General features: G+C 44.2%; 2 protein-coding genes and 1 long non-coding RNA gene across 10 annotated transcripts; 1 reads left to right on the top strand and 2 right to left on the bottom strand.

Moving 5' to 3' along the window:
* Window positions 1-2,420: 2,420 nt before the first annotated feature.
* On the top strand, window positions 2,421-45,879 carry CAPN13 (calpain 13). Its single transcript, XM_055726129.1, has 20 exons — window positions 2,421-2,657; window positions 12,792-12,861; window positions 13,680-13,798; window positions 17,558-17,691; window positions 19,481-19,655; window positions 20,534-20,605; window positions 22,353-22,438; window positions 23,859-23,933; window positions 25,505-25,671; window positions 27,058-27,206; window positions 30,260-30,420; window positions 31,881-31,917; window positions 33,555-33,617; window positions 34,621-34,678; window positions 35,748-35,815; window positions 37,467-37,535; window positions 38,618-38,696; window positions 41,589-41,744; window positions 45,024-45,079; window positions 45,853-45,879. The coding sequence occupies exons 1-20, from the start codon at window positions 2,421-2,423 to the stop codon at window positions 45,877-45,879; spliced, it is 2,058 nt and encodes a 685-aa protein (XP_055582104.1).
* Window positions 45,880-87,073: 41,194 nt separating this feature from the next.
* LCLAT1 (lysocardiolipin acyltransferase 1) lies at window positions 87,074-204,112 on the bottom strand. 5 transcript variants are annotated; one of them, XM_055725572.1, is made up of 8 exons: window positions 203,954-204,112; window positions 203,649-203,759; window positions 181,588-181,706; window positions 163,506-163,674; window positions 159,897-160,095; window positions 149,066-149,212; window positions 140,236-140,352; window positions 87,074-91,257 (listed from the first exon to the last, which is right to left on the bottom strand). In XM_055725572.1, the coding sequence occupies exons 4-8, from the start codon at window positions 163,668-163,670 to the stop codon at window positions 90,749-90,751; spliced, it is 1,137 nt and encodes a 378-aa protein (XP_055581547.1). In that variant the 5' UTR covers window positions 163,671-163,674; window positions 181,588-181,706; window positions 203,649-203,759; window positions 203,954-204,112; the 3' UTR covers window positions 87,074-90,748. The 5 variants fall into 5 exon arrangements, with proteins under 5 accessions (XP_055581547.1, XP_055581546.1, XP_055581550.1 ...); XM_055725571.1 differs by lacking the exon at window positions 181,588-181,706; XM_055725575.1 differs by lacking the exons at window positions 163,506-163,674; window positions 181,588-181,706.
* A 6,327-nt stretch (window positions 204,113-210,439) lies between these two features.
* On the bottom strand, window positions 210,440-235,814 carry LOC129737309 (uncharacterized). 4 transcript variants are annotated; one of them, XR_008735027.1, is made up of 8 exons: window positions 235,363-235,814; window positions 223,510-223,657; window positions 218,924-219,218; window positions 217,750-217,949; window positions 217,464-217,648; window positions 216,902-216,948; window positions 211,498-214,160; window positions 210,440-210,678 (listed from the first exon to the last, which is right to left on the bottom strand). It is a non-coding gene; the product is annotated as an uncharacterized LOC129737309 (long non-coding RNA). The 4 variants fall into 4 exon arrangements; XR_008735026.1 differs by adding an exon at window positions 220,631-220,691 and having other exon boundaries at window positions 217,464-217,949; XR_008735025.1 differs by having other exon boundaries at window positions 217,464-217,949.
* Between the last annotated feature and the right edge of the window lie 11,230 nt (window positions 235,815-247,044).

A 247,044-nucleotide genomic window follows, 5' to 3' on the forward strand; every position in this document is an offset into this window, starting at 1 on the left:
CCTGCAAAGGAAAAATAGTTAGCTGTATTATTTTCTTCAGTCTGCCTGCTAATTTATTCTGGGTATGTTAAACAACGTAATTAAACACACACACACACATGCTAAAAACTCTTGTTCTCTGTCAGAAGAGAGGGAACGCGTGTCAGACCCAGCCTTCAAGCTCTGTTAATTTTAATTTGAGTTTTGGAATTAGTAATCAGTTTTGCTGGAACACTGTTGCAAGAAATAGATCTTAGCATGCATGGGGTCTGGGCACAGTTTCAAATGAGTATTTGTTAAGAAGAAGCCATTCCCTTGTCGTGTTATGGTACATTACATGAGATTTATTTCCATTGTATTAAAAAATGAAAGCCCGAGGGAAATGTTCTCTCTTCTTGTTGGCCGAGGGTGGTTTCTGAATTCCATCTGATTTTTTTGTGGGGCTTTTAATTAAAACAATGAGATGCAAAACTCCTTGTTTTTCTAGACCATTGTTACAATGCCAGGAGGCCAAGTGACTTGAAGCCCTGAGAAAGGTGATGACACTAAGTAAAAAGTGTGTGTGTATGTGTGTGAGGCTGTATCACATGCTCAGTGTAGCTGATCTGTGTTTTTCACATATGTGAACAATTCACAATACAAAACTGAGGCTTTGCTCTTACTGGAGCCATCTGCTCAATTTGGGCTGCACCAGGAGCATACCAGACCTACAGGTATGTTTGTTTGGTAGGAAAGAGCCCTTTCATCTACTAAAAAGTTAAAAAAAATAAATAAATAGAGAATGCACATTTTAAGTGGAAGCCAGGAGTTAGGGACAGAAATCACTGGATCAAGTACAGTGGCATCTGTCATGCAAGATGCCAGAGGATGTGTGTGCTAACACTGGGCTTCACCAGGAGCATCTTTTTTTCATAAGGAAAGGGACAAAAGGGAAATTATAGCTTGGGACAGTTAAAATTTTGGTTTTGTGAGGGCAAGTGTGAATGAAAGGTGAAAACTGGTGTGAACCCTGAGTTGCATTTAGATCCAGCAATGTGGAATTTTGTGTGATAAAAGGTGCTGCAGCAGGGACCAGGAGGCAAGGCAGGCTGCACAATCTTCCTGCTACTTCTCTGAACTCTGAAATCCACAACAGATCTGTTTAGCTGAAGAAAGATTCCTAGGAGGTGGCGCACACATGGTACATCTCTCTCTACATCCATGTGGCTCTGGGGAGTGCATCCAAAAGCCTCTACTCTGGTTAGACAAAACAAACTGCTCTTTTTAAGCTCCGAGGCCACTGCCCCTCCAAATGTGCAAGTTTTCCACCTTCCTGTGCCCTTATCCCATGCTGGCACTGGTCTCTATGTCCACCATCTCCATGGAAGATGCACTACCTCCTTTTGGAACAAAAGTAGATCTTTGATGGCAAGAGTCCTGCTGTGCTTTTTGATGACTATAAAGGCGATAGAGTCCACGGCAGGAGATTTTAGCTCCCACGTGCTTCCTTAGCTGTGCCAGCAGATATATTAGCAGATCTGTCCAGTCTAGGGTTTTGTTGCATGTGTGAAATGTTCGCTTTTCCTAAGTGAATTGCTCCTCTAGATATATTAACAAAGAGGGGTTCGAACATGCTCCAGACTGGAATACCTGTGGATATGCAGTGCAATGAGTGCCCAGCTTAAATACGCATTTGCAATTCAGATCTGTTTAAACACTGGCCTCCAAATGAACTACTAAGTCCAAAAGCCCAGACCTTGGTGCACACTCATGTGAACAAGTAGTGCAGGTGGGATCCAGGTCTGGATGTTTCAGCTTGGATCCATCTCCGCACTGTAGCTGTAGGGAGTCTGGTGGAGTGTTGGTGTAAGCTGGTAGGAAGCCACCCCCTAATCTGCCTGGGGTCTTTGGAGCAGATCCCGAGGAAAGGCATATCTCTGCCTCCTTTACATCTCACAGAAAGTGATCATTAAGTGCTTGCTTGTGGAAATGAAACAGAGTAAATAACTGAGCACAGGTGTGATGCATGGCCAGAAGAGTCCTGGGTACCTCTGAGCAGCCTCCCTGCTCACACCACCTCCCTTCTCCCCTGTGCCTGCAGCTCCTGCTCCATCCCCTATGCTCGCTTATGTTTGCAGATGTACCTCAGTACTAACAGAGCGGCTCGCTAACAGCTTTGCTCTCTGTCCTCAGGGAAGACTCAAAATTGAATTTGTAGCAGTGACAGCACTGGTTTAAGATAAACCAGTTGGGATTTGACGACTACTTTTTCCCCACACATTTCCAGCTAATAAGGATTTTGTCACTGTGACTGCCCTCAGCTTTGCAAGCTGCTGCTCTGCAATCCTCGTGGGGTGGGGGGGAAGGGGGGAAGGTGTTTGCTTTCCCACACTCTTAAGACACCATTTTTGATTGGGAAACTAATGGCAATCCATGTCTCTCCTTCACAGGGAAGGGGCACAATGCTCGCCCCCGGCTCTGCTGTGACGTTAGAACAGGGCTGGCAAACAACAAGGGCAATGGGAAGCCACCAGAATGTGAAGAAATTTAATAATCAGGACTTCAACCGCCTGCAAGCCTTCTGCCTGAGCCAAGGACTGCTTTTTGAGGATACCACCTTCCCTGCTCACGTCAGCTCCATTGGTCCCGACCTGCTCCCACAGGATACGCTGTATCAAATACAATGGAAGAGGCCAACTGTGAGTTACGCCAGCTGTGGTGTTTTGTAGCCACGCTGCTGAATGGGAGCACTGATGGCCAGAGGCTAAAGGCCTTCAACTTGGGGAAGGAGATCTGTGCTGAGCAGGGAAGTAGACCCTAAGGGGAACACTGCAAGGAGGGATCCTGGCTGTAGGATGTGTAAGGGAAGATAACCTCTGTAACATGAATGGTTTCATAGGGTATGTTTTTGTAGGAAGTTCCACCTATGAACCTAACTAGAACTAGTGTTTCCACTTTGACGTGCTTCTAGAGGGCTTTGTGCAAACCCAAGAAGCTGTCAAATTCTTTTAAAGATCTCTGATTTCTGTAATCCAAGCCCCTGACTCGGCAATACTGATTTTAAAATAATTGGGTAAGGTGTGAGATGAAGTACATTTGCCTGCTGATTCCCACTTGCAGTTTAATAGGCAGTTGTCATTATCTGGCATATGGCTGTTTAAATTGGGAAGTGGAATCACATACTCAGCTTGTTTATCCTAGGACCTAATGTAGGGAATCTTTCCATGGTCAGGCTGCATTGTATAGCACTGCTGTGTGCCATTTGCCGCTGGTGCAGCTACTGGATTAGCCACACACTGGCCTTCTGCTGGGTTTTGCTGAGTGCACACTGCTAGTGCCTGGGGCCTTTGGCTTCCTTGGCCTGGAGCAAATCAGTTCATCTCACTGAAGACAGCCCCTCAGGGTGTAGAGACAGCAACTGTGAGGCTGAAGATGCAGGGCAAGACAACTAAAAAAGAATGGTTTGGACAGAAGATGCAAGTAGGGCAATGAGGGTACGCTGGAGCTTGGCAATGCAGTGGCCTTGGCATAGCAGCAGCAGAGGCTGCTGCTAGCATGGACGTTGAGAGCCATGGTTCACAGAGGGGGAAGCCCAGGGAGCCTGCATAGCTGCTGAATGTGGATGCCCGAATCGAGAGGCGGGAAGTCCCAGCCCTGGTGTAAAAGGAATATGAGGTGGTGAAGTATCAGATGGAGCAGCAGCTGCAGTCTGGATGCTAGCAGGGCTGTAGCTGCAGTGTTGTGGCGATAGGGATGGGGCCTGAGGCTTAAACTTCTCACTACCCACTGCTGCAGCAGGGCCTGAAAGCGTCAGGCAAATTGTGGGTGCAGAGGTACAGGTATTTCCCATCTGGGTTGACGCTTTATCACATGGCTTGGTAGGTGTGGAGGTACTGGGTGCAGATGTTTGGGTGTCCTGTCCTCTGTGAAGCTGCTATGAAGGGATTGTGCTCCCCTGCAGAAGCAGCTCCTACTGCTGGCTGAACATACAGGCTTCTCCTCAGGCAGCCTTTCCTCAAAACTGGGTCCAGTGAGAATGCAGCTGGTGCTGTGTTTTTTACACCAGTGTCTGCTTCCAGGTTTATAGCAGGTGGGGATAATCCCTTTTGAAATAGGGGTTAAAGTAGAAGAATAACTGAAAAATGCAAAGGGAAGAAGTTAGTTGCCACCACTTCCAGACTGAGAAAGACAAAGATACAATAACTGAGCACCGAACTCACAAAAGACAAATATGGGTATTAGAAAGGACTCTCAGGGGCATTTTAAAGATGAATAAACTGGAATAAAATGTTATGATACAGTTCTGTTAAGTACTAACCACCCTGGTGTTTTCACCATTTGGGAGCAGCAGAGAAATGTAGGATTTCAAAAGCACACAAACTGACTTAGAAACCCAAATACCACTAATTTTGAAGCACCACAGTATGGGATGAATATCTATCCTGCTTGAATATAAATATAAAGGAACAGACACACCTTGCCAAAAGCAGAACCTGCTGCTGCTAGTGCTTGTCAGATGAGGCAGGTGTTAGAAAATCTCCTTCCTTTTTGCTGAATCCATGAAGATTAAGTTGATGAATGAAAGTTTTTGTGGAATCAGTTTCAGAAATTTGCAGAGGTCCTCTCCTTCCCAGCACTTCCCTTCTGAAGATTTTCTTCAGCAATCACTACACAGTTTCCAGCAACACCCTGCCGAATTGACTGGAACCAATCGCTTCCAATAATTTTTCAGATTTTTTTCAGGAAGGGGCAGGATGAAAAGTCATTTTCTTTGCCAGACCTCTCCTCTAAAAAATTAATCCATATGTTCATGGCCCAGGGTTTATGATGTGAACACTGAAAAGCCTTTTCTTCTATTATAAAGGTTAAGGCAGCATCACCAGTTGCTCTTCTACAACATACTCAAGGGACAGAAGTTGAGACTGCTGACTCAACTGACTCATCTTCAACAGAAACCCAAGATGTCAGTGCTGAAGAAGGCTCCATTTAATTTTTTTTTTCTTAGTTTGACTGAATTTTCCACCTGTAGCCATGTCCTGACCAGCCAGGCTTTGTCTTGCTAGACAAGATGCAAGACAAAGGGCAATGGCATCAACTGCCTGAAGAGCCCAATCAGAAGTTCTCAAATATCACAATATCTAGGCTGTCACAGTGATGTCAGACCTTGGCCTCTCTCCTGGTGGAATGAAGCAGGGGCAGAATAGCCAATTTAATCTATGTCTATATTTTTCTTAGCCTCCATTAGCTCCCTCTGACTTTAAAAAAATTTGGCTGGAAATATACTTGTAACAAAAGCGGCATCTTGGTCCTGATAGTCTCTTAGCCTTCATTTTCTGAGTCATATAGTATCTGGTTATTTAAGCGGTAGACAGCAATTATAACTGCAGTCATTGTTCCAGATCCAATTGAGCAGCTGAGCAACATGCTGCTTCTATTTTACCTTGTACATTGTCAAGAGAATTGCCAGATAACATTCAGAGTTTGGAGTCCTCATATCTGGGGGTGATGTATAAAGTAGAGAGAAAACAGCTTGATTTTTTTCAGGCAGAAATAGTAGTGATGACAGTCAGAAACGACTTATTTTGATTTGTAAAGTGAGCTGATTTAACATGGGAGTCCCTAAAGGTGGAGGTGGATCAGCAGCACCAAGACAACATTCAAAATGTCACATTTTGTAGCTGTAGTGGTTGCTGTTTCAAGGAGCTGGGACTGCTCCAGGCTGTGTTTTCATCCCCAGGCCCTTGGTCTACATCCATTGAAACATGCACAGTTTGTAACAGAGGTTTTGCATGTGGTATTTCAAGCATTATTAGAAGTAGGGCTGGAGGTACCAGATACAGCAGGAGCTCTGCAATTAACTTGTCAGTTCACCCACCGTTTTGAGAAATGGAAGAGAAGTTGTACTTTAGACCCAACAAAGGAATTTTTATAGCTGGGCTTTTCTAAAGATCAGTCAAAGGGAAATTCTCCTTGAAGAGTTCTGAACATTTAAAAATGTGAGATACCCCTTTAAAAATGTTCAGAACTATTTTTTTCATTGTTTAGTGCTTTTCATTCAAGAAAGCAATTAAGTGGAATAGAGGAAGTCATTAAATGATTTGCTGTTGCTGAATACGCATTTTTAATCAATTAATGTTTAGACTAAAGATTTCACTCTGTTCTGATCATGATGCATAGTGCTATACAGATGCAAAAAGAAACCCAATTAGGATGATCCAGATGATGTGAGTTGCGGTAGTGCTGAATGCAGAATGCTTTATTTTTGTTAACATTTGGTTGTTTTCAAACATGGTATGTATGAGAGGAGAGAGATTACCACGTACGCAGCAGTGCCTCAGCTGTGCACCAGGGGTAGCCCACCATTGTGCACAGTGTGGTGCCCATTACACATGTTAAGGACAGTCTCTGATCTTCAGCGCTTGTGCTTTAAAAAAAGGCTAAAATGGGCAGAGGGTGATGTCACTGAAGATTTTTCTGAAGGGTCTTCAAGGTCACAGACGACTGCTCTTGCACTGCTCACCTTTTGTCTCTTGGGGACCCTGTAGCTCCCTTATAGAGTGAGGGGTTGCTGAGCGAGAGTTTAACGTAGACTGACATCTGCATGGGAAAACCAGAAGACAGGGAAAAGCTGCAAAGTGGCTAGCAGAGGTTTGAGGATCAGCATGAGAGAAATCCCTGAGTGCCTCTGACGTGACTTGTAGGAGGGTGTGTGGCGAAAGGACTGTCTGAAATAATAGCCATCATGGGTTTCCTCTGCATCATCACAGTCTGTTTGGAGCATCAGGGCATGGACTGCTTGGGTATTTGTCTCACGTGTCAGGGGAAGGGAAGAGTAGAGTCTAAAAGAACTCCTTGGATAGAAGCCACCAAAAGAGGCTGCTTTAGTGTGAACTTGAGCAAGGGATATACCGGTTTCCCTTAGCAGACTCAGAACCATGCTACTGCACTTACCTAAAAAGCATTGGGGAAAATGATACGCTTTGAGCCAATGCTTGTTTGCTGTGAATAGTGATTTTTCATTTGATTCAGTAACTTTGCAAAAAGGCTTGCTCACATTTTTTCATCCCTTCCAAAAGCAAATTTAACTATCTTTCAGGAGCAGAGTACCTATCATGATTCTGCACTGCTGTTTGGATACTGTTTTTTTATTTGGATTATATTTAATTCCCAGAAATTTCCAGGAATGAACATCAACATTAAGGGGGTTTGAACCTAGGAACTGACTAAATCAAAATGGACCCTTTAAAAAAATAGTTTTGAAGTTAAAATCTTTCCAAACAGATAAGCTGAGCTGGAGTTCCTATTGCATCAGCCTTGGCCTGTCTGTAGCCGGAGGGGAGAAAAAGACAGATTTTGTTCAGGCAAGAAATCAGACAACAGTTTGAAGTTAACCTAAAATCTTAGCTCTGCTACCACAGAGGCAAATGAAGAAAAACCTACACCCCCCACCCCCCACCCCCGAAAAAAAAAAAGAAAAAGAGGAAAAATAAATGTGGCTTGTCTCATGAGCTGCTTTAATAAAGCAAGTGTGTGGTGATGAGGGATAGTGCTGTTCTGCACTACCTGCAGGTCTGTCACCTTAGGGCCATTTTCTGGCATGACCCAACACTGCTTGCCAGCTGTTCATGATGGAGTTCACAACTTCAGCATTTCCCAGGGGCCACAAGGCCCTTGGATCATGTTCAGTATTTCTCCCTAATGAAAATCAAAATCAATTCACTTATTTTTGAGTGTGCGCGTGCAATCAGTGTAATTGAACAGGAACAGCATTTCCAGGCTGCCAATGTCTCAGCTCTTGCCTACTCAGCTGATTGCATCTGACCTTGACTTCGGAGTTCGTATCTTTGGGCTAAGGAAGCTGTAGTGTGTCACCATTTATTACGTCTGTCTTTCTGCACCGGCTTTAGATGAGGAGGGTTTATTTGCATAGTATCTGCCAGCTCTGTTGATTTTTGGGAAGGGCTGGTTGGGGGAGGGGGGATGCATGCATCCCGGGTTGAGGGGAAGGCAGTGTTCCTATGGTGGTCCACTTACTCACCAGCTTCCCTGTTTCTCAGGTTGGGGAGTTAGCTAGCAAGATTATATGGCTGTGGTGGACACAGGGGAATACCTGGTGACACCCTGCCACTTGGAAAACATCAACTTGTGCTGTATGGTCCAAGCAGGAGGTTTCAAGACCTGTAAGGAAACGTCTGTCAAAGGCTTGGGGTAGACAGGGCTACCTCCCTTCTTTACCTCCTTTGTATTTACCTCCTCTGTTTACAATTACACTGAGCCACACAAACGGGTTGCAGGTAAAATCTGAGCTGGTTTCTGTTTCTGCTGGTTGTAGGACACCAGTCTGTCTTCCAACAGGACTTTGCTCTCACGTTTGTGGGCTTCCTGCTTGTGTGGAGTCTGTGGAACTCATTCCTCCATTGTGAGAGAGAGCTGAAGCAGAGCAGGTTTTTTTTTTAAGCAACTGAGGTGTTTGTATTGAAAACAGGCAATTAGGAATTGAGTTATTCTGCTGTAAAGCAGGGAATTGAGTTCTGGTGGTACAAGCAAACCCCTTGAGATTAGCCTGTTTTTTTCCCATCTAAGAGAATGTCAAAGAAAAACAGAATATGAGTTTTAAAAAAAAATATTAGGCAGATTCAAGAAAACAGATTCCTGATTCCCTTGAGGTTTAATAAATACAAAACTGTGGATAGGGACTCCAGCCTGGGAAGACTTTTAGTCCCCAAGTGATGGAGAGTGGGAGGAGGTGTGCAGGAGGAGCATTAATTTCAGGTTGCTTGGTTATCCTCTCCCTCTCCAAGCTGTCGAAGACAAGTCATTGCAAAAGGCAGACCTGCGGTGTGACCAAGCACAGTTTACCCTTTGTTCTGCCCTCCCTTCTTACTTCAACTGGTTTATTTCTGTGTTAGTTCTTCGGTGGAGGTTTCCTGGGTTATGGGATGTATGACAGTGGTGTGCCTGATCCCTCCTCAGTGCACAGCTGGGCAGTGCCCTCAGCCCAGGGAACTGCAATACAGTGTTTGCAAGTTCCTAATTCAGAGCAACACTATGAGCACAGCAGTGATGCTGAATTAAGATTTGTCCAGCTGAGAACAGAGTTTGGCTTTCAATCAATAGCAGCCTTTTTATTTTTCTTAATTGGTGTGTGTTGAACAGGGAACACCATGACTCATGGTGGCAGGACATGTCAAGGTGTAGCTGGAACAGGGGGAGCAACACAAGTGCAACCAAAGGGAAAGATGTCATGCTGTGGCAGGAACAGAAGTGGAGCTGGGATTTACTGTGGGGTTAAGGTGAACTCATCAGGAGGTGGCTCTGCAAAGAGTCATCTTCTGCCTCTTAACCCTCTGTGGCTTTACGCCTGCACTCATGATGATGCTGGGCTGGTGGGAAGTTTGTGGGAAAGTGGCCACAGGCAGACCCACCATACTGAGCAGCAGCCTGCAGTCAGACTGGCTTATGCTGCCTATGAAATCCCACCTCAGGCTTCCAATTTTCCACAGAAATGTCTGATTGTGTCTTTTGCATGTCTGCATGTGGTCTACGTCTAGACTACTTACCTCCAGCTTACTCTGGGAACTTGTTTTTCCTTTAAAATTCCAAGCAAATATAAAAAGGAATTTAGAGACAAATGCATGTACAGGGCACCGTCCTTCCACCTCTCAAATTAATTCTCCATCTTGCCCTTTGGATAGACACGTCTTCTGTGGTAAGACCATCCTCTATAGGATGAACTGGTTTGAACTTGAACTTCCCTTTTATTTTGAATACATAATGAATCTTCAGCAGGCCAGGGAAAGCGAGTGATGATAGCTTTGTCCTGAGGGGGATGAGTTCAGGCAGAGCGCTTGACTTGCAGCCCATATGGTTGCCTTCACTGCTGAACTCATAGATACTCTGAGAAGAGACCACGTGCCTTGTTGAGCTCAGTCTTCTTTCCCCCTCCAGCTAAACCTGAAAAGTCTTGGGGGAAATGCCACAAAGCCTGATCATGATTTCTCAGTGAAACAGGGCACTGCTGCTGGACAGACTTAAAGTTAAATCTGTGGTTTCTCTGTTTGCCATGCAATTTGAGCACTAGCGAATAGTGAGGCTTGCACGTTTTGTGTAGCAGTAACTATGTGCTTAGCTGTATTTTGCAATAATAGATGATAGTTTCTGGTGGTTTATGACTGCTGTATTCTTGCCTCTGAAGGAAGAGGAGCTAGTTGGAGAATTGCTTTCCTTCTGGTTGAGAAGGCCCGTATTTCCAAAGCACTGCAGCCATCACAATTATGCCCTCTAAGCTCTTTCAGAAACCCTCTGCACTTAGTTCAGGCTCCCCACTGCATCATTCAAGGGAACAGCCATTCCACTACTGACTTCAGGGGCTGTGGTCTTCCAGAGTTCTTCTAAGTATCTGATCTTGCAGTTCCCCACTTCTGCTGCCTCTTGCCTTTGCTCCAGCTTCTGCTTGTCCCCTGCCCTTCCTTGGCTCACACCCAAACGCTCCACAAAGAGCCTGTGCTCTGTGCAGTGCATCCTTTTGAAGTGTGCCCATGCTGCCTGGTTTTCTCAAGCCTGCAAAGAGGTGGCTACACTCAGAAGCACAAACCTCTCATTAAAACCAGCCCCTCCATTTCTGACAGCAGTGCGTGCAGCAGGGGGGACTGCTGCCTTTTCAGCCAGTGGCACTGGTGTCAGCTCAGTGGGAATTCACCTTGCATTCGCCACTGCATTCAGTTTCTGCAGAGGGACAGCTGCTGGGTGGCCCCTTTTCCATGGCTAGTCACACACTCTGTTGCTTTCCAGTTATTGCCCCCTAAATCTGTGGGGAGTACACCCCCCCGGAAGCAGAGTTTAATGTGTTGTGGGTGGGGATTACAGGGAGAGATTTGACTTCAGCTTTTGTTCTCTCTGACAGCCACAAAATGGTCTGTATCCGCAGTCAACACATGTTGGTTGAGGCTGACTTCAGATCATGTCTCTTCTGGTTTTAGACAAAATTACTGGTTCCCCTCAGCAAGGAACCTGTTTAACGACTCGGGTCATCCCTGTTTGCTTACTGAGGAGTCAAACATCTTGGTGGGCAATAGGGTATCTGCTGCAGCATCTAATGGGCTGACTTTTCAGCCAGTCTCTGTAACAGGCTAGCAGGATCCACAGTGCACTTAAGAGCTTTATTGTCCCAGCACAGAGCAGAGCATCAGCCTTTTCCTTGGGAACCTCATAAGAGACACAACTGCATTCCCATTAGTTTCAGGCTTTTGTTTCTATACGGCGGTTACCCCCATGGCAGCTATGCACTATAGCACACTCATCAGAGCCCAGTCACCCTGCCTGGGGCAGCTAACACTTCAACAGCCTCAGAAATGTTGGGGGAACAAAAGTAGCCATTCCTTTATGCTGTTGGTTTTTTTTGATGACTACTGGCAAGTCAGACACACAAAGGAAAAGGCCAAGTTCAGACCCTTGTCATGCAAGTTACTGTTTAATGTTTTGAATTCAGGGAAATAGAGGCAGGGAGAAGATAGGCAGATGTAGAGGGAAAGGGAGAAGGGCTGAACACTGCCACTTCCCTGTATGATGACCAACTGCTGCTGCTGGTGACCACGACTTCTTAAGCCTGCTCCCATGCTATGGGTAAATCCTTACGGCAAACCCCTGAAGTCCTGGCATAGGTGTAGACGGCTGCATGAAAGCATCTGTCAAGGAAGATGCGTACCCAGGCTGCTTTCCCCTGTGTCGGTGGTGCTGTGGGAGCATGATCTGTCCGCCAGCCTGGAGCAGCAACGTTGCATTGCATCTTCTCTTGACAGGGAAACTTCTTAGAGGGATTTGATCATTGTGAAGCCACTCCAGAAAACTGACAGCATTTGCTAATGCTTAGCTCATGCAACTGTGTGAGTCATGAGTCACTTTGTGTGCTGGTCTCATTTTTGCGCAGCATGTCAAATCAATTGGGGAGAAAAAATGCCAGGGCCTGCTTAAGGAAGAGCTGCTGTATTGTTTTGCTTACTCAAATGTTTTTTTCGCTTTCATCTCTTCATTTTCTTAGGTGTGCAGTGACTCTCCTATTTAAGGCTGATTGCTCTTTCAAAACAGAGCCTTACCCAGTTGGTGTGTGCCAAGGGTTACTCACAGGGGATGCTCAGGCCATTCCTACCTTAGCGCTCAGATATCCCAAACCAATAGCAGAAACAGGTGGGAGAATGATTCACGTTTCTGTGTGCAAAGCCGAGCTCTGAAGTGTTTCCCCCTTCACTGCCCAAGCAAGACATTCCGGGAATGCCAGGAAAATTCTCCCTGAATTAAAAAAAGTCAGCCAGACCTACGGGGTTTTGCAGCCAGAGACTAAGCTCTCTTTCTACAGCTTCCTCACTGGAGTGATGAAAAGCAGCCCAGGCTGATCTGCATTAGTCCTGCATGGAAACAGAAAAGGCTCAGAGTAAAACATTCCTAGACCCAGTGCTGAGCTGAAATACAGACCCTGCTCCACTTTGCTTGGAAACCTCTGTGTCTCTGTCCTGCTGTCCCCCAGGTGCCTGCATGATTTTGCAGCCAGGCTTAAAGCCCTCTCTGAAAGGTGTTGGTAGCATTAGAGGAAGCCAAATGAAAACTCAGTAAGCACCCAGCCAGAAGTTTCCATCCCTAGGAATAGCTCAGTACAGTGAAGAAGAGATACCCAAGTATCTCCTCTGTTATTTTGGCATCAGGCAACAAAACTTCAGGGCTCAAAAGAAATAGTTTTAAGCTCTGGAAAAGGTAGGCAAGCAAGGGTCTTCAAGGAGCAGGAACACACTGCTGGCAAAGGCTGGGTACTCACACTGCTCTTTGCGATTTCTTCCCTCCAGGAACTTCTGAGAAATCCTTGTTTGATCATGGATGGAGTTAGCAGATTTGATATCATGCAAGGAGAAATAGGTAAGGTCACGTTCCTGTTTTGGAAAAGATTGGCACAAAGCAATAACCTGTGATTGCTTTGCTGTGTTCTTGGAGGAAGATGTGGACTGTGGTAGCTGCAGTAAACAATTAGTGCAGATCAATCCAGACTCATACAAGTCACAGAATGGTCAGGGTTGGAAAAGACCTCTGGAGACCATCTAGTACGACCCCCTGCTAAAGCAGGTTCCTCTAGAGCAGGTTGCACAGAATCATGTCCAGGCAAGTCTTAAATGTCTCCAGAAAAGGAAAGTCCACAGCCTCTCCAGGCAGCCTGTCCCAGTGCTCTTTCTGTCATCCTCACAGTAAAGAAGTTCTTCCTTGTACTCAGATGGAAATTCCTGTGTTGCGGTTTGTGCCCATTGCTCCTTGTCCTGTTGCTGGGCATCACTGAAAAGAGCCTGGCCCCATCCTCCTGACACTCACCTTTAAAATATTTGTATGCATTACTAAGATTCCCTCTCAGTCTTCTCCAGGCCATAGGTCTTCCCATTTCTCACCCCACTGAGAGGTTTGAAGATTTCCTAAACCATGTTCTAGACTGCAAGTCTCTCCATAACCACAAATGATAGGAGCATGAAAGTAGAAAAGGATGGCTGGGTGGCATCAGGGTTGACAAAGGACATTGCTGGTGAATACTGGGTAGTGGTTCAGTGTATCGGGGGAGGAAAGGGAGAGAGAAGAATATTTGTTTCTTTAAACAAGCTGGTTCTTAGATGTGGAAGTCCACTCTTCTAAAGAGTTAGTTATGATCCACAACAGTGAGTGACTGAATACATTGGATTCTCCCTTCCTTCAAGGTGACTGCTGGATGCTGGCTGCCCTGGGCTCCCTGACACTGCGGAAGCAATTTGTGGAAAATGTTTTACCAAGGGACCAAGGATTCCAGGAAGATTATGCTGGGATTTTTCACTTCCGGGTATGTATTCCCTGATGTCTTGGTACTGCTTGGGCTTGGCTGGGTTACACAGCGGTTCAAACTGCAGTCCCAGATCTCGACATTCTGGAGTGCTTTGGCTCTTCAGTGTTGACTCTCAGTTTGGAATTTTGCAGAAAATCCCAAATTTTCAAGTGATTCCTTATGCTCCAGTTGGTGCAATCACACTCCAGGGAATATGAAGCCCTTTTCTGAAAGTTTCTGAAAGTTCTGAGACTCCAGAGGTACACATATACCAGCTGTTAGACCGATTTGTGTACATGTGTGTTTTAGATGGCATTCTGGTGTCTGCTTTGATTTGGACAGTTTGTTATGGCTGTCAGCACACTTGTGTTCTTTATATATTTGGATTAATTTTCTGTTTCCCGATATACTTCACCTTGCCCTTTTAGCTCATGGAAATGGCTTGAAATTACATATCCTTGAGGCAGATCAGAGGAACAGGCTTTTGATATTTTGAAAAGAGATTTGTTTTGGGAAGAGGAGCAAGTGTTTTTAGTAAATCTCACTTTCTACCAACTCTTGAAATTCTCTGAATCTCACAAGAAGGTGACTGGGATAGTGACTGGCATGCCCTGCTTCCTTGTGTCTGAGTCGACCACATATCTTGTGGGATTAGAAGCACTTGCAGTACCATTAAGCTCCAGAAGCTAAATTGGATATAGAGGGAATCAGTATATACTCGGCCATTCATCAACTCTTTTTTTTTTTCACATATCTGTTTTGTTATATGTGGTTCAATATCAAGCAAAGAGCTCTGGCAATGAGACTTCTTTGACCTCCTGGAGCTCTCGTGGAGCAGCACCAGGAGGATTATCTTGCAGGCAGTCTAAATTTTGCTCTGTTCCTTTGCTCTTTGGAATACCAGATGTTTCTGTCTTGGCCCATTTCCAGCATGCAGAGGTGCACTGTATGAGATAAATCAGCTGAAAGGACACCAGTCTGCTTAAAACACTTTGAAAGGATGCAAGCTAGATTGTCTTTCATGAGAGCTTTGAAAAGATTAGTTAGGAGCAATCCTTAAATCTTAAGCAGTATAAATACCTTACAGTATTTGAAAATGTTTTCCCTGTCATCTCATCTGCAAATCAGTGCAACTGTTTCTGGCTTTCCTTGAGCAGTAAACCCCTGAGAAAGCTTCTCTGAATGGAAATGCTTCTTGGCAGTGCCTTTCAATTATTCCATCAAAAATATTTTACTGCCATCCACAGGCTAAGTCACCAGTCCTCAGTTCAGTGAAGAATCACAAACAAGGCATATCACATACTAATATAAAAATTTTAGTTTATAACTTTTTTTCACCTTTTTGGATCTGGAGCATATTACCTCTCAGGAATACAAAGGGCTGCTCCAGCCTTCCTACACAACACTGGCTGTTCAGCTGCAAGAGTTAAGGGTGTTATGCACTTCATCAGCTGTAGTTGAGATGGGTGACATTTTTATCTAGGGAATAATTACAATGATGTTATTCCACTAGGCATTAAGTTAGTCCTGTGTTTGTACAGGAATCACTTTCTCTGCCACAGAAACTGATGCCTGTGAGGCAGGGTGTGCCATGCGTTGTCATAATGAACAGCAGCAGCTCAGCTGGGAAACAAACAGAAATATGCCGCAGGGAATATAGGGGGGTTTGGCACAGTGCATCAGCTCAAAGCAGGATGGATCTGCCCTGAGTGTTAAAGTCCCTCTCTCAGGAAGAAACTGTTTAAATCTTTAAAGGCCAGCTGAAATCAAGGCCTCCATTTCAGGACACATCCAAAAGGTGCCTTCTAACACCATGCAGAAAAGAGTGGTTGAAAGGCATGGGATTTTTACCTTGCTTAGTTCCAGAACTGGATTTCACGAAGATCCCTGTCAAGACGGGGGGAAGAAGGCAAAATAACCAGGCAGTATTCCTCCTCTGACCAGCAGCACTCTAGGCATGTTGTTGTCGTCTTGCAGCTGCCCATTTCTTTTTCCTCCTCTTATAAGCCCAGGAAATTGAAGTCTTGATTTAAAAGGCTCACCACAAACGTGGGAGCAAAGAACTTCCCTCTTTGCAGCCTGCCTAAATAGGGATATTTTCTTTCATTTACTGTCATGTTCCCAGCTGCAGTACTTTAAATCCTGGGGGTATAAAGAAATTTCACGAAGCCAGATTCTCAAACCAAAAAGCAAAGGAATTGGCCCTCTCTGAAGGCATATGGGAGACAGTGGTTTCTCCTTTACCACTTGTGCTTCCAGAGCATTCTAGGGCTTTCATGAAGTTTCTTATTCCCATTGTGACTTTTCCTCTCTTTGTGGAGCTCAGATGAGACCACGACCTGGGAGCCTGAGGCAGTCAGGACAAAGCAGTTCTCTTTAACCAGCTGAAGAAAAAAACAATGCTGCATTCAGAAGATCTCTAAGCTTGAGCTCCCTACCAAAGATGGCCAAGGAACTTGGCTTTTGGAAAAATGTCACTCAGTGGGTTTGGATTGCATTAATCTCCTTGTTTACCTGTTGTGTTTGCACATGAAGCACTGTGGGGAAGTGTGTTGGATGTCACACCTTTTCTCTATGGAATTCTGCTGCCAGATGTTGACGGGTGACAGGAGGGCACATTAGGTGACCAAAAAGACAGTTCCTTTTGGACTGTCTTCTTGCCTGTCTCCCTTTCAGGCAGAGACAGCCAGTGGCAGGCTTTTCCTCAAACTCCTTCCTGCCAAAATCAAGCAGGAAGACTCAAACCACTCCTGCACCTTAAGTTTGGAAAGTCCAACCCTGCCACCTCCTGCTGCCACTAATGTAGGAAGTGAGAGGCTGGGGTGAGGCAGAAAGTAAGTAGGATCAAACCTGCTTTCAGCTTAGCAGACCGTAAGCTGCTTTGCTGCTGGGCAGATCTGGTCTTCTGCTTTTCTAACAGAACAGCTCATTTGGTTTGTTGTTTTTGTTTTTTTTTTCATTGACCAAAGCTGTTGAAATAAAATCATGCTAGACTAAATCTATTGCTGGCATACTTCCACTGGAGTCCTTAGCATTACTGCAAATAAGAGCTTGGCCTCTTATGATTGCGAATCATGCTAAGCTACATTAATCTGCTAATGACTCTGGAAATGGCTCCTTTAGTTCATCCCCACAGTTCTCTTCCCCTATCTTCTCCCTTGAAAGGTTTCATCAGCTGGAGAAACACCTGCTCTGTCCACACGCTGGAGAGACTGCCTGTGTCCTCCTCATCTATCAGGGAGATAGATAACACCTCAAAACAGTCTTTAGTCACTACACTGTTCCTGTCCATGACAGCACATCAGACTCTTAATTGAAACAAAGAGGAAAGAAAATCTAGAGACTGGATCTTGACAGAGGCTCTCTGGCCAAGAGCTGTGCTGCAGGGGAAAATCCAAGTGCAGCTGAGGAGTGAGGCTTACTGAACCATCTGCGTGATTGTTCTTTATCATCTTGAATGCTTGCTATTGCCTAAGAATATTAGCATATTTCTCATGTTGAGTCTCTCCTCCCACTGATAGCAGGACTATTTATATTCCCAGATGACTCCCCCTGACACCGGGAAATCCAGCCACTTGGTAGTTTTTTTAACAATGTGGATGGACCATTAGCCTGGAGCAGTTCAGAGGAGAACTTGCACGTATCCACGTATTTAGACTAATTCCTGCGCTATTTCAGGAAGCTGTTGCTTGGCATGAATATTAGCTCTTAAAAGAAGTTCATTCTTTTCTCTTCCTTTTTTTTAATTTTTTTTTTTTTTTAATTTTTTATTTCCAGTTCTGGCAATATGGAGACTGGGTGGATGTAGTGATAGATGACCGGTTGCCATTCCTAAACGGAAGATACCTGTCTGTACACCCTCGAACATCAAATGAATTCTGGCCGTCCTTGCTGGAAAAAGCATATGCCAAGTAAATACACCTGGTCTATTCTTCTACCCAGCGTTGATTGCTTTCTACGAGTGGTTTCACCCTCAGCCCAAAGCATACCAGGAGGAGTTCAGGCTAACAGCTATATATGTTGTACTGTGCTTATGCAAGGAACTGTGTGGCCACAGGGCCAGCAAAACCTGGAGATGTTGGTCTCAGGCTGAAGACCTAAATGTACCCAGTCCTACTCTGGAATGTGATGCCCGAGAAGTAAAATGAACAGGGCAATGGCTGGTGACACGAAAGGAGATGGGCATCTCCTTGCTTTAAGCAAACTTCCTTGTTTTCTTTTCTGTATTTGCCTCTGTTTAAAACTGCAGACTCTAAGCAGGGGTTACCTCTGTTTACAGTTACCGATGAGAGATCGTGCAGATATTTGGAGAGGGCAATGAAAGGAAGCGTAACTGAAGAGCATGCCCAGCAAGCACAACACATGCGCTCTGTGAGTTGCTGGTCAGCTCCTCTCAATTCACACAGAGAGCTCTGCCACTTGGCTGAGTTCCCCAGTGCACCGCAGGGTTAATAACATTTAATAAAGAGATAATAATTTTAAAAAGATACTCTGAGGAGCAAAGGGATCAGAGTGTGGTCCTCTAGCATCTGTAACATAGCCCATTATTAAATACACTGAAGAGAAATTCCTGTGCTAGGGGTAATACAAAGGGCTGGAAATTGGTACACATACCCTACATCAAGCTGGATAACATTTGCAATGCAGTAGAGAGAGAGGAACCGAAGAAGAGAGCTCATTATTTTGGCACATTTGGTCAGGAATAAGCAAATGTTAAAGCAGCATCTGAGTGACTCAGGAATAAGATGCATTTTGCCCTGAGTTATCTCAGAAAAGTTGACTCAGGATTCAGTATCAATTTGCTGCATAAGATTTTAATTACAAAGCAAACCAAACCTCTATTAAATTAAAGTTGCAAGCGATGCTGTTTATGAGATTCCAATTTGAGAAGTTTTTCCCCAGTGCCCATGACAAATTCTTTTCATCAGTGTAGGACAAGGACAACCCTTCAAAATATAATTAGCTGCAGACTTCATTTGATTACATTCATTAAATACAGTGTGTATGGTGGGGTTTAACAGCATGCTCTACCTGTTGTAAGTACGCCATGTTCCAGCTTATTTGCTGTCCCAATAAAAAGCACATGATAAAAACAACAAGGACTGTGTTGGCAATATTATATTATTAACCTATTATTGCAGTCTAGCAGAGTGAACTGGGAACGGTGCTGTCTTGCCTTGGGAGCATGGGCAGATACTGTCACCTCTCTTTTCTTCCTATTTCTCATCTACAAAAGGGATACCGAATATTTTTGTGAAGTCGTGACAAAATATGATGGAGAGAATAATAGTTCAGCTCCATTTGATCTGAAATATCCATTTGAACTAGGCACCCTTGGCTCCCTTCCTGTTCAGAAGAAGGAAACTGGATACTTCAAGATGAGATGCAGCTCAGCTCCCTAAAATGTCTGCGTTGGCCTGAGATACACCTTATTATTTTCCATTGTCTGTAAATGACTCTAGACAGCTGCCTCTGATGTGGGTGGATATGTAGGAAAAGTAACTCTTTGCCTCATCATTCCGCAGGGCATGTGTTGTATCTGGCCATGTGTTTCAATCATGTTTCCTTTCATTGCCTCTCCCCAGTGTCTGCACACCCCAGGGTCCCCCCATGTCCATTTTGGAAGCCATCATTGTACGTTCTTTATTAAAACATAGTGCAAGGAATAATTAACTTTTTTTTTTTTTTCCCCCCCCCCAGATTGCAGGGCTCCTACCAGAACTTGCATGGAGGCTACATTTCTGATGCTTTAGTAGACCTCACAGGTGGAGTCCAAATGCAGTTTTCATTGAAGGATCCCCCTCCTGATCTGGAGGAGATACTGGAAGCAGCTGACAAATCTCAGTGCCTGATGGGGTGTAGCACCTCAGGCCAGGTGAGTCATAGGGCCAGTAGCCTGCCTTTCTTGGCTTACTGTGTTTGCAATAAGGTTGTTCTGAGTGAAAAAGGAAGTCCGTAATCTCTCTGTGCAATAGTTATAGTTTATGGATGCCTGAAGAGATTTGGCAGCAGAAAGTAGTTAAGGTTATGCAGTCGGGAATGTAAAAGGCTTTCAGGTAGATGGATTGGTCTGTCAGAGACGGGTCTGTGGCTTCTCTCCTGGATGATTCCACAGCTATAGAGTGGTATCCTCTCGCAGCAGGGCTGATTTTGGCCTTACAGCTTTCTGATTGACTCTAGCAAGACCAAAAGGCACCTCTCTTCTGTGAGAGGATGCTATTATTGCATTGTGATTCGCAGGCTACTGGTGTTAATGCTGGGAACTTGCAAAAGGCTTTGTGATGTCAGAAAGTATCTTGCTAAAAGTTTGCTAAAGCTTCCCTTACAGCATGTCAGGGGAGACTGCAAAGTGTGTGACATAGCTGCTGTAGTGCCTGGTTTGTTGGGACACGAAGCTCAGCTGTTGCAAACAAGCCAAGGACTAGCCCCTCAGCTCAGATGGCTGGCACTGAGCTGTGGGTGGCAGGGAAGTTCTGACAGTGATCCAGTCTAGGTCGTTCTGCAGTTGCAGCAGCCCTGGGACATTGAAGACCTTGGAAATATGTGAAGATCTTTAGTTTTGTTAAATGTACTGGCCTGCTTATGGCTGCAGTGGGAACAGTCACAGTCCTCTGGAGCCAGTGTATCTGAGGTACTGCTGTAGTCAAAACCAAACTTTTTTTCTGCCATGCGAAATGACAGTTCTGGGAGCTGATGGCCATGCCTTTGCCAGTGTGGCAGAGAGCTAAAAGCTGTGCTTTCTCCCTTCTGCAGCTGAGAAGGAACATAGAGCTGAAGAATGGGATTGTACAGGGTCATGCTTACACTGTCACAGGAGCTGCAAAGGTAAGATCGAGGACTCGTTCCTGCCTGGTGGTCTTGTACTGGTGATCTACTACAGTGCAGTCACACTGCTGTTCCATTCAGAGTAACTTTAATTAGCTTCACAATTAAGAGGGATTGTTGAAAGCTCATAGTGCAAATTCCAGGAGATGGAAGGGTTCTGGCTCAATGGGAAGACAGAGGATATCTGAATCCTATATTTTTTTCTAATGGAAAAATGCAACTTAAATGCATTTTTGGTTTGTGACACTTTAAAGCAAATATAGAATTTCTGGGGATTTTCATTCCGTGCTGACTCTTAAAAAATTCATTTTTCTATTTCAAATGGGAATAGAAGCACTGGCTGAAATTGTGGGATTTGTCATGTGATACAAATCTACATTTGTTCAGCTCAACCACAAGCTGCCAAAATTCAGGGTGTGATAAATAAATAACTTGCTGGTTCAAGAACAGCATTTCTTCATCTTTTAAAGCTGTTCTATTCATGCAGAACTTTTCCTGGCAAGATATTAATATAGCTGATCTGAAAACAGGACCAATTTATCATACAAATCCAAAGAAATGACGGATTTTTTACAACCAGAAGTCAGAACATGCCTTACTCCAGTAAGCTGCAGTGCACACAGGGAGAGTTAATAGTGAGCAAGGCCAAGATGGAAACCAAACAATGGCTATGCTAGTAAGCAAAATCGCTACAACACATTTTAAATCTCAGAACCTACAGTACTTTGGAAAGGGGACGTTGTTTTCTGTAAGCAATTTTCTCCCTTGTCCCCCTCTCTTTAATGGTTTCCTGTCTGACCTTGGCTTTGGTTCATAGCCCCTCATGCCGTGGCATGCTTGGTGCCATCATTATTGTCAGCGTGCTTCCTCTTGGAGGACACTTGCTCATAGCCAAGAGGCTCCAAAATGGAAGGATGGGGTTTGACAGGCTCCAGAGGAGTCTCCAGCTGGCTCTCCTCAAGACAGGGGTGGAAGGATCCCAAATCCTGTTGGAGAGGAAGCAGGCTGTTTGAGCTTCCTGCTGCTCATGATGTCTGCAGAGAGGAGAAACAGTCTTGCCTCGCCTTACAGGAGCGCCAAGGCATCCAGGGGGGTGTCCGATGGGGAAATTATTTGAGGATGGCCAGGGATTGGGCCTTTGTATGGGAAGAAGCTGCCATGGCATTTGTTTCCAATACTGCCTGTGAGTGTAAGCAAAGCCAGAAACAACAGGTTTGCTTCTCCTTTCCACTTACACCATTTTGGATTCACTGGCACAAGTGGGCTGCTTCTCGCTTAAACCAGGGACAGCAAGAGGAGAAAAGCACAGAAACTCCAGCTATTGGAAACCACAGTACTGTAGATAGCTACAGATTCTGTTTATCATCATCTCTCCGTGCTGTTGATACTCACTCCAGGCAGTCTGGTGACCTCGTTCCTCAAAGTCTCTGCCTTTGCTGACTCACAGCATCAGATGTGCAGAGTTAGGCACTAGAATTTCCCAAGGCTGTTGAAGTCATTCTGTGTAGCAGGAACGCTGCGTCTTCCCTCTGTGTCAGCTATTCACTGTCTCAGGAAAGCAAAATGGACTAGTTTTCTCCCACTCGCCTTTACAATGTAGGAAAAAGCACTGATTTTTAGCTGCACTCAAGTGAGATCAGAAGTTAAACCAGGTCTCCAGTGTATAGAAGAAGATCCATCATCTCTTCACTGAATGTCACAATTGTGAAAAGCTGTGACGAAGTATGTTTTGCTTTCCTCTTTACAGATACGCTACAAGAATGGCTGGAAACATATCATCAGAATCTGGAATCCATGGGGCCATGGGGAGTGGAAGGGGCCCTGGAGTGATGGGTATGGTCTTAAAGCTTTAATCTTATAAGGAGAATCCCCCTTTTATAGGCTTATTGTAAAGGACCTCTGCCTTGCACCCCTTATAATGAAGCAGACATTTCTAAATCAATTCATTATAAGTGTTACTTCCATCTGCAAAGCAACTGCCCACAGAAATCCAGCCCAGGGAAAACTAATGCAGCATTGGTTTTATATGTGTTCCTCATTAGCTCTAGCTCAGCTATCCCTTTTTGTCTATGTGTACATTTTTCCCAGTGGGTAATTCCAGATAAATAAAGATGAAAGGGTTTTTATTACCTGCAGTAAGCTCTGGCCGTTCCCCTAGATGCTGGCTGACTTCTTCTACTGAATTGTCCTGCAGTGGTCATGCATCCACCTTCCTGCTCCTTCTTCCCCTCCCATAAGGGGGGGATCTAGGAAGAGGATGGTTAGCAGCGTCTGTGAGAGTAGGGCAGTATTTTTATGCAGTATCGAACACAGAGAGACAAAAAGGGTCCTTGGTTATAGCAAAAGCAAAGTGCTGCTGGATGGCTTGAACTGACCTTTTGGATCCTACATGCAGCTTTGGAGATGCAAGGACGACTTTGCTTCTGTGCGTATAAGCTAACTTCACTTTCCTGAGGAAAAGAATGGTACAGAGGAAGAGTGCAATAGTGTTTTGTAAATAAATAGATGTTAGTTTTCCTGATGGAATTGCATCAGTGTTTTCCTGACTAGAGAGATGTACACGTATCACTCTTCGGTGATTTAATAGCATCCCACCTGTGCCTGTTGCTGGGATCACTCATAACCTCTCCGCTGAGAAAAGTCAGGCATGTTGCATCTCAATGGGTTGGCGGGTGGTGGAGACATGTTCAAGGCTGGGATAACAGCTATCTGCTCAGGCAGCATCCTCCCATTTTTTGGAAGGGTGAAGTATAATCCTAACTGTAATTGAAATGTCAGTAGAGTGCGTTCACAGGTAAGCTGCATAAATCAATAAATTATTGATTCATGCTCTGTTTATTTATCTTAAACTCTGCAGAAAGTACAATTATCACTTAATTATAAACATGCTGCTTGGAAACAACACATTTGACTGGCTAATGTGCCCTCTACATGCCAATGTAATATCAGCACTTCAGAGTGCTATGCCTTGGTACCTCACTAACCTCTGCAGCAGGGGGACAGGTGACCAGGGCTTGGAGGTCAGAGGCAGGATTCCCCATCCCAGGGTGGGCAACTCAGGCACAGCAAAGGTGCAGAGCTCTGTTTTCTGGTCTTGGCTTTGAAGGTATTGAGCACAGTTCTGTTCCAAACCTGCAGTTTGCTCACTTGTCCTGATCCCTCATGACTTGACAGGCTGCTTAGAGGAATGGGCTGGCCAAAGATATGGAAAATTATGCCTCACATCTGCTTGTTGATTTGTTCCTGTTTGCAGCTCTCCTCAGTGGGACCATGTTGAGCCTCAATGCAGAGAAGCTCTCCTCAGAAATAAGGACGATGGAGAATTCTGGTATTTCCCTATCAATCTTTCTGTTTATCAGGATTTTTTTGTTTGTGTTGATTATGAAAAGAGACATTTAGGCAGTTCTCTGCTCTTAGTGATGGCTCAAGGTACCCTGTGTTAGCTGTGTGCAAACAGCAAAGTGGAGGTTGTCCTGACCCCATGGTTTCAGAGGAAACAAGGCCTGGAGAAATGGAGTTGGCCAAGGTTAAGTGACACACTGCTGAAAAAAATAAACAGTGAGAGAACTAAAAATCCAGCTCCCTGAGACCTAGTCATTTTGCCACACTGCCCTTCCCCATAAAATGCCTAGCTTGAATCTTGGATTGGCTGGTGCTTGGAAGGGACAGGTGGCTGAGCAGGTCATACAACCTGTGCACTTGACTGCTTTGGAGGTTCTTGTGGTTCTTCCCTGCCTCTGATTACTCTCAGATCCAGTTTAGCCATGTGTGAGGCATCATAGAATGGTTTGGGATGGAAGCAACCTTAAAGATCATCTAGTTCCAACCCCCCTGACATGGGCAGGGACACCTCCCACTAGACCGGGTTGCCCAAAGCCCTGTCCAGCCTGGCCTTGAGCACTGCCAGGGATGGGACATCCACAGCTTCTCTGGGCAACCTGTTCCAGTGCCTTACCGCTCATAATGAAGAATTTCTTCCTTATATCTAATCTCAAGTCTACCCTCTTTCAGTTTAAAACCATTCCCCCTTGTCCTATTGCCACATGCCCCTGTAAAAAGTCCCTCTCCAGCTTTCCTGTAGGGCTCCTTTAGGTACTGAAAGGCCACTATAAGGTCTCCCTGGAGCCTTCTCTTCTCCAGGCTGAACAACCCCAATTATTTCAGCCTGTCTCCATAGGAGAAGAGCTCCAGCCCTCTCATCATCTTCATGGACCTCCTCTGGACTTTCTCCAACAGGTCCAAGTCCTTCTTATGTTGGAGGACCCAAAGATGAATGCAGCACTGCAGATGGGGTCTTGGGAGAGCGAAGTAGAGGGGGAGAATCACCTCCCTCACCCTGCTGGCATGCTTCTTTCGATGCAGCCCAGGATATGGTTGTCTTTCTGGGCTGCAAGAGCACATTGTCGGGTCATGTTGAGCTTCTTGTCAACCAACACTCCCAAGTCTTTCTCCTCAGGGCTGCTCTCAGTCCATTCTCTACCAGCCATCCTTTAGAAAAGCTATTCTTATTCAGAAAGTGCATACTTGCCCCATGAAGCTCTGAGAGCAGGGGAACAGCAGGCTGGTCTGAGATAGATGCTACAGACTTGAGCAACACATGAATGTGGTCAGGATGCTGCACAGGGACAAAGCAAGATGCAGTGTCAGAGATGTATTGGAGATAGCAGGGCTCCACTTAGGTACTACTGCACATGCCCTGTAACTTCACAGGGGCTTTAGGTGCGGTTAGGGCAGCCCAAATGCACTGAGAGCTGACCTCTTCTGCAAGGTACCAGCCAGCTCGGCTACAGCCTGCAAGTGCTCTCCATAATCCCCTTTTAAAGATATGGGGGGTGAACCTGAGTACCTGAGTCTCAAACATGGCTTTCAAACGGAAAAGTGAGATTTTTGCCTCTGCAGGATGTCCTGTGAAAACTTCCAGGAGCAGTTTTCCTGGCTGTATATATGTAACAGCACCCCAACGTTTTTGGACTTTGGAGATCAGCACTGCACAACATGGTCTGTAGAGAGGCACATCAGCCTGTGGAGCCCGGTCCTTGTCACCGGCAGGAACAACTATTCCCCAGGTAATGAACTCTCACTGCAATCACCCGGCCCTCTCTTCCTCTCCACTGGTGCTTACAGTGAAACAATCACTCTGAGCATCGAATGGCAGAAATATTGATTGCCAGTTGTTAATGCCCTTTCCCGTTACATGACCTATCAGCTAAAGAGGCAGAAACAAAGCAGCAGCACTGGCTGCTGAGTTAAAACAAGAGGCTTGTGATTTAGAAACCCTGAACTCTTTCAAAGAAAATGTGCTTGTCTACCTTCTTTCAGCCAGTTGCAGTAGGTGTTACTGGGGACCTCATCAGAGGTCTGGCAAATATGTAGCTGATTTTACGGAGCGAGAAATACTCTGAAATTAAATGGTTATGAAATTAAATAATTGTGCTACAAAGCTATTTTCAAAGATAGAAAGGCCTTAGAGCAGATAAAGATCATTGGTTTTACTGCCTGTGCAAGGCCTCTTCTGGCATTGCAAACTGATTATTAGTAGTTTGATTTTTTTATTTTTATATTATATTGTCTTATCCTACTTATTTTACAGTTGCATCACTATTTGAGCTCTGTTTTTAATCTAAGATGGTAGCATGTGGTTAGTGAAGGAGCTTCTTTTTTTCTGCAACGCTGATCCCTGACTTAGCAGATTTCAGCTTACGGGTTTCAGCCCCCTCCTCATAACTTGGTCACCATGTCTTGAGGGGTGACAACAAAGCAATGACTGTGCTGCTGCACACCATGGGCACTGGGGCTAAGCAAAGAGGTGCAGGGGCTGAACTGAGGCTAAATTGCCGCTTTGAAGGCCACCCAACACACCTGCATGGCTTAATGTCTAGACTAGTTTAAGCAGTTGCTGCCATCTCAGTCCTTTTTCCCCAGTTTCGGCATTTTGCTGCTTTCTTATTGGGGATGCTTCCTGTTAACCAAAACTTTGGCCAAGAAGCCTTTTCCCTCTGGTGCCCAACACCCTGTCTTGCCCATCACAAACACTAACAGGAAGGAAGGAGAGGATATCTTTGGACCATTTTGTCTTTTTCTTTTATGTGTTTATGACCTCCAAGCCACGGTCTTTTTCAGCTCAGCCACTGGGTCAGGTGGCTAAGAATCGCTGCTTTTCTACCTCAGGGGAAGTGTGCCGTGTAGGTGAAGCAGACGTAAGGGGGGTTGAGAAATTTACACGACTTTTATGACTTTTCCAGAGATTTCTAGAATGATTCATGTGCAATTAGTTTAACTCCAGATGCCTCAACTCCAGCTGGTAATGTAGAGACTATAGTCCTCTGTTGTATTGAAAGGATCTTGGACCAGTAACTACCTATTGCTCTGGGTCCATATAAGAAAGATCTTACACAATAGACTACTACTGGGAAATCTATGTGGCTGCTATTAATCTATTAACACTTTCTCAGCAGGTGCAGTTTCAACAAACCCTCAGTATTTTTTCAAAGTACCAGATTATGACCCAAAATCCTATAATGTAGTCATTTCGCTTATGCAAAAACATGCCAAGGATATGAAGGGTGCAAAAATCCTGAAGATTGGCTTTTTTATCACCACGGTAAGCACAATCAGGTATCATGTAGGCACTGTTGTTTTTCTGTGTGGTGTATTGTTCCTGTACATGGAAGTGAAAGACTCAGTTGCCTTTTGGGCTGTGAAAAGAGAGCAGTCAGTATTTCGAGTGAATTTCTGGATGCCTTCTATCATAGAACATTGCAGGGAAAGTAGAGTTAACCAGGCTTAGTTCCCCTTATTCACGTCTGAAGAGAGGAAAGGTTGAACTTTTAGTTCTGTAGCAATTCAGGGAGTCCCTGTGTTACAAGATGTGCCAGGGCAATATCCTCTGTGCCCAGCGGTACTGGTGCTGTGCCTTGCTGGCCTGGCAGAGGCATGACAGCCAGCACTAACCATGGTACTTGAGCTGTACTCCAGGTCTAGTGGGGAAGCAAATGGCCCCTTTTTCCACAAAATGGGCCTGTCTTACTCATCCCCTCTTTTCTAACACAGATATGCCATGCAAAACCCATTTACCAAATACATGGAAGGCTTTGCTCAAGACCAGCGCGGAGGTAATCCATCCCAGATACCTGGGACCTGCAATACTATTTTCCTGGGATTTTTTCTTGGTGACTGTCCAGGGAGATGCCATTTCAAGGGCAGTTGTTGTCAGAGCATTACCAAGCTTACCGAAGGCACAATTGCTAGTGCAAATGGATGCTGGCCTTTTCCAAAGTGTTTTTGTTGTTGGCTGAGGAGGGTGGGAGAGGATTGTTCTTAACCTGAAGAGTAAAAGGAAGCAGAGGTTGCTATGATCCTAACTTCACATTCTCCTGATCACTGGAGAGGTTTGCCCTAGTCCCAGACTTTGAGTAATTGACGCCGTAAGTATAACAGCTCCTTGTAAAGGAAGAGCATGGCTTTGTAGCTCATAAAAAACAGTGTCTGAGAAACAAAAGATGTCATAAAAAGAGCATCCACACAGCAAGTGGAATTCACTATGCCTATGCAAGGAGATCCCCTGCCAGGCACAGGTATATAAGAGCTGTAGGACTCTGTGGGGCCAATTGTGCCACTCGGAAAGAGCTGCTGCTCCTGGTAGATGGGGAACTTGCTCCTTCCAGTATCCTCATCAGCTATCCCTCAACAGTCACAAGACATGGTGGTCCCTGCATGCTCTTACATGATGCATGTCCACCTTGATTTGTTGCCTGTTATAACAGAAGTGACCCTCACTGGGAGGTGATGACATAGGTCTTGGGTCCCTTGAAAAGAGGTTGTTTAATCAAGTAGTAGACTAGGGGGCAGATTTTCTCTATTCTTGCTTTATATTTGAAATTTCTTTCTTCCCTTCCAGTTGATGCTTAGGTGTGTTCATTTAGTTTTTCTCTTTCTTGCTATGTTCCCAAGGATTTGAGGAGTATGTCAAATCTGGATGACATGGGTTCTGTGGGCTGTCAGCCCATAGCTCACCTCCAAACCCAGTCTGGGCTTCTGATCTTAGGTGATTTCCCACACGGAGCTGAAAAGCAAGCCCAGGACAGACCACTACTAGAGGCGAGAGGACTACTTTGGAGCACCTGGTCAATGAGCAAAAAGGGGACAGTTATGCTGCTCCGTCACGCCATAGCTTTTAGTAACGTAATGAGACTGGTACAGATCCATACAGCATATTATACAGAAAATATTCCCCCATGGACACAGCCTAAGTATTTCAACATGAGAGCTGGTCTACCAGCTCCTTACAGCCAGCCCAGCGTCCTGCCCTGGTAGCAGCAAAAGCCAAGTCCAGGAGCTAAAACCAGGGTAGGTGTGCAGTGCTATTCCCTCAGTTTATTTCCCAGTGTCTAGTCTCAGTGCCTGAGGGTGGTCAGAAGTGGCATCTTTATGTGAAAGTTTACAAGGTGTTTTCTTTGTGCAAAAAGAGTGCAATTGCTACAATTCATGTGGCTTCACTCTTCCTGAACTGCTTTCACTGCCATTATTCATTAGCAGCATTATTCAGTACCTTTTGAGCTACATCAAATTGTTGCTGCGTAAAAGAGTGTATTCCTTGGCAGGATGAGAGGGGGATGCAGCACAGGTAGGGATGCAAACCAGAATGGCCATACCTGATAGCTCTAGGAAGCCTTTGATTAAATACAGACAAGGAACACTAATACATGGCTGTGAGGGAAGCTTAATGTTGTGTGGTACTGCTGAGCAACCTATAGAGGCTGATTCTTACCTCACACCGGGTTTGACTCTGTTGAGAAATTAATCTGCTTCTGCTTTTTACCAGAAGGAATGTGGAATGAGACCCAAAAAGTCAAAAAAGGATTACACCACTTATTTCTTTGCAACACTGCCCGTTTCTATCTGCTTAAGATATGACCCATAATACTTCGCAGTCTACATACCTCCCAGCCGTCTGTAACAGTAGTCATCTTTTTTTTCCTCCCAAAATAGCAGTTTTATGTTATTGTCTCCCAAAGGCATGGCTCATAAATAACTCTGCCACGCCATATAACCATTCTAAATGGAATTTATACATGCTGACGTATTTTGGGGGAATATATTTAAGAAGGGTTTTTTATTATGCTATCTTTACATGTCATCATAGTAATAGCTGTTGCATTACATTTGTTTCGTCTCAGCAAAAATACTAGGATAACAGGAGAAAGATCCAAATATTCTATTTTCTTGTGACACATGCTGGAAAGTTTGGGTTGTGATTCTTGAAGCAGTCATCTGGGTGAGATGCTCAGTGAGCTCTCTGACCACTCTGAGTCACACTAGGGACATCTCAGGGAGGTTTTAGTACAAACATTCATCCTTGATTCCTTCATGAACTCCAGACTCTGTAATGTTAATTGAAGTTCTCTTCAAATCCACTTACATTCATTTTGCCTTCTGTTTCTTTAAGTTCTTCCACCCTTGTGCATTTTTGATGTGTCCTTGAACAAAGTCTGTCACCTGGATGGGCTTTTCATGCCACTGGGGATGGTCAAGGGGTGTTAGATGCAGTGTGTATTGAGAGAGCTGTGGGAATGTAAGGCTGCTGTTGGGTGCATCTGCTGATTTACTTTGGTTCCTGACATGGAGGGGAGATAGTCAACTGTATTTTTCTTTCAGGAGAACTCCAGAGTCCTGAAACAGAATTTTTCCCTGATTCGAGATGTGACCAGCTGCTTTATCTTGAGCCCAGGAACCTATGCTGTTGCTCCTTCTACAACAGAGGACCAAGAATTTGAATTTCTCTTACGAATTTTCATGAAGAACCAAGGCGACAATGAGTAAGATGATAAGTACTCCTTAAAGGCCCCAGACTTACAGTGTGCCAGAATTTAACAATTTAATGTCAAGATAACTAATGTGGCAATTTGCTTTTAATGTACTCTAGAAGCGTGTTGGCGAGACACAGCCGAGTGTTAAGCACCATGTTGGGGGGGATCAGATGTATAGTCAGATGCACAGGGGTGGCCGCTGCAGAACAGGGCAGTAGCTCACCTGCAGCTACCAAGGGTCTCAGCCGAGGAACAAAGTGCCACACAGGTGAGCAATAATTGAGAGAGGTGCCCTGCCCCCAGCTGTGGGGAAGTCTCTCTTCCCAGAAAGGAGAGCCAAGAGCTTGTTTGGCTTAATAGCTGCTATGTAGTTTCTTGTGTTATGCCAGCTGGACAGCAGATGGATCAGGTCCCATTCTGCTCAGAGCTGGACCTAGAGAAGCAAAGGACAGCGAAGGATCTTGATCCTTTCACCCAGCCAGCTCATAGACAGGCTGCTAGGGCTCCGAGTGGGTATGAGAGGGGCCTTGAAGCTGCAAAGGCAGCTATTACCACATTTTCACATAACTATCTGGGTGTACTTTATGTAAAGAGCAAGCCCCAGCATTCAGCACATGTCGTGGTTTTCCTTCAGCTAGCTTTATAGTGTAGGTGACTGCAGCTCTTACTTCATAGGCCCCTATCTCAACAACGAGATTACTTTCTAGGCTTTGGCCCCTGCCAAAAACAGCCCAGAATCAACTGAGGCAACTCCCTAGTTATGGAAAACAAACATGAGAGGTCTGTACTCTGGGCTGGACTGCCTTCAGCATGATGAGTCAGGCACAAGATGGCTCAGCCTTTGGAGGCAACATTTTCCAGAAGAGCCTCTGACCCTCACAGAGCTTCCTAAGCTAGGCCAACCTTGGGGGTCCCCTTCCTGTGGGTCTCTGCAGCACTCGCCTATATAATAGTGTAGACGCTATAAAAATAGCATCTGGCTTGCCTAATTTATCTACCAAAAGCAAAAATCGAGCATTGAATGTTGCTACTAAATGAGTCTTAGAAGGAATGGTGACCTCAGCTCAATTTCAGGCAGTCTGCAGACATTTTAATAGCCCAGATGCTATTTTTATTCCTGACTATTAAACTAGGCAAAGAGAAAGCAGGTGAAAATTTTGTGTGGCTCAGGGCAGGGCAGTCCTGTCTTCTGTGTGGTGAGGTTAGTCCTGGCATGCTCAGAGTGAGACAAGTTACCCTTTCTCTGCTGCTGGTGCCAGCAGGGCTGGCTTGGGGAGGGCAGTAGACCCTGAGTAGCCAGAGACTCAGGCATGCTCATGTCTGCTTGTGCAGAGAGACCCAGGACTGGTGCAACAGTCTTGAATGAACTGGAACAGGCTGGGTGATGCCTGCTTTCTGCCACATCTGCAGATCAATGCTCTGAAAATGCCCATTCTCTTCCAGTTTGACTCTTGTAACTTTTTTTCTAGGATCACAAACTCCCTGCCCAGCCCAGCGTTGCCTATGGTAAGAGTCTGTGAAAACTGATGTAGATACTGGTGGTGGTGGTGAATGGTTTGCAGAGAGCTGACCCCTTCCTTCCCTACATACCTGACACCACTCTGCTCTTCTCCTTTCACCACCCAGTACCTTGCCCAGATTTGAATCTGGCACTCTGGGACCTTGCTGGGAGAGCAGGTGACCAGCCTGGGTTCCCTTCTAGAGACAGGAGTGACATTGAAGCTATTCCTCTTCACACGTGTGTCTTTCAGAGCCTGATTTTTGAAGGAAACAGATCTTACACAGTCCCTCTGTCGGCCTGTCTGTCTGCCACCTTTAACACTGAGCAACCAGATATAGCGGGGGAGGGGAGCATTTAAAAGACACTAAATTCTTGCAATGCCTGTAAAATGGGTATGTATCTAAGGAGGAGAGTGGGGGGAAACTGATGAAGAAGTCACAGCTTGAGTCTGACCCCTTTTAAAAAGACCTCACACCTAAAAGCAGGTTTCGTTTAAGTGCTTGCACCCTCTAAAGCACAGGAGTCCATAGATGTGAGGCCCAAAGCAGGTTACTTCTCATTTTTATCAGGATATCTTCACAGATGTAAGGGAAATTACACTTCAGAACTGGTTGTGCGTCTAGTTCAACCCCCATTTCAGCCTCTCTAGCCCAGCTACTACCTGCTGCTGGACTTCCTTGCTGTAAACAGTGCAAATTGTTCTTGCCAGAGCTGCTCCAGTCCATGCTGCTGTCTCACTGGTTGCTTGCAAAACCCTGCTGCTGCGAGGCTGTTATTTATAGCAGTGCAAACTCAGTGCAGGTCTCTGAAGCCAAAGGTGTAAAGCTGCTTCAGGAGAACAGAAAACAGAGCCCTTTCCTTGTGATTCATTTTACAGCCCGCAATTAAGCCCCATTAGAGGGGTAGTGTAAATGGTGGTTTATTATCTCTTTCCACTGACAAGCTGTCAGTTTACTCAGCTGTTGTCATTAGCCAATGTTTTGACTTTGATGAATTATGGTACCCACACTTTTTGCTCTTGTTCAGGTATTTGGGCTTCAGTGGTGTGAATTATCTCGCACTGAGCTGAAGACATTGGGGCTTAGGCTTAGTTATTTTGGGAAACTTCATAATGTTAAGGATAGTTCCTCTTAGTGCCTGGTGGATGTCCTCACCGGAGGGTTGAAAAAAATGACTTAACCATTGAATTGCAACTGCCCAGGTACAGTCAAGCCTGCTTTGGCGTTGAGAAGGTGCAAGAGAAAATAAAAGTAAGCTGCTGGTCTCTTTGCTTGGTTTGCATGAATCTTCACATGCCCTAAACCAGTGGTTTCAGCTGAGGGCCATCAGTAAGGATCAAGCTTTGTATCCCTATACTATGTACTGACTCACTGAACTCCACCCTGGATGTGCTCTGCTGTCTTCCTCAGGCCCTGAGCTGCTCCTTCCTGCTTGTACTGAGTGATAACATCCAGGTGATGCTTCTTCCTTCATTGCAGTAGCTGTTCCTGACTCCTAAACCACTTCACTTCTGGGGTGTTAAAATTCCAACCTGTACTGTACGTTGCCTGTCCTCTCTAAAGTGCTGTTTGGATCTGCAGACTTTTGCCTCCCGTTGGTTTACAACAGAATTATTTATGTCCATACTTTGTCTTTGATCCAGGATGTACCAAGACAGAACCAGGATAGTTCCTACAAGGCTGTCTTCCTAAGATACGCGAAGCAGGTATCCTATCTAAAACATCTTGCAAAAAGGAAAACTGATCTATGATGTTGAAACAAATCCATTTAGAAAAATGTTTTCTGGAAATGTAGCTCCATCCTCAAGTGGATACTCTGAAAACAGTGTTAACTGACCTACCAAAACCCCTAGAAAAATGGGACATTCCACTGGGATAGCCTGGCTAGCCCCATATATCAACAGAGGATAGGAGATTAGTGGTTATACTGGTGATGGGCTTGCATGTATACTTTTTTTTTTTTTTTTTGCTTTGGTTTGTTTACTGAAAGCAATTAGAAAGCCTTGAGTATTCCCCTCTCTCATCAGCATCGTTTTCCATTTGCCTTTGTGGAATTTGGAAGCCAGACATCAGTCAGCATTTCAGTAATTGATTCCTGCTCTTTCAGAGCCAAAGTCTGCATGTTCACAGGAGATGCTTTTAATGGTTTAATAAACTGTTATAAAGAACTCCTCGACTTAGTCAAGAGGGGAAAAAAATCACTGCCAAAAGCCTTTGCACAGCGGGCTTCTTGCAGTTAATAGTTTTATCAATGCATGAAGGTGAAAATGAACAGGGGCTGCCATGCTGAACGCCCTGGGGGTGTCTCAGGAGGGAGGCAGGCAGGGTCACCCATGGGTAGCCCAGAGGGAAGCAGGCAGCAGCACCCATGCTCCCAGTCCACTCACCCAGCTGCCTGCTGTGCCGGCCCATTGGCAGCTCCCCAGCTAGGGCTTGGTGAGGTCAGCAAGTGTTCCTGTCACTGCTGAAAATACCTCTTGGTGATGGGAGTGCCTGTAGCTCCCCTGTGAACTCCTGTAGGGAAGGGCAAAGAGTGGCCCAGCAGCACAGAGGGCTTTCTTGTGATCTGGAGAGGGTGCTGCTGCTCCGCTGATATAAGCAGAGGTCCTTCTTGGTTATCACAGTGCATGAGGAAAGACGTTTTAGGCAAAAGTGACACAAGAGAAAACTTTATGCTCACATATCTACTTGCATTTTATTCTGCATTAGGGCTCAACTATTGATGCCTTGCAGCTGCAACAACTCCTTAATGAAGTGATCCTGCAAGGTAAAGCTTTTACAACACAGCTAAAGTCTTTGGTGCTTCCCTACCCTTAGTGTAGTGTAAATTAGACAGAGGATTTAGGGGTGTCCTGATGGTCCTCAAAAAATACTTAGCATGGTTTACTGCACTGTTGGATCTTGACGAATGAGAATTGCCTCCACCAGGGTTCCTTTATATGCACAACAGTTTGGCTTTATATTTTAAAGAAAATAAAAATAATAATCACAAGGAGAAGGCAATGCTACCCAGACCAGCTGCTAACAGACTTTAATGCATGGCCCTCAGCAAAGCTGTGCATCTGCTTGACAGCCAGATTTCACCCTCCCCTCCCCCTCCCAGTTCTGCCTAGGGATATAGCCTCTGCTTCACAGACCTAACCTACCCCACGCTGTCCTTCTCCTGGATGTGCCTGTAGCCCCCATGAGCACCCCTTTTGCCCTGTGCCCCACCAATTGCAGCAGGAGCTCAGTCCCTGCTGGGCTGCAGCAGTGAGCGCCCCAGGGAACTGTGCCTCCTGCTCTCCTCATTGTCACCCCCATTTCTCCCAGTTCAGCCCTGGCCTGCATTGCTCCTCTGTAGATGCCTCAAGCTGGTTTTTAGTATTTCCCAGCCTTAACCTGCTCACCTCAAAAGTAGCATGAGACAGGGACAGCGGGAAGCCTCGAACCAACTCCACCATGCACAAAGCTCAGAGTGCTTTTAGGACTCACTAATGTGGCATAAACAGCCTTTCCTGTCACTGTCATTTCCCTTATCCTTATATCAAGAGGGAAGAGTTTCCATCAGAGCAGGTAGATGGGCAGAGATTGTGCTGAGTAGTTACCTGTGAGCCCAAACAGGGCACCTGTCCTTGGGGAAGGGAGCAGTAGAGATGTCTGAGGCATGTCAGAGTCCCTCAGTGACAGCCTGGCAGGTAGCTCATGCTGTTTGAGAACTGGAGCTAGATCCTTGGCTTTTTCACTATGTGAACGTTCAGACTGGTGTCCTCATTCCCTCTGAATGGTGACCTGATGCCTCTGTTACCCACTCCCCTTGCTGTCACTAATTCTTTCTATTTTGCCATTCCTTGCAGATGAAACAACCAGCCTGGGAGGAGGGTTCAGCTTCGATTCATGCAGAGGCATTTTAGCTCTGATGGATGTATCCTTTCAGCAGAAGCACTAAACTTCCCTGGTGCTTCCCATCCTTGCCTTGAGTTATGGCTTTGCTGAGCATCCCAGTGTGAGAATCTGCAAGTAAATATCAGCCACAGTCCTCAATAAATAACTGTCCCAGAGTCTATGCAGGACTTTGCTATGCATTCCCTGGCTTTAATGTGAAGGCTGAGGGTCAGCCTTCTGCTACCAGCTAACTCTTTGCTCTCATTTTCCCCTCTGCAGGGCCCAGGGCTTGGCTAAGCTTCACCCTTGGGTGCAGGTCCCAGGCAGAGCCTGAGGCGAGGACACAGCACAGAGCTCAGGCACAGCTCAGCTCTGCTACTGTGGCTGCAGCCACGCTGGCCTGGGATGGCAGCTAGAGGCCAGCCAGGCTGGTGTGAAGGGGAGAAGAATTGTCACTGCTGAATCATAGACACTTGCCTGGCAGGCCATTCATCCTTGCCAGTGTACCTTCCCTATTTAGATGGATCATGCAGTTTTTCTACTGTTAACAAGACAACACTGGAAATACATTGCTGGCTGCTGTAGAACAAGAGGGCTCCTTGATGAAAACACAAATTCTCCCTGTGCTTGCTCACTGTCTGTGTTCTTCTATGCCTTGAAATAACTTTGAGACATTTTCAGACCTTTACAAACTGCCAGGGAATGCACAAAAAATGGTCAGAAGTCCCTCTTTCTTTCCAGTTTTCTTTGTCTAGCTGGTGAAAGAGACTTCTCCGCCTTCCCAAAGCTCCTCTTGGGCTAAGTGGACGTTGTGAATGAATGACACATACAAAGAAGCAACAAAGCCACCACTCTGCTTTAATTCAGAATGGGTTTTTCATGCTCTGAGCTTCATACAACCCATGTACATTGTGACCTTTCCTGGTCTGCAAAGACAGGATTAGCTCTTTTCACTTGGGTTTCACGGCAGTGGCACTTGTCTGCTTGTGTTTCACTGGCGATGAATTTTGCTTTCAGGGAGCTTTCACCATGCTAGCTGCATTAGGTGAGTTGTTGCGTGTCTGCCCAGGACTCCTAGATGATGTATGAAGGGGAGCAGGTCTGCTGACTTAGTTCTTCAAGCACCTCTGAGGGATGTCTGCTGACACCCCGGGCTCCTGCAGCTCATGGTGGGGGAGTGTTTTCTTGCATGTGGCATATGCATAGCTCAAAGGCTGCTGCTCCCTTCTGACAGCAGGCATCAGGACTGGCTCCTCAGGCTCTTGGCTCCTCCAGTGCCTGTTCTCCAGGAGGATCCAGCCAGAGCTAATACTGTGCTGCCTCAGGCACAGAGGCAAGGCGACATGCATGCGTGGCCTAAAGCCATGGGGTCATGTTCATCCACAGAGGCCTCCCTGATCAGTGGCTAAATGTCAACTGAAGCCATCACGGCAGGTTCCCTTGTGGTTAAAGGGACCATAAAAATAGAAACCTTTTGTTGTTTGTGAGCACAGGTATGGGCAGCTGGACCGTGTGCCAAAGAAGGTGAATTTAAACATAGTTGAGAGCAGAAAAGCTTTTGGCTTTCTCAACACAAAGTAACAGACAGAAGAGACTGCATCTCATGTCTTTATGTGAAGGCAGCGTTCTCAGGAATGAAGACAGCCATGTTTAGTTCTCATTAACTGTTCAGTTCTTAACTAAATGTGCAGTTCAGCTCAAATGGACAACTCACACTGCAGGAGTTCAGGAGCCTCTGGCGAAGTCTCACTAAGTACATGGTACACAGGGGATGCTCTCTCTTCTCTGCTGATACTGTACTCTAGGGCTTTTCATCAGCAGGGCGCAGATGCTCTGTGATAGCAAAGCACTGGGGGGGAAAACGTTGCAAAGGTTGCTTGCTTAGTTGGTCAGATTCCCATCCTCTCATGCAAAGGTTGAGAGCTCAGGGAAGCAGTGGTGTGTATAAAATGCTCCAAATGAGCAACCGAGGCTTTTCTAATGCAGAGAATATTGAGGAAAAAGTGGGGAAAGCTAGGAAGGCCAATTAGGCTCAGAATTTGATGGAAATGTCTGTTTGTGGGCCACCACTGGCATTTTTTTAAAAAGCTTTCTAAGCCGAAATGAGTTCTTGAACAGAGAAATTTCATTTGCACATTGCTGCAGTTTGTAGTGGAAATGTGTAGGTTCCAATGAAAGTTTATCTGGGAGAAATGTCTCTGCTCCAGGATTAGCATTAGGTTTGGAAGCAGTGAGGACAGTAGCTTGGTATTTAGGGTCCCAGCTAAATTCAGAATCAGGGCATGCATGGCAGCTTGTGTTGGGTCCTTCTCCCTCAGACTTGGTGCAGGGTGGGAAAGTTTTCTGAAGCCTCGGGGTTGTGTGGGCTCTACTTTGTTTCATCCCTCTAGAAGTAGTCTGAGGTTACCCAGGACATGGGGTGCCAGCTCCCCGTGTAGCAGTGGTGTGCTTCCCACTGATGGCACCTCAAGTGTGGCTTGTGGGGTTTCAGTGGCGTGGTGGGAAAGACCATTCTGGGAACTCGGGGACTCCTGGCTTATTTCACCTGTTATAAACAATGTCTTTTTTCAGTGGGGGTGTAAGTATTCATATTGCTGCCTGCATGCATAAAACAGGGAGAATGAACAAAAAGGCTTCCACTGACCCCAAAATGTGGGACTTCTTACATGGTAGCATACTGTCTGAGCCTTCTGGAAATGGGTCTCCCTTGTCATGGTCACCTAATCTCTTTCTTATTTATTTTTTTTATTAAGGAGGGAAAGCATGCTGCATAATTGGATGTAGTAGTAAATTTGAGGAATGCTGATACAGGTTCGAAATCTGTCTTTACACTGTTTTTTAGGATATCTTCAGCAGAGCAGACAGAAATCATTCTGGATTTCTTGATGTGTATGAACTGAAAAGTGCGATACAGGCAGCAGGTACGTCCACAGGTGCCGAGTACTTCCTTGTCCCTGCAGCAGTGAAGGAAAGGATAAAAAAGAAAGAGGAAAGGGAAAAAAAAGCTTCAGGGAGAAAGTGGTTTGGATTGCACAGAGGTGCCAATTAGATCGCAGCTCTGCTCAGAGGTCTGCATTGGTTTAGGGCATTGAGACAGAGCTCATTTCAGGGAGAAACCTTTTGCACTGTGGCTGGGGAGCCGGCAGAGATGCAGAGAAGCCCAGTACTGGCCAGAGCCTGCAGCTTAGCTTATCCGTGGTCACTCTAGGTCATGGGTGAAACACCCAGCAGAAGAAAGGAGCAAGGAACAGTCGATGCTTTGCACTTACCCCCAGTTCTTGCAGTTTCTCTCCAGGGCAGTAATTAAGTCTATAAAGGAAAGCCACAGTGACAGACATTTATTTAGTTTGCACTGACCTCTGTTGGCTACGCGGATGCTGAAACTTGCCGTGAGTGCATGGCACGCCTTCATGCGAGTGAAGTATTTTAGCTGGGTCATCTGTCCAGAGACTTTGTGCATGAAATACAGCTCTGAGACAGCAATCCTCTTACAACTGTAAGGTACAGAAGCTCCCATTTGGCTACCTGGTGCTTGGAGGGGTGTTGTTCCCAGGAGGAATCTGGTGCAGAATTGCTATCCATGGAAGCCATCAGCTTAGGGAATGTAGGTGTAATTTTTTTTATTGCTGAGAGGTGGGCAAAGCCTTAGCATCTGCCTGAGGAGCACAGCACTAATGTGATAAATGTCAAAGGAGAAGCTGCCAGGTCCATTCTGTAAGAAAGGTGCTAAAGTGTAAAACTGGAAGGAAAACTGTTCATTGAGAAGTCCTGGCAACAGAAACAGTGCAGTTATTTGGAAAGATAGAAAGGCACTGCGAAATGGCCAATTCAATACATGTTAGGCTATAAGCAGTTCTGTGTAGAGGGAAAAAAGAAAATTATAAGCTCGTTCTTGCCACCTTCTGAGCCAGAAATCTGCATTTGAATTTGGCTTTGCATTAGGATGATGCCTGGCTTTTTAAGCAGGAAGGAGTGGACAGCCCCAGAAAGTGTTTGGGAGGTGGGTGCTACCACAGGGAATGGCACTAAAGTATCTAAATACAGCTCCTAGCCAGCAGTTCCCTGAAGTGTTCAGTGCTCTCCCCAGCAAAACACTTAAGTGTGTGCTTAATTTTCACTGTTGTCCTAATGCTTCAAAGCATAATGATGGGTCAAATTTTCTGCCAGAGTAAAGCAGGCTAGCTGCGTTAACAGCAGTACTGCCCTGAAATGCAGGAGCATTGGCCTGGTGTATTTACAAACTCCTCATTGGCAACATTAAATGCATCAAAATAATTAAAAAAAAACAACAGGGAAACATGAAGTCTGTATTTTAAAGCTTGACTAAAACCAGAGTGAGGGATCCAGCATACAAAAGGTGTGGGGAGTAACCTTGTGAGTAAGCAACAACACATAACTGAAACATCTTGGGAACAGAGAGGACTGACACTTCAGTCTTGTTGATGAGGTTAACTGGGAAGCATTGCCAGGTGAACAGATTTCAGAGCAAGTATGTCCCAGAATGACCATGCCAAATTGTCAGGGTTTTATTGGTGTAAGACATGATTATAGTATCTCATAAGCAGCACTGCAGTGGTCGCTGGAATCTGCTCTCCAGATAGAGCTTGATTGCATTCCCACTGCCTTCAAAAGGTTAAAAATGAGAGAGAATTCATTGCTCACTACTACAGTGGTTCTTGACAGTGGTTTAAAACCAGAATCAAAGAAGAAATTTAATTAATTAGATTTTTTTTTAATTGCTAACATTTCCTCCTAGGAAAAAAAAATTAAATCAGGCTTATCTTAATTTGAAATGTATCTGAAGCCTGACTATATTTCCATTATTTAAATATTCAGCATTGCATGTCTGCTTCCTGCTGGAGACCTTTTCCACTAGGCTCATGCAACCGAAGTTTGTCGATGTACTAATGCATCTCCATCAGCAGGGTCTCCCCCTACACAGGTGTAGAGAAACCATTTCTTTCTTTTCTGCCTGTTCAACTAATTCAGCTCCATGATGAGTTCATTTAAAACTGAAAAGTTTAGAGCTGGTTGAAAAAGCAGGAAAGTTACTTTTCTTCCAGCTGAGCCACTAAAAACTAGGGGAGAGAAAATGAGACTTTTCTGAAGACTCAGAGAATGCATTAAACTGAAGCTATCAGTCCAACTCTCTGCATAAAATTTCCCTTTTGTTTAGCAAATCAGCTTTTAGTGCAAAACATATTTTAATCATTCCTCTTAAATAGCGAGCGCATTTAGGGTAGTTTTATTTAACTAATAAAAGATTCATTCTAAAAGGCAATTTTTGTTCATTCAATTGAATACCAATTTCCATCCAAACAGACTGTGACACAATACTGAATAATCACCTAATAAAAAAAGAAACGTACCCTTCACCATCTTCTAATAGAAAAGAAATTGTAAAAATTAAGAATCTTAGGCATGTTATACTGCATAATAGCATGAGCATGTGGCATCACCCTGTTCAGCAGAAAGCGCCGGTGATATTGTGAATGCTACACTCAGACTTTAACAGTTATGAGCCAAGGAAAATCACCCTTTCTTATAGAAAACAAAAGATAAAATGCAAAGCAAGATAACACTCGATTAGTTCGCTCATTTTGTGCTGCTGGCTGACCTAAGTCACAGTTTGAGTAAGTGACTAGAAGGACATTGATTTTCCATCACTCTATCCTGACTCTTATGCACAAACCGGTGGAACAGCAAGCTGCCGTCCAGGGATGCAGAGACCTGGCATGACAAGGTGAGGGGCTAAGGAAGGGCCCCAGGTTCTCTGCAGGGTGCAGAAGGCCATCAGAGCCATCATTCTGCAGTGTGTCCCCACAGTGCTACTGTTCCTCTTCCCTCCGCAGGTCTGGTCACTGACGAGCAGCTCCTGCGCCTGTTGGCCTTACGGTATGGTGATGCTGCCAGGAGAATTGGCTTTTCTGACTTCGTGTGCTGCATGCTGCGCCTTGAAACCATGACCCGTGAGTGCCAGCACCCAGGGCTGGGGTAGGGCAGGGAACGTGGCAGTGGGGGAGCTTGCAAAGCCAGGCTGAGGACAGTGGCAGAAGGCAAGGGACATGATGCTAGGCATGATAATACGTGTCTAACAGTGTAGCTTGGAAATAAGAAAGCTGCCCAATGTCCAGACATGGTCCAAGCATCCCTTGTGGCAGCCTGTTTGCCAGAAGCCAGTTTTGTCTCCTGCCCACAAAAGCAACTGGCTGCTAGAGAACATTTCAGTGCTGAGAGAAAGCAGCAGCTGGGAATACAGTGATGCCCTTGCTGAAAGGGGCCAGAAGGAAGGTCGGCCCCAGTTTCCCGTCAGAGCTCATCAGAGTGCCTGTGGGCTGCAGTGGCACCACGCTGCCCTCTGTTTGTACCTGCTGAGGCGCGATAGTGATGTATATCCAGAGCTTCAGCTGCCGATCCTTTCTTGCTGCACGAATTTAGCCTGGCCTCTGCAGGCTTGTCCTTAGAGCCCCTATGCACTAAGACTCATTTTCTGAAAACAAGCTGTATGCTTGTGCTGGTGCCCTTCCACTCAACTTTGAGCATCCTGGTCCGCAGCAGAGCTTCCTCCAGGGTGGTGTGGAACATGGCCAGTAGCACTGAGGGGAGACTGCAGACTACATGCATTCATGCCCAGCAAAGAGGAATGAGGCAACACGTGTCATGTGGAAGGCTTTCTCTTCGGGTTAAAAATCAGAGAGATCTGTACCACAGCAAGCGAGGTGCTCCCTTCCCTTTCCGCCTCCCTTCCCTTTCCGCCCCCCTTCCCTTTCCGCCCCCCTTCCCTTTCCGCCCCCCTTCCCTTTCCGCCTCCCTTCCCTTTCCGCCTCCCTTCCCTTTCCGCCCCCCTTCCCTTTCCGCCCCCCTTCCCTTTCCGCCTCCCTTCCCTTTCCGCCCCCCTTCCCTTTCCGCCCCCCTTCCCTTTCCGCCCCCCTTCCCTTTCCGCCCCCCTTCCCTTTCCGCCCCCCTTCCCTTTCCGCCCCCCTTCCCTTTCCGCCCCCCTTCCCTTTCCGCCCCCCTTCCCTTTCCGCCCCCCTTCCCTTTCCGCCCCCCTTCCCTTTCCGCCCCCCTTCCCTTTCCGCCCCCCTTCCCTTTCCGCCCCCCTTCCCTTTCTGCCCCCCTTCCCTTTCCGCCCCCCTTCCCTTTCCCCACCAGCTTCAGTAAAGTTCTCTCAGTTTTTCTGGTAAGGAGAAGGTCTGAGATCTCCCCCAGTGGATCAACAAACCCCGCCCTGTGTTGCATCCAAGCCTTTGCCTGAAAGTAAATGGAATTCTGTTTTACAAAAGCATAATCTTTGCTACTCTAATAATAAGCATTTTGACTGGAAATACTGGTAGTTAAACAAACCCAGCAATTGCAACCCACGTGCTAAAACCTTGCTACAGCAATTTAGTTCATCATTGGAATGAGCTGGGTTTCAAGAGCGCATTGAAATGAGTGTTCATTTTTTCCCCATGTGTTTTTACCACTGATGTTTTATGGGCAAATAATGGTCAGCGGATCCACCTGGCTGACACTGCCTAAAATCCTATTTCAAGGAGTACAGCAGAAGCAGCTCAGAAAATCAGTGTGTCCTGATTTTAATGCTTTTATTAAAAAACAGACAACTTGTAAATGCCCATTTTCTGTGATTATACATGTTACTTGCTGTAGATGAAAACTCTTATGCCGAAATTAGTACCATAGCATTTTTTTTTCCATCCTAAAAAAGATCTTCGTTTTTAAGTGCCAGCATAAAGGTAACTCCTTTACATACATGTGGAAAGGAATCTCTAAAAGTTTCATTGCTGTCTGTAATGAGTGTCTTAAAACGCTCTCAAGTCTTTCAGTTATCACTTTACAGAGCTTTTCATGTGGAAGGCATTTCTCAAATTTTTCAAATCATTGTGAATAAGATTGTTACAGGATAGGATAAGGGTGCCAAGTGGGAATAAAAGGCAGTTCACCTTTATGGTGATGTGAATACAACTGGGAAGATCAAATCTGTACCATTAAATCATTACTCATCCTTTCAAGATAGCCAGAGATGAGACTCAAACCAAAAGCAGCAGCTTCTTTGCAAACTGTATTTAACTGCAGTTAACACAGCAGTGAAGGGGCGCTTACCCCTGCCCAGAGGAGGAGATTTGCACAATGTCATTTGTTCCCAAAAAGGCTGCTGGGCGCAGGCCCAGCTCTGCAAATGCAACCTTGGCAAGGGGCTGGGCACAGCACAAGGTTTTCCTTGTTCCATGCCTTTCTCCAGAGCAGTATAGGCTGGATGTGCTTCACGGCGTTTTCCTCTGCTTTCCCTCTGCTCTGGATCATACAGGTGGCTCTGGCTGCCGATGAGCAATGCGCCTTTGTGCCCTGTTCCTACATGCCCAGCAGCCTTGAACTTCTGGCTAAAGCTGGGCTGGTTTCGAAACATTCATGATCTTACAATGTCTATTCCATTTGGGGGGGAAACAGGCTCTCAAAGCAATATGCCATTCAAGGATAGATAGACTTAAATTTGTTTCAACTTTTTATTACTGTTTATAACAGCCCATTTCTAGAGAAAAGAATTTCAAGATAAATAAAAATAACTCAAAATACTGTGTTTTGACTCTATCCAAACACTTGGGTTTGAACATCTCTCCTAGACAAACTGCAATAGAAATGTTCACATAGAATATAAATATTTGAATGGTTTTAAATTTTCTGATGGCAAAGTGTTCTGTCAGAAAACTTTCAGCAATGTTAATTTCAAACTCTAGCTGAATAACAGCAGCATCTGCATTTATATTCCCTGGAGAAAGCTTGCAAGGCATACTAATGCCTTGAAGAGAATCGCTTTCTTTACAGCCTGCTGTGATCACTCACTGCCAGGGAGGATGGAAAAGGAGACCAACAGCATGTTGTCCTGGTGCAAGATGTCCTGCAGTAGTTCACCATTCTCCTGTCTAGCTTCAGGCAGGAGGTACAACTGAAACAAACTATGAGAGGCGATGAAAGCAGTCACCTTGAGCGTTCCCTATCCCTACACTTCTACCAGATTCTGGCCCTGCAATTGGGATGCCTTCCCAGGCTGTGATCCGAGGGCCAAGGCAGAGGGGTACCCAGCACAGAAATGAGCTGTGTCTGGGCAGGATGGTGCAGGTGGACACCTGAGCCAGCAGAGCATCCCGGCGCAGGGATTGCAGCTCTGCTCCTCAGCTGCCACACCGTATGGCTGTGTTGCATTCTTGCTTCTCCCTCATGAAATAAGGTGTTCTTTGTTCTATCCCTAGATGCATTTCAAAACTTAGCGGAGGGCAGATCACAAATTTTGGTGACAGCAATGGAGGTAAGAACGCTCCTTCCTTCTCTCCAGGCCCAAGGTGGGACCCCACTGAGTATGTTACAAGGAGGGTGAAGTTAAAGATGATGTGTGATGTATGTTCTTAGGGGTTTTGCCTGTGACGCCAGCAGTGGTGAGGATTTTGCCTGGCTGCTCTTTGTCCTAAAAGCACAGCCTGAAGGTTAGCTAGCTGGATGGGGACACATCAAGCTTTTTATCAGTTAGTCTGAAATGAAAATCTTGCTGTGCTCCAGAATGATATGCCCGAGTGCTGCGTTTTATCAGACTGGGTACTGTTATTTGACAACACAGTGTTTAAAAATATTTTTTAAAAAAAACCTTTTACATCTTGCTGCCTCCTGTTTACACTCTGTGGTTAGTTCAGTGGCTCATAGTTCATTAAATCTATTTTGCACCAAGAGCTGAGCAGAGCTTCCAAGCAAAGGCCCTGAATCTGTTTTACAGGGTAGTCTGTAGGATAATCACATTCCCAGAGCCTGCCAGCCCTTCCACTTGCAATCACGCAGGTGCTATCCCTTCCTAACAGTTGCTTCTGCTGCAGCTGCTGCAATAATTTATCATGGAAAGCAACATATGGAAAGTATTTCTGGGTCTGAATTGTAATAAGGCGAAAAGGCAATTCCAAACCCCCTTTACTGTCCTGTTCAGGACAAAAGGACCATAGTCATTAGGTCACAGCTTGAAGGTGCTGAGACACATGTCTGAAGACTTAGTGCAACATCACTGTCTAAAAACATCTTTTCTTCTCCTTTTTCCAGTGGCTGACTCTTGTCATGTACACTTAAAGAGATGTCAGAGCTCTGTGTGGCTGGTAAGAAATCTCCTTAGTACTATACATACTGCGAAGAAGCAGGTGGATGCCCTTGGAGTGGCCACAGTAAATATGAGTGGGGGCCTTACAGAAAGATCACTCTGGGGTTAGGGTGGGTTTTGAGAGAAGGAGAAAGGTGAGAGCTGCAGCATGAGTGGGCTGGAGCAGGGCTGCAAAGGGAATTGGATTTTGGGATGTTTTTTCTGGAGAATTGCTGATGGCCTTATCAGTTGCTCAGATGACCAACAGTTCAGTTACTACTTGCTCTCTGTTCCCACCTGAGATAATACATTTTCAATAGATCACCTAGCAGAACTTGTCTTTTTTTTCTTCTTCTGATGGACACAATTACTCCTGCATGTCTTACATAGCTGCAGCAAATGTAAAGTCAAGTAGAAGGTGGGGATGTGAGGTCACTTAGATTTCTTTGTCAGTCCAACTTCACATTTTTAACTGAATTATGTGATTTAGCTTACCTTCAAACAACAGTCCCTCCCTTGTGCTTCTTTTGATGCTTGCTCCCTCCACTTCAGGCCTGGGGTGTGTGTGTGTGTCCTAAATTTTACCTGGACTTTCTGATTTTGCTACTTGGTTCTCTTGAAGGACTCTGCCTTTTCCTACAAAACTTGTCCTGGTTGTACATCCATAAACCATCTTGGCCGTCATGCTTCTACTGAACCACTGGGAGGCAGTCGTTCCCAGTTGCAATGGTAAAATTTTAGTGCTGGTCCCAGTCACTTGGCACTGATGAGAAAACAGGGAGGAAAACCCATTCTTAGAGAAAATGTGCAGTGGAGAGCCAGCAGCGTCCTGCCATTGTGCTGCAGTTGACCCCAGGAACTCACGGAGCACCCCTGGACAAAATCACATGCTTCCCTTATCGACCCAGTTCAAAAATGGAGTGAAAAAAAAAACTAAAAACCCAGAACCTTCACTGAAATCCAGGGACTGCATCCAGATGAGCCTTCCTATAGACAGGAATCACAATAATAAATAATACATGAACACCATCTCTGGTATCTCACATCCTGTTTCTGGAGGCAGTTGGCATTGGATGCCAGCTTTGGTGAGAAGTTGAAAGGGGAAATGTATAATCAAAGTGTAGATTCCGGTCCCCCAGGGAAAAAGTGTGATAGATTCAGGCTCAAGGCAGGGACCGCTCTGTCTTTCACCCTTGGCTTCAGGACGGCACACAAGCCCAGCTGCTCTTCTATCTTGGCTCCTAATTGCATCCAGTGTGTCCATCTGCAGCAGGAGCTGGGCTTCACCACTCGGCACTGTGATACCTTCACCCCTCCAAGTTCTGTTTACACACAGTTAATTTGTTTGAAAGTCTGTCCTTTGCATTCGGAGAGCTTTGGACAATGCCTCTTCCCCTTGTCACAGCAAAACTGTATTTTGAAGTGTTGATGTGTAGGAACAGATTATTCACAGCACAGCACCCACTGCTTGCACTGCAGACTATCATTAGGTAAATATGAGACTAGAAGGACTTCACTTTTGGGGATGAAGTTGCCTAAATTATTGCTTGCAAATGATATTCATAGTCTATTTAGTCTTCTTTTTATTTCCTTTCATGAATCATTCATAAACTGATCATAACTTCTGAGAATATATAATTAATCATAATTTTCACTTACCTGTTTTGAATGAAATTCTGCCTGTAAGCTGTTCATAAGCAGTTCACTTGAGCAATTTGGCAGCCGCTTGCAGCCAAGCCTGGGAGATCATAGCATGGGCCCCTCAGAGGGCTGAAACTCTTTAAACTAGAGCCTAACTATGAGCGATGTGGGAAAACACACTTGGCGTTTGTTGAAAAAATTCTGTTGGAAAAAATATTCTCTTTAGTGATTGCTAAAGAGTGACCTCTGGCTGTCTGTGTTTTGAGTGAGTCTCTCTACCTCTGTTTTAGGTGGCTTTTCTGCTTCTCAGCAAGGCACAGCCCAAGGCCATCCCACATGAGAGCCGCCATCCGTGGGGTTCTTGAAAAACTTGAAAAACCGTGGAGGAGTGAAGCCAGGTTTCCTGTGGACATCTGCTTACGCTTGATGGTACTCAGATGTCGGGGTGCAGAATCCTTTTCAGGCAAACTGGAGTTGCTTTGGAGACAGAAGAGGAGATAATGAGAGAGATCCGTGGGCAAGCTGGTAGCACTTCATAGTCTCTGCAAGCTGGAAATGCTGACCATAATCTTCTGTCGTCTTCCTGTAAATAGTATGGGTGGTTCTCCTGGTTAATGCACAGAAGTCAGGAACAGCTCCATTAACTCCATTGCAAATAAGAATAGAATTAGGGCTGTTGTGTGGAAGGAGTGTCTACAAAAACAATTAAGACAGTTTTATTTGAATTTTTTCTTGATTTGTTTGTGTGGCATTTCTAAATGCCAGAAAAAGAAATTAGTCATAATTCATAAATAACACCAGAAGCTTTATTTTTTCTTCTTTTTATTAATAAATAAAAATCTTGTGCATATTTGTGCTTGTCAACTGTAGGGATCCCATTTTACATGCTATAGCAACAAAGAGACATATTAGAGATGTAGAACAAACTGATGAGTGGGTTTTTTCTGCTTTCCAACATCTATATCAGGTTTCCTGAAACAGAAATGTCTGGTTTTGCTGGTCTTCAGTCTTCTTATGTTTTAGTTCTGTGGTTCAGAAAAGGTGTGTGTGCTCACTGTGCCTGCCGCGAGCCCCAGGAGCTGTGCTGCGTGGTGTGTGCTTCTGGTGGGAGGTGTCCCTGCCCATGGCAGGGGGGTTGGAACTAGGTATCTTCGAGGTCCCTTCCAACCCAAACCACTCTATGGTCCTATGATTCTGTCACTGGGAAGTGACAAATTTATCTGAACTCATTCACTTTCTCTGCCCTGATGTCTTTAAAAATACAGGGCTTCTTCAGATATAATTCCCACTCAAAAGTTTAACTTAAATCTGTGAAATAACTGTAACCTTTCTGTAGCCCACACACAGATTCCACTTTCATACTTTTTTATCAGTGATAACAGCAAATCTAGTGATCTATTCTACTCAGCTATTGAAAATAAATAATCTCTGAAGGCTCTATCTGTGAAAATGCCAAAAAAGAAGGATGTAAATGTCAATGGCTGAAAGAAATTCAGGGTTGCCATGGCAATATAAATCACACCGTGCCTCACCCAGACCTTCCACACAAGTTTTCATTGAGGAGTCCACACGGTAGCAACAGATTTACTCATTTGGTAGTGAGATGTTACCCGCTGGAGCAACAACTATGTCACAAGGTTAAGGAGGGACCCATGTTTTTGTTATCATGAGGTTGGTCTGCATCTCATTCCGCAGCTTGGAGAGCATTACTCGTGTAGGTATGCCTTATGCGAGTGGGGGCACTGAACCTGCCCTTTCCCTGATAATGAGGGGAAAGGGAATCTGTAAAATTAAACTATTCTAATATTTTTCAGTCATTTTAAACTAACCGATTCCTTCTCCAAAGTGTGACTTACACATCCCATCTGAAATCATTAATCATTAATTAAGCTCTCTGAAAATGTTGGCAAAGAGAGAAGATAAATCAAAAAGATGGCCATAGAAAAATAAATAGGCTTTGCTAAAAAGGCGCATTGGTAGATCTGTTTCGGAGAAGTATGCTTGTTTAATTTAGCCTGGGAATTCACAAAGGGTAAGTAGAAATCTGGCAGTACTTCTGTATGATGTCCATCACAGTTCAGGGATGCTGAAGGTGGCTCGGACCTGCTGGGAACAAGCTCTTTGTAGTGACACAGAGGTCACCAGTGGTAAAATTGTGAAACCCAGTTCAAGTCAATGGGTTTAAATACGTTCTTGTTGTGTGGAATTCCCATCTATAAAAATAGCAGGCTGTTAAGATCAGCACATTCAGATCAGTCTCAAAAACCTTAATTTGCAGACACTGTATTCCTTTTCCTTCTGTTACAATGCATAATTGCCTTTCTGTGGAAGGCAGCTCTGCTTGTTGTGAGGTAAAGATCCTTGTCTCTCATAACTGAGTCTGACCCACAGACTAAAATGTTTCTTCATTAAAAAGCTAGCGGCAGGTGCTAGACATCTCAGGTGAGAAACGTCACTGATGGATGTTATCCTCGTGCTGACAGGTTGCTGGGGATGCCGGCCCTTTGCACCCAAAAGGTGCACCTACACCCATGGTCAGAGTCCTTTGCAGCCGGTCACGCTGCAGACGCTGCTGGCTGGAGCCCACCTCCAGCCCATCATGCCAACCCTTCTCTCTGGCGGTGTGGGTGGTCTGTGCATGCCAGCAGTCTTGGGGATGAACCTACAGCCCCTTCAGGTTCCTGGGCTGGTGCCTGCATGCTGATCCTGCACTGGGGCAGAAAGTAATAACTCACCGCTGTCAAGCTGAGCGTGGCTGCCTGTCTGTAGTGTTGGAAGAATTGGTATTCCACTTGATTTATACTTCCAACCAAGCTAATTAAGCAACAATTCAGGAGGAATCCATCATTGTGACAGACTTGTTGATTAACCATCCCACAAGCAAAGTCAAGGGTGTTTGATAGCCTGAAAAAAAATAATCAGGTCAATAGGGAGAAATACAATGATTTGGCCATAATACAGCAGTGACTATTATTTCCAAAAGCAACAAGGAGCTTAATATATTTCACAGACACAGGGGCCAACAGTAATAACAAAGGCAGCTCAGATCAGTGGGGTGTTAGATAAAGAAGGAAAACTTTTGCATCTTCTCATTGTGTGGTTACGCTGTGAAGGCCACCTATAAGGAGATGTTACCCCCATTAATATCTTCTGTGCACCTTCATCTGTGTTTGGCAGCTCTGAAACATTAGTGCAATTCCCATGAGGTTTCTGGCATTTGTGAAAGCTCTGAGGTTCATGCAATTATGATAATATCATCTCTAATTTTTTTGATGGAAATAGGTTTCTAGTCTTCAGGGACACAAGTCTGAAAAGCCCTAAGAGGATCTGCTATTAGAAATTGAAAAGAAGGACCTCAAACAAATGCTTTATCTTTAAATCTTCATGATGCTAAAACCCTCAAGAGGTAAAAAACAGGCAATGTGAAGGAGCAGAAGTTGAAGCAGATGAGATTAGTGATGCTGAACTCCCTAGCATTGAAGACGGGGTAAAGATCTGATGAAATGAGGCAGAATCCCATACAACTATTAGCATTAGAAGGACTTTGGAGCAGCAGGTGACCCTGCAATCATCATCCCTGGATGGAGATCTTGAAGCCCTGCTGTTAACTGACCTTCTGAGACCCAGAGACCCCACACCTGGCACCTGCCTAGCGAAGGATGTGCCCAAGTCATCTCAGGGTGGAGGAGGAAGGTCTCACACATCTTGCCTACAGGGCCTGGTCCCGCAGACGTTCCCAGAGCATGCAGCCTGGATTAAGGCTTTCCTAGAAGCCTAGAGGCTGTGGTTTTGGTGCCCTTGCCTCAATGAACCCATCCTGCCGCTGTGATATGGGAGACTGGGGGTGTTGCGGCCAGTTTTTGAAGTAACTGAACCTCCCTCTCTGCCTTTGGCTATGCCTCAGGTCTCTCACAGAGAAACTGCTGCAATTTATACAGAATGATTAAAAGCCTTTTCAAGGAGGTGGGGGGTGGTGGTGGGTGGCGGGGAGGGAAACCACATTATTCCATAACCTTGTGCATGGCTGAAGGGGGAAGGCTGGGTTTGGCCCTGACTGTGAGCAGCCCACAGGCCCATGCACTTTATGGTGTGCAGTAATGATTCTTTTCTTTTTTTTTTTTTTTTTTTTCTTAATGCAATACAGTTCTTGAAGCAGGGACCAACCAACCAACCATGCCACAGCAAATGCTCTGCCCGTAGGCTGCAGAGCCACAGGCGTCTCTTAACCAAGGGTGCAACAGTAAGGGACTGGGATTGTGGTGTGCAGCCTGGAGGGATGCCTGCAAGCCTGGGAGCACTCCACTCCTGCTGCTGCCTTCAGTGAGATGGTGACCCTTTCTCAAAAGAGGTACCTGTCCTTCTCCCAGTACCCCAGATTCAGGGAGGCAGATGGAAAGCTGTCAAGAGTGGCCTGATGTCCCTCCCTCCCACCCTGTGTTTCGGTAGCTCAGCAGGAGCACAGGCAAATGCTGGGACCTTTTATTGGGGGGTGGGTGGGTGTGTGTGGGGGGTGTGGGGGGGGGTACAGGTGTGTGTGTACCAGCTGTATTTGGCATTATCATGCTTAGCCTTAGCACTTGCCTTTAGGATCTCTCTGCTGCAGGGCTGAAGCTGAAACATTTTACTATTACCTGGCAATTCCTTACCTGAAATACCTTATCCTGCAATTCCAGGCTACGCTCCTTGCACCCGGTCCCACCCTGAGATAGCTGCACCTTTTCAGCCCTGGGAAGTGGGATGCCCAGGCAGACTGAGAGCACACCAGCCTTTTCAGAGCAGGTTTCTCAATACCAGCCATTGCTGCCCTGGGTCCCTGCTGCCAGCTGTGCTGCCAGCTGTGCCACCAGTTACGCCTGAGCCAGGTGTTCCCAGCCTGCTGTGGCACTGGGGTCCATTTCTGCTGCATGGCAGTGACATCTAGAGGCTCCCTGGCCTGAGCTCCTGCCTGAGCTCCTGCCTCACACAGCTCTTATGCTGCTGGCAGCACTCGACAGGCAGAAACCTGCTCCTAAGGGTGAAGTACTGCAAGACTTAAATCCAAGTCCTTCTCTCACCCTCCTTCTCCAAACCACCACAGGAAAGATCTTTGTTGTAGCACCTCAAGGGAATTTAATATTGCTCCTGGGATCACAAAGGTTTGGGGGAGCCAACCCATATTCCTTCTCTAAGAAATAAACCGGTCCACATGAGGCTGGTGATGTTTAATACATACATCTTCCCACTCCAGGAAATATTATTTCTTTGCTTTACATGCCATCCAGCGTCAAATGCAAAGCAGCCACAGAAACACAGCTGTATCGAGGCTGGCTGTGCAAGATGAAAGATTATTGTGCAAACAGTATTATGTATTTAAAAGCAATTCATTCAAGAGAGGTGGGGTAAATATATCATCTCCATAGGCTGAATTATTCAACTAGTTGATGAATGCATCTCCTGAAGCATTCCCCAAGTCTCAGCTGAAATGCCTACCGTGGAGAGAGAGGGACTATTATTGCCCATGTGAAAGGTACTTCGTATTCAATAGAATATGTATTCACTAGGGTGATATTGCATAGACATTGCGAGTCAGCAGAGCAGACTGCAAATGATCTCGTAGCCTGAAATCAGGAACGAGCAGCCTACTGGAGTAGAGCTCTCCCACAACACAAAATCTATGGGAAGATTGTGCTGAAAAGTGTGAGGAATGGCCCTTGCCCAGTCCATGGGCCATGTCATACTTTGAAACATTCAAGAGAAGGGTGAGGTCAGGCTGTTCCTGAGGTCAAAAGTCTCTAGATGAAAAAATGGAAAGTCTTAAGAGGATGAGAGTAGACAGACAGACAGACAGGTGAGGCAGGAACAGCGTCAAGGGACTGTGATGCAAACTCCTGCCACCTCCATCCTCCTGCCATGCGTGATCCCTCATGGTGCCTGGGAGAGGCTGAGCATATCCAAGTGGATATTAAGATTGAGATTAGCGGCTCTCAAGCCAAGCCCACCTAACGAACGTACAGCGAAGTGTACGCACACAGCCTCCAAAAGTATTAACGTTCCCAAATAGCTTCCCTTATTTAGCAGCACTCTCATGGGGTGAGGAGGAGGACAAGCCCCTGTGAAATTGGCTTTGGAGGGATTAAGAGCAGGGGGCACAGAAATCTTGCTCCTGTACCACACCACCACCTCCTCCCTCGGTGCACTCTGTGCTTTCTATAGGCCTGGAGGTGTAAGTATTTGTTACCGTCTCCAGGGCTGTGCAGTGGTTCCTCTCATGGATCCTAAATCCATATCTGGATTGAAGCAGATGCAGCAGGTGTAGCAAGAAGAGCCACAGCCTTTGTGGGATGGCAGGCATCTGCCTGCTGCCTTATGACCGTGCCAGAGGCATTGGCAGGCTGCCCTTGGGCGCGGGGTGGTGGATGGCAGCTTCTCCAGGCACTGAAGTCCAAGCAGAGCCAAGGGACTCCAGGGCAAAGGCAGGAGGAGGAGAGCCATCCCTGTCAGCAAGCCCTGGGTAGTGGGGCTGGCACAGCCTCCTCCCTGCTGCTGCTGTGTCTTCTATCCATCCCCCTCACCTCTGCTCACTTGTTTTGTCTGCCTGACGCAGAGGAGTTGGGCTGCAATGATAGCTCAGGGAGAAACGCTGAGACAAGGTGGGAGGCACAACCGAAGGGAGAAATGCTGAGACAAGGTGGGAGGCACAGCCGTGGGGTGAGCGTCATCCATCACCCTCGGATTTCATGGCCTAAACCCCCTTCTCTTTGTCTCTGAGGGACAGGAGTTACACCTCTGTCCATGGAGCCGGAAGGTGCTTTGTTTACTTGTGGTGTGTATGACCTGCAAGATCTAAACATAGTCATTAAGCTATAGAACGGCTAACATGTCTTGTGGCGGTTCTTTTTCCCCCCAGACTAGCATCCTGCATCCTCTAGAGCTCAGAGGTGACAGGAGATGAAGAATGAAATTGAGGTTGTCAGGTTGTCTCAATTTTACTGGATGGCAAGGAGAATGATTAAAAGAAAATAGCAGCTGTGAGTGCTAGATTTTTCTTTTTCAGACACTTTGTTTTTCTCATAGGCACTGGCATAAAAGCTTCCCTTTTCGTTATTACATCAGATGAAACCAAGGGATTTTATTCCCCGTGTTGGAAAAAATAAACAATTTCAAGCTTCTAGGGCAAAAAGTAATCAGTAATGGCCAGCACAATGTTGCACTGCTGTGCCCTCAGAAATCAAATCTAAAAGGCGAATTGGACACGTGACCCAAAGGCCACAGATGTCACTGGTTTCCGCTGAGGTCCTTTGGCCAAAGCCTGCCACGTCAGGCTGAAAATGTTAGGAAGCCAGAGGGAGAGCAATGAGCCGTGATGGACTTGGACGTCCTCTTCTGGGCTCTGCCTGCTACACACAGGGTACGTGACCTGAGGAAAACCATGCTGAGACCCAGGTTTGTCAGAAACACCAAGCCTTAGTGATACCAGCTTAAGCCAACAGCAGTGGTCGAGTTTTGCATCAGACCTTTCATTGCAGCTTCTTCTCTGCAACAGGTACAGTATGAATACTTTGGTGTTTGCAAGTAGCAAAGGAAGGGGCTTGAAAATTAAATTAGGACTGCTCGCACAACACTGTGAGCCCCAGGGAAAGGCCAGCCACAATTTCATGCTAAGCATTGTAGCTTCTGTATCATCTACTATTTGATTTCTCATTAAAGCTGGCACAGGGACGTTTTGGACTTTTAAATGGTCTTTGTAACACTAAGCATTTCAAAGTGCTCATTCGGGTGTTGGCTCCGGCCTGGGGAGGGGTTGACATCATTTCTCCTTCCCAAAAGGATGCATCAGAAACTCTCCCTGAACTTTGATGGGACGGGAGGGCACCCCATGGCAATGGCTGGAATAAAGAAAGGGGACCCAAGGAGTATGAAACTGCGGGCTAGGCCTGGGGCTGTGTGTGGAGGCGAGGGCAGTACTTTCTGTGCCGCGGCGGGAGGCTGCCCGCTGCAAGCAGCCGGTTCTCCAGCAAGCGCCAGCACCAAGGGTGGCCGCAGGGATGCTCTGGGGATGTTTCTGTCTCTTGCTGCCCTGAACCAAAATCGTGGGGACTTGGGAAGGTCTGTGTTGCACTCCACACCAGACAAGCAGGAGGGAGCTAAGAGATGTCGGCGTACTCCCACATGCCAACCTGGGTCACCTTATCCATGGGAAAATGTTTCCTGCAGGCTCTCACTCTGCTCCCGGTGCTGGCAGGGCTAACCTTATGGTGGGCTCACAAACTCTGTCTCCCTCCAGGCATTAACAGACAACACACCCATCAGTTTTATGCTAACAAACGCTGGAAAACAGCATTTTTGCCTCAGTTCTTTAAGCAGGCAAGAGATCCAGCCCTCCTATTTAATGTTCATTTAACGGGAACAAGTCCTAGAAAAAAGCAGACATCTGTAATCACTCATCTCTGCTGCTGAGACGTGAAGGTATGACATTGCAGGCACTTCTTCATAAACAGCAGGCTGTTTGTAAAGCCAAATTCAGAACATGGAACACAGGAATTCTGTTTCCATTAAACCTCATTTGTAAAAATATTTTCTGGGATTTTACCATTTACTGCAATTTTGCATTGAGGTCTTATTCCTCACCTCCTCCCCGAGGCTGGGAGAACATCATGATGTTGGGACACAGTCACATCCAAGAGGCAACAGGCTGAGCAAACAGAGCTTTGCTTTGCCGTTCTCTAAGTGCCAAATTGAGGAAGGCAATGGCCAGAAGCTGCTTGCAAAGCTGCCAAAAGGTTCAGGAAATTATGTGGTATCCCCACCAAGCCATCGCAGCCATACCCCCGGGATGTGCCCTCCGTGCTGCCGGGCTGGTGATGGATTGGCACACATTCCCACTGACCTACATTAGAGGGATTCATGAGTCACACATTTAAAAAAAAAAAAAAATCATTTCTCTAATGAACAGACTGCTGTTACTGAGATGGTGATTTTGTGTGAGATGCTAAGCAAGAGTCTTTGGGCATTTCAACATAATAATGTACTTCCAACATATCATTATCAAAAAATAACTGGCATTGGGCTTCTATACAGATATTCATGGATTTCAAGGCACTTTATGGATGAATTGGTGCCGTTGTGCAGGTGGGAAAACTGAGGCATAGAAGAATTATTTCCTTCTCTAGTCCCACAGTAAGACAATAGCAGAGAAAGCAAGACAAAAAAAGGGAACAGGATTTCCAAAACTCCTTTTTACTTTTTTCTGAACAATGGGAGAGCCTTTAGAAAGGCCTGAGGCTCAAGTGTACCCAGTGGTAGAAAGCCAGCGGTAGAAATTTTTAGGTCGGGAACAGATTGTTTCTCGGTTTTTGACAGGATAGGCAGTGATTAGATGAAAACTTCATTAATCCAGGGATGTGCCGTGTCATGTATAATACAGGAGTTCAGATGGATGGAGCACAATGTTCTCCTCCGGCGTGCGGAGCTGAAGCAGTGAGGTGTGGGTGGGGATGGTGATAGCTTCTGGGGTTGCAGTGGATCCACCCTGGGGTGGTTCAGAGGGACACACCAGCAGAAGGATGGGTTTGGTGGCATACAGGGTCCGAGACATGACATCCTCTTACCAAGCTGTTTAAGGCCTGCTTGATTGCTGGGGTTTATGAATCCAAACAAATGTTTGCCAGCTACTTTTGGTGATCCACCTGCACCCACTCTTTGGAGAAATAAACCAGCTCCAAACTGTCTTCTTGCAAAAAGAAATGAAGGCATGCGAAGCTTTGGCAAGTTGGAGTTTCCTGGGGGAAAGTATTTGAACAAACTTTTGTTTCCCCTGTAAAATGGACAGATTGGATGAGAACTTCTGAGGAAGAGCACGGCTATAAGCCCCCTGTACTGCTGATGTGGAGACACTCCCCCGAGGCTAATCTCATCCTAATTTTTTTTAAGGTGTGTGTTTTACCGACTTAATCATTAGGGAAAAGACTTTATTTTATTTACAGTATATTCATTCCTTTTCAAGCCCTGTTTTTCCTGTTCTCCCTTGGGGAAATTCTAACCGCAGCAACTTCAAGCTGAAAAGATGATTTCATTAAGAGTTGGTTCGCCCACCTCCGGACCTGCGGGTGGGGCAGCCGAGCATCCCGCAGTGCCAGCCGCCAGCTGCAGATGGCAGGGCTGAACTGCGGACCCGCAGATAGCAGGGTTGAACTGCGGACCCGCAGATGGCAGGGCTGAACTGCGGACTGTCCGCAGCCCGGCGCTCCTTGCTCTCCCAACCAGCCGAGCGCCTCCAGCCCGGACACCGAGGGGCGAGCAGCATCTCCCGGCTGAGGCTGGGATGCGCCGCTTCGGGAATGGTACACTCCTCTGGCAAAAGAGATTCTTTCCCTTCACAAACACCCGCGGCTGCTGTTTTTAGGGCTGGGGTTGCTCTGAGAGTGCTGCATCCACTTTCTTCCACCCACAGAAGAGAAAAATGTACAGAGAAAAGCATCGAAGATAAAGTTTTGGGGGGCAGCTTCTGCTTGAGGAATCATTAAGTACTTGAGGATATCTTAGTCTGGAAAAGAGACACCTACATCGGTGGTGGAGGGCAGGTGCTTAAGAACGAGCGCTTATTGTCTCTGTAATACAAGAACCAGGAGCATCAAATAAGTCATTCGCTGCTGTGTTCAAGCAGGCAGAAGGAGGTAGTGCTCTGCATGGCCTGGAAATGGTAGGCTCATCTCCGCGGGACACTGGGGCTGCCAAACCCTTGTGGTGCTTTGAAAAGCAATCAGACAACTTCATAGGAAAGGAATCAATCAAGGGGAACTCTCCAGTTCATGAGGAATCCAGTCCCTGCCATTTTACCCTTCCCAAAGTGGCTGCTGTTGGAGTCAGCTGGCTGTGCAGATGGCCCCTTCAGCTGGCCTGGCCCAATGCTTTCTGTGGCCTTGGCCTGGGGACCAAGGTCAGGGGATGCTGTGAGATGCTCAGCTTTCAATTCCAAAAGAACTTTCCCAGGAGAAAACTTGAGCCTGTGACCCCAGCTACATTGCACAAGAGCTGAGGCTAGAAGATCCAAAAACATATTAAAAATAATAATAACCTCTTGACCTCTAAGTGGGATTTGAAGGAGAGAAGGTGGGACTGATTCCTGGGTCCCGGTTTCCAAAGGCATGGGATGGCAGCATTGCACTGTCCCCTTAAGCCTCTCTGCACTCAACTGGAGCCCGTGGGAAAAGGCAAGGTGAGCTCCTGGTGTCAGGACTGCTGTGGTTTAAAGCGTCACCATGATTTAGAGCATCACCGTTCGGTAGGCAGAGTTTGAGCCTGTTTCTCACATGCATCTCATGCACAGGCCAGGCCCTTGCTGGCTTGGGTGCTACCTTTCTTCTACAGCCTGTGGAAGAGCAGGCTGCTCTGCTCTCTGCTGCAAGCAATGCTTTCGCTGGGAGGATGCTGTGTGCGCCCGTGTCCTGCAGCACAGCCCCAGCAGCCGGGGAGCCCGGGCTGCCCTGGGCCCTCTAAGTGCAGAGCAAGGCTGGAGCAAGCAAACCCTGGCTTCAGTGTGGCTTTCCTACCAAGAGGTTTGAGTTTGTGGATCTGGATTTAGGTGATGGTGAGAGGGAGCAGGAGGAAAAGAGGAATCAGACCAGCCTGGTGATGTGCACCACCACACAGGTGCCTCTGGAGTTACAACATCTAAGTTGGCACCTTTCTTAAAACCTGTTTTCCCCTTTAAGGAAAAACAACTCTTCTCCCATCTTAATTAGGCTTAATTAGTAATATGGGAACAGCTCTAATTTGTAGCCATTTCCTGGCAGCTGCTTAAATAGTCAGTTCTGCTGCCCTCATTGTGGTGGGGTTGATGGCAGTAGTGGTTGTTAAAGCTGATGGAGGAGGACTAGGAGGTGTTGTGCTCTGGCTGGGGATGCTGATGGCCTGCTGTTAACAACTGGATAATATGAAATGCTGATCAACAATTGCTCAGGTATGTTGGCTTCTTGGCATCAGCCAAACCACCTTTTATACTGTTTTTGTGGACTTGATATTCAGGCTTTTTAGCTTGATGGCTGATCTGGTTTGACAAGGGGGCTTGTGTTCCTGCCTGCAGACAAATTCCCATGGCTATAAGGTTGCCAGGGCTGATATTGCTTAATACTGGCCAGGTGTAAACAGGAGTAAAGAATTGTCTAAAGTTTCAACTAAAACACGTGCAGAGATGACATCTGATCATCATGTGTCTACACAACCCCTCTGCTAGCAGCAGGGCATGGCTCATCACCTGCAACACCTGGAGGGGGTACTTGTTATTTGTGAGGACATTTGGTGATGGGGACCTCTCTGGCTAGAGGCAAGGTGGGTGTCCATTCACTGGAAACTAAATGTGTCAGCTTTGAGCTAAGGATGAGTCTGAAGATCTTGAGAAATGGGAAGGTGGGCCCAGTCTCTGCATCCTTTATCAGTGTATCCACACCACCTGGGGGGGTGATGGAGATGCAGCAAGGATGCTGTGTTGTCTAGTGGCAAGGGAAGCTGAGCATGTGCTAACGTGAGATCATTTGTAAGATTGCTTGGAGCCTGCCTTCTTGGGGTTTTTTTTTTGGTTTTTTTGACTGGCCAAAGAAAGGGACTATTAAGGTGGAAACAACTACCATTTGCTAGTTAATAAATATGGGGGAAAAGAATAGCCATATGTGTTTCTGATCACTTGTGCTTGGTGAAGTCGTGCTGGCAGAATAAGCTGTTCCTTACATTTTGTAGCTAAATGAAAAGTCACCCAGTTACTGACCAGCCAGAAAGCAGAGCAAGTCTGATCTTTGTTTATGCTGTGCCCTGGCTCACTGCTGTGGCAATGACAGAGGAAAGGGGACCCACCTGAATGCTGGCCTTGGCTTTCCATGCTGGAAAAGGGTCAGCCCGACCCAGTACAGCATCCATGCGAACACTGATCAGTGCAGGCAGGGATGCTGGGTTTTTCCTTCAGCAGCACGCACTGGCCTGTCTCCAGATCCTTGGTAATCTCCATGTCCAGTGTCTGATTTCCGCTTATCCTAAATTTGCTCAGTTCCTGGGTGTAATCCTTTGCTGGGGTGGGGGAGTGTAATTCTATTTATTGAACTACTTTTCCATAATTGCATTTGCCTGCGGTTGGCTCTCTAATCTGCCTTTCCCCAAATCTCGCACGGTCATGCTGGAATCCATTTAGGGCTCCATGTGCAGCAGGGAGGGGGCCCGAGGAGGCAGCCGGGCACACGTGCGTGCGTGTCTGCGTGCCCGCATGCCTGTGGGCGCAAGCAGAGCGGTCAGCATGGCCAGTCCTGGGCACCAGCTGCCTCCGGCACTTGACAGGCTAAGCCGTGCCTCCGCCTGCCAGCGGCTCCGGTCCCAAGCAATTACGTGGAGCTGCGGCATGCCAGAGTTGTCTGTTCTGCTTCACAAGAAGCTGAGCAAACAGCTTTCTCCTCTGTTTGTTCGTATCTAGCTCCCAGGGTGAGGGTAACCGACAGGGTAAGAGGTAAAGCAAGGCCAGGTGATGGTTGTGACCTGGGCTGTCCTGTCCTGCTCTGTCACAGCGAAGCAACAACTGGGCTGGCAGGACCCACCCGCAGGAGCTTGCGGCACCTCCAGGCAAGGCTACAGCCATTTTGCTTCAGCACTTGCAACACAGAGGTCTTGTAGCCATGAGGCCCAGCTATGGCTGGGGGATCTCTGTCCCTTGCCCTGCCCATGTGTCCGACAGCCTTCTGCCTCTGCCCTGCCTGCGGGGCCCAGGGATGCTCTGCTGCAGGAGCTGGGTGGGCACTCCAGGCTGGTGAGCATCCTGCTCCCAGTTTAGCAGCGCTGCAGGCAGGGAAGCCAGCCCAGGAAAGCTCCCCAGGGTTTCTTTTTCCTGGGAGGTCTCTCATCTATTCCTGGAGCAACCCCAAAGATATTTTGCACAAGAGCCCATGGCCCTTGACCAGGCAGTTTCCCTTGGACTATGATGATGTTGAGCAAAGATCACTGCCGAGCTCTGCTGGTTCCCCACCCTGTGCCTCCCACAGTGACTGTTTCTTCCACCCCGAAGAGACCTGCCCCTACTCTTCCTCTCTATCTGCAGCCCCATCAGTCCAAGAGCAAACACACCAGAAAGCTTGATACGAGCTTGCTTGCAAGAACAATATCCTGCAGGGATGGGGCCTTGGCTAGGTGCTAGTATATAATTTTTGGCTTACAGTTATTTTTTGCTTTTAAAGAATACCAGAGGGGCTAGATGACAGGGGAGGAAGGGATCTCGGCAGAAATTTTGATAGAGGTATTACAATAAACAACCTGCCAACACCAAGGAATTTGATCAAAAAATTTTGTTTAGGGGGGAAAAAAATAACAAACACAGGAAAAAAAATCCAACATTTTCAGAAATAGATGTTTCCTTTAGTGAAGTCGGAGTGCTTTCTTAAATTCTATTTTTAACTGCGGTAGAAAAACAAAGTCTGAATCCAGGCAAAATAAATTGGATGATGCTGTAAAGTTTTCAGAGTTTCTCTAGATGGGGAATTTGGACACTTTCATATGCTAATTGAGGAACAGACAAATTTTGGATGCCTGCAGTTCTCTGGGGGCTCATCTTCCTGTACTTTGCTCAACTCTTTTTGAAGGAAGAGAGACATGGAGTGCAGAGTGGTTGCTGTAAGGAACTGGTGGTGAAGTGCCCCCTTTTAAAGGGGTTTGGGCATGTCCTGAGATTTTTCTAGCTCACAGGCATCCAAAATATGAAATTATCATCCTAATAGAGCAAAGCATGGTTGTGAGAGGCTGCAGGCTCTGAGGGCCAGATGGGTGCTGAGGAAATCTCATAGTCCTGCTTTGTGGGGATGCTCTTTCTGGCTGTCAGAGGGGAGCAGCTCACCCACACAGTTGGCTTTCCTGCGTCACCTGAGCCCTTTTGGCTTCAGCTCCCTCCTGGCCTGCAATATGGAGGCAGAAAGGATGGATATGGCTCTTCGTAGCCGTGCTCTCAACCCCACTTGGCTGCCACGAGATGTGTTGCAACACACTGCAGCAACGAGTTACCCCTTTGCTAGCAAAGGGAGCGGAATTATGCACCCATCCATTGCAAAAACGTCTCCTTCCCCTCTCATGATTTGGTTGCTAATGCAATCTAAATAGTAGAGGGTATTTTAAGCAGCTGCCACTAGATGAAGAGGGTCTAACAACCTTTGCCCTGAAACATTCTGGAGTGTTTTTTGATCAGCATAACAAACTCTCTGAGCGTGGCAGTAGAAGATCAGGTATTACAAATGCCTGGACAGTCTGACAGCTTAATTTCTTTATTTATCTTCCCTGAAAACAAAGTACTATAGCAGAGAGGTTAAGCAAAGTATCTAATAAACATGAGACACTTTTAACATGCAAAACCTGAGGTTACAGTTTTAGGGAAGGTATCTCAACAGAAGCGCAGTGCCAAACTCCCCAGGGGTTCCAGCGGGTTAACTGACAGGCACCAGTTACCACGCACTAAACCCACGCTTTTGGGCATCAAATCGGGGTGAGGTCAAAGTCCAGCTCCAGCTTGTCCCTGCAGGAAGGGGCACACCAGGCAGCGATTAAAGCTGGGCTGGGGATGTGTGTGGGGAGGTGCCAGACATAGCATCAGGGCTGGACTTCAGCTCTTGGGAGTTTGGGCCCCTTGGCAAGGCAGACCAGTTAGCATTACACCTTCATGTTAACGTTGGTGTGTGCTGGACTGGGACTAGATTCCTATTTGGCACCTGTTTCCAAATCAAAACATTAACATTCTGAAGAAAATTGCCAGTCGTGCTCTGCCAAGACACCAAACCGTGCCGGTCCTGGGTCAGAGATGTGTGCCGCTGCCCAGGAGAAGCAGGCGAGGACAGAGCCCAGCCTGCATGCTTTCCTGCTGCTGCTCATCCTCTGCTTCTGCATCCCCAAGGCTTTGCCAAGGGAAGCAGTGGCATCTTTTTGCTCCAGAGAAGCTAGAAGGAGTGATGGAAAACTCTTGGTTTGAATCAAACCTGTACCGACTCAGACCTGCCCCTATCATCAAGCCGAGCCTTTCGTTATGCATATTGTGCTCTTCTGGCCTCCAGCCAGGGCTGGAACAGCATTTCTGAAACACCGTGAACACCTGCGATGAGTTTCCTAATACAGGGCTGCACGAAGCTGTGTGGAAGGTTTGGATAAGGATGCAGGATTTCGGCTGCGTGTTTGACTCCACTCGGCAAACGTGGGAAAACTGGCTGATGGGTCATCTCTGCACACAAGCTGACCTCTCCAGCACAGAAGATCACAGGGAGCCTGTTCTCCCACCTCCTTTGTGCGGCTCCTTTCGAAACGCAGGAAGCAAACAGCAGGATTTGCAGGCTGTTGGTGCTACTTGCTTGGTTTCAAGTGCAGCTTAAAGGCTTTTCTTTCTCATGGAGTTCTTACCTTTTCTCCTATGCTGATCTTCATTCCCAACAGCCAGGACCTGAGCTAACGGTGGCAGGGAAAGATACTGCATCTCTTTTTGAATTGCACAGCTGTGGCTTTGCATTTTTGAAGGTTTAGTACCTAGGGAATGAGAAATGTCAATATTACCATACAGTTTTCCTTGGGTAATATCAAAATCCTCCTGCTGTCAGGTTAATTTAAAGCCAAAAAAGGAATCGAGTTTAATCACAATTTTGTGATCTTTTTCACCTCTCACAGGAAAAGATCCTCTGGCTACACTAGAAGGATGATAGATGTTTTGAGTACATTGATTTGTTAAAGAAAAACTTGCATTCTTTGATCTGAACATCTCCCTGAGCCAGGGAGGAGGGAGTGTCCCAGGCTCAGGAGCCAGGATCTGTTTGAAACACATCCGTTTTAAGTTTGTACTTTATACCGGTTTCTGTTTCAGTGCCATCCTGTTAGTCTGGTGTGAGACAAACAAAAAAAACCTGCTCTGGCTTTCTGGTGGCCCTCAGACAAGCTAATGAGCACCCTTGGGAAATGCACCTTCTGAAATCATCCCAAGTCCTACAGACGGTGGCCCAGCATAGAGCAGCACCTGCCTTGGGGTGCTGGACCCCCTCCAGAGGCACCATTGCCCATCATTCCCACCACGGCTCCTCCTTTGCCACTGGTCTGGAGTCCTTGGGAACCAGCCCCAGGAAAGGGCTTTCTATTCCCCATTCCCATTTCAAGGGGAGGGAGGGTAGAGGAACAAGGGGGTTTGAAACTGGGAAGGGGAAGATGATGCTTGCTGGGGGAAGAGACAGAAGAAGTTGCAAGGACGTGTGAGATTTAGAGGTCCAAAGACCCTGACCATCATTAGCGAGAGGCATCCAGCACGTCACTGCTTGGCAGGGGTAGGGCTAGGAGTCTGCAGCGTGGAGGGTGAGGGAACAGAAAGGACTGGAGAGGTCATTGATTTTCTTAGAGGAAAAAGTGAGCAAGAATGACCTCAATGGAAAAATATTTTCTCTCTCTTTCTGTCTCATGGACAAATATAGCCCTACACATTATGCAAAGGCAGTGTTCAAGCATGCTTGGAATGAGCAACTTGGGAGGCAAATTGCTGCCACTTGTCCTTACCCTTGTTTTTTGACTTTTATTTCCTCTTTTCCCTTTGTCTTGTCCGCAACAGCTGCCACAAAGCCACCTCGGAGGGAGCCCCTGCCTGGCGAGGAGAGTGGGCTGCCCGGGGGGGGCAGCTGCCAGCAACCACGGTAACAACCACTGGTCCTCACAAAAGGACCCGAGAGGAAAGATGGATTGAACCAGGATTATGCAGGTTAAAGAAGACATTTGGGTTGACTATTAGAAAGGTATTTCCAGCAGCAAGAAAATGCTGGACTAGGTTCCCTGGAGATCTTGCTGCTACCTGTCCCAGGGTATCTTTAGCAATGTGTTCAGCAATATCTGTCCAGAAAGGCACAGGCACTCACTCCCTGGACAGGCTTACTGCTCAGCACCAGACTAGATGATTTTCTTGCTGCCCTATTCCTGTGATATTTCTCTCTCTTTCGCTATGAATGTTACAGAACATTTTTCCTTGGAGTCAAAAGGCTGCCAAGTGCCTTCAGCTGTTTCTATTGCCTCCTGTTCCCCCAGCCCCAGCTGTGTTTTCCTGCAGGCTGCAGCTCCCATGGACCTGCTTTGCTTCAGTGGCTTCACGGCTGCTTGTCCTCTGTTGGCTCCTCCGCAGGAGCCAGCTCGGAGGGGATGGAGGGGTCCTGTGCCTCATGCTGCCCCCCAGCCGGTGCCGACCGCAGCTCACGCCAGTGCACCGTGGGCAGAGCAGCAGAGCAAACGCCCGGGAGCTGTTTCTGAGCAAGGCTCCCATCCTGTGGTCACCCCTGCTTGTGTTTCGCTTGCAGCGTTGAAAATGTCAGCCTCCTAGTGGAACATGGAATTGCTCAGAAAAAACCCAAATGCAGAGGTGAGCGACTGGACATGGTGGTTTTTGGGGAAGGAGAAGGAAGACCCAGGCTTGGGTGCAAAGAGGAAATCCTGCCTTGTATTGCCAGCAGTAACCAAAACCTGCCCTGTTCTCCTCTAGGACCGATAGAAACAGCTCCCAAGCCTTGGAGCCAGCTCTTCAACCAGACCTGGGACTGAGCAAAACAGGGCAGCACTCCGGCTCGCTCCCCCACGCGGGCCCAGGGCAGAGGTGAGTCTCCCAGGGCAGGGTGGCATGGCTGGGAAGATGCAGAAATAAGTTACCTGCAGAAGAAACCGCTGGGCTAGTCTTTTCCGCTCAAGGTGGGTGCATCCATGTCTTAGATTTCTGTATCACTTGCTCTGGCCAGGAGGCTGCAGCTCCTGCCCTGGCTCATTTCTGGCAGCTCCCCTCTGGCCCTGGCTGCATCTCCCAGGGCATCATCCCAGGCTCTGCCCTCACCCTCCTGCAGGCTGCAAGCAGCGGGGCAGGGCCCATCCTCTTACTCACCAAGTAATAAGTAATAGTAGCAATAGCAATGCTGCCCTTCCAAATGCCAGAAAAATCCCCAGGTTGTATTTATGAGGAAAAAAATAAAATTAAAGATGAAGTAGTCGGATGGCTTCCTTAAACCCAAACCATGAGACAGCTGGAAATGGGCACAGATATCCTCACTGCTACCCCTCAGCTCAGCCACTCCACAAAGGGGTCAGGCAACATCTGCATTGCTGTCTCTAGGATGTGTTGCCCCCTGGCCAGGAGGAAAGAGGGAAGAAGAAGAGCTGAAGGAGCTGTAGTTGCTCCTGTGGGTGATGCCATGCCCACTGCAGACAGTGAAGACTAATGGTCTGGGCAGTCCAGAGGTAAGAACAACCTATGGTCGAAGTTGCTGCCTGTTGTTACCCCAGGGTTGTGTTTCCCTCTTTTCTTGGATTAGTGTGATGCTGAGAGCATGGAAGGGGTCTCCTCCACAAAGCTAGTTGTGTCTTATTGCCAGGAAATCAATCAAAAGGGACAAAACTAAAGCAAACAGATCGATCTGTAAACAGAGAGATTTTCCTCAGTCTTTCATAAGCAAAAAAAAATAAAAATAAAAGCAACAATTACCTTCCCCAAAAAATAGCAGCAAATGTCATCTGCCAGCACTGTTATTTCCACTCCCGGTGGGGAAGCAGGCTGGTGCTGCTCTCAGATTTTCTGTGAATGAGCTGGGAAGCAAAGCAATTGGGCAGAAAAGAATAAACCATTCATCCAAACACAACAGCCAGCAGAAGAACGGTTGTAAACAAGTCAAGTTTTCTTACCTCTTTGCCATTCCGAATACTCAGCTGTTTTGTGCGAGGTGGCAAAGCTGTGAGTGGTGGGATGTGGGGCACGCATCCTGCTCGCCAGGGCAGAACCCCTGGGGCAGGCTTTGTGCCCGTTCAGAAGCGTGAGAATGAGGTGGCATTTGCCCACCTAACAAGTCATGGGGGCTTGCAAAATATTAAAAATTAAACTAATGAAATTCCCCAAGCTTCATACAGAATTTTTGTGCTTGTAGTTAGCAAGATGGTCAGATGCTGGTGGCTGGGGTCAAGCCAGTTTGTAAACGGCCTTAGGTTTCCAGTCCTTGCTGGTGCAATGCCTGGGCTACCTCGACACTGCTAAGACAGAGGCTGAACTCTTCCTCACGTTGCCTCTGAAACGTAAAATCCACCTTCGCCCCATCTCAGGAGAACCCCAGGAGCAAACCCTGGTCCCTTGTGTCAGGGACCTGCTCAAGCACTGGTGGCCAGGGCTGCGCCCGCCCTTGGTCCCGCTGCCCTGCAGGAGGAGGGGGGACCTGCTGCTCCTGCTGTGTGCGGGTTTGGGCCGGAGCAGTGAGGTTCAGGCACCACGGCTGCTCCTCCAAAGGGTTCATACCCATCAGCACAACTTCCTTTGGGAATGCCAACATTAGTTTTTTCCAGTCATTTGAGGTTTTTGATGGAGAAGGTGCCTTTTCCACAGAAATGCCACTTTGGCAAAAAATCGTGTTTGTTGAGAAGTCAGTTTTCAGCCAAAAATAGTGTGTCAGGGAACAGTCAAGCTACCCCTGCTTGAGCCGTACAGCCTTGTGTCTGGGGGAGGTGTGTGATGGAGCAGAGGTGCCGCTGCAGATATGTTCCTTCAAAGAAATTATTTCACCAAACAGGGCAGGACAGGATGGAAAGGAAATAATAAATGCAATTTGTTAATATGCAAAAGGATACAGAACAGATCTAAAGCAAAAACAGAGAAAGGGAGAGGCTCTCCATCATGAGGTGATGGACATTGGACAAGAGGAAGACTAGCTGTGCTGTCCAGGTGGTCACCGTATGACAGTGAAGAGCCTGCCACAGCCTCTCCTAGGCACATGTCTTAGGAGACAACAATAATTTTATTTAGTTTGGCCCATTCACAGCACCTGACAAGTGGGCATCTAGAAGGGCTCTTCTGATTTTTGCTCTGTAAACCATGAACGCAGACTTCACAGGAGGAAATTTCTCTGTGATGATAATCCCTGAAAAATAGGGAAACAGGGAATGCCAGAAGGTTCTGCTTCAGGGCAAGCGTCAACTGGCCCTGGGGGCTGACTGCCCCTCTGGCAGCGGGTCTCGGGAGTTGCATGCGACTGGCTTGGGGAAAAGCACCACCACTTTGGTGTGCTTGTTTTCCAGGTTCTGTACAATTTATTGCCAAATAAGTAAACACTTTGTTGAAGTAATTTTTTTTTCTTCGAGCAAACACAGTATAAAACATGGTTTTCTGTGAAAAGCCTGAAGCCGAACAGTGACAGATACCTTTTTTGCTACCATCAATCATGTGGAAGAGCTGTTTGGAGACTGCTGTCTCTAAATAACACCCGGCTTTGAGAAGTGATGTATGTGGCCATTCAGTCTGTCTTTGGGATGATAAAAGCCTTCAGATCAATCTCCTCACAGATTTCTTCATCTGCATCTCCTGGACCTGATGACGGTAAACCTGGGATACAAATCTCTTCTGGCTCTTTTCAAACATTTTGTTGCGGAGTTAGCGATGCCATATTGATGAAACCCGACAGCAATATTTTTTATTTATTATTTTATTTATTTATTTATTTATTATGATCAGTAAGGCTCGGATTTTGGAGTTACTGGGACATGCGTGGATTTCTTGACAGAGCCAGGAGACTTCCCCCCACACACACACATTATACTGCCAGGATGTATAGTCCCTCCACCTCTCCCAGACCACTTAAGGCAATGTCTATTCATGAGCGATGCCATGGATAGATGCATAATTGGCCAAGTGCCCAGTCTTCCCATCCCATACAGCAGGGCAAGCCTATATGTAGGAAGCCCTTACCTCCAGCTCCATCCTCTTCTGAGCAAGGACAACTGACTGAGGTGGTCCTGCCCCCCACCCCCCCAAGGGATGCCCTATCGCTCTGTGCTACCCCTGGTAATGCAGATTCTGGTCCATTAAGGGCTGTCTGTCCCTCCCCTCTTCCAGGCTTCTTGTAAACTGTTGTTTTGCTCCTCAGGCCATACATCATATGTCACCAGAAGTGTTTCACCATCTTCCATTGGGCTACATGAGAGAAGAAAGGGCCAAATGGGGGAAAGGGATAGTCCAGGAGATTTGGGAGGACTTGCTGAATGATTTTAATTCCCCAGCTCTAATGCAGCATCCTCTGCTCTGAATTGTTGTTCTTTATTCCCAATGATATTCCAGCTGAGGTACACCACAGGGCTCTAGATGACTGAAGACCCATCATGACCTTAGAAGAGGGGCCAGAGGCAAAGCTCTCCATGTCTGTCTGGGATTGCCTTCCTCACCTTTACTGGAACGAGCCCATGAAGGACCCTGATGAGCTTTGCTTTTTCTACATGAGACCTGTTCTGCCTAATCTGCACGTGTGCTGGCCAAAGCAGGGCCCCAGGCCACCCTCCTCCAAGCTCATGTGCTGCCATGGCTGCTTCACACTCCCGTGGCTTACAGGAGCTGTCTCAGTGCATCCTGCACCAGGGCGGGCTGGACAGGGATGTCTGAAAAGCAAATGTTCATGCTAATTGGATTAACGTCTTCCATTAAGGTCACTAGCTATTAAAGTGCTAATTTTCTTCCTGAGCCCGAGGGCCAGAGTTTCCAAAGCAAGATACCAAGGAGAAGATTGATGCAAGGTGAGCTTCTTCTGGGCTACCTCAGGCATCCCACCTGGGTCTTTGCTGCCAGGAGCTGAGATGCCTTTTACAGACATGTGCTCTGAGATTGGTAGATCCTGAGCATCTGGCCATCAGCAAAGACTGAAGCTACACCCATTGCTGTAAAGACCTCCTTTGGCTTCAGTACAAAGAAACACACCCTTGAGCAAGAGACGCTGCAGACTTTTACCATTTTGTGTTGTGTGCAGAGATTTGGTGTGATGGTGAACCAGGATTTAGTCTTGCCATGCTGCAGCTGGCCTGTGAAACAGCTGACGGGCCAGCCAGCTCTGCAGGTACCTGGGCTGCCCCACACTCAGGCCCGCAGCTGTCCCTGTAGCGCTGAGCTGTGATGCTGTGAAAAAAGTCAGACCTGTCTACAGCTGCCCCACGCACAAAAATGTGGTACCTTCGAGAAGACTAATGAAAAAATCAAGAGGGATAGCTTGAGACAAAATCACTTAAAGGTATCTTCTTGAGTTTATATTACACAGTGCAGTTACAATAAACACAGGATCAAGTACCGTCAAGCTTCTAAAAACAAGCTATGCATATTAGTGCCCCTAAGCAATACAGCAGCTAGGATGAGGGCTCTCGGAGGAGATAACCTCTGTCTCTTCCCCTCAGTGCACACACAAAACAACATTCTCATCATTCTGATGTCATGGCACGTCCAACACATGAAAAAAACCCCCGACTAAACCAACTCCAAATCTCACAGACACATCGAAGGAGCGCAGCCAGCAGAGGAAACAAGCACGCATTTTACATCAGCCTGCATCGCGTTGCTATGCAACCAGGAAATCCACACGTGTTGCCATGACGATGTCACTTCATCATCATTCAGTGCACAGCTCAAACGAGTGCAGCAAGTGGTTTGTGCGCACATGCCAGGACAGAAAAATGTGGGCTCGAGTGAGAGCATTACCGTGCCGCGGGCAGGGGCTGCTGCTGCCGCAGCTCCCACCAGCTCAGGCAAAGCACCCAGGGCCGCCGGGAGGCTTTTCACCTTTTCCTCTTAATGCTTTTTGTGGTTCAGCATTGCTCCCCTGGTGTTTCTCCAATGAGCCCACGTCTGCTAGCAATGACCACAGCCACGGGCAGCATACAGATGGGCAACCCATTCTGCGTAAGGTGGCAGCATCCTCCTTCCCTCGCCGCTCCCAGGGAATGGCAGCAGCCAGGGGAAGTTTGCAAGGGAGAGTAAATACTCCGGCTGAGAAGAGCGGCAGCTGCTTGTGTGTCTGCTGGCGACGCACACTGCTTCACAGGCACTTACAGCGGTAGTATGACTACTATGTGTGATGCTCATGATGAGTAGCACCAGAAAAACCAAGGTGACTATATTAAAGAGCAATAACTGAGCCAACTGGAATGTCACATAATGCCATGGTAGCCCAGGACGGGTGAGCAAGCTGGAGCTTGTGTAGGTAACCTTAGCTTGGCATCACTGCCTGGATCCTGCAGTGCCGAGCAACTCAGGGATGGGAAGGGAAGAAAAGGCTCGTACTGGAAAGGGGGCATGTTGTTAACCAGGCCTCACTATCGAGCCCAGTGGTCAGCAAACCCCCAGACCCACAACCATATTGCAGGACTCGGGCAGGGATGCTAGTGAGCACAATCTCTGCCTCCCTACAGAAAATAACCACTGCGGCCAACACCCACCCTTACTACCCTCCTCCACACTCACCTTTTGCCACATGAACTACTGCAAAAAAATAGCATCAGCTTCCAATGCCTCAAGCACTGCAAATTATGGCAAGTTTTTAGCAAAGAAAATCTTGCCAGGCAGGTGTGACAGCTAGTTCTGGCCCTAAACACACTGGAGGGATCACAACTGGTCTGTGACCACGATGCAAATGAAATGGCAGGTCATCCCAAGTCATCAGCTGGGTTATTCACAGCTGACATTGGACTGGCCATGCCAAATAAAAAAAAAATAAATGGGGGAGAGGGAGAAGTCCTAGATGAAGAAACAGCTGGAGAGAAGGATCTAGAACCAGTCACTCTGAGGAGCTGATCAAAACTAAGGTTGCAGCCCGACGTGACAGGGGAAGGGGTGGCTGGTGTTGAATGCGATGAAGAATACGTGCGAGCGAGGAGCTCAGCCCTGCAGCTGCGGTGGTTGGGCTGGGACAGTCCGGTGGTTCCTCTCTGCAGTGCCCATCACCCCGCCGAGGGTGGTGGGTGGATCTCCATTGATCTCCATTGATCTGACTTACCTGGTGGTAGCAGCAGCAAGCCCTTTCCTTCCCTCTTCTCAGATGAAACCCACAGCTCCTCAGCGAGACAGGACAAGGTCTGGGCACTGCTGAATCCCACCTAAACTCTGCAAGACCAATAACCAGAAAAGCACATGCACGGGAGCTTCCCATGGCCTCCAGTGTGAAGCCTGCCTCAGTTTCTCCAGAAACCCAGCCAGCCTCCCCCCTGCCCCCCAGCCCACTGCCTGTGCCTGGGACCAACTGGGCAAATTCAGCAGGAACCATTACAGAGGCTCTTGGGCCAGGTTTGGACACCACCAGGCACATTTCCTTCTCTGGATGCTTAGTACCTGCTCCAGGGTTGTACTCAGGGTTGAGGAGCTGAACCAGTGCACGTGACACTCCGAATCCTGGTCCTGCTCAGCGCTGCTCTTACCCTGGAGAGCAAGGTGTACCAGCAATGAAATATCAATTCCAGCTGTTGCTCTGTTGGTATGTATTTTGCCTGCGTACCCAGCAAAATGCTTTTTCTTCTTTTGCCTTTCCTTTTTCTTTCTTTTTTTTTTTTTTTTTAAATTTAAAATTGCAGAGCCTGCCTATGTGGTAAACACATGCATATGAACAATATTTAGAAAATGAAAAAAAATTCAGATCATTTGCCAGTCTGTTCATGCTTGTAGCAGCACTCAGGGTTTGGGTTTAAAAATAACCTTTATATTTCATTTAATAACCGCTATCAAAATCCTATCTCAATCCTAATGCAGGGGTGGTTTTTTTTTCCTCCTTCCCGCTTTCCACATCCATCTAGTCTGAGGGAGGAATGACAAAATATTGTCATTACGTGTCCTTCATGTCTCCGTACGGCTCTTTGTAATTTAGCTGGTATTTGACTCAGACATTTGAAAGAGCAAATCATAACACTGCACATTCATGCAGCTCCTTTCCCAGCGAAGGAAAGAAAAAAATTGCTGGCACCACACAAAAGCTTCTGTATTTTGCTTTCCATGTGTATTTTCCCCTTTGTGCTCTGCGGCTTTTCAAAACTACCAGACTCGCCCAACCAACACAAATCTCTTTTCTTTTCATTTTCTTCTTCCTTTCTTTCTGGAGGGAGGTTGTGTTTGTGTTTCCATCAGACACCCCCAGGAGAGACTGCGAGGGGCGGCAGGTGTTTGTGCCTCGTCCGTGCCCCAACTGTCAAGCCCTGTGTGGGATCCAGGGGCACTTACTCCGTGGAGCCACGGTTGTGGTACCCCTGCCCTTTTCCATAAGGAAAGGCAACGCTGCTCCTGCAAGGAAAGATGCAGGGAAAAGCCCCTCTTGCTTCGAGCCCAGCACTTGGACATGGTTACATGAGGGCAATGAGGGCTTTACCCAGCCTGCAGGACCATCTTTACAGAGATTTTCTCTTTCCTTGTTTCACGGTTGCAACAGAGGCGGAAAAATGGTCAGTGGAGCTAAGGAAGGAGCGTGAGGTCTCCACATCTGGCCAGGTGGAAGCTGGTCGGAGCACAGGTCTGTGCAGCCCTTCGCCTGGAAGCAGGCTGTGAGGAGGAGAACATAACGAGGGCAATAACACCCGGGCTCTTGCTCACAAACCCTCCACATCTCCTGTTGCTGGGGAGCTCAGCGCTCCTCCAAACAGCTGTCTTCTGCCAACGTGCCCGCTCTTCCCTTGGACCCATATGAGGCTTTTGGTGTCCTCAGCACCCTGGAACAAGTCACGCCCCTCCCCTTGTGCTCACCATGCAAAAAACCAGCTCTTCCTTGCTGTGGCCCCACCACGGCCAAGCAATGCCGGGAGCAGACCTCACGCCGGGGGGACATGGGGTGACCCTTGCCACACACAGCTGCCCCCGCTGCTCCCCCTCCCCGTCTCCCAGCCAGCCCCCAGCCCTACGGGACTCCCGCCCAGCCCCAAGGCAAGGCCAGCGCAGCGTGGGAGCGTTCTGTTTCTTCGCTATTCAGCTCCCAAGTGCTCGAGCGGGCAATGAAATGGTAGCTGCAGGATAGCGGGCGAAGGCTTGGGGAGGGAGCCACAGAAATGGCTTTCAACAGCTGGCGGGGAGAAAAAATAGCTCTGCTGGTGCATGGCTATAAAAAGGTTTGTATGCTGCACTTTGAAGGAGAAAATTGACTCCATTACAGTCAAGTGGCTCGGTGCCTTCAGCTGTGTCTGGACACTTCTGATTTGCAAGGAAATTGTTTTGATGCCTTTTGTTGTGCTCCTTCAGCAGAGCTATGCAACTGATGTGCTCAGCCACCTGCTCTCCGCACCGCTGCCTTCCCCGCGCCTGCTGCACCCGGGGGACCAGGAATAACTGCCTTGAAACTCTCGATTTTCCCTGGGTCCTGCCAATGTTTTCCCAGCTACTTTTGAGCCCATGGTCTCTCCTGTCTGGTGGCACCCCTTGTTTCCATCGCTGCCCGCAGGCTGCTGCTCTCATCCCAGGGCTTGGTGGGGGAGAGCGCAGGGCTGGATATCTGCTACAGGAGCACAGTAGGTGCCTCAGGCTCAGATGAACACAGGCAAGGATTTGGTCCAAAGTTTTACCTGTCTCAGAGGATGACAGTGCCTCTTTTATTTGCTGTGCTGGATTTCTGCCTGCACACCTCACCAGCAGGCAGCAGAATGCCTGTACCGCGTATTGCTGGGGTCTGGGTTTGTGTCTCCCACGGAGATCCTCCTCCTCTTCTCCTTCCCGGGAGATGCTATCCCCAACGCCTCTGAGGTCTGGGGAACACAAAGTTCATGCCTCTTTGGGACCATGCCCATGCTCCCCGTTGGGACCCGTGGTGTCACGTACCGTTTTGCTGTGGGAACACCCAGCCAGGCGAGGACCCTCGCATCGACGGTGCTGTAAGGTTGTGAGTTCAGTGGTGCTTTTCCCCAGTTTTGAAGCATCCGTTGCGTTGAGGCATGGGCGGGCATCACCAAGTGCCACCTCCTTCCAGCCAACCGACACATGCCCGTGGCAGCCCTGTGCAGGCATCGCTGTCACTGGGTCTGGACACCTGGGACCCAGAAAAAAGAAATATCCTTTAGAAGAAATTGTCAGATTGGACTTGGGATAGGGGCTGCAACTTCCAAGGACGTTGAACCGAAGCCAGCAGAGCTCCACGCGTTAATAGCAGCAGAGAATTTGGCCCGCCGTCCAAGTTTCACATGAAAGCCCAGACTTTAAAGTGATTTCTGGCTTTGAAATACCCCGTGTGCTGGCTGCTTCTGTCTTTGTAAATTACTTGTTTTGTTACCGTCACATACGTTTTATATACATGGGCTTTTCTGGCATACGCTTATTCCCTATAGGAAACACATATGCTAATTTTTCCCTGTACAGGCACAGCCTATCAAGCTGCTAATGGAGTACAATGGGCGATGGAGAATGAGGTTTTCATTTTCATTTCAGAGCAGCAACCCCAGCAAGCAGATGTAGCCAAGTGAGGCTGACATTTAAAGCAACTACTGAGATTACATTACTGAGATTATATTTAATATGGATGGCCAAATCTTTCAAACAAAATCAATGTTCTTTTACTTAATAATACCCTTGCCACATCTTAATGAAGGCTCCTCCAGCTCAAGGCCCTACTTCTCTGCAGTCATTTTGTTGCATGACATCTCTGACTGCATCAGATGGTACATAATGCTATTTTCATCTGTTTCTATTGGATTTTATGTGTTCCCATCCTTGATTTGTCGATTGCCGGATCAATTAATCAAGGGACTCTTAGGGGAGAAACATTTTCATTACTGAGGAGGAAGGGGAAATCATTTAAATTCTGCATCTTCCTGCAACATCCAACATCTATTATTAACTCTTCCCACCAGGCACGGACAGGAGAATGACGAGGGACCTAGATACTGGTCTTTGGCCACCTGAGTTATTTGCAGAAATAAAAACCAGGCTGGACTGATCCCTGGTCTGCCGCTTGGTTCTCGCACCAGGAGAGGCACCCAGACAGCATCCCGAGTCGCAGCAGCCCTGGGGGAGCCCGGGGGTCCAGCAGCAGGTCCCTGCACAAGGTTGAGCCTGTCACAGCCAGAGCCCGAGGACCGAGCAGGCAGCGCTGGAGCCCAAGCAGCACTTGCAACAGCTGTGGGCAAGACAAGAAAGACACTTGTCATCCCAGTAAATTCAATTTAATTCGTGATGCTTGAAGAAATTTAGCAGAGACAGAAGCTGTACTAAAACTTTGTGCAATTACAGAGCCTGGCATAAGACTCTTCTGAAAGCTGGGGGGGCGGGGGAAAGTTAATTTATGTATCAGCTGGTGCCTGTCTCAGGGTGAAGTGTGCCTCAGCAGGGACTCCTGAGCATCCTTGTCAAGCTGTAATTCTGCTGCAGGTCCAGCTCTAGTATATTCCAGAAAGTAGGGTCCTGGCCCCAAAACAACCACCAGTGACTGCGTTTTCTGCCGTCACCCCAGCACAGGCATGATTCTTACCTGCAAGCACGCTTCTATCACTGGGACCACCGTAATATTTCCCATCTTGATTCTCTCTTTGCATGTTCTGGGCTGCATTGCATTCTCTCTTCCAAGATGCAGTGCTGCCTTTCCATTGGGAGACTCTGTAGCAAGGCTGGTGCTGGAGAAACCAGTTGGGAGCTGGTCCTGCCCAAAACACAAGCTCAACACATCAAGTCCAAACACTTCTGAATGCCCAGGCATTAAAAGCGAATTTGGAGCGGTTTTTGCTCTGGACAGGGAGCTGAGTCAATACCTCTGCATGATCCATCCTTCTCCCCAGATATTTTTAGAAGCATCCCTGGTCTGTGGGGCAGGTTTTCACCCAAATTGATTGCCCATGGATGTCTCCTCACACTCAGCTGACCAAAGGCTGGTGGTTCTTGTGCTCTGAAGACACCCTCCCTCAGGCCGTGGGCTACAGAGATAAAAAATAATAAAAAAAGGGCTTACTTTAGTAGTGTCACTAAAGAGGAAAATAAAATTGCATGGCTCATAATCCAGTTTGCCATTTTTCTACCCATTAACCCCCTTTAAAGAATTATTATTGTTGTTAGTAGAAAACGTGGCAGGGCTGGAGTAAACTCAGTCTTTGCAGCCCCAGCACCACTTTGCAGTGGGAAGGCACAAGCCCACCATGCCTCTGGGCTCCCGACAGCCCTTCTCCCACCCCGCAGGGAGAAGCCCCCCCCATGTTTTGCAGCTGCAGGGAGCTGGGACCAGCTGCAGGCACACCGGGCTGCTGCATCCCCCCCTGCCTTTTGTGCCTGTCAGGTTCATTTGATGATCAGTGGTTGCTTAATGAGGATACATGGAGCTGCTGGGACTGCAGGCGCGTGATAAAGGTAGGGCTTTTGTTTCCCAGGGTTTAAAAATAAAAAGCAATTTTGGCAGCTGTTGCAGGGGAGGGATGTGCTTCGTGAGCCCGTGCAGGGGACGTGGGGTCAGGGAAGGAGGAGCTGCGGTGGCAGCTGAGTTATCTGCCGGGAGGACTCAGGGGAGCAGAAAAATGTGCAGTGAAGGTCTCTGCCAGCTCCAGCTCTTCCAAATAAATTACCTTGCTCAGGAAATACGCAGCGGGCAGACCAGCCCCGCAGCTATACTTGAATCTGTCCTTTTCCCCCAGTCGCTGTGGGACAGAACCTCATCCTAGAGAGGCCGGGGCTGACCCGTGCATCCATGTGCTGGTGCTGGGTCGGGGTCTCTGAGCTTCAGCTGGTGACATCACTGGGAGTAGGGGGGAGCTGGCACCCAGGTGCTTGGCCAGTGAGAGCCCAGAAGGACTGATCCAGTGTGACCAGTGGCGTGGGTGGACTTTTCGGTGACCACAGAGACCCCACAGACAAGCAGGAATAAAAGCGTGATAGGAGGAACATCCTCCCATAGCTCGTGTTAAAACCTCCAAGGTTTACGCTGAAGGTGGGACTGAGACTACACACGAGTGCAACACAGACAAATGGCTTACCCAGTGCCCCGGGCCCACAGCACGGACGTGACCACTGGTGTTGACCTCCCGGTCCTTCTCCAGGGGTCTGTCCTCCCCATCAAGGCTGACAGCATCTCCAAGCTGGCACCAGAGGTGGTTCAGGTGGGGAGCAGCATCCCAGCTTGTGCCCAACACCTGCAGAGCTCCACGTGGAGCACTGACACGGTGCCTGCGTTCCTCTGTCCTGGGGCAGCCCCTGAACTGCCGGACCCCCTCTTCTCTCTACCCGCTGCCTGTACCCCCCCAAAACACTGCGGGTCCTCAGCCCAGTGGGATCCTCCTTTCAAGGCTTAATTAATACTCGCTGTAGCAGTCAGGAGGCTCTACTGCTCCTGTAGGTAACCTCCACATGGGAGAGAGCTGTTCTTCAGAAGCACACAAAAATAACGAGAAAGCACGGTCTGACCAAGCTTTTCCAACCACAACAAAGTGTGGGTGCTCCGAGGGGGTCAGGGGGAGCCCCAGAGATGCTGTTACGTGAGCTGGCACCAGCGCTCTGCAAACCGAGAGGGACCTTTTACCTTGGCTCTGCTGGGGCACTAACTCAATGCCTCTGTGCGATTTACCCCTCTGGAGTTCTGCTGTATTTCAAGTGGAGGGCAGGTCTTAGAGCTGCACGTGCCCATCTGGGCCACCTTCAGCATGGTGGCCTGGCCCTTGCGTGGGGGAGGCTGATGAATCGCATGAAGCCAAGGACCAGTGACATTACTGGGGATGTGACAGGGATGCACAGCCATCGAGGTGGTCGCCAGCCTTGTGGGACAGGCTCTGCTCTCTGCCTCTGGTGGGCAGGTCCTCCATCAGGTCTACTGGGAGGCAGAATTTGGTCCAGGGCACAGTATTTAAGATGTTGAAAAGGTAAATGGTGTGTATGGACACGGGGCAAGCACAGCATAGGGCCTATGGGGTAAGGACCACCGTCTGCCTATACTGCTCTGGGTAAACCAGGGTACTGTGCTGTGCCCTTGGGCACTGCGGGCAAACAAATTCATTTATAGTAGTAGAAACCAAGAAAACGGAGCTTATCTGTTATGTCTTTCCATCTGTTCCAGTTTCCTAAAAAAAGCTCTCATTAACCAGCTTCAGTCATGCAAAACAGCAGAACCACCCCAGCAGCTGGCTGCTCACCTCCATGTCTCCAGCCTGACGCGGGGTGATGGTGGGCCACCGCTCCATCCCAGAGCTTCCCCAGCAGCCAGCGGGGTGTGGGACGGCTCTGTTGCTCCTGCAGACTGGTCACCAAGCGTGACAGACACAAACCTTCCCCCAGTTTTGGAAGCGGCTTCTCTCATCTGCAAGCGGGCAATGCCTCCAGGAGCCCTCCTCAGATCTCACAGTTTGAAGGGGAGTGACAAAGCCTCCTCCTGTTCCCTTGGCAGGAGGATGGAGCGGGATGTCTGAGCAAAAGGGAGGACAGGTGTTGGCTTTCAGCTCCAAGGTGAACCCGCCGTAGTCACCCTCATAACAGCCTCAGCAACATCCCCATAACGAACCTGTCCTCAGGAGGCTTCTGCAAGGTGTCTTCTGCCTGGTGTGAGCAAGCCCCAGCTGGCTGTGGACATCTGGGCAGCTGAGCATGCCGACAGGCAGACATCCACAAAGCATCAAGGCAAGCCAGGCCACAGAGGAGGCATGAAGCATGTGTTCCACCAGCACCCACGGCAGAGCTCAGCGCCGGTGGTGCAGACCGGCCTCCACGCTTGGTACCAGCCAAGGGCTGCCCTGATCCCGCATGGAATCAACCATTTTTAGTGGGACTACACCCTGTAAAGGAGGATACATCCCACTTGTGCACAGGTTTCTCCCAGTGAGGACCAGCACAACACTGGGATGCAGCGGGGACAGCTAGGCTGGAAGAGGACACGGGCTTGGAAGACCTGCTGCCTGCAGAGCCACTGGCTGCTGAGATGGCTTCTCCTGGGTGCCAGCCCACACAGCGGCAGTGGATTCCCCCACCCTGTCTGGAGCAATGGTGTGGTTCTCTCCAGCCCTAGCCACCCAGAAAGGAGGATGGAACATGCCTCCTGCGCTGGTAGGACCTACACAGGCTTAGATGGTCATAGCTTGCCTTCCATATGGCTGATGCCCTCGCATGGGAAGCAAGAAGCCTGCAGCCAAGGTCATCTCCAGCCTTCAAGCTCCTTCCACGTAGGATGCCCTGTCATAAAGCCGAAACCCAGAGCAGGCAGGCGAGCCCAGCACCCTGCCCACAGAATCCGGGTCAGCATGAGTCCAGAGGGAGAGTGGCCAAAAAGGAGGTTGGCTTTACCACATGGTGGCTGTGGCATGGATCCGGGGGGGTCTTTCTCCTCCTTTAGGCACTGGCTCAACATCCAACACCTCAACAGAAGTTTGGAAGGAGCTTTAGCGCCCTGTGGATCCTGCCTTTTTGGAGGCAACGAGCACCTGAGCACAGCACCACAACCCAGGCAGGGCTGGAAAGGCACCTCGGGGCCTCCTGACCTTGACTCCCTCAGCAGCTCCGCGATGCCCTTCTGCAGCAGAGTTGTATTTTTAGGTCCTCCTCCCTGCTGATTCATTAGGGGAGCTAATGTTCTCCAAACCACCGGGCATCTGACCCTCGAGGTGTGTACGCCATGCACTCCTGATAAATATAGACCACTCCACTTGCGTAACCTGCCTAACAAGCAGCGGCTGTTCTCCTGGCGGGCACGGGGCACCGGCAACCAAAACGCCTCTCTGCCAAGGGTGTGAATGGATGCTTCGCTACTTATTTTATTTCCACTGTCTTCTATTTTCGATGTCTTCCTGCTGTATCGACCTAACGAATGACTCATTGAGGTTCAGTGGCCCTGAAAGTACTCCAGGATCAGCGTGACCTCGCCGCTCTGCCCACCGCTGCCGGGGTGTGGGGTAAGGTCCTCCTGCCTAATCCTCCCCTTTGTGGGGGAGACACGGCAGAGCAGGATGGGATAGGAGGATTAGGATTCGGAGAGACCTAGATAAGAGCTGGGTTCATTTCCTAACTGGATGTGTCAGAGCATTTGGCAGACTCGGGGTAACCGAAGGACTTTACACCTGGGGATGCAATGGTCTGTCACTGGAAAAGCCACCTGGTTGGGTTAACAGAGCAACAGCAGCATCCTACTGCCCGCTGTGGCGGTACGGGAGGCCTGAGAAGTCCACGTGCTGGGTAATAAAGACACCTTGGTATCAAACAGCAACACATCACTGGAGTGGGGCGATGATCTTACAAACTGAACGCCTGATAACTTCAGGGCCTAGATGTGACTGCAATGGCTGAGTGGCAAAACTGTTATCATTAAAGAGAGCATTCAAAGTACAGTATGAAGCACGATATTAATAAACGTGACAAATACAAGCCTAAGCGGGGCTTTTGCGTGGTCATTTTGAACCCCTGGTCTCTGGTTCCTTGTGGCACTTGCAGTAAGAGCCCCATGGAGACGACCCAGAGAAACAAAGTCTGCCCCACATCAGAAGGTTCCTCTCCTTAAGAAATGTTCAGGCGTCTGCTAAATCATAAACCACAGCCAGCCTCGTGCTACTTAGAGAGAGAAGTAGCCATCTCCATCACACGCGCCCAGCGCTCGCCATCGCTTTGGCACTGCCCAGCCAGGCTGGCTGCGAGCAGCACCGTGACGGCAGAGGGCTGTCGAGAAGGCTGGGGTGATATTTATGACAAGGACTGTTCTACCTATATTTGTTGTTCCCGCTGTTCGTGCAGCCAGCGTGTCCTGTAATAACTTCAATAGCTTTTATGCAACGGCTAGGAGTGATGAAGCTAATTCAAGATTAGGTATTTAACCTCCCCGGTTTTATTCCAGGTCATTAGCTAAAAGTCAACAACCTGACCCCTTCCAGTGCCCCTTGCTATCAGATTCAGGCTGAAGCAGGGCAGAGTGCTGGTCCCACAGTGGAGGTCTCTGCTCTGGCCTTCACAGAAGCAAATAGCTCTGGGGTTTGCTTCTGGACCTCCCCTCTCCTGACGTGCCTGCCAGCCGGCTGAAGGAAAAGGGACAACTGTGACCAAACAGATTCTCACGGGGCTGGAGCCCCTTCTCACCTGCAGGAAGGGTCTGTGTCCCCCGCAGCAGCGCATCCCCAGGAGATGTCCCCAGCCCTGCTGAACCAGCCGGGAGGCAGGAGGTGCGTGACGTGCCGCTGGTCAGTGGCAGAGCCAACACTAGAGCCCAAGGTCTTTGCCCCAAGGTCTGCAGTCCAGCTGTGGGGCCACAGGTCTGGGGTCAGTCCCAGCCTGCAGCAGAGGACACCAAGCCCCACCGCCCCTTGTCCGCAGCACCGTTCTCTACCTCCTGGCCTTAAATGATGCAGAAAGTCTGCTAAGGACCTTCCTGCTGGTAGGACTCAGCAGGAAGCAGCTAATGCAACCTCTCTTGCTCATCCATGGCACTCATGTCCAATGGGTAATAAAACCACAGGCTCCTTTCTCATTAATGCCTAATTAGGCGCTCTCTCGCTTACATAGCACTTTCTGTCATTAGCCTGGAAAGCTGAGAGCCTGCCTTTAACCTTCACATGTTGTGAGGAGGCAGACCCGAACACCTTGCTGTAATCTCGCACAAAACATCTCCTTGCCTTTGCTCTCAGGTGCTCCTGGAAAAGAGGCGCACACACACACACATACACCCCCTTCCCCCAGCAAGAGTAGAAAAGCAAAACATCTGGAGCAGCACAGCATCTGCAGCGAGGAGGCTGGAGGTGCCCATGGGGGGTGTGACACCTGACCACTGAGCGACCACAAGGTCAGGTTTGCCCTTGCACAGCTGCAAGAGCTCAAGCGATGGACCACAGGGGCCTGGGCTGGCTACCCTGCTCCTGGCAGCTCGTCCTGGTGTGGGAATGGAGAAGGCAGCAGAGGTCACGCGCTTCCAGCTGGACTCCAGCTTCCATCACTGCTCTTTACCAGTGGCTGGGAAGGGAAGGGGAGCTCTGTCAGCCCTCCTGCTGCAGAACAGGCTTGCCAAGATCCCCCCGTGTGCTTTTAAGTTGTTGCTGTGTGGGAGAGCAGCCTGGCTGTGGCAGCGGGGGATGCAGAACAAGCTCATCTACCTCTTGAGAGTGGGGCAGCGTGGTCCACACGAGCTCTGTGCAGCCAGGCTACCCTAGAGCTTCAGCATCTCCATGTAAAGCCTGGCTGGGCATGTGGCGTGTAGGTCCCGCGCTCTGGGACCACACAGGTGTCCCGGCCCTTGGTGCAGGAGCAGAAACAGAGAGAGAAGAGCAAAGATCACAGCTGAACATCAGCCCCGCTCCCACCGGCATCAGACAAAACCTCACCAAATTATTAGGTTGAACGGGGGGTGTGTGCGTGTGCGTGCGTGTTTACGTGTGCGTGTGTGTGCGCGTGCGTGTGCATTGGCTACGTTCCAGGGAGGGGAACAGGCAGGCAGCTGAGTTACGGTACCTGGAATAAAGCACCTAGCCCTTGCTGCTGCTGGCAATGTGACATTTGCTGCCCATTATCCCGGCAGCTGTGGGTCATCTGCACTGTCCTGCCTGCAGTGGTGGGACTCGCTCCACTTGGGGACCAAGAATAACAGCTGTCCCAGACAGATGCGCAGCCTCAAGCCTGTGAGTGTTAGTGCCCAGTGCTGGACACATCCCTGGCTTGCAGTAAGTGGTGTCAGTGCAATGTCCCCCCCGCCCCCACATTACCTACAGCATGTTTGAGATGGCCGAGGACCCCTGAGGGCTGTCTGTCAGCAGGTCTGCCCACAGCCGCACCATTCCCAAGCGCTCCTCTCCGGTTTCCCAGCTGACGCCTGAAGCATTGGGGTCCTGCAGAAGGATGCTCCGTGTCCCGTTGTCCCTCTGTTGGCCACAAGGATCTCTCAGCGCTCACGCAGCATCCCAGGAAGATGCCAGCACCAGCTGGCACGTGCCCACTCAGGAGACCGGCAGTGGGGGAGGAACTGGGTCCAGCCCCTCTCCCTGTGCATGTCTCCAGGGCAGGCACCTGTGGTGTCAAGCCATCCTCACCTCCTGCCTTGTGAGCCTGGCCAGCAACACTTGATCCACGTAGGACAGTGGCTCCAGGAACATGTTCTGTTTTAAGCAACTGAGGAGGGTGTCCCAAAACCTTCTCCTCTCTTGCTACTGGGAGAGGGAGAGGAGAAGGCAGGCCTAGAGCAAGAAAGGAATCGGGAAAGTGTAATTTGCTGCCAAAAGAGGTTGGTTTAGCATTTCCTTTAAATGGCTGGTTCTGCTCCAGGGATGGGTGTCAAGGCCTGCCAGAAGCAGCATGAGGTCAGCTCCTGATCCCTCCCCAGCCAGGACTGTGCATGGAGCCTGACCCAACCGGACCCTGCGCGCCGGGAGTGGACCCCCTCCTGCCCCTGTGGCCAAGGACCCTGACCTGCTGGCTCTGATGTTCTGTGCCCACCCCAAAGTGCTGCAGAACGCCTCTGGGAAGCGGGGACCTGCGCTTGCGTAGCTATAGAAAGGGCAACGAACAGCCCCGGGCAGGGAGTGCAGAGCTGTAGGGAGCAAACCTGTGGAGCTACCAGTGTGAGCAACATCTCCCCTAAATCGTTTCGGTGGATCATCTGGAAGGAATTCCAACTGCGGCGGGGGCAAGGGGGACGAGGCAGCTCCTTGCCAGGGAGGTGAGGGAGCAGCCCGCTGCCAGGCGGTGCACGGATTGCGCCAGGCAGTGTGTGTTACAGGCGGTTTTGCAAGCTGCCCTGGAAAGCCGGGCAGCTTCCCAGCCTGCCGGTGGGAATCTCACTGACAGCAAGGCATTACTCTACCCCTAAAGCACTGGGGGCCTTGCACAGCTGCCAGGACAACAAACTGGAGGAGCTGTTTCCATGTCTTGAAACACAGGACATCAAGTGAGAAACTTGAGTATGGAAAGAGAGATGGAAAGAGGCCAGCATTGGTGGGCACCAGCAGGGTAAGAACGTACAGAGGCTCCTCCCATGGGTCCTGCTGCCAACCACCCCATGGAGGATGTTTCTTTCAAGATGTCCAAGTAAACAAGTCTCTCAATGCAGACCTTTTCCTTCAGCCTCTGAAGCCAAATGACACGCTCCAGAGAGCAGCTGCACCCAGCGCCAGCAGGAGCCAACCCCTTCCCCAGCCCCTCTATCCCATTACCCCTAACATTTCCCCTCCCTTCAGGTTCAGCGTTAATCAACACCCGTTCCTCTCGCTCCCCAGACGCCCAGCAGCTCCAGCAGCGAGGGCAAGCCTCAAAGGTGGGCAAAGAAACAGCGCAGAGGGCCATCAGGCGGGGATGTTAGTGCCAGCTTACGGCTCTGCAGAAAGCCGTGCCCTGCGCTGCCTCCCACTCCTCCTGCAGCATCTCCTCATGCTCTCGCACCCTGTAGCAGCTCATCTTCCTCTGCCAGGGGCTGTCCCGTGGACACAGAAGCAAGGCTAACGCCTGAGCCCATTTACTCGTCCCTTCGGCAAGGCTGAAGGTGCTTCTCCGCTCCCTGCAGACGAGGGTGAAGGGGCTCTCGTCTCCTCCCTCTGACAGGCAAGATGGGAAGAGAAATTTAGGGAAGAGTGTGCTGGCCGCTAAAACCATTACACCCACAGCAGCCCATGTGCCCACCCCCCTCATGCAGCCCAGCACGAAGTATCTCAGGCGGAGCAAACACGCTTCCCCTTCCCCTGAGAGCAGCAAAACACAGAGCTTTGCTCAAACTCCTCCTGCCAGTCTCCTGCATGTCCCACCACCAGGGAGAAAGTGTCACCCCACAGGAAGAAGCCCAGAAAAAGGGATGACAAACCATACGGAGGCCAGACTAGAATAAAACAAAAACATCTGCTTAAAAATTCAGGGCCCAGCTCCTGCTAAAGATGCCGGGACTTTTGAGATGCCCAGCAAGGACAGAGGTGAGCTCGCTCTGCCTCTCGTCTCTCAGCACAAACCTTCTCTACGATGAGAGGCGCTCAAGCATGTTACGAGCACAGACCGTGCTCCCCGCTCCCGGGAATCATTTCTGGTTGAGATAACTTGTGGTCTGATTGACAGTCCTCAGGAAACAAGACAACCCTCCACCCGCTGTATTGAACTGCAAAGGAGGCGCCTGGGGCAGCTGGAGGGTGAAAGCTTTGACCTCCACGACTATTATTTTCGGTAATGGCAGGTAAGATAGAGAAATCAATTTTTTCATGGCATATCTGAGCTTGGAGGAAAGAAAGAGGAAGCGACAACCATCTTTTCAGAGAGACAAGTCGCTCAATACGGAGCATGGCTCATTTTGACTTCTGGGCACTGATTTGAAAGCCTGCGTAGACATGGCAAACAGCATCTGCGGCTGCAGAAACTGCTGCCAGCGTCTCCATTTCTTGTGGTCTTCCCAACACGTGCTACCTGCTGGAAACGCGGGGGTTTCGCTAGGGCTGCTGCAGTCACTGCAAGGCTATTCCCCATCAGGTAACTAGGAGCACAGTGGCAAAAATAATTACATGGGTGGTAACAGGACACAGCTGAAGAGGAGAGGAGGACTTACCTAGGCAGCACTGCCTCACTGTCAAGCCACAGCTGGTTCTTAAGCAATACAGGTTAAGCAGCAAAGCAAGGCCAAGGTTCAGCTGCACCTCTTGCATGTTCAAAAGGTTTCCACATCCCTCTACATGAAGAGGCTAGACGCGAGGGTACGACCAGCCACCCCCCTCCAGCCTCCCACGGCAAGAAGGGAGCTGCATCACCCCAACAGCCCGGAACCACGGGTCCGGCACCTGAGCGGGCACCAGGCTGCCCCAAGCAGGCAGCAGGGCACCGAAGACAAGGTTTGCTCCTTAGGGCAGCACACAGAATGCATGCCCAGGAGAAAAAAAATAAAAAAAATAATTAAAAAAAAAAAGGCAAAATGGAACACATGCAATGCTTCAGGTCTTTATTGTTGCTGTAAAGTCACTGGTAAATGGTTAAAACGTTCTAAGATAATAGTGAACTCTGAAAACTAAGGCTTTCTGTAGGTTTGTAGTATCCTGGTGTTTCACACAGTGTACATATAAAACCAAGTTATAAAAACACAGATCTTTTTTTTTAAACAACAGACCGATGCAATGCGCAAAACTAGGAACTACATTTCATATGATTAAGACAACACCTTACAGACCAGCTTCAGGCCTTGCAGCTTTGAAGCCAAGAGAGATATGTCTTGGGCTGACACCCTGCTACCCAGCTGACCTTGATGACAAACACAGATGGCAGGATTTCAGCCTTCTGTTCCGAGCAGAGAGAATGAAAACCCTGACGCTGATGAGGAAACATTTCACTGAGCAAACGAGAGGAGGATCCTTAAAGCACGTCACGGATCTCAAATAACTTTACGCCAGACCTAGGAAGACCTGCAGGTCCCGCAGACGGAGCAGTCGCTGCCGAGCAGTGCGGCTGCTGGGACCGCGAGGGAAGGGGAGCCATGGCAAACGTGCTAACGAATGAGCTGAGTCTCGTGCCAATATGCATCCCATGAGACAGGGGTACGTGATTCCTGGAGTACTAGCACCTTTAACCTAACAGCACTGAAAACCCTTCCAAGTGATTTACCCAGCACAAAATCATAGAATCATTTAGGGTGGAAAAGACCTTTAAGATCACAGAGTCCAACTGTAAACCTACCACTGCCAAGTCCACCACCGACCCATGTTCCTACATGCCATCTTGGTGTGTACTTTGAATAGGGAAACAGGGTGAGGACAAAACAGTCACCAAAAAAATCTGTGTATTAGTACCTTCTGAGTAAAAGGCTACAATTTGACCAAAGAGAGAAAAAAAACCATTCACAAAAAGATCTTCCTACAGTTCCTTAGCCACTTTTTAAACAGAAGCTTCTACATCCACAAAGCTTTTCCTTGTTATTCAAAGTTTACACACCACACACACACACACACACCCCGCCTTGCATTTCTAATTGAGCTGGAAAATGTTGCACATAATCTGAAAATTTGCGTCAGTCAGAAAGCCGAGACCCTTCCCGGTGAGAGGAGGATTCTTCACTTCCCACGTGCTGCCCCACGCCACGGAGCCAGGCACTGCAAATGCGACATGAGCAGCTGACAAGATTATTCTTTCTCTTTGATCCAAATACATGAGAGAGGAGGCTGAATTACAGACTTGCAGGATGTTTACCACATTACAGTAGGTTACGTGTTTGACTCCAGCTGGGAGAAAACCCCTCGTAAGGGTCAGCGATGGATTGCATACGATTTTCAGAGCCCAACTCTGATCACACAGAAGTTAAATCTCTCACCGCTCCATGACCAAGACTCACACTGACGCTTCTGATACATCTGAGGGCACCACAAAGTTCTCTGAGCGACTGAGAAAAGCGAAGCTGGTACTTATGTCACCAACATCGATAACCTGTCCTCCAAAGCGATTCCTGAACACTCTATATTAAGGCGATTGGAGTGGGCTGGCCATGGCTACTCCTGGTGTGAAAGCACAGCCACGGCTCAGGACAGACTAGAAACTGCCTTTTAGCTCTCCTCTGCATTAACCATAAAGGAGGTTTTTTGGTTTTCCCTTGCGGTGAGCTACCTGGGATGTGCAGGGAATCGCACCAAAGGAATATCAGGCAAAGAAAAACCAGGCGATGTCGAGTTAAGGTGCAGCCATGCCTTTGGTATCACAGAATCACGTTTTAAAAAGTCCTCATAGGGCAGAAAGGATCCTTCCACTCGTGACAATGAAACACCAGCTGTCAGACATCAGGTACTCAAATATAAATACGAAAAAATCATTAAGAAACATAACCCTAAATATAAACCTAGTTTTATTCGGTTTTAAGAAAAAAGGGGTTTAAAAAATTAGAGTAAAACAGATGGCTTCAAGTACTTTCCACGTAATAAACAACTAGTTATAAGCACAGATTAAAAAATACTTGTCACCTTGCAAGGTTGACTAGAAGCTGGTGATTCATTCAAAAAATGGCCTTTGATACAACATGTTTACTACTGTAATTTAGAAGAAAACAGATGTGTCTACCATGCTGACCCAACGCTTGAGATACTCAACACAGTACAAGATAAATTTTGCATTCTATACTTTCCCATTTCATGGCAATGCCACTCAACGTATGGCGTCAGGCCACCTCTGTTCCGCTCAGACACGCCTTCGTGCAATAAACAAATACTCAGTAAGTCATGAAAGGTCTGCAGCAGTACAGTTCATCAAGCGACCTAACGTTTTTTTGAGGTTGAAAACCAAACCCAGCCTGGTGTCTCGGAAGTGTTGATCCAGTGTTTATGTCTTTAACCATGTGAGCGTGAACATGACTTTTGTTATATATGACAAGGAATGCACTTGCAAGTGCCTTGTCTGAGTTTAAACCTTCAGATTTTCTGAATGTCATGAAAATAAGGGGAAGTATTATAATGGGACCCCAAAGAACCCCCAAAAGTTGGAAAAGTAATGATGCCAGCAGGCAATCAAAGACAATATTGCAAAGGGAAGATGTAGCTCGGTTTCCCTGTGCTGTGAGAAGTCTGAAACCCATCTCTTGCACCTATAAGGAGACAACCACTGCATCAGGGGCATTTCAGCGGGTCTGGCTGACACGTGCAGAACAAGCAGTCTACGGACACTTTAAATGACTTAGGAAGCAAAGTGAAAACCAAAATACATGCTTAAAAAAAGATATTTCGCCTACTCTGAAAATTAAATGTTTTCAAGCAAATAATGTCTACAAGGAAAACGTTTTGAAAAACATTTGCCAGCTACTCAAGGGACAGACACTTGGTTTTGCCTCTAGGAGAAAAAATACCAATAAACCAACAAAAAATTAGCTCCCCTATCCTGCAGCTCTGTATACTACAGGAGGAACAAGTCTCCCACAGCTAAGAGGGACAGCAAAACAGTATGGAAACAGTGAAAAATCCAAACTTAGCTGCACAGGTCTATTGAATAATCAGTTCAGATTATTTGGAGGCAGAGCCAGCACTGTTTTCTGTACTAAAACACAAGACTGCAAGGTTTAAAATCCTTCTGAGTGACCAAGTCAGAACAATTGAATAGTGGTAGGTTCAGTAGTGTTTGGAAAAGATTATGCAAAAATATAAGTTTGAATATTTGAAATAGAAAAAAAACAACGGAACAACTTCTCCTCCAACTTCCACCTACCATCAAAACATCGTTAAACTTACCAGCTGTCCAAATCCGGTGCTTCCCTTATGACAATGCGATTGTACAGAAATCATACCTCTGTCTCCTTTAGCTGGACAGTTTGGGTTTCTGCATGAAAGTTCAGTGCATGTCACAATTATTATCATCCTTACGATTGTTCAGTAATCCAGCAATTTGTTTCTTAATTACAGCAGAATGCAGTTGCTAGCTGCTTGCAGAGGCAATGTTGAAATTACATTCAGAGATAAAAACTACCACTTTCACGTGTAGCAATAACTAACATTTTTCTTTCTCTTCACAGAATCGAGTGCAAATGTCTAACAATGGCAATAATAAAAGACAATTCTCATGCAAAAATTCTTCCCTGTGCATAAAATTTGCAGGACATCTCAAAATCACCCATTTTTACATCTTTCTTTACCCCAGAACTAATTGTTTTTTATTTTCGTGTTATGGAATTTCTGTTGCTTTTTAAAATATCGATGACAAGCGAGTTCAATTAGTTCCAGCCCACCAAATATCTTTTGCTGCACGACAAAAAAGATGATCATGGCTGCAAAATACCACTGCACAAAGCTGTACAGGTACAGCAGCACCAGCATACCCAGTGGGAACACTGTCCAATACAGGAGCGAGATGCACTTAACCGTGAGGACCCTGAGCTCGGATTTACACGGAGGAATAATGCTTTGCCCTGTTGCACTGAAGCATTTTCCACCTTCGTAGAAGTGTCGGAGTCTCTCCTCTTTCTCTTCCCAACGCTTCCGGCACCAAAGCTGCAGCTCCTCCTTGGAAGTGGGCACTGTCTCTATGGGATATCTCTGGACGTGGAAGTGAATCTCCTTAGGGAAGTTGCCATTCAGAAGGTGCTTCTCTGTCTGAGGAATGTTTTGGGGGTATGCCACAGTTATGTCATGGATAGCATCAAGATTGTCACCTAGAACAAATAGTTTGGGGAAAAAAGATCAATACAGATCATGCAATCATCAGAATGCTAATTTGCTCCAAGCTGTGATTAAAAACCGTCCAACCTGTGGCAGAGATCCCAAAGACATGTTAGCTATGCAGCAAATGGTTTATCTCCTAGAATCTCTAAAGGCTGTGAAAGGTCAAACTTTTCCCAATTATTATCTGTTCTGAATCTGAGCAAAAAAACTTTGGGAACAGAATTATACACAGTTCAAACTAACCTAGAATCACAACAGGGAGCAAAAGGATAAAGTAAAATTTAAAGGAGAGAAGATGCACATCTTGTCTTGGATAAAGAACACAGTACCTGAGACTAATCTTCAGTTATTCATACCTGTGCTGCAAGCTGAATGCTTTTAACTAATGAAATCACACACAATCCTAACCCACTGAAGATTGAGAAAACATATGTGAAACATATAGCAGCTAAATATCAGAGGCTCATTAAATCTAGGGTATCTCACAAAGGGTGAGGAGCACCTCTGTAGCTCAGCCAGCTTTGCAGAGCACTCCAGTCAGCACAATTCCCCCAAACCTGACCAGCCGGGCCTGCCAGGAGGCGAAGCTGCTCCCTACCGCGCTCCACATCTGGTGAAGACAAAGTACAACACAAATGGTGGAGAAGGCCAGCTTTAAGTAAACCACACGTTAGCTAGCCATTTGGGTAAAGCGAGTATAGTTAACCATTTAAAAAGCAACCACAGATCAGAAATTCAAGGGAATACTGAAACCCCCTCTACTCTTCATTCCCATGCCTGGTTGATCCAACACTCTCGAAAGGATTTCAATACTGCCAAAGTGGGGTTTGCTAACACATCTTTGTACTAAGCGTTTTTTATATTTTGCACTTCCCAAATACCCTCTTTATCCCCCGGCCTCTGACCAGACATTCTTTTTCGATTTCATAAAGTAAATTCTGCTAGTGTAAAACCGATCTAAAAATAGGCACACGGTGCACTGGATGTTGCATAACTGTTAAGTTCTGCCAGCAGTGATTTATCCCGCTGTTTTTATTTGGCTGGCTGGCTCAGGGCAAAATAGAATCAGAGACTAAAAGCTGTCTCCAGTCGCAGCGACTGAAGCCCTTCGTTCTCACAGCTGACGTCACTTCTTGCAAAGATGATCAAAACCTAGTCTTTAGCCCTGCTCCCCCTTTTCATTTGCTTCCCTTCCCTGGCATTTTGGCTTTCCTTTACAGCTCTAAAAATGACAAGGACAGAATAGAAAGCTACTTTAAAAGGCCACGTTCAAAATGATGCATCTAAAGTTCAACTCCAAATACCGTAAGAGGGGGGAAAACCGTATTCAGCTTTTCAGAGTCTTTTATAACTGTGCTGTCTTACAACGCTCTTTCTCGGACAGTTTCGTGGTAGGTTACTTGGGTTTTTAAAGAGCTATATATGGCTCCTCAGAGGCGATCAGAGCAAAACTCAGTACTCCAGCTTTTGTCTAGCTATGGGATCACATCCCATCTAAGCAGAGCATCACTCTCTTCTGCACAGGTAAAACCTTTCAGATCTCCTTCCAAGGGATGCTAAAATTGGACGTGTCCTAGAAACCCAGCCCCTGCAAAGGGAAAGGCTGGCCAGCCCGCTGCACCTTAGCACAAAGCATTCTTATTTTGAGAACAGCTCGCATTTTTCCACCCCCTACTCCAAATACTTCTGCCATCAAAGGAACTACAGTCCTCCTACAGACCAGACATCCCCTAGTTCCTGGCCCAGCCAGGGGAAGGGCTGCTACACGCCTCTAAGAGATACCCAGCTCTTACAGCCTGTCTTCCTCCTGATCCTCCATAGCTCCCCAGGTCCTAGCAGCACATAAAACCTACACACTTCACCTCAAGAAGGAGGCCAGAAAAGTTCAGTCCCCTGAGATCCTTGTATGAAAAAAGCCTTCTATGAAAACTGGTTTGGGCTACATGAGTTTCTCACCCATCCTACAGTCATTTGTGTCTTTGCAGCTAAACAGTCAGTCTGCCATTATATGCAAATATTCTTGAAAAAGCAAGGCTTTACACATAAGGACCACTGGCATACAGATGACAGACAATAAATCATCAGATTTGCCTAAGACACAGGTTTTCTGACTGTGCAAGTGGGACTGGCAGGACTGGGCAGGACTCCCTGCACCCACACAGCTGGTCTGATCTCAACACGCAGATATATTTCTACCTGTGAATTCCTGACCAGGAACAGGGTAGCCTCTACTCCCATCCATATGGATTTGCAGCACCCCCAGGCAGATACCTACCAGCAGGGCTTCATGCCAGACTGTAGAAAGTCTACGCTGCATTGTGGCTTCTAAATTCGTTACCCAGAACAAATCTCAAAGAGCTGCATACAGGAGGTGGACATCATTCTTTCTGCATTACACATGGGGAAACTGAGGCAAAGGACGATTACTTGACCCGCTCAGCGTGTCCAACTTGAACCAGTATCTATCTCCTAATTCCCAGCTGCAAGGTTCATCTATTAAAGCGTATTTTACACAAGAAGAAATGAAACTTCAAAGGTAGATTTAGCATATCTGAAAGCACAGAAACATCAGAAAGAGAGAAGACCAGAACACCAGGTTTCATGTGCAAAAAGATTAGAGCCCTTCTCAACAGGCCCCTTGTTTGGGTCATACATATTCAAAACCTTCCCTCAAACGGCTGCCTGAAGCTTTAATTCCCCAGCAAGGCAAGCCTGTGGAAAGGACCAGCTTCAGTTTTCTACAGCTGCTGAAAGAAGCACGCCCTGCTAGCGTTACATGCAGTAAAGCTGCGGGATCCACCCTGCACACTTGAACAAAAAGGTTCTGTGTATTCTCCGCTGATTTATCAACGGCATCTTTTAATATGGACAGGGTCGATGCATCACTGCCAAACATGCTACAAGCTAATCTGCTGAAAAGAAGTTACCGCAGCAGATGAAGGTAGAACTTTCATGAGCAGGGACAAAACTCACTTAGCCTAGGTTTAACCAGGCAGTTTTGAACCTGCGTTCTTGACTCCAGCATCTTTACTGTCTGTTTCCCTCTGAAGTTCAGCGCGCTGTCTGCCGTCTAGAGATCAACATCTAACAGCACGTGTTTCAGAGCAATAGCAAGGTGCCAGTCAACCAGCAAAGAAAGCGATCCTAAGTGAAGACACAGGGCAGTCACTGATTTTAGAGAGGTTTTTTTTCCACCTGAATTTAAAGATCTGCTTAAAAAAACTGCTTTGCACGTTTTAAGAAGAAATTGCCCTAAGGGAAGCTGCATCGTTCTACTTCTCCAGTGGGTCAAAAAATGAAGCAAGCAAGCGTATTTGTTCACAGTTCAGAGAAGCTGATGGTGGACAAACCACATCTGAGGGATCTTTATCCTGCACGTATCCACATCATACTAGGGAAAGAATGAAGGACAGAGGCAATCAAATAATGTTCATAGCTATGCATCTGAGATCTAATTAACTTAAGAAACTGTCCTTAAGCCTACAATGTCAGGCAGGTAGCCCAGCTCTTCAGGACGAAGCAACACGGGTTTCAGTAGCTTTACAGCCCCATGACCTTCCTCCCGCAGCAGTAGAACTACGTATCCTTTATACCCACGAACAATACCCTGTCTTTACAAAAGCACCTCAGAAAAGGAAAGCTTACTACAGCGCTCAGGAGTGAACATAAAGTTTATTTGTAATTATTGCTAAGCTGCTATAAACTGCATAACATGCAGATGATTAATCCACGTGGCAGCCTCCGTTTTGGGATGACAAAATGCCTCAAAAGCACTGTTGTTCTTCTTTTTAACCTTTCTGTGCTCCAATCAAAGTTATTTATCTTTCAGGCTCTGTTGACACATGACATTACTTCAAGCCATTACAATGCACAGCTGGTTGCTTTGGGCACTGCGCTCAAGAGCTGTCCGAGGAAGAACTTACCAGGCTCAGGACCGAGACAACAGCATCAGAGAGATACCTTCTTAAAAAAAACCAAACAAACATTTCCAAGGAAAAAGGAAGACGTCTTCCTTCACTGCACCAGCTGTTCCATCACAATTTTTATTCTACGTTAGAAGTTGCAGCATCTGGTAGCCCAGCAGAGGAGGGCTTGCTGCAGCAGCCCGCCCCAGCTAGGGGTGAGCCTGAGCACACAGCTCCAACACACACGTGTGATACAGATGGGCAGCCATGGGCCAACGTGCACAAACCCCACGGCACTCGAGCCACCAGAACGGCCTCATCATGTCCCACTCGCTGGTTGATTAGGATGTCAGTGGGAATTATATCGATATATATTACATACAGGCTACGGATCCCTCCAGCAACTGGCGCAGACAGCCTATGCTGCAGCTGGTCCTGGGTTCTTGGTCCTTCCAGGTGCTGGCACCTGGACACGTGAGTCCCTGGGGCCACAGCCCCTCTGCTGCGGCTGGTACGCACCTCTTGCACACACTGGCAGTCCCTCTAGCAACTGGCCTTAGACACTCCGGGCCACCCAGCAGCTGCCCTTCGGATCCCCTCTTCTCCAGCTGCCTCGTGCAGAGACAGACAAACATACAAACTGGTCCCAGCTGACCCCAGACCTCACAGGCTTCTCAGCCACCAGCTTGGACCTTGCAGTCCCTCCAGCAGCCGAATTGTGACCATCTGACCAAGACTTATGGCCACTTTGGCACCCAGCTCCCAAGCCTTTTACCCTACTTGCCCACTAGTCCTGCTTGATAGTCGCTAGTGACTGCACACTGACATATGCACCCACACAACGGACACGGACCCTCCCGTCTCCAGTTTCTGGCACCTGGACCTCTATATGCACACCCACAGGGTCCTCTCACCCAGGAAAACAATTAGAAATGGGGATTAATGAGAAGATGGGGCAGACGGAGCCAGGTAAGAGCACTGACCAGCCCCATTACATGGGACCAGCCCTTTTTACTCCTTATTCCTCTACTTCCCCAAACTTGTTCTTCCCAAACCACCCTGAACCATCCCTTTCCCCACTTTTGGTTCCTCCTCTAAATATCCCATCATAAATTTTGCACAATCCTCAAACGTTCCTCTTGGGCACCTGGTATCGAGTCCCAGAGGCCTGCAAGCAGCAACGCTCCTCAGCCAGTGAGGGGATGGACGGCAGCCTCTCCCCCTGACTTGCTGATGGGTGTCACCCCTGGCCCACAGGCCGATGGCTTCCCTGTGACACCCTCGGAGCAGCTGGGGCAGGGGCTCTGCTTCTCCATCTGGGTTTTCCCTGCCTGTCCTTCGCATGCGCGCAGACTTACCTTTCATCTCACCACCTATTACAAAACCTCACAGCCAAGGGCCTCTTACTAGGTACAAAATAATGAAGTCACAGGTAAACTGAAAACTACTTTCAATTGTGTGTGTGTTCCACGATACCGTGTCAGCACGGTATTTTAATTCCACGCGGAAAAACCTCAACCTGAATGTAAAAGGCAGGATTAAACTACTTGCAACTTCTTTCAAACACGTTTGCAAAGAGAACAGTTGCAATTGGTGAAAACTGCCAGAAGTGATGCTCAGCCCCACAGCACAGCCCCAAATAAGTGGGCTAGCTGGAAGGATGCATCCCCTCTGCTACAAGCATCACTCGGGAGCTCAAGCACTGCTTGTTCCTCAGTTATGATTCACGTCAATGACAAGGACACTTGCTCACAGCCGGGAGACTGAGCAATGCTGAGCAAGCTCACTGCAAGACAAAAGGATCTATATAAGCAGCGCCTTGAGGGCCAAAATGATGATTCAGAACAGAAGCTCTTCAAGCCAAAATGACCATCAGTGAGCCAAAAATTGGATGGTCCCCAGGTAAATTCATGTAATGAACTGCTCCGACTCTCAGCAGCCTGGAATGGGACAGGCAGCCGAGTCTCCTTGGCATTAACAGTGGTGGCTACTACCCATTTCCATACCTAGCAAGGATCTCAGCAGCTGTAATTTGTCCTACTTTAGTTATCATTGACGCTACTTTAAATCTTACAAGGAGATTATACAGTCTCTTCCCCTGCATTGATCCAGCAGAGAAGATGCTATTCTTAACCACAGTACATCACAGAACCACGTGCCAATGAGTTATTGAGCCAGAATGGCGAGAGGTATATTGAGATGCTCTCGTAACAAAATATTTGTGATCACCTTAAAATAAGCTGTTCTGTGAAAAGTGGGACCAATATGTGAGGCCCTTGTCCATTCCACCTCCCACCACAATACAGCTATAACTGCTTTCTCCTGCAAAGCAGCAGACCTGTCCCTTCATCACACAGCTCCAGATGCTACCACAGTTTTCAGGCTTCCATAAAACGCTGGCTGTAGCTCCGCCCAACCCCCACCCCTTAGTATCCTCAACCTTGCAAGCATTCCCTTAGGAAACTCAACAGAAGGATGCTTCACATTTCCATAAACTAATCAGCAACATAACTGAAGCAGAGATGGAAACCACTAGGACAAAACTAGTGATGCTTCACAGTATCTGAGTATTGTACGTTAGTTTTGAAACAAAGACACGGTTTTGGACATTAAAATAAAAGCCACCTAAAACTGCTCACTGGGAAATATTACTGTCTTGGCTCCTGAGATTTGAGTAGTTTTTCTTTGAGAACACAGTATCAAGAGGGAGTAGCTTCAAGGATTTAAAGCCCCTCCTGGGAAGTATCATCCTTGTGAAGATTTAGAACTTCAGGCAGCCCTCTTTAAAGCAGCGGTGTCAGCCAGGGTTAATCTAAATCACTTTCAACTCAGTAGTTATTGGAAATCTTTTTTGGGTAAGTGTAGCAATCAAATAAGCAAACAAAAAAAGACAGAATGATAATGCTGGCCTTGATTAACAGAGAAGAGCAATCCTGCATACCAATTCTTCCTCTAGCTATACTGATTTTCCACAGGCATTGTGACACAAGGAGAGAGGAAGACCTTCCACCTGTCCACACCAAGGTGTTAGAGAAACTACACCTCTTGTCCTTGAGGGCTGGAGCCTGGGGAAGGGGCAGCCCTGGCTGCTTTCTGCTCCCCAGCAGGAAGGAAATGTGCTCTGGGTGCTGCACACAGGAGCAGAGGGATACTGGGATCCCCCGCCAGGTACCTCCATCCCGGTTGGTAGTAAGATCAAGGACATCCTGGTAGCTATCAGCAATCATTACATGTACTTAATTCTTTTTTAAAACACGTTAAAATCACACAGTTTTGCAGCCTGATGACACATCTCATTAATGTGTAAAACTAACTGAAGTTGTTGTGGGGGCAGGATTTGCTTTGAAATCTCTGCAAATACCTCGTTTAATTATTTTAAGACCAGACAGGAATGTTATCATCATCTAATCTGATCTTCTGAATAACACAGGCCACAGGAGCTTATGCAGAATGCTTTCAGTTTTGCCATGGGATGTTTTAAGACAGATATCCTGCATTGCCTTAAAGCTTTTAATGTGAGATAGGCAATTCCTCTAATTAATCAGGGGTGTGTGTGTGTACACATTACTTTTATACTTTTACTTCCTGACCACATAACTCAGATAAATTAAAGAGCTGTCTGTGGTTATGCAGGTAAGTGTCGGTCTGATCCTATGTTGCTCCTGAACGAGCAAAACCTATCAAGCTTCTGAAATCTCAATACGAAGTGTGTTTTTAAAAGCTCAAATCCCTCTTGTAGCTCTGAGTCTCTTCTAATATTTTTAGAAATATTTTACACAGTGTGGGTGCTGGAGCCAGGTAGAACTTTCCAAAACAGCCTCATCAAGTTAATACATAGACATTTAGTACTAACATCCCCACTTGTTTTTTGGTTTTATGCCTCCAAAGACTATGTCCTTTCTTGTAGCTACAGCACCGCTGTCAGAGCTGGTATTTAGCCCTGTTTATTAATCATTATAAAGCCCTTTGCCATATCCTGGAAGGCAACGGAGCCCACAAGGCACGGCGAGCATGCCAGGAGGACACTTGGGTAGGATCTGAAGCGACACGTAGCAGGGCTGAGATGCAAACCCCACCGTTCCCCAACACCAAGCCCACGGAGCCTCCGCTACCGAGGTGGGCAGCCATCTCCACGGGGATCAGGCACTGCTGAAAGGGGACGGGGTGGCCGGCAGGTCCCGCTCCTCAGCTTCTGGGACGTTTCTTCCAGGCGAGGGGAACAGAGCCTGGCACCACATCCACGAAAGGCTGTTGATCCCCAGTTGAGTCAGGGCACACAAACAAGCTGTGGGAGAGTTTTCCACTTTCACCTGTGACAGAGCCTGCGATTCTCCCACCCCAGGCTGCTGTCTGCTAACTGGCTTCACATTTGTTACTTTAACGTATCTCTGCCCTCACCCTCTCCATAAGCCAATAAATGAGGACTGCAGTTAAGCAAACAATAATTTATCCCCTGCAATTTTTGGGTTTTTTTTGCAAATCAGCATCACTACACTGACCTTTTAATGCCAATAAAATCTAGTCGACTTAAACGCCTCTTACAGATCGAATGATTCTTTGCAGGACTATAAACCAATGTTTATATTGGTTTATATATCCAACTGGGGCAGCAGAGACAGATCTCCCCTCTTTTTTATCGGCATGCAAGGGATGCTCTTTTCTTCAGCAGAAACACCTGCCAGCTCCCTTCCTCCTCTCCGAACCAAAGCAGAGCTAAGACAAGAAGGAAGACATGGCGTAGTTCAGTTATGGTATGAGAATGTGGGAAAGCCGGGAAAGCTAAGAGCAGATCAAGAAATATATTACCCTGGTCTGCAAGTTAAGATACACCGAGTGCTAAACTGTGCAAAAAATCTTATTTTTTGGATTAAACTGTACAAAAATACTTAGGCACGTGTCGAACCAAAGTGAAGTGCAGAAGATTTAGCTCATAATTACTGCAGGCACTGTTCGTACAGCTATGCTTTACGGGATAAACACAAGTATGGGTTGTGGTGCTGGATTTCATGCGTTTCAGAACAGCTTACAACCTCCACGAAGGTTTTACAGACACAGCTCTACCTTGCCACCTCCCAGGACACGGCTGCTCCGACCCAGCTGCAGGCAAAGCCACAGCCAGCTCGGCTGAACCACCGCACCGGGCTCCCGGGTACTGCTGTCAGCACAACCTGACCAACGCCTTCAGCAGCCCAGTCTGCTCGTCTAAAAGAGGAATCTCCGAGTAGGCAAGGGAGGGGGGTGCAGGGGAGAGGGGGTCCCATCCCCTCCCGACGGGGAACACGTCAACCCAGTGGCTCCATCGACAAGCCCGCCCAGAGGCTGCTGCCCTTCGGCCTTCCCTCCCTGGCTCCGAAGGGTTATTTTACAAATTGCAAAGCAAAAGCTGGTCAGAGCTATAAATAAAACACAAAAATATGTGGAGAGGAGGGAGCGAAGGGATAAAAGGGTTGGAATAACAAGTTATTTTCAGTTGCTAGGGATGACCAGGCATAACTGACTCACCACTTTATCATTCCCAAACTATATTTATCAAATCCAGATAACAAAAATGCCATGTTTATTCCCCCCCGCCCCCCAGCATATCTGCTCTCTCCTGGCCTCCCATACTTCAAGTCTGCTCTACACACACATATAGGATTTGGTTTTCATAGCTATATTACATGTTAGGAAGGAGAAAACAGGTTTTTTCTAGGCTTATAGTACATCGCTACTTTTTTCTTACAGAAAAATCCTATTTCATGTAACAGAGATGCACTAGTATGCAACTCTCCAACTCCACTAAGCCCCAACAAGAATTTCCTGGCAAACAGTCAACAAACTCAGACAAGAATCACAATTATGCTTGAAATGAAGATAATTTACTATACTGGAGTGAAATAATTTTAAAAAGCATCACATAGTCTACCTTGTCATGATAAGATGTCTTGCTAGACAGGCACATGTACGTAGTTTAGGAAATGGCTGATTTATTATGATTTTTAAAAAGAAAGCTAAACTAGTCATCCAAGCATTGCTAGAAGGCTAAGTATCATGACAATTAAGCAAAAATAAGACATCAAATACCCTTAAACTAAATCATACACATGCAGACACACAGAGATTGTGATATTAAAGATAAGAGTAGAGTATCCACCTAGTTCCTGTGTTACTTGTTGGGCATTTAAAATCACTGGGAATTTGAAAGAGAAGTAATTCACCCCTGTACATTTCTTTGCCCTCTGCCTGGATGAACAATCTCTCTCCAATGCAGATGGAATTAAGCGTCAATCTCTACAGCAGCAAACCCCGCACTGCTCGAGGTAAGCCAGTCCTGCTGTTCCATCTGCAATTTCCACTGTCATTTCTGACTGGTCCTACTGAGTTAACAGTAAAGCAAACCACCTTGCAACAGTTTACACACACAACTGTCACAGCAATGATGCACAACATTGCAGGATGTTCCTGCTAGGTAAACAACATAGGTGGCTTAAACCCTAGGATTTTTGGAAAAGTGCTACATTTTTAAAGATGTAAGGAGTAAGCACTTTGCATGAACTGCCATGCTATAGCACAAAAGCATGTGCCAGCTTTCAGGATCCCAATTAAAATACAAGCATTAAATGGATTACCCTTCCTAATCTCCCTGTTCATTCTATTAATGTTACCCATTTTCCCCAGTTCTTCCACAACCATTGCTTATACTCTTTCCAAATAAATCTCTTTTTTTTTTTCAATAGTTCTAGGATTTGCCAGTATGTAGGGTAGGAAATCTTCTCATAATTTTCTCATAGTTTTTAATCATTTTCACATTGTCTTAGGCAAACATTAGACCCTAGCCAACCTGCAGACTGATCACGCAACTTGCTTTCTCTTCGTCTTTTGTGAAGTCACTACAAAACCAGTGGGAGGCACTGTGAAGAGCAGAAAAAAATAATTCACCACAGATATTCAAAAGGAAGCAGTTGTGGCAGTTCTCGCTCGGTAATCGGGAGATCAAGGTGCACCATCTCAGAAACACTGTGGACTTCTCACTTTCTGCCAGCCCTTATTTCATGCCCATGGAAGGATGGTGCTATGAATAGTATAACAGCATCCAGTACTGTATTGCAACGGTAGCAATAAGTAAATAAGTTATTATTATTAAAGAAAAGAGATTTTATCCTTGGCTTCTAGTGCATTACATCTATTGCTTTCTAGAATTCAGGTGTAAAGTTCAGCTTCCTTTCTTCACCTTACTCTCCTTTCCTTCTTTTTTGTTAATGGCTACAGACGAGTAAACCTTACGTTAATTTTGTGCACTTTGCTATCTGTCCTTATCACTACCCAAAGTCAACCGCTAGAGAGTACTCTTCACCTGCTTAGTGACCTGACACTGTTTACAGCCCTGCCCTCTTCCAACTGTCCCAGGCATCACTCCTGGTTAACGCAGCCTTCAGCAGCTCCAGGAAGAGCAATCTGGAATTCGGACTCCTCACAGGACAAAAAGATGGGCTAGATGACGCACCCAGTACCATCGTATGGGGATGCGTGAGAAGAAACTGCAAACACAGTCAAACTTTTGAGAGATTCAGTATTCCAAATAGGGCCCAAACCAAAACACCAGATGAAAATGTACGCTGCACCAAAAATAGAGCATGAACTAGATGTTGATAAAACACCTGCTAGCAACCACCTCAAATATTTGGATGGAGTGCTTCCGCAGCCACCCTGAGCCAATCTCTCGCGTTTCATGCCTCGCTGATTTGTGCTATTGCCATTCTTGGTCACAGCGGTTTGTTTTCATTCTGTGTACAAAGCAAGAGGAATGCAGAACCACACCAGCAGCCTGACAAGGAGGCATGATTTCAGCATACAGAAAATTGTGAGGCTTATAGCTTCCCTCTGATAAATATATTACTAAAAAAGCCACATCATACTTTTGCTCCACCTTGTTTTAAACCCAGGGCAAGGATTTTGCTCTGAAAATATTTCATACTTTGCCATTAGAGGTTCTGTCAGGAACATCTGTTTTATTATCTGAATTCGCAGCTCAGTCATATTTACATCTACAGTCTGAAATCAGAAAAGCACTCGGGTTTCAATTAAAGAGCAAAGCCCTAGTCATGAAATAGTCAACAAAACAGAGCTTCTAACATACTTTAATCTTCTGGTTTTTACTGTAACCCTCTAGATGTAACTCAGCCCTTTGATATTCAACTCTAACACTACTAATTCAATTTCCATGGTTTGGGGTTTTTCCTCTATGCAAACCATAGAGCCCCTTGACACAAGAGCATACAGGGCTGTGCATAACGGGCATTGAGACCCGTGACTGCCTGCACCAAGATACAAACTTATTGTTCCTAATCCCCTTGGTGCTAAAACAGTTTCCACCAGACCATGATACACACAAGTGGACAAATCTTATTAAACTTAATCAGCCCAGTACTTGGGGAAACCATCTTAATCAGAAAGGGATTTAATGAAAAGCTGCAACTCCAGTGAATACTCTTTAATTACAACTGACTAATATTTATCCACAAAGAGGAATTTGTTTCAGGATTAGTCTGAGACCTGGAAGAAGCCAAAGACATCAATTTAATAATGCAATGCCTAATTAAAGTATAATGGAAACATAATTGTGATATACTGCTTTGTAGCGCACATGATTTATTTAGAACAATTGCTTTTCACTGGGCTCATTAGGGAAAGTTAAACAAAACACAATAGTAAAAAAGAAGAGGGAAAAACAGACACACTGGAACTTCCAAGATGATTATAATCAGTTGATGAAAGACAGTGACATATTTGTCAGATAAAGCACTGCCATCCCTCCACAGGCTGTGGTTAAAATATCTAAAAAGGATAATGATGATATAGTTCCTTTCCTCCCTAACAACATGGGATCAGACCCAAACCCTACTGCAGCTACTTGGTGGAGCTCCTCCGGGGGAAAGGAGCCATAAAGCTGAAGGGCCTGATGGTGTGTGGATCCTCCTCATGCAGAGAAACCTCATGTAGCACATGCACCCTCGCAGCTGCTATGGAAGGAGGGCCGGCATGGAGAGCAACCAGCACAACCCCCCAGCCCTTCCCACTGTGGGTATGACTGCCCACTCTTGGTGAGGATGCACTTCTTTAAGAAGGTATGGCCCATGGCACATAACTGAGAGTCTCCTCATTTTTTCCTAAATAAAACCCAAAAAGCTGCTCAAGCTGTTCTTACCATAAACCCAAACATCCTCCTGACTGCATCCTGACGGCACCTAGCAAAGCGGGCTGGCCGCTCCCCCCTCATTCGCTCCAGCCAAGGTGAAGGACATGCACTGTTTTTCCTGCACCACACTTCTGCAGCGTCAATGCAATCAGCATTTCTTCCCTTCACTGGGAAAGCGCTAGGAAAAGTGAACCATGGAAAGGGGCTGCCTCTCTACCCTGCAGTGTCCTGCAGAAAACAGACACAAGGAGGTTTAGGAGCAGATGAATTTCCTCCGACGATGGCTGCTGGAAGCGCCCATCAATGCCCTTAGCTCCAGCTCAGTTATGTTTAATTGGTGATGTGAGAGTGACCGTACCAACAGAAGCTGTCAGGACAGTGCCACGGAAAAGAGAAAGGGATGCTACATACCATAGGATCTGTGAAAACACAGCATCATGGCCCTGCAGATGAATGAGGGATTGCAGGAATTTTACATGCGCAGCAGCAAAAAGATCTGTCTCTGGAAATAAACTGATTTGCTAATGGTTTTGTTCCAACTACCGCTGTTCATAGGGATGCTTAGAAAAATGATAGTAAAGTCAATCCTTTGAATGAAAATGAGCAAAGGCTGCTGAGAGTGCCTGAACTGTCATTCCTGTGCCCAGATGGAAGCTGAATTCCAGGCATCCATCTTGTACTTCCACGTGTACGATGCTGTTGTTCTGCCAGCCTGAGAGATAAAAACCGAATTCCTACCTCAAGAACAGCAAGAGAGTCAGCTGCAGGCCAGTGGTTCATCTGCAGATCTGGTCTCAGTATTGCAAGAACAAGGCTGAGAGAGACCACTTATCCCAGCACACGCTGGTCCGACACCGAGCTGAACGGGTCGCTCTGCTCAAGGTGAGTAAGACCAGGACAAGGCTCACAATCCATGCGCTGTGCCCTCACGTTAAAGCTGGGGGCTGCTGTGGACTTTAAACAGTTCAGAAGGCAATCCCATGCTGGCAGCTAAAGTCACAGATGAGAAAAATGTAAATCCTTGCTGTACAGGCCTCTGAACAGAAGTCTAAAATTGGTTTCCTGAAAATATTGGCTATAAACTTCTATCTCTGAACTCCGGCGGAATATTTAACTCTGTTGGCACTGTGTGCTAGACAGCTCTGAGAGCAGTCATTCCTAATGTTTTTAACATTGCTTTTTGACACCAATATGAATATGTACATAACTAAACCACAACGAATAAAATCAGCTTAGGCAGCTCAATTTATTTCATGGGAATTATAGAAAGAAATGGCCTGCAAGTTAAAAAGCCTATTGTTGTCAGCACACAATTGTTTTCCTTAAGTATTTTAACTTGGGAAAAATGAAATCCCCTAAATTTCACACAGTGCGTTGAGAGGACAATGCTTAATTAAGGGGAGAAGCTCTTTGTCACAGCAGAAAATCCTTTTGAGCTATGTTTTCCATACACGCACGTTGCTATATCTAACACACGTGAGGTCAGAAGCGCTCTCCCTCCAGAGCACCTGACCGATGTCTCTGCGCATTGCTCCCCACGCCTATGCTCGGAGCACAAAAGGCACCGCGTAGTTCTCGCTCCACAGCTTCCTCCACTGGGAGATCCCAAGGTGGACAGGAACAGCAAACAGAGACTGGAAACACACACATCAGTACCACACCCCAGAAAGCTCGGTAGCACCTTGATATATTCCTTTAAGTGCTTGCATACATAACATGGCTCGTCACGGTCAACATCCAGCCTGGCTAGTCCCAACATTTTGCCTCCGTGGCTATGAACAAGCTAGGCACCATCTGCACAGGCTTCAGGTGAAGACTGATATTCTCACACATATCTGGTCTACGGACACAAACAACCGTGGAGAGGTTTCACCCAGGAGGGAAAGGGCTTTCCTAAACCACCAGTAAATGCACCAACACCTCTGCTCTGGAGGAATGAGTCAGGAAAGAGACTTGGCCCAGGGCTGGTGGAAAAATGTGAACTGCCCACAGGAAGGCTTTGCCATGGTACAGTACATTGTCTTCATCAGCTAGGAGCAATTGGATGTCTCCCATTTTCCATCCCAGCAGGAAGGAAAAAGGCTGTCCTTACACATGGCAACAAAGAAGTTGCCACCGGTTCACACGGCAGGTCAACAAAGGTGGTGAGAGAGTTCCAGCTTATCTGCAGAGCATGACCACCCATCTGAGGAACAGCTACAGTTAGACTTTGCAAGAGCTGCAGGATGATGGAGACCAACGCCAGCTGGCCTTTCACAAATAAATGATGGGGTGAAGAAAGATGCAGTGTAGCCTGGCAGAGTTCAAGGACTGTTTAGCTCTAAGAGATAGTTCTGGTAAAAACCTTTCTCTCTGTGGGCAAACGCAAGCAAAGGAGACGTTCAGCAGCTTTGCCGTACTTTTTGACACATTGAAAGCATGATGAATGCTGAAACCCAAAGTCCACCACTCATCTCTCTATATTTTCTCCCTAAGCAACGGTGGCACAAACTAACTCCCACCAACTCTTCCATCTGCCCCGCTTCTGAGAGCATTAAAAACAAGTAAATAAGCCAAACAATAAGCAATCATAGCACAAATATCGCTGGAACTACCTGAGGCAAAAGAAATGCGAAACAAAAAAGTAAGATCTCTTTATTTTTATTCTCCCAAACCGTGTCAACCTACAGCCACCAGTTTATTAACTGACAACAGCAAGTTGAACTGTGTTGCTCTCTCACAGAAACGCCCTTTCAAATGTCAAGGCTGAACACAAAACACATTCAGCAAACCGACAACTTCTGTTCAAACACCTGTAGTGACTCATGTTTAAGTGGACTGCACACCAAAGTGACAAATTCTTTGATTAGTTTGTAAGAAATACTGGATGTCAAACCAAAGCACAGAAGAGTGAATATGCTGCTGCAACAACAGCTAATGTCTCAGGTTACAGAATGGAATATTTTTCTAGATCAGTCTGTGATCTGGGAAGTCGTCATAGTATCACTCCCCTCTCACCAACTGCAGGCATGGATGAATAATTCTATCCATAGAGTAAAACCCTGGCACACTTTGGCATTTTAAATTGACTAGTACACTGAGTTATGGCACTGCCTGTGATGAAGTAACATTGCATAAAGAGCCCCAAGATGGAAATTAATTGGCTACTGTCCATCTGTCTTCACTGACTTTCCAAAAACTTCTCCTTCGACACTAAGAGTGACAAAATAGGTACCAGCGTTTTTAGACTCATTGGAAAATTATCTTCCCTAATCCGAAACAGGGCAGTGACAGAGGGCTGGAAGGCTGGCTAGCTTTAGCGTATTCACATCTTTAAAGCTATTTTGGCTGCTTCTCAGTGACAATTACAGGGCACATTTCTATTTCACTCTGTGAGCTATGCACCTCCACGAGGACTAGCAGATACATACACAGCTGTAGACTGATCCAGCGGCATCTGCTCTGCGGGCAGCCCCAGGGCAGGCGTGAGGCCAAATTAACTACCTGTTCCTAGTTAGTTACTTACCAGCAGCAATCGCCAGGGGCTAGCTGCAGGAAATTCCTGCTGGGATCCCCAGAGGGAAATCTTCAGATGTGTCCAGGGCTTAGGAGAAAAAACCGCCTTTATTTGCTGGGTTGGGCCATTGTGGTCTTTGTCACCTCCAAGCAGGTTACCATCAGGCTGGGCATGTGCATTATCCAAGGTCCTTCACAGAATGGCCTCGGTACCACCTGCCAGGGGGGGCTCGGGTGGGATTTGCACAGAGCCTGAAGTGGCAGCCTCTGCCCGGGTAGGGCAGGAGGGCCTGTTGCTGAGCCTTGTCACTGGCCCAGACCCGGCCGTCAGAGCCACCCGGCCACGCACAGCACTCCTGAGCCAGGCGGCTCCATCAGCAACGGCTCCTGAGGAGTCCAGACCCCACGCTTTGGTTTGACCCTTCCCAACAGAAGTACGTGTTCCATCTATCTATAGATTGCACAGGCATAATAAAACAGAGTTAGAGTCTATATAGCACTTTGAAAAACATACAAAAGCACTCAAGACTCTTAAAAAAGAATCGTATGCAGTAAAAGGGGAAGAGACGAGATGAACAATTATGTTGTCTTGTTTTCCTGTACTGAAGACAAACTTCTGCTACCGATGGGTGAACTCAGTCTATTACATACAATTTTGAAGTATGCTGTAAAACCAGAAATGTACCCCCTAAAGCAAAATGAAGATGACTAAACGCTGAGGAAGTATGTATTATCAAGGAAGGATTCTAAAATTAATGACAGCTCCATCACTTTGGTCCATGAACAGGACCTCAAGTAAAAATGTTGATGCTATACCTGATCTATATAGCTGCCTCTGATTTACTCCACGATGATTTCCCTTCATGATCTACTGTCTGAAAATATCAGCCAGCAACAATACCTGTCTCATTTTTGAATACTGAGAAAGGGAACAGCAGAGCAAAATACCACTAAATGCATGATGCCCTGAATTCCTGATTCTTAAGTATATACATTCTCAAAGGGCTGTTTTAAGAAAATATTTACTTTTTGGTTGCCGTGGTGATCATCTTTTCACAGCAGTTTATAAAAATAGGAATTGCTAAAAATAAAAATCCAAAGGAACCTAAGGCACTAAAAAAGGAATATGTCATGCAGATTTGTCAGCTTCAGAACAAATCTGCATATAGTGTCCTGCAGCAGCACGTTTTACAAAGGGAATTAAAGCCATGAAATTAACATTTTAATGAAGTAGAGAGACCATTGACGTCAAGACTACTCACTGATTGTTGCTTCCAGGTGGCCTAATGAGATGAAAATGAAGTTTATATCTTCAGCTTGTCTAAGCCAGGCTTGTTTTGTGACTGTGATTGAATTTAAATGAGAAGATACTGCTGTGTGCAAACATGTCTAGGCTGGTAAGTAGCTTTATCAAATCTAGGAATAATAAATGCTTGATTTTAGATATTTTATATTAAAAAAAAAGGATTTCAGTCTTTCTTTCACAATGCAACATAAATGCAAAGCCAAAGCCTTATCATTAATTACATAGCACGCCCCAGCTTTTGTACCGGTTGCTCCAGGAATTCCCATATAAAATTTTTACTGCAAGATGTGCTCGTTTGTCTACCAAGACAGAGAAAACATTCTGGATTACAAAGGTGAAGTAGGAAATCATAAACCCAATGTAGCCTGTGGACAACCCACAGAGTGATGTTTTGGCACGTCAGACATGAAGGTACAGTGATGGAAATCCGAGACCACCATGTATTGTGAAACACAATACACAATAAACAAAGAACTGCAGCACATCATAAATTCCATGTTCCTAAATGCCACCGAGCGCTGCATTTCATTTTCTGTCCTCACTAAACCTAGTGAATAGACACATATAAATATTCTTCATTACTTCTTATTAGAGGAATGAATCAATATTGGTTTTGCTTTAAATAACCACATTCCTACCTAGAGAACAAGACAACCATCGTGCTGGGGACATACCCTCAGAATTCCTGTGAGTAAGTTCAGTACTGTTTCACTTTCTACCCCTTGTTACAATAACAAAAAATAAAATAAAATAAAAACAGACCCAAAGCCAGGCTCAGTTCAAAACACTATACATATTATTTAAGTCTAATTCTCACTTCATTCCAGGGTTCACACATCTGTGAATTAGTCTTCAACGGCCCCGATTTCTCACTTCGTAAGATGCCCTGACATGCAGTCTGCTGCTGCTGTCATAATTGATCAGCACTAGAGATGGGAGCAGGGCTGGAGAAATACAGAAAATACACAACTGACCCTCCGGCGCAGCTTTCTCCCCGTATATATATTCTGTATATACATTTCCGTAATCTAGAGCTAAAGAGCAGCAATGAGGGGATTTGTTTCAGATAGTCTCTGTTTTGCCCATTATAACATATGTAGTTTTAGGTTCATAACAAGAAAAAAGGTAGCCCATCAACAGCTCTCTGCTGTTTTAAAAATCTGAAAACTTTACAGGACACCACTGCTACGGAAACCCCCTTGTTTCTCTGCAAGATGCGGCTCCTAATGTTTACTACTTTTAGCAGACTACTTGTAAGCCTTTTATAGACATCAGCTTTCCAGGCAAGATGCATCTCTGGATACAATATCTGGATTTGCATTCCTTCTTTTTTTCTCTGCTCCCCTTGGAACAAGGGCTGTTGCAGATGGATTACATCTGAGGATTCAGTAACTGGGTTTAAAGGATGTCCCCACTGGTAACTGAACAGTCATACCGCGCTTGAAGCTACCCCTGGCCCCTCCACAGCACGGTCAAGCAACCTTCCTGGCTGTCAGGGTGGAGATTTCTAGAAATCTCTTCCTGTTTGAGATCTTACTAGGTATGAGGCACAGAGAGATTGCTTGGAAGGACTTAATGATACGTGCGCCATGCGCTGCCATGGGAATTCAGAGATGAGCAAAGTGACTGCCCGGAGGAGGAGGAACGGCTGGCAGACACCTATTAGAGATACTCTCGCATCATCAGCGGAACCACCCATGCTCTCATGGGCAAATAAACACATCGGAGCTCAAGACTGCTCTCTGGCCCCTGGCACTACCTAGAATCAGATCCAGTGCTTGCACTGCTGTCACTGTTGTGACGACTGTCCTGGACAGAGGGCTAGATCTGAACGTGGCTGCTCAGCATGCTACCAGCACAGAAATGCAGCCTCTTCAGTGGGACAGCAACCCCCCCTCTCTCCAAAAGAAGGTTTGAAGCCACTTTATTCTTCGGATGCAGGTGATATCACTGGCTTGGTTGAGTTGTAACCCACCTGTGAAAGCAGCGGCGTTGCTCTCCCCCTGCCCCACACTGGGCACCCCCTTTGGGTCCCCCAGCCCCGAGCCCTGTCAGCACACGGAGCCAGCAGCACACGCTGCCAAAGGGCCGTGCGGGTACTGGGGCTGCTGGTGGAGCTGAGGCCTGACTACTGATGGAAGCGGGACACAGGTATTCCCGCTGCTAGCTGGCGCAGTCAGGAGAGCTCGTCAGGCTGGACTGGATGCTGTAGGCAGGGTAGGCTTTCTCACCAGAAACCTCCTCCTTCATCCACCAAAGAGGATGAGCGCTCCGTTTCCCCCACCCATCCGAGATGTGGGTGCAGGCTTGTCTTCTCATGGCAGAAGAGCCATCCTGCAGCTCACATCTGTTGTGTTGGTAAGATGCAAAAACAAGATTACACAGAACACAGCGTCCTCCTGTAATTCATATGAATCCTGGGCCAAGGGTTGGAACATTTTTTCTTCATTATTCTACCGTTGCCTGGAGTAGCGTTTTCCTTTATTAGTTGCTATTGCCTAGAACAGCATCTGGAACAAGTTAGGTAGCCAGAGGAGAGTAACAGACATGAGCTCAGTGTGTTCCCAAGACCTGATTTGCAGAGATACAACACACCTGCAGCTTTCAGCAAATCCATTACAGAGTTAAAGGGCTCGAAGCTATCTGACAAAATCAAGCCCATGCTGATTAAACCCACTCAGGAAGTATGCCACTGCTTTCTACACACCAGCTAAATGCTCTGGAGGCTTATGAACATTTGCTCCAAGCATGGATTGCAGTATTTCAGCCTGGGAGGTGACAGAGACATGAATAACCTCAGCAAGATCCACATCCGAGAAGGATGTTCACAAATTCCTGGCTAGCAACAGATGGAAAAAACAAAGGCATGGAACCACAGCTGTTCCTCTTCTGAAATGGTGAAGGACCCAAGAGGACCTCCAAGCTACAAACTCCAACAGAAGTGAGCGGCACACCCTCCCGCCTCCCTCCAGAGGTGTAGGCACTTACTCCACTCCTGCAGACAAAAGCCCATCAGCTAGAGATGTCACTGCCATTCAGACCCGCATTTCTTTACCACTGACAAAACACAAGTGTTTTGATTACAGAATAGGTGCGCACCTCACATGCCTTACCACAAACATCTCCAAGCTAGGTTAGAAGAAAATAGCAATGTCACAACCAAGATGTGACAAAACTGTTGGTTCTAGCACCTCTTCATCCCTCCCCCAGCATCCTTATGCATTCGTTTATCTAGAGCAGCAACAGCTTCAGCAGATTTCTGAAATTCAAAACTTCCAGGGAAGAAGAACACCATACCAACTGTCACCCTATGTCACCAGTCTGCACTCAGCTCTGACACCCTCAGAGACACATCTCCTGTTGGCAACAGGAGATACTCAAGAAAGGGAGCAGTGCTTCCAGGGAAGAACAGAAGGGAGGCTGGGCTACGCTGCTGCCTCCACATGTCTGCAGCTCCTGGATATTCCAATCTTACAAAGCCCATCTTTAAAAACAAACAAACAAAAAATAAAACCAAACCCAAACCTCCAAATGGAATAGTTCCTTAGGTTTTTCATTTCTCTCAATAGAAAAAAGCCAATACTGACTCCAATTTACAATTTTGAGTTTGAGGGGGTTCTTTGTTTCTTTTTTTCCCCAAACTGTGTTCCAGTACAGCAATTTCTACAAGGTGTTCCCTGATCTTAACTGATGGGGAATTGGAAAAACATGTATCTTCCTTATTACAGTGTAAGATGCTTCAAGCTACCTCTATGAGATTATTAAGCTGACGCTGTCTTTACCAAACACCACATTTCAGGCTTTCAGTGCTTTTCAGTTTCAAAATAAGAATTTCTACTGAATGCTTAATACATGCATTTGTAAACTGACAGATCAAATAGTGCTAATGCTTGATGCAACATAATTACTTCTGTTACAGAAAACACTGCTGAAAACCAGTAAACGCATCTTTGAAAAAAAATAGAAATAACCCACAGTACATCAAATATTGCACCTAAGACCACCCCCCCTTTGCCTAGTCCTTTACTCTTGCTGCCCTGACTTTATTCTGCTTTACAAATGGCAAAGTGCTTGACCAAAGAATTAACTGCAGAGACAGAAGTAGTAACTCTTGAATTCCACCTAGGGTTGTTCATAAAACACCATGTGAGGCATGTACCTGTTCAGTAATAACTCTGAGTAAATGTCCCTGCAAAGAACCTGGTGCAGTCAAAGAATAAAAAGAGAGATTCACAATCCAAGGTGCATGAACTAGACACAGGCATTCTCTTCTGTGACTTTCGTTACAGCTATGCAAAGGTATTTCTAAATTACGGTTAATGCATTTTCTCAAAACAAAACTGTATTTTGTGCGCTTAATAGCTGGAATTTACATTTGTTGAGGAGACAGGAGGACTATTTTTTCTGTACACAACGTGCACAAAAAAACTGTGCATGCTTAAGCCTGTCTAATTATCTTTACTCCCTTTATGAAACCCATGTAGAATTTCCAACCTAAATTACACATAGGATTCTTTATTATAAATGATGTGACTCACCCATGTAAAAGTGATCTGCCAAGAACTGCTTACTGTAGTCGACTGCATGGCAGGCACATTACTGGCAACATCGCACATGAATTACCTCAATCCCTCCTCTCCCACCCACCACCCTAATCTCCACAGTGTTAAAGCTCAAAGATGTTTCACGCTACATATTTGGGAATACTCCCACCACGTGCAAAATGAGCAAAATTCTGTATTAAAACAATTTTCTTTTAGGAAGGATGTGTATCCTTTTGCACGTTTATCACGTATTCGTTATGTTTGGCAGATACGAATCAAGCGTTTCGGCCCTGGCTGGGACCTGCTGAGGGCTATTACAATGCAATTCGTTACAGCAACTTTCAGTTTTATAGATGAATCTCAAAACAATGCAGCAGATTCCAGGGAGGCTCTTACTAGGACAAAGGACATGATTTATCTTTAAAAATACCCAGGCTGGTTACTGAAAAGCTTGGTTCAGATTTGTAAATAGTTTCTGTGGTGTTTTACTGCCTGCTTCTGAAAATTAGCTTCTCAATGTAGCAGATCCCCTTTTTTTCTGTTGCTTAACTAATCAACAGTTTAAGGATGCCTTATTCAAATGGAACTAGAGTTTGTACTTTAACATTTCTTAAGTGGAAACACGATCACACAACTAAATGATATGTTCACTTCTTGTTTCATGCACAGAATTACAATTAGATGTTAACCTCATACGTTTAGAGAGGAAATCAACCAAGGTTTCACAAAAGTTATTTTTATATTCCACTCCAAAACAGAAAAGAAAGGGGCTATCTGGGAAAAAAAAAATGCAGCCAATTCTGACATGAAGATGACCGAGTTGTATTTGGTTAGGTCAGAGTCAGCGTTCCTTAACCACATCACAGCACTGAATGTCCTGTGTGTGGAAAAAGATCCCAAACCAGCTACTACAGCAAAAGATGGCTGATGTTGGTTTAGAGAGAAAAGCAATGACAAATATAACCTACTCCGGCATTCTGGAAATATTTTTTCCATATATCTAAATCTACTAAATGAGCCTAAAATAGAACACAACTTAAGTTTTTAAAATTTGCTATCAAAAATAGCAACTCCTGATCTGGAAAACTACAAATATATATGTAACTATATCTGTTTATCTACATGTCTTAAAAAAGCAAGCTGAAGCTTTCTATTCCTGTAGTTGTAGAGTAAAAAAAATATTCAAATTGGACACAAAGTGACTACTGACAGCATTCTATTAAATGTGCAAATTACGTTTGGAGGAAAAAATACAATAAACCAAAAATCAAGCACGCTGTCTTAGTTGACAGGGTAAGTAATAAAAGTATATAGTGTTTCAACATGCTTGAAAAAAAGAAGATGCTTGCAGAAGAAATATTACATAAAGAATGCGGTTTGGGTTTCATATAAATTGCTTTATTTTTATTTCCAGAAACCTAATGTACTAACAGTCCTGAAATCAGGTGTGTATCGCTTGCCCTGTGCAGCCCCTTAACCACAAATGAAATTGCTAGATTAGCATCTAAATTTTAAAGAACCTCCTTTAACCTCTTGTACCTATTTATTCATATGCACAGCCACCAGTGCCTCAAACAGTTTACAACCCTTCTGTGTATGCTTATTAATTTCCCCTGTGCCAGCTATATCTTTCATTTCTCCTTATTTCCTGCAATCCACAAACCATATTCTGCACAAGCAGAGGAAGCCATGAAGGGGCCAAACGTGATTGCTGAGGCAGTAAGTGAGTAAGAAAAGCAGAGCGTTATAGAACATGTCCCACTCTCCTCATACATATTATTTGATTTTCTTGGACACACGATTATTGAATGAGGAATACAGATCTGATGTTTGCACACGCGGTCGCTGAAACAGGACACAGGTCAGGTGGGCACATACACATAAAGCCATGTTGGAAACTACATCTGCGTACACAGACCTACCGAGTTTGCGGCAACCCCACCTATCTTTACTGCTAGAATTTTTAAAACCAGCACAAAAGGTTATTTTGATAGATTTGGCTTAGTTCATGATTAAAAGTATTATTTCTAACATTTACTAAAAAAAGACTCCTAAAGCTTTGGTTTTAAAAATCCGCCAGCGATGCTAGGAAAACCTTAGCTTTTTTACAGTTCTGAAACAAGAAGATTTAAACAAACAAACCAAAAAATTTAAGATGCATCTCACAGACCCTTAGTCCTCACTAGAAAATGTTTATATAACATTTCCAAGCTATTCTATGTTGATATACAGACCCTACATTTTATTAACAGAATTTAGCGTGATCAAAATCCCAGTAGGGTATGCTGACATTGCTCTCCCTCCAGCTGGTCTTCTCCATCTGCAATGTTCTCCAGTCCATAAACAGGAAAAACTACTAAAAAAGCCGACAGCATCATATGCTGCAGACACATGCAGCCCTGCAAACGTGCAGTTTACCATACCAACAGCTGTATGGAAAAAAAAAACCCCAAAACAAACCACAGAGCAAAATGGGACATTTCATAACAAGATTTCAAAAAAACCCTTAACAATTAAACAGTTTTTCCTCGAGGAGCTGAAGCTTGTCACAAATATCCATATCTAAAAGTATCAGACTGCCCAGATGCAGAAACAAATACAGAAAGACAGATGTCACTCTGAAGATGGTGCTGCACACAAAAAGGACCATTTTTCCATCTACTAAAACACAATAGAGGGTGTGCAGGAGGTGGAATCCTTTTGCCAAATGGACAGAGGAGAAAAAAAATTTCAATATGGGATGTGTCCAGAGATAGAGGTCAGAGAGAAGAGAAAGGAGAAAAGGTCACATTCAAGCTTTTAATAGGCAATAACATTTTCTGAAGGATACAGTTCCAAAACTATTTGGCAAAACTTCAGGACATCCATCAGCACAAGCAGAATGAGGGTCAGTTGGCTATTCTGTGAAATATTGAGCATTTTATGAGTCATAAATTTAATAAAATGTGGATGTGCTAAATTTACTCCACTCCCAAGTCACACCCTTTTTTGGTAACCTCTGTCCATGATACTCTTCAATGCATCAATAATGGGAACCCTCCAAAAAACTAAACTCAAAGGAATTAAGACTGAATAAAAACAGACAATACATGAATACTGAAGTCCCATTTAAGGTAACAAAAGAATAGGGTAAAAACTCCAGACACACAAAAAAGCAGATATGTTCGTTTGCTACATGTTTATAATTAGTGATGGGAGAACCAACATTTCACAAGGCTCCAACAGCTAAAGGATCAAGACCTCCTGAACAGTTTTTTTAGCCTCTGATAAATGTTTTGCAGCTAGTCTACTGAGAATCTCAATTGTTAAGCTGAGCCATTGCCCCACATGCTCGGTACCTGGCGCCACAGGGCTGCAGAATGTGGCCCTCCGGTCTGTCTGCCCATGTTCTCACTGCCACAGCTCACCAAAGCCAATTTTGCTAGGCACACAGTTCTAATATGTAGAAATCTACGTCCCTCGCTGTAGCAAACCAGTAATGATCTAGGCAGCAGGCACGGACCATTTGCTTCTTTAGGTGATTCCTAGTTGGGCTGATTATTCCACAATTTATTTGTTTCATGCATCTCTCCCTGGAGGAGCGGCTGAGGGAGTTTGGATACTAGTTATTTTCTTTTAAAAGACCCTCACGCTACTGTGCCAGGGTTTCTCAAATCCCGTCCTTTGCTTGGATTTCAGTATGAACTCTAAACTGCAATTTCAGTGGACGGTGCCCTGTTTCCTGAAGTCTTCAAAGGGAGCAGGGGAGACTTGCTGCTAATCCCTTCGTGCTATTCTGCTTCGTGCCCCTCGCCTTTTTGAGTGTAAGCTCTTTGGTTCAGCGTTTAAAAAACTACAGCGAAATGGAGGAAGAACTACTTCTTCCATATAAAAAACCTATATAAAACTTTACATGGGTTACTAAGAGGTAGAGACGCAGCCACAATTTGCAGATGGCCTCACAGATACGCTCCATTATGGTTTTAAATCGCTCCTGGAAGAGTCAGCAGTGGCAAAGGAAGAATCTGTAGATCCCAATACTTTTACTACCTACAAATTAGCGTGAGTCATGAAGAAAAAGCTGGGTGGAGTGGGAGAGCGGGGCAAGCGAGCCCTAATTCAAGAAACCACCAAATAGAAGCTTTTAACTCAACCAAACAGTTGTATGTTCCCTTTTCAGCAAAACAAGAGAGAGAAAAAGAGGATGGGAGGCTAAAAAGAACTAAAACTGGCAGAAAGTCAGGTTCCCAAACAAATCTGCAAGTAAGAAACTGCATCAAAACCTCTGATGGATTAACAGACCTTTAAAGACATTGTTTTAAGGGAACCCTTCCCTGGCTGAGGATTTGAATTTCAAGCTGAAGCCAAGAAAGGAAAAAAAAAAAGTGGCTTTTTTTTTTTTTTGGAAATTCAGAGGAGAAGAAAGTTTATCACTGTTTTACAAGGATGAGTTAGTCTGTCTCTTGTTGTCTTTTAAAAAACATATTTGTTTTTATATGCGTTTATTACAACTGCCTGCATATTTCCTCAGGAGTTTCAATTCATCAGCTGTTCTCAGAGAAGTGATAGCAGTCAGCACGAAATGAACCCATTTCTTCAATTTCCACACCAACAGTCCCCCACAGGTGAAAGCTTTTGTACTAGAGATACCAATAATGACTCTTCAAATCTTAAAAAAATCCAATTTTCCAAAAATACTTCTGCTTAGTTAAACTCTTGGGACGCTGGAGAAGAAAGGTGCTTGCTCCTGGGGCACACCTGCGGGCAGGTGGGCTTCCCTTGCTCCTCTGAACTTGGCTGCACACGGAGGCTCAGCTTGCAGAGCTCCTTTTGAAGTGCCCACCTGTTAAACTGCAATCTGTTGTATAAACATCACTAAAGTTGCAACTGCTGGTAAGGCTACCAAACAAGGTCATTAAAGTATAAAAAGTTATTTTCTTTCCAAGGGTTTTTGTTTGTTTGTCTGGGGTGAGGAGGGTATTTGACCATTTTAGAATGATTCTGTCTAGCAAGAAGCATAGCCGGCCATAAACCAGGTCATGATTTTATCAAAACTGTTTTTTCATTATTTTTACAGCACACAAGCTATTGGTGGCTTATTAATTTCTAGTTAAGCAGTTTTAAATACAGGGTAACAGCCACAGTGAGTGGAACATCCAGCTTATTTTGTTCTGACTCCTGTTGTTTAAACAGCAAAACAGGGATTAAATCATACAATATCTGTAATATTTGTATATGAAAGAGCATACACAAAACAAAAACAAGTGATGAAGCTCTGTAAATGCTGGTAAGTATCTTTTCTGTTTTAGTATTACTAACACATTCATTTTCAAAGAGAGACTAATCTGGAAATGGAGACTACCAATATTTTACTGAATTTATTTTATACCAAGCGTACTGCTTTTTTTAAGCTTTAAAAAACATCCTTCCCCCCAAAAAACCCCAACCAACCAAACCCTAAAAGATATTTCACAAATGAAAACTGTTTAACTGTTTCTTGTTAAATATTTATAATGAATTCTATCAACAAGGCACAAGCAATTTAAAAATAGCAATATCTAACACCTAATATTCAAGCTGACCTCTAATGAATTCATGGTTTTTTTTCTTGATCAATACAATTAAACCATTAAATTCTCAGCAACCTCTGCCCACATACAAAAGGAGACAGCAAATACCAAATTTCAGGAGATGTCGGTCAACTGGAGAAAGAACATTATCCCAGAAAATGGTCAATGTGCCAGTTTTACCTATTTATTCTGTAGCCCAATGAATGAGGAGTGCAAGGAGGTGGTTCTGCAGGGACCCTGTACTCATCAGGTGCCCAGCCTCCCACAGAAGTCAGAAAGTTCAATACCCTGTAGTCTTTTCAGATGTATTAGACTGAGTCAGGTGCCTATTTATATCTGTAACAATCAATTATTTTCTTTTACCAACCGGTCCATTGCCCTGCTGCTTTAGGCTAAGCTGCAGCACTTGAGCTGGCACTGTCCATTGCCATCAAAATAAAACAGCTTCATCCACCCACCTCACGCTCTGGCTCTGGCATCGCAGCCGTGCTCCTTCCCTGCTACAACCACTGCTATGACACAAGGATTTGCAGGCCAGATAGTGAATCATGTAAGAAAAATTCTCCCATTGAAAAACAATCCTTTTCCTGTATCTTTCCCTGGTGGCAGTTGCTGGTTTACATACACAGAAAAACCACACGGTTGGTTACAAAGCTTTTGGGTGGACTAATAATCCCCCCATCCCCTCCACCCCAGTTGTGCAACTTGTTGAGAAGCTAAGCGACTTCAGAACTGCTTCCTGGTTTATTTTTTTTACTAAAGTTCAGCTGGGAAATAAAAACCTGAACTTCCAAGTGCAAACACAAACATTCTAGTTAAAAGAAGTGCAAATACTCAACTGGATGCACAGCAGCAAAGCTGTACATATTTCAACAAAGCTAAATTAATTTACCCCAGCGAAGGATCCAGCCTGGCAAGACAGGCAGGCAGAAGAGCAGCAGATCCTCACTGAAGTCGGTATGAGAGCCACATTCATCTTGGAAGGGAGCAAAATAACTTTACCCATAAAGGGTAAGACGTTATTAGTAACAAAATTCTTAGCATTCTTTTCATGAAAAGTTGTTTCATATTGCAAGACCATATCCTAACAAACTAGCCTTAGATGGTTGGATTGAGTCTGCACGGTGCAATGCCAACATAGCACATGTTCTCCTGATCAAGCAAAAATCAAAGTAGGACAAGTTGTCCAATCCAGATTGGGTTATTTGGGCTAAAAATAAAGTTCCTGAACACCAATTTTATGCTCGTATGAAACAACTCACATGACAACAGTCAATTTCTTTTACTATAAAGCAGGCTTAGTACCTCCACATTGCAATTTCCCAGCTCTTTCATTACAAGACCTACTGTAATTGCTATGTACACCGTCAAGTTTAAACCACTTGGACTGAAGTGGTTTAAATTTCCAGACTCTAGCAGCTTCAGATTCATTTTTTTGAAGGGAAGAAGGGACACCACAATCTCAGCTAAAGCAATTCAGCTATATCAAAGCCTGAAGCATCGGAAAAAATGTTTTTGTTACTTAAAAAGTCACACACAAAATTTCAGATCGTTTTGTCTTTGGAAAGGACTAACATCCCCAAGCCTTGGAGCTGGGACTTTCAGTTTGGCAGGAGATGGTATTTGTGTCAGTAATAACCCTTTTGCCAACTTCCAAGAAAACATCCCAAATTTGGCCAACAACGACGAGTCTTTGAAGAATCTTAATTTTGCACACGCTCAGCAAACATTTTATAGAGTTTACTGCCGAAATTTAAGAAGAATCTGTCCTTTTTGAGTATTCCTGACTTCTAGCCTTCAGTTCATGCACGGTTCCCTGGGAGTAAAAGATGACGCTATGCCCCTCACCACTCCTGTGTGTGTCCCCCCCCTCCTGCCTGCGACCACCCATGCAGCACGGGGAAGGAAACTGTCTGATTCAAATGCAAAGGATACAACTATTTAACAGCTCTGGAAGGGAATTTGGCAACCAAAGCAGAAACCCAGCCTGAGGAGGGATGGCAGCAGTATCTGTTGCATGATCGGCTGTTGATTTAGTGTTTAAAAACATTCAGAATAACATAAAACACATCAGTAGTAAAGAACATTCGGTTGTAAAGTTCAGTACTCAGATGTAGGAAAATGCCAGATCTAAGGTTGCCTCTGCCTATATAATGGATATTATCTTTAGTTTTGTGATGATATACTGCTTTGCCCCGGGACCTGAACTTGCTGTGAATCAGGGTTGTGTAACAGGGTGCAGGAGCTTTGCTTCACTGGCTGCAGGACCAGAAAGGTCTGCAACAAACAAAACAGAGTCAGGGGGAGGAAACAGGACAAGTTCAAGTTTAGGCAGTTGAGTCCCAAACCAATCTTCATGCTAAATAAAACCCAAGAGAACTGCATGCTATTTCTGCTTATTTCATAAACAGGTCTTAATTTCTCATCTTCTGGTTTGGCTGATTTGAAGTTTCTAGGGTCAGTTTTATGGTGCTGCTGAGAATCCCCAGCTGCAAGCTGCACGGAAAGCGCTCTCACTGAAAAATAAGCCCATAGGTGTCCAAAATCAGGCAGTAGACCTGACCTTAGTCTTGCTGCACTTCCCGATCCCACATGCACGAGATAAATACAGACATAGTGAAAATAAAATCTTTCACAATCAGGAAGCACTCCAGTACCAGAGCAGCAAGCAGCAGAGATGCTTATATGGAAATTCTGTTTTCAGAGAAGAGCTTGAATAGTGCAGCATGTAAGCCCTGGGGCCACACACCGAAGATGAGGAGAAAACAAAAATATTTAAAAATTGCTCCTTCAGAGAGTGCTCAATGAGGCAGAGGACAAGTGTATGGGGAGAATGGCATGCAATCATTTAGCTAAAGACCAAATCATCTCATACATACATGTAAGAAAGCCAAATTAAGATTCCACAAACGGCTTTGTGATGTTCACCGACTTTTGAGTGTCAAATTTTCCAAGCATTACGTTTTTTCCTCTCTCTCTTTAATTTTGCTTTTGGTTTTGGTTTCATCCAAATAAAATTTCCAGTCCGCCAACAAATAGAATAAAACAGTCCTTTAAGATTCAATGATGTTGGATGCTGAAAGGTGAGATAAAGAAATCTGGTCTCACCCTTAAAGAACACATTAGGCCTTCAAATACTCAGTTTTGCATCTGCTTTTAAATTCAAAGCCCAGACGCGGCCTGTGATGGAAGACTCAGATTCTGTAACGTCAACAACCAACTCCTAGAGGTTTCCATTTATAGAAGCATGTTGCTCATTAGCAACTGTAAAGCTAACTCACTATGATTTTTCTGATTCTGTTTCTCAGACTTTTATAAAACAAAATTATTCCTTGATTTTAGACTTGAACTCCATGCGAAAGTTGTAGATTTGGAAAAGAGGTAAGGAAAAAGATTGGGGTTTTATCATTTTGACTTGCAGCTGAAGTGTTAAAGCCCCATCTACAAACTTTGCAGATGTAAACTGTTTGCAATAAGAGTATATTCTTATTTTGGGCATTATAATATGAACTCAGCTGATGCTTCTAATTTGTTTACATTATCCCTAACAAACACTTGTTCTCAGCCATTCCAAAGATATTCAAACCTCTGTAATACACAGCACTGTATAACATAGAGGTAAAGGACTGTGCCGCCCTGCATGCCTCTGGCAGGAATTTACCGAAGATTAAGGACTCCTGTCTCACCGCAAGCTGAGTGGTGGCTCAACTAATCAAATTCAATAGTAGATTAGAAAGGAGGAATAGGACTGAATTTGTAGCTCCAAGCTGAACCCTCTGTCATGACAAACTATTTGACCGGCACTGATCTAAATGCTTTGGGATTTGTATTTCAGAATTGAATAGCCATATGCTTACCATTGAAACGTGCCAAAGGCATCTGTTCTTCAACAGCTTTTGAAGTTTGTTTACCAGTGTGTCTTAATATACATCTAATAATTGTTTTAATGCCCTCCCCTCCCTCGCCCTCAAAGACTAAGAGCTCCAAGAGAGTTTTAAAAGCTGTATATATAATATACATCTGACCTTTTTATATATTCACAGACAATTCTGAAATGAAGTAACACGAGCAGCATAAATAAACCATGCATGAAGAGTCAGGACAGGCATTGCCCTCCGTCAAGCAATCTGCAGCAGAAGGGGCTAAAGAACAATGCATCTTCTTTTTAAACTTTATCCTTCTCCTCAGTCCTCCCCAGTTTCTTTTCTACACTCAGTAACCACAAGTGAGCTTCCCATCTTTCAGATAACAGACTACCTCCTGGCTGAATTCATGCTGCAGCTGTTCTCCTGAGGAAGCAGCGTGGTGCTGATAAGCCTGCACTTAGAGCATCCCCACCTCTGCCAGGCAAGTCTACACCCAATGCGCTTACCATCCATCCGGGTAGGGAGCACCCCTTTCCGTTACTTCCACCAAGCTGTGGAAGTAAGCTAGTTCTTACACAATCCCGGCATTAACTATGCCTGCTTATCACACCGATTCAACACTAGTCCCTTTAATCATTAAAAGTGATAACATAGACTTGACACCCACCAAAGAATTAAATTCGCTTTTAAAAGGCTAACTTGTCTGATTGTTTCTGGACAAGATGGTACCTATAAGGACCATGTTTTTACTGTGAATAAAGCATACATTAAAATATCTACCCAAGAAAAGACAATTTAAGAAGAAAGGCTCTATTTCAAGTGTGAATTTTCTGCTTTGTTTGATTCAAATGCAAAACAGTGTTGTTGCTTATTATATTGCCGCTTTTAATGTTGCTTCATTTACATAAAAATTAACTAGACTCTTCTTTTGCATGCATCAAGTATTCATGGTTAGCTCTCTATGTATATTTAATATATTTCCATGTCATCATCTATTGCTAGATAATTAGTTCCTGGAACTCTTACTGTGTTTCAAACGGTGAAACATAAGAAGATCTTATTTAACATCAAGTTTCCATTCAACAGATGAGTAGCAATTTCCCACTCATCTTCACCTCTTCTGTGTTTTCATACTTTTTTTCTGATGTTTTACACTTAAAGGGGATGCACATTTCAGTTACTGAAGAGACACCTCATAGGCATCCAGTCTAAGTTCAATGAGCATCCAAACACAGACAGCTAAATGCTGACTTTCTCTCGCCCCCTTTATATTGCTTTTTCCCAAAGTTATACTACCTATCCCGACATACTGATACACGAGACAGTTGCTCAGAGGAAGCCTCACTGAGATTTAGAATAAACAGATCAATATCTATTTGAAACACCGGGATTTAAAACATTCTTGTATATAAAAATTATACAATTTTTTTTTATTTTGTGCAACACCACATCCAACCACCTTTCCAGCATGGTTAGTATGAAGTTTTCTACCAACTTCAACAAGGGAGGGATTCTGCCAGAGATCTGAAGGCTAAAATGAACACAGTTATCCTAACCTAACCTTGCGCTAAAGGCCACTGAAATTCCTGCAAAGGAACTTCTACATGGTGATAAAACAGAACCTTGAAAACAAAAGAAACCCGTAAGATGTTTCTATTCTCACACTACACCAAGACTGAGCAACACCAGGTATTGCAATAGCTGGGGCACAGATTTGATAAAAACATCTTCCCCATTTCCCTCCCTGTTAAGGGACTTAAAGCAGTTTGCAGTTCTGGGATTAAGTTTCGCTTACATCGGCTACTCTTGGGCTAGACACTTTGGACCAAGTTTAATCTCTGGTTAACAAGATGTTACCTGCTGTTTGTTGGCTAGTGGAGGCTTAATCCTTCTTCCTTTCCAGACTCGGTGTTACAGTCATTTATTTCAAGGCCAGATAAAAATTCACAGAAAAGCCACAGCTGGACACCTTACGCCAGGTCCCTGCACTCTGCTCAGCACGCTATTCCAGGTCCTGGCACAGACCTTCTGCCCCTCACTGAGTTGTACTCACACATCCTCTGGGAGCTTTACTCGCCATGGATCTGCCTTCAAATCTGATAGAGCTGACCATTCGAGCACATAACCCACTCGAAGCAAATTCCTTTGAGAGCGACCAGCTGGCCAGCTGTCATCCAGAACGCAAGTTTGGAAGGGGGACGTTATTACTCACGACTATAAAATGAAGAGCAGCAACCCAAAGTTGCCTCTACCGTGTAACCTCCACCAGCCTCTGCTGGAAAACAAAGGGAACTCAACCAGCCTTGCTTGGATTCCTGCTAATTGAACTTCAGTCAAAATGTCATATATGGAGTACATTATTTATACTGTACAAAAAAAAAAAAAAAAAAAAAGAACCAAGTACATCTCAGTAACACAGAGTTGCAAAAATGCAAAAAAAAAAATAAAAATGTTACTATCACAAGTGTCTGCTGTGTGGTAAGAAATCCGACCCATCGTACACTAGATTTACACATTATTGTACTGGGCAACTGGAGGCAGACAGAGCAGAAGTCCTACCAAGGCCACAGAAGGGTCCTTCTGGTAAGTACCTGATTTTGTTGAGGGAAGTTAGCAAAGCATCATGTTTTTCATCCTTGAGGGAGGGACTTAATCAAATCATCACTTCCTTCAAAAGGAGTACAAGCTGAGTATAAGACACAGAAATGATTAGTAATTAATTGCACCGTAGTCAGCACCAGCGCAAGAATGTGGTGGCAAGTGCACAGAGAGTAGAAAGAAAAAACGTCCAAAAGCAAAATCAGGAAGGCTAGAATTTTCTTATTTCTCTTGAATTAGGTACTTAACTCTGATAGAGTTGACTTTTTCCTCCCTCTGCTCTCAGATAAAGACGGAAGCGAGGACGCAGTGACGTAAGGCAAAAGGAACACTAAAGAATTAACTTCTGCAGAACTGGTGAGGCCACTTGATACTCTTTCAGGCTTACCTAAAGCATGGGCATCAGGACACGCAGAGGACAGAACGACAATAATCTAGCGAAAAAGGATTACATGAAAGTAGATTTGGAGTGTTTACTGCAGGGAGGTGTAGGAAGAGATCCTTCAAAAAAGTCCTGGTAGTGCTCTAACCAAGTATGTGGAACAGACGAAAAATTTGGATGAGCCTGAGCTATGTGTAATAGTATGCGCAGCAATTCACCTAGAAGATACTACTGGCTAATAAAGATGTAGCTGGGCGTCAGGCTAAAATCTAAGCACATAATTCAGGATGGTGTACACTGGCAAAGGCAGCAAATGCCAAAGTTGCTGTAGGCTGCCAGATGGTCATCTACATTTTAGCAGAACTGCACACTCTGTTTTGAAGGCTGGACTAATGTGGCCGTTCTGACAAATACAAGTGCCCTGTGTCTGCGGTGACAACGAATATCAAAAGGCATACTGCTTCCATTCCTTGTTATCAGCTTCCATCCAATGGCTTCCAACTAGTCTCTCTCAGCTCCAAGGTTCTACTGATAAGCATCAGCTCCTCTGGTCTGGATTGCTTCAATCTCATTTTACCTCGGTTGATAAATCTGAACGTTCGTGATCTTCATCTAAATTTGCCCATGGATATGCAAATGTATTACTGCTCTTTGGTTTTGACCAAAGTAAACTATTATGGAAAAACAACAGGAAGAATAATTTCTCTCATCTATGTCAGCATTTTGTTTCTCTTGTAACTTTAAGTAACTCCTTTGGTTTATTCCTATTTAACCAGGCTCCCTAGTGTATTTATCTGGTTCTGAACATTCTTTTGTGTAATAAACTGTGCTGAAAATAACATCTTATGAATTACAATAACAGCTTGAGAAAGATACTTTATCCCTGCACTATACTAAAAAGTTTTTGATAATAGTCACATTTAGATACTCTCCAAAATTTACCAATCATTTTCAAACATGAAATTTGCTTCCCCAAACGTTTTTTCCAATGAGTAAGAATACTTAGTTCTCAGAGTTCATTGTAATGCTAATGAAAACCTTTTTTCATACCGACTTAGTTGAAGGATATCCTGTCCTTCTGCTGCATTATTAATACCGCCAAACCACTGGAAAACTAATTGCAAATGCCAATTCACTTAGTGCTATCATTCAACTCTACAGAATTTTCCATTTTAGCTACAGCGTGTGCTAAGTAGCAGACAAAATATGTTTTACATGCAGTTCTCAATAGTCTTTGTTTATTTTGTGACAAAAGCCTGACCAGCATATTGCTTATGTTCCTATTTGTTTATAATTGGTTTCTTAGCATGGGGTTTTGGTTTTCTTCCAGGGAAAGATTTTTGTGAAGTGTCATACTTCCGGGGGGAAAACCATGCTGGCGCTCCTTTTCAAGATAATTTGTGATTTTTGTCCACACCAGATACACACAATGAATTCCAGGGAAGAAAAGCAACATTACATTTCTGCTCCATAAAGCAGAAGTACAATTTAGTAACGCAGGTCAGCAAAGAAACATATCACTTGAAAATTATAAAAACTTTTGCGGGTTTTTTTTAGTTTTGTCTTTTTTTTAAAAAAAAAAAAACAAACCATCAGAGAGCTAGAAGATGCTTATTATGTAACATGTTCAAATAAACCATTTTATATGCCACCATTTCCTAAAGTGTACCCTGGATTACTCATAACAAACCCCATTACTGTATTGGTAAGATTTGGACTTGAGAACCTGCTGTCAGAGCATACATCTTCCAGCCTCTCATTTCTTTCAGCCACCTCCACTACTTCCATCCTTTCGTACGCGCCACAACTCTTCAACTAAAATAATGAAAATATTTTAGGAATGAGTTTCTGGATAGCAAAATATTTTGAGAAAACAATGCTGAGATAACAACTGTAGAAGAGCTACTATACAATTTTTGAAAAGGAAGGCAACTCTTCTGAAATTATAACCAGATACCCCCAAATTCCACCTTTTTCCTAGGAAGAAACTCAGTTCATTGCCTCCGGTTTACCCCTCTCAGTCTCTCCCAGAGAACAATGCATATTATAGAACTTGCTTTATTCCTTCATAGCTTCTTGCATAGCAGATCAACCTCAAAGACCCACCAGTGAAAGCTCTCCATTCTGATTTTTTTTTCTCCTTTTGTTTGAGAAGTAAAAGCATTAAATACATTGTTAGAAGTTTGTCGTTCTATACCAGACTGGCAATGGCAAAACACACTTGTTCCCTTGCTCAGAAGCATACACCACAAGAGGGCTGCATGCAATCTCACGCTTTGAAATTCTTATTTCGCAGCATTTAGGTATGTGATTCGAACGTCCAACACTTGCCCCCTGGTTTACTTTGAAAAGATGCAGTACCTTGTGAGGCCATTTGACTTACAGGTCAAGACAGAGCATATTAATAGTGGATCCTGTAAAGTTTTCAAAGTGAGAGGTACCTACTCAGTAACTGAGTTCCTCCTCTTGACCAGCTAACATGCAGCAATGGACATCGAGCAAGAAGCCAGTAAAACTCACTCTGAACACCGCTGCTACACTGGTTTGGGGATGCCCCAGAATGTCTTGCAGACTGAGTGAGCTCACTGCTTATAGTCTTGACTAGTTGAAACCCATGTTGTCTCTGTTACAACAATCTCTTCAGTTTGGGTGTAAATCAGCCCTTGTCTGGCCATGGTGCTTTCAGCTCAGAGGCAGTGGCAGAGCAAAATCATTTTGCTTCTAAAAAAATCACAGGGGATATATCCTTACTGCATAAATGCACAAAGGCTCATTATATCCTGTTGGCATTTGGCTGTTCGGTTTTAACGAATTCTGTGCTGTCCACTCCTATCCAAACAAGAAGACATGAAAAAGAATATGCTGCTGGTTGATTACAACATGTGCCAGAATGCAGAAAGGCACAAGACAAAGCCAAGAGAATTTATCCCTTCAAGGAGGAGAATGATCCTTTGAAAACGTTCTCTCCTAATACGACACTGCTATTATAAATCAGAAATTACGTATATATTTTAGCATTGAGTGCATGCTTACGTGTGTGTCTGTGTGTAATGTCAACTGAATTTGTTAGCACCACAGGTGGCATAAATCCTGATGAATCTCCACAGTCTCTCAGTATGGTTTGGAATGTATTATTCACACATTTATTAAATATTTGCAAAGCTGTGGACATGCAGGGTACACTATTTGAGACAGCTGCAGCTGAACTGCTACCTGCTTCAACAATGCGAATATACCAGTGAGATGGTTGTTTCAGCATACAACCCCAAAATACCCGCCTCAAAAAGACACAGTCCTAGCAGGTAGTATGTAAAGAATGGGAAGGAAGAAGCCACAAAGCTGCTGAGCATGTATTTCATTTACTTCTCTGATCCATACTACAAAAGCAGCAAAGCAAAGGGCTGATAAAGCCCGAGAGCTTTTAGGTCTTTTGGAAGGAATGCTTTTTTGGAGAAGTGAAGGCAGAAGCAGGACTGGTTAAATGACAGTGGTGCTGCTGACAGGATGAACCTGGAGAGCACTTAGGCAAAGAATCCTTTTGAGAGATGATTTTTCAGAAGCATCCAAGCAGATTTAAGAAACACTAATTCTTACAGGATTTTAAATGGGACTTATGTCCCCAAGGTCTGCCCTCCGTGTGTTTGGCTTTTCAACATCAGTACCCATAGCAACTTCCAGGCAACACAAACGTGCCACTGCTCACAAATTCCAAAGTCTCTGAACCGTTTTTGAAAATGTCTCTCTTTTTTATTTATTGTGAATGTTACGCTTTTCTCCTAATAGATGTCCTTACTGTCTGTGCGGTGCCAGAAACCATCAGGACGGGCTGGCTCCTTCCAGAGCAGCACAGCGAAGGACCAGCAGTTGGGACAAGACAGTCCGAAGGTTGCTCAGGTCCCTGCTTCTGGAACTGTTTTATAACCACCAAGAACACTTGCTTTTATTGTTACACTGCAAGGCCAACTATGACTACCAACACAGACAAAAATCACATTTTGCATATGTCTAAATATAAATGACATGCATTTCAGAGACGGTTATTTAAGATATTAGCTTTTCACTGTACGAAAACAGGACTGGGGAGAGACTCTACCATATTGAACGTTTATAAAAAACAGTTCTCCAGTTCTTAACTGGTAGCCATTCCACAGAAAGACAAATTTATGGGAAAACATATTGAAATCTTCTATCTGTAATATATTTCATTGTAACAGTTAATTCACAGCGTACAGCACTTCCAGTAACTGGCGTGGTGCACAGTCAGTACAGGGAAACCCTTCCTACATCTACCCATATGTTTAGTGAGAACACTGAGGGCCAAGACGTTCAGAATCCAGCAGTTCAGGAAAAGGTTGACAAAATAAGTCCCAAAGACAGCAATATTTCAGATTACATAGAACGTGATGAATGAGGTGAAGAGTTGAATTTATGCTGAAATTTATGTTTTGATAAAAATCTATTTTAAAATGCATTTATATTCTACTACAATTTTTCCCAAGCTCCTCTGCCCTCTTATGTTTTTCGTTTTTCAGTATCAGTCCCATAGCAACATCCTGGCCTCATGAATGTGGCACTGCTCTAAACATCTCTGGAGCAGAGCCTTGCAAATGACTGCCAAACTCTGGGATCTGAGTCAGCTCGGAAAAGTATGATGCTGGGCTAATTTTTGCATACCCTGAAAATAACGGCAGGGGACTGGGAGGAGGGCAAAGGGAAGAACAGGTTAAGCTGCAACAGCAGAAAGGAATGAAAGAAACACACCACTTAAGGCTTAATGATATATAAGCAGCAAATTTTGCAAGTAGAGGAGATTGACAGTTTTATTACTGTCTTACAGATTTGGGGGCCATATCTGAACAGCTTGAGGATTCCAACATTTCCAGTAACTGAAATGATACTCCATGGACCTTCTCCCCTGCCAGCAATTACTCATATAGAAAAGTGGTATCAGGAATACACAAAATACATTTGCAGCAACTTTAATGCAGCTGGAAATGAAAACAGCTAGCATCTGCAAAAAGTGGAAGAGTGGGGAATCCATCAAATACAAATGAGAATCTCCTCTACAATAGGATTGTGATTTGGGATTAGTCTGCTCAGGCTGTAGATGCTGCTATTTTTCTAATAAAACACATCAGGAAACATCATCTCCTAACTGAAACTAAAGTAAGTACTTTGTCCTGGAAAAAGTATGTTTAGGCTCCTCTCTACTCAAGACTGCTTGAAGCAATTACCTGCCTTACTAATAAACAGAGCTGAGAAATGGGTATACTGCATAGAACATCTGGTAATGCCATGTGATATAAAAAAAATTATCAATATTATGCCTCTGTTTACAGGAATTAATTTAAATATGCTACCAATCCAACCAACATCACCTATAAAATCATGGCTGACAAGAATGAGAGGTAATTAATAAACTTGAACTTTACCTGAGGCTCACCTATTGTCTGTCCTGCAGCCATAAGCCTTCAAAAACAACTACAAAGCTCAGTACTCTGACACAAAAAAACAATCCCCTTGACAACTCTTACAGTATTCAGTACACTTTATTAGTATCAAGCCCATCACAAGGATGTAGGGAACAAGCCCATGAAGTGAAATGTTTGGTGTTTCACACAGATTCAGGGGAGCACCAAGGTCCTGCACTGCTGTGAGTGACGCTACAGGAAAGAACAAACCAAATCGCTATTCCATTCAGATGGATGACCTCCCAAAACGCACAACCAGAGAGATGCTGACCAAGTCTAGACCAGCAGATACACCTCGTTACACACACTCTCGGTCCACTGCCCAGCCAAAGTGCATAAACAACCAGAAAAACCTTTTAAAAAAACACCTTGAGGAGAGATAAACATTAGATTAAAAAATAAAAAAGGCATTAACATCTCCTCAGTTCTGAAGAAAATAATTTTAGTTTATAGTGACCAACCATTTCTCCTGAACTCATCTGTGGCCAAGCTTCATTTCTACGTATGTGATCTGATGAGCTAACATCATTCCAGACCTCCAGTTGAAGCAATTAAAAAAGTCCGCATTCGCCAAACATTACCATATCATTACCACAGATACTGTGTATTCCAAGTCAAGGGAAAACAGTGAAACCTCTAATACCACTGTGGGGCAACTGCTGGCAAATAATAACTTTTTAATATGGTTACCACAGTGACTATTAATAACCTGCAAGGAGGTAAATGGAAAATGATCCACCACGTGGTGTATCTGCATGTCACAAGCCGTAACTCACACATAAGAGAGTGTAAGGAGATTATTTCGGTAGATGGATCTTAATAAGCTCAAGAACATAAAACCTGAAATATTTCCAATGCGTACTATAGACGTGTGGGTGACACAAACATGTCAAGCTTCCAACACTCCAGGTGTAGCAATTCTTACACGGGTCCACCACAAACCCTCCAGTGAAGGGCTCTGCTCCCTTCTCAAAAGCAGTGGAGGATGGAAAGAGGCAACAATGGGGGCTGAGAGAAACAAGTGGTTTGGTAAAACGAAATTCTTCCCAGGAGGACTGAAATGATGGACTGTTTGCCACAGCAATGGGGCAAGCAGTGCAGAATACTGCTCCCATAAGACATGAAAGAAGAAGTAGTAACAGAAACTTCAACATGTACCAAAGGCCAGAAAATATCTAACAGAAAGCTGGTGCTCATTCTGAGAAATACGTCAAAGCCAACACATACAGATGTTTGTAAGATATGGTAATCATCAACGGTTAACATGATTCTGGAAAAAGTCAAGCTGCCCTTTCCCATGTGCCAGATTACAAAGACAACTGTCAGCGTTCGCAATAAAGCACAACAGCCTGCACCCGATTTTCTGCATTGTTGAATTTCACAGACATGCCTAGTGATAGAAGTGTGGTTTTGAACAAGATCTTTGTTGGTTTTGTTAATTAACTAATTTGTTATGAATTTTCTGCCAACACAGAAAAGGCATAAAAGGCATGCAAGCTTCAATCTACATACCAATATTTCTACACCAAAGGCTATGCTATTTAATGCATAGGATCTAATTCTCATAAAAGCCCAAGTTCAATTATAACAGCAACCAGTGAAGCTCTAATACTGCATTTGCAGCTGAAAAACCGCTCAAAGCTCTTTCACAATAGCTCTGTAATTTCTGAGTATCAGTCTACTTAGTAACATGACCCTGGAAGGCACACATGCACGGGGGGCGGAGGACGGAAATCGGGAAGAAAGAATTTCCTTGCATTGAGGAATGATGGTTTAGAGTTGCTGCTTAATCTCTGCAAATCTGACGGACATACGGGTGAAATTAGTTGATTGAGGACCTACAGTTAATGCTCATGTGGCCACTTAGATTTTCCTATTTCCAAAACAGACTGGTTTGGGTTTACACATGCACCGAGCAACCAGCACAAACAGGCGAGAGCCGCTCTGAGAGATGGCAGTACTGGTCAGTGTGCGAGCTCTGGTCTCGCCAAAACCCACAGAAATGTTGGCAGTGGCCCAGCGAATCATTCTGGGAGTCAGAAGTCTGTTCAGTCACAAAGAGGGAGGCGAGCTTTCATTACAACAGCAGATCTAACCCTGACTGTCGTTTGATGTGGGGCCTTTCTACACCCTGTACCTGTTACAGAGAAGACAAATCCTGCACAAAGCTGGAAGCTGCTGAAGTCCTGCTTACACCGTTCAGTTTGAGCACATCAAAACTCTGAAAATAATTCAGCAGACACTTCTGCGATCAAGACCTGCATGCCTCACCCATTCCTCTTCTTTATGTGAACAGGAATGTGTTTGTGTATCAAATTAGAAAGCAGTATGTTAAATACAAATATCCATTCATTCACGCACCCCACCCACCATAGCCTGAGCATCTCAGTCAATGAACAGCTATTACAGACCTGAATATTGCAGCTGCATCAATTTTCCCTTTAAAAACCCCACATATAACACACTCAGAAATTGGTATTACTTCGAATGACATTTGAAAGAATGAATGGCATCCGTCTTGTAAACTGTAGGTGCTTCAGACATAACTGTGCAGAGAGCAGAAGTGTCATCTACACCCAGAGCTAAGCCTCCGGCAGTATGATGGTAGCATTCCTCACTGACACTTCAGCCACTCATAAATGCAGCCTCCGGCACCTCTCTCTTTCAAAGTGTGAGTCGGAAAAAAATATGCTGGCTACTTCAAGTTGGAGGGTGTTGTTAATGAATTACTAACTTGAGAGTCTCAACTTTAAACACTGTTTACCCAAGTCAGATTTGAGCACCTTGACAATTGCAGGGCTCAAGACAGAAAAACCTCCTGTTAGACAGTCCTCCGTAAGCTATTTAGGGCTTTATACGGGAGCTTACGATACTCTCCGTGCATGGCAAGAACATCCAGATGCTGCTTACAAGGACCCGCTGTGTAACTCTTTGGCTGCTTCACACTCCAGCAAAGGTGAACCAAACTGTACTTATCAGCTTTGGAGAACTGCTGATCATCATCTCCTGCCTATTAACTGTCTCAGATATCTATCAAATCTGCAAATCAAAAACTGTCTCCCTAGATTATTAGTTCAAAAAGTGCCACATAAGCCCATTGTACCATAACCCAAATAAATGGCATTAAAAGCTAAGTACATAAATATGCATACACGGATACTATAGCTCCCAGAAAAGCACACAAAATCGACATAATAGTCACCAAGTATCACAGGATTAAAGTATTTACATATATATAGAGATATCTTGGATTGAACATCTAAATACAATTTTCCTGCTCTAGCAGTGTAACAGATTGGGATGCTTGCATGCAATTCCTAAAATGCTGTACAACTGTAAAACTCAGGTATAAACATAGAAGATACAGACTGGTTTCTGATTGTGCGTATGCAAACATTTCTTCTGGGGCAAAACTATCAATTTTGAACCAATCATAGAAACAGGATGAGAATCACAGTTTCTTCCCTTCGATAAGGATCTGCAATGAAGGCAAGCATGTTAAATTTATATCCTCCTTTATTTTAGGATGCTGCAGTTGGCAGCTGTTATCTGCAATATTTTTTCACTTGGCTAGCTATGAACCAGAAATAAATTTGAAGCTGAAATACTACAACAAGATAATAATTCTGACTCTCCATCATACTGTAAAACCAGTAAAATATAAGCCCCATAATAGGAACATCCAGTTCAAAGTACCCAGATATTAAAGACTGTTGATGGATACAGAGGAAGTGTCAAAAAGAGGTCAGTTAAATTTTAATGTTGGCAGAAATTATTGTCTTCAAACGTACGAATAATTTTCTAATGATGCTTTAAAACCTTAGCTCTGTCTTAACACTTACTGTTTATTTAGTCCTGAGAAAATACTTAAAAGCCACGAAGCAATTTTAAGAAAACATTTGTAAACAACTATTTTCTCTTGACAGACCATTTGGCTACAATTACAGATATTATGCCAAGATAATATATGTAATTCAATGAATCCAGACAATATTGAACTAGTATTATTTTCCATCTCTTTGAAACTGAACATTCAAGCCATCTGAACTTTCAATGTCATTTGGGGCTTCAGAAAAAACTTTATAATATAACTAGGCCTGAAAACCTGTATTTAATTTCTGAGTGACCTCCTGACCTTTTGTAAAAGGATCTCACAAACTAGATCTTCAAGAACATTATATAAACCATAAATGCTTTTAATTAACATTATTAAAGGCATGCTTATGTAAATGTCCTATTTAAATTCCTGCACATTTCTGTTATTTTTGCAGTCCCGCGTTTTGTAAAAGGAGACTATCTGCCTTCACCCAAGTTCTGCCAAAAATTACTCCATACATATAACACCTATTCAAAGTCTGAGGCTTTAAAAAAGGATTACACATTATTTTAGGAGATAGTAAAAGACAGGTAGGTGATGATGAGTTAAAAAAAGTAATGACCAATCTTCATTTTGATGTCTAGAGCTCATTTTCTGTTGCTCATTCATAAGTTCTGAGTCTGTCCTTCAAAAAATGCTCACCTTTGTTCCCCAAAGAAATACAGCATAAAACTCTAGTACCAGGTGCTGATTGAAACCAAGATTCATAACAGCTGAGGCAAGACAAACCATATACTTGATTCAACGAACAGAATTAGAAAGAAGCAAATCAACTACTTTATTTCTCTTTGCTTTCCATCGACAGCCAACTAACCAGATGCAATAGTACTTGGGATTGCAGTGGTCACTCTGGTCAACAAAGGTTTGGTCTTCCACAGGGTAATTCCCCTGGCTGCCACGATAAGTGATCAAAGTGATCAAACATGCTTCAGCACTGAGAAAACGTGGAATTAATTGAGCTCATACACTTTAAGTATTTTGACAGACTGAGGCCAAAGTGTTTGCAGAAGCAAACTTTAAAGCATGCTAGGAAAAAAGGCTAGTGCTATTTTGAGTAACATGCATCAGTAAGATTAATGAAGATTCTCACAAACCTGCTTTATCTGTTGCACAGGCTATCACAATTGACTAGAAGTCCAATAATTGTTCCCAAGAAGGATGATCTACTTGCAGGGGTGAAAAATGCATATTTATATTTTTTAATCTACATTTAGCCTAAGTATTTAATATTTTTCCATCTTCATTACTCCTTACTGAAATTTTTGTTCCTCTCTTACTCATTCCACGTCTTCAGGCAATACTTTACAGTGCCCATCAGGTAGCAAGCTGACCTTATCCAGCTACCACGTAGTCCTTCCCTCTTTGTGTTCTCACGTCTATACTGTATTTTCCCTTACCATGCACAAACAACGACATTATATTAAACCATCCTACTTTAAATTATATTGAGCCAAAGGAACATAACTCCCCCAAAATCAATGCTGAATCAAATTTATGTCTCTCTTGCTTGAGAAACAGCAAGAACTGCAGTCCTTATCCTCCTGAACACCTAAAGCGTGTTCATAGCGTGTGTTCACTCTCGGGTGACTGACTCTAAGGTTTGTATGAATGAGGAAAGAGTAATGTGATCATTTACAAGTCAAATAATATTTTCACTGTCTTGGCACCTGAGCATAATGAAAAGAAAAACTTGTCAGCTTTTACTTGGGTTTCATCAGCTCAGGGGCTAAGTGCTCATGAAGAGCTAGAACATGAAAAAAAAGGTGAGACTCGCAAGCCACAGATATGTATGGCTAAACAATTTTTATTGCTTTTTTGGTGGAGGTTATATAGATCCTTTTGGGTTTTTTTCTTAAATCCCATAACCTCAGGAATGACTTAGAAACCATCACAGCAGCATCTATGGGCAAAGAGATCCAACAGTTGAAGTAATGACCATATAAGAGCGAGAAGGCGGCCAGAGGAATTGGAGCGTTGGTCATCACCGGCAACAATCCATTCAGATGGGTCAGAAATTGTTGCCACTATGGAAAGCAAAGGACTGATAACTGCTCAGATTATGGTATCAGGGTGCAGACAGTGCTTCCTCTAGGAAGAAACTCTCCTGCAGAGATACAAGCAACATTTTACTGCAGGCTATTTTTTCCTGATTCTTCATTTCCTGTTCAGAAGGGTCACTAATAGTTATTTTTATGTAATAACAGGTAATTCTTTCAAGCTACAGCTTGTAATGCGTACTAACCAGGGTTCTTGCCAAATTAAATTCATTTTTTCAACATCTGAAAGGCAGTTAAACTTCTAATGACATTTTCCCCTTCTCTTCATCAACCTATTTTTGGAGCAAAATAACGTACTTGGGCCTGAAGTAAAGACACTTGAGCCTCAGGAAGTGAAAACAGCCACAAGCCAAAATGCATTCACAGGAGAGCTATGGGGCAATAAGGTTGTCATCTAGGCACAAAAATACTTTCAAAGACATAAACATGATCTTAAAATCTCTACCACTCCCTCCTGCATGTTAAAGTCACACACACGGCTTTGTGCTTGCAGTTGTGGGCAAGAAAAAACGGAAACAAGTTTATTTTTATGATTACTACTACTATTGTAGCATTAGGACAGTCCAGAAACAGGGACTCATGTTAACATCATATCCTTAACAACCCTGGTCTCCTTTATTACTGCTCGTATAAGAAATCAGAATTGTAAAAAAAGGGCATTTAATAGTATAAATAATAAGTCAAACCGGAGCTGCACAATAACGTTAGGTACCATCTGTACCAACTGCATCTGAAAAACTACCTGGACATCGACATTGTACAGATGAAAAAAATAAAAAAAAAATATATATGCAGGTATATAATATACTGAAATGTTTTACTGTCAAGCAACTACAGTTAAGTTGTCCAAAAAAATAAAACATTTCAACATAAATGGTCCATATTTGGTACACTTGCATACAATTGAAAACCGATTCTTAAAATTAGTAAGTAAAAACTAAGCATTTTAAAATGCTAGTTGAACTACCTTCTCACACATAATTTACTACATAATAGCATACAGTCATAATATATGTAGCTTATAATGCCTAGCAAAGTACCCAGTACCTAGTAAATTCAGTGCTAAAGGGGCATTAATATTTCACACAATATTTGCCTGCCTTAAATAAAAGTAGGACTTAAAAGCATTTGAAAGACTGGTGGAAAAAAAATCATCTAGGAATGTTTTTGGTTTTTCTCCAGCTTTGTGCTGCAAAAAACCAGTTAATCAGCCTCAAATATTTTCCTTTTTATAACCCAATAGCCTAATTTGCATAGATCTCATACAGCAATAGAAAAGCATTTTTATAAAATTAGAAAATGACTGTATAACCACAAAGCTTATTTCTGCAGCCAATACAGAATCTTTTTTTATTTATTTTTAAGTTGATAATATTTCAAGTGGAAAATATTCCTTTAACTGAAAATTTATTCCAGGCTAGAAATATTATTATGCACTAGGTTAACCTAGTGCTGAAAAGTTTTAAGTAAAATGAGCTTTTGAAATTGCATATGTGGCAATTTTTTTTTTACTACAGCAAATTGAGTAATAATTCAAGATAGATGAAAATCTAAGACATTCACCACTGAATGTCCAATAAAAATAGGGCCAAATAGATATATTGTCCAGCTAGGACTGTCCAGCTGGACGAAATATCCAAGTGTTTACAGTGGTTGTAGGATATCTGTTTAATAGGAATCAGGCAAAATGCAAGCTAGTTCTGCTCCTAAAATGTGAGTATTCCAACAAGGAAAAAACCTACCAGCAGACCTTTATTCTTTTTATAATCTCAAACTCCTTCCTTTGGCAGTCAGAATAACCAGCATGTGTTAAAGAACTAGAATCACTTTTCCCTGAAGAACTTATAAGTCACTTCATATCTACTGTACATGTTTATTTTCTTCAACCATACATTCATATATGCTGCGAACATCCACTCATCTGTATTTGAACCACCACCACGTCAGCGCCTTTTAATGGTTGCACCAGTACAGCCTCAGATCTCACTGAAATGCCCGTTCCCAAAACAACCTTCAGATGTCTTGGCCTGACAAGGAAACACATCACTATATTCTGTTCCCCTTATAATAAATAGCGACTTGATCTCTACCCCCAGATTAATACAGAGGTGGAAAACCATTCCTAGGTAAAAATAAAGCATCATGTGTTCTCTTACCCACCACTCTGCCAAGCAGCACAACTCCTATTTTACGCAGCTTTTCCAAGTCACCATGAAACGCTGCCAGCACTGGGCAGCTGGACTTGCTGCATCTACCTGGTGCTGTGCAATCCCCTTACCCATTTAACACAGGAACTCGTTATCTCAGCTTTTGGACTTCAAAACAGAAGCTCTTCAGAGGGTGATTTTATATACATGTCTGTGTGTTCAGTGTCAGCCACCCAGTTCAGGTTAAGGACTGGTACAGACAGAAAGGCTGAACTTCCTTGGGGTATTTCCCACTGTTTTTCTGAGGCAGACTACTAAACAATCTACAATATGCAAAAAAAAAAAAGGCGCGAAAATGTTGTTCTCATCTACTGCATATCTCTTGATGATACTATTATCTGGTATCAACTCTTTTGAATCTCTCCATGTTACAATCATTTTAAGTAGGGTTGCAAACAAGGGCTTTTTTGTGAGCAGGATACCTTAAGTTTTTCTGAAATTACTGCAAACAGTTTTGTGAACATCAGCTTCTATAGCTTGGGTGAGCTTCGTTAACTTAAAGGAAAAAAGAACTTATAAATACAGAGCAGGATTACCTTCCCTTAAACGCTCAATCACAAAAGTGAATCCAGTCGTTCGCGGATGTAAGACGTACTCGTATTTTCGAAGTCCGTTCTTTTCAGCAAATTCATTACTGCGGGCTTTGGTATTGGCTGAAGGAGAGAATAAAAAGCACCATTTTCTATTAGTGTGCAAGTAGACCAAGAATTAAATATAATCATTATACATAATGAACAGTACAGCAGCGGTTCACACAGTACAAATGTGCAACAGCTTTTCAGGTGGAGGCAGACTGCAAGTGTGCTTTCAGTTGCCTGCAGTATGGCACCAGGAAGAGCAACGTGGATTGCAAGAAAAGCCTTTTTACCCTCTCATCTCCTTTTAGAAAATAATCAGCGAATCCTTCACATTTATCAAATGCAATCTAAAATCTATAAATTGTGTTCATAGTTCTCTGTATGCTTCAATACCCATTTCACAGTAAAATGTGTTGATTGGTTTAATTTTATTTTTTTTTAAACTCAAATGGCACAATGTGTAGTAATGCATGTTTGATATTAGGTATAGAAATACCTTGAGGTCTGTGTTTAACCGCATTAAACTTATTTCAGAAAGAAAACATTAAATGGAGTAAAACAGTTACTCTAACATGTTAAAAGGGTATTTTACATCTTCATTCTGAGCGTGACATGTTTTATTCTTCCACCTGCGCTGCACATACATACCTGTTGTAATTTTTGGACCAACTGCCTCAGTGTTACAACACCTGCTTGCTACTATACAGAGTACGTACAAGGCATCTGGAAAGCAGCACGGCTAAACCCTGTGACAAATATGTTTTGAACCTCTGGCAAAAGAAATCTCTCACGAGAAAACTGAACAAAGGCTTTGCAGACCCAGTTGCTAATAGAGACCACTAAGCAAGGCCGACACAGATACTAAAGCAAAAACTGCAGACAGGTGGAGAGGAAGCAATCTGTTCTCCAGTGATGTGCCGGAGGCTCTTCCAAGCAGCCCCAGTTAGCAGCCAAATGGACTTTGCTGGCTACACATGCTCTCTCACTGGGGGCATTGCTGTGCCTCCCCCAGGGCCAAAAGGCAATGGACACATGCAATGTTCCCTTGGCAACATGAGGGGAAAAAAATATCAATTTTAATGACTGTTTTGTTAAATAACTCCTATTTATATTGTTTTACAAGTGTTTTAAAAAAGAAAAAATCCCAGCAGCAGATCTATGGAACAAGATCATTGCCTAAGTGAAATACATCTTTTTCAAGCAGAAACAGCTCTTTTTTTAAGCATCCACAGTTAACCTTAACAGAGATGGGCAATAAAGTAATGACAAACATATCGCTTCTTAATAATTAAACCGGATTTATTCTGATAAATAAGTCCTTTCCCTTACAATCATCGTAATCTTCCTTGTAAAGGAAGAATAGCACAAGACAAATCAACAGTAGTGTGAGATGTCCTTTTTGCAGTAATGCATCTTCCTGCATCTTTCTTTTTTTCCCAAATTACATGAGCTTTTTGTTTATCAAAAAAATGTGGACGTCCTTCCTAAAGAACTGTCTACCTGTTAATAAATGCTACTGAGCATTTTTTCCCTGTGGCTCTCTGTCCCCATGTGTAAAAGCACTACTATTCATACATGCAACCCTTGAGATTCTGTGCACAGACTTTGTGCCCGTGGGATCTGGAGGAAAGGAAAGTTGTTGCATGGTAGCCAAGCAAGTGATTCAGCAAAGAGAATCCAAAGATTTAATTCTTGCCAAATTGCCAAAACGTACAAATACTTAAAAATATTACACCTTCAAAAAGCATTGCTGAAATTACAGAATGTGTGAAATACTGAAATTACCCTTGGCTATGTATCTTAAATTTATCTTTCCTTGGACATATGTATTGTGTCTTTAACCACATGATCAGAGAATCTATCTTTGTCTGCTCAAGTACTACTCCATTCAATGTTGAAAATGGACTATTCTGAATCAGCAAAGGGAACTTGCATTTAGGACTCCTACCTCTGCGACAGTAAAACCTGCAAAGCGAGTCGTGAGCAAGACTTGGAATGACAGAAAAGGCAAGAGTAATGTGGAAATTATTAAATGTTCCTCTGAAAAGCCAGATTCTACCTCTTAGACATAATTGTATTGTACTATTAGCTCAACAACTTAAACTATTTATTTCCTAAGAAATGACATTGATTACCAAGACTGTTCCTATAAGAAGTATACAAGTCAAGAGTTCTTTTCCAGATTCTGTGGTGATTCAAGTAAATGTTTTAAATCGATTTATCATGAAGTTTTTAAGCTAATGTATTGTTTATTCCAAAGGACAGAAGAAGTATCTTCTTTATTTTCTGCATGTCCAAGTTTGGGTTTCACTTTGGAACATTTGCAATCTGCACATCAAGTCAATCAAAGCTTTGAGACACAAGTGCCATGTAAGTCTACACAAGTTAAGCAGTCCAAAAAAAAGAAAAAAAAGAAAGAAATAATTAAATCTAAGTCTTAAGCGTCTCAAACTGCATACAGTTAATGAGCACTCAGAAAAACCTCTCCATATGTCTGCTCACTAGCACTTTGTTTCAGAGGGAGCACGAAAACAAATTCCTTGGTGTCTGCAAAACACTCCTACTTGCACCACAGGAAAACCAAAGAGTTAAATGGGCAGTTTCATTTTCTGAGCAAGACCTAACTGATGCTGCAAAAAAAGGGTTTGGGACCTCCACTGCCCTTTGCCTTGAAGTAATAATTTTCAAACCTCCTCTTAGTGCACCTCCCCACACTTGGAAGCAACTCACTGTAAACATCTGCAAAACATCCTCCAAATTTCCCTTTACTACACTGCCTTTCTAAAAGACGTGTGAACAGCTGGACACTGGCACACCAGCCAACACTGTTCAGCTATTTCCTGATGTTTGTATCCCTGTCTTGCCTCTGGACTGTAAGTTTTATATAACAGAGATTGCTCCCTTCCCCTTTTGCATGACCCTAGCGTAATGGGATTTTAGAACTAGAATAATGCTCCCAGCTAATACAATGATCATTGTCATCTGGAAAAATCATCTCCCTCTTCCCTTCCTAACAACTATCAAGCCACGGGTTTTTGTGCATTAAACTATTACAGCAAGTCAGGATGGTCAAAGGATTTTGAAGCTATCCTGAAAGCAAGGGTAGGATCTATCTTCATTCTACCAAAAATAAGAATAATGCCCTTTCTCCCCCTCCTACTACTCTCAGCATTTGAAGAAAACAGTTCCTTACTCTGCTATCACTCGTGAACAAATGCACCGGCTGCCATTTTATCAGATGTAAGCGCCTTGGTGCCCACTGCTGTTTGGGATCTGTGTGAGACACCTGTGCCTAAACCTTCTGAGGGAAGTTTCAGAGTCTCTTGCTCTGAACTGGAATCAACAAAAGGCAGAAAATAGGTTGTTCCCCATTACATGAAACCTAGAGGTCAGAAAACGGATCCAGGAAATTAGAAACCTATTTTTACATCCTCTCCAACCTACGGGAATTCACACACCAAACCCCTCTTTAAAGACCCTTAAAAAATAAACCAGGGGACGCTGTCAGCGCTGCAAAACTTACACAGATGCCTCATTCTGCAATCCAGACTATAACATTCTTAGGTGAAAGAATTAAAAAAAGTGAAAGATGCCTTTGTAAGCCTTACAGTGAAAACACTTCCTTAAGAAGAGGAAACATATGTTCTCTTCTTTGCTTCTACCCAACTAACACAAATTGCATAAAGCAGCTCTTGAAACAGGGACTGGAAATAAACTCAGTGTGGGTGTCCTCAGCCTCAAAAGGCTGCTCACATCAGCTGGCTAAGGGCAATGCCTGCTCTCGCTCACCCGCTCTGAAAAATACAAGCAAGCATTGCTTCCTAGAAACAAGTCTTTTCTTTCTTACGCTGTATTTAAGCCAAGCTAAATCTACCCCCCGAGTTTTTGGTCAGTATTCCTGTCAGGTGTATTTTGCATTTTAATTCTTTGGTCCTATTTGCTCCTATGATTAAAAAAAAAAACAACTATCTCTTTTTATGTAAAGCAGTGAGTTTATTAAGAGGGAGATGTGGAACCTTTCTTGATCCAGAACTGCTTCATGCTCTGTCTCCTCTGGTCTCGCACTGACTTGCCTCTCCTCCCATCTCCTCCAGCTAATACACGCTGCCTCTCAGAGGGTATGTTCTCTAGGGTGGCAACAAGTATGAGAAATCCAATTTATTTGAGTCTTTAGACTCTACTGCAGAGCAATTGTCAAACTACACAAAAGAAAAGAATTTAAGGGTTCTGGCCATAACATCTTACATTATTTTTTTTTGGTTTTGTGCTGCCTTTGGTACATCATTTGATTACATTTTTTACCATTTATCTCAAAATGATGTGGGCAAATCCCGTTTATCACATTTTTACGTTGCTGGAAAGGCTCAGAAAGTCGGCACTTTCTAGAAGCACCACACTTCAGAATTCCATTTAAAGTAACTGGAGGAAGAGATTACACTAACACATTTTCTTGACTTTTGCGTTACAGATTTTTAAGAAATTGCTGTTGCTTAGAGGATAAAGTAAACAAATTCAATTTTTCTTAAAGCAAAATTATATCTTTAATTTGTGAGCTAGTTTTGAATTAAACCAAAAATCTCTAGAATTTCATGAAAGCCATAATGCAGTAACAAGCTGCATTCATGTGAGTCTGAATAATATTTGGAACTGAGGCTCCAAGATCCGCACCCAACAAAACCCTGAGTCTGTGCTCCCCATGAAACACGTACGCAGTATGGGCTCCTCTCAAACAAGCTCACAACCTCACATGCCTGGACCAGCCTTGTCCATGCTGATGTGTTCCGCTGGATGAAGAATTGTAAACTTCCTTTATCATCCTACTGAAAAGCTGATTCCGACAACTTTAATACAACTATTTCCGATCAACTCTCAATGGGTGTTTTTTTTTTTTTCTAGTACTAGTGCACTGAAATTTAAGTATTAAGTACTACCTTTTCCTTTAATGTGACTTGTAATAAAAGCATGCATGTAATTCTCTATGACTTCAAGTACTCTCAAATGATATTGTGCCAGATAGTGAAAGAAGAAATGAATACTCTAAAAATACCTCTAAAAAAAAAAAATGTATTAGAGGTTTGCATAGAAACCATAAAAGCTATATTGGCTCACAGTTAATATTTTAAGACAAATTAAGCAATTTTTCTTTGTGCTACTTTCAAACTATTGCATGTTAAATCAACCTCTACCAGTGCTTTTGAACAATATTTTTTTGCATTACCAAAGTACATCATATTTACTAGAACAGAGAATATTCCAACTGCAGTTCATTGTTACCCTCTAGACGGACTACTGTATGTGGTCCACATCACAACACTCCTGCCAAAATCTCTAGCAAGCTTTCCTATTGTTTTTTTAGCTGTTCCTCAAGGAAAAAAGGTCTGTGCAATCCCACTCTGTCCACCTGTTCCCCTTACCTTTTGAAGCTATTGCCACCTGGCAAACAAAGTTTGACAGAGACAAGAGATTCAAAGAACATGAAGACCTACAGCAGTTTTAGAAAAACCAATGGCTGTGTAAAAGGGGGTCTCCAAGAGCAGAGACCTCAGTAACAGGAAAAGCCAGGGCAGGCTCCACAGGTGTTCAGTGGGCTGGGGCTTGCAGCACAGCATGCAGCAGTCCATCGGTTAACCCAGGTATTGGTGAGGACAAGCCAAAGCACACGATGCCTCTTGCTGAGACGGCAGCAAGAGATTTGTGGAGAAAATGTCACACGGAAGGAAACACAAGGAAAAAGAAGTTGGAGTGAAGAGACCACGTACAGGGATGCAGACACAAATCCATAGGAAATGAGACTTTAACAGGCGCAGAGCAATACAGATTTTTTTTTTTTTGTTATTGCTTTCTGAAGAATTACTATAAAGACTCTTGTAAAGAACACCAAGAACAAGCAAAATGGTGGGTTGTGTTCCAGCTTTCCAGAAGCTTATGGTTGCTTTTTCTTCAGGGCTTCAGAAAGTCTGGCTATATGTTTATCTGCTTAGGGCTTCCTTTGAAGCAATTACAATAAAATACCTTCGATGCACTTAGCTTTAACCTTGAAGTACTCCAGAGTGAAAAGATGACCAACCTATCAGAAATAAGTATATAATTATTACCTCAGACCCTATACATCCAGTCTGCATATACATTGTTCAGGGTTTATGACATTACGATTTCTAAAATTTATTTACGTAGCATCATCCACTGCAAAGTACTTCACCAACTTTAAGTCAGGCAGTGGCCCATGTACAAATACAGTCATAATTTAAATTTCTTTGAAATCTTTCCTTCTTGAATACGTGAAAACATTATACAGTTTCTTATAAAGAAGAGTAAATCTATCATTGTCATGTGACCACTAAGAGAAAAAAAATGATAGGAGCACAGAGCCACACAGCAATTCTGCTCTTCAGTGAAGTACATGTGAAACGTTATTTTCCGTTTTAAGTACCAGAATCATTTTTTTTTCAGAAGTAATTAGCAGGTTTGGAATTTGGTCAGAAAAGAAGAGCCATTTCCTCTATTTTTACAAAATGTTCCCAAGGATATCAAGTGACCATTCAGAACAAAACTGCAGTTTGTTTCTTATTCTAAAAGATCGAACACAAGGTTGCAATAGGTCTTAATATGTCAGTTTTCCAAACATATTTTTTTCAAATTCTTACACAAAATACATTATTATGTTCTATCATTCTCACATGGCATAACTTATTGCTTGGTCGGGATTAGCTCATCAAAGGATTTTGCCCTGTCTCCCATAATATTTTAAAATACACGAGCTAATGTTTCCTGTGAAAACAATTAAAGCAAGCGAGCTATTTACTTTCAAAGAAAAAGCCCTAGGGTTTTCTCTATACATGTGATCATGCACAAATATAGTATCAAGGCAGCATTCATTACGGATGGCAAGTTAGAGTGCTAAACAGCAGGCAATTTAACAGGTCAGGAGCCAGCACGGCTGCCCAGGGAAGGAGTGCCCTGTGGTGTCCTCTGCCCATCGCTCCATCCCTCCCACCACGCTGCTTCCTCCCGGGGCTGCCCAGCAAACGGGGGAAACGATCACCAGCATCTGCAGCGCCTTCGGAGGAAGAGTGCACTTAGTGCTGTTCGGACACTGCGAAGTCGAAAGAGTATGTGTTACACACGCATAAGGAAGGACAACCAGAACAGAAATACCTTTAAAAAAAAAAAAGCCAAAACCTGTGTTCAGAATATTCAGTTAGAGAATTTTTTTAATATTCAGTGAAGAATCTTGGCTGCATGAATTTCTCAGTGGATGGTATCAACAGCATATACTTAAATTTAGTTAAAATCATTTATATCTGTTTACAACAGCAGCGAGAAACCCCTGTGTTCCCTTAAGCAACTCCCCATTCAGGTGGGAGCATCCCCACCTGTGGGACTCTGCAGCACAAGTGTTAACACACTGCAGCTGTCTCAGTCCTTAGCTAACTCCTCTTTGTTAAAGGTGCAGTACAAAACTTGCTCAGTTCTTTAAAATCTTTTGTCTCTGAGGAATACTGGGAGGGATTAGAAGGAACACATAACTTATAGTATAAATGGCAAACAATCCAATTGTTTCAGTCATCTTGAGATGGAAACACCTGTTCAGAAAGAGAGTATGTGCAACCCAAGGAGGAGCCTCCTGGCTCCATAAATAATACAAAGATTTAATCTCATAATTCAGACCTAGGAGGGGACAGTTGTTCATGAATTCAAGGAAAGAAAAAAAAAAATTAAAATTTCCATCTTTTTTTCCTATTTTTAGATACAAATAACTAATTCAACAAGAGATATCATGTGAAGAAGTCCAAGAATATACAATGCATTTATCCTCTTTTAGGAAGGCTGCTCAAGTGATGACAATTCCCTACAGTGTGATAGCATCTGAACACTACACATATCCACTTTTAAGGATATCAGGAACACAGAAGAACAAATAGCAGTATATGCTAGTTATTTGTATACTGTGTCTAGTACTTACTGATCTGACATTGCAATAAAATAGGATTTGAGAGTATCTGCAATGGGAAGTATAGTAAAAATCTTTTAAATAAGCTAAAACATATAAGTTTAATTGCAATTGATTTTCTTTTTAAAGATGATTCTTACCAAATCATGCTGCAGGCATGAGCCACCACAGAATAGTCACACAATGTCGTATTTTATTGGCAATTGAGTCTTCAACACTGGTTAGCAGCTTGCTACTAATGCCATAAGATATTTTGGTAGATATTATATTAAGAATTAATACTGCAGAATCAAACTCATTAGATTTACTCTTATGGTAATGCCAACATTTGTTTTAGGGAGATAATTTTCTTAGAGGCAGATACTGACTGCTTACATGGCCTAAGAACAAGTATCTCCATCTTCTCTTAAAACATTAGGCAAGAAATCTAATAGAATCAGTAGTTCTCCTCTTCAATCACTCTTCCGTAGGTCTGAAATGATTCTGCACTCTTTGCCACAGTAATACAGGAAATGGGAACACTCAAGTGATTTATTCCAGGTCTTGAAACCTACTTTTGCTAATGCAACGTACATACAGTACTGACCAATATAAAGCCATCTCAATCATCAGATGCTTTGAAACCTAAGTTATTTCAGGAAGACTGGCAAAGCCTCTCAGTGGAACTACACTCGTGCCCCTCAAATGAAATCAGCACCTATGATCATTTACTACAGTTTCCACAGTCCATGAGAACTCAAGTCTTGCTCCAGCCTTGGACTTTTTAAAACTATTCCCATAAACAACAGAGAATTTCCATGTTGAACATTCCACGAGAAGATGACAAATGCAGCCTACCTGTGAGATCAGTTCCTTCCGGAAAGATGAGGAGCTGTAGCGGTTCACGAATGTCACAGAAATAATCCAGCATTTTTTCAAAGTGACTCTTGTCATCTTCCCACTTTCTCTGAATGAAAACAAAGGCAGCAACCTGCATTGCCCAACCTAAAGTTTAAAAAAATACACCTTTATTAACATTTTACTCTGATACTTCCACAGTGTCTGTTACTCCAGAATAATTTATAAACTGTTAGATGTATTTTATTTGCTGCCTGCCTGTCCTCACCTCTGAGTAAGAGCACTGTTACCTTGTAAAATGAGTTTTTGATATGAGGCAAAAGAATGCATAATTTAAACAAATCTAAACAAATTTGGAATGGCTACGGGTTTGCACAACTGAAGTTACCAGAGTTAGAAAAGCTTTCCAGAGAGCAAGAACAGGGTCAATGCTGTCATGAAAGGAGGTGTAGCGAGGTAGGTGATGGTCTCTTCTCTCAAGTAAAAAGCCATAGGATAAGTGGGAGTGGCCTCAAGTTGCACCAGAGGAGGTTTAGATTGACTGTTAGGAAAAACTTCTCCACCAAAAGGATTATCAAGCATTGGATCGGGCTGCCCAGGGAAGCGGTGGAGTCACCATCCCTGGAGGTATTTAAAAGGCATATTGATGTGGTGCTTAGGGACATGGTTCAGTGGTGGGTTTGGCAGTGCTAGGGTAACAGTTGGACTCGATCTTAAAAGGTCTCTTCCAACCTAAATGATTCTATTAGGTGAAGTATTTAAAACCATGGACCTCACTATAACACCCTTAATCACTGCAACATTGATTTACTTAAGGGAAGGCTAGTTCCTACAGACAAACATCTCAGCAATAATATAATTTTCATTACTAATATAAGAAAAAACAAAGTTGTTCTTTACACTTGATTATAGAAAAATTTGATGTATATCCATTTGTATTAACCCACAAGACAACTGTGAAGATTTCCAGCCTGACATCAAACTGACACACATAATGCAGTTAAAACCAATGGAAGTGCTGCTAAGCCTGCAGCTCAGGGGTCATATGCTATTATCTTCAATAAAAGTTCTTGGCTTTTTTACACAAGATACTAGAAATTTGCACATAATATTATAAGTTTTGTCCACTACTTCAGACAGCAGGACAAAAAAAAAAAAATCAGGGCTCCAGTTCTACCACATGCCCATGATGCTCCCTTCTTAAACAGGGCTCAGGGAAGCATGATGTTGCCTTACAACTGTACTTGACTAGCTTGTATCTCATTGGAAAAGCTGCCCATAGATATTCCACATCAAAGAGAAAACATCCCAAGTTCCTATTCACCTTTTTGCTTCAGTTCTCAAAGTCTACTTTTCCTTTGCTGGTGACTTACAGCATGTTATTCTCGCACTTTATTTCAGCTCCTCTTCCCAGGGATCCCTTTCTATTCTGTTCATGGCAGTATCTTACAAGCAGCGTATGCTAGAAAATCACTCATTAAAGTCACCAATTTTTACATCATCTTTGTAAGTCAGCCTGGATAATGCATTACCCAAGCTGCATAATCTGTTCTGCATTGGTTAGGAATATTAATTGTATTGTTAAAGATTTGTAACCTGTATCATGGGGGAGATACTTTTTATTTTTAAATCAGTTAAACAGATGGAGCATGCATAACTAACATGCCTTCTGCAATCTGGACCTAATGAGTCTCAGATATTCAGATAATGAATGATATCCAGATAACCAAATACTGAAAGTGGTTATATGTATTCAGAAAATAAATGCCCAGAATGCAGTCTCAGCAAATCATTTCAAATTTACACGCTGTACTTGTTAAAAACCCTCTGCAAACAAAACTAAAAACTTTGACCGCAACATTTTATGTGCATCTATGCACATATCACATTGCCACATCTGCAATGTCAAAAAGTATCAGTACAGCTTTATTAAGAGAAGCTACCACGTTTAAACAAGTAATTTGCAGAAAAAATAAAGCTAAACTTTAAAGTCACTGAAAAATAACTTGGTAATTTAACTATGCTTTCTACTGGCATTTCATCATCTCCTATCGCTACAAGACATTTCACTACAATGGTGCAAAACCAATATTTTAAATTGAACTAATCAGGGCTTCATTTTCATACTTGTCATCGTGTTATATAAAGAGGGCATCTTTTCATACCAAAAGTTGCCAGATACCAAATGGTGCCAAAGCATTCCATTCCTCTAGAAGATACATGGAAATGGAATGAAGCTGTCAGGGGAAGTTCAGGTTGGACATTAGGAAAAGGTTTTTCACTGAGGGGGTGGTCAGTCACTGCAACAGGGTCTCCAGGGAAGTAGTCACGGCACCCAGCCTGTCGGAGTTCAAGAAGCATCTAGACGATGCTCTTAGTCATATGGTTTAGTTTTATGTAGTCCTGAGAGGAGCAGGGAGTTGGGCTTGATGAACCTTATGGGTTCCTTCCAACTTGAGATATTCTATCATACCTCATCCGAAGTCAAATTAATAAAAAAAGGACACAGCAAAGGAAAAAAGCCTTCTAAGCAGAAACAGAGATGCCTTTTACAATGTAGATGCTCCATGTGACAGAGTGGAAAACCACATAAAGATTAGGAAAGTTGTGCTGTGGTTTTGGATTTTTCCAGTTGTTCTTACCACTCAGCCCAGACATTTTCTATGTGTTATGTACTCTAGACTATGCCTAAACTAGTTTATGCAAAACCTGTACTGTGCTAAACCATTTCATGGTGTGGTATCACACAACAGGCCTAAATTATTCAGTTCTTGTGTTCTCATTGCAGCAGAGTCTGTAGGTGGAAAGAAGGGAAACGAGAAGCAAAATAAATGCTCACTTGGGAAGCCTGCCGATACTTTCCCAGGTCAGCAGCTCCTTAGGAAGAGTGGGTTTGGTCCATAATGGAGAAAGCATGGAAAAAACCTCACTGCCAGAACCCACCCTCTCCCCTGCCTTTCTTCATGCAGCACAAGGCTTTAAATTATATGGAAACTTGCACGTAAACTCTTTTTAGCAACCATTCTTTAACAGCACTGTGAACATCAAATTGCAAACACCTTTAGTTACTAAGATAGCTAGCTGCTGCTTGGGTAGCTTGTATTTTACCTGACTGAACTGCCTTAAAGCACAGGATAAGTGCAGTAGTTTCCCATTCCTGTCCTAAGTGCTGGTGTTATATACAGGCTATGAAAAATTAAACAGAGGCAGTAATGTAATGACAGCAGGGTGTCAGGTAGGAGGAAGAAAGAGAGAGAGAGGGAAGCTCGGAGGCATCTAGGTTTTAAAATAAACAACAGGTTTGATTTTCTAACCTTTCCAATAGATAATATCCAGTTTCCTGGAATAATTTTTCTATCTTTAAGTGTATATCTAATTAGATAAAAGTCCTGACTGCTCAAATAAGAACAGATTATTTAACAGTCAGATGACTAATAGTAAAGGACACAGATTCTCCTCCCCACTTACGCCAGCACAGCACACTGCACCTAACTATTTTACCATTTATGAAAGTGGAAGAATCTTCCACATTTACTGGATACCTTAAAGCTTGAGCAGAAGGCAACAAAAATATGAATTACCACCTTCAACCAAACCCCTGGTCTGTGCATTGATGGGGGAGAATGCTGCTGTTTACACGTCTCACCACCCCACCAAATTCAAGCAGGAGAGGAAACCCAGCACAGGCTTGTAGACGCATGTCTTTGAACAAAGCAAAAGCAGCTCTCACTTTGATTTCCATTCCACAGTGTGTCTGCATTGTGCTGCTGGAAAAACATCATGTAAGAAAGCCAAGGCATGAGAAACGGCAGGAATTCAGTAGAGTAATGGGCAAAATGAAAGGTTTTGGTAATCAGCAAGATTTATGAATATGCAGCAGAAGGAAGTACCTTCTCATGTGCAGCCTGCAGTGAGACATGCTGTTCAGTTAATTAGCGGTAAGCCTAGGTCAACACATTGCTCAACACAAGTAATTACATTTTGCTCTTTTTGCACAGCATTTTTGGTTGTCTAAAAGCTCTCGGGCAACAGGAAATTTCCTAGCAAAGGCAGCATTTACTTGATTGGGGAAAAATGGTTGCCTTTTCATTTGCAGATACTTGAGAAATCATTGCTTACAAAAACATGGCAGAGAAACAGTGAAACTGAAGACATCACAGCAATGTAATTCCATTTCTTTGCTAAAATAGTTTTCTTGTAAGAGTTGACACTTTGGATAACTAACATTGCTTGGAAAAAGTATACAAAAAGCATCACACTGCACAGCTCTTGCTCCAAATTGCAAAACAGCAGTGCAAAAACCTACCAGGTAGAGCAGCTAGCCACACTGACCTTTAAATCAACTATTCAGAGCTGAAAAAGTCAAAAAAGGCAGGTCCAAATCTCAGGTACACATACACGCTAATATGTCCTTCTATCAGGATATAGCATTATACAGAAAAAAATATTACACAAAAAGGAAAGCCTGCTACTGAACTACAGAAATGTGCTGTACATAAAAATTTCCTTGCTGCCTTGGGGATAAAGCAAATTACAGCTTATGCAGGTTGAGAATTTGCAACATTGTATTAAACATGCTAGCTGCAAGTATAAAGCTTTTTAAATTCTAAGACCCTGCACTTCTATTTTCCCCACCTCAAAATCCTTTAAAAGAAAATAACACTTGAAGCTGAAATTTCTTAAGTGTGTTTCCATTGCAAAGATAATTTGGGAGTAAGTAGATACTAGGGATGGAGGTGGCAATGAACAAAAGAGAGAAAGAGGCGGGTTGTGCAAAAAAAAAAAAAAAAAAAAGTATTTGGTTTTGTCTCACAATGTTATGCATATTTCCATAAGTACCTCAGAAATTAAATATCCCCAAAAATGTCATATCTCTGTAAGAGGAATATTATGGCTGATATTGAAAGCAAGCATATACACATAAAGAAAATGGTATCTATTTCCTATAGCAATGTAACAGAACAACTAATAATATTATACCACCCCCAACAAAAAAAAATAAATAATCAATAAATGATTCAACAGGGGTCTGGTCCTGATCAGGGCTTTTGAGGCAACAGGGAACCAGACGGTTAGGCTTAATAAGGGAAATCACTCGGAAGCGCATGATCCCACTGCATACAAATAATTGGGTCCATTAACAGTTTGTTATTCCAAGTGTTTTGCTGCACATAATACCCACAAGGCAACAACCACACAATTCCAAATGTTCCTTATTTCAAAGACCTGTAGGTATTGAAAAGATGTTAACACAGAAAATCACACAGGAAGCCAGGGCTTAAGGCTACTACGTATATACACTATTAAGTTTTCATCAAGATAGACTGCTAAACAGGTTTCTGAAAATTCAATTAGAATCAGCCATTTTGGGGGGGGGTGGGGGGGGTGGGTGTCCTAGATAGTTTTATGTCTAATAACCCAAAGAAAATTAAAAGATTTTCTTACATTTAATGTAATCTGTAGAGATGGCGCATAACCACTGATAACAGCAAAGAAATGTAAACTGGGAAAACATGCCATCCTAATTCTGCTGTTACGTGTTCTGTGAGATTGGACAAAACCACCGCTCTCTTCACCACTTGTTTATTAAATGGGGAGAATGAGAAAGGTTAGCATCTGATCTCACTCTTGTGATGTGTGTTTTGGAGAGGCAAAGGGGGTAGAAAGAAAGTGGAGTCATTATTATATAGAAAGTATAAGGATGGTCTTAATGCAAGACAGGCTTAGTATTATTCCTGCCCCCCAACAGAGCTGGGAGAATTTCTGTGGTATACTTCTGAAAATATTCCTATTATGCCCCTCCTGGAAGGGCCAAGCTGGGAAACAGGCACCTAAGTCTTGTCTTCCCCACAAAAAAATGCATGTAGAGTCACAGTCAAATTAAGATGCATTTTTGCTTCAAAGTAATAATCCTCTCCTCACACTTACAACTTCTTCAAGAGAGTCTTCATCATGAACAACTGGTGGAATAACAATTGTGCTTTCCATTAGAGAGCATACTTTTCAACTTCTACTTTAAAAATCACGTAGGATAACAACTCCAAGGTAATTAAGTCTGGCAGCTCATAATTGAATTGCTAGAAGACAAAATGTCACAGCTCCTCAAAACTCTCATTTCAGCTTGTTTTAACATAACAAAGATACTTGAGACATAAGCTATACTAGAAAGTTCAGCAGGTTACACTTAATTTTTTAAACCAATATGCTCTACCGATAAGAATTTGAATGCAAATCCAGCTATAACCTGAACCGAGACGCTTCTGGTGATGCATTTATATCCCTCCCTACAGAAGTAGCTGTGGCAGCACAAACACTCCACGCCAGTTGTAAATGCGTACAGACTCCCCGTAGTGGGCTGCTTTAACCATACTCCAATTGAGTTAAGTGCTAAAATTTTCTAGGCTTAGCGACACCAATATCTTACTTCATGGTAGCTGATCCATCATAGCTGTCGGTGTGCATGCTCTTAGCCCGTGGCAAAGGCAGGATAATTTGAGTTGTTTGCCCTGCCTCATTGAAAACTAAGATGACTCAAATTACTTTGAGCTTGCTTCAGGCAAAGCTCGCACACATGGACAGCTATAATGGATCAACTGACATGCAGTAAAAGATTGGTGGGGCTATGCCCAGCGCTGAAATAGAGCACAAGTCTTGATTATTTTTTTTCCCCAGCACTTAAAAGAACAAGGGCCAAACCTAACTTGAGCCTTTGAAAGCTATGACACAAGTGATCAGACGAGTGACAACTAAAAAGCTCCTACATCCTGCAGTCTCTTTCAAGAGCAACACTAACCACACAATAACTTGAATACAGAGCTTAAGATCTGGACAGAGTTACTCAGTTATCTCTGCTCCTACGTGCTGCAGGTTTGCCAGCTTTGCTTATTCTCCTCTTTTTCCTTCATCACCTTATCCTTGCCATACGTGTTCTTGCCCCAGTCTGCACCAGTTACAATTCTTTGCTTTCACAGTCTCAGTGAGCCTTTTCAAAAATGTACATCTTCAAGATACATCCATCAATGGTGCCTGCAACACTTGCATACATTGAATTATGGTGTTATTTATCTCTTCCATCTGCATTAAGCAAAATCAGGATTAATATCATCTCACATATAGCAGCCATACACTGACACTAATCCCTTTGGTTACCCTCCCATTTTTCCATCAATTTATCTGAGAGTGCTCAAGTTAAACCCAAATTTTAATTTATTTTTCATGTAGATGTCGAGGCACTTTTAACCACTAAAACCCAAATATTACTGCAAGCCCATCACACATACGCAAACTGTCCATAATTAAAACACAAACTAATTTCCAGTGAAGTCTTACTGGTTCATGTCACAACAAAACTTTTATAAATGCAACTATTAAGAAACAAATTCAAACCATGCAACTATCTTCTAGTCATTATGTGGTCACCTGACACTACTGTGTCTATGTTCCTTTGTACCTACTCAAACAGCATGTACTCCATAGCATGTGCTGAACACAAGCACACCATAAGGTGTATTGCTTCCAATGCTATTCCTTATTAACTGAGAGTAGGCAAGAATATAAATTGTATATATCTATTACAAGTACTATAGAGAAGTCCTATCTTGTCCAAGTACGCAGGAAACTGTCAATGCCATTAGAAATTCTCCTTGAAAACTGACACTGCAGAATGTGTCAGTAGTTTCTGATGATGTCAGATGAGAAACTGCAGCAACAGCTAAGAGCAGAGAAGTGCTCCCTCGAGACGCCAACTTTGGCAAGCTGTACTGAAACGTTGGAAGAATGTTTCTGAAATTGAGATTACTGAAATGTAATACCTCTTTTTGAAAACTTTACTGCACACAATTTATCAAGCCAAAGCTACAGTTCCAGGAAGAAAAGACCATCTGTTTTTCTATGGGCTTCTTTTTTCAAGGCTCACCTTTAATCAATTTGAAGGTTTTTTTCATACACTGGAATGCAAAGAATTAATAACTTAAGAACCAGATAAATGACTCAGTGCATCTCCTTGAAACACTGACTCCTCTGATTTTAGTTGTAATTAAGTAGAAAATAACTGCCTACTTGGAATACTGACTCATTAAATCTGATATCTCTACACTTCTAACCTACAAAGGGGGCAACAAGGACTCTGGATCTATTTCCATTCCAAGCTTTGCCCTTCACCTACCATATTATCACTTGGATTAGTATAATCTCTCATAGACTTATTTTTACACCCCAAATGAGAAAGTACTTATGACAACAAAGGTGCTATGCATAATACTTGTAAGGTTTTCAGAAACATGGAAATGAAAGGGTTGCATTATAAACCTTATCTTACACAATTTTAAATTAAATGCTTGTTAAAAAAAAGACCTTGAAAGATCAGAAAAAAATTTACACAGAAAGCAACATAGTATATTCATTCAAGTATTTCTCAAACTCAAAGCGGATTACCATTAGGTAAAGATTTCTTAGAAGTTACATTTAGCCAATATATCAATACTTCTATAATCCTACACTTTTGATATATACAACTAATTCATATAAATATATGAAAAGATAAAAATGAAAGGCATGGTGAAAGTAGCTGGTTTAATTTCCACAAGTATTATACCTTAAATTATCAACATCTGAAGTATCAATTCTATATATGCAGTGCACTGAAACTGTCCAGTTGTCTTCCAAGATATCTTCTCACTTTTACAAGCTCATAAAATAAACAATTTTTTTATGTAAAAAACACAGGACAATTCAAAAAACAAAACCAAAATCTGACAAACGCCGTTTAAAGGTCTATCACATAACAGAGCAGGGCCATTAGAGGGAAGCAGGAGAAATTCTGCTCTTTACTGATGAGATTCAGGGTTGTCCTCTTTAGACACCATTCTCTACTCCATCACTGCCCCACCAAATTTCATACAGATTAATCTTCTTCCATCAATCTTCATTCAATCCAATAGTCTCACTTTCCCACTGTCCCCTAATTATGTGGCTATAGAGAATATATTTGCAAGAATCTGCCACCCAAAACACAGCCTGACTGAACAAGGAGGCCAAGTATTTCTAAGACCTCTTTTTAGATACACTATGGTAGAACAGAAGCGGATCATTCATGACCTTAGGCCATCAAATTATGGCTTGAGTGAAGTATGTAGTTTAGCTGAATCCCTCTCCTGCAATTAATAACACAACAGTAATGGTTTACTAAAAAACAAGCTGTAATTCACAACACTGCAAGCAGTGCACTCAAAGCCCATATATTGTGGAGGGTACATATGGATCTGGCACAGTAATAATGGTTTATAACACTACAGATCCAGGCACCGACTCTACTGCCAGAAATTGTCACCCTGTAACACTAACAACCGAGGTGAATGTCTGCCTGTGCCACCTCTACCATCACACCCCATTACTCTATCAGCCTATGAACAATGATGGCATCGTGGTCTGCTAATACTGACCTGCCACAGCTCCAGCTTCCTCAGCCTATTCATCAAATCTATTAGACATGCTCAGTTTATGCACAGAACTGAGAACTGAAGCAAGCAAATAAATAAACAAAACTTCTAAAAAACTCCTAACACCTTTTCAGGAACTGAATTTGGTGAAGCATAATATAGCATCCATCCACGACCTTCCAATTTTATAAAAGGCGTTTACAAGCACATGTACAAATGTTTTGTTACAAACAAAATACATGCCACTTTTGAAGACATAAGCCTACGAATCTTACCAGACTATAATTCCTGATTCTATCTTCCATCTCAGCTTTAAAAAGTCGCATACACAGCTGATGCCAAGATTTCAAAACATCTCTGCTGTATTATGAAGATAAAACATTTATCTAAATATATTTTCTCATTTCCTGTACCGTTAAAAGAGATGTCTTTTGTCAAGTAAAATTGACCTTAATGTTTGACTGTTAGGGGAAAAAACCCCTGTGTTACCTAGTTGCAGCTCTCACTTAAGAAGACTAAAGGCCCAGCAAGTGAATGCAATAACAGCACCAACAGTACGAGAGTTCCTCAGTATGGAATCCTGCCAAAATTATCCGTTCAGATAAATGGCCTGACAAAAGGGAACCATAAATAAGGTTACTCTTTTGACATCATAAAGTTGATGCATATCCTGCCCAAGCTAGTTTTCTATAAAACAGCAAATAAATCTAAGAGATAAATAAAATGCAGAGAGATGTTTTTTATCTCAGATAAGTCTGTCTATTTATTCAGAAACCATTTGTGCGGCAATTTTTGGCCGATCTGAAATTATTTCTCCAAGTATGTGCAACTCAGATCCATTTCCAGCCTACATCACTATAAATACTGATTATTCCAAATCCTGTACAACATATTTTGTGTAACCAAGTTCAGTTTAAAACTACAGTTAATAAAACTAACCATGAACTTTGCAATTGCCTATAGGGTTGTTTTTTCAGGGTTTTTTTAATCTTCTCAATAGTATAAGTTGGATAATGAAGAAAGAAGCTTGATGAGAACATTTGCAACATGGAGTGAAATAGCACCAAAAACAAAGTGTTGAAAGAGACTTCGAAAAGAGTCAAAAACTTTTTTTTCATAATTTTGAAAAATGCTTTCAGTACATAAAGCAGAGACATTTTCACCTAGAAGCATAAAGAAAATGTAGTATCTTTAAAAAGAAATGCTTAAGCATGTAATCCAGGCATCCTCCGGGAGATTTATGGTTTAATCACTCAATATGCCATATATTTTACACAAGCTTTTTTAAAACTACTGAAACAGAATTTAAACTTAGGTCGTTTAACAGGGTATGAACAGTGCTGGAGAAAATTTAAACACATTTTCCTTTTAAATTAAAGGGTTTAGTGACCTACCAAATCCCGGAATGCTTTTGAGACTGGATTTGAGACAGATTTTCTCAAGTCTGAGGTAGCTGTATCGCAGCAGGCAGTTCCACAGGAACATCCAGTCCATTCGCGTGCGATGGTTCATGATAATGACACTCCTTTCTCCAGGAACAAATCCGTCACCAGTGACAACCACCTTGGCACCAAACACCATTTCCAGCAAGGCCTAGAAATAATATCTCAATATTATGGCTTTACTCCCAGAGGAAAAGCATCAGTCCATTAGCAATAAAAATTAATTTTAATTCTGTCATTTCACTTATTCACTCACGTTATCACTGGTAAGCAAACTTGAGACTGTTTTCTAACAAACAATTCAGCTTTTCTACAGCAACAGTCAGCTGTTTAATGGACAACAATTAAACAGCACTTCTTAAAATGCACTCTTTACAGTCAAAGTCCAACGTTAACCTTACCTTTCCCCAGTTTTCCCAGAATACTATCATGTAGGAATAAAAGGGAATCAGTATAGATAATAACCTGGTAGGTAATCTAAGGAGCAACTGGCTGCAGAAACAATCTGTTGCTCACTATTGCCATGGCCAGGAAGACATCAGAAGCTGTCTTGCTTTCTGCTTGAGTCCAAACGGTCAACACATTTGTGCTTGACTTCTACCTGCAAAAACGGCCAGAAACTAATGGCAGAAAGAGCAGCCGAGAGAGAAATCCCAAAGAAGCTTGAACACAGGACAGGGATGCAGACCTAGGTCTGTACAGCTCTGCAGCACCACCGTGAAGCCTGGGTCTCCACCCCACAATTAGCAAAAAAGCATCAACCACCAAGTGGTGGCACACAGTCACCTATGAAGTGCCATCCCAAGGGATGGAATAAGCCTCACGCTTGGAAGGACACAAGCAAGAGGCTGGGCGAACAGCTTTCTCCATTTTGCCTAAACAGCCAGTGATGCTCTAAGTTGACCTATGCAGTATGTTTCTTGCTTTACCCGCTGCTGTATGTGGCTCTGAAGGGTCAAGTTATAAATCACAGGTCAGTGGTTTATCAGAAGAAAAAAGCAGTCAAGAACTACACAGGACATTTAAGAGCCTGGTGTCATAACCTGGGCAGCTGGACCATAAACATACAGCTCGGATAGATGTATATCAGAGCCCACGAGCATACTCTGGCCGTGTTCACACCACATCCATATCGCCTATTAAAAACGGTTTCTGGCCCGTGACATTACCAAATCACGCAGGGAAGCAGCATATGGAGGAGTGCTGGTTAGTTACAGCAGCAGACCAGGACCAGGCAAATAATTCAAAAATCTGGATAACCGAATGCTAGCACCTTATAACCCTTTAATGCCTAGTGGAAACACAGCGGAAAGGTACAAATTCCCACAGAAGAGGCAGACAGCAGATATCACCTAGAGGTATGACTTGAGGCCCTAAGGTCAGGGCCACTGGCAGGACACTTTCCAACCCAGCACAGAAAAAGAAACTACCAAATCACGATTGGACATTGGAGAGGAATAAACTTAACATTTGGCCTTAACATTAAAAAAATCTGAAGCACTTCAAATTACCCCCTTACCTCCTCTTCCCCATTCCTCTCTTAGAAAAATGCAGAAAAAGGGCAAAGTCTGGGGATTTAAACAGAGCTCTAGGAAGTAAAACAACTTTCTGTTCTGTTCACCTTTCTGCCACCGCTGTGCCACAGAACCTCAAAGAACATAAATTTCTCAGCTTAAGTCACCTGTAAAACTGGAAATACATTCTCAGTCACAAATGACTTGAGATCTCAGGATGAAAAGAATTATACATGCCAAATATTAATACTATTATTAACTCAGCTTACTATAGTTCTGGCAAAAGGTGTTGTTATCAAGAATAACTATGGACCACTGCAAAAGCAGAACAGGTCACATAGCTCCAAATGGTAAACAGTGACCTTCTTTTCAGAAAAGAGAGAAGCAGCCTTTTTTGATAGTTTAGTAAGAACTGTATTACATATTTAATATCCAGTTAAGCATAATAATAAACATGTGTCCCGTTCATACATACATACAAACCCTAATGCTAGCATAAGCCAAACTAAACTGAAAGAGTTAAGACCCACCTCCACTATCCCATCCTGCTGACTCTGCTAGAAAGGAAATTTCGAGTACGTGGAGAGGAGTGAGGAAGGTGGAAGTTTCTTACATGACAGAGGTCAGGTTGAGAGATTCCCTGTTGGGAGTCCACCTGGTCCAAAGTTAGTTTATTATTTGGAGACTCAAACCCAGGTACTTGCTTGTCCTAATTAAGAATATAGGAAGTGTAAGGACAGAAAACTAACGCAGGTGATGTCTGAGCCTCAAAAAAGGTGGATTCAAAATTTTGGAGATCCCTTTCCTGAATCTAAACCCCCAAGGTCCTTACAAGACAGAATCCTTTCCACAAAAATATTCAAATTATTCTGGTTTAGGTCCAGTGTGGGCTGAAATCAAACTTCTAGACTGCAAAGGTTATCACAAACTAGTTGTAATAACTCAGAATTATAAAGCCTAGGCAGCTAATCAAATAAAAGACTAGTTTTTCATGTTGGGGACTTTGCAATTTTAGAAAAATTGGAAGACAAACAGAGAAAGGGTCAACTTTGTGAACCTGTCAGTACTTAGGTAAATTTTACCACGACAAAAAATAACAATCCCTCTATTCCCTTTGCTGGTAATTATTTTGTCTCTCCTAATTTTATTGCATTTAGTAATGACGAAAAGGACAAAATTTTTAGAACATGAAACAGCTGGCACCCCTTTAAAACACACAAGACAGAAACAGAGAAAGCAGAAACTATTCAATATGTAATAAAGATAAATCTTTGTTTATGCCACAAGATATGTATTTCTGCACAGCAATACAGCATCAGAAAAAGTTAAACAAACCTTTAAAGGCCTAGAGGGACAAGGTCCCTTGATTTTTAGAGAATAGATGAAGACACGGGTCCCATTCATACCACCTTTCCTCAGGAACAATTCAAGGAAGAGCTTTGTTATTGATTTCCAGACTCATATAGCTATAAATTTGATGCATTATAAGTGAAGAAGACTTAATTTCAAGGGACAGTTCTTGTTTTTCACCTGAAATCATTTATCTCTAATTCAGCTACAAGGACTAAATTCTAAGAGGATTAAGAGAACAGTGAAGGTCAGCAACAATGTATCAGACAGTGAATAATTTTCCTAATTAGATAGTTGGAGCACAATCGAAAGGAAGAGTTTAAGATGACTCATTTAGGAAGTTTCTAATGTAAAAAAATCCTCCTGCTTACTAGTGCTTCATCGACTCTTCTCTGATTGGCATCTAACTGACACTGGATGGAGATGTCATGAAAAGGCCTTTTCAAGAGTACAATTAAGACACAGTTTAGATTACATATAAATTAAACTGGAAGAAGAGGGGGACTGTAGAGAGGCACCATATAATATGCAACACCAAGCTAAAACCAAAGTCTCTACAGATAGTAAATGTATTAAGGTCTGTTTTGAGAAAAGCATTTAAAACTTCAACAAAAAAGTAAATCAAAAGCGTCAGAGAACAAACTAAATCGTGGGATTACAAACAGTTACACAAAACTTGGCTCAGACTGCAACTTACCACTGGCAGCGTGAGCCAAGTGGCCACAACACAATCGGTGATCCAGCGATACCAGGCCGGTGAGATAAACATCAAAGGTAGAAAAGGACCGAGCATGAATATACTTCCAAAAAAACTTCCCGAGAATAGTGCAAGTACAAAGTATATTCCTTTCCATGACACCATGGCTCTGAAAAAGAAAGTTGGTGTTATGTTAGAGAGATAAACTGAGAGCAGCTACATAATTCTTCAAGTCCACAAGTCCAGTTTGAGTTAGTAATATTCCTTCTTTTTCTGCCATAGCTAATATCACAATGACAGTAAACACAACCAAAATGTCCTATCCCACAAGCAGCTCTAAGCAAGTGACTTTATAAACACAGTGATTTTTAAGGAGCATTGGGATACTAAACGGGTCAAAAGCATCAGCTACATCATAATTTTTCCCACTTAATACAGTACGTATTTCCATTCCAAAATCTAAAACAGCAAGCTGTTTTTATTATCCGAAGGTACAAAAGAGCTGTGTAAGAGAACTACTGTTACATTAAACTTTTCAGCCGTTATCTTTCTCATTGGCAAAGTACTAATGTTAGCATTTTCTGAAGACGGCGAACCTTCCGTTTCTGTTTCTTCTTGCTAAACACAGTGTTGCAGAAACTCATCTTCTCCAGCTAACAAGGGTCTACGTGCAACCTCCTTCAGAAACCACGCAAGCCTGATCAGCCATTTCAAACAGCAGTTCCCTTTTCATCACAGCAGGGCTGGGAAGCAGCAGCTGAAACATCCCGACTCACCCTGGCTTAGAGATTTTGTGACTTTTTGAAGTCTGCTGTACTTCAACTGTCCTTATCAGTTATTTTCCAACCTACTCCACCAAAAAGCAACAGCCTTTGGTTTTTAAGACATAGTCTAGACTTGAAATATCTCAACGTCTGTGCTATCAGGTTGAGTTCCTTATTATAAATTGAAATGTACAGTACACAAACCTTCTTAATGCATTACAGCAGAACACTCAGCAGTCCTCCAAAGCATTTGTAATAGCTACAAGCTTTCACAATTTAGCAACTACTACCAGCTATGACAAAGCAAATGTGGAAATATCAATTCTCTAAATTAGGGCCTAAAAATAGGCTGTTTTCATCTATTTAGGACTCAACCAATTGTTTATAAAATCAAAGGTTAAGTAGAAGTCACTTTTCAGTCACTTTACTGAATTCCTTTTTTTGACAGGCTATTTTAGAAATTGTAAGAGCTCAGATAGACAGAACTTCAGGACAAGAAAAACAGGAAGCTGGTGTTTTTAATTTTAAAATGAGCAATGGAAAAGTAATCCATTAGGCCTTGTGTACTGTAACATACACGATTTATCTCAGGCATGTTTTGTGCAACATCCATAGCAATAATGTTTGCACAGCAAAGTATTTGAAAGTCAAGAAATGGCAACACTAGTGGTGCTAGCACATGAACTTGACTCTGCTACTTCATGCTGACAAGTAACAAAAAAAAAAAAAGTAGCCCTATTTTGGGATACTTTTAGGTTTAAACAATTTCCTAAACCGTACATATTTGGAGGAAGGCCAAGAGAAGAGGCTATGGAAATGTGTTAATGTAAGAAGGATATAGGAAGCTGTACTTAGCCCAACTTCTGCAGCACAGCAAAAAAAGTAACATTAAATACAAGTGTTTGCTGATAGCTGTATCAGAAAGGTTTTAACACAATGAAATTTTAATTCAGACAAATACACATCATTTACATCCTGGAGTACAAAGCCCTCTCTCTCCTGCCAAAAGCAGGAACTAAAGAGCCAGCTGTCCACATATGCATGCACTAAGATACATCAATTTTGACATATCAAGGAACTCTGAAGAGCACTGCACTGAAGAAACAACACACCAACTGCCTCCTTGTATTTATTACTGCAAACCCATGTGGGGAAAGTCCAAAATAAAGGTAGGAGAGCACAAAAGAAAAAAAAAAAAAAAAAAAAGAAACAGAGAAGGATAGAAACAACAGAAGGGGAAGGAGGGGGAAGCAAAGCACTACATGCAGCAGACTAGAAGATAAGGCCTTCTGCTGAGGTGTCAAGTCTTGACATCTAGTGCAAAAGGCAGCAGACAGAATTAAAATTCAATGTGCTTGAGCTAATCAAGCATTTTTTGAGGAACACACACAACAAAACAACTGGAAACATCTAGGGACAGCTTTCAGACAGGTAAAACACACTAGCAGACACAAAACATGAGGTTTTTTAGCTTCAGCCAGCTGCTCTGGTCCTCTGTGAGGCTGCTGAGAGCCACTTGTCATTAGTCAGATGCAATGACGGCCACCAGCCAGACACCCTGGCTCCAGGTGGCTGCCAGACAACACCAAGGTGCACGTTCCGCTTCCATATCCTTGACTACTGCACACAGGTAACCACAGCATTCATGGGAGAAGACCTCGCTCTGTCATCCTCCTACTCTTAGGAAAGCAATGTAGGTCAGTTATCTACAGGTCAAGCTTTTCACAGTTCACACTGGTCCTTCCCTCGAATTATAGCACAGAGGAAAACGTTTAAGAAATTAAATTTTTTTTGTGTATTTTATGTGAAAGACTGTCTTGTGAACTTTTTTTTTTTAGATGAAAGTATCTAAGCTATGGAAAAGACCTGGGGAAGTTCTGAAGTTTCTCTTCTTCAATCTCTACCTCAGCAGTATCTTCTTCAACATTACAGTATAGACATATGTTATACTGCATTCCACTGGGTTGAACACTGTGGCATTTATTTCTAGACACAAAAGATACCATGTGTGTTTTCAGTTGATGTCATTTATTTCTCTTCCAGCCACGTTTCTTAAGTGTGATACATACCATATTTTGCTTATTGCTTATATATAATGCATTATATCTTTACATACGTACACATGTATTTATCTAGAATAATGGATAGGTTTTAGGTCTGAATTACCTCCACCACGATAAAAGCACATACCACGCAAACAGGTAGGAAAACAGAAAACCAACTCCCTCTTAATGGGTTTGAGCAAAACTGCAAAATAAAAACCTGTGATAAGGTGAAGAACTCACAGCAGAGAATAACCATCCAGCTGGCCGCCTGCGAACAGTGCTCAGCAAGCTCTTTGTAGTAACAAGGTGAAACACACTGGACCCATTTGTTTTCATTTGTGGGTGGAGTTACAGCCTGGTCAAGAGATTACATGATTTAAGATGCATCTGCCCATACATGTCAGTTGAGAAACATTTGCATACTCTCACTCTAGCCAGCAGTCAAGGATGGATGGATGCTCCCCACAGAAGCTGCTGGGTGCCTGGGCTGCCAAGCCCACGTGCCCTGTGGTGCAGGCAGGGCTAGGAGGAGGCTGCAGCCCCAGCCTGGGTCCAGCACACCGGCCAGACCAGCTGCGCTGCTGGAGCCACGTGCCCTCTCAGACCCAAGCGGTCCCAGCACCTCCTCACCTGGGAGGACACTGCCCAGGCTTGTAAAGCGTACACAGCCAGCTCTGGTCAGATGAGATAATTAGTCACAACCTTGTGTTCTACTAAAGCTTCGGCAGGGTTTGGCAATTGCCCTAGCTCTGAAGCAGGACAGCTGTGCTCACACAGTGCTGCAACTTGCCTAACGATCTCTTTGCTCGTCTTTGCTCAGCTTTTTGGGTTTTTTTCCCCTTCCCAACAGCCACCCCTCTCCCAGCCCTGCATCCCACATCTCCCATCCTGATGCAGCAACACCCTGTTCTCCCCCTCGCCATACCAGATCATTTGGGCAGGTGAAGCGCAGCAGGCTCCATCCAAGCGGCCATCCACGCTGCTGAAAAGGAAAGCCGTAATGCCGAAGGCTGCATGGCTGGCACACGGGATCAGCTCTCGAGTCCTGCCCCGCCAGGCTCTGCACGCTGCTGTCCACTTGTACTGGCACTCCCAGGGCTGTTGCATGCAGTTTACCACGGTGTTGGTCACCTGGGGAATTCCCAGACACCCACTACCGAAGACAACTGGGAACATCCTTCTACGTCTCTCAGCCCCTTAACCACCCAGCTTAGGAACGAAGTTTCTTTACATGTCTATCAGCCATCCCCCATCAAAGACAGGCATTCAACAAGAGAAGTAACAGCTACAATGCAAAATACCTGCCTGCAACTTCAAAAGACAATTAAAAATAAAAACCCCAAACAATCTCAAAGGGAAAGGAGTACTTAATGAGGACTTGTAAAATGGTCAAAAATAAATGTGAAAAATCTCAAAACAAAGAAAACTGGAGCTGATTCATGTAAGAGATGAGACACCCAAGAAATGAATTACAGGATTCAACAGAAGGTCTGAATAACAGACCCCAAGCATTTTCAAAGTACAAAGTATTTCCTCACTGCTGCTGACAACCATCTCTTTCTTATGCAGCAATCGCCCTCAACACTAGATTTTACATGTATTATTACAACCTTTATGCATCTTAAAGCCACTTTCCATTTGCTGTGTGGGTCAGAGCTGTGGGGTGAGAGTCAAAATCATAAGATCCAGGCTGAAAGTTGCAAACCGTGAGAAAGACAGCACCCTCATACTGGGTAGTTCTTCATCTATTTTGTGGCAGAACTCCAAGTTATTGAGGGACTGTACTTCACATGTTCTCGTTGCCATAGCAGAAGGAAAACATGCTCTGTCTCCAGGTAACGGGAAACAGTAATTCTTAAAATATAATTTATGTTTTACACTTAAGTTTTAAAAATTCTTGGCTACAATGGCACAAATTACTTTCCAAAACAGTGGCATTTTGGTAAACTTCATCTTTGTTAAAATATTTACTTGAAAATAGTTCAATATTCTTTGCAAACATAGTGTTTGCATAATAACATAAAACAGAGGCTTGTGATCAGATTTTGTCTTGTTTCGCTTATCTACTTGCTTTTATGCAAGATGTAGCTGGAATGACAGACAAACCACAGCTTGTTAGGATGACTATTTCAAAAGGTTTTCCACAGCCTGTTCTCTACAACAAAACTAGCTTTTCCTCACAACTGCTTCTATGGCTTATAAGTGGGCAAAGGATGCAAAATCAGTTTATCTGGTAAGAAACAAAAAGTTTCTTTTTTTTTTTTTTCCTAAGTTTCTAAAATTAAAGGTCTAGAAATTTCACAGTAGTCAAGACTCACCACATGCTTCATGTTTCCTTAACAGTTCCTGGCTAATTCAAAGGTCTTGTACAAACAGGTTAATTCATCTTCCAGGTTCAGGAATTAAGCAATACTACCTGACAAACAAAGGCAGCTGCCTGATAACTAGAGTCTTTTAAGCACTTGGTATTATGCAGTCAGCAAATCAGGTTTTATTACACTACTGAAAAAATAAAGAAATGCTCATTAGTGCCAATAAAACAACATTGTATTATTGCCGGTCAGTATGTTTCCATTCAATCAGCATGCACAATAAAACTGTTCATTAGTCTTCAAGAACTGAACAGGGAATACTAGGCACTGGGTTTAATTCTTCTTTCAGTCAATTACCAGTAGAAAAGGTAAACATTATCTTCAATTAAAATCAAGCAGAAACTGACACAGACAGCCAATGATACCTTTTCTCTTAGAGTTCTGCAAAGAAAGCCAGCAGTTAACCGGGAACCGACTTAATTGAGTTCTGCATTTCCTCTAAGCACGGCAAATGGAAGAGGTGAGCTGGAAGTTCCAGCACCCATATTCAATTTTGCATTCTGAAACATAATTTCCAAGTCAGAAGCACAGTTGCAATTCTCACAACGATTTTTAACACCTTTCATCTGGGTGAATTGGACTTCAAGTAGATGGGCAAGAGGGAAACAAAATTGCCAGCTTCCCAGGTGTCCATCAAACAAGCCATCAAACGAATGACTCAAACTTTTACTTGTTCACTAGTTTTTAAGGTTACTAAACAAAATCATCTAGACAGGAGAGCAAGCAGCTGGACAATCCTTCCTGGCTTGCAAGGCACATAATGCAGGGCTCTCAGCAGCCACCGAGCAGGTGGCCAAATGACAAGGCGTCAGCCAGGCAGACCAGTGGAAATGACACATGCTAGCAGAATGTTTCAAGTCCAACAAATCACCAGGCTTTTCTGTTGGGAGTATTTTATGAGTGGTTTGGGTTTTTTTCCCCCATAACAACATTACAAAGGAAATTTTTACCAATTCTTGCACTCAAGAGCAAGAAACTAGTTTCTATGTAGTACCATATTTTAAAAAGAAAATTGCTTACAGCGAGCTTTTGTAGAATGACTCAATTGTATTTCCAGATCTACAACTCACCCCATCTCTGTGGCCATGTAACATTTCATTTGTGCCTCAGTTAAAAGAACTGCAGAAATAGCAGAGGTTATATGGGAAGCAAAGACAGGAAGAAGCTGAATTATTAATTTGCACAGATATTCACTCTAATCAGTAGCCCACATGATACAGGCAAGAAGCTCCATCAGTCTCCAGAGACCTCTTTATGAAACTACATTTTATTTCTGATCCTTCTCTCGGGCACTTCAGTATTTTAAGGAACACACAAATACAACACAGATCACTTATAGAAAAAAAATGTGAAGAAGCAGGCACTTGAACAAAAGGGAAGTAGTTTCAACAGTCAATTCTTGCATTTAAAAAATGAGATTTTTTTTAAATGAAATTTAAGAGGGTTAACATGTGTATCATAATATAGGATAGGGTAATAAAAGATAATTATCATCACAAACCACATCCGTGACCCTCTTTAATAGTATAGCAGGTATTACCTTACACATGCACAAAAAGTGCAATACTTAATGAGTAATTTCCGTAAATATTACCAATAAAATATGATTATTGCTGCATCTTACAATTTATTATCTCTTTCATTTGCAAAGACTTAATCTGACTATTGTAATTCAATAAAAAAATTAATAGAATTTTTAATTTGCTCTTCCAAGTAATTGTGTCTTTCCAAATGCAAAAAAACCTGGCTGAGATTCTTTGCAATACAACCTTTAGATACTGTAAGCAGATAATTCAGTCAGTGTATAGGCATCAAATCAGTCTGATGCTTTTTCACTCTTGTTTACCTGTACTCTTTCCACTGTTGCTCCAGACAACCATTAGACCAATAACGCTTGAATGAGAGCATGAGCTAAGGTATGTCAAGTAATTTGTAAGAGGGTATCAAGCAACAGCTACAGCTGCTTCCCGAAAAAAAAAAAAAGAATGATTTATGGAAAAGTAGCTTGCTCTCATTCCTTACAATATTCAGAAAATCTAGATAAACTGACAAATTTGAGCTGCTCTAGGAAGAACTGCACAAGAGCTTTTTCTACCAAAAGCTACCTCAATTTTTACTATGCATGTTGCACAGATACAAGTAATTTTTAATTACTTCATGCCTTTCCATGCACATAGTTGTTCTCTGTGCTATCCCTCAAGCCTGTATTAAACAGCAACCAATACAAAAAGAGTGCCCTGGCTGACAAGTCCTCAAAAATAGGTTTGACAGATGAAGAACAGCTGTTGTATTCCCCCCATCCCCTATCTTTAAATAACTGAGAAAAAAAAAAAAAAACAAACAAACCAAAAAAAAAAAAAACCAGAAAAAAACCAAACACACACATAACCTTGCAAGAAACATGGAGCAGGGGTCAGTTTTGGAGTTTTATTAGGTACATTATGTAAAACTTGCAAGTCAGCTCCAAGCCCAGTCTACTTTACAAAAAGAAGCTACTTGTGGTCAACAACTGGCAAATCTAAGTCCTCTGGTTTTAAGTCTACAACAGCTGACCAACTTAAATAACAAATCCAAGTGAAAATGATGAAAAACTGATAGAAAGTTCCACTTTGTAATTGGAGATGTTACAAACAAACCAACAGATCAATTATTCTCTCGCCCCCCCAAAAAAGCACCCCAGCACTTCAGTTCACTGCTATTCTTGGCAGGCGGGGTGGCATTTATGATTTCAGAAGTACCTATTTCACAATAAAATCCTCTGCTGGGTAGCAGAAATCAAGGACTTCGTGCTGAAGATCAGTTACTCCAAGACAAAACTAGCTGAGTGTTCAGTGCAGTATCCTAAAATCTCTGCCACTGGCACTGAACCAAAATCACTCCCCAAGAGTCGTGAAAGCTTTTCAAGTTACCAATATGCACCGCATGCAACAGATCACAAATGCATGATTTAAAGAAATGTTCAGTTTCCAAGGTTCTTAAAACTTTGCTGTGTTCACAATTTCCAAGCTAAACTCTTTTCTCAGCCTATGTACAGAACAGTAACTCACACCTCTCTTCTGTGTAAGGATACATTCTGTGTAGCGAAACTCCTAATGGCTTTTCTACCCTCATCAAGACAGAATTTTCCCATCAGGTTAACAAAGTCAAGAGAAATACAGGAGACACATATGAACAAAATTCAAACACCCTGTTCAACAAGCTATGAAAACCACCAACCATCACCAGGATAGTAAGAGCATGACAGAAAACTTACGCTCTCATGTTATTCCAAAGAACGTGATTATGAGAAGAAAACGGGGGATGTAAAAGCAGACTTTCAGAGGTCTAAAGCACGGTACCCAACCTGGAGAAAGTTTCAGTGAAAGCTTTGTATTTGTGACCAACCTTTACAAAAGCCTCTCTCAGTTCTAGAACATAACATATTAAGGCAAATAATTCCTCCTTTTCCATTTATAATGTATGCTACAAATGAATTTGATTCTGGATGGGTAGTATTACAGCATGGCTTTGGGGGTTTTGTTTCTTTTATACCATGACAGCCATGATCTGTAAAACAATGAAAATTGCTGAACTACTTTATTCCTTTTCTCAGTAGCACTTTACATGCTATAAAACTTTAGCAGGCCCCATGCTAAAAATCCCAACAGCAAACTTACTGAAGCCAGTGAGTCTCCACCTCAATCAACTGCAAGATCAGATTATGGATTTTATCGACTCTCCAAATTTTTAAAGGACTGAAAAGAAAAACTTGAGACTTATCTTCATTTCCCTACCATGTAAGTCATTCTGGCTAAACAGTACTTACATGAGAAATAGAGAACAGTGCCTACAGACAAACGTATGTCACTTTTTTTTAATAATGATAGATAAATTGCTGTTATAAATGGCATATAACTCTGCCAAGCCTTTGAGTCTGTGCAACTGCCTCAGGCTTTTAAAATATATTTCCAAGACAAATATCAAAGAAAAAAGCACAACATTTGCAAATAACATTAAAAATTTTCTAGCCACTTAATTGGAAAATGCCATACTTTAGAGAACTTGAAATTTTGCAGGGCTGCCTTTGTATCAGGAATACACAGCACTCTAGAAGCATACCTACACATCAGCAAATAATCACATTTGTAACAACTTTAAAAGCCACATAAATGGTTTTCTAGTGAGTTATGCTTACAGGCTGGCTGCTTTCCGAGGTAAGCATAGTGGAAACAATAGATTGGTTACCTGGCAGGCTTCAAAGCAAAAGAAGAAAAATGCAGTAGTTCTGCAGAAAATTTACATATGTTTCATTCCCAGTAGAAGAAGAAGAAACAGTTTATTTGCATTTGTTCCATTTCTGGACATGAAATCCTGTTCTCAACCTGTTATGTTTTGGTGAAGATGGAACCTAAAGCAATACAGCCAAAAAACACACATTGCCAAATGACCGCCCCTCTACTACTATTTCTGTTCCAAGACCTTACAGAAAGAGATGAAGTTTTGCTGTGCTTTTCGGAGCCTTCTAGAGAACAGTCTTCAAATCTCTTTTGCACAGCTTACCAGTAGGATCAGTCAACAGCATATCTGGATATTTCTAAGATTACGTTACAAACCAGTGTTAAGAACTGTAGCTTTAACCCCATCTTCAGCTCTGTAATTCTTTCCACCAGCTACAAAGGGAAACCTCTCTCCTGACAGAACTCCAAAGGGTCATCATCCTCAGGGCTTTAAGTCGATCCAGGTCTGCAAAGCTATTTCTGACAGAGCCCTGCATTTTCACAGTATAAACACTGCCTTCACCCATCTGGATGGTGCTGTGCATAGATGCAAGCCTTGCCTGAGAAGATGCACAGCTGAGTTAGATGATCTGTACTTGAACTAATAAAGCTTCGTGTCTCAGCAGGGATTCTCAGCCCATGCAAAGCAACAGGCTGATGCAGATACGTTGCTTCTGGTTCCAGGGCTACTGAATCTGATTCTATAAAACACACAACATTTTTCTTCAAACTTAAGTGTTCTCAAAGCCAGAAAAGCTTTTAGCAATATAGTATAATAAAGCAACTCATGTTTCTTGTTAAAGCTGAATGGCTTTGGTCCCTCAAACACAGAGGAAGGCATAAGCGACACTTGATTCTTGTAAAGAGTTTTGCATTTAGATGCAAAGGACCCAGTGCTACCGACAAATGAATAACAATGTTTTGCACGAACATTTAGCATGATCATTTTAGCCTATAACAAATCAACAGTATAAGAAGCTAAATAATTAAATGTTGAAGCAACCAGGGACGTTATCTGCCAGCACTTAGGCAATACTTGCCTAAGCTGCCAGAAGACAAATGGAAAAAAGCAACATCTAAGACTAAGATTTTTAGATTTTTAGCTTTGTATTATTTTAAATTGTAGCTCATTTGAAACAGAGTCTCAGTTTTTAATAAAGTTTGCCAGAACTAAAAGGAGCTTATAAAAAAGAATTTAAAGTGATTTAATAAGTGTTGTATTTCCCATCACAAGAACCAAGTCAATGTTACAGTAAGAATGAGTTTGAAGTCAGCTGCAAATGCATTTGGCAGTTGCAGATTCATTAAATAGACGTGCTGTGGCAGACACATAGATGCTAGGCAATCCAAGAATAAAGTATCCATGAAATAATTACAGAACAGCAAGTGACCCAGTCAGGGAAATAACCCATTACAGCTATTCAGGGACTACTAGATTTTACAGTTGTGAGCGATGCTCTAGCTTAACAAGAGCTATTAGGAAAAAATGGGGAGGCAAGAAGGAAAGCATCACAAGAGCTATTTTACAGGCACTGTTATAGACCAACTGACCACTTCCAGTCTCAGATTCAGTACCACTATGTTGCTACAAAACTGCCTTAAAATCTGCAAAGTGATAGCAGAAAGGAACAAAAAGACAGAACAACAAACTGATCACTGAAGCAAAAAATTGTTTGGATAGTTAAGGAAACTACGCTGCTTATACCTCAAGGATGAGAGGCCAGAAGATATAGAATACCCTAACCTACACTAAAACTATCATGTTGAAGAATAAAGGAGACAGGTGACAAGGCAGTCTAGAGAACGTTACTTACTGGTATCCCCTCTCACCCTTAAAAGAGTAACAACAACAAAGGAATCGAAGAGGAAACGCAATGACTCAGTCTTTGCACTAGGTAAATCATATCCAACAAAGGAGAACGTTATCCAGATTCAGCTGTGCAGAGCAAGCTACCAGAAATAACGAAATCAGAAATCTTCTCATAGCAGTTTTCAGTAGTCATGGAACTTGTTTAATATCAGTTGTATCTAGACTATTCTTTAGGGCCAGACAGATTTAATTCATTGAATTCTAGCAATTCATTATAAGGATATTTTTTTTTTGCCCTTTCCCCCCCCCTCTCTAACTACAAGAATTTTACTTCCAAGGTGATCTAGAGTTCTCATTTCCAAGTACGAACACACCCTGGCATATTCCCCCTTTTACTAAGTGCCCTGACCTTTCAGGAAAAAGATTATACAAAACCACAGAATTCCTGGAAAGAAACTGCTATTTCTTATTAGCATACTAATACCACAGAAAGATAAGCTAGAAGAGCTCATCTTCAAGCCATGAAATATGCTCGTAAGTGAAGTACCTGGACAATTGGCTAAGGATGTATGTGAGAAAGCATGTACATCACAGCTCTTGAAACACCTTTAATGAGTTCACGGCAAGTGGAAGTGATATCTTTATTGGGGAAATTATAAAACATGGACTCATCAAAAACAGGTGCTTATGACATTTCATTTCTCTCTCTTCCTCATCAGTTTGAGGTTTCTCCCCATGTCTTACAAAAGTAAACATACTGCTGAAACTCTCAGTACTCCCAAATAACCAAAGCACAGCGTATCTTTACATACTAGGACACTTTGCATTAAAACAATACAGCCTGGGACACTTTGCAGCCAAACAGTACAGCCTCAAGAAAATTAAGTCTTTTTCTGGCATGACTACAAGGCATGCTGAAGTTAAGAAAAAACATCACAAGCACAGCCACAAAGTTGAACACAGAAGCACCAGCATTAAAAAAATAACAGCCTTGACTGTGAAATACTCTTATGTGCCAAGCCTAAGTGACACTTCTCACCTGGGCATGGAACAGACAGCTATCTTACCCGATAGGGAGATGTTCAGCTCTGCAGTGTTTTTGTTGCCAGCATGACCCATCAAGCAAACAGCTTGATAAACAAGAGCAAGTGTAGCGATGGCAAACAATGCAACACAAGGATTGAAAACCTGGTTATTACAGAGTGTCGCTTGGAGCCTATTCAAGCTATTCATTTGTGCTAGCGTAAATAAATACTAACAAAAGCATGGAAAATGTTTAGAGAAACTATAGTTATGAGACCTTAAACAAGGGACAGTAAAATTGTTCCAATACTTTAGTAAAATGTTGTGAATTAACTAGCAGCTGGGTCAACTTGCCATCTTTCCCAGAAGCATGAAGAAGACATACAGGGATGTCTTCCAGGCTCACGGGCAGAATGAATAGTATGTGGATTTCTATTCTGGTGGAGGCAACTAATTGGGAAGTACTCACTCCTACGTATCTTAACTCATACGAAGCACAGTCTTTAATTCTCCACAATGGTACTAAGATCAGAGCCCCAGTGACAAGCAAGGCAGGAGCCCTGCCGCTCAGGGTTCTGACTTCTCCCCTCGGCAAGTCCATCTTGAGCAATGACCGAGGCAGTAACACCTCCAAAAAAGTTAACTGTGATTGTTCAGTTAAAAACTCCTAATTTTTATTTTCACAGGGGAACATATTTGGACACTTCTTTGGAGTGCTTCCACTCTTAACACTAAATAAAACTTCTTGTACGTACTTTGATCCGAATTTATGCAAGAGCACTGTCTTCCCATGAGGGCAGCTCTTAACACATAGATGGCCTTAAAAGCTCTCTGCAAAAACGCATGGAGAATTGTATTTTTTATTTGAAGAGTAATAATACATTTTTCATAGTTTAAATAGAAGATAAATGTTTACAACTTCTACTACAGTATCTATAAATGTGCTGTGAGAAAAATCACAGGCTGTTACAGTATCAGTTATATACTTGGATTAGCATGAATAACTTAAGCCCATAATTTCTCAAGGCTGAAACATACAGGTTTTATTTTTACATAAAATAGCTTAACAACTCAAAATTTTCTTCTCACACAAATAATTTTCACCTGCTCCTGCTGTTGTTGCAGATTAACAGCCAGAGAGAAAGGACAGGAAGAACCAAAACAACGCAGCAGTGGAAATACAGGAACATACTATGTCAAAGGGAAAGCCCAGAGCCATTGGAAAGCCCAGTATTACAGCTAAGCAAGGCAAAACAACATGCCTTCTAACAAAAAATAATTTGAAGCCAATTACAATGCAGATGATTAATGTACTGACTCACACGTATATGAGCCTGAGTTTTCCATCACCCATCTTTCCCAAGAATCCTTGTCTAACTTACTGAAGGAGAGGTAAAGTTTGTAAAAAAAATTTTTCAAAAATGCCGTAAGGAGAAAATTTGAAAACAACTTGAGGAAACACGGATTCCTGCTGAGCACAGAGTTTTCAACAACCCCTAAGATTTATTATATTGAAAATTTTTTTCCAACATAGATACAAGCTACAACAACGTGTGTTTCCTTTCCAATTCAGCCGCAGCTGAGCATTTTGTTGAACCATTACAGTAAGAAAAGAAGCTTTCACAACAACTTCTAAAAAAGATCTCTTCTTTTGGGATCAAACAGATGTATTATTAAAGTAATGCTGGTAAAAGGAATCAATCATTGGACTAAGTGATGTCAAGGATTGCTGAGCAATTAAATCTGATTACTAGTTTTGATGTACTGCTAAGAATGTCAGAACAGAGTATTCAGAAAATTACACTGAAGACAAATGTTCATGAAACTATTCTTTTAAGACTTGACTCTCCCTCTGCCCTGAATCTGCATGTATGAAGAAATGTAAGCAACCTTCTATATCAATATTTAGAAAAGTTTTATGGGCAATGCATCCAGTAATTCCGTTTGTATTAAAAGATACTACTGCCCATACTTACTATTAATCCAAGTTCTCTTTTAATTTGTTTTTGGGGTTGGTTTTTTTGGGGTTTTTTTTTTTTTTGCTATAAAGAATGGGAAACAGGAGGGGAAAAAATTGTGACACCTTTGTAGTTTCTGCCTTTTAAGTTAAACAGTCACCAAAAATCAGCATTTTCAGATCCTCCTCCACCTTCACCAGTTTAGGCATATGACAGGTTAACAGTCTTTTCAAAAAGTACATTGAAATAATATAGCTGTATAAATTTTGTTTGGAAGCAGCTGGCTGGTCAAACAGCACACGCATGGCCCTGCACTAGCCTCAGCATGTGCTTCGCTTTGATCTATTTCCATAAGGCAAATGATGTGGCGGTAAAGCTGCAGTTGGTGCTTTGAAAGGAGTATCATTAGGGGACAAACCCAAAAGATTCAAAGTATCAAGGTTTTATTATGGAACAACCCATTTTCTAACAACATCAGTTGGACCTTCCCATTGATTCCTTGCAGAAACCAAAACACTTTTTGTAGACATAGTATTTACAATCAAATAATCTTTATTATTTACATAACCCAGTTCTAAAACCTTTCTTGTAAATCACAAATTATTTCAGTATTTGGTTTTATTTTATCCGGTTTTTTTGTTCTGGTTGTTTGGTTGGTTTTTTTTTTAAATGAACGTCGTTCCATAGAAACAGCAGCAATTATACTTGGGTGGAATGGGGTAAGAAGTTCACACAAAGCGCTCTCGCCGCATAGGCAGTGATGACAGAATTTCTTAAATATGCATTTTCTCACCTTAAAGGTATCTCACTGGAACAGCCTGAGCACAAGAAAAAGTAATGGTCTCTTGGCAGCACATAGGAGCTGCCATTACTGTGATGAAACATTAAACCACAAGCAGCTTCCAGAGGAGAGGTGCTTATGTAAAGGAGCATCCCTTCAAGTGTTTTAGCTTGAATACATACTGAAACCAAAAGAATTGAAGCAATTGTAAGAATCGCCTTTTAAGTCTGCTTTCACGTCTTTTGTGTGTATACTACAATAACATTACTGTGTTTCTGGAGTAAGGGTTTGGTTGTTGATTTTTTTCAAATCTTTGACAGAAACAGATTAAATTGAAAAGAAATTAGCTGCCTTCTGCTTCACACCGGCAAAGTAGTACAGACTTTCAAAATCCTGGATCAAAACTACCTTATGCAATTTTGAATTTGCCAAGCCTAGTACCAATCCATCAAAGGAGGATTTCCTTCATTTCATTTTGGGCATTTACATAAGTACCTTAAGTTGGGTCACTGAAATTACTCCCCCTCATTCCCCATCCCATCTCACTCCATTCAGTAGGCTGATCCTATAATCTAATTTTACAAAAGAAAACTCCACTTCCTCTTCCTATGAAGCAGCAAATACATACACAGCTTATTTTCATGGAGGCTTGATCTACAGGGGGGTAATATCTTTGAACTTCTGAGTAAAATTTGCAATCAGTGTAGGAAAAACTAAAGAGACACTTAACCTCAGGGATGCCTCTCTCTTTTCACATTTTTGTGACATTAGAACCCTCCAAATGTAAAGTACTATGCAGGCAGTATTTTTTTAAATTTTCCTTGTGAGAAAAGGGAGGGAAGGAACAAGGTACAAGATGCCCTGGAAGAGTTTCCTGTTATGAATAAAGGTTCTCCTACAAGAACATGCAACTACTGCTGTACACCCACACAACCTGGCATTTTGAACAAAGTTTCAGCAAATAATGAAGTTTAACCCTTTTGAGCTGTTTTAGAGATCAGTTCAAGACCCAGGTTATCAGACTTGGTAACATTTACATATGAGAAGGATAGAAAAATGGCAATTTTCATGGTCACTTTTTCTTTACATACAAGAAGTGACTAAACATGTGCAGTCATAACAAACTTCAGCAATGAAAAAAAAGTTTGCAAAAGTGCTTCTGCAAAATAGTTCCCTCCTCAATTTTCTTTCAGTTTGTTCCTGCTGACTTAAACATACAAAAGAATATTCTTCCATCAATGCCACCAAAAGACATTTGGATAAAACTGTGTTAAGAGTCAAACTGTATTTTAGTTGTCATGGGCTTGTCCTCCCCAAAGTTTAAAGCCAGAAGATATCATTAGATCATTTAATCAAATGTTTATGGAAGGCTGTTCGGTTCAGTTCACTCAGCCAACAATAGTTTGCCTAGAACAGCCTTCCAAAAGGTTTGAAAATACCAGCACACGGATACCGAACATCATCCACTATTAGGCTATTGACCCATGTTCTGATTTAATAGTTTTGTTTCCATAAAGACAACTGCAAGCTAACCATGAAATTTCAGTCTTCATTTTGGTAAAGTGGATAAACAGAATATATCATGAACAGTAAACACTTACACTACTGAATTTGACCAACCAAACTTATTTTCCATATAAACACACGTATTCAAAGACCATCCTAGGCCAGATGCACGCTGGGCAAGCATTGCCATCACCACCAGAATCTTCCCTTAGCCAGTTCTATTTTCAAAAGAAATTATAAATTAAAAAAAAAATTAACCTACAGGTGACAAAACACCTCAGACAAAGATTCTCTACTCACTATGCTGTGAGGTTAACCCCTTACTCTCTAATAGTGTCAAGGATGTAATCTGTTACTATTGCCATAAGGACCCCAGCTTCAGGCCCCATACACACTCTTCACATATATATGCGTAAAATACATTAGCAATAGGCTACCAGTCCTCAATAATGGACTATTTAGTACAGTCAATAAAATGGTAATATTTGAAGTGTCCCATTGATCTGAAAAAAATTCACCTTTTGTCATGACAACTATACTCACTGGGATTTGCTTGTATGTGGCTGACTCTGAAAGAGCCACATTTGTCTTCAGCCAATTTATTCATAACTCAAAAGAGTAAACAGTGAACAAGCTGGGAAATTTAGTTTTCCTAGTTTATCAAGAGTCTTTCTGAGCACGCATCTGATTTACAAGAACTTGGCCTTTCAACAAATACAGCTATATGTATATTCAGAGACAAGAACATAAAAACAGGATTGTAAAAATCAAACACAGCAGCAAGTTTTTACTCAGCGTTTCTATCTGGTGGAGCAAACAGCTAAATAGCATCTATCACTGCTTAGATGTACTCATACTTCAAAATGAGCTACGAATTTACACTTTACACGTGGAAATGCATAAACACATCTAAATCAAAAGTGAGCTGCAATACATCTACCTACTCCTGGATGGAAAACTCCCCTCATTTTAGAAGGGGGAACGAAGCCAGCATTGCCACTCGAGGAAATTGCCACTTTCAGTATTTGCAAGTGCCTATGACATGGTTACTGCAAGTTAATGCAGGGAAGATTTCTCTAGTTGTATTGGGGCGGGAGGGTGTGTGTGGGATAGTTTTATTTTTTATTATTATTTTAATTCAATCTTATTTTGGATTTCAGCTTTCAATTTGTTCTTTAAGACTGCCTTTTCAGGTATCCCAAACATGTTTCAGATGTAGTAATTTATCCAACTAGTAGAAATTATGCTGTTAGTGATATGAAAAGAGCCTAAGTAGTCAGCATAATTTCTATACAAAATAAGCTCCTTTTTCATAAGGGATTAAGAAGTTTAACCATGACATTTTCAACATCAGGATGACTGCACTGCTTATGAGCAGGACAGGTAGGTATGTTTCTAATTAAAGCGTAAGCTACATTCTTCATTCAAGGCTCTCCATTTGGTGGCTTGTAAGTTTAGAGAAAGGAAAGAGCTAGTTAAGAAAAAGTAGCATGTGTTCATATAAATCAAAGATACTACCAATGCATAGATCAAAACTGAATTAACCTCTGCAGGCTATTTTACTTACAGTATTTAAGCTTCATTTTCCAACAAATTAATCATTTAGAATTGAAAGAGTTTCACTAGGGAGATCACACGCTTTTTCAACAGACTCAGGTCTCGTAAATAATATGGTTGATCTGAATCCTAGAAGGGGGGTGGGGGGTGAGAGAAGAGAGGAAAAAGAGGACAGGTCTTAATTCACTGCAAGGATTATTCAGATAGTTCGGCGATCAGATCATACAAACTTTTATGGAATAAGATATTCCAAAACACACTGCCAAGATCTTCAAGGGCTCACAATGCTTCAGATGTATTGAATTGTTATACTAAACTTTAATTGCAGTAGAAGAACATACTATATATCATTGTGCATGTTTCTACAAAAGTCGTAAGCTCTACCTTACAGGTACTAGAAGAACCCTAAGAGTCTCAATTATGTTTTTCTCCTCATAAGGAAAGTTACGTTGTAGAGCTTTAACCATGTCCAAGAGTTTGGTCAGACTAGATACATTCACAGTAAGTAAAGTATTTATGGATTCCATAGAACATATGAGTGGCAATGACTATACATTGGTAAAGGACTCCGGCGTTCTATCAGCCTTTTACATCTCTCACATTGGACAGTATTTCTGTTTCTCCAACAAAAAAGAATTAGTCATGCCAGTTTTTGATCCAGAAAAGAGCTGCCCTTACCACCGCAGAAGCTGCCAGGCAGCATTTCAGGGAATGAGTTCTAGAGAAGTCTATATCCAGCAGAAAGAGTGAACTAAAAACTGAGAAGTCAGAAGCTATGAAACCATAAGAAATTCCCTCAGTCACCTTCTGTTGGCACAAGACCTTGGCAACCAATAGACATCTGGTAAAATAAAACATTCTACCTCCCACCACCTCTTCCCTCGCACAACACACCTCTGATACCAGTTTTCTTTGGAAGTTTATTCCATGCTTCCCCTCTTTGCTCATGAGCCTTAAAGAGAAGTTAGAGAAAAGAGGGCACCTGTCCCTATGGAGAATAGACTGCAATGTCTAAGCACTCAGAAGATGCAGCATAACTTCAACACGGAATATACACCTTTGCAAAATCCATGTCACACTGGACAGGAAAAAGCTACCTTTTGTCTTGGAGGAAAAAAAAAAAAAAAAAAAGCCCAAGCTATGGACTTAAAAAGGACTAAAGCAGGAAATGAGTCATGGGGAAAATTTCAGGGAAATTTCACATGAAAAGGAAACCCATGAGCAATTTTATAAAATTTTCCATGCTTAGTCCCCCCTCTCCCACCTTTTCTTTTTTCTTTCCCAGAGGCTTGATGGAAGAGGACAGGCCTCAAAATACTTTTATCTATCATGCTATCAGAGGAAGAACAAAACAGAGTAGACCACAGTATGCTCTGACACCCTGCAGATTTGTCTGTTGCACCTTTTTATTCATGGAATAAATAAATAAAAAATGTATTGCATCAAGAACTGGCAACTACAAGCATTCAAAACCTATGAATCAAATTGCCAAACCCCCATTAAATAATCATTCCACTTCCAGTTTTCAGACATGCCGTCAGGAAATGAATGGTTTCTTTCTTGTCCTGCATCAAATGGGCAGGTGGAAAATTCCCAAGCACGTTCTCCTTGTGGCTATGTTCTCAATCAGCTGGAAAGTAAATGTGTCAAAGTCCCAATAAGGTCATTTGGATTTATGTCTTGGTTCCCTCTCTGACACTCTGAGCCAGCCTTCTATCTTTGCCTCTGCACTACAGAAACAAAAAACTTGGGCTTGTTCCGACACAAAAGGGGACAAAAAGATCCCTAGAGATGAAGAGAGGTCCTCAACACCCTTACTATCAATTCGCTTAAGCAAATTATTCTTTCCTCTGTAAATATCTTAAGTCACCACCTAATTAAAGAAAGAAAAAGCAAGCTGCTTTGCTGTTCCAGGTCAACATACTTTTTTATGGAGAGCACAACAGTCTGGAGAACAGATGGAAACACCAGCTGGAAGCTCTAAAGGACACTGATATTCCCAGCTTCTCAGAAAACCAAGGCACAGCACTCTCTGCTCAATACATTTACCTGTTCTCACACTTACAGTTTCTAAACAGCACTCAGATTCAGCCTTGATTCTCAAGGCTTTCTCAAGAAAAGTTTACCACAAATAGTCTGCACGGTAATTTGTTTGAATTCAGAACAAGAAAAATGGAGTCTTCATGCAAAATATTTGTTCCCAGGAGGCTCACAAAGGGATTCTGCTACTGAAATGACATTATGTTTGTCTCTAGAACAAGTGTGGTTTTCCAGGAGTCTTCCAATGAGACACTGCCTGGAATAGAGGCATTGAATTTTCTAGCTTTTGCACTCTCCAAAATAAAAATAAAAAATAAAAAAACCCACAAACCAAAAACCGTATTAGCAATCAAAATCAAAACAGAAGCAAAAAAACTGAAAAACTCTTTTCTTACACAGACATGGTCCTCAGATTCCAGACTATTTCTCAGTTTGGGTGGCTGTTGCCTCTAATTGAAGAATTCCACTCTGACAGTCATCGACCTGGAAATACTTCACAGATACTTGCCCTTTGGAGAATGCTCACAGCTACGATCCTCAAAATACATTTTAGGGAGGTCACAAGTCCCACCATGACTCACACAGGTAGGAATGGTTTCAAGGCATTAATTATTAATTCTTTGAATATGTCATGGTACAGCTCACACACAGTCACTGCATTATACAGATCAATCACGTAGATCTGACTGATCAAAAGGCAGCAATCTCACAGAATTTGAATGCAGCAGAACTTCCTCTAGTAATACCACTGATGAAGAAACTGTTCTTTCCTACCACACGTATGAACACGATTAAGTTCAATGACTTGTTGATATAAAACACCATTGGGTTAAAAAAAAAAAAATCTCTTTAAACCTTCACAACAGTGAATTCATTGTAACCCCAAGAATTTAAACTAAAATAAGAATGACCTGTAGAAAACGGCAGCACACGTGACTCAAGACAGACAAGCTGCAGCCAGCCACCAATGTTCAATGAGTTAAAGAACTGACCCTGTGAACTCCATTCATGGTTGCCACACACATCTGGTATAGAAGAAACCCAAACAGCTACTCTGCAGCTGCAGATAACATCCTGGTTATTGCTCCAAAAACCTGCTTCCTGTCCCTCTTGCTGTCATTCTGCCTTAGTTTCTGATCTTGCTTCTCAGCAGTGATCTTTGGCTTTTCAGTTCTATTATCTCATACTGCCAGCACAGCTTGGTTTCTAATCCCACATCTGGTCTGCTTAACACCAATCCCCAGATCTCACTGTCTACCGAACCCCCTCACCCTACTTACTACTACTGATCGCGTCACTGAAGCTGGAGGGGGAACAAGCAGACATGGACCAGAGAACCTCCAGCCTACAATCACTCTCTCTGGAGCTTGTATCCCCTGGTTTTCTAGCTCCTCATGACAGAATTTCACTCCAGTCTGGCCTAAACTATGGAATCTACCCACTCATGTCTCAGGTAAGACTCCTCACTCTTAAGTAAAAGAGCAACTAGCATCAACCCAGTCAATACCCTAGAAACAGGAATAACAGCTGAGCACCAGGGACCTAGCAGTTACCCTAGAATGTCTTGCAGCCTTTACAGATGAATAAAACCTTAACAGTCAGATAAAAAGTATACGCTTTACAGTACTTGTTCTATAGCATTTTCATTATGGCATCTACTCTAAATTAGATCAGAGGCTGAAAGAGTCTGGTTTATTTTGTGGATTCTTTGAGAAGTTTTGTTATTATTCTGGGATAGGGAAAGGAGAGGAACATTTACAAAAAATCTGGCAAGAAGTGGCAACACCCACTTTTCCTTTGTTATTTGGCCCCCATTGCTGATATTTTTGGATTTTCATTCTGGAAAAAGGAGAAAGATGAGGAATTGTCTGAAGGAGTGTTTGCTGGGCTGCTTGCCCTCAGAAAACTGGAAAATTGCCCAGGCTGAAGAAAGAAAGGATTCTGTAAACTCAGATCTGACTTGTGTTTAACAGAACAACATTTATGGAGAATGAATATTTACAGTGTCTTGACCTAAGAGACTTTGTTATCTTGTATGATGTCGAAGAAAGAAATGACCAGTGGAAAAACCACAGAAATTGCCAAACTGAATCAGCAGCAGTTCCCCCAGCCATCCTGTCCAACAGTGACTTGAACCATGTACTTCACAAGAAGGCACAGGAAGAAAGCCTGCAGTAGGTAATGATGGCGAGTTTATTCTTAGTTTCTGTTAACATTTATCTTAAGACATAAAATACATGGGCTTATATCCTTCTTAGCATTACTCATTCACTAGCAGGCTGATCTTGTTTGCTATATAAACAGACCAAATCCCTTTGTTCTATCAGCAATCTTTAAACCCTTCTTCACTCTTGCTGAGTATCCAAACCCATAAAGGAAAAGGACTGACAGCTGCCAGACAACTTGCCCATTCAAGCAACAAAGGGTCAAATCCCACCCTCAGTTTTGCTCAGCTATCCGTAGCAGGTGGTCAGTGCGAAGTGAGGTGATTAAAAATCCCATAACCTTCCCAACAGCAAAGGGCCAGCGATTCTCATCACCACCCTCCAACCTTCTCTTGGAATCTTTAAAATAAAATTAAAAAGTCTATACTCTGTACCCTGTTTTAAGGAAAAGTTTCCATTTTATGGACTATCTTACTAGAAAGCAGTTAGCTGCAAACAGTACGTCAGATTGTGTAAAACAACTTCAAGGCTTCAGGGAACGTAGTATTAAAGAGGAAGAAAAGTACCAAGGAGAAAATTAGACCTTACATCTGGGGTTTGTTCAGACAGCTATTATAGAGCAAGGGATGCTGTCTCTCCAACCCAGGAAGATGATGTTGAGCTGGCCAGCTGGCCAAGGTGCCAACTACTTGGATTTAATCCACCTTTAACTGTTGGAAGAAGTTGCCATTCTGCAGCAGCAACAGCAGGATAGGAACCGGGGAGAGGAAGGACATGGCCACATTAATAGGCACTGCTAGCATGACCTTTAAAGAACAGCTGGGAGCTACCAGCTTAGACAGTAGAACCAGTACGAACAGTCATGTAAAAAGATCAAGTCTGCAATAATTCCTTGTAAAAAAGTTATTCATAATCTTATACAGCCTACGTTGCTGACACCACAGGGAGCGTGTAAAGAAAAGGAAAGAAAGATGTCAACTGGAGAAGTCTAGTCTAACAAAAATATGTATTCCTGTTGCCTGCATTATTTATAGTGTAATTTATTCATCACCACCCCAGACTATGAAATGTCTGAGCAATTTCCAGAGCACAGAGAAGGGGTTTTTTTCCCCTCCAAATTACAAAGAGTACAAGAAACACAACCAACAATGACTATGTTATACAATAACAATGCAATACTATGATTCACTTGCATTAAGTCTGACTAAATATGTCATTACTTTTAAATAGAAAATGCAGCTAATAATTTCAAAACTAAAAATAGAAAGATACATGATGTGAATCCTATGTGATTTACTCCTAATTTGAATGTTAGGCTGTCTTTCAAATGTTTTTGTAGTTGCTTATCAGCTTTGCTTTCTCCCCCCCCCCCCCCCTTTTTCACTCCTGTTTCCTTTATTTTTCTTTTGCTTACCAAGATAACATCTACTTACAGAAATGCAAATACATTTCTAGAATTTTATATAAAAGGACTGTATCACTACAGTAACCATGCTGATATGACACGTAGATGCCGTTTGTAGCTGAAGAAAATCAAATGGCAGAGAAGATGACAATGCAATATGTGGGAGCAAATATGCAAATAAACCCTTTAAAGTGAAAGGAAATAATACTAAAAGTCTTCTAAAAATGTCAGCTAGGGGAACTCAAAGGTCAAGACACTTTGAAAAGGAAAAGTTAATCAAAGATTTTCTGTATTTACAGTCTTTTGTTCCATAATTCAGTACAATGTACTCCAGGTTACTTTAAGGCTAAGAAGTGACCTTTCATGCCAACATTCACTGTTCATTGTTCTAAAAGTCCCAAGTTTTTCTTGAAGAAGCCAACCAAACCTGCTGAATTGTAAACCGTCTAAATCTACATTTTACAGGACACAGTGATGTTACCCTCCAAAACCACTACGCAGATGGCAGAACTTCACCAACATTATTACTTTTCACTGTTCTTGCATAAACCAAAATAAACAACAGGTGGGGAATGACCCCAGAACTCACTTCATATACTTTAAACAGCCCTTAATGTTACCGTTCTCACCACTTGCAAATGAAAATAGGTGGGGCAAATATTTTTGTGCCAATAAAAATGTTTCATTTAACAACAAAGTGTGTGTCAAGAAGGCCAATTAAAATGTACAGGCACATTTTGAAGTCACTGAATTTAAAGCTGCTCCAAACTTGTGAAAATAAACAAGCATTTCAAAATGGGAGCACTTTCATTACAAAAAAGACAAGCAGATTTCCGTCACCTAAAGGAAAGTAACTTTATCATTTTCTTTAAACTGTCACTCTCAAAATGAAAGCAAAATCAAGAACGAAAGAAATTGGGTTTGATACTATGCATGCTGTTGAAACCTCTTATTTTTTTTGTGGCTTAACAACCACATTTTCCTGTGTTTCAAGCCCTTCTCTCCCTTCTTATAGTGCAAGACCAGTACACAAGAAGAGAAAATAGTGTAGAACAAAACACAGTACACAGCAAGCGCTTATGTCCTTCCTCCCTCAGGAAAAAATAATTATTTTCCTATGGTGGCTTAGTTACAATGTACATTTAAATTGCTCTAACAGCAACTGAAACCGCCACTTCAGTTCTCACTTCACATGATTCCTAAGACTAAAAAGTGGAAAGGGACCTTGTTACACAAATAACACTCCTTGTTCTGCATCTTTAAGCTAAGTAGTTATCTCCTCTGAAGCTGATAAGAGCTTTAAAGGAGTAAGTCAGGTATCTTTTATTTTAAGGAGAATCATCTTCCCCTGCTAATCACCCATGGGTGATCTCAAACCAATGAAGATTGTATGACATTTGCACAACAGAATCACACAGAACAGCTGAGGCTGGAAGGGACTTCTGGAGGTCATCTGGTCCCACCCTCCTGCTCCGGCAGGACCCCCTCCAGCCAGTCCCCCAGGACAGTGCCTGGTCTCTGAGGTAGATTCCATAACCTCCTTGGGCAACCTCTGACAGTGCTCACTTAACCTCCCAGGAAAAAGATGTTTTCTGACCTGTTTCAGTTTAGGCCCACTGGCTCTAGTCCTGTCACCGGGCACCACTAAGAAGAGCCTGGCCCTGCCCTCTCCATACCCTCCCCGCAGGTATTTGTAGCCCCTCTCCCTGAGCCTTCCCTTCTCCAGGCTGAACAGTCCCAGCTCTCTCAGCTTTTCCTCATACGTCAGATGTTCCAGTCCTTTCATCATCCTTGTTGCCCTTCATTGAGCTCTCTCCAGTACATCTAGTACGCGTTTGTGCAGGGTCTCGATCCTAAACATTTCTGCAAGCATCCAGAGTATCCTTACTAGCTGGGAAGTTAAGCCCCTGAGTGTGCCTTTAGATGCTGCATAGTTTCTACAAGAAGGATAAAGACAGCTTATGGCCCTCCAAATTCAGCATGAGGGAGTTTCCATCTTTAATCACTAGAATAATTCCTTTGGGCCTGGTCCTAACTCCAACCAGAATAATTAAGGCCAACTTTTAGGAAACTCTGAATTACGCCGATGATTCTGAAAATACCTCCCTGCTAGCTGCAAAATTAAGAAACTATGAAGTCACTTAAAAATTCACCAGTCCCCAGCTCCATTTCAAACAGTTTAGCAAATAATTAAACTCATAGTGTTGTTTTGCAATATTGCAAGGCTGAGAGAAAAACTAACAAGAGATTAAAAGACAAAACATGAAGATCACGAAAATAAAGACATCATTTTCATACCAGTCATTGCCCAAAATAAATGACAGGAGGGAAACAGGTGAAACTGTTCTCAATTCTAAAGCTTTTTGTAGTGTGTATAAAGTCTTAATAATTCTGTGTCATAGTATGGCCTCACAAATTAGTTCAAACTACTTCAGTAAAAGGTAAATATATTCCCCCAAAAAAAAGTTCACTAATTTTACAACATTTCCCTCTCCCTCCACATTTTAGTAACAGGACCAATACCAAACATTTCAGGAAACCAGAAGATACAAGCAACAGCTGAAAGATCCTTTTCGTTTATTTATATTAAGCCATTACTTTTTCATAGTGCTTTCCAGAACAATCTTACAGTAATGTGCAGTACAAAAAGGATATAATAAACAAACCAATGAGAAGTTATTTGATAAGCATTTCTTAGGACATCATAATTTTTAATAACTAATATTGTAGCAAAGAAGAAAGAGATTAATGGTGACGGAGCAAGAAATAAAGTAGAGAAAGGCACTCTAGTAAACTCAGCATAAATGTCCTGGCATTGCTTCAGGCTTCAGTTTGGCAGCTCCTACAGACACATCTTATCTTCAAACAATACAGCACAAAGAAACTCAAACCAATCACTTTCTGCACCTCAAAATGTTGATAAACTGGAAACTTTGATGGTGTTTGGAAATGGAAAAGCATCAACACAAGTGTAATGAACTGAACAAGGAAAAACTTGCAAAACTAGCTTTGCACAAGATTGCTCTTACAGGACTCTCTATCCAACAAATACAAATAAGGTGTATAGATAAATAGGTTATGACTTAGACTGGTGGGATTTTAGGTATTTTACAGGAAATAAGAAACTAAAGGGATTCAAAACCTCTAACAGCATAATTGTAAGTCTTTTTTACTGGTAACAGATTCCAAGCTTCAAATCAGGTTTGACTGCATTAGTCACTAAGGAAAAATGTAATAATTTCCTGATACTTCACTGAAATTCTTAGACGAAACTACAACAAAAATAAATAATAATCCTTTTTAGAAGGAATATCAGAAAAGGATTTTTCTCCAGTTGTTCAGGAATGTTAGGGATTTAAAATATTGCAAAACGGCTGGCTGCAGTTCAGCACAACATGGCTAATGGAAGTCATCTATCAGTTGTCCCGTAACACTTAATGTAGTCAAATAATTTCTCTTTATAACTTTCCATCTCTAGCTTCTATACCATCAGATAAAGATATCATGCATATAGATGGAAAATTACATCAAGATATATCATAAATGACCTTTTTAAACTGAAAGTAGGTTTTCCTATGCTTTAAGAGCCAGCTCAACTCACCTGCAAGATGCCCTATTAAAGAACTTCTACAAACTGCAATTTGGGTAAAGTCGTTAAACACTTTGATAATATAATTCAGTCACTTTCTGTTATGCAGGACAGATAACGGAAATACACTTTGTAGCAATAACTTTTTTCCCCCAGAAGTTCTTACTTTCAAAGTGCATAGAGGAGTATTATTTCTCACTGGCAGAGGATTCAGGATATTAATTGTAATATGTAATCAGATGTAGCTGTAAAGATGATTACTGTGTCCTCAATCAACAGCTGCAGAAAAGATTTAACTGATAAAAGTAGGATAAAACTAAAACTCTGGGCTTCACACCTCATTCAAAATGAAACTCTCCAAGTTATTCACCTGTAAAGATGCCAGTTCACCAAATAAGCTTTGTCTCATTCTAAATACTATAAAAGACTTAAGATGTATTTAGATCAAATAACTTCAAGTACATTTTTAGGCTTAACTTCACCATGAAAGCAAACAAAATTGGGCAAACCTGTCTTATCACCAATTAGACAGCAAAAGTCAATCAATGCACAGTGGTTCAGTAATAATTTCTCAGAAGAAAAGCATCCCAATCAAAATCCTTCATCTTGATTGCAGAGGCATCAGACTAAAATTGAAAAACGTGGTCCTAGATGGCTAATACAATTTTCACAAGAGTTACTATAAAGAAAATTTCAAAATGTGAATTGGCAGATTAGAAGAGGTTATTTCCTTCTTACTTCTCCTTGGAAGAATGACCATATGCTTAACCACGCATATGTAAATACACTAAGAACTATTTCACTCTGGACAAAAGCAAGATTTAAGTGAGAGGATAAAACAGAATCTGTGTAATTCAGTCAAACTGCAGAATCATTTACAATCGTTAACTGCTCTGTAGAAATAACTTGGAAAACTGACAGATTTTTTTCTAACCGTGACATGATTAGTGGTCTTGACACTATATTCAGGTACTCTGTCTAGTTACTTCTCTTTGGAGTCAGTATTGATCTCAGATATCTATAATTTTGCATACAATAAAACAGATTGCCAGTAAAGCATAGTCTCAGACTACAGATGAAGTGATTCTGTGGGAGCTTAACATACAATAGACAGTTTCAGCCTGAAAAGCATTTAGGTCTTATACAGCACCATCAGAATTTACACGAGGGAGAACATCCCCTTTAGTAAGGGGTCATCCACAGCATAATTGCACTTAGCTACATCCACAGTGAAAACATCAGGAGCATTCAGCACCACCCAGCACACTGTTCATGAATTGTTACCTTTACATTATACTCAAAAAACATTTGGGATACCAAAGCCGCACAATCAAACATATAGATATTATAGCAAATATCAGAATTAAGGCTGCTCCTTCCTGGCTGGTTTATTTGTTTTGTTGTTTTCAAACTGGAACCCTGCCTCATCCAATGCACATCCTTTGACAGCAGGGTTAACAGGGAGAAATTACTTTGTATTTCTTCTGCCCCTTCTCACAGTATAGTGCTAAAATTAGCCTAAGCCATTAAAATACTAGGACAAAAAATCCTTTCTTTTTCCTTCATATTATGCTCATTGTACTACCCTCTGAACATGTTACATGTCAGTAATTTATTTTCACAACAGTTCCTATTTATATTTTTGTAACTCAAGATGCACAGCACAAAGTACGTGTACTGTGTCTGCCTAATCTGGAATGTTTCCAGACTAATTTTTTTCCCAGTATTTGTCACTGTGCAGTACATCACAAGCACAACTCACAGTTGCCATTAGCTTCAGTTGCAGCTGTGAAAGCTTTGCATGCTTTATTTTATAGGTGTCCAGCCTGAAACCTTACTATTCCGTACAAGTATCACAATTAGTTATTGTTAACAACAACGTTACATGTTTTGCTTATCAAGTAAAAAGCAAAGTTCAGTTCTTCAGTGGCATTTCACTAAAGAAACCTCCAGATGACCATAGTCTTTATTCAGTTCAGTATACATCAAGCATGTGCAAGAAGTAAAACGGGTCCTTCATACTACATCCCTTAAAGCTTGAATGCATTCCTAAAATACAAACCATCCTGCACAGTAAGTTTTTCAAGCAGAAAAAAGGTAACGTGTTAACGGAATTACAGACTGTCAATTCAAATATGAAGATGTGGGTGACATTAAGAAATTTAGGCCATATATCATTTGGTACTTATGCTTCTGTTGGTATTTTAACGAAGTCTAAGATCATGAGCCTAGTGCAAAGAGAATTTGCAACAACAGCTGCTTGTCTCCAATAGCTATCATGTAACTTGAGAAGTGTAATTTTAAAATTTTTAAGTAACAAAAGAAAACACTCTGATCTTCATAAATTTCCAGAAAATAGTTACAATTAAAAGGTAGGATATCTTAAACAGAGGAAGACCTAGCATTCTCATATACAATATTTATGATTTTATAAAATAAAAAAACCTCAACATACAAAGTAGGTCACATAAATGTAACATCTAAGCATCTCTTTCAACCTCTTTACCTAAATTTAAAAATAATAATAATAATGATGGAGCATTATCTAGACAGGTGACAGATACAACTGTTTCTGTATTTGCTACATTTCAGGGTAGAACTGTAATAGCATCAGTAGATTAATGGGAAAAAGAGCAAAGTGGCAATTAAATCCAAAGCTTCCATTTCAAACCATTACGTTAAATCTGCATATTCAGCATACAAATTCCTTAAAGCCAGCAGGCTAGACTGGATTAAAGAAAGAGTAAATCCTATCATATTTAACATTTCTCATGCCTGATGCAGATACCTTTTTATATGCACTTCACTATTTTCCTCTACAGAAGCAAAATAAAGATTCCTGGTGCTATGAATTACTAAGAAAAGAGCCAATTTTCAAATAAAAACATTAATATGAAAATCCTAAAACATAACCTATTTTCTTTTTGATATAAATTCTGTCCATCAAGAAGAATCAATGAAAGCAAGCTTATGGAATTTGAAGTTAATAAAGTATAATGACTCCAAGTCTTGTCTTTTTTTTTCCTCCCCTACTAGTTACATTGTAGACAGAAAATGTCTTTATACTACATTAAGGAACAACTTACCTAAGTCAACTTCATTCTGAGAAAATAAATTAGTGGCTTTTAATATTGGCTGCATTTAGAAGGGGCTTGTATAGCACTTCCCTAACCTTCTTCCAGAGCAAAAATAGTTAAAATGTTTTAATTAATCCATTTTTCCTTGAGAAATATTTCCTTTACAATGTTTTTAATATAACTCAACATTGGCTGCATCTTTCTCGACAGCTGGTATTTCCTTAACAGAGAATGTCTCAAATGGTTTATGTATGACATTCTTTCTAAAATTCATTTCCTTTCTGTGTAAGAAGTTAATACATCAGGAAAAAAGAGCATGAATGTTTCATGCCATGTGGGATATAACAGTTCTAGAGTTTTGCTTTAAATTAGCCCAATAATGTTTTTGTAGAAATATTATTAACGTGGCTGAAGCTTTGACATTTGGAAAAAGGAAAAAAACTTGCCCACAACTTTGCTTCTCTCCAGATCTCATTCCAACCATGTACTTCACTTACATTCTAGCTCTTCAGTAAATGTCTGGTGGAAATCTTAGTTAGATTAGAAATCTTAGCTCTTAGTAAGGTTCAGCTCAGGGAAGAGATGTTAAGAAGCAAATAATCATCTAGTTAAGAACAAGAGATTGATGGTTCTATATCAAATAGCTCCCAAACCAGAAATGAAAGTTCTGCCTAACTTCACTCCAAACATTAAAATCATTCCAGACATTGAAATCAGCAGAAAAGCACACCATAACCTTTCTTAAGAGAAGGACAGACATTGAGGTCTCACAAAAGATGCAACTCCTAAGTGTGGGCCACTCCTGCACACAAACACCAAATCCCAAATTCTTAGGAGCTGGGAGACTTGCACCAGTTGCATGCAGAAGAACTAAGGTCCCACATGCAAAAAATCCTGGGAAATGGCATCGTTCCAGGATACTGAGACCAAACAAAGGCATTTGCCCTACAGTCTGTAACGTATACTCCCTGTAAAGGTTGTAAACCCTTAGCTAAATGGCTGGAGAGCTACAGCAGTAACAGCAGTCTTTAAGTGATGAAGAAATATCTGTTAATAATTTCTTTCTCCTCCTGTCATGTCATAAGTATTCATTAAAATATTACTCTTCTGCCAGATCAGATGATTTTCAGTACTGATGAAAATTTTCATTCCAAAATATTCTGCAGCCTGTGGAAGTCCATATACGATATTTTGCAACTCATATTTTCTATTTTTTGTGTATCTTCTAGCCAATATGTCATTTTCTGATACTTCTAGTAAATATCATCTGTGTTAATACTGTAGATAAAGAATATCTTGCACTGAAGTCCAAAGCTACTAGACAATTTCCCTAAATTTTAAGGTTTCTTTATGTTTAAGAATGAATTACATGCTTCTAAACTTCAGCAAAAGCCTGTCCTAAATATGCCTTTTTCAGCTATTTCTGTATTTCAAGGCACAGTGAGAGATGATTGAGACTTTCTTTCTAACATGGAAACTCATTTTAGCATTCTGCTCACAACAATGATACCTTTTGTTCTGAAAGCAAGCTTAATTCTGCATGCCTAGCACTGATGATAAGAAAGCTATGGACAGTATGTGCAGTGCTAGTTTGCTTAACAGGTATTTATGGATGCTTTACATGAAGTTAAAAAAGAAAAAACAGCCATATTTACAGCTGGTAGACAGCCACTGTTTATGTGTAAAATGAACAAGACTTGGGATCACAGGCAACACGGGAGTAACTTAGAGCTTCCCTTAAAGAAAGGGAAGTGAGTATTTGCCACAGCCCTTCAGGGACGTGGCAAGCGCTGTTGCAGCAAGTGCTGTTGCAGAAGGGCGATGGTCTGCCAAGCTGCAAAGGCGTAGAGAGAAGGCAGACCATAAGAAAATCATACTAACACATGACTCTCACAATCAAAGCTTACTAAATCCTCTCAACTTTTCATAAGGTTCTTTCTTTAAAGTAACAGCTATTAGTATATTTTCAAACATATTCTACTGCACAAGGGTGCTGCATTATCACACTCTATTGTTCTTCCATAGGCTAGCCTACTGCAATTACTTTAACAAATAATCCATTATTTTAGCTGTTTTCCCTTTAGACAGAAGATAATACACATTTCTGTGCTATCAAGGATCGTTTTAGCAATATCCCTATTGTGACCACTCAAGATACATTTGCTTCTGCCTATAATTAATTTCCATACTACCATAACTACAGAGCCTTTGTCTCAATTTTACAGATCAGTCATCTCTCAAGGTCCTTCAATGACCTACTGTAATAAGAACACACACAAAAAATATAGCTATTTAACCCTTGACATTCTCACAGGCATTTGTCATTCAAGAAGTGTTCAGTTGGCAGACAAGATAAACACACAGCACTCTCACTGTCAAAATCCAAATGAGATGTGTCATTCAGTTAAAGCATTGTCTTAAAGTGGGATTTTTTTGTTGCTTAGTGGAGCTGACACTGCTCAACACCGCATCCCTGTATCCTACAGGGATGCAAAACTAAATGCGTCTCAGTATTTAAGAAAGACACCAAGGTTCCTTCTTCAGAGTAGGACTGGGATACAGTAAGCACAATGCCTACCTTTATTACAACGTAAGTAAAAACAGTCTGTGAAAAAAGTTTTTACAAAAAGAACTATTCTAAGTAAATTTTGGAAAGTGGGATCTAAAGATACAAGTATTTATGAGAAAATAATGAAGTATCCATTTTATAGCAGACCCACACAAGTACTGGAAATAGTGGGTAAGTATCAGGATTTTATTTAAAACTTGGTATTCAAGTGAAAATTTAAACCCGATGTTCTCAATAGAAGAACACACTCCTCTAAGCAAAGCCATAATTTTGAGACACACACACCCTTTGTCACTTTCAATGGTTAGAAATAGATGAGCCTGCAAAATGCTTCTCATAAATCAGATTAACACACAAGTATTTTTCTAAGGAAACTCTAGCAACTCACAAGTATTTTTCTACAGAAACTAGTGCAAGATCTGTCCATCTCATGGAGACAGCACAAAATGCAGTAAGATCAACCCTTTCCTAAAACAATCTATCCCCAAAGTTCAGAAAGATCCAACACACCCAAAACATTACATTCCATCTTCCTAGATGGTCTGCAATTATTTAAGATTAAACTAAACCAAATATCCCTCCTTCCAAATGTGAAATGCATACCAATTCCCAGAATGTTAATTGTTTCCACTATTATGATGATGAATTATACATAATTAGTTCACTGGCAGTGCATCATTTTTACTCGTCCCAAATCTACTGACCTGGGCAAAAGGCCTTGAACGTAATTGCTAAAATTGTTTTCTTTTTAAGGGAATTCACTAGTTCAGTGTGAAAACGCTACCAAATCTTGTCAGCTTAAGAGGGAATACCAGAAGAAAGCTCCTGTCTATGCAGGAGGTTGAAAGGAAATTATTAACCTTACCTTACCAGACCCTACAGATTGGCTCCAACCTTGGCATGAGTGTATTACCTCACACTTTCTGAAAAGTTGTATTCAAATGAAAGAGGTATTCCATGAGTGGAGACTTAAAAAAATAAGTTAATTTTAAAAACGGACTGACTCCCAACAGAGATTTAACAGGTTAGTATTTCTTCTACTTGTTTTGATCCTTGAGAAAACTTTTGTAGTTTTCTTTGGCTTTGTAAGTCATGTTAGTAAGGACTTCCCTGGAGCAAGTGGCCCCAAACTCCAGCTGACACACAATCTAAAAAATTTACACAGCAGAACTAGGAACAAGTTCCGTGTTCTGACCATCACCTGAAAGCCAGTCTGCAATTTGGTTCACTCTGCAAAAGTTAATTTCCATAGATCAGTGTATGGTTACCACTGTCTCCTGGCTTTATCTTACCAGAAGAGTTAGAAGTTGTATCTCAGTGAGCACGAAACGCATAACTGCTATTCAGTGAGCCGAATGCTTGAGAAATTCCCACTGTATCACACAAATTCTGGGTAAGAGCTAGCCCAGTTTATGAGAAAAATTGCCGAGCGAAATTAAAAAAATGTTTGTTCCATTTAAGTTTCTTAGAAGTAATACCACACGCTGCAGCAATTGGAAAAAAGGTAAGCTTTACCAGTCATTGATAAATTTACAATTTCTTACTATTGCTATAGTATTATCAGCTTTTTCAAAACCAATGTCCTTTACATTCTAGCAATCATTAAAATCACAGTAACAAACATGATCTTGATAGCAAATGGAGCTGATCAGCTGAACAGACACATGATTACTGTAAGATTAAGTATTAAAAACCAGAAGGATCTAATCCTTCTAGCATGTGAATAATAGCATAAAGGATCTGAAAATCTAAATCAGATTTCTCACAGTTCTGTGTTCAAAGCAGGACGGTGTATCTTTTCCAACATTGTATTTATTAAAGAAACAGCATGTCAAAGTTAACCAGCACGTCTCACACAAAAAACACACTGCATTCCATATAACGGAAACCCACACAACTCATCTCTTAGGACATTTGTCCTCACTTTCCTCTTTGAAAGCATCTCATCCTGCCTGTGATCAGTAGAAATGGTCTATTTGAAGAACAGTCTGCTTACAGATTAACTCCCTGGATCTCTGAACACTGCCAACTGGAACACCTTCTGGTTATAGCAAAGATGGTTTTTTTCCTGCATTTAGTTAAAAAAACAGGGATATAAGATTGGTAACGCGTTGCTGCAGGAGGGGCGGGGGGTAATACTTTTTCTAGAAACTGCAACTACTAAATGTTTAGCAGTAATTCAGGGAGTTGTAATAGCTACCTGACAGATGCAATTCAGACTCATTCACACGTCTGTTTTGGAATACAAACAATGCTTTACAATTGCTTTAAATGTATTAACCATTTCAACTTACCAACTGAAAACGGTAACTATACCCTACCTAAAGAAGTATAAAACAACCAATGAAAACTTCAGTAATCTCCAAAACAACGTTTGCATGGAAGTCTGGAAGAACAGCAAGCATTGTACTTCATTTTGATGTTGTAACTTAGCTGCCTGATGAGTGCAATTTACAGTTTCTATCTGAACAGCTACCTTTCAAATTTCAGAAGCACAGTATGAAGTGCTTTCAGTGGTATTTATTACAAAGAGACTACTAGTATCAAGTCACATTTGAGCCAGTCTATAAATGTTTTCTGCAAATAAATTTTAAAAACACTTCAAAAGCATTAATCAGCTTAAAAACATTCATTTCTGCACATATTTTTCTACATAAACTATATCACATTAGGAGAACATACTTTTTAAAATATGGTTCAAGCTAATTTTAAATATGGTTGGAAAAGTTTGGCCTACACTGATTAAAATCTATATTTAAATGAAAGGAAAATTTAACCACAGAAACTGTGCTCATTTTAGAAAGACAAGCATATCACTGCCAAAGTGCTGTCCTAAGTTTAGATTGCTGTCTGACTAAAACATTATAATTACAAGAAACTAAAATGGATTTCTAAATGTTTCAAGATGAAACAGCCATTGGGTAATTTGCAAGATATGCAATTATCTTCTGAATTCAAACAGATAATGGTAATGCTTGATCTGAACAAATGCAGGCTGTAGATTGTTGCTCGTGTGAAAATTGGTGAAATCGATTGTTAAAAATCGATACCAATGCTAGATAAGAGTAACCATAATGAAACCTAAGAGCAAAATAACCAAGTGATGTGGAATTAATTACTTGGGCATAAAGAATTTTCTTGGGGGGTGGGGGGTGGGGGGGTGGGAAGGTTTTGAATATTTTATCTACTGCTTCTGGCTCTCCAAGAGCTGATCAAGCTGAACAGAGGATTCTCAGCACTTTTACCACTGTTGAAACCACACCAGTGGCGAGAGCTTGCGTGAAGTGCCACATACGGCACGTAGCAAAACTAACATGTCTACCTTAAAACACCAGAAAGGGTCCTTCTAATAGATTTGAAGGGTCACACAGCATATTTTCTGTTACTTCGCAATTAATATTTGGGTGGATTCATTATCATACTGGCCATGCAAGAGTTAAAAGGGGGAAAAAAATAAAAACATGATCACATGCTAATCCCAGATCTGTATGTTCATTTCATGTGTAACCACAATAAATTCCAATTACTTTGAACAGTAAGTTAAATCTTGCTCTGCAACAACCATTACCAGTTTGATGCAACTAACAGGATTTCAGGAAAACAAAGTAACTCCATTCCTTTGTACAAATTACAATAGTGTGTACTTGTCAGCACCTGCGCAGCCTGCTATTCTTTGTCTTTGATTTGGCAATGGTTTGGTTGTGTGGGTGTGAGTTTTTTTCCTCCTGTACAAGCCTGGGTGCTTGGTTATCTTTTGACTCTTCGACTACAACCAGCTCCACCATTTCACTGATTTGGTGAAGGAGTACAAAACAACGAATCATTCATCCTTTAAAGTGCCCAGGAACTCTGAGCATGTCTCGGGGCACAGCAGTTTATAGGCACACTTCCACGATTCAAACAGTAATTTTGTAAGACTAGAGGATTTTCAAGAAAAAATAATTCTCTTCCTACAAGCCTTGTGTGGTGATCCATACAGCTCCTCCACACAGACCCATCAGGCAGCCTATTAATTCAGCCTTCATGGCCCCACTGAAGCTGCCATCAAAAGAGAAGAGCAAATAGATACAGATTTCGTTCAACCGTAAGACATGCTGGATGCCTTAAAAATAACAAAACCACCATAAGCTCAATAAGCAAGCACTTAAGATGAAGCAATACCTTTCAGAACCACTGAAATGAAAGCAATACCTGCTCCCTTGATACCAAAAATAACATAAATAGCAGGTGTTATAACAAAGGATGCCCAAAAATAAACCAAGAGCCATGGGAGGTTTAGTATCACAGATGCAAACATCTCTGGAAAGGCATGTTCAAAAGCAGCAATATGAAAAAAACACCAGGTTTTTTTCAAGGAATCCCTGGGGGGCAGAGGGGGGAATCACACACGCAAACCCCAAAACCTATGCCTGCTGTCAGATTAAAAGGAAATTAATTTTCTCAGACTCATGGAAGGATAGTGTGTGAACCTAGTGACGCAATTCATTTTGGATTGACAAGACTCCCCCAGTCTTGAATCACTAAGCATGTAAGAAACCCTAATACAAATAAATTAAATTAACTAAATTATGTTTATTACAGCAAAACAAGTTCACAAGCAAACTAGTTCAGCCAAGAGAAAAAGACTAGGAAAAAAAGACATTTTGTCTAGGTTTCATGAAGTCTGCTAACATTGCTCTCTTGCATCTCACTGTGCCATGTAGCAGCAACAATTTATTTTATAACACAGAAGTGTCTTTCAGGAGCAATTTGCTTTTTGGCCAGGTCAACAAAAAGTTACATAAAACCAAACTGCAAGCCTTTGCCCAAAATCAGGAGGGACCCGTTTCAAAAAGTCAGCTCTCTAAAGGTTCTGTTTTCCCCTCTCTTGGCTCTAAGCGCTGACCAAACACCACACATGCAATGCAAACAAGGCGGCTCTCCTCAGCCCATAGCTGATAAAACATTAAACCAGATTATGGAACTCAATACCACATACAGAACATGAGGAATCTTGTCTGTGTGTTCTCAGCACCACAACCTGAAGAAACAAGGAAGGGACAACCTTGAACAAGACTAAGTGGAGAACAACAGAACAAAGTAAGGAAAGAAAGGACAGAGGATAAGGGACATTGTTCACAAATGATGACCAGGTAGGAGGAAAAGCATAAACCGAGACAAAGACTGTGTGTCCCAAGAAGAAGCAGCCAACGAAAAAGGTGTGTTTTGGCACAGCAGAGGTGGGATGAATGGGAAGCAGCAGCACATTGATGGACAGGACAACTGACAGGAAAAGAGTGACAAAAATGAGACTGTCTAAGCAAAAATTAAGAGAGAAACTTTACAGAGAGAAGTCTGGGACAGATTCAAATAGAAAGCCAGCAAAAGGACAAGAGGATTTACATCTGAGACGGTTCAGGTGATTAAGAATCTAGCCCAGCATTATTAAAAATAGATGCTGAAGAAGTTGAGACTCTGCAGGAACAGATGAAACACATGACGGCCTGCCACCTGAGCAACTGCAGAAAGGATTTGCTGGATCAAGTAACCCTAACACTGCTAAAAACCCCAGGCAGATGTGAAGATGACACCTCATTACACTTACAGTTTTCTTTTCAGATTGGTTTTATGAGAAGGGTAGGGAACTCCATGAAAGAAAAACTCATCAAAATAAGGAGCTGGAACATACCACAATCAAGGTTTTCCTAAGCAACTTCAGTTTGGCTTTTACAGTAGGATACAACATTATTTTTCCTTCAAGATTCCTGCCTCACCAACTACACGTGGTGGACCAGCCCCTGGGGTCTAAATAAGGCTTTGTAAGAGACTTCCCTTTTTCAGCACAGAAGCTCTTTGGCAAGACGTGAATGGAGAAAGGACTCTGGAAAGAAGGGAAAGTTCCTTCACAGACTTACACTCCCTTCACTCTTACCACATATTCCCTACACATGGCTGACTACTTCTTTTAATCCAAATTTTTCAAAAGTTTTAAGTGTAGTCTTGATTTTTCTGAATGACCAGTTTGAGATTTGGTTTCTCGAGGTAGTTTCATGTTATACTTAACCCACAGCTGGTTTACATCAGTGCAGAAGAAACAGCTTTCATTCATATCAGCGCAAACACTCACTAGAATAGCTTCCATCTGACAGAAAGCCATCCCCATAAAACTGTTATATCAACTGTCCCTGCAACCATCCAGCCCCTAAATCCACTACAAAAAGCAGCAGTAACCAACGCCCAGTGATGACGAAGGAGTAAGACCACACTCTTCAGCTGCAGCCCACACTGACCAAACCACGTGTTCACACTACACCTTGACTTGCTGAGGAGCCAGACAGTACAGCTGCCACTGAAGCTTTACATTCAGAGTACTAGATAATACTATAAAGCCTGATTACAAAGTCAATCAACTCTTTTGAGATTTCTGTGTTCAGTTCACGACATACGATGGCCTTTCTCCTTGTTTTACCCTAGTTTCGTCATTTGTAAACTAAGAAGGGGCGTATAAGAAAAAGACCATCTGTTAATCTCACTGTGTTACAGTGCAATAAGTTTGTGCTTGCAAAACATTAAAATATCACTGTGGTAACTACTACTGAAACACCCAAGGGTCCAAAAGCAGAGAGTGGATGGTATCATCAGAACCAGTGACAGCTACTATGAAGCAAATGAGATATGGAAACACTTTGCAATCAATAAGCAAAATACACCATCCATTATGCGAGCATAGCCCCACTATATCCACTAGTGTAAGTGGAGATTAAAAAAAAAAAAAAAAAAAAAAGCCTAGTGACCAAGTACTGTATCACAGTGAATACACATAAGCATCAATGTGAAGCTGCACACACAGTTTAATTCTGGCATTTATTTTTAGCACTAGCTTTCTGCAGCCACAGTTCTGTTCTGAACAGCCGGGCTGTGAGAGGTTACATGCCCTGTCCCAATATTCACCTGGCACTTCTTACACAAGAAACCATTCAGGTCAAAGTTTAGCTTTGGGAGAGGGCAAAGGTAGCCCAGACAGCTGGGTACGCAACCAACAGCAACAGGGGGAGAAGCAACAGACACAGAAACAGGGAAAATCACCCAGCTACAGCTGACAAAACTGACTTATGTGTGTGTGTGAGCCCTAACAAGAGGCTCTGCTTTTCCCAAAAGGAAAGATACTGAGGATGAGATTGTACTAAGCCTCCGTTTATTCTTCTAGGTGTGATAAACATAGCAGCGCTGAGGTTTGGGGAACCTACACGTTTCACACACACTGCGCGGCTCCTCAGACAAGCTCAAGCGCTCTCCTCCCGCGGCTCCTCCTCTGGCATCGCCGCGGCTCCCTGCCTCCTACAGCGCAGCGACCATGCCTGCGGAGAGACGGGAGGCAGGTGAGACAGCCCGGCAGGCCGCAGCTCGCCCAGGAAACACCGGCAGGGCCGGGCCAGCGGCGGAGGCCCGGAGCCGCCGGTCAGCCCCGCCGCGCCCCGAGGGCCAGCCCAGCGCCCGCCCGGCCCGGCCTGGCCCGCCGCCGGAGCAGCCCTGCCCGCCCGCCCGGCCTCACCTGAGCGGGGGCAGCGTCACGGCGGGAGGAGGCTCCCCGCCCCGCTCAGGGAGCCGCCGCCCCGGGGAGCGCGGCCACGCCGCCGCCAGCACCCAGCCTCGCCAGTGCCGCCGCCGCCATGTTCCCGCTGCACCGGCGACCTCTGACCCCCAATCACTTCCGGTCACGGCTGTCAAGCCGTTGCCATGGCAGCGCTGTCGGCCCGGGCTTCCCTTAAAGAGGCAGCGGCCGTCCACCCCCTCCCACCCGCGTGGGTGACGGGCCCAGCCAGCGACCAGGTGGCGGCAGGAGCCGTGGAGCCCAGCCAGGGGCTGTGCCGCCGTCCCGGGGCTCGGCCCCGCCGCCCCCGGCCTCCTGCCCCCACAGGTGCCCCTCCCCACGGGTCACGGCCTCCCCCCCGCGGATCCCGGTGCCCCCGCGTGCTTGGACCCGCCTTGCCTGGAGGGGGGATTTCGGCCGGGCCCTCGGTGGTACGGGAGCCGTGTTCCGTGGGAGAGCGTGGCTTTGGGTGCTCGGGAAGAAAAAACACTCATTTTAATATAGTTGTTAGCAAAAAGGGGACAGTGATTCATCAGCCGCACAGTGCTGTACAAGTGGGAAAACCTAACTGCTGTTAGTTGTGGCTTTTGTCATGAAATAGCCTGTCAAGTGTGAGAGAAGCGGAAAATGATCGTGGCATGATTTCCACTGCTGTGAGGAGATGGTTTCTTTTAACTTTCCCTGAAACCAGCAGTATTTTCAGCTTTTATTGCACCGTGCTTTACTGCTGCTCACTGTTGACACAGTTAACCTTTTTGTACTCTTTCCACATGTATGTTTTTATAAGGTAAACAAATCTGGTGAAACCCCCAACCCAAGAAGGAAAACTCCAGGAGGTTTTAACTAAAGCTTTATGCTTGTGTAAAACCAAAGTGAACCCATGCCTGGCTGACTAGAGCTGCTGGATTAGGACCAAAGTGGCCCAGGCTGTCTCTCTGACCCCGCAACAATTTCACGTGCACAGGCAAACATGTCTCTTTGCAAAAATCCTGCAAATTACAAATACCGGGGCAAAACCTGATCTTGTGCCCATTTAGGGATGTGTTGCTTCACAGCCACTCCCCTGGTGGGATCCCTCTTTTCTACCACAGTTAGTTTTGAGGACAACATCAGCTTTTCTGAAGTGCCTACCATCATTCAGTGAGAATTTATTGCCTTAGTAAATACCCTTGTAGAGCTGAGAACCTTTCATCAATTTGGTCAATCCTTGAAATAAAAAAATTAAGGAATAAGCCTTCTGGGAGTCTCATCCTGAAACTCATAAAACTGTTGGAAATTCCATGGTCATCCCTGTTTGAGGGATCTCATCTGTTCATTCAGCCCAGAGAAGTCGGGGCTGAGGGGAGACTTAGCTGTTGTCTTCCACTGGTGGAAGGTTATTGAGAAAGTGGAGCCAGACTCTTCTCACAGGCTAACAGCAAAAAGATAAGAGCCATTGGTCCCACATTACAGCAAGAGAAATCCCAATTAGATATTAAGAAGGAATTCTTCAAACTGAGAATGGTCAAGGACTGGAACAAGCTTCCCAAAGACTTAGTCATCAAGGTTCCCCCCTCTCAGCAGCTCCAAAAAGTTCCCCATTCCATCCTAAAATGGATGTCTAAGCCCAGCACATGGGAAGCTGAAATGGCTGACATTGAGAGCACTCTTCTTGATCAGCTAGTTAAAGCTAGGTGAAATAAATCCTCACTAGTGCCTCCTGAAAGCAAGGACAAGGGGAAGGCAAACTGCAGAATTTTAAGTAGCTAAGCGCAAGACCTTAGGATGAAAGAAATAACATAGGCAGAATGTCTCCAAGGGGAACATGTGTCTTGGGCTGTCAACCATTGACAGGCTGGCTCCTGGGCATCCTCAAAAGTTTGAATAGAAATGGGGCATCTGCAGCGATGGCATCTGCAGTAGACCTCCTGCTACAACCCTGGAATGCTAAACAGAAAGCTGTCCCCAAATTATTGTACTGCTGTTGTACAGGATGGTGAGAGAGGTGAAACTGCAGCCATACCTACATGTGGCTTTCAGCATTTGTACTGCAGGGAAGTCGTGGCTCCTTTCATTAGTTCGATAAGCTGATAATGGGAAAAAATGCATACGGCTAATTGTCTCTCAGGCTGAAGCTCTATGTATGGAAGAAATCCACGCTAGAACGGGTTAATAAAATCTTGAGCAAGATTTTGTAGCTAAGGGGCTTTGGCACTCCAGCGTCTATCTCTGAGCACCAAAATGCAGGCCAGAAACTCACTGCTGCTTCCAGGGTGACCCTGGACAAATCACTCTCCCCATCAGTGTAGTAGGAATAATGACAATTTCTTCTTGCTGAGAGTGCTGTCAGGCGATAGTAATCAAAGTTTGTAATTTCATTAGAAAATGTGAAACACCATACAGCTCTGCTCCTTACAATGCCAACACCTGGCTATACAAACTTCCAGTTAAGATATTTTACTTACAGCTGTGGAGAAAACAATTTGCTAAGGGAGATAATAAGAAGTAACTGTGTTCCTGTTTTCCTTAAGGACCCCAAAGCAATTTTGTACTGTTTGTAGAGAAATCATTTTGTCTATCACATTGACATGCAGCCAGCTGAAGAAGAACATGACAGCTTTTCAACCGTTCACCGTGGCACCCTATTAGAAAATATAAAGGAGAATTTAATTTTCAGTTGCAACTACACAGGCAAAGTAGATAAGCACCTTGTGCTCTACAATCATATACTTCACACTGAACTTGTGTGAAGTGAGTTCGTGTAACCATTTTGTTAGAAAGCAAAAAGTCCGCTCAAGAAAAATACAGGCATTCATAATGCCCCTACAGTTTTTGTGAAAGTGGAAAGTACAATTTCTACAGCCAAAGACAACAGTGAGGGGAAGAAAAGAATGTTCAGTATTCAGCAAAAAGGAAGAATCCGGCTGACTGGAAATGTATGTGCATTTCAGAAGGCTTTGTTAAAATAATATTAAGGTACTGGCTTTACCTCCACAAAAATAATGCCATTTGAAGCTGAAGTCAACCTTTCAACATGTTTGAAGTAAAACAATATAAATCTAATTTAGCCATAAAACAATTCCTGTGGGGAGAGCTGGAAGCAGCAAGGCCTGATCTCCAACAAACTCGCTCCCTGTATCCCTCAGCCCACCTCCATCCCTGCCACATTAATGACATCTCTTCCCCACACCACGAGTGACAGCCCTGCAAAACAAGAAGCAGTAGGTGTGGGCTGGCCAGTGAGTACCAAGTGAGTACCAGCTGCCAAGAGAAACAATAATGTTTGCTCAGTGGGGGCATCGAACGTAGTTCTCGCTCCCCTGCATGCTGTCTGTATTAACAGATCCTGTAGGAACAAGATTGTTTCTGAGACTGCTGCCCTTCCATCGAATTTTAAATTCATCAAAAAGGTTCAAAAGCTATTGAAGGAGGACTTGCAGCCAGACTGTGAGCCAGTGTGCCTGCATAAGCAGTATTCATGTGGAGAAACAGACTGAAAAATTTATTTGACTGAAAAAAGAATTGACTACAGGGGTTGTTGTTGGTGGTGGTGTGATGTGTGTGTGTGATGTCAATGAAATCCTTTTTGGAATGGGGTGAAATTAAAAGTTATTCAGACTTTCTAGTTGTGCTAGCACCTGAGAAACAGAAAGTGAAAACAGGAAATGAGACGAGTTATCGTCCATCCACTGGCAGGACTTGGAAAAGTATGGAATGAAGAATGTAAGATGTTGATAGTAACACAGGAAAGAGGATTTTTCTGGGTTTTTTTAATTTTTTTGCCTATAGCTGGGGTAGGCTTTACAGAACATTTTTAGTGATATGATTTGCTTCCATCCGTTCTGTGTTGGCATAGCTCACCTGGATGATAAGTGGCATCATGGAGCTCATAAAAAGACACTAAGAGAGGGGAGACAGTGAGGAGGGGAAAGCATTTGAAACTAGTGTCACCAGCAACAGCAGTATGCCTAAAACATTTTGGGTTTTAATCACTGTTGCTTAGTTCTGTGTTTTACTCATAGACTAAGTCCCCTTGGGGCTTGTATCTGAGCTGCGGGAAATGATAGACCATGTGGCACTCAAAAGGAAAGAAAAGATAAGCAGTATGGAAAATATCTTTAAGCAGCCAGTAACGCCTCCCTAGAACTGCCAAAAAACAGCATAAAGAAAACTCACGTTCTCCTGTTCCTTGCAAAAGCCTCAGTCACTTGAATGAGGAGACTCTCACCAAGCTCTTGCTGCTGAACAGCCTGGGCTGTGCTTGCATCAAAAAAATCCAAATTGTGACCCAGGAGCTGCTTATGGGTCTGCCAGATCCTCCTGTTCACATGGCTATTTCCACCTCCTAAATCACATCAGATTGTGTTAAATGCTTTCCTAATGGTCCTATGCCATGTAAACAATTGCAGAATTAGCCCCAGAGATGTTATAAAATGGTAAACTGAAGGAGTGGGAAGAAGAGGAAGAAGAAAAGATTGTGTGACAGAAAGGGAAAGATGAGAAAGGATCATATAAAGGCAGGAGGTGGGAGGTCATGAGATGCTGTTCCCAAGGGCCTCAGCCCCAGAGAGCAGTGCTGATACCATCATCAGGGCCTCTGCTGTGTTTTTTCCTAAAATCCTTTTGGATGGCTCTGCCCTAATCTCTGTGCTCTGCCCTAACGCTCCTCATATAACTCATTTGCCAAAATTTCCATATCCACCTGGAATTTTCCTCTCTCTTGGGTTTTCTATGCAAATTTCACTGCCTGTGAGAAGAGCTAAGTTACTTGATGTCTGGATCATTCACCTTCTCGCCTTCATTTTCCTACTTTTCTGGAGGGTTCGAGATAAGGATATGACAAGCCCACATAAGAATTTTCACCTCTCCATCTGCTTGCAAAGAAAACCAGATATCTGAGCCCACATATCCTCTAAGGTGTGGAAATTTGCTAACTGTTCATAACATGCCTAAGCTGCACTTGTTAATTTTTTTTCAGAAACAGCAGAAGTAGAGAAGGGACCTCGACTCAAAAGGTATCAGCACAGCAGTGAGTAGAGATTACCGTCACCAAATCAAAACAGGGAAGGCAGTGACAGCATGGAAAGCTTGCACTGATTTAAGCTGGTGTAATATTTCTGGTGCCAGTAAGGTAGGTGTATATCTCTGGAGACAGACTAAGCTCGTTCTTATGCACAGCCCCAGGAACAGCAAACAATAAAGGCCACTGTTTACTGCCCTACAAATATAGTAACTGGCACAGGTGATATAATGTATTTAGCTGATTTGGGAAACACTGTGAGTTTGAATGTTTTTGCTATCAAATTCAAAAGGCATCTGCAGGTATAACCATGAAAGGCAATTCGATAAATTACTGGGGTTTTTAAACTCCCCAAAGCTAAAGAGAAGATGGATTTAATTCAGAAATGTTTATTTGATTTAGTTGCTGTTTGGTTCACAGGAGACTCCCCGCAGGGGCAATAAAAACCAAGGCTGCCTTTTTTATAGTGCAAAGATTTTACACTGCAGTCCTCTCCAGTCTTTTTAAACGTGCCCCTCTCTTGTTTCAAATACTAAGAAATTCCATTCATCATGACTCAGAAATTTCAGAGATGGAAATGATCTATTAAGCCCTATGATCCATCTCCTGAGCAGTGCAGAATTGCTCCCTATAGTACATTTGTATTTCTAATATTTTGTCCATCAAGTTTATAAGGTGACATTACCAAAGTGTTTTAAATCACATTTCATGTTTGTGTAAACAAATATGTGGTTGTTGCATTTCAGTGTAGTTGCTCTTACAGATGTACCAGAGAAAGGATGCAAGCAGTAGCCAGGATAAACGGCAGGTACCAGTATCTGGTGGGGGTGATGGGTGTTTTGTTGTTGAATGCGATCAGAGCTGTGCACAGTGGGCTTTCAACTATTTCTCTTTGGAGAACGGTCATTCTAATGTCAGTCATTAGCAATTTGCTGTTGGCCACTTGGGAACAGCATGTTTCCTGCAAATTGCTTCCATTAGTCACCAGTTCTTGTCTAAATAATTGGCTATGTAAGAGAGAGGGCCTGTGAGAGGCAAGAGTTAACAGGATGGCAGAATGTATGGGTACATTGTTATAAGACACATACTTTACATTTTTTGAACGCCAAAAAATAGTGGAACGGGCTCAGATCTCCTTTTTGCTGGGGTCAGGCTGGAGCTGCACCACCGAAGTCCAATGGAGCCATTTGAAAAGCCAAGACTAATGTACATGAGATCAGTATCTGGCAGCAATACAGCAGTACATTTGCTTGTCTCCAAAATGCAGTCACCTCTGGCATGAAACCTGGCAGCTGTTTCATATAAAACGGTAAAGATGCGGACCAATATCCTTCAAGAAAGGAGGAACAGAAAGAGGAGGAAGAGCACAGAGGAATCTCACCAGTTTGCACCCTTCAGATTCCTGTTGCCAGCCCATTTACTGCAAGCTTCTACGCCATGGTGTTAGTTCATGTGCCTGCTATTTGGCAGCCTTTCATATCTCACTGGAAATAGGTGTTTGGGCATGACAGAAAAAAAAAGGAACAAAAAAAAATTTGACTTGCCTACTAAAAACAAAATGCAGTGGTGGAGAAAGCAGGTCACAGTCAGTAGCACATCAGCATTCGGCCACGGCATTCTCATTTGGAGCTTCACTCTTACTACTTGACTGCTCTTATGGTCCTGCTGTATTTTGTGAAAGTTGAGCCTGAGTGTGGGGGTAAAACGTTACAAATGTCCTCCTGATAAAACTCATGTCATATGTCATACTTAGAAGGAAATACCCAAGTCTGTTGTTGATTGGGTACTTTAGAGATGCCAGAAAAAGGGGCTTTGAGATCATACAAGTAATTCTGGAGCCTCTGAAAACATGTGTTGGGACTCTAATGCAGGCACGTTCCACAGAGGTGCTGAGAGAGAAGCAGCAGGAACTTTGAATCCAGAGTGCTAACCTCTGGACTGTTGATAAGGGGACTGGATGGTTATTCCCCAAGGTCTGGGTGAGAGCCTGAGGGGGATACTGGGAAACCAGAGCTTAATTATGACTGTTGTGGGAGGAGGCAGCAGCACCAGGACAACGGAAGGGGGTCAGAGAGGGGATAGAGGAGCCAGCCTTATGTAAACCGTTTCTCAAAGTTACACAATGGAAAATAGTAATAACGCTAATGCACTTTTATAATGCATTCCTACAGAGATTTAAAATGCTTTGAAAAGGTAAGTAAATATTATATCATAAGGTGGCAAATGGAGAATGTGGAGCAATGAGGAAGTAAATGGCTTCCTTGTAACTACAAGGAGAGTCAGAAGTGTGGTGGGGAGCAGAAGTGAGGTCTGTGGAGCCCTCTGAGCACTGCTCACAGCCTCTCAAATGTCCAGCTCTGCTGGACAGGAAGAAAGGTGGCAGGTTAGGAAGAAATTTTGCCTAAATCAGGAAACAAATCAGAACCAAGAAGCACATTTTTCAAGACGGGAAAAATGTTTGTTGAAAACAACAGAGAAGCATTTTGGCTTCCCAGGATTTTATTACCTTTTCGAGTGTGAGCCAAAGGATCCTATCCAAGTTTCCAGAGATTATTCCTCACAGGAAAAGCAAAGCCCTAATAAAGGACATAGCAATTGCACAGTAAAAACAACAACAATAATAAAAATATGTCTTTTGTTTAATCACCTGGACAGATCCAGTGTGGTGCAAATAAAACATGGGATAACAAGCTCCAGACGACAGGTCACATCCGCGGGGGCTTGTCAGGCCAAGGCAGCAAAGTGAGACAGAGTGAGATGCTGGCAGGCAACAAGGAAAGGCAGCATTCCTATGGTCTTGGTGGTCAAGCTGCTGTTTGTCAACAGCTCCAGTGACCTTCAGGAGTTTTCTGCCCTCCCAAAAAACATTCAAACCACTGGCTGATTTCCCAGTGATAACAAACGTGCCACCTCTCCTTAATACCTCCCTGGGCTGGATTAGTCCTTTTGGGGTTACCATGGGGGGAGCAACCCAACCTTGGGAGCAACCACTAGATGCAGAGGGACCTCCATCCTGTGGAGGATGTGTCCTGTACCTTTGAGCACGTCTGCCCCATGTAATGAGGAATGCTGCCATTACCCTGCTCATCCTCATCCCCGGCCACAAATCGCTATGTACTGAGGACAGCCCTTGACTGGCTCTGTGGGGGACTTACAGCCCTTGGTTCATTACATTTGCTCTGCCTCTGCTCATGGCATGTAGCTGCCCCCTTTCTGCCTGGACCATTTGTTGTCCCTGGGCAGGCAGAACTGCCTTTGAGTGGCTTCAGCTCCTGTGCAGACACCCCAGACAGCTCCTGTGCTGTGTGTCTTCTCCTGCCTGCAGTACTGCTGTGAGGGAGACAGGTCATCCAGGAGATCTTTTAGCTGGAAAGATGAGATTATGTGGCTCAGGACTTTCCCTGCAAGACAGAAATTGAGTCTTCATCAAAAACTCAGCTCTCGCTCCTCCTGGACTGAAATGAGGGCTCAGCCATGCAGCCAGAGGTAACGTTGTACAGATCTGCAGGACTAGTCCTGTGTTTTCCATGTTCATTTAGATTTCAGGGACTTACGGAAAAATGTCTGTCCTGTCATATGAAATGCAGAAACTAATAAACAGTGACTTGCCTTTCTCCAACTGCAACACTTAGCAGCCGCTCATGGCCGCAGCGTCGCAGCAGGTCAGTGAGCAGCCAGGCATTGCCCCCATTGCTGGACAGGCAGACCTAGAGCACAGGACCACTGCTGGAGATCGCTTCTTTTTCCAGAAGGGGTGGTGCATGGCCTCCTCCCCCGTCACAATCCCTCCATGGGCGATACTGCTGCCAGGAAGGGCCATAATCTCCCCTGCATTGGGGGGATACAGCATGATGGGCACATCTCCAGATCACCCTCGCTGGCTCACTCCTCAGCCAGCCTGATCCATGGGTTAGGAGGGGAGCAAGGTGGAAAAGCACCAGCCATCTCCGCTGGAAAGGCTGTACATGTAGCTGCCAGGAAGAATTTGGCTGTGATTATGTGAAATCCGGTGCTGTTTGGTCTGTCTCAAGCTGACGTTCTCTGCTCTGGCTCATCATGGACAGGATCCAGCGTTCTGGGCGAAAGCTAATGCAGCAGCTGAGGCTGGCACGGAGGGGACTGAGCCGGCTTCAGAAAAAGCGTGTGGCTTTCCAAACATCTTGCAGTCCAAAGCAAAACCAGCAGTTCTGACATGCTGTGAGCCATAAACAATGAGCTTTGTCAGCATGTCTAGAGGAAATGATAATTCCTGGAGTGTGAATGATGAAATGTTAACCAAGATGGAGGCTTTGGATAGCATTGTGGTTAGGAAAGCATATGTGCATCAGTGTGGAAGAGCTGACACCAAGGCAAAAAGCCTTAACTAAGGCATTAAGATCTTCCAGGTCTCTCAGCTTACTCCCCAGTGGTGTTTTCTCCTGTTCCCTGTGTAAAGTGTAAAGCATTGCTCAAGCTGAAAGGGACCAGCACCTGAATCTGCCCCTCTTGCTGCATGGTTCTTCATCACCTACCGCGCAGCCCTGCCATTCAGCTGTCTGAGACACAGGTCTCCGTGCAGGTCAATTTATTATTGAACGTGCATTATGAGATTGGCTATCCGACTTTTCCATTCTTGGGATTAATAGGCAGGTCTGATGGTTCTGGTCTTTTCAGTGTTGATATAAAGCCTAATGAAATCAGTGGGAGTGTTTTTATAGGTTACGGTGACCTTAACAGAGACCTAGTAGCCCTGTGCTTAAATATTTTGCAAGTCTGTTGCATAGTTTCAAGGCCAAAAAGAGTCAAGGCATATTTTTCCCCTTTGCTTGGAGTATGTTAAAACTATCCATTGCAAACCGTGTGAAACATTTCCAGTCACTCCGGTAATGAATAGCATTGACATGCATGTATTAGCAGAAAACAAGAGTAACAAGAATCAGAGAAAAATGGTGCAATTATTCATAGTAATAATATTAATTTCATAATGTCATCACTGTAGGGGTCTGTTGCAATAAATAACCTCGAGAGTTATCATAGTGTGTGTGACAGAGGATGTATGTGCACAAGAGATCTGATTACACAGTAACTTTTTCCCGATGTGCCCTATGAAGCATGGAACCTTGATCACTCTCCAGCCACCCATCCTGTGGTTGTTCTAAGAAAAATGACATTCAGTCCCATTATTCAATGCTGCAGAAAAAAAAGGAAAAAAAAAAAAAAGACTCAGTGTTCTGCTACGGCTAGTGTTACCCTCAGGCATTTCTGGCATGTTTCTGTTGTAAATTCATTTTATATGTGGCCAGGAAGTACAACATCTTGTTGCATCATGTAAGAAAATACCATATTTCTTCCCTGTTGCTCATTTCCAATCTACAGAAGCATCTGGCGGGAGTATGTCAGAAGATCTGCCATTAAATCTAAGAGTTTCGGCCCACAGTATAGTTTCAAGCCTAAGTCTCAATTTGAAAGAACAACGTCAAATATTTTACTCTTCTCCCTTTTTAACTGTAACAATTTATTGTGCTTCTTTATTTCAAGCATGACAATGATCTTCTTTTCTACCAAAACCTGGTTTTGCCACTGTCACTTCTGGGCAATTTGTTTTTGGATGGAAATAGAAATTAACACTGCTGCTTTCCAGGAAAATCCTAGCGCCGTAAGTTTCCACCAAAGCCTGTCCCACAGCTTAACATGTCCAAGTTGTGAGGCACCCTTGCAAAACCATACAAAATACTACATAAGGGAAAGTAATAAAAGGCCAAACACTCCAGTTTGCATGAGTGGTGCTGCAGGGGTTGAGGGGATGGCTAGCCACACTGTGGCATTTGCTAGAGGGGCACAGATTTTTTGGAGAACTTGAAGACTCATCACAGACCTGGCTTCTTTCCCACCTGTTGTTCCTTTCTCTTCTGCCCTCTCTGGACCAAGCCAACATCTGCTTCACCATTCCCATCATTCTCACAATCCCCAAAAATGTCCGTGGAGCATTAGGAGGAAGGTAGAGAGCCATTTGCACAGCATAAAAATTGCTTTCATTGCTCCTACTAAGCCAAGGTCCAAGCCACACAGACTTGCGCACCGTCCGCTGGCACGGTGCCGGTCAGCTCACCGCCCCAGACATTGTGACGGAGCTCTGTGGGAACAGAATCACATCGCTTCTGCCACGCTCACCTTCCGTGACCTGCCCATTTCTGTCTCACTACCTCGCCTCCGGCGAGAGTCTCTCTGTCACCTGGTTAATCTGGGAACTGAGGTGTGGATAAGACAGGTTGCATTTCCCAGTGGTCAGAGTGGCTCCTCTGACATAAGCCTCATGTTCGTAATAGAGGCAGGAAAATTTGAGAAAATACATCGCATGTAATTAGTGTAACCTTTCTGCCAGGTGGTTAACAGCTGAGAAAAATCTCTGGCTTTAATATACCCATGGCCCCTCTTGATAAAGGACTAAATTCCAATCTCCATTTAGAAACCTGAGAAAACTAAACATACCCTCCCTGAGAGCTCTTTAAAGAGTTGGGTTTCCACCACTCACTTGCATTCCCAGATCTTTATTAGGCAAGAGGGAGCACGGTCATAAAGCCAGGCGAAACCAGCAATGGCAATATATATCCAGATAATGAGCAAAAGAGCCCTCTTTTTCAGATCTATTGGCAGGGGTCCACCTCCCTCCCTTCCCTCTCTCTGATGAAAAGGTCCCCCAGGGAGAGCCCCATGGCTCCAGCACCTTACCCCGGGTCAGGATCAGTGAGCAGTCATGCCCAAGGTTGCGATGGAGGACCCCAAACTTTGTTGCCGGTGCTACAGGTAGGAGAGCTCTCAGCTGCCTGTGCAACCACCCAAAAACCTGGTGCTGACACACGCCGATGCTCCACACCACCCCTGGGACTAATCAGGCCACGTGACGTGGAGCTGCGAGGCAGGAGTTTAGGCAGCAGCGTGCCATCAACCCACATCCAGTTATCCACAAACTGGCACTGGAGTGCGGTCTACCCTCTTGCACTACATTTACTCCTGCCACACTCTTGGCTCCTCGTAGAGCCTACAGGCTGAGGTGGAGGAAGAAACACCATTCCAGCCCACTTTAAGGCATGTCATTAAAGCAATCCAGGTACGCGAAAGACAGACCACTTTCCTTTCCCGGGCAACTGGGATGCTGCTTCCTCCAAGAGGCTGTCATAAAAGTCAAATGCCTGCATCAGTATGTCCCGAGCACAAGGGTCCTTAAGGCTTCTGGTCCCAGGTGGCTGGAAAGGAATGACTGCAGTTTCCACAACTGTTTTTATCTTCTCAGTTGCACTTGGCCGGGAGGTTGCATCACCCCAGTTTGGAGGCAGGAACCTCACTTCTCCTGTCTGTTGTGTTGCTGTAATCTGCCCTACTCTAATTTGGAATGATTTGGAGGCTGCTGCTTCGTGCTGACTAGGTTGTGCCCAAGGCAGTATTTACCATGAGAGGTATTTCTACATGTGTGCCATCATTTGCAACTCCTTGTAAATGATTTGGGGCTGAAGATGTAACCACTGATCTTCTGAAAAGCCTAGATGGTTTAACCCATTTAGCCAATTTTAGGAGAGTGACAGCTTTTAAATTACAAAATCTGGTGCTTTTCCCTTCCATTCTGTCTTAGTGGGTCTATTCGGACTTCACTGAAACAACCAACGGCTGGACAATAAGTCAGTTAGCTCTAGGCTAGATTCTTCACCACATTCAGCTAAGTCAGAATTAAGCATTACTCTTAGAGGTGAAGCTGTGGAGTTAGAAGTGGTTGGGAAGGTGTACATGGAAAATGCTAAGTGAGAGGGATTTGGATGTTTTCCAGGTTTTGCATGTTACAGCCTTTTACCTGACTAATTTATACTTTGTGCCCATCTTAAACTTAGAAACATAATCAGAAAACCTAAGAGAATCCTTCTGAGCCTCCTTAAACCTACCTTTCCCAGAAGAAAAGGGAGGCGCTTTCTCATTTCATGAAATCTCCCTGTTGAAAAAAGGGAGAAAAAAGGCCATGAAAAAACTGTACATGGCCTTGACTCCAGAGCAAGAAGCAGCAAGACAGGAGCCAGGGCTGAAGGAGACTACGTGGAAAAGACAGAGAATGTCCAAATGGCAGCAGGGAGGCAACACGAACTGTCCATAGGCATTCACCCGGGCAGAGTCGCTCATCTCCGATGAGTGGCCGATGCCCAGGGGAAGCCGTGTTGGCTGGTCAGTGTCACAGGGGAGCAGTGAAGAGCGTTACCCGGCATTTGGAGAACACTTCCAGCCCTTGTCCCGGCTGTCCAAACACAACACGTTACGTGGGCAGAGGGAAGAGTGTCTGGAACAGGACTCACCTTTCCTACCAGTATTGAAGTGTTCCATTTTAGTTCTATTCTTTTCTCTTTTTTTCCTTTTTTGCACCCCCCCCCCCGGCTTTTTTCCCCTTTTCCCTCCCTTTCCCCCCCCCCCCTTTTTTTCCCAGACAGCGCCCATCCGAATGGCCCTACGAGACACCTGCGCCATGTGGCTGTTCGCTGTTGAGTGGCCATCAGCTGGCAGCAGCGGGGGGGAGCTCGGCAGCGGTGGCTCCGGTGACCTCTCTACTGGAGGGTTTGCACGATGCCTGGGATCTCCTGGGACAGACTGGAATGATGTACACGGGAGGTATTCCGGGGGTCATTATACCCTGCGGGAGGAGCCTGGATCGCAGTGGTCCTGTTAATTTCTTTCATTCATCTCCACTGAAGTCCACAGTCGAAAGCAATTCTAAGCGCTTGGATCATACAGAACATATAAATACCTGTATTCTGGCTCGCTGTAGCAATTCAGTGATAAGTATGACTCCCTGGTGAATGAACAGGATATCACAGGCTTATTTTATCTTCCAAATGGGTCAGAGTTGAATCTTCTTCTGGATTTCCACATTCATTTCTCTTACTTGAAGAAAGCATTGTTATAGTTCTCAGACCCACGATCGCAATGGAAACACCTCCAGATCTTCTGTAGGGATTTAAAATAAATTTGTTGCAACCTGCAATTTGGTTCCACTTTCTAATGAATGCCTTCATGTCTATATATAGGTGTAGTGCAGGCTTACATAATTCAGCCTGCGTTCCACATATGCAGATCCAGTAACTTTGAATCAATATGTATCCCTTCATGACTACTTTAAGGGGAATTAAATTAATTAACCTTTATAGGCAATAATGGCCTTTCCTGTGGTATCCCTGTTTGTGTACCATTATCTGAAATAATGAAGTTATACCCTTTGATTCAGATATACTATTTTCAATAACAGTATAGGTCTTGTTAGCGATGATAAAAAAATGTTTATAATATCTTAAAAGAAGAGTGATTTTGCATTTTTAAAATGGTGCGATTCTAGCATTTTTACAAATCTGAGCAGCAGATGAAAGTTTTATATGACAGCTGCTTGAAAAATGTGGAAAATACTGATGTGAGCTCAACAGTCACAGCTGGATTATTTTGGCTAGTGTGAGTATTTCTCTAGGCCTTAAAAATAAGGCAGTGGGATAAAACAAATTCTGACCTTAGCATTAGATTTGCAGGCAGAGTGCAATATGTGTGTTGTGCTTTCCAGCGTATTTTGGTGCTTGTGTTCAATACACAAGGTGTATCCAGCGTATTTTGGTGCTTGTGTTCAATACACAAGGTGTATGTTTGTATACATATATATATATATATATATACACACATACACGCACACACTCTCCACTTCACTTATATGTTCAGTTCAGATGTGTTTCAACTTCAAAGGACATGCAAGTACACATGCATGTATATGTCCACAGACATAAATCCAGCTCGGAACATAGACATACAATAGATGCATAATTTGTGTTTATATCACACTTGCTGCCTTGCTGAAGTCTTTCAATCAAAGATCTCAAAGTCTTTTAAAGTCATTTAAGAACCAACTATCCCATGAGTGTAGTCGTGAGCTGCTGATATACCTTGTCCCCTGTTCACGTATTTCACCAGCAGCGTGCTCAGTTCTGTGCCTCTCTGCATCCACACCAGATACATAAAAATTAAGCCTCTTGTCACTTGTGCGAAGTGGATAATTTCTAAGTTTACTAACGAAGTGAGCTGATTCCCCCAGGTCCTTGCTGGTTAGCAGGGCTAGGAGCAACACCCAGGGGCGTCACCGTCCTGAACCACGTACTCATCATCGGAGCAGGTGATGTCTCCAACATCTCTTTTTGCCACACAAATGCTCCTTTAGATTTTCCTGTCCTGCTCGTCATCCTGAAACAGAAGGAAAGACATCTAAAGCACCCTCAGCTCCAAAACAGGTTCCCCAGAACCTCCCAGGGTTTGGCCCGGTTTTGGCAGAGGAGACACAAGTGCGGTGATCATCAGCTGTGTGAATCCCAAGGCTAGACCACAGGATTTCTGTTAGACACTTTGACGGGCTGGACACAAAGCTACCAGCATCCCAGGTCTGCTCTGAACATCATAGGAAGAAAAACAAAGTTTTAAATTAAAAAAAGAGATCACATCAAGGTTAATCTTTCAAAAGCTGCAGTCCATCTGGATGCCTTCTTCCTTGGTATTAATTACGAAGACGCACCCTGTAATCCATAAGCAAAATATGAGTAAGATGTAAGCTGGCTGCAATGGTATTTAATATTTTGCTTGCTAACAGGGCATCTAATCCACTATGAGCAGGAATTCATCAGGCTTCAGGGGCTACCTAAAGCACACAATCCTTCTAAATGAGCAGTAATCCCCTCCGTTGAATCTTCTGTCTCATGAACTAATAAGTGATGCTAAAGTCTCGTTTGCTTTGGGAGCTCCCAGCAGTGGAGGGGATGACCCTGTGCCCAGCTCCAGGTGCAGCAGTGAGCAGAGCCCTGAGAGGAGTGTGGGCAATGAGGCGGATTCCTGGCATTTTTATTTTTGCAGCAAAGAGCCCTTCTTCCTTGGCACGCCAGTGCTGTCCGAAATTTGTGAATGCGAATGCCAGACTAAAAGGATCCCATGAATGGTCTCGAGCAGTGAGATCAATAACGTTTTCCACAAACTACGCTCTTTTACATAACACCTCCTTCCCCGCTCCCCATGGGATACACAGTGGGACGCAAGGCTGACATTTTGCAGATGCTGGGAGCACGGGCAGTTCCGGCAGCAGCGGCAGGAGAAGGAGTCAGCGTGGGGGGGAGGCACAGGCGACTGAAACTCATTACTTGGAGAGGTCGTGGGGGTCAGTGACAGTGGCGCTGAATGGATTTTTCCAGCCATTTCGAGCTGAGATTTGCACTCTGTAATCTGAATGCTTTTATCTATTTCTGAAAATAGACAGGAATTTTTTCCACAGGCTGCTCCAATCTGGCTATGGAGATGCAGGGAAGGATTACAGGGATAAATTCAGGTTTTGTTAAGCAAGTGTAGCTTTTCCAAACCAAACATAGACAACGTTCTTCAGCACAAACATGCATACAAGAGTTCTCTTGTTGGAAGAACACATCCCCTGGTGCAAGAGATGAAAGCGCCAGGTGCCCTGCACAGCCCCAAGCCCTTCGCTCCTGCTCCGGGCACTGCTCGCCTCCCCGGGCCAGCGAGGTCCCTCCAAAGCTGCCCAGAATGATCTAGACTTGTTTCCCCTGCTGAACAGACAAGTACTAGTTTACTCGGTAATTATCTTCTGTTTCACTCACATTTTGCTGCAGTTGAGCTTCCTCTCTTGCTTAGTCATGTCCTCTTCTGGCAGAGGTTTCTCTGAAAAGAGAGCTGATTCTAAAAATCAGCTAGCACAGAAACTGCCGGGTGGGTATATTACAGCACTTTCAGAGACAAGGAACCGATAAGAAGCCAGCTTTATTTACTAACTTTTTTTCTAGCTGGAGCAGAAAATGCGGAGCTGGGGCCTGGTTTTGGTGTTACTGAAGTGTTTTGAGCGAGACATTAAAGGGTGCACTTGGGTGTGTATATGCTGCTATCCTGGGGTAAAATACTGTGGGATAACAAGCCTTGCAGTTTCACAGCATTGCCTGTGCTCACGGGGTTTTGCCATTTTCCTGGTGTCCCTCAGTGCCACCAGCTGTCGCCAAGCAGCTCACCTGCCCACCCTTGAGCGCTTTGGTCACTCTCCCACCGAGCATCTTCCAAGCCCTGGTAATGAACCAGATGCAATTTTCTCTTACCTGGGCTTTGGCACCTCCACTGTATATACAAAACAGTTATTATGAAGCATAGATTTTGGGGTGGAAAGATGTAACCCAGCCTGGAGGCTGGGGATGTGGCATGGAGAGTGGGCAAACGTTTGTGCAGAAGCAAGTACTGGGCCAGCAGATTGGGAGCTTTGCTTGCCATCCTGCCAGGAGGTGGCTCTGCCTAGCCATGCCCAGGTGGCAACAGAGCTGCAAAGTAAACACTCCAGAGCGAAAAATCTAGGGAAAAGCGAGGGAAAGCAAAAGGTAATTCAATTAAGCATTGCATTTATTAATGACAGTGAAGCCTTTGTGGTGGGAGGTATGAATCCAGATGGAAAAAAGTATATATGACCAGGGCCACATCAGGGCAAGCAAGGGCTGGAAAACGATGCCAAGAACCGAGCTACTGAAGCACCCTGACAGCTCTGAAAGATTGATGGCAGGGGGTGACTGTCCCCTGGGAGTCTCCTCAGCTGGAGATTCAGAGGAGGGAAAAGGTCTCTTAGGAGGCAGCCAGACCCACTGAGCTTCAGCTGTTTGACAGAGGTTTCCATCAGCCCTTCTCAATGCAACGCGGCACATCCATCAAAATATGAGCAAACCAACAAGTGAGTGCAAAAACCCCTTGGCATTCACCCCATGCCCTTACCATGTACCAGCAGGCTCTTGCCACCCTCCTGTCTGTGCATCCTGCTGTTTGCCAGAGCTCAGAGCACGATTTCATGCCAAGCCAACAGCAAGCACTGCCGGGGGTGGGGCCAAGGCCTTCAGACACAGCCACTGCCTGGCACAAAGAGACATCAACCGCTTCCCCTCGGCCAGCTAAACACTGACAGTAAAATTAGTTGAGTCCCTAATTTATAAATTAACATTCTATGATTTACCAAACTGGTCAGACTAGAACTTTAAGCATCACCTTCTCCCGGACAAGGGAAGAGACTGAAAACAAACCCTAAGGAAGCATTCAAAGGAATTTGCTTGTGGGGAAGGATGCCTGTGCAGGTGGCAGCCCAGCACCGAGGATTTCAGGTGGTGCTTGGCCTCGGCGGGCGCTCTGCACTTGCTCCTAATGGTCCTGCCAGGTCGGGTTCCCCACGCACCAGCCTCCCCACAGCGGTGGGAGGTGGGCTCTGTGCTATCAGGCCTTCAGCTGGCTCTTCTGCCTCTCCCCCTGCCTTTCCCAGTAAACAAATAACAGCAGACTCCTGTTCAGCCTTGTCTATTTTGGGATCTCTAGCAGTCCTACCGATAATCACTGTTATAAATGTTTACACTGATGGGAGACTGGCCCATATTGTACAGAGATAATAACAGTACAATTTGATATTCATGAGGTGCTGATGATCTCTAAATATAGAAACAGAGTAATTATTGCTGGCATTACAGGCTGGATTTCAAAAAGCAGATAAATGGAGAAATGGATATGCTATTTATTGCAGCTTCAACAGTAACAACAGGAAAGCTGTCTCCCTTGATTAGGCGAGGACCAGACTGCAGAAGGCAGAGCTCATGGCAGAGGGGTGAAGGGCTGTGATACCCTACCAATGGAAGGGAAAAGCACAGCTGTAGAAAAAAAAATCTGACAATGCACCTAACGCCAAGCTCACCCCAATGCACGTGACTATGCAAGACAGCGATGAAGCGGGTTGACTGTACCAGGAAAACCTATGGCGACTGGAAAAAACCATCACAGACTGTTCTACCAAAACCTCTTAAGGAAAGACGAAGGCTTTGGCCACCAAAATCCATGTGTGTCTGCAGCTGGAGCAGGCTGCCAGGGTGCAGCCAGAGCATGCCGAACTGAGATCCCAACCGTTAGCATCTGCAGGGAGCTTCAGCCTCCCTCCGGCCGCGCTTGTACGCCGGCCGTGGGAGACGAGCAGGGCATGCAGCAGCATGGCATCCCCGCGTGCTGGCTGCTGCACGTCCACGTTTCATCATTCCTCTAGTCTGACTTCCTTCGATACAGTGTAGGAACCTTTGGCTCTTACTGGACACAACAAAAATAGTGGGTACTCGGGGAATAAGCGGGATAAACAGGCTGCCGGTTGACTGCAGAGTCTTCTGTACAGGCATGGACACGGGGCTTCAGGTGTGCAGGTTGGTATCACTGAGGGGGTTTCCAGCAGAATCTCTCCTCTGCTGGACATGGCGTGTGTCAGGGAATGTGTGTTTGGGGCTGTGTCCTTCTCCCAGCCTCTAGAAGGTTAGTTACTGACTGACAGGATGGACACCCCTCTGCCTGTGGTACCTCGCTGCTCACAGGACCCAGTGCTGCTTTGTGCGGCTGTTCCCTCCCACCTGCCTGGTGCTTCCACAACAGACAAAGCCAGATTTGCTTCGGCTTTGACCTTTACCACCACTGTGCTGAACAGAGCACTCACCTGTTTCTGTGGCTGTAGCAAAAAGCATGTGGATGGTAGCCAGGCTGTTGCCCCAGAGAGAGCAAAAGTGACGCCCTCGGACAGAACAGGGCAGGAGCTGTAGGTTCTTCTGGGTTTGGCAGTTGGTACAGCTTTGAACAACGATTTTCTGAAGTGAGATGAGGAAGGGGGAAAAAAAGAGGAAAGCAGTTAGCCGCTGCTTTCAGACCAAAGTCTGAAAGCTAATTGCAAAGGGGATGTTTCTAAGAGCTGAACCAGTCTTTTTATTAAGGGATTCTGCAGCCCAAATGGTCAAGCAGCAACCTGAACTCTCAGGCTCTCCAGGGTTTGGGAACCGGTGCTTGTGTGTGAACTTCGTGTGGCTCACCCAGCCCGATACATGGAAAGCTAAAGTTATACACATACTCTGCTGCTACTCTACTGCCCTTTCTATACCTTCTCTATGCATACTACTAGCCAAAAGGGGAGAGAAGGAGGAAAAAAAAAAGAGACAAAAGAAAATAAAGACAAAAGGAAAAAGGAAAAAGAAAAAAAAGAGAAAAGGGAGGAAAGGGACAACAGGAACAAAAGGAACAAGAGGGACAAAAAGAAGAGAGAAGAAGAGAGAAAAGAAGAGAGAAGGGGTGAAAAAAAAATATCCAAAGAATTGCAAGTGAGAAAAAAATGGAGGTACCACTCCATAGCATGTACACAGTATTTACTGTGTTCCTGTAGGTGTACAGATATTGACTAGCCCTTGAATTGCAGTATAGCTGATTGAATTGGGTTATCCTCTGTTGTTGGAGCAGAGGGAGTCCGAGTTCCACAGACCTTTACAGCTTTTTGTCAGACACTACCTCAAAGTTTTTACTTAAGTTTTACAATTAGGGAAACCAAAGCACTGCGAAGTTACATTGCTTGGCCAAGGACCTACAGCATGTCACTGGTGTGATTTCCATGGGAGCTCAGCCTTGGTCTCGGTCACCAGCACTCTCAGACAAGAAGAGTCTTGGTCAAACTGGACGTGCATGGGGTTTCAAATTGGCTGTCCCCAGCAGCACGAGCTACGTGGCTTTGGAGAAGCTCTCCAGTGCTATGCTTGGCTCTGTGTCAGTATGGCGGAGAGAAAATGACTGGCTGTGACCAAACCGGTGTCACTGCCTGGCGGTCCCACTGGCTTGGCAAACAGACCCCAATCTCTCAGACAAGCTCCAGGCTCGTCTGCACCAAGTCAGCTCCCACACCGACAGATTCACTAGGCGTTTTGCTTAAATAACTGGCAGAGGATGTTCTTGTTGTTGAACATATGTTTCAGTTGGATAGGGACTGCTCAGCCTGTAGGGAATCTGTGCTGTGGCAAAGGCGGATCAGAGCGGTATTTTTTAATTAAAAAAAAAAAAAAAAAAAAAAAGGCATTTCAAGCATAGTTTGTACTCTGCTTGGGGAGGAGCTCTCTGCCCCTGGGGAGTTTTCAGGATGCTGAGCCATGACAGCAGCCGTTGCTTCCCTACTTGCTGCTCTTAAGCAATATATTGCTCTCCTGGGCAGGTGACGATGGAGACAGAGCACCACCTTCTCCAATATAATCCAAAGCTCCATGCACACTGTTCAGGTTGGAAAAGAATCCTCAAACTGGGATGCTGCTTCAGAACTGGAGAACAGAGGTGTTCACCCTGTTGCAGGTCCCCAAGGGTGTTGAAGTAGCTCTGGGGGGGGTCCAGCACAGGACACTAAGAGAAGTGGGTATGCTGGCAGGAGACTTGGTTTCACTATGAGAGCAGCGCTGCTGGGAAATCTGTAGGCTCTTACAAATCAAAATGTTAAAAAATGCAGCTCTGAGGCCTGCTGCTGTAAGCTTTGTGAGGTATAGACAAATCACCAATCTCTAGAGAAAATGCTAGATTTTGTATAAGGGAAAAATGTGACATTCATTCATAACTTCCAGGTTTTTCCAGTTCCCCTCTGGTCACAGTTCAAGGTTGTGCTTCCCAGTTGCAGCTCTTTACTGTTCATTTTTTCCCCCCACAAAATATGAATTTTGTCCTAATGAGGTCAATGATTGGAATTTTCTATTCAAGAAGCTTTTCTCCTCAGTTACAGATGGCTGTAGGCCTGGCAAGTACGCAAGTCTGAAGGTCACTACGTCCCATGGCGACAGTCAGGGTTTGTCACCAAAATCAGTTCTCTGTGCTGCAGACTGGTCTGCCCACCCATTAGTCCCATTGCACGAAACCAAGGGATAAAATGAAAGTGCAATAGGCATAACACCAGTGTGACAGGTCCCAGGAGCTACTCCGGCATTTATTTGGTGCATGTTCTCTGCCATGGTTGGTCTTGTTTTTTATAGTTGTGGCTAAGAGATGGTAACTTCTGGGGCTTGGAATAACTCACCATTTTTTAAACAGCTCCTTTGAAGCCCGGTGCGGAGGAGTCAAGGTGTGCATTGTAGAGGAGAAGGGACCTCAGAGAACAGGGGAGGTTTAGGGTGGAAAGAAGGTGGAATGGAAAGAAGGTGGGATTCCCAAATCTTCCCTTCCCACCTGATGTCTTACGTGCGTTACAGAGAAGTATGTCAAAAGCATGTCTTCACACGCAGCTGCGGGTCAGTTTGCTGTTTGGGACAGTGAGGGTGGGAAGTGGAAATAATCGTTGTTTTTAGCTGGGATGAACATGTTCAAATCAAACCTTCACAGCTATCTTTCCTCATAACTTTTTCCACTTCCGCTACCTGCAGCTCTCCCTTTGGAATGAGCGGTGGAAACAGTCTTTGTGGGTCATGAGAAAGGATCAGACTTCTAAATATGTTGTTATTCCTGTTTTCCAGCTCTCGGCACTCACAAAAACAGATGATTAAACAGAGTAGGTGGCAGTCAACTGATCCAGCTCTCCCGGCAGGTACAGGGAGTTCTCTGCAGAGAAGCAAAACTGCTGGAGTAGACATCTTCCCTACTGCAAAGGCGCTTGCTATTCTTTACAACCAAAACAATGCAGACGCTGCAAAGAGGCATCACCTCACTGGAACACCCTTTCCTGCATTTTTGTTCAGACTTATTACTAGATACCTGGTCTGCATTGCCCTGTAACAAAATTAGGAGCAAATCAGATCTCTTAGACTTTAACAAGGCGGTTTGGGGTTTTGTTTTCCCATGTAATTATACAGGAGGTAAGTGAACAGGCTTTGACTTTGATCCAGGTTTCTTGTCATGAATAATAAAATAAATAATAAATATCAAGAAGCACATACACATACTTACCCATCCCCTTATCTAGTACGAGCAATGTTGAATTTATGATAGCCTTACCCCTTAAAGAAAAAGAACTGAAAATAACTATGAACGTTGTGTCTTTCCTTCTGCAGCCCACACAGCTATAAGGTCTACTAGATACAGACGCCAAAGTTCATTTGCTACTGATGCACCATCACCCCTCTCCATGAGCTAAGCAGTGTTTTACTTCTCCTCGAGCCTTTAGAGCCATCAGGGCAGTATTATTTTCAAAGCACATGGGTGTTTTCTGGAAAAGCATATGAAACACGACGCACTTGTTGGAAGGTATGGGAAGTTTTGACTTACTGCTATGTTTCCGTTCCTTGCACGTGCTGCAGGGAGAGACCTGCACAGTGCGGAGATGGTGAAACATGCGCCTGGCTGGGATGGGGGAACAGGAGAAGGCAGATGATGAACAGAGAAGAACAGAGATGGCAAAAAGGAACCCACAGGGCCTGTCCCAGAGCTCTCTCAGGTGGCTTCAGGAGCCAGGACATTAGGGGAAATGGGGTGAGAAGGGGAAATACAGCAAGGAATTATTACAGAAGGGGTGTTTTGCTGTCCCTGAATGGATGTCCTGCAGGAAGAATGGCCCCCATTTTTTAGCTTTCCCCACTGCTCCTCATGACTTCATCTGTTGAGCAAGCTCCCTGGTTTCTGCTGGGAGAGGAGATGAAGTCACTTATGAGGCCAGGATGGGGAGAGGACTCAAAGGGCTTTCTTGGAGGAGCATTCCATGGAAGAGTCCAACAGACTTAGAGACAAGAAACTTTCAAACTAAATAAATCAATGTTCAGCTTCAGAAATGCATAAGACCTGCTAAAGTTAGACTCCACAACAGCCTCAGTCACTGGGTCTGGAGCAGGAGAGGACTCAGCAGAGGGTGCGCTGGTGCCAAGCAGGACAGGCACATCGAACATCGATCTCACACTCTGCCAACAGCCCACAACCAACATCAACATAGGGAAACAAGTGTCAGCAACCCCCAGAGACAGATCCTGGAGGAGGGACCTCAGGTTTCCAAGCAGAAGTAACACAGTCGTCAGGTCTTCACTCCTGCATCACCATGGGGACACTCCTGCCCCCCAGCTCCACTACCCCACTGAGACACAAAACCCCTCCTGACACTTTTGAGTGCTGCGCAACAGGAGTGGTGGTGAAAATCAGCCTTTATGAAGTACGCAGCCATCCTACGAGGCCTGCTACTTTGCTTCAGAAGTGCTGCTGCTATTCTCAGAGACACCACAGCCATCACAGCCCTCGCTGTGCCCATGGGATCACTGGCTTACAGTGGTCCCCACTGCCACAGCATCAGGGCTACCAGATGGACTGGGTCAGGCGAGGTGACCCTGCTCAGACCCCCCTGTACAGACACTTCAGCGCAGTCATGACTTTGTATGACCTGAAAAGTCAAGGTCTGACAGCCCTGGGAGACGGGCAGTCAGAGTCACTTCGTAGTCCTTAGACAACACTGCAGATACAACAGCTGGATTAGGCACCTCTGGCAGTCCGGGGGACAGCGAGGAGAACATAAAGCTGCTTTGCAAAACCAGCGGCAACGCTGCTTGTGGACATGTGCAATTGGGAATGGTCCCACTCTAAAGACAGAGTTTAAAAGCAGCCAGACATTTTTCCTTTGTTCTTTATTTTTTCTGCCACGACACGATGCAATGAGCACTGTTGTGCAGATGGTCAGCGACGAAGCTGTGTAACAAAAGAGAAAAGCGACTGGCCTAAAACATCTGACAGGGATCCATTAATCAAGGGCCAGAAATAAAAGTGACCCCTGCAGCACTGCTAGGGAGAGCTGGGAGCCAATTCCCCGGCGTGTCTTATATCCCATATCGAAACGCTACCTGAAAATCCCTCACTGGAGTCAGTCAAATCATTCAGGGACCTCGGCCAAGTCAACTATCTTCTGCTTTATGAGCCTTGAGGACCCTAAGGCATGCGCACCGCTGCTATGCACTGTAATGGATTCAGACCGGCTCTCTGCTATCTATATTTATCACGTTCCCCTCAGGAAGTGCTTTGGCAGGATTTTGTAACGAAACCCCTGCCCAGAGCGCTCTTTGGCATGCAGCGAGCAGCCTTAAAATAGCGCAGTGACATACTGCAATAATTACTCATATTAACACTCCTCATTGTGTGACGCTTTGTCCCCGTCGCCTGGCTCATCCCGGCGCGTGGTGGGATGGCAGGGAAGAGCTGGCCTTTCCCAAAAGGCAAAGTTCAGTGCCAGGCTCGCACCCCAGCCCCAAACCGCGCCGAGCCGCCGGCGCTCCCATCCATCATGCCAATGCCCCCATCAGCTTCCAGAGCCAAAGTTCGCAGGTGTTCAGGCAGGATATTTTGGCTCCTTTCTAGCCCCTTGGTGGCGTTTGATGAGAACGTTAACAAAAATAAGCATAAAAGCCCAAGCAGAGCATAACTTCAAACCCACGCTATAGGAGCGGGCTGCTTACTTGCCAGTTACATGCTGGCTCCCAGTCTAGCCCACATTTTCAGGTTTTTATCCCCTTTAGAGTAAATCTTCCTGCACTGTGCTAATAGTACATCTCATTTTACCTTAAATAGCGAGAAAAAAGTAGGTTCTAGTCAGAAGAGAGATGGGGAAGCAGGGGCAGCTTTGCTTGAAGTTGACAGAACCCTCCAAGTTCCGGTATTTTTGAGAAAATGTTTTCTCTGTTCAAAAGAAAATTATAAAAAAAAAATGCTTGAATTGCTTGAATTATGCATCTTGAGCGTCTGCAGTGCTTTTTTTCTGTTGATGACAAAACGAGCTTTTGAGAAACAACTTGTTACTGCTGCCTATTTACCTAAACTCACTGGATTTCAGGAGCTCGATCTAAACCCCATCCAAGCCAGTACAAAGAGTAACAAAGCCTTCAGTGGGCTTTGACTAAAACCTCAGGTCCTAGAGGACTGCTCAGGGTTCCCCACAGACCTGGGCCTCATGTTTCAAGAAGACACAGTTCTATAATTACAGAGGCCAGGGTCTCTGAACAGATATTGATGCAACTGCTTAATTACAGCTTCGCAAGGAGAGATAATACAGCTGTCCCTTCAGTATACTCGATGCAGAGAAAGAGAAGTCAGGGCATGAAGGCTCCTTTCAGCCTTTATTTTCGGTGAGTACTGTCACTTTGGGGAAAAGCACCCGGTAATACACACCATTTGCTGGTACATGATGTGACCGCTGCAGACACTGTGCGACACCCCATACATGTGACAGTATTAGCACATACATGTGCGCCCTGAAGCCATGCCTGCGTAGGGAGTTACAACCACGCTAACATCTCTCCTCTTCCCCCTTTACTAGGCTCAGTGAATTTAAAGACATGGGGAGTTATCAGAGCACGCACAAAAAGCGAACTATGAAGGAACAGCAGCAAATAGAGCCAACGCGTACAGCTATTTTTTTCATTAAGAAAACTCATTCAGGCCACATGAGTTAGCAAATGTGCTCGCAACCACTTCTGTAACTATGATGCCATGGAAAAACGCTATTCCAAGAAAGCATCTGGCTAAATACAACAAACTCCCATTAAGCGATCCTACACTTTTGTTAAACCGCAAAACATCTTTCAGAATATATCAAAGAACATTTTCCAAAGCTGCCTTTCTCTAGCGTGTCATCGAATGTACCCTGAAAGCACAGCTCAGCAATGAACTCAGTATCTGAATTTGTAACGGCATAGGTGTCTGCCAAACGTATCGTCACCAGCAAACAATGCACTACTCATATGGATTTTTTTTTTTTTTCCATGCACCAGCCTTTATTAAAATTCTCTCAATTAATTCCATGGTCTCCAGGACCTTCTGCCAAGGTCACCATTCATGGCTGAAAGGGCTGCTCACTAAGTAATCAACACTACTCTGGAGACTTTCTTGTAAGCTGTAATCAAACACAATCTTCTGTTAATTGCTTGCACATACTTGGTGCATTAACAAGAGGAGCTTTAAATATATATATATATATATATACACACATATATAACCAAACACAACTGAGGAAGGCAAAGCTCAGATATTAGCACCATACGAGGATTCTGTTGATGGCTTCTCTATAAAAGCCAGATCTGATTAGTGACATGGGGGAAATGTTTTATTTGGAATAAAGCCTTCGCTTCAGAAGACCGTGTCTCAAATGCAGTGCTGGGTGGCTACATCTCTTCTAGCATAAATTCTTGCCTGTGGGACGAGGTCAGCAATAGGCTCTTGCCCCAGTTACTGCTCTAGATCTAGCTGTCTGCTGAAAATCCACTCCTGAATGTCTGTTTTTGAACCGGACTGGGTTTGTTAGGTGCAAAGACTTCTTCTTTGGTATGTAACTGTAGGGCACAGCCTGCCTTACCACACTCAACAGAGCAAGGGGTCTAAGGAAGCGCTGTCAGGAGCGAGCAGGACCGCACCAGCTCAAGGCGACCCGCTCCGCATCCCACTCACCCATGATGTCAGGTTATTTGACCTTGTAGAAGTGCTGCTACTTAAAACTGCTCAGTCAGCTTGGTAATTACCAGGGATGGCTCTCGGCCCTGTCTCACCGCAGCCGCTGGCTGAACAGCAGCTGATGGCACAGCTGACCAGCCTGTCACTGACTAAGCCACAAGCGAGCTCCCCTCCCCAAAAGCTTCCTCAGCCTGGCTTGTGATCAGAGGAACCGATAGCCTCTGCTGAAACACAGCATAGAGCAGGAGGTACCAAGGACAACCTGAGGCATTAGCAGAGCTCAGCAGGAATCCAGGACGAGTCAGTGGTCAGGGGAACATCTGTCCTGGTCTCTTAAATGCCAGTTACCTGATGGAGCCTGCACAGCTCTGAGCCCTCCTCTGCTCTTATGGGCACTTAATCGACTCATAGAAGAGAAGAAGAGCTTCTGGAGACAGCATATTTTGGTATTCAAATGTCTCAGGTGAGGCTACAGGCCACCCTTCTTGGACCAAGCAGACAAGATCAGGCATCTTTAAATGTCCTAGAGCATTGCTTTCTTCTTATCAAGTGTTCAGAGGGGCAAAGTCTAGTTCCCAGGAGCAAAACCAGAGGGTGCGGTGTTGGAGAGCTAGCAGACCCTACCAGGCTGCACATCTCCCTCTTGTTCACTTTTTCCCTTTGAGACACTGGCTCACAAGTACTTCAGACTCCTGGACTGCCCAGAGAGTAATTGCAATGGGTACTACAGCTTCGAAAGAGGATTGGACCAAGGTCCTGGAGAAGAATAAAAGAGGTCCCTCTGTCTCTTCTTGTTGATGCTTTACGGTTCTTCTACAGGTTAACAGGTTTTTCTAGGTATGCCACAATCCATATTACATTATTTTTCCATTGCTGGTTTCAAATTATACTGCTTCTCCCTCTAAGCTCATAAAGTTCTTTTTAAAAGCTCATAAAATTTCACCTGTGTACGTTTATGGCTCTCAGGATATGAACTAAACTCAATTGATTTAGCTATATTTACCATTGCTGAACTTCACGCTGTATTTCACCGCACTACCTTTTCAGGAGGAATAAGTCACTTCCTCCTCCTTTCCTCTGGCTGAATTCTTCCAGCACAGCCACTGAATCCAGAAGACTAATTTTTCCCGTCTTTTCTTGGAAACCCAGCAATGCAATTATGGCTTAAAATGTAAATAAGCATGTCTACACTGACAGATAGCTTAGTTTCCTACCTCACTGCCAGGCCCTAAGTCTCTGATCAACCACATCGCATATTCATAGAATCATAGAATCGTTTGGGTTGGAAGGGACCTTTGAAGGTCATCCAGTCCAACACCCCTGCAACGAGCAGGGACAGCTTGAACTAGATCAGGTTGCTCAGAGCCCCATCCAAACCAGCCTTGAATGTTTCCAGGGATGGACATCTGCCACCTCTCTGGGCAACCTGCTCCTACTTTGCTCAAAGTACTTCCTTCCAGAAGGAAAAACGAGCACATATGGTGGGACTGCCACCCTACATTTCCCACAAGACAGGCAATGCTGCTGTGGAAGGCCCCAGTTTTGGTCCCTTCTTCTGGGATGGCCCTTCAGCGCTCCTCTGGGACCCTCCACACTAACCTCTTCTGCATATTCCTACACGATAACCCAGAGCATGCAAGACATACCATCACATTAGGAAAGCACCAGCCTGTCTAGTTACAACGCCCACACACACATTTCTTCAAGCTTTTTGAGGAAGAAAAAAAAATTTAAAAAAAGAAACAAAACCCCACAGAAAAATAACAACGATGTGTCAAGGCCATAACTCATGGCCCAGGAAAGACCTAAGTCGAGAGCTATGCAGCGTGGGTGCAGCCAGGCTGCTCCAGAGGGACCCAGCCTCCAGCAGGATTGACACCAGCCCCCACCTACCCCTGTGGTCTGGGAACACCCTGAGGGGTGAAACAGCTGATGAGAGAGCTCAAACATCAAACCCAGCTCCAACAGGCACCCAAATCCATGGCAGCACCTTGCAGACCTCAACTCTGAAAAGCCCGAGAGGCTTCCTTGGTCCTGCAAACGTAGGGCAGGTCGCTCTTGGTCTTGTAAAAGTTGGACAAAGGGGCCTTAACCAGCAGAAGACCAACAGCATCCGCGCCTCTGGCGCTGACAGAAATCAACACCTGTAAAGTAACATGGTAGGCAGGCATAAACTCAAAAATAGAGGCAAAGTTTATCTAAACACATTTGAGTTGCCATGATTTCTTTTCCCATTTTAGACAAGACTATGAAAACAGTTTTGATCTCTAGCCCTTTGTTTCCTTTACAGCTGGAACATGAAGTGAATCAACATTTCGGGACCTCCAAAATATTTTGATTTGCTTTTGGTATTTGCTTATAAAAATGATTGGAGTTTGTCGGAGGGAGTGGAAGAGCCAGGTTATTTTTTGCTGCTTGGGGAAGGAATGAATTTGCAAGGGGTACAACAGGAACTGGCTCCAGCCTTTTCAACTCTGTGGCTCATTCTCTTTCTTGGTTCCACAGTAAATTGTTGCAGTGGGTTGGAATGATCTGGTGCTGCTTGATTTCTTACAGCCTTATGACTCTGAAGCAAACGTTCAGCCCTGGTAGCATCACACGTTGGCACTGGTCACCTCCGCCCAGCCCCAATCCCACACACAACTCGCAGGATACCGGAGGAAGAGCGGTGGCAGCAGCCGTGCGGAGGCATCCTACATGGTGGATGGGGACCACCAGCCACTCGCTCCTGAGAGAAAGGTGGCAGGTCCTGGTTGCCACGGAAAGCAGAAAGCTAATAGACTTAAGTGGGTTACACAGAATGAAGTCTGATGGAAGGAAAAAAAAATCACCCTAGTGTGGAATCTTCTGCTTTTTCTTCCCCTAAGAGACTAAAAATTACATACTTGTCCTGTCCAGGGAGATCTGAAACACAGACTGGGCTGAAATCAAAACCCCATGTATGAACATTCCTGAAGTTTAGGAGAGGAACTCCTTTCCTAAGATAGGCCATCTTAAAACCTCTCTATAACGGCCAAACTAAAGTCCTAGATTCCAAGCAGAAATTACTTCGAGAATGTTACATCCAGATGTAGATATTAATGTAGCAGGTTTTGGCTGTGGGAAATCACTGATGTGGCCCACCAGACCACAAAACTCACCGGTTTTCTTCAGTATCACATGGACCAAGACATCTTAACATATAGACTCTCACCCAGGATATTTTAAAGTGAGAAGAAATAAAATCAAACATGGAACTGCTATCTCATTTGGTTTTATGCAGCAGACACCGTGTGCGTGAACAGCAGCACACCTCTCCTATTAACAGCCTCACACTTCTGGCCATGCTTCCTGGAGGTAGGTGGTTCACCGCTGTCCCTTCTGCTGATTTCGTATTGTTGTTTGAAAGGTGCAATCATTTTTTTCAGGGAAGAGATTGATTGGCCTAGATAAATGGACCAGCAGCACTCTCACTCATAAGAGATCATGCAGGCCGTTGTACCTGAGAGCACGAGGCCAACCATGCTCATCAGGTCATGGTGAGATGCAGCCACCAGCAGTGTGGGCAAAGGAGGAAAACTTCACCTACTGTTCTCCAAAGTCTTTCCTTGAGCCGGAGGTGCCATGGGTGCTGCAGCACTGAGATGATGGGTGTCAGCTTGGTCCAAGCTGCAGGCTGCGAGTCTGCGAAGAGCAGCTAGTTCAGCAATAATTGCTCTTCACAGCCTCCCTGCTGGAGGTTCTCACCATCTCAGATCTGCTCATGGGAACGCTGCCTAAGCCACTTCTCTCAAAGAAGTCCTGCTTGAAAAAAGTCAAGATTTTGTCCATTTACACAACTGTGGCTTAAATTGCTTGGGATCCCTTTCAGCTAGCCACACCATGAGCAGAGGAACCAGAATATTTAGGGGATGTCAGCGATGGGCAGCCAGATGCAGTCATTTCTTCAGCAAGCAGAGGTACAGCTGGAAAAATAAATGTGTGCATGGACCTGGTACCATCGCCTCAGCCACCGCTCTCTGTTGTGTCCTCCTCATGCAGGCAACCTCCTCCTGCTTTAAACTAACATCAGTGTACGGCGTCACCGCTGCCACGGCATTGTAACACAGGCTGCGCTCAGCTGTGTCACCTGCTGTAGATGTGGTCACCTTGAGCAGGGCAGGCATCGATGTCTTACCTTAGCAAGGCTGCAAGATTAACCAGCGCTCGTCTATCAGAGCTGCCTCCGGAGCTGAATGTATTTTCCTAGCAGAACTAAAGGTCCCGTATCATATCTCCGGGACACCAAAAGGCAACGAGGCTCTGTCTGCAGTCCTCGCTGACAGACACACTCGTGCACTTTCGGTCTGCCGAGCCAGCTGGATGGGAACCAAGCGAACTGCTGCTACGTAGTTATCAGGCTGCGCTGGCTCACCTCCTCCCAGCTTGGGGCACAGGCAGTGCAAGTGCATCTGCCTGCAAGAGACTGTGTAGGCAGAGAAAGCAAGAGGCAGACAGGGAGCGATGCAGCGGTGTTAGCCTCTTAGAAAACATCTAAGGAATCCCAGGAACAAGAGTTTCTGTGAAAAGTTACACTCTTCGCCCTGCTCTCCCTGTGGTCCCATCTGCCCTTCTTTAATGCTGGTTGTTTTCAAGCTGGAGGCAAGTGAACAAATAAGCACGTCGTATCTGAAGTTTTGATAAGCAATGTTGGTTACATTTAAAAAAATAATAACAAATTACAAGTTAGTCTTTCTCCATTTTTAAACCAGCCCGAATTAAAAAAAATACATTTCCTCCTTTCAGTGGAAACTTCTTTGACACATTTAGGTTAATAAGTCTTTTTGATAGATGACTTATCACTCACATTCCCATTTCCTAATCACTTCCTTGTCTTGCAGCCACCCTGGCTGAAGACTAATGATAGCTTCTAATAGCCGCCTCAACCGCCTTGCTCCTGCCAGCACTGGGCATGGCCCCGAGCGCTGCAGCCGCTGGTGCTGGGGCTCTCCCTGCTCCCTTGGCTCCAGACCCAGTGCAAATAGCACCTGCTCCTGGGAACCAGACAGTGGACACTTTCACCCTAGCTTCATATTTGTAGACTGGTGGAGGAAAGTCTACAGCGATGCTTCACAAAGAATGGCAGTTTTAGAGCAGCAGCTTCCTCTGGGGCACGCCTCCATGGGATGGGTGAAGAGCACCCCAGCCCTACGGCTGGCTGTGGGGCTGGAGATCAGCCCCATGGCTCTCTGACTGGGGAGAGCAGCTGTGCAGGACCAGCGCGTGGGGAGAGGAGGAGAGTATGCAGGTTCCTCCAGTGCTCTGCCTTGGTTGAGGAGCACCCATGTAGGAAGCGTGGGTGGTTGCAAAGCCTATGTGGAGGGAGCATCAGAAGGCTGTGACCAGCCTGCAGCCACTGCTAGCTCGATAAGCAGCCAAAGCCCTGCCCGGTAAATATTTGCACATTGCAGCTGCTATGATGGATGAACCCTGCAAAGACAGGGTGGGCTGGTGGTGCCTGGAGACTTACGCTGGTGCTCCGCCTGCTCCGTCACCCTTCCCATGGGTGCCTGTTAGGGCACAGCTTCTCGCCTGCCCTGCCTGAGGCCCTGGGCACAATTTCACACACTATTCCTATCTCAATGGGCCCCTGTTATGTGAGGGAAGAGGCTGGTATCATGAGGAAAAAATCTGGATTTCGTGGGAATAGAGATATGCTTTGTTAGAGGTCATCCAGCAGCGGAAGAAACAAGTGAGAATGTACAGGGAGGTGCTGTGCTGCTGCTGCAGGGGGACGCCAGCCCCGAGCCATGCTTCAGTCATCCAAATACGCAAGCAAGGATGCACAAAGCTGGATCAAGCTGCCGCCTCTGCTCCTGGGCTGAGAGATACCAGCACTTCCCAGGGCAAAACAAGTATGATCTACTCCAGCTGAGGGGACCCTCCACGAGTGTTTTTCCTTGAGGGCTGTATGCAGAAATTCTCTCACGGAGCAGCTAAAGAGACAGAGGTGCTGGAGACCCAGCTGAATCCTGCACGTGCCCAATCCTTGCAGCGTGTTTTTTCTTGCAGCTCTCATTACACCAGAGACAGAGGCTTTTCATTTCAAGCAGCTCATCATTCTAACACACCTTGTTGAATCTGCTGTGGCATCAGAACAGGAGTTTGAGGATGCCTAGTCCCAGAAGCAATGCTAGTGGCTATACTTCATGACTATTTGATTTGATTGCTTTTATTACACTTCCCCTTCAGTAGCTCCTGCTCAGCCCCAGACAGGGAAGTGGGACACCTGCCCAAGAGCACGCTCTGAGAAAGGGGAGGTCCCTCCCTCGGAGATGGGGCTGTCTCTCTGCAGCACATGTGTTTAACTTTCCAGTAAAAAGAGTCTGACAGAATAAAGCATGGAATCTTCTTCAGCCTTACTGACAAATGAGCCTGCCTAAAAGAAAACTCAGCGTACCCAAACTTGTAACATCTGAGAATGTGCACATAAAATTTAAACCCAAGTCCGGATGATATTTTTCCTGAATGTTTTATATCTTTTAACCCACCCAACTAAACCAAGTTCACCAGCCCTTAAGCCACAGCTTGCAACCTGTGACTCAGCCACAGCTCCACGGGGGAGAGTACTTCTCTGTGCAGAAGTCGTCACAGCATTGAGCACAAGCACGGGCGAAGGCAGACACTTCTGCAAAATGTGGCTATGCTTCAGTTCCTCTCCTGTACCCAAATACCTGGGCCTGAACCCTTTTCCATTTTCCTACACCACTTCCCTTAAATAAGTACACCAAATACTCATGGCCGTCTCAGTAAAAGCCCGTACGTTGAAGTCACCCCAGAGCCAGGCTGAAGGCACTTTTGCAGAGCTGGTGATTTGGGTTGTCTGCTTTTGGGTACCCGCAGTGAGGTTTCAAAGGGATCCGAGGTGCCCTGAAGTTGGGCCCATTTCAAACCAGGCCATCTAGCATATTTGGGGCTGAGATTATGAAAACACTCAAGCTCCTGAAAAAAAAAAAATAATCACAAGCATCCTCTGAAAGTTGAGATAGGTCATCTCACACATGAAAATAAGGTCTGGGATATTCAGCTTGCTCTCTCTGGTGAGAGCAGAGTGGAAAACAAAGATGCATCTAAACTTTTTGCAAGTAAAGTTGATTTTGGGGTTTTTTAAGGTCACTTGGAATGAAGTATGGAACCTCCTACACCTCAAGCCTTTGCAGAAAAAATGGTTACAAATTGTTTAAACGGAATTGTTTACCTCAGTTCAGTTCCCATCTCCTTTCCCCTCCCATTAAACAGTGAAGTTTTACCCATCAGTCCGCGGAGACAGTGTGACAATGTGACAGACAGCAGGGCCGTGATGTGCTAAGGCAGCAAAAAGCTGAGGACGGACCTTTGCTCCCTTTGGTTTGGACAGCATTTATAACACTTTCAGGGAACTCCATCTCCCAGTGAAACCTCAGCCTACTTGAATTGTCCTCCAGCAAGAACCTGGAGCACCACATCGAACAGGCAGCAGATGCTAACCTGGAAGTGAGCAGTACAGAAAAAGACCCCCAAGAAGAGAAGTACAGGCACTTCCAACGATACAGCAACAAAACAGAAATACAGCTCACCCTCTGCTGTCATTTTCCCCTTGTCACCTTTCCTGGTAATTCCTAGATCATCATTATCTTTGCCACCTAAATGCAAATGCAACAGGGGACGTTTTCCTTAATTTAGTGCATCCTTCTTCACAAGCCTCTTCTGCCAGCCAGGAGCGGATGGCTGCAGGCAGGGGAGGGGGCAGCAGGAGGGGCTCCTGCAAGCAGCCAGTAGGAATGATGGCGCACCTTGTTGCTGCCCTCTTCCCAAGGTCATCCCGCATGCCAGTGGGGCATCATCCTGCCACTCACATATTGAAATCTGTTGCCATGGCACCAGGGGACAAATCTCTTCTTGACTCTGCCCTGCAAATCTCTCCCAGAAGAGCTGGGCCTGGGCCTGGACCTGCAGCCTGGGCTATTTTTAACCACATGCTGCATAATGCAGAAGTTGATGACCATCTGCACATCTTCATTAGTCAGCCGTTTCCAGGTGCTCAGTGAAAGGAGCAGATAGCCAGAGACAGGAGAAAAGCTGGGATCAAATGCTGAGTGAGAGCAGCCTCTTGCTGTGCCTTTTGGTGAAGAACCCCGTCTCTGGTTCATGGAGCTTGATGGAAAGGGACCTTCGTTCCCTGCAAGCTGGAGGGTCACGGACCCATCAGCCTCCTTCCCGGAGGTGCCCATGCTGCCCGAGACACCCAGGCACCACATCAGGCTGATGGCTTCTCCCCTACCTTCCCCCGTCCCATGCCCTGCTCCCCAAGCCCCCTTGCACTTGCAGCCCTGGAAGGGGTGGACCAAGGCAAGAGGTCCTGAGAGCTGATTGAGGTCTTCAGACAGGGACCATGAAGGACATCCCCAGCCCCTCCAGTTTTCCCTCCCTGTGCCAGCCAGGAGCCAGCAGCACGCCCAGGGCACGTCACACTGATCCAGCCAGCGATCGGGTGACAGCAGGAGCCCCTGCAGGTGTCTGAAGCTGCAGGGAAGGTGATAGCACTCCATATGTCACATGTCAGGCTTCAGGAAGAGCTGAAACACGTTGGAGATCACTGAATCAGCAGGAGTGCTACGTGATGGAGGCTCAGCCTGCATTGGAGGGCTCAGACATCTCCTGCCCAGCAGCCCAGCCCGACCTGGTATGCAGACGGCCAGCTGACTGAAGCAGCAAACCTTGTTATTCAAAATAATTCAGAATAGCAGGTTCCTTTTCACCTAACAAAATGAAAACAACGTTACAGACTCACAGACATCTATACTTTGCGAGGATACGCTGGGGTTTTCTTTAGGCTTATTGAGGGCTAAGGGAAAACTAGCCAAATCCTGAGTGCTCCTGTCCAAACACAGCGGGGTACATGGGCACCCACCATCCTAAATTCACCGGTTTAAACCCAGCTCAAGAGCAGCTTCTTCAGCAGTAGAACTGGGCTCTGGGCTGCAAACCCACAGGGCTTGGGCTGCTCTAACTGAGAGCTGTGGTGGAACACATCAAAAAACCACTGACCGAACTCGGGCTCCAGGCTCAGACGTGCCCGGAGCAGAGGGATGCTTTGGTCTGAGGTTACGGCACAGACTTCTCCCCTTGTTACCCTGAAAAAGTAATCACACTTGCTTTATGTCTCCATCTGACAAGTGACTATTGGAGAAAAATTAAAAAAAAAAAAATAATAAAAAGACCAGAGCTGCTGAGGCAGCCTAATTCCCTCCAGTGCCTCCCAGCCGTTGCCCAGCCGGAATACGGCAAAGTGGCACTCAGGCAGCCCAGAGGCAGATACGCTCTGCCTTCTCATCCTGTTCCTGCTCTAAGGACAGCCAACTTGCAAGAAAAACAAAAGCAGCAGCTGGGTGCAGTGCTTGCAAAATTAAATATTGCTGGCTGGGTCCTTGTGCAAGGTCTGACACAGAGAGGTTTTAAAGGAGCCCCTCACGTGGCTGGGGGGGGTGTGGGTGTCACACCATCTCTGGTGCACAAGGGTGTCACTCCGCAGAAACCCAAGGAGCTGGGTTGATCCACACCAGCTGCAGAGCCAATTACTGAGAAGCGGTGCTGCCTTACTCCATATTTTTCTTATTTTCTATAATGTCAGGGGGGCAAATGAAGGCCATGTGAGGCTCTGCACTAAATGATTCGCTGTGATTTAGGAAGTGTGCACGAACGCAGGCACGCGCGGTCACACAAGGGACCAGCGTCCTCTCTGAATGGAATCGGGAGGTCAAAGATGGTACCAAAAAAACCCACCACTAAACCTGAAAGGAGCCATTAGGGATCAACCTGCTGCTAAAAGGAGCTTCCTCCCAAGCAGTGATTTGTATCCTGGTGCCCACGAGTTCAGGCCACCTGCAATATACTTTGCTTTGGGTTAGTGTTTTAACGTAATGAGTGCTGTGCTTCCTCCCTGCGCTCAGAGAGGCCAAGCTAGAGGTAGCAGCGTTAAACTGCCAAGCAGGGTGACAGCCACACTGAGAGGCTGGAAGAAAGGGGTGGCTCAGCTTGAGCCAGGCAGGAATGTCCCCATGAGCCTCGGAGCCAGGATGGGGTCAGCAAGATGGTTTCACATGAATGTCTCATCAGGCATTGCCTGCAGCACTGTTGGACTTCCAGGTGCTGCAGGAGGACCACATCCAAGTCAATGACACCCACCAGTGGGACTTTCCATCTGCAGCAGCGCCAGTGTTGCAATGCATCATTTCCCCAGCCCTGATGATCCACTGCTGAATCAGTGACCTGGTGAGGAGAAGCATCATGGCCCAAGCACCCCAGCATGTCCCTACATGCAGTATCCCAGCACAGCGTTCAGCAGGGATGTCCTTGGCCACCCTTCCCAGCCCTCCTGCTCGGAGCAGGAGAGCCTGATGGCAAAGGAGGATCTAGGAGTCGAATTCAGGCAGCCAAAAAAAATTGGACTGCAGCCTTCACCATCGCATGCTGGAATTGTTTGTTTATCTTCTTGCTTCCTCTGTAAAACAACTCATCCCAGATGGGTCATAAGGAAAGGAACAATAGCCATATATTTTTAGGATCTATCTCTGAATCATCAGTGACCAGTTTTTCCATTTTGTCACCCAGACCATTTTGTTTTAGCAAGAGACCCTGGAAAGTAGTTCAAGCCATGAGTGTGCAGGGAAGGGGTAATCCCAGCAGTCAGGGATCCCTCCGAGCACCCAACAGCCCCAGCCCTGCCTGGCGGCATCACATTTGTGCTGCCTCCAAGAAGTGAGGCACCACAAGAACCTTCCAGGTGGGTTATAGCCATAGAAATTACCTGTAACCTGCCAAAGGGTTTGGACATTTGGGCTTCCAAGTCCTGCCTGTGATAAAGAGGGTCTGGGGTTCTCTTTAAAAAATAAAATAAAAAACATGCCACTTTGCTATTTAGAGGACAAGCCGGTTTTTACCCAGGTGTTTATTTGCTCTCCCCTATTGCAGCTTCCTTGACCACACAACACAGAGACACTCAGAGGCTGGTGCGGCCCACGAGAGGCGAGTGCTCAGTGCGCCGAGCGAGCTGCCTGCTCGTTAGGATCTGCAAGTGAGCAATGCAAATCCACAGCCTAATTATAGTGTGTGACAGAAAGTCCCGGTCCAAATACAGCAATATGGTACCTCAGGGGACCATCAGAGGCAGGAACAGCCCAGTCCTGATATACAGGCACATATTCAAAGTTACGGTGAGAGGAAACACAGCAGCTTTTTGGCCCCGTGGGTCCCCTGGGGGCCACAGCTCGTACACACCGCCACAAAACCTCAGCACTACCGTGAGGTCTCCAGCAAGGCAGAAAGAAAGTGGAGATGTCACAAAAGCCAAACCTCCTTCTCCTCCATCACCTCAGCCAGTGGCAACATCAGGGAAGAAATTAGGGGTGGGTTTCAGAAGCCCTTAGTGAGTTAGGAGCACACGTTCTACTGCCTGTGAAACATTAAATAGTGGATGGGAATGATTTCTTCTTCATAGAGAGGAAAAAAAAAAGATTACTAGATCAACAGATTCCTCCCTCCCCAATCTCTTCTACCAAGTCTCCTCTGAAGCAGCAGCTCCCAGCAAAGTGCCGATTTAGCCCACAAAGCTCCTTTTCAGCACATTTTCTCATGTTCCTAGGTGGGGTAGAGTAGGCACAGAGAGGTGAAGAGATTTGTTTTGGCTTGCATGGAACATCACGGGGAAATTCTGCCTGCTTGTCCTTAATCATAATTCTATCAGCAATCATCCAGGCTTCTAACACAGCTTTCTGGTTAGCTCCGGGGACTCTCCATCCTGTGGTTTTCCCATGTCTATCACCCTCCTGACTACCTCCTGCTGAGGTCTTTAATAAAGGTGTTTTTCCCATGCTCAGGGGCAGTCTCGGATGCTCATCATGCCCCAGCCCTCTCCCACTTTGCATAGCACTGATTCACATGAAATACAGACACATCCTGCATTTCACATGAATCATTCCTTTTTCAGCTCATGTTCCCAATGATAATATTTTTTGTGAAGCAGTTTTATTCTATTAGCCCACAAAAAGCTCCATTAGTCAAGCCTTTCCCAGATCATCCTGGTGTGTTTCTGTAAGGAAGTTTTTTCCACAGCGCTGCCTTACAATAAATCCCTTTCTAAAATGCAGGAGTGGAAGGACCAGGGGGGGCGAGGGGGTGGGGGGATGAGTCTACCAGCAAATGGATGGACGCACACAGCCATTTCCCAACAGCTTACACTCAGTAATTAGTGTTACTGACAACATGCATGAATAAGAGAGCAGATAAAGCCTATAAAAGCATATTTCTTCCTTCCTATACACACATGGGCGCACTGCAGGGAAGAGTGCTCATCTTCATGGCTCAACATGTGCACATCTGCATGCATGCAAATGTATAGATGGTATCTGCCGTTGCCCTGCCCAGCCTCCCTGTGCTCCGAAACTCACCCATCCCAGTGTGTGCACACAGCAATCATCCCCCAGGGTTTGTCACAGCCCCCAAGTTGCGGACACCAAGGAGAATCACATCAGCTTGTGCCTCCCAAAACAGGGACATCCCATTGCAGGACCACAAGGAGTCGGGGGAAAGGGCAGCTACCCTCTGCAACTTAAAGAAACCCAAACACACAAACACGGAACCAAAACCAAAACCTCACATGTGCTCAGAAATATTTATTCTGCTTAAGTTTTCCCATTCTGGACCTTGGCCAGGAGGTAAATTTCTTGTTTTGGAAAAAACACGCAGATTTCAGCAAGCATAGGGCAAGTATTGCACTTTCCCCATTTCCAAAGCACAAATTGTGAAAGAGCCACTCTTACACATCTTTAAACTGATTATGAGTTAAAAAAAAAAAAAAAAGAAAAAAAAAGAAAAAGCAAGACATACTGTTATGCCAGGAGCGAGTCCTTAATGCCTCTTTAGGGGTAACATCCTTGCATGGGCTTCAAAGAGCAGCTCTGGAGAGCAGCGAGCGCTGCTGCCGTGGATTGCTGGCCACCTTGCCTCACTGCTGGCTCCAGGGGGACAGTTGCCCAGGCACCCTGAGGTCCCAGGCACACACTAGACCTCCCCCTCAGCTGATCAGAGCAAACAAGCAACTCCAAGCTCCCAGCACTAGCCTGAAGCAGAAGGGGTAAGTGAGCTCCAGTGTTAGTGATGGAGGGTAGGGATGGAAAGCTGGGCTTGGTTTTACCCAGCCCGCACCGACTGCGCTGCATGCTGGGGGCTGTGGCTTGCAAGGGACACCGAAGTGGTGGGAATGGCCCAGAAGCTGTAAAGAGAGGAGAGAACCCCGAAGGGCACAGGTGAACCTGGTTTGGTCATGGTTTATCTGCCTTCATGGGGACGCCAGCACTCTAACCCAGCACAGAAATGTGCAGAATAAACACAGGCAAACCAGCCACGCTAGGCTGAAGGGCAGAGGGGCAGAGCACGTTCCTCGCTGGCTTTAATGGGCCTGTAAGGAGACCTGAGGTTTATCTAGATGGTAGAAACCCCCAGCTTTGGTACTTGGGTTCCCTGGGGCACAGGCGGCCGAGCTGCGCGGCGAGGGGGCACACAGGAGACCAGACCCACCAAGAGGTCTTCTGCAGAGCGAAGCCTGCTCCTTTCCAAGTGGCAGAGAAGGGAAAGGTGCTCAGAGACTGCTGAGCTAGAACATGTAAAAACCTCGCCTTAAATACAGCGTAGCCTTTGGGGAGAATGAGGGTAAAAAGGATAAAAAAAATAAAAAATACCCCCCCACACCTCACATGGAAATTGAGGCTGCAGGGTACCAGGTTTTCAGCATTTCCGTGGTTTTTGGTGTGTACAGCCCTGCCGTTCCCAGCTTCCAGTGCCTGCAAGCAGCCACGTCTCTGCCACGTGCAGGTGGCAGAGGGCCTGTCCCCGTCCAGGAGCAGGCATTCTGCCGGGCACCGTTCTGCCTTCGACCTGCTAGAGCTGGGAGGGGTTCAGAAACCCAGTACATTCCCTGAATCCCTGCAGAAATGCTGAGCTCCGAGCTTTTTGCGTGCACCTCCCCTCCCCACTACAATGCACACGCTCACACCCCCCAGCCCCATGACTCCTCTGAGCAAGCTGCTCCCTCTCCGAGCCCAGTGATCCCCTCGCAGACCCCCAGGACCACTCCTGGCATGAGGATGTTGCCAGCAGGTGAAGCACAGCCCATCATCTGCCCCCGCCTCCCCCTCACAAGATGCCCCTTTGCTGAGGGCACCTCACTGGCGCTGCCAAGGGTCCCAACCCACCAACCCACCAGCACAGGGAAAAGCCGGAGCACAAGGTATCCCACAAAAGCATCCTCTCCTCCCCAGCCAGTCCAGCTCCTTCTACTGGAAGTCTCGCCTTGGGAAACCTCACTCCATGTTTTCGGCTGAGACTTGCTGGTGCCTCTTTTATACACACACACCCCCCTTTTTTTTCTCCTCTTCCTCTCCAAACATTTATTTTTATGGGCTTCTTGTTGAGATCATAAAATACTGGGTTGGAGGACTATGAATTCACAGGGAGGTATTATTTGAAGAGAGCAGTTCTTAAAATAAAAATAATTTTAAAAAATACAGAGAGGGGTAAAAAAAACCCATCCCTCCCTCTCTTGCAAACGCTCTCCTGTTTTGCAGCACAACATCCAAGTAAGGATCTGAGCCCCTACAGATCATCTTGCCTCTTAGATTTAATTAGAGCAGGTTTTTGCAGCCTGGGAACCGCAGGTAGAGCCACAGCCAGCCCTGGTGTCAAGTCAACGAAGGCAACTTGTTTTGGAGTTCTGCAGGGATAATAGTTGCCTGTTTGTGCTGGGTCAAACTTCCTACCACACTTGTGTCGGAAAGCGCAGGGCAAGCAGCCAGAGCAGAGGACACTTTGCTTCACCTTTTTCATCAGCAAGCCAAAAAATACTTTGTGGAGAGATCCCGACCAGGCTGCTAGGGGGGATGCTCAGCTTTTTGGGCCCCGGTGCAGAGCAAAAACTAGCCACACATCCCCCACTGAAGACACACACCTGCTTTAACCCAGTGCTACAACTACCACACATCCAACAGGGGACACCCTGAGATGTCCTGCACCTTTCAGGAGCATCATTGGGTTTGTAGGTGGGGAAACTGAGGCACGGGAGCTATACCATGGCTTACCTAGTGACCAACAGACCCGAGCTGCTACACTCCAAACCCACTGACCGTTGGGCAACCCAGGGCTGCCACTCGCTCTTCCATAGGTTGGATTCCGTGAAATCGTGTCCTGCCCGCAGCATGGGAAGAGCTGGGAGGCCACAACTGACCCTCTGGGTGAGGACCACTCTGCTGGGACTGGGGGCACCATTAGCTCAATCTCACCGCCTTTATTGAAGCAAACCTTCAGCTGAGAGGCATTGCTATGGTGCAGCCTTAATTGGCTTATTTAACACTAACGAGGCAGGCCAGCTGAGTTAGCAAGCGAGCGCAAGGGGGTTCTCCCCCCTCGGCTGACAACAGGCTGTTGAGGGAGTGAGTCCCATCGCTCCCAGAGCCTTGCAAGCCTTGACTCGGCTCCAGATGAACTCCGAAGCCCGCTGACGGCGCAGGAGCCCTGCCTGACTAATTCTGAAGCTGCTACCGGACGGTGCCCTGTGGCTGCGGTCAGCTCTGGCTCCTTGGCTCCGGCGGGCGCAGGGCGAGGGGTGCCTGGCTGCCAGCCCCCCGCCCTCGGACATCTCCCCGCGGCACTGACCGTTCCCTGCCCGCGGACCGAAACGGGGGTTTGCAAATGGCAGGGCTGAGGGCAAGATCTCCGTAAGGCAGATGCCCTGATCCCCCCCGTGATCGCTGCTTCTTTGAAAAGCAACAATTGTGCACGAGGAGGAGGA

Source organism: Falco cherrug, chromosome 13, assembly GCF_023634085.1.
Source record: "Falco cherrug isolate bFalChe1 chromosome 13, bFalChe1.pri, whole genome shotgun sequence".
NCBI classification, from domain to species: domain Eukaryota; kingdom Metazoa; phylum Chordata; class Aves; order Falconiformes; family Falconidae; genus Falco; species Falco cherrug.

Coding starts and splice junctions, on each gene's coding strand:
- LCLAT1 (XM_055725571.1), bottom strand. CDS start 163,670: ATGGTGTCATGGAAAGGAATATACTTTGTACTTGCACTATTCTCGGGA. Junction 160,096..163,505: donor CTTGGCTCACGCTGCCAGTG/GTAAGTTGCAGT, acceptor TATTATTTCTAG/GCCTTGCTGGAAATGGTGTT. Junction 149,213..159,896: donor CAAAAGCATTCCGGGATTTG/GTAGGTCACTAA, acceptor TTTAAACTTTAG/GTTGGGCAATGCAGGTTGCT.
- CAPN13 (XM_055726129.1), top strand. CDS start 2,421: ATGCTCGCCCCCGGCTCTGCTGTGACGTTAGAACAGGGCTGGCAAACA. Junction 2,658..12,791: donor TACAATGGAAGAGGCCAACT/GTGAGTTACGCC, acceptor TCTTCCCTCCAG/GAACTTCTGAGAAATCCTTG. Junction 19,656..20,533: donor GGTGTAGCACCTCAGGCCAG/GTGAGTCATAGG, acceptor TCCCTTCTGCAG/CTGAGAAGGAACATAGAGCT.